Raw genomic sequence first — 288358 nt, 5'->3', positions numbered from 1 at the left:
GGGAAGGGTCATTCTTTATTTCCAAGAACATTTCCCAGAACACGAAAGGATAGAGGAACTTCTTATGCTACTGCTTTCTAGTAGCACAGGTAATTCTAGGAGTTCGTAGTAATTCAAGTCATTTCATCAGTGTTATCACTTATACTACAAAAATTACTTGCTTTCAGTAGTCCAGCAAGGGGAGAAGGACAAAATTTTATAGAATTCTGAGACTTAGAGACCCCAAGGGAAGGTGTAAACCAGGGAAAAGAATAAACAAGCAGAGCAGGCTGGAGAATGCAGACGTGAGAGTCCCTAACACGCTAAACAAGTCAGAGAACCCCCAAATTGCTAAGAGGGGACAATCCAGTTTCAATATACTAAAACAGAGAAATGCTGACTAACTATTGCATATTGAAGAACAGGCTGTCAACCTGATTTTCAGAGTTAGATCAGGAAGGCGAGGCTGCCATTAACCAAGTTATTATTTGGAGGGCTAAAGACACATCATCTGCCTTGCCAGGGCTGATCATCAATGCTAAGTCTGGGTACCTCTCACCCCAAGGATGAGAAATGAGGGAGAAAAACAAGGAATGTGAAAAATGCTAAACATAACAGCAAGGAACATTGCCCTAAAGACATAGATGAAAATGAAAATCATGTCTGTGAAAATGACTTTCTTCAAGAAAAATATTTCTGAAGAAAGATTTGTCTGGTATTCTTGACATTTTTTAAAAGCAGGTTTTAATAAAATTCAAGAAGTTTGGCCTTAAGGACTATATAAGAAAAAAAATCATAGATAAAAGTAGAATTGCATGAAAAAGAAAAAAGAGAGAGAATTTAAAATTCAATGAAAGTTTAAATGTCCACTGAGAACTGAACTGAACTGAACTGAAGGCTAAAGAAACAAAAACACAGCCTAAAATTGAATTGCTAATGAAAAGACAAAAATATAAAACTCAGGATGTAAAGAGAAAATAATAAACATAAGAAATGATTTTAAGCTAGAAATTATAGGTGTTCAAATGAAAGAATGATATTCAGAGATATAATAAAATAAAATTTTTCTCATGTGAAATAAGTCTTCAAACCAAAAAAGCTCACTGGATTCCAGGAAATTTTTGTGATTATAAAAAGCACCACACTTGGACATAACCTGGTAATTTGTTATTTAAACATTAATTTTGTTTTAATCCTGAAATCCTTGATGCAGAAGGAAGTAAATAAAAATTAATGAGAGAGAGAGAGAAATAATAAACAAAATTGAGAATAAGAAAGGGAATGGATGATACAAATGAGAATTTTGGTTTGGTTAAAGATTTATCTTTTTTGTTTTCTTATAAGAACGTAATGCACAGTGGCATGATAACAAACTTGAAAATGCTAATATAACAGATATTTTGATAGGAAAGAATAAAACTGTTAAAACTGACCTAAGTAGGAACCTAAGTAGAGGAAAAATTAATTATGGGAAAAAAGTGAAATAGAGTAATATACCTTAAAGTTCCAAACAAAGCTCTGAATATAAACAGTAATTTAAACAAGTTCTTTTAAATTTTTGAGTAGTAGAAAATTCTAAAAAATGTAATCAGTTCTGGAGCCTAGAAAATTATGGGAAACTGCTCAATTCATTTTCTCTCTGAACCTCATACCACATACATATTCACACATACCAACAATAGATGAATTTCACTATCAGAAAATACAGTTAATATTAAGGTATGATCTTTTCATTACAATTTTTTCTAGAAGCTCTGAAACAATAAATAGAAAACAAAATTAACTGCTGTACCCTTTGGCAAAGAGGATACAATTATCAGAAATAAAGGGGGAAAGTTGGTTTATAAGCACATTTATAACATTATTATTAACAATAAAAATAAAAATTGGAACCAACCTAAATATATTACCTTTTCAAAAAAGCTTTTTATTTTGTATTGGGGTATAGCTGATTAACAAGGCTGTGATGGTTTCAGGTGAACACCAAAGGGATTCTGCCATACATATATATGCATCAATTCTCCCCTCAAACTCCCCTTCCATTCAGGCTGCCACATAACATTAAGCAGAGTTTCATGTGCTGTACAGTAGGTCCTTGTTGGTTATCCATTTTAAATATAGCAGTATATAAATGTTCATCTCAAACTCTATAACTATGCCTTCTCCCAACTCTTCCACTCAGCAACCATAAGCTTGTTCTAGAAGTCTGTGAGTCTGTCTCTGTTTTGTAAATTCATTTCTTTAGATTCCATATATCAGGGATGTCACATGATATTTCTCCTTCTCTGTCTGACTTACTTTACTCAGTATGACACTCTCTAGGCCCATATTGCTGCAAATGGCATTATTTTATTCTTTGTAATGGCTAAGTACTATTCCACTGTATATATGTACCACATCTTCTTTATCTATTTCTCTGTTAATGGACATTTAGCTTGCTTCCACATCTTGGCTATTGTAAACAATGCTGCAAGGAACACTGGGGTGCATATATCCTTTCAGATCATGTTTTTCTCTCGATATATGCCCAGAAGTGGGATTGCAGTGCCATATAGTACCTCAGATATGCAGATGACACCACCCTTATGGCACAATGTGAAGAGGAACTCAAAAGCCTCTTGATGAAAGTGAAAGAGGAGAGTGAAAAAGCTGGCTTAAAGCTCAACATTCAGAAAACTAAGATCATGGCATCTGGTCCCATCACTTCATGGCAAATGGGGAAACAGTGTCAGACTTTATTTTTGGGGGACTCCAAAATCACTGCAGATGCTGATTGCAGCCATGAAATTAAAAGACATTTATACTCCTTGGAAGGAAAGTTATGACCAACCTAGATAGCATATTAAAAAGCAGAGACATTACTTTGCCAACAAAGGTGCGTCTAGTCAAGGCTATAGTTTTTCCAGTGGTCATGTATGGATGTGAGAGTTGGACTGTGAAGAAAGCTGATCGCCGAAGAATTGATGCTTTTGAACTGTGGTGTTGGAGAAGACTCTTGAGAGCCCCTTGGACTGCAAGGAGATCCAACCAGTCCTTTCTAAAGGCGATCAGTCCTGGGTGTTCATTGGAAAGACTGATGCTAAAGCTGAAACTCCAATACTTTGGCCACCTCATGCAAAGAGTTGACTCATTGGAAAAGACTTTGATGCTGGAGGGATTGGGGGCAGGAGGAGAAGGGGACGACAGAGAATGAGATGGCTGGATGGCATCACCGACTCAATGGACATGAGGTTGAGTGAACTCTGGGAGTTGGTGATGGACAGGGAGGCCTGGCATGCTGTGATTCATGGGGTCGCAAAGAGTCAGACACGACTGAGCGACTGAAATGAACTGATGGTAGCTCTACTTTTAGTTTTTTAAGGAACCTTCATAATTTCTCCATACTGGCTGGACCAATTTACATTCCCATCAATAATGTAGTGGAGAAGGCGATGGCACACCACTCCAGTACTCTTGCCTGGACAATCCCATGGATGGAGGAGCCTGGTAGGCTGCAGTCCATGTGGTCGCGAAGAGTCAGACACGACTGAGCGACTTCACTTTCACTTTTCACTTTCATGCATTGGAGAAGGAAATGGCAACCCACTCCAGTATTCTTGCCTGGAGAATCCCAGGGACGGTGGAGCCTGGTGGGCTGCCGTCTATGGGGTTGCACAGAGTCGGACATGACTGAAGTGACCTAGCAGCAGCAGCAGCAACAATGTAGGAGGGTTCTCTTCTCTCCACACCCTCTCTAGCATTTATTCTTTGTGGGTTTTTTGATGACAGCCATTCTGGCTAGTGTGAGGTGATACTTCATTGCAGTTTCGATTTGCATTTCTCTAATATTTAGCGATTAAAGAGGTTCAAGAGAGAGGGGATATGTGTACACTTAGAGCTGATTCGCGTTGTGGTACAGCAGAAACCAACACAGCACTGTAAAGCAATCATCCTCCAATTAAAAATAAATTTTTAAAAGTACAGTAATCTAGCCTGAGTTAATTGCATGTAATACCAGCTCTGTGGAATTGGAAAAAAAGGAATAATAAGCTACAAGTTGACCTATGACTTTATGATGACAGTGCAGATATTTTCACAAAGACATACACACAGGACAACCTGACCCAAAGCAATATTACCTTGCCATTTTCCACTCCTCTGACTGCACAAAACTCCCACTGGGTTATCTTTTATGCCAATATCTTAAGTTCAAATTGAACTTATTTCTCATTTGTTATTCAAATCCATTTCCTCCAACTATGTTTATCCAGCTCTTAAAAGAATAGTAATCTATTAATTAACACAAAAGTGAGATAAAGTGTTTGCAATATTACCTATCCCAAGGAGTCAGTATTTTAAACAATGATAAGTTCATTTGCTCATAGAAATATTGTAAAAGGCAAAGTTTTAACCAATATATATGAAGATATGGGATCCTTTCCAGCCAAATTACCATACACACACACACACATATACATGATTTTAAAGTAACAGACTTAGTAAGTTAGATGTAGATGATAGTGAAGTGCCAGTTCAAAACCCCTTTTCTGAGCCAGTGGCCTCATCTCTAGCCACCCTGGTAAATGCTGGCTCCTAAAGGTTCACAGATGCACCTTCCTGCAGTGAATTGCCCTCTGGAGAAGACTCTTGAGAGTCCCTTGCACTGCAAGGAGATCCAACCAGTCCATCCTAAAGATCAGTCCTGGGTATTCAATGGAAGGGCTGATGTTGAAGCTGAAGCTCCAGTACTTTGGCCAACTGATGCGAAGAGCTGACTCATTTGAAAAGACCCTGATGCTGGGAAAGATTGAAGGGAGGAGGAGAAGGGGATGACAGAGGATAAGATGGTTGGATGGCATCACCGACTCAATGGGCATGGGTTTGGGTGGACTCCAGGAGTTGGTGATGGACAGGGAGGCCTGGCGTGCTGCGGTTCATGGGGTCGCAAAGAGTCGGACACGACTGAGCAACTGAACTGAACTGAAAGGGAACTAAGGAAAGGTATGTCCCCACTCACCATTCAGCCTCACATGCAAACCCACAGCAATGAGTAATGACACACCAGCTCCACAGCCTCAAGAGAAGGGCTGGGGGATGAGGTTCACTCTTGAACTCACCGCCTGTAGGCCAGGCCCACACTGGGCTTTACCTCTCCCCTCTGTTCTACTTCATTCACTCCCTTCAAAGGTTTTCCTCAACACTACCACTCCCTCAACAAAACACTTGTGCCTGAATCTCAGGCTCTGCTTCTAGGAACAAAACTGAAAGTAGTATACCTGGTTTTTTGAAAATAACTTGACATTTAGTTCCATTAATTCCTAAGCTGACTCATATAATAAAAATATCACCTCTATTTGTCAATTAAAATAAAGAAATGAAGGCAAAAATATAAGAAAGAATGGGAGATGCATGCTTCAATTTCTGTGACTGTTTTGATCTTTTTTCTTTAAATAATTAAACCCATTCCTGAGTCACAAAGATGATGCTTCAGTCCAACGTTATTCATAACCTTCATGGTTATTTACTTTTTTTCCACAAGTCACCTTCATCCAAAAGCCTGCTCTTAGTACCAAACTGACTGTAGACCTTTTTTTTACAATATTTACCTGTGAATATAAATCTACTCTTTTGCTGGACCACATCTAAATTTGCTGGTAAAATTCATCTGTTATATATATATATATATAACATATATATATATATATGGCATAAACCCACTACATAACAAGGACTAAGATACTCACTGAAGTACTGTAATATTTGCTTAGAAAATATCAGTGAAAACAGAGCAAGAATGTGTATGAATGATCTCCTCGGGAGAAAAAAAACTTGAGCATTTAGATTAGAAATGCATGTGCAAGCTTCAATATTTTCAGAAATACTTTCCTCCGTTTTCAGCTTCTTTATTAATGAGCAAATAAAGCATCCTGTCACCGAAAACATAAAGGTAACAGATCTGAAAACAAGACGTGCCGCGTGAGCACTTTTTCTTTGCGATGCCAGAGCCGAATCTGCAGAGAAGAAAGGAGGCTTGTAATGAGACATAAGCAGTTGTGAGAAAAGACACCACGGGCAGTTTCCTGACAGAAGCCTGAGATTTAATCACCCGAAGCAGCTTTTGCAGCCGCCGCCGAGGCGCGCTGGCTTCGCCGTCAGGGAGCAGGATGCCTGTCAAGTCCGCAGTGAGCCTGCGGACAACGGATGATGCTCACGCGCCGTTTATATCCCTTCCGCACGTTTTGATCGTGTGTTGTGTTATCTACAGAAAATACCGAGCCTGTATATCACTACAAAGGGACAGTGAGGGAGAAAAAGATGGTTATTAAACCCGTGAAAAGGGAGAGAGGGGGAAAGCTTCTTTGGAATTTATTTAAGCTACTGAGCAGAATCCTATTGCGAAGCAAAGCTGAGATTCATTTGAGTCATAACTTCAAAAGCTATTGAGTTTTGGAGGCAGGTAATTAAATTTTTTGATTTGGAAAGAGGGGGTGGGGTAATGGGCTAATATATTCTGTGTATTGTTATAGTAGCAGCTCCATATGTTGGGATGTCCCTTAAACCAGTCAACACATTCATACAATTTATATGACCTTGAGTAAGTAGTCTGTGTATGAAGTGGTATAAAAATAGTACCCCCTAGTTCTGTAGAGGAGCAAATAAAATAATGTATATAGAATGGAAAAGAAAACAAAAGATAATATATACAGAGACCCTAAACAGATTAGCTCCCTTCCCTTCCATGAAGATAAACTCCCAGATTATCCAGTCTGACCTGTGTATTGTCTTCCAATTCATTGTTCCATCATAACTGTTCAAAAAATATTTATTAAAATAATATATAAAATAAAAATGACCGTATATCCTAATGCTCACCCCTGCTGGGAGATTGTGAGGCTACACAGAAGGTTGAAAGAAGACAAAACACTGTCACAGTGTTTAAAAAAGGCTAATTAATTATAGAATATTCATTAATTTCAGGAATGATTCATCTTGATATATTATTGTGCCTAAGCGAGTAGAATTACATGAAATTTGAGGCATTCAAACAGTTATTACAAAAATTGTTTTAGCTCTGGTGAAATTACAAAAGTAAAATCATAAACATAATAATAGCTACCAAGTACTGAGCTGACACTGTGTTATGTCCAGGAGGACTTGCAGTGAGGTGAACTGTGCCTTCATCCACCCCACACAAAAGATGTATTCCATTCAGGACCTGTTAATCTGATCTCCATTGGAAAAGGGGTCTGCGTAGATACAATTAAGGGCTTTGAGATGTGATCATCTTGGATGAAGAAAAGCCCTAGGTACAATGACAGGTGTCATTTTATAAAAGGCAGAGGGAGGTTAGAGACACATGGGAGAAGGCCATATGAAGGCAGAGACAGAAACGGAAAGATGCAGCCGCAGGAATCCTGACAGCCACCAAAACCTGAAGAAGCAAGGAAGTGTTCTCCTCGAGGGTCTCTAGAGGGAGTGTGTCCTTGCCAACACTCTGATTTTGGAATTCTCGTCTCCAGAACTCTGAGAAAATATATTGTTTTTTTAAGCCACCAAGTTTATGGTAATCTTTTACAATCACCATAGGAAACAAATACAATACTTTTAGTATTCTCATAATAACTGTAAATAAATCTACTGTCCCATTTTCTATACTAAGAAACTGACTCAAAAAGCAAAGTAATTGACTGAGCTAGAGAGAGTGAGCCAGGATTTACACACAGATCTGTCCAGTAAGAAACTGTTAAATCAGTTAACAGTTAAGAAACGGCTAAATCAGTTAAACAAAGAATTGTTTTTTTCTGTTAAACAAAGAATTGCTTTATTAATACAAACTATTAATACATACCCAAACTATAAAGTGCTAAGAAATTTAAATATCTAAGTCACAGCAAACAGGTGGCAATTCAACATCCAGAGTCGACAGCAGGCTTGAGGGAGACTGCAACGCATTAGACTCCCACAGTGGAGGAGGCATCTTCAGAGGCGAAGGGGGGCCCACGTGTAACAGCTGCTCAAGCTCCCTCTCCTCATCAAGGATCATGAGAGGCACTCCATTCAAGGGGAGGTGTGCGATCTGGTGCTCCTCAGGCAGGTCAAAACTCTCAAAATCTAATGGATTGAAGGGAAAGAATTTTTCTATTTCTGGATAGGTGTCATCTGAGGCAGGAACCGAACGTTTTGCTTTAACAATCTTCTCAGTAATCTTTTTGGTAGAGAAAGTTGTCTGTTTCTGTTTGAGTGGTCCATTCATCTTAACTGATTTAACTTAAGCACTTTTTTTTAAGAAGTCAATTTTAAGTCAACCTTTTCTTGAAATCATCTTTCCTTCTTCTAACCTCATAACAGGAGCTGTCCCTATTTGGCTTTTTTCTTACAATTTGCTAACCATTTCTTAGAAAAAAAGTGAGGAAGTTTATGCTAACCATGCATTAAGTTCTCATATAGTTAGTTCACGTTATTTTATGTAGAAAGATTGAGGAGGAAGGAAACGTTGATGATCTGCTTAGTTAGTGAATGAGAACTGAAAGGTCATTCCTAAAGTTGGCTTTCGGGATGTCAGAGTCCAAGGAGACATTGCTGGCTGACTCTGTGCTGTGGATCTCCTACCTCGTTTATTCATAGTTTCTCAAAGGAGCCTCGGGGTTCCTAGATGACAGGTCCCAAGGTTCTGGGGGCTGCCAGATAATCTTTGAGACAACTCTGACTGGCCCCGCTAGGAGCAAGCTGCTGTGCAAAAATAGAGGCTGCCAGGGGGTTTTCCTGAAGCAAAGTCAGACCTGCCAATCAGCTCCAGCCCTGGGTATTCACATCCACTTCGATGAGGTCAGTTGTCACAGATTGTTTACAAAAATGAGTCTGGAAATGGCTTCCCCATCCTGTCCTCTATAGTATATTCTCTTTACTGTTTTCATGTCTATTTTTCAAACAGCTTTCTTGAGGTATAGTTTATATACAATAAAATTAACCCATTTTAATCCTACATTTCATGTATATTGGCAATGTACACTGTCATGCAACCACCACAACAGTCAAAACATAGATCATTTTCACCACCATGAATTTTCTCATACCCTTCTGAGGTCAATTGCTCTCACCAGGCCCAGCTTCAGGCATTCATGATCTGATTCCTCCCACTAGAGTTCTATCTTTCCTAGAACTTCATATAAATGGAATCATAGAGTATATAGTCTTTTGTATCTGATTTCTTTCACGAAGCATGGTGTTTCTGAGATTCATTCAAAATCCAAAATCATTTTGTATAGCACAAAATACTACACAGTAGTTCATTTTCCTATTTATTGCTAAATTCCCATTGTATGGATGTGCCACAATTTGTTTAACCATTAACCAACTGATGAACATTTGGACTTTTTTCAATTTGAGTATGCTAGGAATAATCCTGCTGTCTTGCATCTAATTTTATTTATTTATAACACTTTTCTTTTTTAGTCTTCCTTCTATATCGTCAGAACTATTTTTCTCTTTCCTATCCCAAACTGACCAAAAATAAAGCTTAAGGGGTCTATGGCAGCGGTTCTCAATGTAGTTGCCCCTTGGGGCATTTGTTTGTGCCAATACCTAGAAGCGTTTTTGACTGTCACAGCTTGAAGATGCTACTGGCATCTCATTATGAACCCAAGGGTCTGCTTCACAGCCTACGATGCACAGGAGAGCCCCCACAACAATGAAGTATTCAGGGCTTCCTTGGTGGCTCAGTGGTTAAGAATCTGACGTGCAATGCAAGGGATGCTGATTCGGTCCCTGGTCCCAGAAGATTCCACATGCTGCAGAGCAACTAAAGCCACGGAGCACAACTACTGTGCCAGCACTCTGGAGGGCCCCAAGCCACAACTGCTGAGGCTGGCACAGCCTCGAGCTTGTGCTCTGCAACAAGAGTAACCACTACAAGGAGAAGCCCACACACCACAACTAGAGAAAGCCCGTGCACAGCACCAAAGACCCAGCACAACCAATCAATAAATAAATCAGGGAAAAAAGACATATTCAACCCAAAATGTCACCAGTGCCAAGACTGAGAAACAAGGCCTAGGGGAGGGTCTTACAAAGGACTTTCTGTGAAACTTATTATTACGTGGGAATTTTAAATAAAAATGTCTCCATTTCTTTGAGAGAAAAAAAAAAAGCCTAGAATTCAAAGAGTTATTTCTCATTTTTATATAGCTACTTCTAGTAAAAGATACATAGGCAACAGTACCTGAATCACTGAAATGATTAATAATTCTTTTCTGGAAGTTACGCACCAAAATCATTTAGCTCACAGCTGAAAACCTTAGTTAAAATGTAAAGGTGTGTCTGATCAGATAGCAGTTGACAAGTCAAACAGCAAGTATTTCAGGACTTGGAAGAGGAGCAAATAGCTATTTTGTCACTGGCTGGCCCTACCCTTCATAAAAGCTAACAGTGTTGTTGCACTGTTCTCTTTACTTCTCCAGGGTCTACTCAGATATCCTGAAATCCTTCTATTTCAGGAACTTCTAGGCTTCTCACCAGTCCTCAGCTTGAAGAAATGACCACTTAAATTAGTGACTGAATCATACTTTAGGATAAGCCTACTATGGAAATGAGTTCTGGGAGTATGAAAAGTAATCTGAATTTGGCACAAAACATTTAATTTATTCAACAGATTCATTAGTTTTCAAACCTTTATACAATATTCTACGAAGAGTATGGAATAAAAGCCAGAAAAGTTTGAATCTTATTTTAAGCGCCAGATTTGGATTTTATACAAATGGTGCCAAATCCCTGAACCTCTCTCAGCCTGGGCACCCTCCTCTGTGAAGATGGAGGGGACAACAGCTAATTTAGATTTGTGTAATGATTTGTAGACATAGGGCCTCATGTATTGTGTGTCTTTGACAAATATTGATTTCCTTGTTGCTTTTAACTGTCAGCTTCGAACTAAATGGGTTTTTAGAAAATAACATTCTCTTCAAAACACACAAATATTAATATTTATATAATTTATATAAGAATTTATATAATTTATATAAGAATATATTATATATATACTATATATAAGTATGTATAATTTATATAGTTTATATAAATACTTAAATATTATCTATGCAACATATATTTCTTACCTGATATTCATGAAATTTAAGAGTTAGATTGATGTGTAGAACAAAGGAAACTTTCACAAGGCCTGGTGATAGAACTAAATAATTTGCAGAAGAAAAATATGTCATAAGAGCAAATTACTTCAAGCTAGCTGAAGTTATGCATATGTTTGAATTTAACTCATTTGTGATAGTAAACTAATTTATCAATCCTTATTACTGAATATGTTCATAATTCATAAAGATATTTCTCCCAAAGTGAATCACTAAAAATCCTGATTTAACCATGGGGCTTACAACACAAATATGCTACCTCTTTTTTCTCATGCATTATTCTGTCTCTCCCTATATAATTTTTAGAAGTTTTAGATTTATAACTCTCTTCTGAGTTGTAAAACTATTTGAGACACATTTTACTTGCAAGATGTTATAGAAAACAAAATCATAATTTTCTCATTTAGAATGTATTGTTGTCCCTCAGCATCCATGGGGAATTGGCTTCAGAACGCCCCTCAGTCTCCAATACCAAGGATGCTCAAGTGCCTTACATAAAATGGTATAATATTTGCATATAGCCTCCACATATCCTCCCATATAATTTAAATTAGCTCTAGATTACTTTTAATACTAACACAGCGTAAATGGTATGCAGTTCCCTGCAAGCAGCAAATTCAAGTTTTGTTTGGGGGAGTGTTCCACAATTTTTTAAAAGTATTTTTGACCCCTGGCTGTTGAAGGCATGGATATGCAATCAGCAGATGCAGAGAGCCAGCTGTAAATGCAAATTTGTACTTTGCGGGGAAGTGGAATACTTCTATGTTTTTATACTATCTCTGCAAATTAAAAGAAAGGGGAAGGAAGGAAGAAAGAAAAGGAGGCCAGGAGAGAAGGAAAGAGAGAGGAAAAGAAAAAATATGCATTCCTTCACATTAAGCATCAGTAGCAATAAAACATCTATGGTGTGGGGCAAACACGTTACGATTCAGTTTTCACCTTTTGCCAGAGACCTTCCTGGACTCTGCCCAGCTGACTGGACCTCCTATTTCTCTGAACAACATTTTTACTCTGCCTATAACTCTATTATATACATCAACATATCATAATTGTCAGTATGATCACTGATTCCCAACAGGACCACAAAAGCCACATTATGAGGGTAGTCCTTTCATCATCATGAGCACATGTTAAAAGTGCTGAACCTGAGGGAATAAATGACGAGGTAAATGAATGAATGAATCAATTGGCTATGAATAGAAAACTTTCTCATGAGTCTTAACACAACTAAAAGTCAAAATCAGAATAGGATTAACATTGTTCATTAACCAAAATTAAACAACTGTAAACTCAATGTCCCTAGGACTCAACCCTATCAATGTAGACAAGGTTGAGGTGTGTTTCCTAACTCTGTGAATCTGTTTCTGTTTTGTAAATAAGTTCATTTGTATCATTTTTTTAGACTCCACATGTAAGTGATATTTGTCTTTCTCTGACTTAACTTTAGTATGATAATCTCTAGGTCCATCCATCTTGCTGCAAGTGGCATTATTTCATTCTTTTTTATGGCAGAGTAACAGTCCATTGTATATATGTACCACATCATCTTTGACCATTTATCTATCGATGAACATTTAGGTTGCTTCAATGCCTTGCCTATGGCAAATAGTGCTTCAGTGGACATTGGGGTCCATAGATTGTCTTAAAGTATGGTGTTCTCTGGATATATGCCCAGGAGTAGGATTGCTGGCTCATATGGTAGTTCTATTTTTAGTTATTTATGAAAACTTCATACTATTCTCCACAGTGGCTGCAGCAATTTACATTACCACCAACTATGTCGGAGAGCTCCCTCCACAAGCTTTTTGACCTTGTGCAACATATTTTTCCTAGCCTTTCATTCCTCATCTGTAAGAGAGACATGATACTATCTCTCTGTTAATATGATTTCTAAGTTACATAATAATGGTATCATAAATGATAGCCTATTAAAAGTTTGATAAATTCTAATTCATACAAGCTCGTACATTCTGGAAGTATGAAATAAAACAGATAAAAGAAATCTGTCTTTTGTCTTCTTTTCTTCCTTTCCATGCTCCCAAGTGCAATAAATGTTATCAGTTCTGCTGTAGTCTTCTACCTATAATCCTGCACTAACATGTATATTATGCATCCTGCTCTGGGTCTAACTTTTCATTTTACCATAGATTTTAAGGTTCATTCCATACAGCATAGATAGATTATTTTGTTACCATTTAATGGAGGCTTAGCACTCCATATTATGGTGTTTCATAATGCATTTAACTCATGATCTACATGGGCAGTGATTTCCAATCTTCACTTATCAAAAATTCTTCAGTTAATGAAGTTAGTATTTGCACAGAGTTTTAACCAGCTCACCTTCCCATCAATAAAACAGTAAATCTCCTGCCAACACTTTCACCCATTTCATTACTAGAAATTTTATCAATCTAATTGGCAAAACAAAAATGTGGTTTTTGATTTAATATTAATTGACATATTTATTAAGTGTAAAGTTGGATGTTTTGTTTTTTGCTTAAAAATAATTTTTTCCTATAAAACCTGGCCATGTTATTTACTCATGTTTCAATTGTTTTTAATAGATTTATAGTCACTTTATATAGATTTATATATATATAGTCACTTTAATAGATTTATAGTCACTATATATTTTGCAGTTAAGTCTTCCTCATACATTTCCAAATATCTTCTCCTAGATTGCCACTTGTCATTTGACTTTGTTTATAGCATTATTTTAATAAGTTTTTATGTATTTTATCAACATTTTATGGCTTTAAAGTTTTTATATTGTTCTCCTCATCTGAAATAACCTTTAATTTTTCAGATGAAGCTCTTGGTTTTTCTGGAAATGCCGTAATATCTTTCCCAATTGTTGATAATTGTGCATCACCTTTACATTTAGAGACCATGTATTAAGGAAATATATCTTACTTAGGAATCTGCGACAATTTAGAACTATTACTGGCTTGTCCTAAGGTAGCAGATTGAGTCTCTATGTTGGCAAGTGCCATCTTTCTTAATACTTCCTAATCTTGTGTGAAGAGGTCACTTACCCACAGAGAATAAGAGAAAGCACTTATCATGTAAGGTTCATTCAATTATTTTCTGGGTAAAATTCCTTATGCTGTGTCGACAAAAACACTTATTTGGGGCCACTCCTCTAGATATGGAAAAAGTTTATCCCTCTGTAGAGAACTTTCACAAATATATCTTTCCTTTCATAAGGAAACATGAGAAATAGAACCAGCAAACATTTTCAGTTATGAAAAATACAACATCAGAGCAAGCTCCAGAATTGCTGGTGGGCTTTATTATGTGGAGCCTGGGAAGGCCAGCAGAAGGACAAGGGGTAAAGTTTTGTCTGACTCTGGTTTTCTCTGAACATGACAAGTTTGTCTGTGGAGGATTGGGTGGTACTGATGAAAACTGTCAGAATGCTTATTAAAAGTCACCAGTCAAAACATTTAATATCTTTTCCCTTTGAATTTTTATCAGACAATAGAACTGTATATTCCATTTCTTTGTTCCACTCATATACTAGTTCTAAACACACAACAGTTGCTCAAGGAATAATTATAGATTATCCAGGGATGATGATGTTAATTGTTTAATACTCTCAGTATCTCATATATATGTGTGTGTGCATACATTTATATACATATATATGTGTGAATACATACCAGTATCAGTTCAGTCACTCAGTCATGTCCAACTGTTTGCAACCCCATGGAATGCAGTATGCCAGGCCTCCCTGTCCATCACCAACTCCCAGAGTTTACTCAAACTCATGTCCATTGAGTCAGTGATGCCATCCAACCATATCATCCTCTGTCGTCCCCTTCTCCTCCTGCCTTCAATCTGTCCCAGCATCAGGGTCTTTTCCAATAAGTCAGTTCTTCACATCAGGTGGCCAAAGTATTGGAGTTTCAGCTTCAGCATCAGTCCTTCCAACAAATATTCAGGACTGATTTCTTTTAGGATGGATTGGTTGGATCTCCTTGCAGTCCAAGGGACTCTCAAGAGTCTTCTCCAACACCACAGTTCAAAAGCATCAATTCTTTGGCACTCAGCTTTCTTTATAGTCCAACTCTCACATCCATGCATGACTACTGGAAAAACCGTAGCCTTGACTGGACGGACCTTTGTTGGCAAAGTAATGTCTCTTATTTTTAATATGCTGTCTAGGTTGATCATAACTTTTCTTCCAAGGAGTAAGCATCTTTTAATTTCACGGATGCAGTCACCATTTGCAGTGATTTTGGTACATATACATACATATAATTGTGTATCATACATATATGTGTGTCTATACATATATACATGTATGTTGCAACTGAACATCATGCAAAATATTATCTTGCTCCACACATACCTTTTGGATCTCATAGACAAGGACTAATTTATTTAGCTAACAAGGTTAGTGGCACATGAAAATTAGAATTCCAGAACTAATCATTCAATTTCTACTGTTAAATCATTATAATTTGGTTTTTAAAAAGGAATTTTTTTAATTATCATTTTAAAGAAAATTATATAATATTCCTAGGGTCTAACTCAAGTCTTAATTAAGTTCATACATAAGTATAACCCTCTTGATAAGAAGGAAAGAGTAGAGTAAAAAAAATGACTTGAAACTCAACATTCATAAAAGATCATAGCATCCAGTCCCATTACTTCATTGCAAATTAAAGGGGAAAAAGTGGAAGCATCGACAGATTTTTTTCTTAGGCTCCAAAATCACTGTGGATGTTGACCACAGCCTTGAAATTAAAAGACACTTGCTCCTCAGAAGGAAAGTTATGACAAACCTAGTGAAAGTCAGTCATGTCCGACTCTTTGTGACCCCATGGACTATACAGTCCATGGAATTCTCCAGGCCAGAATACTTGAGTAGGTAGCCTTTCCCTTACTTCTCCAGGGGATCTTCCCAACCCAGGGATTGAACCCAGGTCTTCTGCATTGCAGGCGGATTCTTTACCAACTGAGCCACAAGGGAAGCCCATGACAAAGATAGACATCATACTAAAAAGGAAAGACATCACTTTGCCAATAATGGTCCACATAGTCAAAGCTATGGCTTTTCAGTAGTCATGTCCAAATGTGATAGTTGGACCATAAAGAAGGCTGAGCGCTGAAGAACTGATGTTTTCAAATTGTCGTGCTGGGGAAGACTCTTGATAGTCCCTTGGACAGCAAAGAGATCAAACCAGTCAGTCCTAAAGGAAATCAGTCCTTAATATTCATTGGAAGGACTGATTCTGAAGCTCTAATACTTTGGCCACCTGATGTAAAGAGTCAGCTCATTGGAAAAGACTCTGGTTTTCCTGGGTCTTTTGAGAAAGACTGATGGAAACAGGAGATGGGGGCAGCAGAGGATGAGATGGTTAGATAATCACTGACTCAATGGACATGCATGTGAGCAAACTCTGGGAGGGAGTGAAGAGCTGAAGAGTCTGGTGTACTGCAGTCTATGTCACAAAGAGTCAGACATGAGTCAGATACAACTCAGTGACTGAACAACAAAAATAAGTGGGGATGACCAAAACCTGTATTGTGAATGTTGATATATAAAGCTGTTCTTTGGCATCTTCTATACCTCCTCAGCAATTTGTCAGATTTACAACTATTTGCAGATCTTGGTGTGATAATTTTTAAAAACAAAATGTACTTGTGAATTATACTATTTTTGAACCCAATACCTGAAGCCAGATGCAAAGCTGGCATACAATGGTATACAATTGAAATTGTGCAGAAAATTAAAACAGCATAAATATTATAAATAAATGTCTATGCAGGATGCATTTGCAATAAGTAGAGAAAGGAATTGGTCCCCTCTCCAAATGTGGTTTGCAAAACAGTTACTGTTACATCTGTCTCTTCCTCTCTCTCCATAACCACAAGGCAAAGTCAACAGGATATGGTTTCTCTGATTGCTCTCTGCCCTGGAAAGGTTCACTGCTTCCGTTCAAACATAGGCAGCAAAGCCCTGACAAATGGCAGCATCAAGAAAAGACTGATATTCCATGAAAATATTTACAAATTTTTCAAGACAGTGCACAAATAACTGTAATGCAGGGACAAAACTTTTTGAATCCATGGCTGACTGATTTAGTTGGGCATTTAGGTGGCCTTGGGTTGAAAGAAAATAGACTGGGGAAAAAGACTATGTTGTCGACTTTAATTATTCCTTTGCCAACCATGCCATGAACAGGAACTATAAAAGTTTATCATCTGATAAATTTTCCCCTTTCACTGACTTGTAAAGCCAACTTTAACAGCCATTGTGTTCTAAGCTATTGACTCCAAACTGTTAGAAAGCAAAGAAAGTACAGGCAGAGGCATGATGCTTTGCATATGGTGCAACCTTTATGTTCCAGCAACTTCATGTTTGCTCAGAGCCATCCTCAAGTGGCGGTCCATGCTTAATAAACACGGACTGAAAACATCTGTAACTCTCCTCTTAATGCCTCCTATAGCAGTGCCCAAGTACCCTCTGAGTGGGGGATCTAAAAAAAAAATGAAAGCTGGAAGTAAATAAAATGGTACAAAAGCAAATCTCAAATTTAATTTACATGACACTATTTTTACAGTAAGCTATGCTGTTTTCTTTTTCCATTCATGGTGATAGATGTACATAGCTTCATGGACATGCCAGACTACGGGAAACAATATGCTAAGGTTAGGAACTCAGTCAGTCATTCCACAAAACTGTTTTGAAAGTCTGTTATGATATTAGGCATGATAATACATACCAGGGAAACGATACTGGTAATGTACCTGTAGAATAAAAGACAAAATTAACTAGTTCTCACAATGATGTAATATCATATTGTCAATCTAACACAGGTTGATGCTAATTTTTAATTAAAAAATAATCACGATGATAATAACCACAATTACCAGTATTTACTGAGTGATCAGTGACCTAAATATTGTGTTCAGTGAGATATATATTTATATGTTCTATTTCAATCCTTGGGTAACTTCATCCTGCTTCCAAGCAAAGTATGGCAGTCCACAATACTATCCCAAGATAATATAATCTTATTCCCTGACATGGCCCCTAATACCTCTTGGACCTTTAAGCAGTCACAAAAGTGATTTCTGTTTATTTTCCCAAGTTTTCTAGGAAGGGAAACCTCACAGACTGCCACTCGTAATCAGAGGATTTGCCATAGGTAACCTGTGTTGCTATGCTATCACCTCCCACAAAGAGCAAAAGGTAATCAAGACATGAAAGCTGCAATGGGAATTCATGGTTGTATCCTGGTACAGAGCTCTACATGCCACTCAGGCTGTGAAAGAGATGTGTGTCTTCTGCTTAAATGATGAAAAGGAAGAGGAGAGGATGTGTGAGCAGGAAAGAAAAGGAGGACAACATACCAAGATAGGTCAGACCCCAAAGGACTGCAGCCCTGTGCTGAAGAAGCTCTTGCCCAGCTAAAAACTATGGCCATCCCTCATACACAGGGCTCCACCAGGGCATCTCCCATCTGCACTGATCCTGGTGCAAGTCAGAGACTCAGTGACGGCTTGCTGAGATCCGGGCCGTCTGTAGACGTGAGACAGCCACTGAGTCAGCTCCTCTTGGGGTTCCCCTCTTCAGTGACTCTTAATCATCTTGGTGCCCTCCTATCACATCTGACATCACAGAAACATACAAGGCTCAAAAGAGGTACCCATCCCAGCTCTGACATCTGAAAGGACATCGGTGTGGAGAAGATTAGCTCAGTAGTGCCCAGCGTGCTCTAGGGTAAAACCACAAATACTCTTTGGAACAAGTTACTATACTCCCTTGAGAAGCAAAGGAAAGGTCCTTGGGAATAATCCATAATGCCATGAGGATAGTCTAACTAGGCAGAGATTGATGGGGCAAGTGAGAAGTGAAAGTGTTAGTCACTCAGTCATATCTGACTCTCTGCAACCTCATGGACTGTAGTCCTCCAGGCTCGTTTTTCCATGGAATTCTCCAGGCAAGAATACTGGAGTGGGTTGCCATTTACTACTCCAGGGGATCTTCCTGACCCAGGGATCGAAACTTCATCTCCTGTGTCTCCTGCATTGTAGGTGGATTCTTTACCATATGAGCCACCAAGGAAGCCCAAGTAGGGAATGGACAAGGGGAAATACCTTTCTTAGAGAGACTGAGAGTCTGACTTGGGTTTTCCCAGGGCTAGAAAGAAGTTTGACCCTGGATAGCAGTTAAATATTCTGTTCACCCCAGCAGGTAACACTACTTTGTTTACAGGTCTCAAAGCTCAGGGAAATGGCTTTCAAACTGCACTCCTAAAGGCTTCATTCCAAAAAGCTGTACAGCTCAAAGAAGGGGCCTCCAGGAGCAGCTGTTGAGAAAGGGGGTCTTGGGGTTTTCTCTCCTGTTCCCAACAAAGCAGCTCCACTCTGTGTGTTTTACATATTAGGGTTTCACATTTGGAAGAAATGGCTCAACTCTTAAGAATTTTTGAAAGCCACTGGTTTATGGACAATGTCACAAAAGTTTTTAGAAATGGAAATGTAAATCCCTTGACACACACATTTGTTAATGGGTTCGGCATATCTTTTTGCTCAGTGAGTCATTCCAGCGCTCCAAGATCTCATGTATAAGCCACTTGCCAAATGTAGGTTGGTAGCAATTATATGAACTTACCTGTTCATGCTAAGAGACAGAGAGAGAGTGCTGGTCCTACTCCTCCAGAAGACTGGAGAAAACTGTGACGTCTGGGGGAATTCTCTCCATTCTGAGTAGTGTGTCTTACACCAGCAATGACAGCCAACAGAGGGGTGAGGGAAGGTGGGGGTTGATTCAATGTTTAATGGCAGCCAGTGAGGGTTAAGTCCCTGTAGAGATATACTAAAGAGTGTATAACCATGCTGAGAGTAAAAGGGAACTGTCTCAAGAAGAGAGTTGTGAAGAATGGTAGTGTAAGAATTCAGTTGTGGTGAATGAAAACGGGAAAGGATTTGAGTTCAGAACCAGGAATAGCCATTTGATGATAAAGGCAAGAGCATCATCTAAAATGATAGAACTGATGTGAGTTGGGTTCATACAGGATTAAGTCAAGTAATGATAAGTTTATTGTAAAGATAAATGTTCACATAAGGACCAAGGGAATCACATGGCAATCTTGAAGCACTTGGTCACAGGGAGAGAAGCTCAGAAGTAGAGACTGGGACAGAGGTCTAGGGAAAGAACAGATTTTCTTTTTACCTGGGTGGCAGAAGCTTACTGCTTCTTGATTGCAAGATATTCAGGTCCTGTTTCCTCTCTTTTCACAAACTATCAACAAGAGCATCCATACCTTTTAGCTTATTTCCTCATGGTCTTTCAGTCCCACCTCTTTGTCTGAATTTATTTTTTTCCTTTTTCAACTACCTAATCCCCTGGTTCATATTTCCAGTTTAAATTCACAAGAGTCTAATTTGCTCAGCTGATCCTTGTTCAGGCAGAGTTTTTAAATCTGTCAAATGGCCTCACATGTAAGGCTATGGGTTAGTCAGGTGCCTGCTGGAGCTCAGATGCTCTCAGTGAAGACTGGGGGTGGGGGTGTTGTGGTACAGACCATATTCACCCCACTACTGGAACGACTGAGACCTCCTCCCTTCACAGGGGCAGTGGGTGAGATGGTTTCCCCAAGGGGATTAAGAGCAGGGCCAACTTGTCTAATACAGCCATGATGGGAAACAGAGGGAAATAGGGAAAGAGATTCAAAAAGTGGGGGAAGGAAGAGAAAAGGGAGCACACCCACAGTGCTACATGGGAGCGTACAGAGATGTAGCATCAAAGGGCCTGCCTCAAAAGGGAGGAAGAGACCATCCTGAGTTGGCGAGAAGGTTGCCAGAAAGTCAGTCCCATTCATGATAGATAAGATACACAGGAAATACACAGATACAGAGCAAACAGGCACTTAAAATACATAGTAGACAGATATACAGATACAAACACAGACAAGAGACGGATAAAGCACAAAACTAAAATTTCATTTTGGTCCAAAAAAAAAAAAAAACCAGCTAAATTCCTGCAAAACACTTCATCTTCATCATGTGCAGTTACCTCCATCAGTAGCACATCATTAATTTAGCACAGGGACCTGAGTAAAACTTACAGGATGTGTATATTAATTAGAAGAAAATAAATAAGGAAGAGAGATAAATCTACATTAAACACCAAGTTTTTGATGAAGATTTTTATAGCAATAAATAAATTTACTTTAAAATTAAAGCTATATAGTATTAAAAAGGAAAAACAGAAGTTAAGAAAATGAGCAAACACCCAAGTAGAAAGTATATTTTTCTTATAAGCCAAATGTAATCCACTTATAGACGAGATTGTGGGTTCCTTCTTCATATCCAACTTCCCCTTTTACTTTAGTGACAAGAATTCAAGTTATGGATAAACATGCTGCTGCCAAACTATTTAAGATTATAGCTAGGCCTTGAAACTAACTCATAGCCAATAATACATAAATGGACATGCTGTGTTCCACATTCAGGGAGTTCCTTACTGCGAAAGGCAAGGCTTGCTTTCTATTATCTGCAGCTCGGGTGGATCAGTGACCACCTACCATGTCAGAGGCCCCCATGACCACTGGATGATTCACTAGCAGAACCCAGAAATGCTGTTAAACTCATGGAATGGTTTATTACAACAAAAGGACAGAGAAAAGAAGCAATGTAAGAAAAAGACACAAGGGGGATCGGTCCAAGAGAAACCGACAGGAGTTTCCAGGTGTCCTCTCCCAGAAGTTTCACAGACAGCACTTAATTCTCCCAGCAAGGAGGCGTGACAAGTGTTGAGGGCTCCCAAGCAGAGAATGAGTGTCCATGGTCTTGCTGGGAATCAGTCACCAAGGCCAGGAGCACACACCAACTGACCTGAGCGATGCAGCCTCCAGCCCCTACGGAGGCCAAACTGATGGTGCAGTTCAGGTGCGGGAGAATAAAAGCAGGTGTTCGCTGTAAACCACTTTGCTGCTGCTGCTCCTGCTGCTGCTAAGTCACTTCAGTCATGTCCGACTCTGTGTGACCCCATAGACGGAAGCCCACCAGGCTCCCCAGTCCCTGGGATTCTCCAGGCAAGAACACTGGAGTGGGTTGCCATTTCCTTCTCCAGTGTGTGAAAGTGAAGTCGCTCAGTCGTGTCCGACTCTTAGCGACCCCACGGACTGCAGCCCACCAGGCTCAACCATCCATAGGATTTTCTAGGCAAGAGTACTGAAGTGGCTTGCCATTGCCTTCTCCGAACCACTTTGCTACCAGAAGCTATCTGCTGTGGTCAAGGGTCTCAGGAACGTTCTTATCAAGTGGGCTATTCCAAGGCCTCAGACGTTGTTGCTGCCCAGAAGCCAGGCAAGGGCCAGTCCTTTCTTTGCTATGTGCAGGGTTAAGCCCTCCAAGCCCCTGAGTCGACCCCTTAAGGCACAGTGAGCATCCTTCACCCACTGAGTGGCCCTCTACTGCACACTAACTTCCCATGAGGTAACTTTAGGATGAAGTTACGTAAACAGAAAGGGAAAAAAAGCAGCTGGGTCCACAATACCATTGGGTTGCCCCCCTAGAATTAGATGACCAAGGCTTTTTCTTCATTTATATCACTAAGAAATATGCATCTATTATTTTAAGCTACTATTTGTCAGGCTGTTTTATTACAAATAGCTGAACCTAATTGAAACACCATTGGACTCTTTTCACAGCTTTAGGCCATTAAAGCACAGCCTATCCTTTTGCTTATGAGAAAACTTTATTTATTCACCTTTTTCAGTTCAGTTCAGTTCAGTTCAGTCGCTCAGTCGTGTCCGACTCTTTGCGACCCCATGAATCACAGCACGCCAGGCCTCCCTGGCCATCACCAACTCCCGGAGCTCATTCAAACTCATGTCCATCAAGTCGGTGATGCCATCCAGCCATCTCATTCTCTGTCGTCCCCTTCTCCTCCCACCCCCAATCCCTCCCAGCATCAGACTCTTTTCCAGTGAGTCAACTCGTCGCATGAGGTGGCCAAAGTATTGGAGTTTCAGCTTTAGCATCAGTTCTTCCAATGAACACCCAGGACTGATCTCCTTTAGAATGGACTAGTTTGATCTCCTTGCAGTCCAAGGGACTCTCAAGAGTCTTCTCCAGTACCACATTTCAAAAGTATCAATTCTTTAATTCCAAATGACTCAGATCTACTCTAAGCATCTAAGCGGACAGGACTTTTTATTAGTAGTCCTTGTTTTTATAGTTAATTCCATTTAAAACATGGTCATATATAAAATGTTTTTTTTCCTACATGATATACACTATAGCAATTGAAGAACTAAATGACACAGTTGCATGGGATCTTGTCTGTGACAGTCAGTTAACTTTCTCCTAATCTTTGTTTAAACTGCAGTTCCCAGTTTCCAGTCCCTACACTAATTATCTCCTTTCTTTATCTTTTCTTGTTTCCCACAGCATTTGGGACTGTTAGGATCTGAATGTTCGTGTCCCTGCAAAACTCATATTTTGAAAATTCTAGGGCCCTGTGTAAAGTACCAGAAGGTGAGCCTTCGGGAGGTCCTTAGGTCACAAGGGTGGTACTCTCATAAATGGGATTAGTGCTATAAAAGAGGTTCCAGGGAGATCCCAGCCCCTTACATCATGGGATGACCCAGCAAGAAGGTGCTGGCTGACAACCAGGAAGGGGGTCAGAGGTCAGTTGTGCCCAGAGGTCACCATGCCGGTACCCTGATCTTGGACTTTCCAACCTCCACAACTGTGACCAGCAAAATCTTATAAGCCACCCACGGTGTGGTATTTTGTTATAGTAGCCCAAACAGGCTATGGCAGTGACCACAGGCCACACTCCTGCTTCACTCCTTTACGTACTGTCTCCAGCTCCACTGGAAGGTGGGCCCCTTGAGGGTCAGAGAATTTTGCCTGTTTGTCCACAGTTGTATTTCCAGTATTCAGAAATATGCCCTGCATATAGTATTCATGCAAAAACATTTGTTGAGTGAATGAATGACTACTATATTTGATATGTATTATTTTCTAGTTAATATATAATATAGAAAGTGAAAAAGAGGAAACAACTATGCAAATACAAAATAAATTTTAAGATTCTGTTTCAGTAAGAGATCATTTTAATAAGTAAAATAAATGTGTGCGATTCATGGGGTCGCAAAGAGTTGGACACAACTGAGTGACTGAACTGAACTGAACTGAGACACAGTTATGATCAGTGGGTATTAAGTTGTGGTATGATTTTCCTACCTATCTTTAGAGATAGAAAAATGTTGAGCTTTTCCAAAGCTGAAACAAATTGTTCACTTTGCAGCATAACACAACTTGGCAACAAACATCCAGCAAATTCTTTCATTAAAAATAGTGTCAAGTAATTGATCTAAAAAAAAAATTTTTTTTAATACAAGAAAAATGAGTTGCAAAGGGTTGGGAATGGTATCACAGTTTTTAAAATATATTTGAAAGCTAATTTTTTCATATAAATTACAAGGTAAGTTAAATGACTGTGCAAACTCTAACACAACACATATTATTATTATATTATTCTTTAAGAAAAAAACATAACATTCAAGTGACGAATATTATGCAAACTAAATACCATTAATAAAAAGGCAAAAATGTGCTGTTTTGCAAAAATGCTTGTCTGGCTAGTCTAAAACACTTCATGAGATAATAGGACAAAATGACACAATCAACTCCTTTTAAAGTTAACATTTATGTCCAAACAGTGTAATATGGTTTCTCTTATTTAGAAAAGTAAAAGTAGTGGTATTTTTCAAATTTCTATTCTAGTATCATTAAAACAAATAGAATATGTTCCATTGATCTATATTTCTGTCTTTGTGCAAGTACCATACTCTCCTGATGACTGTGGCTTTGTAGTATAGTCTGAAGTCAGGCAGGTTGATTCCTCCAGTTCCATTCTTCTTTCTCAAAATTGTTTTGGCTATTTGAGGTTTTTTGTATTTCCATACAAATTTTGAAATTATTTGTTCCAGTTCTCTGAAAAATACCATTGGTAGCTTGATAGGGAGTGCATTGAATCTATAGATTGCTTTGGGTAGTATACTCATTTTCACTATATTGATTCTTCTGATCCATGAACAAGGTATATTTCTCCATCTATTTGTGTCTTCTTTGATTTCTTTCATCATTGTTTTATAGTTTTCTATATATAAGTTTTTTATTTCTTTAAGTAGATTTATTCCTAAGTATTTTATTCTTTTCATTGCACTGCTGCTGCTGCTGCTGCTGAGTCACTTCAGTCGTGTCCGACTCTGTGTGACCCCATAGACGGAAGCCCACCAGGCTCCCCCGTCCCTGGGATTCTCCAGGCAAGAACACTGGAGTGGGTTGCCATTTCCTTCTCCAATGTGTGAAAGGGAAAAGTGAAAGTAAAGTCGCTCAGTCGTGTCCGACCCCTAGCGACCCCACGGACTGCAGCCTACCAGGCTCCTCCATCCATGGGATTTTCTAGGCAAGAGTACTGGAGTGGCTTGCCATTGCCTTCCCCAGGGCACTGGCAAATGGAATTGTTTCCTTAATTTCTCTTTCTGTTTTCTCATTGTTAGTGTATAGGAATGCAAGGGATTTATGTGTGTTGATTTTATATTCTGCAACTTTATGATATTCATTGACTAGCTCTAGTAATTTTCTGGTGGTGTCTTTAGGGTTTTCTGTGTAGAGGATCATGTCATCTGTAAACAGTGAGAGTTTTATTTCTTCTTTTCCAATTTGGATTCCTTTTATTTCTTTTTCTTCTCTGACTGCTGTGGCTAAAACTTCCAACACTATGTTGAATGTAGTGGTGAGAGTGGGCACCCTTGTCTTGTTCCTGACTTTAGGGAAAATGGTTTCAATTTTTCACCATTGAGGATGTTTGCTGTGGGTTTATCATATATGGCTTTTATTATGTTGAGGAATGTTCCTTCTATGCCTGCTTTCTGGAGGGTTTTATCATAAATGGATGTTGAAAATAGAAAGCCCAGAGATAAATCCACACACCTATGGACACCTTATCTTTGACAAGGGAGGCAAGAATATACAATGGAGAAAAGACAGTCTCTTTAACAAGTGGTGCTGGGAAAACTGGTCAACCACTTATAAAAGAATGAAACTAGAACACTTCCTAACACCATACACCAAAATAAACTCAAAATGGATTAGAGAGCTAAATGTAAGACCAGATTCTATAAAACTCCTAGAGGAGAATGTAGGCAAAACACTCTCCAACATAAATCACAGCAGGATCCTCCAAGACCCACCTCCCAGAATATTGGAAATAAAAGTAAAAATAAACAAATGGGACCTAAATAGACGTAAAAGCTTTTGCACAATGAAGGAAACTATAAGCAAGGTGAAAATACAGCCTTCAGAATGGGAGAAAATAATAGTAAATGAAGCAACTGACAAAGAATTAATCTCAAAAATATACAAGCAGATCCTGTAGCTCAATTCCAGAAAAATAAATGACCCAATCAAAAAATGGGCCAAAGAACTAAATAGACATTTTCCAAAGAAGACATACAGATGGCTAACAAACACATGAAAAGATGCTCAACATCACTCATTATCAGAAAAATGCAAATCAAAACCACAGTGAGGTACCATCTCATTAAGCTCAGGATGGCTACTATCAAAAAGTCTACAAATAAATGCTGGAGAGGGTGTGGAGAAAAGGGAATCTTCTTACACTGTTGGTGGGAATGCAAACTAGTACAGCCACTATGGAGGACAGTGTGGAGATTCCTTAAAAAACTGGAAATAGTACTGCCATATGACTCAGCAATCCCACTGCTGGGCATACACACCGATGAAACCAGAACTGAAAGAGACATGTGTAACCCAATGTTCATTGCAGCACTGTTTACAATATCTAGGACATGGAAGCAACCTAGATGTCCATCAGTTGATGAATGGATAAGAAAGCTGTGGTACATATACACAATGGAATATTACTCAGCAATTAAAAAGAATGCATTTGAATCAGTTCTAAAGAGGTGGATGAAACTGGAGCTTATTACACAGAGTGAAAAAAGTCAAAAAGAAAAACACCAATACAGTATACTAATGCATATATATGGAATTTAGAAAGATGGTAACGATGATCCTATTTGCGAGACAGCAAAAGGGATACAGGTGTAAAGAACAGTCTTTTGGACTCTGTGGGAGAAGGCAAGAGTGGAATGATTTGAGAGAATAGCATTGAAACATGTATATTATCATATGTGAAACAGATCGCCAGTCCAGGTTCGATGCATGAGACAGGGTGCTCAGGGATGGTGCACTGGGATAACCCTGAGGGATGGAATGAGGAGGGATGTGGAAGGGGAGTTCAGGATAGGGAACACATGTACAGCCATGGCTGATTCATGTCAATGTATGGCAAAAACCACTACAATATTATAAAGTAATTAACCTCCAATTAAAATAAATTAATTTTAAAAAACAATGTGAAAATTAACTTAAGTGAAGCACACAAGTAAGATAAACAGTAAAACTGATATACCTGCAGAAATGTTAAATGAGTTATGTAAATAGAGCAATTAACTCTCCAATAAACTACTTCATATCACAAATATACTACAAAAAGTATATTTAATAAATGGAAAGGTGTTACAGGTACAGATTAAATAGGTATAATGTTAGAATTTTCATTTTTTTTAAATAAAGACCACTATTTTCTGTTACTTGCTGCTTAAAAAATTTTGCAGCATTAATAAATTGACATGTTATAACAATGATAAATTTATTCTGGCAATCTTTATATTATATACTAAATTCACTCATCACTTGCTTAAGGATTATAAAGTTTCCACACAAAAAAATAATTATTGTTTCTCTCCTTTTAAAATCTGACTTGATTGTGTGTAGCCTTCAAATTCAGAGAGAGCAAAGCTTCTTCTTTAGGTTCCTTTAGACAGCAGGAATTAAAGCTTAATCCAGTAAAATTCCAATCTGTGTAGAAAACGTACTACCACCCACTCCCATGAGATTATAGATTTTATTGTAATACTTTTTTGCCATATCTGGTGGCTTTTTGTCCCCTCTCCCAAAAGCATAAAGAATTTACAAGTCTAACATGAATTTACACTGTTTTTTCTTTATAGCATAATGTGCTCAGTAGTTCTTTGGGACCCCATTAGACTGTAGCCCACCAGGCTCCTCTGTTCATGGGAGTCTCCAGGCAAGAATACTGGAGTGGGTTGCCATTTCCTCCTGCACGGGATCTTCCTGACCCAGGGGTTAAACTCGAGTCTCCTGCATCTCTTGCATTGGCAGGTGGGTTCTTAACTGCTGAGCCACCAGGGAGCCCTTATAGCATGAATATATCACTAAATAACTCATTGCATATAAAATTATAATAATATTTATAAATGTATAATTTTATTATAAGAAATGCAGGTTAAATGCATACTATTTGAAATCTCAAAATAAATTTTAAAGAAAAACATATTCTAAGTTTAGATAACTTTCTCATTTTGGTATGTTGATTTTAAACATTTTAATCAAAACAAATTTTTAACTAAAAAATAAAAGTGCTTTTTCTTACTTAAAAATGTACATGAATACTTTTCTTTTGTAATCAAATATTCTTTTAAAATACAAGACAACAATAATCATCACTTTATAAGATTTCTGAGAACATATTTTGCCTGGGATTGTTTTAATCCTTTGCAGTCTTTTGAAAATCATAACCCACACTATATTGTGCTGAGATATAATTTACTATTACTTTCTCTCTTGTTGTTGTTCAGCTGCTCAGTCATGAACCACTCTCTGTGGCCCCATGGGTTGCAGCATGCCAGGCTGCCCTGTCCTTGACTATCTCCTGGAGTTTGCTCAAACTCAGCTCCACTGAATCAGTGATGTCATCCTACCGTCTCATCTTCTGTCACCCCCTTCTTCTCCTGCCCTCAATCACTCCAGCATCAGGGTCTTTTCCAGTGAGTCAGCTCTTCACATCAGGTGGCCAAAGTACTGGAGCTTCAGCTTCAGCATCAGTTCTTCCAGTGAATATTCAGGACTGATTTCCTTTAGGATTGAATGGTTTGATCTCCTTGCTGCCCAAGGGACTCTCAAGAGACTTCTCCAGCACCACAATTCAAAAGCATCAATTCTTTGGTGCTCAACCTTCTTTATGGTCCAACTCTCACATCCATACATGACTACTGGAAAAACCACAGTTTGATTATACGGACCTTTGTTGGCAAAATTATCTCTCTGTTTTTTAATATGCTGTCTAGGTTTGTCATAGTTTTTCTTTCAAGGACAAGTGTCTTTTAATTTCATGGCTGCAGTCACCATTCACAGTGATTTTGGAGCACAGGAAAATAAAATCTGTCACTGCTTCCACTTTTTTCCCTTCTATTTTCCATGAAGTAATGGGACTAGATACCATGATCTTAGCTTTTTGAGTTTTAAGCCAGCTGTTTTCATTCTCCTCTTACACACTCATCTTCCCTTTCTGCCATTAGAGTAGTAGTATCTGCATATCTGAGGTTGTTGATATTTCTCCTGGCAATCTTGATTCTTGCTTGTGAATCATACAGTCTGACATTTCACATGATATACTCTGCATATAAGTTAAATAAACAGACTGACAATATATAACCTTGTTGCATTCCTTTCCCAGTTTTGAACCAGTCCATGGTTCCATTCTGGAACCGTGGTTCCAGTCTGGTTCTAACTGACCTGCGTACAGGTGTCTCAGGAGACAAGTAAGGTGGTCTGGTATTCCCATCTCTTTAAGAATTTTTCACATTTTCTTGTGATTGACATAGCAGCGTGTTCTCTGCTTCTGTTAGGTCCATACTGTTTTTGTCCTTTATTGTGCCCATCTTGGCATGAAATGTTCCCTTGGTATCTCTAATTTTGTTTAAGAGATCTCTAGTCTTTCCCATTCTATTGTTTTCCTCTATTTCTTTGCATTGTTCAATTAAGAAGGCTTTCTTATCTCTCCTTACTAGTCTGTGGAACCCTACATTCAGTGGAGTATATCTTTCCCTTTCTCCTTTGCCTTTTGCTTCTCTTCTCTTCTCAGCTATTTGTAATTCCTCTTCAGACAACCTCTTTGCCTTCTTGCATTTCTTTTTCTTTGGAGTGGTTTTGGTCACTGCCTTCTGTATAATGTTATGAACCTCCATGCATAGTTCTTCAGGCACTCTGCCTTCCAGACTAACCCCTTTAATCCATTAGCCATCTCCACTGTATAAACATAAGGGATTTTATTTAGGTCATACCTGTATGGTCTAGTGGTTTTCCCTGCTGTTCATACCTGGAAGAATCTGAAGTCTGCAGGGCACTAAATTTGATTATAGCAACAATAAAACCAAAACCCAGTTCAACTACTGACTGATGGGTTCAGTCTTCAAAAGAAACGACTCAGAAAGGAGAGGAAGGGATGACCATTTCAAGAAGAAATGTTATTTATTATAATGCATACCCAAAAAGGGAGGAAAAGAAAACAATCAAGAGAGAAAATGTTTAACAGAATGATTCAGAGATGACCAAGATGTTAGAACTAATAAAGTCTTTAAAATAACTATGCTTATTATATAAAAATGTAAAGTAATGATTAAGATGACAAAATTCCCATAAAATGAAAAGGAAAATTTAGCAGAAAATGGAAACAATGTCAAATGGAAATGCTAGAAATAAACACATGATATTATAAATGAATTCTCTGGATGACTTTCTAATCAGATTGGACAAGGCTAAGGAAAGAATCAATAAAATTAAAGGAAAGAATCAATAAAATTAAATCAATAATTAAATTATTAAATTAAATAAATCAATTAATTATTTTTAATTAAAAATAAAATTAAATCAATAAAATTTAACAATTAAATTAAAGAATAAATTAGTAAAATTAAAGGCAAGTCAATGGAATTTATCCAAACATAAAGAGAAAAAGAATACCAAAATAGAACAAAACACCCAAGAGTTGTGGGACAATAACAGTTGGTTCAATAAATGTACCATTTGGTTCTAGAAGGACAAAATACATAGAATGGGGCAGGAGGAATATTTGAAGAGATAATAGGGAAGAATTTTTTTTAATTAATGAAACACAGCAAACAAACCACAGATCTAAGAAACTCAGAGAAACCCAAGCTAAATATATATATATATACACACACATATCAGTTCAGTTCAGTCCCTCAGTCGTGACTGACTTTTTGAGACCCCATGAATTGCAGCACGCCAGGCCTCCCTGTCCATCACCAACTCCCAGAGTCCACCCACACCCATGTCCATTGAGTCGGTGATGCCATTCAACCATCTCATCCTCTGTCATCCCCTTCTCTTCCTGCCTTCAAGGTATATATATATATTTAAATTAGAAACAGCCTAATGAAACTCCTTTTTTTTAAATATATATAAAAAGAAAATCATGAAAGCAACCAAATAACAAAGAAATGTTACCGACAAACAAAGTATTTAGCAGACTTCTTGTCAGAAATAGTGCAAAACCAGTCAACAATGAAATACTGAAAGAAAAAACTGTCAAAACAGCAATCTTAACTCAAAAAAATCTTACAGAAATAAAAGCAAAATAAAGACTTTTCAGTGAAACAAAAGTGAATAAACTGTATTATCAGGAGACCTGCACTATAAGAAATGCTAAAGGTAATTCCTTAGGCAACAGGTTTGATACAACATTAAAATTTTTATTTACATAGAGAGATAAACAGCTATAGAAGTGGCAAAGAAGAAATGAGGGTAAATTTTAAAACCATTTTTATCTGATGTTAAAGTCTCCTTTATCTGATGTTTAAGTCTCCTTTAAAAATAATTTACAATTGCCAAGGTATGGAAACAATCCAAGTGTTTGTCAACAAGTGAATGGATAAAGAAGATATGGTACAATGGATTATTACTCAGCTGGAAAAAAGACTGAAATTTTATCATTTGCAGCAGTGTGGACAAACTTGGCATTGTGCTAAATTGAATAAGTCAGACAGAGAAAGACAAAAACTGTAAGATATCACTTATATGTGGAATCTAAAACTTACAACAAACTAGTGAATAAAACATAAAAGAAGGAGACCCACAAACGTAGAGAACAAGCTAGTGGTTACCAATGGGGTAGGGAGAAGGAGGGAGAGGAAATATAAGGGTAGACGAGACAAAAGTTATTACAGAATTATGTGAAATCACCTGTGTGAAACTTTTAAAATTATAAAGCATATATAATTTAAAGGATCTTTGATTCAATAAAACACTTTTAAGTAACTCTCTAAAATTAAAATAGTAACAATGTATTGTGAAATTTACACAAATGTAGAAGTGAAATCAATGACAAAATTATCACAAACGAACACAGAGCAAGGGGAAAAGTTATGTAAATGAATATACAATCATAAACTATAATAAGCACATGAAGGAAAGAAACACTAGAGGTTTTTCCATAAGCTGTTGCTTGCGCTTTTACAGAACATGATAAGAATTTTGAACTGTATTTCAAGAGCATGGAAAATCAAGAAATGATAAGCTAGGAGTATCATAATATTTTTATTTTAAAGAGATCGCTTTAATTAAAGATTTGCTTGTTAGGAGGAAAATGGATTCAAGAACAATTGGGAAGCTATTTCATCAGTGTTAAGAGACAAACAATAGAGTTTTGGCCTAGAATGGATTCAAAGGAAAGGGGGCGATGTAGAGTGATTTGAGAGACATTTAGGAGCTAAAACAATGCTCCTCAGTGATGGAGAGAAAAGAACAAGGTATCTTTTTCACTGTAGGTAATGCAGGACTCTTCTGGAGACACACAGGTAACTTCCTAGGAAAAGAAAGTTAAGAGAATATTTGGGAAAAATAAAATGGATCCATATAAAAATTTCTGAGACTCTATAACTGAATCACTTTGCTGTACACCTGAAACATTATAAACCAACTATACTTCAATTTTAAAATGTCAAAAATCACATTATTTCAGTATCTGAAAAGCATATTTTTATGTCTATAGTATTGATATAATAGCATTTTTAAAAACATTTTATTTTGTATTGGAGTATTCCAGTGGTCATGTATGGATGTGAGAATTGGACTGTGAAGAAAGCTGATCGCTGAAGAATTGATGTTGTTAAACTGTGGTGCTGGAGAAGACTCTTGAGATCCCCTTGGGCTGCAAGGAGATCCAACCAGTTCATTCTAAAGGAGATCAGTCCTGGGTGTTCGTTAGAAGGACTGATGCTGAGGCTGAAACTCCAATACTTTGGCCACCTCATACGACGAGTTGACTCACTGGAAAAGACTCTGATGCTGGGAAGGATTGGGGGCGGGAGGAGAAGGGGACGACAGAGAATGAGATGGCTGGATGGCATCACCGACTTGATGGACATGAGTTTGAGTAAACTCTGGGAGTTGGTGATGGACAGGGAGGCCTGGCATGCTGTGATTCATGGGGTCGCAAAGAGTCGGACACGACTGAGGGACTGAACTGAACTAACGCCCATACAATGTTGCAATATGAATAGTTTCAGATGAGCAGTGAAGGGACTCAGCCAAACTCCCCTCCATTCCAGGCTGACACATAACACTGAGCAGAGTTCCATGTGCTATACAGTGGGACATTATGGGTTATCTATTTTAAATATCGCAGTGATACAATAACATTTAACCAGATGACTTGAATCCTAATAAATTTTAGTGAAAACTTTTTTAAAGTTTCTGAGGCCTACATATTAAAATACAGAATGCTTTATAACATTGTTTTGTTCCAACGCAAATAGCAAATCAGTATTGTAATTTGTATGATATAACTTATATGTGGAATTATAAGTATACAAAATACACTATGGGTGTAGGTATTTCAAATATTTCAATTCCTTGCCTTTTACACTAAGCACTGGTTTTTTTGTGCTGAGCCAGACCACCATTTATGAAAGCAGGTGAAGGTTATAGGATTTTAAGAATATCTGTGTCAGGACCATTCATTAAACTGATTATTTCCAGTATGCTTCTGTTAGCCTATTAATGGCAATTAGCACGTCACAGCATTGGTTTGTACAACTGCAAAATTTGTAACTTATAAAATATTTAACTTGCTGTATGGTCATTGTTGCTTTTTATTCCAAAATGTCTTGGATGAAGAGGAATTTAATTATTCATACTGCTTTACTTGGACTTCATTTCTGTCAGATCTTTTAAAACAGAGAAACCAAAAATCCTGAGACACAGAAACTTCTTTGGCATTCACAACTTTATGGAATGTTTTCTCTTAAATTAAATTATATTCCACAAATTATAGTTCTAAGTTACACAAAAATAATAAGTACCAATAAGTAATGATGATTGATGTTCCTTATGTCTAAACAAGCTTCATCATAAATAAGAATACTAAGACAAAATGTAGGAAAAGTATTTTTCTTTGAATATTTCACTCAAAGATTATACTAATTTTCAAAAATTATGAAAATAGTGAATTTCAACCATAAAGACATATTTTAAAATATCTTCTTCTTCTGGTTCAATGAGAAAGGATAAAAAACATACATCGTTTCCCCTTTCCCTATGGTCCTGCTGAAATGTCAGAAAAGTGCAGGAAGAACACAGCACATCTCCAAAAGCTCTGGATTTGGAGAAGATGCCACAGCGATCACAGCTCCACTGTCCAGGAACTCCCCAGAAGAATGCCAAGCTTGTTATTCACCAGGATGGGGAGCAAAAAGTGGGCCATGCAGTGATTATCAAGGTTACTTTAATGAGCAGATTAGAACACTTCCAGATGCTGTGATTAGAACAGCGTCCTGTCGGACCCAAATCCTCCCACACATCTCACAAGAGTCACCACTGAGCCTGGCTCTTCTGTTTCTAGCTTGCAGGTTCAGGATGTCATAAATCATGAAAAGAAAGCAGTAATCTTTATTTTCCTAGAAAATTGACCTCATCTAGATTTTCAAACTTGCTGTATTGAATTATACCTAGCACTCACTGGTAAACTTTTAAAACACTTTATTTACATGTACATATATATGCTTTGACAGTTCTAATGTCCTTAATTTATGTATCTCCAGCCTAGAATACTGGAATTGGTAGCCATTTCCTTCTCCAGGGGATCTTCCCAACCCAGGGATTGAACCTGGGTTGCAGGCAGATTCTTCACCATGTGAGCCACCAGGGAAGCTCTCATTTATTTTTCCCTCTCTCTGTTTTTTTTTTTTTCAGTCACAGTAGGCAAGTGATTTTACTTAGAATGTTCAAAGAATCAGCCTTTGATATAAGTTATCACAAAGGCTGATACTTAACCCACCGAGTATTTCTGAGGAACTTCCTCTTCTCTTCATCCTCATCATTATCACACTTGTAAAGACCACCCTCATCCTTTGCCTGGCGACTGTGAAATCTGCCTAACATCTCCCTTTAACCTTCCTCCAATCCATTCTCCACCTTGCAGGTGAAGTGACCTTCACAATAACACAAATTTTACTCCATCTCCACCCCTGCTTAAAACATTCAATGAGTGCCAGTTGTGTACCCACAGGAAAAAGGCAAACTCTAACACAGCCGACACAGTTCTGTCCAGCCAGCTCCCCCAACGGCCTCTGATGCCTGGCCTCACCTCACCCCATGCACCTCTTCCTGCTTTATGCCCGCTTGATTTCTCTGTCGCTTATACCCATCATGCTCCCTTATCTCAGCAGACACTGCAGTGTCCGTCCTCTGTGGCTGACCACCATTCCATGCTGGTCCTGCCTCTGTGCTTAGAGGAAGCCTCATATTATAGGTCCACCACTGTGTCCTCTGAGAACTTTTCCTGGGCTCTCTCACTAGGTCAAAGCCCCAAAGGATATTCTCTTGGTACCATGTACTTTTTCCTATCATGAGTCACAATCAGTTTTACATTTTGTTGGTGGGGGGGGGGTGATATAGTCCTGTTTCTTTGCCTTGCTGTAGGGTAAACTTTATAAGGGCAAGCTCCCACTAATGTGTCTTCCACTTTACCCCTGGACTTGGTAGAGGGCCTGGCACATAGTGGACACACAATACAGTTTCGTTAAATTAATGAAAAGTGTTAACAAACCTCTGAAACTGCATAGTATGGATAGTGAAAGTTTTGCATGTGAAAATAAATATTTTTCAGCTCTTCAGTATTTCTCCAAGTAAATTCCTCTCCCTCTTTTTTTTTTTTTCTGACACTCTTAATACATATTATTTTTTAATGTCTTAGGATTCATTCTCTAAATTTCTTATCTTTTCCCTACAATTTCAGATCTCTTTATATTTTGGTTACCTTCTTGGAGGTTACTTTGACTTTATCTTCCTAATAATAGAGTTTATTTTGATTGCCATATATTTTTAGATGGTATGCTCTGAATATCCCTGGAGTTTTTAAGATTTTTTATGAGTAACTATTATCTCCTTTGAAGTTTTCTTCTACTTTCTGCATTTTCTCTGAGTTTCACTGTCTGTTGATTTGGTTTCGGTTTCAGTATTTTATGTTGGAGGCATCTCTCAAATGTTTAGCTATGAACTTTGATTTATTCATAATTAAGGGGGTAGCAGGAGAAGGGGACGACAGAGAATGAGATGGCTGGATGGCATCGCCGACTCGATGGACATGAGTTTAATGAACTCCGGGAGTTGGTGATGGACAGGGAGGCCTGGCGTGCTGTGATTCATGGGGTCGCAGAGAGTCGGACACGACTGAGCGACTGAACTGAACTGAACTGAAGGGAAAATAGCCAGCAGATTCAAAGTTTTACATGTGTGGGTGCATTTTGTTTAGTGGAACCCAGCCAGTTTGCTGAGATATCCACAGAGGTAAGTAATCATGTATCTTTTCTGAGGAGCTACGCCATTTCACCAGGGAAAAATCTGTTGACTAACCTTAATCTACCAGCAATACTGTGCCAAGAGATACAAATCTAAAAGACACAAGAGGTTGGGTGGTCTCACCACTCAATATGTGGGCTTTTAATAAGCTTCTCTTTTTTGGTATGGCACCTCCAGCTGCTATTCCTGCTATTCCTGGCCTATGGTCTCCTGGTTCAATTTCCTCAAACGAGAAATCTCCAGATTCCTGCCAAAACCAGTGAGGGATGGGTTTCTAACTGCACAGAATATAGGAGGGAATAAGTGTTTAATTGATCTTTTTGGACTCCCAAACAATCCGTTGGTTTCAATAATCAGTCCCTACCTTTGGAAATCACCACTAAATTTTGGAACAAAGAAAATGTTAGGAGTAATAACATAATTTTTCTAATTATTTCATTCTGAGACTGAAAGTGACTTTATGATCAGTAGTCATCGAATGGGACTTTTCTCTCCAGTCCTGCAATCACTAGCTTTTTCATAACTCGTATACATAGTACTTCACACTATAACTCAGCTATTTCTCTGACAATAGAAACAATATATGCATTTAGGTTTTGGAAACCTAAGAATTAAAATTACTCTAGCTAGGATTTTGTTTTTTCCTTGAGAATCAACATGAATCATTGAGAAAAATAAATTGGGAACAAAAAGACCTATGTATCAGTTTCAGCTCTCTCAAAAACTAGTTCTATATCTTTTAACAATGCATTCAACTACCCTAACATTAGCTTTTTGATCTGCAAAATGCTAAGACTGGATTAGGGATCTCTAAAATCCTTTCTAACATTACAGGATGATTAAAGTAATGTGCTTGTACGCTGAATAGAAGAGAATAATAGACAAAAGCACTGCTGTACTTTACCAACCCTTTATGGAGCTTTACTCTCTAACACTTTTAGTAATTAGTTGCCAAGATTAATGACAAAGTTATCTAAAAATAAAAATATGATAACATACTCATTATCAGAATCAAGGATATTGAACTTGCAAAAACTGATACCCTTTAATTTCTGGCCTTCTAACTGAACTGAACTGATAATTAACAATTTAACTTTTTTTTTTTTTTTTTTAATACTGACAGGGCATTTGTGATGGAAAAAGCAATGACACCCAACACCAGTACTCTTGCCTGGAAAATCCCATGGATGGAGGAGCCTGGTAGGGTACAGTCTGTGGGGTCGCTAAGGGTCGGACATGACTGAGCGACTTCACTTTCACTTTTCACTTTCATGCATTGGAGAAGGAAATGGCAACCCACTCCAGTGTTCTTGCCTGGAGAATCCCAGGGTCGGGGGAGCCTGGTGGGCTGCCGTCTATGGGGTCACACAGAGGTGGACACGACTGACGTGACTTAGCAGCAGCAGCAGCAGCAGGGCATTTGTGAAAAGCAGGGTTAGGTTTCTTCCTACAAATGTAGATAATTTCTTATATTTATACAGTTCTTTACAGTTTTCAAAGCATTTTTACCTGCATTTTCCATCTAATGGACACAATGATCTCAATGAAATCAGCATTAACACGCACTGGTGTTATCCTCATTTCCAAAGAACAATATAAAGAGCCCCTAAATGTCACAAAAACAGTCATGTCCAACTCTTTTGTGACCCCTTGGAATGTAGCCTGCCAGGCTCCTATGTCCATAGTATTTTCCAAGCAAGAATATTGGAATGGATTACCATTTCTTTCTTCAGAGAATCTTTCCAATCCAGGGAGTGAATTCACATTTCCTGCATTGGCAGGAGGATTCTTTACCACCGAGCCACCTGAGAAGCCAAAGAGACAATAAGCAAAATCAGGACTTCTCACTTCAAACCTAATTTCTATATCCTGTACTGCTTTCCCAGAAAGGCCTTGGAAGGTAAGCATACATCCTTATATATAGAGAGATCTGAGTGGTTTACTGAAGACCCAAATTAACCAGAGATTATGAACTAGTAAGTACTGGATTTAATGTCTCACCATCTTCATTCTCAGTATGACTTTTAGAGTTCAAGAGTAATTTTCACTTCACAACCAAAATTAGCAAGTTCAGTTATACTTTTCTGTGTTGGTAGAAGTCAAATCAATGTAGGATGTGTCTAAACTTTGTTCCACCAAACTCAGGACACAAAGTAACATTTAGGTTATCCACCACACAAAGCAACAACACGTCCTTCTCTTTTTATAACTCCCTAATGTCCCAAGCCTTACAGGGTCACTAAGCACTTGTTAGGTAAGGTACTTCCTACAGATCTGTAATCCATTCAAAAATATTTTCATGGCACTGGTGTGCATCCCTCTACACCATCAACCACTCCCCTTTCTAGAACTGAAGGACCATACCCTTTGTTCCCTCAATTACTTCCATTAGTCTTTAGAAGCACACACTAATCTTCTTAACTATCTACAATGATATGTCCAATGTAACATTCCTAACAGACCTGAACCCTGTACTCAGAGCAAAGTTCTTATGTCTCCCAAGAATGAGTCAATGGAGAATATGTTCCTCCTTAGGAGCTTAAGTTGTCAATGTCAGTGAGATTCATTTTGACCTAGAATTTACTGAGGCAAGCAATGAACGGAAATAGATCATTTAATCTTGCCTTTCATGAATAATTCCCAGCTATGACTTAGATCTTTAAAAAAAAAAAAAGGCTGATTATAACCAAATGGAAAGTAATAGATAAAATTATAAATTACAAATTTAAATTTTCACCCTGTGAGACTGCCTAACAATATAAGGAATTTATTGGCTTATGTAACTGAACTGTCTAGAAACATGACTGATAAAGTGACTGGATACAGTCACTCCAAGATTATCACACAGGATTGTTTCCTCTCCAAGTCTCCAGTCTGGTTCTGTAGTAAAAGCATCAGCCTCGGCTCCACACAGTGACTGGCCACAGTACATCACACCTTGATGGTGTGTGTTAGTCTCTCAGTTCTGTACAGCTCTTTGGGACTCCATGGACTGTAGCCTTCCAGGCGCCTCTGTACATGAAATTCTCCAGGCAAGAATACTGGAGGGGGCTGCCATTTCCTTCTCTAACCTTGATGGTAGTGAAGTCCTTTTGAATTTATAAAATTCATATCCTTGTGTCTTAGCAGAAGTTTCCTTCCATCTCACTGGCTCTGTCTGGGTTACTTACCCATCCCTCTGAGGATCTCTGTTGGCAGTAATCTGGCCAACCCCAAGATCAATTCCACCACCCTCAAATTGTACTGAATTAGATGGGTATTCTTCAGATTGTAAATAATATCTCATTTGTGGACCATACATTCATTACAATGGACTGCAAGCAATTTTTTTCAAATACACTAATATAGAACAGAAATAAAAATATCAGACTGCATTACCATTAGTAATATTTTTTGTTGAAACTTGATTAATTTTATATAAATACAAATGTGTTTTGTAGGTTTTGATGTAATTTTTTTCTGTGAACTACACTGGAAAAGTTGAAAGTTAGAATAAGAGAAATTTGTATCTTTGCCAGGAAAATCAAGGTATTGATTGGAAATGGATGCTGGATAGCAAGCAGCTAAAAGATAAATATATACTCTATGGTATTTATTTGTTGACTTATCATCTTTAAATATGCAAAATATTTGCTTTTTTAAACTATAGTTTACTAGAGTTAGAGAATTTGACAAGTTTTCTGAGAGTTTGGGAAAGCAATATTTTTTAAAGGCCACTTAAATCTTTCATCTGTGTCACCCTGAACAAGAGGTATATTTCCCAACCTAACAAACTTATTCCACTTGTGCTGTGAAGTAAGCATGACCTTTAGGTCTAAAGCTCTGTGTGCTGAAATTTCAAGTTATTTCTTGATAGTCCTGTCTTTTTTTTTTTTATGACGGTTATTTTAATCTTAATCTAGAGATTTCCCTACAATCAGTCCCTGGATGGCATCTGTGTGTGTAAAGAAGAAATGACATAACAGAGAGAGGACAGGCCCAGCAATCAGAGTCCAGAAACCAGCCCAGTCCCAACCAGTCCTAGCAGCGAGGGTCTTCTCGTTCTCTGTGACTCAGTTTCTTGAAATGTTTAACGTTTTTAAATGGTGAAGTTCACTTCTAAGAGAGTGTCCATCTTTACATGACTCATTTAAGTGATATGAAGTTGAGTAGGGTTTTTCAGTTGTTAAGGAAAAAGACATATACCAACTTTTATTTTTGCATCACCAGATTATAACCCAATAGGAGTAAAGAAGTCTTCTAATGAATGGACAGAAAGGAACTTCAGCTCAAGTGTTATGTTTATTAAGTGAGTTAACAGGTGTTGGATATCTAGCACATTGTCTGGGTCTTTAACTTCTCAAGAGGAAAGAGATATCAATAAATACCTGGTAAGCAATGTTTAATTTCATCAGTAACAAAAGAAATACAATATAACATGATGATATACTATCATATCATCAGATATTATAACATTAGAAACTAATTATATCTTTAGAAACAAGAAAAATCAGTATGAATGTAGTAATTGGAAATTTTTTCACATATCATATATCAGTCTTCTACAGAGAAAGCCTTGTGTCTCCTTCACTGGCCTACCATAAATTTCCAAAATCCTCAGAAGTCTCTGGAAGGAAAACAAATGAGGGCATGGTGTTTGTAAGAATATTACACATACGTATATACAAATTTTCATTATATTACTTGATGGTATAATCATTCTAGGAAGAACTGCCCTCCAACCCTGCAGCTAATGAAGTATCCCTTGATAGAACAACCCTTATGGACCACTGGACTGCCTGTGGCTGTGACTGGAGAAGCCCCCACTGTTTGTGTCTGTCACGTCAGATTTCCCCGGGAAGAAATGCTGAGGCAGAGTTTAGTGTGTGAGGCATTTATTAGTGATTGCTCAGGTTCAATATCTGCGAAAGAAGGAAAGAAAAATCAGAACTGGACAAAAGGAGAAGCTGAGCATCAATGCAATCTCAGCGGAGGCTTAACCAGCTCTCTGGGAAGTTGTAAAGCTGGAACAATCCTTCAGAGTTGGCCTGAGTCAAGGAGAGAAGGCCAGCAATTTTTTTATATCCCATGTAGATCAGTCATTATTGGAGTGTGACCTTGGCTGAGTTACTTCTCAGCAGAAGCAGATTCTGTAGAGAGATGACAGCTGAGGTCTTTCTGCCAACAGCGCTCCTAGCAACCAGGGAAGTGAATCCTCCAGCCCTAAAGTGGAAATCTGGGTGGCTTATCACAGTGTCCATCACATGGCCCATGTCAATAATGTTGTATCAGCCCAGTACTCCCAGGAACCCCCAGAACAGGGTGGTGCTGTTCCTCTCTATTCATACTCCCCATCTTTCCATTGATTCTGCTATTCAAAGACCCCAGGGTATATCCTCCACTGAGAAGAGAGGCAGGGATGTGAGAAGACTTCGTGTAAAAGTCACATTCAAATCAGAAATCTGTTGTCTGGACATCTCCAGCCACAGTCAGACCTGTGTGCCGATGGCATTGTTTTTCCTGCATACTTTCCCAGTGCATGATGTTGCAATGGCTCCATGTTCCCCTGGGACAGCAGCACAACTGCTTCTCTTTATAACTATCTGTCTTAATCCATTCGGTCTACGATCACAAAACACCATAGAGCAAGCAGGTGGCTCACAGACAACAGAAATTTCTCGGTTATGTGGAGGCTGAAAAGTCCAAGGTCAGGGTGCCTGTATGGTTTCTTGGTTCCCAGCTAATGCCTCTTCATGGTGTTCTCATGTGGCAGAAGTGTAAGGGGTCTTGGTGGGGTCTCTTTTGTAAGAACACGAACTCTATCATGAGGACTTCAGCCTCATCATCAAGCAAGTCTCAGGGGAACCACCTCCTAACAGCATCACAGCTGACATTAGGGTTTTAACATATGAATTTGGGGGAGAGGGGAATGCAGACATTCAGACCATGGCGTCATCAGACCTGAATGCAAGAGAAACCCAGAAAACCCAGAATTAAAGTACGTCTTCCCACTGCTCTGAGACAGTGCTTCTGCTGTGCTATATCCTTTCAAGATCTAAAAGCTAGGAAGGCCCAAAATCCTCTCCAGAGGAATTGTGTTTTTCCTGTCTCCCCCACACCCATATTCCCACCTGTTCCTACAGAGAACTCTCAGCAGTACTCAGCTTGACCTTCCTCCTACAGGGTTCACACTCCCTTCCAGCCAACCCAGATTTCAGCATGGGATGTGCAGGCTTCCCCTCTCCCACCCTGGACCCTTTGAGGAAACACTTTCAGAGTAAATGCCATTACCACAATGTGAAGGCCAAGACTGCAATTGGATATTAGGGCCATATAAGACCAGTCTCCTATGCGGGGGGCTGGAATCTTCAAAAGATTAAAAAAGGATGCATCTTATTATACACACTCACACACACAATTGTAAAGGCAAGCCTTTTACAGAAACGTGCAACATCATTCATTCAGGATTTCAAGATACCAAGTCTGGCATCCTGGGGAACAGATGTTAAAGAGGTTGCCAATCTGGTTGCCTTTGTAGACCTGCAGCAAAGAAAGAAAAGGCTTCAGCTACTATTTTTCTCAATATGGCAAGATGAGAAAATGCCTGCTTTAGAATCAGGTCTGGGGTAAAAGCCCAGCTTTTCAATTAATAAGCTGTACCGATGTATTGAGAGTTACTTTGCCTCTCAACCTCAGTTTCCTGTTGGCAAATGGGAGAAAATATCATTACCCTGTAGGGGTTCTGTAAAGATTTAATGAATAAATAAATAAATCTCACCCCAATATGGTACCTGGCAGATGGCTAAACACTCAGAAAATAAGAGCTGTGATTACCACTTCATGTGGAATTTGATGAGGCCTGTCCTCTCCAAGGAGCAAGTTATACCTTTGTAAACAAGAACAGTTAGATTTCTTCTCTGCTGCATCTATTTTCTTGGTTCTTTTTCACTATTGAATAAGGTGCTTGAAAAGATCAGAATTTTTCAGTTGCATTAAGAAAAAAATTAGTCAGAATCCAAGTCCACATAAGCTGTCAGGCAGACAAGTGCCCATTAAGGGGAGCAGGGTAGGGGGCCAGGACTTAGGCAAATTTTTCAATGCTGGCCATTAAACTTAGTTTCATTCAACATGTGCAAGCTCTAAATCTTATGTGGAAAGAGAAGGATGAGATAATAAAAGTCAGGATATCAAATCTCTCGTAACTTCAGTTATTGCTTCTGTTTATCACTATAACTCAATATTTCATCCAAGGAGAATGTTTCTCACCAATGAAAACTGGTTTCCAAACAAGGGAGCAAGAGTGGGCCTTAGTCCAGGACATGCCAACACGGAATATTTAAAGCTCCATGAGTGAATGGAAAAAGTTCTATTAGGCTTTACAGTTAATCATCCATATTTACACTAAACTATATATTTAGTTGACTTCCCAGGCAGCTCAGTGGTAAAGAATCCACCTGCCAATGCAGGAGATGCAGGAGACAGGAGTTCAATCCCTGAGTCAGAAAGATCTATTGGAGGAGGAAATAGTAACCCACTCCAGTATTCTTGACTGGAAAATTCCATGGAAAGAGGAGACTGGCAGGTTACAGTCCACGGGGTCACAAAAGAATCGGACATGACTGAGCACTCATGCCTGCACACAATTTCACATAGATTTCACTATCAAAATGATCATGTGAAACAAAATTTTATATACTCATGCTTTTTCCTTCATGCCCATAAATGAGCTGCTTCTCCTGCTCCTGCTAAGTCGCTCCAATCGTGTCCGACTCTGTGCGACCCCATAGATGGCAGCCCACCAGGCTCCCCCGTCCCTGGGATTCTCCAGGCAAGAATACTGGAGTGGGTTGCCATTCCCTTCTCCAATGCATGAAAGTGAAAAGTGAAAGTGAAGTCGCTCAGTCATGTCCGCTCTTAGTGACCCCATGGACTGCAGACCACCAGGCTCCTCTGTCCATGGGATTTTCCAAGCAAGAGTACTGGAGTGGGGTGTCATTGCCTCCTTCACCCACAAAGGAGAGTCCTCTTTTATCTCCCAACTGCGAATTCCTTAAGATAACTACATCCGTTCTTCTAAGCACTGTCACTTTTCCATAGTCAGTGCCATGGCTGCATGCACTCCACCTCTTCTAACTCTAAACCAGAACACAAGATCTAGGAACATGAAGTTTGTTAAATCCTTTGACCCAGCTAAGTGCACAACCCATTGGTTCATAGAAAATGGAGGAGGTCTGAACCTGGGGACCAACCTTCCTCACTGAGAAAACTGCAGTGCTAAGGCTCAAGAATCAGCCTCAGGGAGTAAGATTCTAGCCAGGAGGGAATTCAGTATCCAGAAGAGGAGATGGGCTGAGGTCCAGAGAAGGGGCGAGACTTGCACATTCTGCCTCTTGGAGCCGCCCCATGTAAATGCCAGGCTGATTCCAGTCAGGATCAGCTCAGTCACATAATCCAATACTGCTGTTGACAATGAGCCCCAGTCTTTTACAAAGGTGTTCTCGGACAAAGTTCTAAAAATAGCAGAATATCTTTGGTCTCTGAAAACCAGAGAGAAAGGGTTGTGTGACAGAGATTTCTATATTTACAGAATGATAATTTCTGTATTTTACAGAATGATAAATTCTATATTTTCATACCTGAGTGGTAATTTCACACACAATAATGCCACTGGTGGAAAAGCCATCTTTCAGGAGAAATATGCTACTAAAAATGTCTTTCGGAAGCACACCAATCCTGGCACCTTGTCCAAGACAAACACTGGACTGAATACAAGGGGTTCTTGAGATATCACCTGTTCTGCTGGTTAGCTAGACGGAAATCATGTGGTCTCTAGGCTAGTAAAAGAGGCTTCTGGAGGTGGCTAAAGCACAGAGAGTCAGCCATGCCAACACTAGTGAGAAGCTCAAGCTGAGTTGCTTCAGTCGTGTCTGACTCTTTGTGACCCCATGCTCCTCTGTCCATAGGGATTCTCCAGGCAAGAGTACTGGAGTGGGTTGCGTGTCCTCCTCCAGGAGATCTTCCCAACCCAGGGATTAAACCCACATCTCCTGTACTGCAGGTGGATTCTTTACTGCTGAGCCACCTGAGAAGCTCCCCTTTGTTTTAATGCAGTGTCTTTCATACCCACGCAATCCTTCTGAAATTAGAGAATCTGCCTTCACACACTACTACTTTGTGCCCTTACTTGTTAACTCTCTTCTTTTTCTCCATCCCCTCTGTAAGTCCACTGAACTTTAGAATAAAGTTATGGCCACAAAATAAATAATTATGAGAAAAAAGTGCTGGGACAGAGATGGCAGGGTGGAGGGTGATCTAAAAAAGGCCATACAGAGTTAGGACTGCATGGCATTGCAGAGCTCCAGGTGGACACAGTAGAGCTCAGCAGCTCATACAGGGTATTATGGAAGTATGGAAGTATAAGCAAGGAAACTAAAGAACCAGACAAATTATTAAGATATCATTAAGATTATTAAGACAGTAATAATTATTAAGACAGTAATTTACAATGGAGAAGGCACTGGCAACCCACTCCGGTACTCTTGCCTGGAGAATCCCATGGGTGGAGGAGCCTGGTGGGCTGCAGTCCATGGGATCGCTAAGAGTTGGACAGGACTGAGCGACTTCACTTTCACTTTTCCCTTTCATGCATTGGAGAAGGGAATGGCAACCCACTCCAGTGTTGTTGCCTGGAGAATCCCAGGGACAGAGGAGCCTGGTGGGCTGCCGTCTATGGGGCTGCACAGATTTGGGCACGACTGAAGCAACTTAGCAGCAGCAGCAACCACTTACAAAAGCCAGGGATCTCAAGAAACAGTTGTTCTTAGGATCAAGACAAAATTCATTCTACCCGCTCTAGCCCAGTGCAAGCCTAGCAGAAAGGACCCCAGAATCCTGGACTATGTGTATGGTTTATTTATTTCAGGATTTGTCAAAAAGGTTAAACTCTATCAGATCAGTGTGATAGAAAATGTGAACCATATAATTTTGGATTTTCCAACTTTCAAACAGAAGACAAATTTCATGTAAAATTACCAAATATTCAATGTTGGCCACCAATTGAAACTTCAGTCAGCTCAGTTCAGTTCAGTCGCTCAGTCGTGTCCGACTCTCCGCGACCCCATGAATCACAGCACACCAGGCCTCCCTGTCCATCACCAACTCCCGGAGTACACTCAAACTCATGTCCACAGAGTCGGTGATGCCATCCAGCCATCTCATTCTCCGTCGTCCCCTTCTTCTCCCGCCCCCAACCTTTCCCAGCATCAGAGTCTTTTCCAGTGAGTCAACTCGTCGCATGAGGTGGCCAAAGTATTGCAGTTTCAGCTTTAGCATCAGTCCCTCCAATGAACATCCAGGATTGATCTCCTTTAGAATGGACTGGTTGGATCTCCTTGCAGTATAAGGGACTCTCAAGAGTCTTCTCCAACACCACAGTTCAAACTTAAGCCCTGCTAATTCTAGAAATGGAGATGAAGAATTCCACTGTGTAGACTGCACATGCAGGAGCAGAAATTAAGGGAGGTTGTTAGATTTTAAAAAATCAGTATAGCGTACAGAAGTAGATTCACTTTTCTTATTTAATGGATAAATGGCTTTTTACACTAGAATTAAGAGAAAAATAATTATTGTGGTGAAGGATGTATAAGCAAGAGAATCTAAGATATTTTACTTTATGTTGATTAATGATATTTTTAAGAATAGTCATGATGGATAAGTGCAGTTAAATAAACACAATTAGGCATTTAATAAGGATACTACTCACTTTTAAATCTCTCAGATTTAAACAGGAAATACCTCCATCAAGTCAAAGATAACACCAAATCGGAAATCTGACAGTCTATCCATAGACTTACAGACTTCCTAAAAGATATGTAAATCCACTCTGGGCATAGAACGTTCTGGAACTGAAGAAAAGTTTCATTGATATCAGGAGTTCTCGTTCTGCATTTAAGTCTGCCACTCTTTTTAGTAAAACAGGAGACAGTGAATATGCTTCTTTGTCTTTAGACATGGAAGACCAATTGAGTTTTCTTCAAAAATGATTTAAATATTTGAGATTAAATTTTTCCTAAGTTTTGCTTTATTCTCAGTTCTAATATGATATAAAAGTTACACACCAAGGAAAAGAAATTCAGTAGAGCAGAACAACCCCATAAAAACATCTATTGAGCCCCAGAGGATCTGTTTGTATATCAGATTGTAACTCATTTCCCACTCACCCAGAACTCACTACTATTTACTTCATATAAAGCAAACTAGACTGTGAAATTCAGAAAGTGCTGAGGTTCGCTAGCAACACTGCTCAACACAAAAGGAAACAATTCTGACGCACCTGAGATGCTGAAGGACTTAGAAAACAAAACCCATTTTTTTCACTTGCCATTTATCTTGGGATGGCTTGGTCAAAATCATAAAGAATGTTTACCAGTTGAAAGCTTTGACAAGAAAAAAAAAAAAAACCTCAAGTAATTTGTTTGCATTGGGAAAATACTAGATGCCATCACATTTTTTAAAATATATTTAAACTACACCAAACGAGAAATAGGAAGATATACGAATACTAAGAACAAAAGGTAAAAGCAATAAATGAAATCAAATCTGTATCTAATGAGTGTATGATGGTAAAAATCCTGATGGCTCCCAGGGTATCCAAAACACAGTTCCTTCCTTAAAGGAGCTAAAATCTAATATACCAGCAAAACAATATAAAGACGTGAAATGATAAATAGTTTCACGCATGTAAAATACAAATACTTTGAGAGGAAAAAATGAGATGAAGCAAGTCACGGTCAGTACAAAGAAGAAAGGAGTGACTTCAGCCCTTTCTTGTCCCTGAGAAAGAGAATTCAAGCTCCAGCTCTGCCTTGGAGGATGGGTGAAATAAGTGTGTTTGTAGCAACATGCTGTTTTACACACTTGAAGGCTAAGAAGAGTTTTCACATAAAACTCTTAAGTGTCTGTCTGGCTTCCTTTGAACACTCAGCCTCTATTCTTCCAAGGCAATGAGCAGGACCTCAGTCACTGCTGAGCTCCTTGGATGGGCCACACACTATAAATGAAACCCAAACAGCTTTGTTTATTAGTGCCCGGAGTCTGGCCCTTATAGGGTTTGAGCTTATAACCCCTGATCTGAGCTGAGGAGTTTGCCATTCTGATGATTGCTGAGCTCCCAAAATGTCTAAGTACCTCGGTTATACACTGAAGAAAGAATACAGTGTGATTAGATATATCTCTATATGTGTATGTTTAATTTCATAGTTTATTTTGCTTTTTTATATCTTTTTCTTTATCAAATAATATAACCTTGCTCTACATTTATCCTTTAAGATTTAACTATCTTTTTGAGTATATATACAATTTTTTGTAAACAAATACAAATATGTTTGACAAAATAATGAATTATATGTATATAAGGAAATTAAATATATAAAACATATTTTATCAGCTAATAAACTTAAGTGATACGCCAGATTGCACATATCTTCACAGCAGATTCACTGAAACCATCCAACGCTGCATATGTTTTAGGTAGTGTTATGAATCCATAGTGTTTAAATATAAAGTATTGGGGGCTTAAGCTATGAACTCTGGGATGGAACTGTTTTCATGAATACTTCAAAAGACTATCAATAAAACATTAGGTAATTATCCACTAAAATGCAATCATGCATTTAAAATATCAACATACATTTTAAAAGAAAAAAATCTGTAATTTACATATCTAAAAGATTTTTCAGTTTTTCTTTCCAGAATATGTACATATGGACTTGGTTTATAGTTCTGATTACATAAAATATTGCTTCTCACTTTATGCCATTTAGTCTGACAACCCAAACACTTTTTTTCATGTTGCACAAATTTCATAACTTTTACCTGGTGACATCACAGAATATTACATCCATTGCTTGTACCTTGCTTTACTTAGCTATTCCCATGTTTTCAGTATTAAATTTATTCTCAGTTTTTCACTATAATCATTACTGTAATGAGCTACTTAATGCCTGTAGATTTTCTTTTACGGTTTGTGATTTTTTTTACTTCATTTTTTAATTGAAGGATAACTGCTTTAAAGAATTTTGTTTCCTGTCAAACCTCAACATAAATCAGCCATAGGTGTACATATATCCCTTATGAACCTCCCTCCCAATCCCACCCCTCTAGGTTGATACAGAGCCCCTGTTTGAGTTTCCTGAGCCAAACAGCAGATTCCCGTTGGCTATCTATGTTACACATGGTAATGTAAGTTTCCATGTTACTCTCTCCACACATCTCGCCCTCTCCTCCCCTCTCCCCAGGTCCACAAGTGTGTTCTCTATGTCTGTTTCTCCACTGCTGCCCTGTAAATAAATTCATTACAATTTTTCTGGATTCTGCATATATGTGTTAGAATATGATATTTATCTTTCTCTTTCTGACTCACTTCACTCTGTATAATAGACTCTAGGTTCATCCACCTCATCGGAACTAATTAAAATGTGTTCATTTTTATGGCTGAGTAATATTCCATTGTGTACATGTACCACAACTTCTTTATCCATTCATCTGTCGATGGACATCTAGGTTGCTTCCATGTTCTAGCTATTGTAAACAGTGCTGCAGTGAGCAATGGGATACATGTGTCTTTTTCAATTTTGGTTTCCTCGGGGTATATGCCTAGGAGTGGGATTGCTGGGTCATATGGTGGTTTTATTCCTAGTTTTTAAGGACTCTCCATACCATCATCCATAGTGGCTGTATCAACTTACACTCCTTCCAACAGTGCAAGAGCATTCCCTTTTCTCCACACCCTCTCCAGCATTTATTGTTTGTAGATCTTTTGATGATGGTCCTTCTGACCAGTGTGAGGTGATGTCTCATTGCAGTTTTGATTTGCTTTCTCTAATAATGAGCGATGTTGAGCATCTTCTCATGTGTTTGTTAGCCATCTGTATGTCTTCTTCGGAGAAATGTCTGTTTAGGTCTTTTTCCCACTTTTGGATTGGGTTGCTTGTTTTTCTGCATTGAGCTGTGTGAGCTGGTTGTATATTTTGGAAAGTAATCCTTTGTCATTTGTTTTATTTGCTATTATTTTCTCCCATTCTGAGGGTTGTCTTCTCACCTTGCTTACAGTTTCCTTTGCTGTGAAAAAACTTTTAAGTTTAATCAGGTCCCACTTGTTTACTTTCCTTTTTTATTTCCATTACTGTAGGAGGTGGGTCATAGAGGATCTTGCTTTGATTTATGTCATAGAGTGTTCTGCTTATGTTTTCCAATAAGAGTTTTATAGTTTCTGGTCTTACATTTAGGTTTTTAACCATTTTGAGTTTATCTTTGTGCATGGGGTTAGGAAGTGTTCTAATTTCATTCTTTTACATGCAGCTGTCCAGTTTTCCCAGTACCATTTATTAAAGAGGCTGTCTTTACTCCATTGTATATTTTTGCCTCCTTTGTCAAAAATAAAGTACCCATAGGTGTATGGGTTTATTTCTGGGTTTTCTGTCTTGTTCCATTGGTCTATATTTCTGTTTTTGTTCCAGTACCATATTGTCTTAATGACTGTGGCTTTGTAGTATCATCTGAGGTCAGGAAGGTTGATTCCTCCAGCTCCATTCTTGTTTCTCAAGACTGCTTTGGCTCTTTGGGATATTTTGTGTTTCTGTATGAATTGTGAAATTTTTTGTCCTAGTTCTGTGAAAAATGCCATTGGTAATTTGATAGGGATCACATTGAATCTGTAGATTGCATTTGGTAGTATAGTCATTTTCACAATATTGATTCTTCCTACCCAGGAACATGTAATATCTCACCATCTGTTTATATCATCTTTGATTTCTTTCATTAGTGTCTAATAATTTTCTGTGTATAGTTCTTTTGTCTCCTTAGGTAAGCTTATGCCAAGATATTTTATTCTTTTTGTCGCAATGGTGAAGAGGATTGACTCCTTAATTTCTCTTTCTGATTTTTCATTGTTAGTATATAGAAATTCAAGTGATTTCTGTGTATTGACTTTGTATCCTGCAACTGTGCTATATTCATTGATTAGCTCTACTAATTTTCTGATACTATCTTTAGGGTCTTCTATGTAGAGTATCATGTCATCTGCAAACAGTGAGAGTTTTACTTCTTTTCCTATCTGAATTCCTTTTATTTCTTTTTCTTTTCTGATTCCCGTGACTAGGACTCCCAGAACTATGTTCAATAATAGTGGTGAAAGTGGACATCCTTGTCTTGTTCCTGATCTTAGGGGGAATGCTTTCAGTTTTTCACCATTAAGAATAATATTGGCGTAGATTTATCATATATGGCTTTTACTGTGCTGAAGTAGGTTCCTTTTATGCTCATTTTTTTGAAGAGTTTTAATCATAAATCAGTGCTAAATTTTGTCAAAGGCTTTTTCTGCATCTATTGAGCTTATCAAATGGTTTTTATCTTTCAATTTGTTAATATGGTGTATCAATCACATTAATTGATTTGCATATATTGAAGAATCCTTGCATCCCTGGAATAAACCCAACTTGATCATGGTGTATGAGCTTTTTGATGTGTTGATGAATTCTGTTTGCTAAAATTTTGTTGAGGATTTTGCATCGATGTTCATCAGTGATATTGGCCTGTAGTTTTCTTTTCTGTGCTGTCTTTGTCTGGTTTGGTATCAGGGTGATGGTGGGCTCGTAGAATGAGTTTGGAAGTGCTCCTTCCTCTGCAATGTTTTGAAAGAGTTTCAGAAGGATAGATATCAGCTCTTCTCTAAATGTTTGATAGAATTCTCCTGTGAAGCCATCTGGTTCTGGGCTTTTGTTTTTTGGGAGATTTTTGAGGATAGCTTCAATTTCAGTGCTTCTAATTGGGTTGTTCATAATTTCTATTTCTTCCTGGTTCAGTCTTGGAAAAACTGACTTTTCTAAGAATCTTTCCATTTCTTCCAGGTTATCCATTTTATTGCCACATAGTTATTCACAATAGTTTCTTATAATCTTTTGTATTTCTGCATTGTCTGTTGTAACCTCTCCTTTTTCATTTCTAATTTTGCTGATTTGATTCTTTATTTTTTCCTGGTGAGTCTGGCTGATGGTTTGTCAATTTTGTGTATCTTCTCAGAGAACCAGCTTTTAGTTTTGATAATATTTACTATTGTTTCTTTCATTTTTACATTTATTTCTGTTCTGATCTTTATGATTTCTTTCCTTCTGCTAATTTTGGGGGTGTTTTGTTCTTTTTCCAGTTGTTTTAGGTGTAAAGTTAGGTTGTTTATTTAATGTTTTTCTTGTTTCTTGAGGTAGGATTGTATTGCTATAAACCTCCCTCTTAGAACTGCTATTGCTACATCCAATAGGCTTTAAGTTGTCAGGTTTTCACTGCCATTTGTTTCTAGAAATGTTTTGATTTCCCTTTTGATTTCTTCAGTAATGTGTTGGTTCTTTAGAAACATATTGTTTAATCTCCATGTGTTTCTGTTTTCTACGGCTTTTTTTCTTGTCATTGATATCTAGTCTCATAGCATTGTGGTCAGAAAAGATGCTTGCTATGATCTCAATTTTCTTAAATTTACTGAGGTTTGATTTGTGACCCAAGATCTGGTCTATCCTGGAGAATGTTCCATGTGCACTTGAGAAGTGCAAATGTATTCTTCTGTGTTTCAATGGGATGTCCTGAAGGTATCAATGAGATCCATCTCAGTTAATGTATTATTTAAGACTTCTGTTTCCTTATTAATTTTCTGTTTGAATTATCTGTCCATTGGTGTAAATTGGGTGTGAAAGTCTCCTGCTATTATTGTGTTACTGTCAATTTCTCCTTTTATATCTGTTAGTGTTTTTCTTATGTATTGAGGTGCTCTTATGTTGGGTCCATGGATATTTACAATTGCTATGTCTTCCTCTTGGATTGATACCTTGATAATTATGCAGTGCCCTTCCTTATTTCTTGTAATCTTCTTTATTTTAAGGTCTATTTTGTCTGACATGAGGATTTCTACTCCAGTTTTCTTTTGCTTTCCATTTGCATGGAATATATTTTTCCATCCTCTCACTTTCAGTCTATATGTGTCTTTAGCTCTGAAATGGGTTTCTTGTAGACAGCATATATATGGGTCTTGTTTTTGTATCCATTCAGCCAGTCTGTGTCTTTTCGTTGGAGCATTTAATTCATTTACATTTAAAGTAGCTATTGATATATATGTTCCTATTGCCATTTTCTGAATTGTTTGGGGTTTGATTTTGTAGATTTTTTTCTTCTCTTACATTTCTTGACTATATAATCTCTGGTTTGGTGGTAATGAATTCTCTTAACTTTTGCTTGTTTGAAAACCTTTTGATTTCTCCATCAAATTTTTTTTGAGGCTAATTATTTTACAATATTATATTGGTTGGTTTTGCCATACATTGACATTAATCTGCCCCGGGTGTACATGAGTTCCCCTTCCTGAACCCGCCTCCCACTTCCCTCCTCCCTTTATCCTCCCTCTGGGTCATCCCCACACACCAGCCACGAGCATCCTGTAACATGCATCGACCCTGAACTGGTGATTCATTTCACATATGACAACATACATGTTTCAATGCCATTCTCCCAAATCATCCCACCCTCACCCTCTCCCACACAGTCCCAAAGACTGTTCTATACATCTGTGTCTCTTTTGCTGTCTCGTTTACAGGGTTATCATTTGCATCTTTCTAAATTCCATATATATGTGTTAGTATACTGTATTGGTGCTTTACTTTCTGGCTTACTTCACTCTGTATAATAGGCTCCAGTTTCATCCACCTCATTAGAACTGATTCAAATGCATTCTTTTTAATGGCTGAGTAATACTCCATTGTGTATATGTACCAAAGCTTTCTTATCCATTCGTCTGCAGATGGACATCTAGGTTGCTTCCATGTCCTGGCTATTATAAACAGTGCTGCAATGAACATTGGAGTACATGTGTCTCTTTCAATTCTGGTTTCCTCAGTGTTTATGCCCAGGAGTGAGATTGCTGGATCATATGGCAGTTCTATTTCCAGTTTTTTGAGGAATCTCCACACTGTTCTCCATAGTGGCTGTACTAGTTTGCATTCCCACCAACAGTGTAAGAGGGTTCCTTTCTCTCCACACCCTCTCCAGCATTTATTGCATGTAGACTTTTGGATAGCAGCCATTCTGACTGGTGTGAAATGGTATCTCATTGTGGTTTTGATCTGCATTTCTCTGATTATGAGGGATGTTGAGCATTTTTTCATGTGTTTGTTAGCCATCTTTATGTCTTCTTTGGAGAAATGTCTGTTTAGTTCTTTGGCCCATTTTTTGATTGGGTCACTTAGGCGACTTATCGCCTCCCCAGTCCCTGCCATTTGGTTTTCTGGGTGTACAACCGGCGCACCTTCTCAGGTGGATATCGACTGGCCCGAGCCCAAGAAGTCTTGATTAGCAATGAAGCCTGCCTGCAGTTTGGTATCGGATGCCTTTCTGGGGCCGCGGTTGCCCCCTCCGGCTCTGATTGCCCTTCCTTGACTGTCTCGGCGGGGGTGATGGGGGATGGGCCGACCACAGCCGGCTCGCTCTGCTCAGTCCTTTGTTTTGTGAGCGGGGCTGGCAGAGTCTTAGGTTAGAGCTTTCCGCCTTTTTGTGGGGAAGCTATCCCAGTCTGCTTTGCTATCCCCAGTTCTCTCAGATTGTTCTCGCAGCATTCAAGCCCAGTCCTCTCTCTAAGCAGTTCAGCCGGCTCCTCCCTGCCCAGCCCCCGCTTGCTAATGGCGTATGCAGGCGTCTGCTCTCCTTCTCCGCTGGGAGTTACCGTTTGGCAGGTAATCTGTGGGTTTTAAAAAAAATCTTAAAAAAGAGGGTTATGTGGCCCTCTGAGATTTCAAGGCTCACCACAGATTCGCCAGTGAGAGTGTTTCCTGGTGTTTGGAAACTTCTCTCTTTTTAAAGCCTCCCTTCCCGGGACAGAGCTCCATCCTTACTTCTTTTGTCTCTCTTTTTATCTTTTATGTTTTTTCCTACCTCCTTTCAAAGACAATGGGCTGCTTTTCTGGGTGCCTGATGTCCTCTGACAGCATTCAGAAGTTGTTTTGTGGACTTTACTCTGCGTTCAAATGTTCTTTTGATGAATTTGTAGGGGAGAGAGTGGTCTCGCCGTCCTATTCCTCCTCCATCTTGTTCCTTCCTCTCCATCAATTTTGAATGAGATCCTTGCCAGGTAGATTCTTCCCTTTCAGTACTTATATATCCTTCCACTCCCTTCTGGCCTTCAGAGTTTCGGCTGAAAATCAGCTGTTAAACATATACTGTTCCCTTGTATGTTGCTGCTGCTGCTGCTAAGTCGCTTCAGTCATGTCCGACTCTGTGAGACCCCGAGATGGCAGCCCACCAGGCTCCGCCGTACCTGGGATTCTCCAGGCAAGAACACTGGAGTGGGTTGCCAATGTTACTTATTGCTTTTCCCTTGCTGCTTTTAATTTTCCTTCTTTGTGTTTAATCTTTGTTAGTTTTTTTATTATGTGTCTTGGCATGTTTCTCCTTGGTTTTATCCTGTATGGGACTCTTTGCACCTCTTGGAATTGATTGACTATTTACTTTTCCATATTGGGGAAACTTTCTACTTTAATCTCTTCAAAATTTTTCTCATACCCTTTCTTTTTCTCTTCTTCTTCTGAGACCCCTAAAATTCAAATGTTGGTGCATTTGATATTGTCCCAGAGGTCTCTGAGACTATCTTCAGTTCTTTTCATTCTTTTAACTTATTCTGCTCTTCAGAAGTTATTTCCACCATTTTATCTTCCAGCTCACTGATTTATTCTTTTGCTTCAGATATTCTGCTGTTGATTCCTTCTAGAGTATTTTTAATTTCAGTAATTGTGTTTTTTGTCTCTGTATGTTTATTCTTCAATTCTTCTCTTTGTTAATTGATTCTTGCATTTTTTCCATTCTGTTTTCAGGTTTTTGATCATCTTTGCTGCTGCTGCTGCTAAGTCGCTTCAGTCGTGTCCGACTCTGTGCGACCCCATAGACGGCAGCCCACAAGGCTCCCCGTCCCTGGGATTCTCCAGGCAAGAACACTGGAGTGGGTTGCCATTTCCTTCTCCAATGTGTGAAAGTGAAAAGTGAAAGTGAAGTCGCTCAGTCGTGTCCAACTAGTAGCAACCCCATGGACTGCAGCCCACCAGGCTCGTCCATCCATGGGATTTTCTAGGCAAGAGTACTGGAGTGGCTTGCCATTGCCTTCTCCGTCATCTTTACTATCATTATTCTGAATTCTTTTTCAGGTAGTTTGCCTATTTCCTCTTCATTTATTTGGACGTCTGTGTTTTCTAGTTTGTTCATTCGTGCAGTATTTCTGTCTTTTCATTAATTTTTTAAATGTATTGTGTTTGAGGTCTCCTTTTCCCAGGCTTCAAGGCTGAATTCTTTCTTCCTTTTGGTTTCTGCCCTCTGAAGGTTGGTGCAGTGGTTTGTGTAAGCTTTGTATAGGGTGAGATTTGTGCTGAGTTTTTTTTTGTTTGTTTGCTTTTTTTTTTCCTCTGATGGGCAAGGCTGAGTGAGGTGGCAATCCTGTCTGCTGATGATTGGGTTTGTACTTTTGTTTTGTTTGTTGTTTGGATGAGGTGTCCTGCACAGGGTGCTACTGGTGGTTGGGTAATACCAGGTCTTGAATTCAAGTGGTTTCCTCTGTGTGAGTTCTCACTATTTGATACTCCCTAGGATTAGTTCTCCAGTAGTCTAGGGTCTTGGAGTCAGTGCTCCCATTGCAAAGGCTCAGGGCTTCATCTCTTGTCTTAGTGAGACAAGCAGTATCTGCTGTACAACAACCCTATGAATCTGGAATTGAGCTGAATGCTTGCTGATCCTTTAAAGAAAAGTGTCCCAGGAACAGGTGTGAGTGGTACTCACAGAAAGTGCTTAAGAACACCATTCATGCACACTCATGCAGGGAGAACCAGCAGGGGTAAGACTAATCACACAGTCTTCTTGGAACATACACAGAGACACCCAGCTCTCCAAGTAAGAGTCTGCTTTAGTTTCAAAGGCTCTCAGCCACTGCCACAGTCCACAGGCTTGCAAAGTTATTTAGTCCACAGGCAAAGAATGCTGGGTAGCATCACAGAGGACCACCTTGCCACTGCCTGCAGACCACCCCTCAGTCACCGGGCCATCCATCAGTCCAGCGATCCTCAGAGGGAGGACGAAAGGGGTGTCCCTGTGCCTGGGACAAGCTCTCCGCAATGTGAGGTGAAGTACACGAGAGGAGCCGTGGCAGTTGCAACCACTCCCACTGTGGATGCCACTGATTCCCCATCCGGAGGTATCGGAGGGCCTGGGTCCTCGGGATTGTGGTGCCCGGATCCCAGCACTCACCTCGCATGGAGGCTCAGCGGCCTGACACAGCTGCTCATAGCCTTTTGTCCCCTCCTTTTAAAGAGTTTCCTCAGGGCAAATTTTCAACAGTAGAATTACAGAGTTAAAGAGTATAAACTTCTCTTTGGTTTGTGATATATATAGCCAAAGTGTTTTCCTAGAGGTATATAAATTCACATTTAATGTGCCAGATTTGTTAGAAACTTGCCAGCCTTAACCTGTTATCATTTAAATGTCTACACCAATTGAAAAGATAATTGACTCCTTTAAACTTACATTCTTTTGAACATTAAGTAATGTCAAAAATTTCAACATGGGACTTGGTATGCATGAGTGCTCAGTCACTCAGGTCCTACTCTTTGTGACCCCATGGATTGTAGCCTGTCAGGTTCCTCTGTCCACAGGATTATTCCAGCAAGAATACTTGAGTGGGTTGCCATTTCCTACGCCAGGGGATCTTCCTAACCCAGGGATCGAACCCACGTCTCCCATGTCTCCTGCATTGGCAGGGAGATTCTTTACCACCTGGGAAGCACTTATTTGGAATACTGGATCAAAAAGTTAATCAACTTTTCTTTACCGAAATAAAAAGTAAAAGTGAGATATCCTCATAATGAGTGTTGACATCACAGGAAAATTATGAAAAAATAAAGAACTTTCCTCACTTTATCCCAATCCACACTGCCATCAACATGATAATTTATCATGAAACCATCCACATATAATTATTGGGGTGGCAAAACATTCATTTGTGTTTTTCTGTAAGATACTATAGAAAAACCTGAACAAATTTTTTGACCAACCCAATATTTTCTTATTCTAGGATGATGCTTTTGAATTGTGGTGCTACAGAAGACTCTTGAGAATCTCTTGGACAGCAAGGAGATCAAACCACTCAATCCCAAAGGAAATCAACCCTGAATATTCATTGGAAGGACTGATGTTGAAGCTGAAACTCGAATATTTTGGCCACCTGATGCAAAGAGCCAACTCACTGGAAAAGACCATGATGCTAGGAAAGATTGAGGGCAAGTGGAAAAGAGGATGAGATGGTTGGATGGCATCATTGATTCAATGGACATGAGTTTGAACAAACTCCATGAGAGTGAAGGACAGGCTAGGCTGGCATGCTGCAGTCCATGGGGTCACAAACAGTCAGACATGACTTCGTGATTGAATAACAACAACAAATATTTTCCTAAAGCTGATACTTATTATATTCTTAACTGTCTGATATTCTGATATATTCCAATACTGCAAATACATCCACCTTTCAAATAATTCATTTACGGTATTTTCATTTAGTTCTGAAATAATTCTATACACTTGAGTCTTCAAAATAAGATGAGTTTGAAGTTCATTCCTATGATTGCCTTGAATAGTGTTTTCCATTGATTGGATTCACAATAACAGGGAAATAGTTTAGGAAATTTTATGTAGCTTCAACTTTACGATTACAACTAAGAGCAAAATATTCTTAGGGAGGTTATGAAAGACAAAATGTTTTCATTTGCCACCAGCAACATGCATACTTCCTGCTTTTTCTTCAAGTGAAGTTGTGGTTAGATGGTTCTTTATTGACCATTGCAGCCATACAGAATTGATTACAACAAAACCTATTGATCTCATTTTCACTTAGTAGTAAATTATGAGAAGAATGTGTTCCCCACCAAAAGGATTATCACATGAAAGACTATTTATCAATGACCCCATGTATTTTCTTATAGTTTGCTTTAACCAAAATAAGAGATAATAATAAGTAATAAATGATAAATACAACATGCTTAAAGACAATTGTCAAGAAATTGAGTTCCAGATTTGAAAGAATATATGTAAACATTATTAGCTATCAAGTTTATTTTCTATTATTTTTCTTTAAAATAGTCCTTTAAATAGACTGATACTAAATGTGTCTTGGTAATACTGAAAATGAGGTAAGTTTTGCCACTAAGTGTATAATTCGCAAAGACTATTCTTTATTTTTGTTGCTAGACTTCCATGGGGTCGCGGAGAGTCGGACACGATTGAGCGACTGAACTGAACTGAGACTTCCATGTGTCTTATCAAAAAAAAAGAAAGCTTAACTACATTTTGGGAGAATTGTCAGGCACAAATCTAGATCCTAGGATTTGTACTAGAGAATACAGTTTCTAAAACAGAACTCAATAAGTGTTTCACATATCTTTTTAAGAATAATTCAAAGAAAATATTATGTAATCAAAGACTGATTTCATCAACTAACATTTACATTTAAAGATTAAAATGTTTACATTAAAGGAATAGTCTATGACAGGCATATAATGTATTTTTTACTGAAAAAGGAAGGGGGGAGGAGCGAAGGAGTGAATATTCCAATAAATAATTACAGCATTATATGATTAAATTAATAGATCAAGTTTGAAAATACAATGCAATCTCAGATGTTGAAGAGGCTTTTGATTAAAAGAAAAGTAAATTAAGATTGAAATAAAATGAGCCATTCTTAATGGGATAGATATAACCTATAAAAAAGATTGTGTGTGTGTTCAGTCACACAGTTGTTTCTGACTCTTTGTGATCCCATGGACTGTAGTCCACTAGGCTCCTCTGTCCATGGAATTTTGCAAACAAGAATACTGAAGTGGGTTGCCATTTCCTACTCCAGGAGATCTTCTCAACCCAGGGATCAATCTCACATCTCCTGCATTGGCAAGCAGATTCTCTACCACTGAGCCACCTGGGAAGTCCCAAATATTAATATAAATCAAAATGAATATTTTAAAATATTTTAGTGCCTAAATTCTTCAGTAAAATGCTTAATTCTTCAGTTAAAAACCTTATCTGAAATTGAAAAGTTTTAAATTTAATGCTACTTATTCATTTTAGTACATACTCATAATTACACCAGGAAGGAAATCTCTTACTTGTTCTGAACAGTTAAGAACTGATAATTTCACAAAATATATGAAAGTAGTAGAAGGGTTTTTCTAAGCAACTAGAGGCAAAGCTTGTGTTGTTATTTTGGGTTTGGGGGTTATCTAATCTATAATTTCCTCTGACTTTTGTGCCATTTAGCTTTTCCTTCGAAATCAAAATAGCTGAATTGTTCTATCACTTATTTATGTAAAATAGTCCTTCAATCTTTGGTATCTTCATTACTAAAATGGGACAAGATATGTATAACAATATCAATGGGATCCCCTCCTTTCTACTGCGCAAGGAACAAGAACTTAAAAAGAAAATCCAGTTCACTGATTTACACTTTAGAGATCTTCTGTTGCTTACATAAGACTATGTTTTGAATTTTCAATTATAGAGTAAAATTAAAATATTTTAAGTGCTTTAAAATTAAATCTCTGGATCCTAATTAAATTGACAATTATACTGCAATATATCTGGAATACAGTTTTGCCTGAAGGTTTTCTTTTCACACAAATATGAATGATTATGGACTTCTTTAGAAATGGAATGTGTACTACTTAAGTTTTGGAACAATAAGTCTTTCAGTATCCAAATTACTTAACTGTCTTTCCCATTTGACCTTTCAGCACACTGGCAGAATCAAACAAGAAAAATCAAAGAACCTTCACAACCCTAAACTTAAAAGCATCAGGGAACAGATTTTATGCAAAATATTTCCCTGAGGCTTAAGGGTGAGATCACATAGTCTTTCTCGGGCTGCTTAAAAACTCTTAATTCTTTGCTTTAACACTTTGCTGATAAAGCGGCAGTCAGACTATGAAGGATAATACTCTATAGGGTGATAGATTGAAGTGAGCTTGTCCATTAAGCTACAAGATAATGTGCATTCATGAAGTTAATGATAAATGCTCCTTTCCTACATTAATTCATTACTTTATTTGCCATAATTATTGATCCCTAAAAGCCACTCTTTGTACTAAAATGCTTTAACCAAAGCACTTTAGTAGAAAGTTCATTAGTGACCTCATAAAATGATACACATGCAAAAGGAAAATAGAGTTAAATCATAGATATCAAAAACTTGACCATCACATACACAGTTGGAAATCTTTCAGTATAAACCACAAAAGAACAAGTAATATTAAGAGAAATCTAAATCTTGTGTATGCTGAGTTTTGACCAAAATGGAATTCAACTAAGATTCCCTAGAGGAACACTGCAATGATCCATCATGTAGCAGACATCAGAAAGTAGAAAAACAGTAGTACTATATAAAAACACATTTTCAGTAGACCTAATACCAAGCTCTTGAAATCTACTAATAATGAATTTGAGGGAGAGAGACAATGCACCCCTGCAAAGTACAGCAATTCATCTTCATTTGATAAAGTGTAGGACACCCTCAAGTGGCATAAATCATTTTATGTTTGTTCCATTTGTACCATATGTACCTTGATAAGAGTACTTTGGACATTGCTGATGTCAATGAGAAGAAATATTACAGCAGTTAGACAAAGAGAGGTTATATTCCTTTGCCAAAGATACAGAATTCACTTCTACTAGTCCATGATCAGGAACAAGGTGCCAAATGGCTGTTGGAATTAGAAAAGTTACACATGACATAACTAGAAATTTCATGCTCAGAAAATACCTTATGTTGGCAAACAATGTTGGCTTAATAAACATGAAACAAGTGTTTCAAATTCTAGCTGTTGGAAATTTGCTCTAAGTAATACTCTTTAGTGGGATTTCCTGGTGGCTCAATGGTGAAATATCCACCTGCCAGTGCAGTAGATGCAAGAGACGTGGGTTCCATTCCTGGGTCGGGTAGATCCCCTGAAGAAGGAAATGGCAACCCACTCCAGTACTCTTGCCTGGAAATCCCGTGGACAGAGGAGACTGGTAGGTTAGAGTCCATAGGTTGCAAAGAGCTGGACACAACTTGGCGACTAAACAACAAAAACAGGTAATACAGCAGTTCAGTTCAGTTGCTCAGTCATGTCCAACTCTTTGTGACCCCATGGACTGCAGCACACCAGGCCTCCCTGTCCATCAACAACTCCCAGAGTTTACTCAAACTCATGTTCATTGAGTCAGTGATGCCATCCAACCATCTCATCCTCTGTCGTCCCCTTCTTCTCTTGCCCTCAATCTTTCCCAGCATCAGGGTCTTTTCAAATGAGTCAGCTCTTTGCATCAGGTGGCCAAAGTATTGGAGTTTCAGCTTCACCATCAGTTCTTCCAATGAATATTCAGGACTGATTTCCTTTAGGATGGACTGGTGGGATCTCCCTGCTGTCCAAGGGACTCTCAAGAGTCTTCTCCAACACCACAGTTCAAAAGCATCAATACTTCGGCGCTCAGCTTTCTTTATAGTCCAAATCTCACATCCGTACATGACTACTGGAAAAACCACAGCTTTGACTAGATGGACCTTTGTTGGCAAAGTAATATCTCTGCTTTTTAATATGCTGTCTAATAGGTTGGTCATAACTTTTCTTGCAAGGTGTAAGCGCCTTTTAATTTCATGGCTGCAATCAGCATCTGCAGTGATTTTTGAGCTCCAAAAATTAAAGCCTGCCACTGTTTTCACTCTTTCTCCATCTATTAGCCATGAAGTGATGGGACCAGATGCATGACCTTAGTTTTCTGAATGTTGAGCTTTAAGCCAACTTTGTCGCTCTCCTTTTTCACTTTCATCAAGAGGCTCTTTAGTTCTTCTTCACTTTCTGCCATAAGGGTGGTGTCATCTGCATATCTGACGTTATTGATATTTCTCCCAGCAATCTTGATTCCAGCTTGTGCTTCATCCAGCCCAGCATTTCTCATGATGTACTCTGTATATAAGTTAAACAAGCACGGTGACAATACACAGCCTTGACGTACTCCTTTTCCTATTTGGAACCAGTTTTTTGTTCCATGTCCAATTCTAACTATTGTTTCCTGACCTGCATACAGATTTCTCAAGAGATGGTGTGATCACTCACCTAGACCCATACATACTGGAATGTGAAATCAAGTGGGCCTTAGGAAGCATCACTATGAACAAAGCTAGTGGAAGTGATGGAATTCCAGTTGAGCTATTTCAAATCCTAAAAGATGATGCTGTGCAGTGCTGCACTCAAAATGCCAGCAAATTTGGAAAACTCAGCAGTGGCCACAAGACTGGAAAAGGTCAGTTTTCATTCCAATCCCAAAGAAAGGCAAAGCCAAAGAATGCTCAAAGTACCGCACAGTTGCACTCATCTCACACGCTAGTAAAGTCATGCTCAAAATTCTCCAAGCCAGGCTTCAACAATACATGAACTGTGAACTTCCAGATGTTCAAGCTGGTTTTAGAAAAGGCAGAGGAAAGAGCAAATTGCCAACATCTGCTGGACAATCGAAAAAAATACAACAGTAGAGACATATTCAATCATTTCTGGTGGGTAAAAGCCTTACAATCTTATCCTGAAGATAACATACACAATCATTTTCTAATAATTGATAATTTATTTTCAATTGTAGCTTAGTAGTTGTCCTCATGTGTCTTCTTCTTGTTCTTTTAGTATACTTCTGTCTTTTGACTAGGGCATTCCTTAGAGATCTGCTTTATATCTATTATCAGAAGGATTAGAAGGAAACAGTGCAAAAGACACGTGTTGGATAATATCATGTGTCTAACAGACACAGGCCAAACAGATCAATGAGTTCTTTGAAAAGGGCACTTGGAAAAAGTGCCTCAGTGCCACTGATTTTTGTTATGTTATCATTTCTTATAAATATTTCACAATGATTCGTTTATCCACTTTCAAAGCAGAATGCTTCTGACATCTGAGACTACAAAAACTCTAGAGCTGTGATTTGTTTCTTTTAATTGGTTGTTATAAGCCAATATTTCAGAAGTGATAAACATACCCTGAAATGTTCTTAGTTATATCCAGTATTACAATTTAAGTTCTTTATCATATTAACTGTGCATTTTAGGAAATGTGAAAAACCATTTTATACTAAATTGAAAGTCAATTGCTAAAGCTAAAAATCTCAAATCTAAGCCAAGGGTTCCATGTTGTAAGAGTACCACAATGGTAGAAGGAAAAGGAAGATTTATGTTCAGTCAGTGCTTTTTACAAATGACTAATCTACGCACATCACATTTTTCCCAAGATGAAAGTAAATTATATCTTTTCTTCCATAAAGGTCTCAGTCTGAACATTCTGTTTTTATATTTTTCCAATTAATATTATCTTTGATGAAACATTAAAATCTAATCTCCCCAGTGTAAAACTTTTAGCAGATGAGCTAGGAAGATATTTGGGGCATGGGGATCAGTAACAGTGTCATTGGTCATGAAGCAAAGTGATAGCTTCTCAGTCCTGTCTGACTCTTTAGGACCCCATGGGCTGCAGCCCGTCAGGCTTCTCTGTCCATGGAATTCTCCAGGCAAGAATACTGGAGTGTGTAGCCTATCCCTTCGCCAGGAGATCTTTCCAACCTGGGGATCAAACCAGGGTCTCCTGCATTGCAGACAGATTTTTTACCAGCTAAGCTACACTCAAATATTATCTCAGACAACAACATAAAGCATACTCAATTTCAGGTCTATATCCTCTTTTCTTCCTCTGTAATTAAAAAAATTTTTTTTCTTTCATACTATTGTTTCCTTATTTTTACAAAGGAATTATGTGTTTTTCCCTTACAATTCAGTCAGAATAATATAGAAGAGGGAAAAAATATATTAATAAGAAGCAGTAATATATATTTTTTAAATCAAGCTAAAACGGTACTCAGAGGAATTTTCTAAGAATCCGCTGCCCTTATGAAGCATGTGGTACTGAGGAGTGAAGATTCATCATCATCTTTGATTTTAGTACCTCTCTCAATAATTTCATTTTATTATTCTCTTCATCCCTCTTCAAAGCTCTTCAATCATTCCAGTTTTATTTTCAGTGCTTTTCTTCAGTACCAAAATCTTGTTGAAATAAAACCTCACTGTGGAATCCTTATAGGATTTGGTGGCAGTGTGATCGTTAAGATTGTGTATCTCCTTCCTCTCTGTTATAGATCTTCTTCTAAGGGCATAACATAACACCAATATTATATTCTTTATGGGAAGAAAATTTTTTGTATGTTCTAAAAGTCAGGAGCAAGGGAAATCATGCAGCACTTAATTATTCCCGACCAGGGATCAAACCCACATCTCCTGAGTCTCTTGCATGGCAGGCAGATTCTTTACTGCTGAGTCATCAAGGAAGTCCTACAAAAATCGAGCAAGGGAAATCACACAGCATTAAATTCTTCTAAAATTTTAGTTCAAAAATAGCTCATAAGAAAACGACTACAATGTTGTTCATCATTAATATATTTACAGATTTAATTTTATTTTATAGAAGAAATAATATTTTTAAATGACTGCTGTGCCCCAAATATGGTATTTAAAGACCAATGGAATCAACAGAGCAGTTTATATCAATAGGAAATAAAAGAAACTTAAGGAAAATTTAGGAAACAGATATAGGAAAAGAGGATCTTGAACTTTAGAGTGCATAAGACTCACTTAAGGTGGCTGGTAAAAATACAGCTACACATATATCATCAAAGACTAGAATTTAATGTGTTTGGTCAGATTTTGGGAGTCTGCATTTTAGCAATATTCCCAATGCTTTTAATTCAGAGATTCTATTTGAGAAATAATGAGCAGAACTCAACACCCTTAATTCCAAGTTCAATATTGTTTCTGCCATTATGTTTAAATTCCATTTTTAAACAAGGTGTTATTATCTGGAAATAGAATTACAAAGGAATTCTGTCCATGGAATTACAATTCCATGGACAGAGGAACCTGGTGGGCTATAGTCCATGGGGTCACAAAGAGTCAAACACGACTGAGTGACTAGCACTTTCTTTTATATATTATTTGTATTTATTTATTTTATATGTATACATGCATATGTATTTGTTGCTAGAACACATTTAATGATGGTAATTCAAATCCTGTCACTCATATATTCCCTGAGAAGATTTTGTTCAAGGTAGTGACACCCTCGTAATCTCACCACTGAACAGTAGTTGTATTCCAACCCAAGGGTTATGTTTTGAATCCCCACAATAAAGCAGATTCTTTATAGTTAAGCCACCAAATAAATTATATATACATATATATATATATAGCTAAAAAAAATCTGGCCTCTAAAATAAATAGTGCTGGGAAAACTGGACAGCTACATGTAAAAGAATGAAATTAGACACTTCCTAACAAAATATACAAAGATAAACTCAAAATGGATTAAAAATCTAAATGTAAGACCTAAAAGTAAACAAGTGGGACCTGACTAAACTTAGAAGCTTTTGCACAGCAAAGGAAACTATAAGCAAGGTGAGAAAACAACCCTCAGAATGGGAGAAAATAATAGCAATTGAAACAAATGACAAAGGATTAATTTCCAAAATATACAAGCAGCTCATACAGCTCAATGCCAGAAAAGCAATCAACCCAACCAAAAAGTGGGAAAGGGACCTAAACAGACATTTCTCCGAAGAAGACATACAGATGGCTAACAAACACATGAGAAGATGCTCAACATCGCTCATTATTAGAGAAAGCAAATCAAAACTACAATGAGATATCACCTCACACTGGTCAGAAGGACCATCATCAAAAGATCTACAAACAATAAATGCTGGAGAGGGTGTGGAGAAAAGGGAATGCTCTTGCACTGTTGGAAGGAGTGTAAGTTGATACAGCCACTATGGATGATGGTACGGAGAGTCCTTAAAAAACTAGGAATAAAACCACTATATGACCCAGCAATCCCACTCCTAGGCATATACCCTGAGGAAACCAAAATTGAAAAAGACACATGTATCCCATTGCTTACTGCAGCACTGTTTACAATAGCTAGAACATGTAAGTAACCTAGGTGTCCATCGACAGATGAATGGATAAAGAAGTTGTGGTACATGTACACAATGGAATATTACTCAGCCATAAAAATGAACACATTTTAATTAGTTCTGATGAGGTGGATGAACCTAGAGTCTATTATACAGAGTGAAGTGAGTCAGAAAGAGAAAGATAAATATCATATTCTAACACATATATACGGAATCTAGAAAAACGGTACTGAAGAATTTATTTACAGGGCAGCAGTGGAGAAACAGACATAGAGAATAGACTTATGGACGTGGGGGGAGGGAAGGAGAGGGTGAGACGTATGGAGAGAGTGACGTGGAAACTTACATTACCATGTGTAAAATAGATAGGCAACAGGAATTTGCTCTATGGCTCAGGAAACTCAAACAGGGGCTCTGCATCAAACTAGAGGGGTGGGATTGGGAAGGAGATGGGAGTGTATACCTATGGCTGATTCATGTTGAGGTTTGACAGAAAACAACAAAATTCTGTAAAGCAATTATCCTTCAATAAAAATAAATAAATTAGTTAGATCTTTTCAGAAAAAGGTTTTATGAGTTCCAATTCTTGCATCTTCTCATACCTAGAAAAACACTGACGTCATTAATGGTGAAATTTGCTTTGGCTAATTAAGTCAAAATAGAGTAGCTATGGTTCAGACATCCTGGGAAATAACTATTTCCCAGATATCCTGAAAAATGATATTATGGGTGTGATTTCAGATTAGACTCTGTGACCTAATATAGAACTTAATGCTCTTGTAATGCATCTTTGCTTCTGTACTTTGCTTGCTGTTCGTAAAACCAAATTTACTCCATTTTAAGATAAGGTTGTTTTTAGGTAAAGATTCCTAAAATTGTTTTTGAAAAAATAAAAATAAATAAATAAATAAAACCTAAAAAAAAGAAAGAAAAAGAAAAAAAATGGGCAAAAGTCTTAAATAGAAATTTCTCCAAAGAAGATATATAAATGGTCAATAAGCACACAAAAAGATGCTCAATATCATTGATCATTAGGGAAATGCAAATTAAAACTACAAAGAGATATCATTTCATATCATTTAGATGACTATTATGAAAATAAATAATAGGTGTTGGTGACTATGTAGCAAAATTGGGACCCAAATGCACTGTTCTTGGGAATGCAAAATGGTTCGGCCACAGTGGAAAATAGTATGGTAGTTCCTCAAAAAATTAAAAATAGAATTACCAAATGATTCATCAATTCCACTTTTGGATAAATACTCAAAATAATTTAAATTGAGGGGGCTTTGGACAATGGGGAGGGGAGACAAAGGCATAATCCTATTTCATACAACTTTTGAATTTTGTTCCAGGTGCGTTTCATAACTGAAAAACAGATAACATTCCAGAAATGAATAATAAGGTTTTCAAATTAAAAAAAGCTTTTCCTTGTGGCTCAGACAGTAAAGAATCTGCCTGCAATGCAGGAGACCCAGATCAATTCCTGGGTCAGGAAGATTCCCAGAGAAGCGAATGGCAACTCACTCCAGTATTCTTGCTTGGAGAATTCCATGGACAGAGGAGCCTGATGGGTAAAGTCCAGGGACTCACAAAGAGTTGGACACAACTGAGCCACACACACACAGAGACACATATAATTTCAAAAAGTGCTGCATCTTTACATCTCTCTAAAATTGAAAATTATTCTTAAAATGGCAAATCATTGGAATATTTTACCTTACCTAGAAACTTAGAAATTAAGACCACAACAAATGGAATCTGGAGTTGTACATCAAAATGTATGAAGCAATTTGTCAATGAAGAGAAAAAAGCAAGTTATTCCCCCCTTCACCAGCTTTCTGCTTTATCTCCTAGAGGAATGGTCCCCTGCCCACTCTTGATTAAGCAGAAAGTGACTAAATCTAAAAGTGGGCTGAGTCTAAGAACACTGTAGAAAGAAATATCCCAGAAACCGAGAGAGAAAACAGAACTGTTCAATTTAGGATAATAACCAGCTTTTTTGAAATTTAATTAACAAAGAGTTTTTATTCTTCAATAACCTGGCATGGATTAAAATGACACACCACTATAAATAAATGTTCCTTTTCACAAGAATGAGAGTTTGTTCAAGGAGTTAAAGGAGCAGAACTGAAGACTTCATTCTACCACTGAGTAGAACATCTGAAAAGTCTGTACCTTGAATCTCTGCTTTACCTGTAGATAATACATGGAATCATCTAAGAGTTTAATAAAACTGAGTTATTCTAAAGTGATAAAGTATTGCAAAAATTGAAGTATTTTGCAAACAATCAAGTCATGTTTTTCAATCCCACCTGTATTTTCATTTTCTAATTAGGAAATTCATTTCCATTTTTTACATAATTATGAGGAAGAAGAGGAGGAGGAGGAAGTGCTCAGTCATGTCCTACTCTTTGTGACCCCATGGGCTGTAACCCACCAGGTTCCTCTCTCCATGGAATTCTCCAGGCAAGAAAACTAGAGCAGGTTGCCATTTCCTTCTCCAGGGAAACTTCCTGACCCAGGGATCGAACTCATGTCTCCTGTATCACCTGGAAAGGCTCACATAATTATGAGGATTTTTTAAATTTTTAAAAATTACAACTTACTCCGTTAAACACAGTCATACCTTAGAGATATTGAAGGTTCAGTTCTAGACCACCACAGTAAACTGAATATCACAATAAAGTTGAACAAATTTCTTGGTTTCCCAGTACATATAAAAGTTTTGTTTACACTATACTATAGTCTATGAAGTGTGCAATAGCATTATGTCTGAAAAACGTTTATGCATATATTGATTAAAAAATACCTTCACAGTAAAATACACTAACCATTATCTGATCCTTCAGCAAGTCATAATCTTTTGGCTAGTGGAGGGCTTCAAAGATTGCAAGAAATACCAAAATGTGATACAGAAAAAGTGAGCAAATGTTGTTGGGGAAATGGCTCTAATAGACCTGCTCCATGCAGGGTTGCCACAAACCTTCAGTTTTTTGTTTTGTTTTTTTAAAAAAAGCACAATATCCTTCAAGCATAATAAAAAGAAACATAATCAAACAGTGTTCCCTGAACACTGCTGGGATCCTGCCATCAGGGCTCTTGTGGCCTTATAGTACAAAGACGCAGCTAAATACCCTGGGAGGATTTCAAAAGAGGAGCACCTCAATTTGGTTATCTATTTTCTGTGAAGTACTCTTGAACATGAAAGCTTCTAAGTGCTAACTGACACCTTCACCTTGAATTGGAGAGTTTCTACAAATTATCATTTTTTTGGAAAATGTCATGTTGCACTCCTCATATCATTTTATTTAGTTTTCCTCATTTCCAAAGGAAACACAGTAAGATCACATGGACAGGTTTGTTCCTTTCAAGGACAATACACTGAAACACAGTGACCTGAACTGTGTGTCCTTAATATGACTTTAATTCAGAAGTTAAGGTTATCAATTTCCAAAATTCAGGCTTGTATTTCCTTGCTTTCTATTCTCTTCTCAAATCTTTCCCCATGGATGAAGTAAATTCACAGACTTTTCATTGAAAATGATTCTACTCATTTTAATAAGTGGAAAATACAGCTATGAATAGAGATTTGAGCTGTATTTATCAATTCACTTTCCAACAAAAATGTTAATCAATCTCTATGCCATACAGACAAGCAGAAGAGAGGCGGGAATAAGAAAGTCTAATTATAAGAAAGTATCAGGTTCTAATGCCATCTGGGTAGATTCTGAGGAAATAATCTCTGGAGAAATCATAAAGGTCTGATTTGATCTAAGAGAGTCTCTGAAAAAGCTGAGAGTTCAACTGAATTTTAAAAGATGGGTCCATTTAAGGTGCAGAGAGGACTTCCCTGGTGGTCCAGTAGCTAAGATTCCTCACCTTCAATGTTGGTGGCCCAGGTTCAATCCCTAGTCAGAGAAATAGATCCCACGTGCCACAACTAACAGCCAGCACAGCCAAACAAAAATAAATAAATAAATATTTTTTAAAATGGATCAAAAAATAAAGTGCAGAGGGGGTGTGATCATAATAAGCTGGAGAACTGAGTTAAGGTGTGGAGGAGAGAGCTTTATAAAGCTATTTGGGGTAAACCAGCAGGACAAGAGCTGAGGGTTGTCTTGGGAGGTACTTTGGTAAAGACAGACTGGTCCTAATATGTAGAAGATCGTAACTACTAAGAACCTTGGACTTGAGAATTTTTAGTATAAAACTCTCAAACTAAGATTAGCAAATCTTCAACTTTTAAAAAGCTGTAATGAAAAAAGTTTGATTTCAAACGAATTTTAACTATCATGTGAAAATATTAGTAAAAATCACAACTCGTATATATATGTTTGCAAAGTTAAGCAATAATCTGAGATTCATCATGGAATGCAAAAAAAAAAAAAAAACCTACATATTTTGCTGCTGCTGCTACTAAGTCACTTCAGTCATGTCCGACTCTGTGCGACCCCATAGACGGCAGCCCACCAGGCTCCCCCGTCTCTGGGATTCTCCAGGCAAGAACACTGGAGTGGGTTGCCATTTTCTTCTCCAATGTGTGAAAGTGAAAAGTGAAAGTGAAGTCACTCAGTCGTGTCCGACCTTTAGCGACCCCACGGACTGCAGCCTACCAGGCTCCTCCATCCATGGGATTTTCCAGGCAAGAGTACTGGAGTGGCTTGCCATTGCCTTCTCCGCTACATATTTTGGGTGCCCAAAATTAACTTCCATGTCAGTAGCCAGCAGTTTGGAACCTGAATTATCTGCTTAGATATAGAGGTCATATTTCTGAAGACAAAAACAAACAGCCTAAATTGACTTTTTTAAAAAAGTTTAAATTTAGTAAAAAAAAAAAATAGATGAGATATTTTGTCTCTCTCTTGCCAAATGCTTGTTTGATTGCATTTTCCACATTCCAACCAGATGTTTTAAAGTAATTTCAATAAACTTTATCTTAATGACAGAGAAGTCATGATATTTAAATGTCACAAATACTTGCTATAGATGTCTTTTTTCCCAACAGTTAGATCAAAATACTTCAGTATTTATAGAAATACACTACATGTTAGTGGTGGGTGTTTCTGAGTATAAAGTTATGAGTGATATTTCTTTGTTCCTTCCAAATCTTCTACAACAAACATAAATTCTTATTATAATAAACAATAAAATGAAACAAAGTCCAGTTAATAATATTTATAATATTATTTAGAATAATGATAGAAAACTAGAAAAAGCAAAATAATGGCTCAAATAAGATAAATGGTTATGCTCACATGAATTTCCCTGCCCCTTAGGAACTTAGATGTCTTCCAGCTCAAAGCGCCAACATTCCAAAAATGTGGTCCTCAAACTCCTGGTCCAGTAAAGATGTAGCTGAGTTTTAGGCAAAGGATAGAAGACAGAAAGGAAGAAAAAGAGGGCAAAGGGCTTATGCCAGCTGTTTCTGAGGAAGTATGTTAGTTATCTCCCACAAAACAAGCTGCCATGCACTTAGCAACTTTAGCAACAAGATATTTATCTTGGACTTTCCTGGTGGCTCAGTGGTAAGGAACTTGCCTGCCAGTGCAGGAGACAGAGACGTGGGTTCAATCCCTGGGTTAGGAAGATCCCCTGCAGAAGGAAATGGCAACCAACTCCAGTATTCTTGCCTGGGAAATCCCATGGACAGAAGGAGATTGGTGGGTTATAGTCCATGGGGTCGCAAAAGAGTCAGACACGACTTAGCAACTAAGTGACAACAATTTATTAACTTACAGTTTCCGTAGTCAGAAATACAGCTTAGCCAGTTCCTCAGCTTAGGGTTTCACAATATTGCTGTGAAGATACTAGCCCAGCTGCATTCTCATCGGAGAACTCAGCTACAGAAGAATCTCCTTCTAAGATAAGCCAGGTTGTCAGCGGAATCTGTTTCCTATGCTTGTAGGAGTAAGGGTTCAGCTCATTGCTGGCTGTTGCCTGGAGGCTGCCCTTGACTCCAAGAGGCCACAGTCCCCAGAGGTGTCCCATGGATTGCTGAGGACTCCCGAAGTTCTCTGACACATGGGCTTCCCCAGTGTGGCCACTTACTTCATCAAGCTGGGAAGGAGAGCCTGCAGAGTTTAACATATACATTACATAACACAGCATACAAAGAGTTCCGACACTGCAGTATCTGTTGTTAATAATGTGTAGGCGTTCATTGCAGTATCTGTTATTAATGTGTAAGGGTTCTATCATTACTATTTGTCAAAATGCTTAAGTTCTTAGGTAAAGGAGTTGTATAAAACTCACAGAGACAGAGTATATAAAATAACCAAGACTGACTTCAAAGAATGCTAACACATAGTTTATTATTTATAAAGTAATAAAAATTAAATTGATATGGTCCTCCGAGCATATGGTTTAAACTCTGTCCTATGCTGAAAAGTAATAGTTTTCTATATTGAGCTAAAGTTAAGATTTTTCACAAAAGCCAGAAAGCTTTTGCCCCAAGAACAGTCACGCTTGGATAAAAAACACTTCTGTTATCACCTCAAGCTCTTTAATCAGTTTTAAATTTTTTCTTTTGCTGCAAACACAAGGCTATGACCAGTTTTGGAACTCTAGAGGATCTCTGCTAACCTTATTCCCTGCTGTGATCAACAAAAGAATTAAGTTCTAAATGTATAATTTATATACAAAACCATAGGCACAAACTACAAATGGAATCTTTCAAAGATGAATTCTTAAATATAGTTTACATAAAGGGCTTAAGGAAAAGAACAGCTTAAGTTCTGGATTCATTTGTCCAACCAACATGTATTTATCTTTTCCAGAGGGCTGATCTCTGTCTGGCAGAGGGGAAAAAAATGATCATGGGGTCTCAACTTTAAAATTAAAATGAGACTTTGGAGAAAACTACTTTGGGTTTAACCATTAGGTTCCAGTAATTTTATTTCTTTTAAGTGTATGTGTTTGACTTCAAGTGTGAGTTTTAAGAAAAATTAATAAGGGCATCTACATTTTTTTCCTCAGAAGGGAGAAGATGCTGAACAACACTTAAATTTAATGCTAAATGAGCTGAGTTTCCATTTTCTATTTCTTCTATACAACTGAGAGCACTTGCTCAGGTCTGGGGGAGAAAAATTATATGCAAAAATTTTCCCTTTCCCAATTAAATTTTCATTTTTATACTCAAAGTTCTCTTAATTCAAATGTTTGGTGGACAGTTCAGTCCAAAAGCCTCAAGCCTAAGAATATTGGATGTGTCGATCCATAATGTACAGCGCATCTCAATTTTCTCTGCTATTTCTCTTTTTTTCTAACAACTTCCCATGTCACTATTTCAAAGATACTTTCAGAGGAGCAAAACAAAATTAATTCATACAACTCCTACTTCTTGAATATTTATTATTCTCTTCAATTTTTTTTTAAATTGAAGGATCAGATATAATGGAGAAGCATCAACTAAAGTGGTAGGGAAAGTATTCTGCGGTCTTTTTATGAAGCTTGTTTTTCACACAAATTGAAAGAGAAATCATCCATTTTACTTTCACAATGAATCTCTCTTGTACTACGTGGCATGAGGCCAAGCTATAAAATGATGTTTTAATGTTGCAAGCTAGATCAAAGGAACACCTTAATGATGTTTGGTCCTGCCTGAATATTTATTAAGAGATAGCTTTGAAGACTCACACAATATGTTCTACAATCTGACAATTGCTCGTATTTCCCCATTAAAATGGAACAAAACAACAGCTATATGAATATGCTTATACTGCCAAGTAGCCATCACCCAAGGTTGGTAATTAATTACGTACATTATGATCAGAATAGAAGAACTTAAAACTAGTTGCACATTAGGGAAAAAGCTATTTGTGAGGACAAAATATTTTAAAATTAAACAGAAATGATAGAAAATAATGTGTAGAGGTATTTTTGGCTAAAGAATAAAAACAATTTTTAATGACATAATAGAATAAGGTGATTTCCTTGATCGGGGCAATGTAAAACATTACTTATTATCTAAGAAAGTAATGTCTTTCTCTTCTTTAGTTCACTTTAAATGACCACTGTTGTGCAAGACCCTGGTCCTGGGGCAATGAAAGACACAAAATAAACCAGGAAGGGAGGCAGCCCTCAAAGATGTAAGCACAGCATCTTTTCACCTGTTTGAAAATCCTGCTACTTTTTATTATGCCAAAGGCCCCATATTTTTTAACAAACGATTTCCTTTTCATTGATGATTTACTTAATCGACTGTATGAGAAGCCAATTAAAATCTTGACTTTATTGTATATTATGGTCAACATAAAAAAAAAGAGAGAATTAGTTTTGAAAACCAAATAATTTATATAATAATAAACATTCATTCTTACAGACCACAGTTCTCCAGACCTGGGTCTTGCATCAAAGGAGTGCCAGAGGCAGGGGCTTTTGCCCTTCAGGAACTTTATAAGGTGTAATTACAACCGCCAATACCATCCATTTTAAATCTTTTCCTGGAAAAAAAGGCTGAAAATAAATATAGAAATTAAAAAAAAAAAAAATCCACAATCTGTGTTGTCAATAGTGCTCTAATCCAGAGGATCATGAAGTGTGGCCTCAGATAAGCAATATCACCTTCACCAGGCAACTTGCAAAAAATGCAAATTCTTCAGCCCTACCCCACTCCTAGTGAATCAGAAACTCTGGGGGTGAGGCCCTGCAACCTTTGATTTAATAAAGTTTCCAAATTACACTGATGTGCACTAAATTTGCAAACCACTACTCCAAACTAGTCTATTAAGTTTTAAATTGGTCTTTATAAAATAAGGCAAGATTTTCATTCTACTAAATCAACCCAGTACACTTTTCACAAGCCTGTTTGTAAGAGACTTAGAGGCAGGTAAAATTCACCTTTTCCGTCGATTTTTGAGAAGCCAGATACCACTTCCATTTCTCTTCCTCCTAACCAATCATTTTTTTGAGATTTTTGGTTTTGGTCTATTTTCACTTAAACATTTCTTTAGACAATAAAGAAATTTGGGGTATATTTCCTTGAGGTGAGTTAGCAGTTTTTAGCTAGAATATGCTTTCTTTTAAATCTTTATCCCATTACATTTCAGCAGCTTTATAATGTCATTAATTACCATAACTATAAACCCAAACTGAATATTTCCAAGAAAAGTAATACTTATACTTACGAGCTTGGAGAAGGAAATGGCAACCTACTCCAGTATTCTTACCTGCAGAATCCCATGGACAGAGGAGCCTGGCGGGCTTCAGTCCATGGGGTCACAAAGAGTTGGCTACGACTGAGTGTCTAACACACACACACACACACACACACACACATACTTACTAGCTAATTCACATCAGAAATACTGATGTATTCTTTATTAATACTTGCATGTAAAAAAAATCATTAGAATACTACATTGCTTTAATTTAGACACTGAAAAAATAGAAGACTCTGCAAACTGCAATGAGTTTCCTATTTCTTCATAATTATCACCTCTACATAGAAGTATTTAGATGAAGGGAAAAAGACCATCACAGACAGAAATAATTTTAAAAATATAAAAAGCATAAATTTTAAATCTATATTATTCAATGTCTTGTTTCAGAGTAACTAAGTTCAAGGGTTGAATATTTCAATATACAAAAGTGTATAGTTTTGTTCTTTGTTTCTTCTTTTTAATGGTTTCCACAGGTATTTAATTTATATACTCTTCCTTTTGGATTGGAAGCTGGGCCTCTAATAAATATATTTCATATTGTCTCAGGGTTTCTCAGAGATTGATATAAGTCTGAACTTCTTCCATTTTTGAGGTAGGTAGTATTTGTATAAATAGTAATAGCAGATATGCCAAAGCTATAAACTCTGTGGTTTATCCTATAAGTCTAAAATAAACCTAGCACATTTACCACATTAAAAACTATTGTGCAAACTCATTTAGAGATTATACTCAATTATACAAGTGCTTTGCAAACGTGAGGCATTGGACCAGACCACCTTCTCCACCTCTGCCTCAGCCACTGCCACAGGTTCTTTGCTGTTTATAATGAGTGTTCCGCAATTTGGAATCTCTTCAAAGGAAAAATTATTCCCTGGCTTTAGTATTTCTCAGTTAAGGAAAGATGACAGGAAGGAAGGGCTAGAGGGAACAATGGTTGACAGTGATATCTGTTGCCACTTTACTTTCTGCTGGGCAAGTAAGGAAATAGAGGCAACTTACCAATCTGCTATTACACTGACTAAAATTTCACATGTGCACAGATAGGAACTTGTAGAACAGAGCTGTAAGATTTGTCTATCTCATAGGAAAAAAAATCCCAGAAGATCCCCTGGAGAAGGAAAAGACAACCCACTCCAGTACTCTTGCCTAGCGAATTCCAATGGACAGAGGAACCTGTCAGGCTACAGTCCATAGGGTAGCAAAGAGCTGGACACAACTGAGTAACTAACACTTTCACATTTTCTAAGATGTCTGTACTTCCAGATAGATGGCTAGGGTGGCAGTCAATGGTGAAGGGAGCAATTCTTCCCAAGCACCAGAAAATTTGTGTCTCCAGCACACCCAGCTGAAGAAAGCCTCAAAATACAGTCATAAAAATACTAAATGCATTATTTTGTAGAAGAACTTTTCTATTTTTTGTTTGTAGAAAAGTCTGACTTCCTATCCTTATATCAATACATAACAAGTAACAGAAGTGCAGGAAATGTTCCTGCTTTTATTTTATTAAAATATTATTGCATTTCCAGGACCATTTAGTAGATGTGCAATAATTTCTTCTTCTTCTTTTTTTTTTTTAATCATTGGAATGAAGACTGTGAAGGTGCCTGGATGACAGAGAAAGCTGTTTGGAAAGGAAGTATGAAAAAAAAAATGTAGACTCTTAAAATTCCTGAAAGGCACAAGACTCTGGGGGTGAGGTGGGGGGACCATAATAAAATAAATAAATAAGTAAAACCAATTTAACACATATCATCTGGTGAAATAATTCTACCATCTTGACATCTTTTGGGGCTTCCAGAAGGAGTAATTGGTTCAGTTACTTCTGTAACCTCTTTATCAAAAGAGCAAAATCCTTCAGGCTTTTTAAGATTCCCACATTAGGATCTAATCAAAAGTCCTGCCATACAATATCCAAATGCCCCCCTTAGTAATCTACCAAAATGTTTAATTTCTGTATCATTTTGGGTCTCTTTCATATTCACCCAGCAGAAATTTCAACTCAAGCTGCCTTAAGACAAAACTGAATTTGGTGATTCATATTTGAAAATATCCAGAGTTAGGAGCTTTTTTCAGCTGGGTTCAAAGCTCAAATATCCCCCTCCAGATTTAATTTTCCTCCGGTTACCGAGGACGCCTCGCTGAATATTATCTGCATTCCCAGACTTCACATGATGACACAAAAAAAGCTCTTAGGCTCACAACTCACTCTGCAAAGTCCAAGAGAATGGAGTCCCTTCCTTAAGGGGGGCAAAATGGTCCCCAAACGGCGCTTTCTTGTCTCTGATTGGCCAGACTTGGTCACATACTTTGTAAACCAACCCTAGCTACTAGGAGGGTATAAAGCTTCCATGGCCACACGAGAGTCGTAGATCACCACTGAGTGGGTGACATCACGTGAATCAAATGGGCTGAGGAGCGCTGGCTCCATCCTCCAAAGTAAATGGGGGTACTGTTTCCAGGAGGAGGAACGCGTAGCCAGAGGTAAAACCATAAAAATCCAGCACAACGTATATCTTTAGTAGATCCACTTCCACCACTTCCTAAAACTTTCACGTAAGCTGTTGTTAGTGGATGAAGCCCCTGAAGAAGGGCATGGCAACCCACTCAGTGGATCAAATCAGAAATTAAAAAGGGGAAAAGTCGTTCAACTGAGGTTCCTGATCAACCTATATTTTAGGACAAGTGCAACCTCACACCTTGTATCCAAAATGTCGCTCCAGTTGTTGGCCTTCATCTGTCTTCAAGAGCTGGAACACAGCACGTGGCCTTTAGAAAGCCGGCAAGCCGCGGAAATTACCAGCTTACAACCTTGAAGCTGCCCGCAGCGCTGTTAGGTTCAGCCTCACTGGCGGGAGCGCGACGATGGGGACGACGAGGGTGCGCCGCACCGTCCCCCCACCGCCTCTGGACTCACACCCTCTTCCCACGCACGGCCCGACCCTTCTCCTTGGCGACCGCTACCAACCTGCCCGCAGTGGCCGTCGGAGCCGGCCGACCGGGGCGGGACACGCAGGGTCCCCAAGCCGAGGGCTGCGCAGGCAGCCGGGGAAGCAGACACCGGCGCAAGGCGGGCGGATGCCGGCGCCTCCAGCCCCCCGGCTCCCGCTCCTCCCCTTCCCCGGGCGGCCGGGCGCGCGCGGGTCGGCAGCGGGGAGGCGGCGTGAGGGCGGCGGCGGCGCGGCCGGGCGGGTCCCGGGGCCGCGGAGCGCGTGGGAGCGAGCGCACGAGTCCCCGGCGCGCCCGCCGCGCTCGCCCCGCGCCCGCTCCCGCCCGGCGCCGCCCGGCCCCCGGCCCCGCGAGGCGCCCGCGCGCGCCCGGCCCCGCCCGGCCCCCGGCCCCGCGTCGCCCCCGAGCGCCGCCCGGACGGCGGGGCGGCCGCGAGGAGCCGCGGAGGCCGCGGACCCGGGAAGCAGGATCCCGCGGACGCCCGCAGCCCAGGGAATCGCCAGGGACCCGGCGGTCCTCGCCCAGACACCCGCCCCCGGAGACTTGGAACGCGGACTCCAGAGGCGGCGCGCACGGTCAGGACAAGTTTCTCGCGGTTTAAAGGGGTCCTGAGACTACTCGTTTTATTTAATCGACCTTTCCTCGCCTGTTAAAAATAAGTTTATTTAAACAAAGAAAAGAAAGATAGCTTTCTGGATAACTGGAGGTTTTTAAATACAATCCCGAAAGTTTTGCATGGTGTGGTCATATGCATATACATATTTATTAACCTGTTAACTCTTCAGCTGGACAGAAAACTGACGTTTAAAATATTATTTGAGAAACATTTCTAGTTCGCTGCTGCTTTCAGGCATCATGTTATTTATCAGCTTCTGTAGCATCTGTCTTCCCCAAGTGGTACCAAAACCTGTCCCTTGGCGACTGGTCTTGCATGTGACACTCTTGCCCTCTAGTGCCTCAGCAGCTTGGTAGCAGTTTGATGGCTAATATTAATGAGATGTTACATAACACAAGGGTACTGGGCCTGAACTGGTAGTATCTGCCACTTGCAAAGCCAAAAAGCCTGAGCCAGTGGTAGTGGATACTGCTGTTTCAGTTTCTTTTCTATCTATTGAAACTTTCTGAGACGTTTGCAGCTCTTTCCCTTTTAATTCCAGGTAAGTGTATCTATTTATTTATACTATACTTTAATGGATAACTCATAAATGTAGGAGTAGCAACTTTGTTTACAATTGATCTAAGAATTTCAGGATTGAACAAGTGCCTAATTTTATCCTTATAAAAGAAATAGAGCATTTAATTAAATTGAGTGAAACAAAGAAATGTCTTACCGTGGCTTAATTTTAAAGCTTCTCTTTTATAAAATTAAAGTATTAAGGCAATGATCTCTTACAGTTGTTTCAAGTCTCCACCAACAACTTGTAATTATTCTTCAGAAAATTTGTTAAACAGAACATATGTCTGTTACTTGTTGGAATAGAAATTTGCAAGCAACATTGGAGATTTGAACTACAACTCCCCATCTATATAGTAATGATCCTCAACAAGTCTTTCTATTTGATGCAATTCATTTTATAAATATCATTTAAAATTATACAGTTAATAACATTAAATGCATCTGGTAAGAAATACCCTAAGTATTGAATACAGAAGTTTAAAATATAAAGGAAATACATATATAGTCCATTTAATATATCTACATTTTTTTTAAAAAAAGAACTAAGTTAGATTTTTTTAAGGGGTTTACCTAGATGATCTTCCAACTAGTTCTTCTAATATCTGGAAACTACTTAAGCCTCAAACTCATTTAAAGTTGAAATTTATCCATATTCTCTATAAACATATTGGTTATAGCAACATATGTAATCTGGAACAGTTTTAAGGAAATCAGCCCTAAGTGATGTAAACAGCTACATCATGATATTAAAATACAAATCAAATCTTAAGACACATGTGAAACTGATCTCAAATCCACTTTTTATTTTTCTTAGAAAAATATGTTATCAACTATTGAACAATGCTATTCACCACAAGAGAGCAGAATGATGTGGAAGAGAAACTCCCAAACATCTGATACTCAGATAAAGGACAAATTTTTCCTCTTTCTTCAGCCATACCTCCCTATTAATATTGAATTTGAGAAGGAGATTTCATACATAAATTTGAAAGACATTCTTTCAGAAAATAGTACCAAGCATATCAGGAGTCTTGCCTTAACAGAAGCTTTCCCCTTTTCTTTCTCCTGTTAACACAGACAATATCTGCCATTTCTCTGATATTTTCATTGTTTTTCTTTATGGTCTTGATGGTAAAACAGAAGTTTCTTTCTTTGTATAAGTAAATATTGATATTAAACTGGTCACATGAGTTAATTTTCTTCATAGTCTTCAGAATAAAGATTCTCATGTTAATAAGCTATTTTAGATGAAACAAAACTTTTATCTCTTTCTAGAGAGATTTGTTATAGTTCAATTCAGTTGAGTTATAGCATACCCAGTATTCTTGCCTGGAGAACCCCATGGACAGAGGAGCCTGATGGGCTATAGCAGTTCATGGGGTCTTAAAGAGTTAGACATGACTGAGCGACTAACCCTTTCCCTTTCCTTCCCTTCTCTTTTAATACATTTCCTTGAGAAAAGTATTGTCTCTGAAGATTACAGCAAATGTTAGACTAATTTGTGCTGTGACTGAAAGATTTGTTAAAAAAAAAAAATACAGTAGAAGAGATAACCAGGCATTTGACGGTCTTTTTTTCTGAACAGTATATTTTGTTGAAGAAGTTATTATGAGCAAGAATCTTTACATTCAAAGGCTGACTTGTCAGTTAAGAATTTTAAAACAATAAAGAAATTACAAATTTTTCATTTAATTCAGAGAATCTTCTATGACTTCATTGAATCCTGGTTGAGTCTCAACTGCTCTTTGGTGATTAATGGCAACTTTTAAATCTAAATAAAATTTGAGCTATAAAATACTTTGTTATTTGTGCTACAAAAACAGGGAAGTAGAATTGGTAATAAAAACACTATTCTCAGCTAAATAAATGCCCTGGATTTCTAATTGCTTCACAGTTTAGACAATAGAGAAAAGACAGTGGAAGTTTACCGATCCTATGCTGTGACTATTGGAAATGAGCACCTACACTGAAATGTATGAACTCTGAGCAGCTGTCCAGATTAGAGGATGCTACCAGGCCACCAAAGTAACAGCTTGCATTATGATGATAACTAGTCTGAACAATGCTTAAAATTGTTTTATAACGGAAGATTCTCTTAGAATAACCAAAGAATTGGTTTTAGAAAACCAATTGGTTTATTTCTGCTTGTTTGCTTTTAATAAAAACCATATTATCAGCTCTGGGATGTCACAGCAGGTGATTTATCCCTTCATGTTGCATTAAACATTGCTTATTAATTTCATGTAAGTTGTGTAACTAGGAAAATGTCAAGCCCTTCTGTAATTACTTTTCAGTAATAATTATCTATAATAAATTATTTCACAAAAACTCTTGCAAATTACTAAGAGATGTAACTCTTCACTTGTGTGTATAAAAGTTGCTCAGTCGTGTCCGACTCTTTATGATCTTTATTCTCCAGGCCAGAATACTGGAGTGGATAGCCTTTCCCTTCTCCAGGGGATCTTCCCAACCCAGGGATCGAACCCAGGTCTCCCACATTGCAGGTGGATTTTCTACCAGCTGAGCCACAAGGGAAGCCCAGCTTTTCACCACCTGTTGTGAAAAAGTCAGGTAGTAAAATTCTGTACTGAAACCTTTTAGCATCTCACTGATGGGTATCCACTTTACATACATTTCCCTTTTAAATCTTCTTCTCTGATTGCAGGGTTTGAGAATAACCTGAAACTAGATCTGGCTTGTAGGCTGGGTTCTGCCATGAGGGCTCTAGTCTTGGACAACTCCCTTGCTGGCTTTGGGCCTCGGTCCCTCACCTGGAAAATAAGGGTCTCAGAGATCCTTTCCTGTCCTCTGTATTGCCCAACACTGTGGAAGTTATTCTGGAGGACTGGACAATGAGACATGAAAAAAATTAAAGAATAATGCAAAACTAAACTTAAGTGCTACTATCTAGAATTTCAGTAGTAGATGTGTTATTGAAATAACAGCTAGGACTGCCCAGGTGGTCCTGTGGTTAGGACTTCTCCATCAAGTCAGGATATACAGGTTCAGTCCCTGGTCATGGACCTGAGATCCCACATGCTCAGGGGCCAGAAAACCAAACCATAAAAACAGAAGCAATACTGTGACAAATTCAATAAAGACTTTTAGAAAAATGGTCCACATCAAAAAATCTTAAATAAATAACAGCCAACATTCATAGGATGGACACCTGTATCAGGCACCATTTAAGCAGTTTATATATTAATTTTTAGCTCATGTAATCTTCACAAAGATTATGTGAGGTAGATACTGTAATCATTTCCACTTCACAGATGAGGAAATTGCGGCACTGAGAAGTTTTCTAGCTGTCAAAGATTGCATCCCTGGCAAGTGGTAAAGCCAGGATTCAGTTTGATTCTGACTCCAATGCACATGCCCTTAACAACTAAATTACAGTTTCTCTCCATAGACTTCAAATATTTGTGCTTGATACACCTCTTGATGTAACACAGGAAACTCATGTACCACTCCAGTCATTTCCACCACCTCTCCCCTTATGTATGAAATGATCATTCATTTATTCAAGAAAAATTTACTCTGTACCTACTTTTGTGCCAGGCTTAAAGCAGTTCCCAGGACCATTACATGTGATGCCTTCCTTAATGAGCTATATGTAGTCTAGTTTAGGTGATTTCTTTCTCCTCTCTTTCTACTCCAAATTGGTTGAGTTTCACTTGTTCCGAAAGATGCCCATAACAACAGAGGAGTAATTTATCTGACCTCTTCATTGATGAATCCATAGGGCAGTGAGTAAGAGAACCAGGACGTCAGACCTCCTCAGGACTCCCTACAATATTTTTTCATTGCTCCTCTCTGCTCGTTTTTATCCTCTCTATCCAGATTGACTGCCTCTGCCTCTCAGCTTCATGTAACCTGCCCTAAAACACAGCCAAAAGCTGATCTGTAACTTTACATCTTATGATCCAGGCAAACAGCGAGAGACTGGGTTAATGTCTTCTGTTCCCATGTCTCTGGAGAAGGATAAAGTGACACAGGTTAGAGTCTGTGCTGAAGGCTGCACTGGACGTGCATTGATACATACATTCTAGCTGAATTTAAGAAGACAGAAGCAGACATGTTCGCCTGTAAGTCACAGAGGCAGACACAGCAAGCAGCAGTGGGAGAGTTTTCTTCTCTTGCCTCACTGGACGGCACGCCCCTGGGGAAGTGAACAGAATGGATTCCGTCCTTCATAATTTCTAAGTACAAAGGAGGGAAAGTTGCAGTAGGAAGTCATTTTCCATCTAATGTATTAAAAAAGCTAGTACCCGATAAGTGCAGCTTTTCTCCCATCCAGCTTTTTAAAAAAAAGAAAAGCCCAGCTCTAGAGACAAGAGTACATTCTTGGTTGTAGTCCGTGCAAATCAGCATCTTACTTGCCTACCACAACAGGGTTCAGTAAACATGACACAATTTCACACATTCTTTCTCAGACAAAAGCATGTTCTTTGTCAATTTTTAATATTGCTAAAATTACTTTTAGCAAATCCATGCAATGTATTTGAGGCCTCTCAATGCATTTTTCAATACTATAAAATATGGTTAATTTTGTGAAAGAGGAATACTGTCAAGATCTTTTAAATATCTTTCATTTATGTTAGAACCTGAAGTTCTTTAGTTATTAATACTCATTTTCCAGATGGCAATCTTTTTTTTTTCACATTCCTTATGCTGCCAACATGATTCTATTTCATTTAGAAATTGATTTTTACTTTGGAATGATGGTGGGAGAGAGTGGAAGAAAAAAGATAGGTTACAGGGACAAGTAAGTGCTTTCCCCTGAAGATTTTACGATGTTTTGCAAAGTGTAGGTTTGTATATAGTCAGTTCTTCACTATGTATATAGAATGGCCTGTGATTCCCAATAAATAATTGCTCCCTCTGTCTTTCATTAATGGTAGATAATTAAATAATGGCTGGCTGATGTTCCCATGGTGAAAAACAAATGTGTTCCTTTTTAAAAACAGATGAATTGCAAAAGAACTCTAGCCACTCTGAATTCTGAGAACTATCAGAAGAGGAAAAAGGGGTATTCAAATAAGTCAGTAAAAGATGCATTCTGGATGTGTCTGATTTATGGCTGTGGTCAAGGTGGTCACTGCCATTCATAGTGTTTATATTATCACCCTGACTGTTTGAGGCCAGTGTGACTGATCGAGGTGTCCATTCATGGGAGATGGTTTTACTTCATGACTGCCCTAGTTTGTGAATGCAGCTACCATTTGTAAAATTTAGTAGAGGCTCTTTTTCGCCCATTTTTCAAGTATTCAGTGGGATGTACTCACTTCAGGCACTGTGTTGATATCAAGAGTATAGAAGTGAATAGTACAGGTGCTTCCAGCTGTTTCCAAACTATGCAGAAATATTACCCAGAAAATCCCACGACTAATTTATAACTGTGGAACGTGCTGCAGCGTGCAAGTAGATAGTGATGTGAGAGTGTGTTCCGGGGACCTGGCAGATCGGGGGAAGCAGGGAAGTTTCTGGGAGGCTGGGCCATATAGGCATAGAGCCACAGGATTTGGAGAATGAAGTTAAATGAGAAGAGCAGAACAAATTTCCAAACAAAGAAAACAGCATGTGAGAGCATCCTAGGTCAGAAAAGAGTTTCAGGCCCAGCTCCTGCCCAAGCTTAAGAGAACACACCATAGAATCAGGTCTGAGATGTCAGAGGCAGAGAGGAGGATGCCTCGGGTCTTGTGGGATATGTACAGGAATTTGAGTTTTCATCAGCAAGTGAGATAGGCGGTCATCGCTGGATTTTCAGCTGGGAAGGAAATCAGAGTTGTACTTTGATGCTGGATTGAGAAAAGTAGAGAGGGAACTGAGAGGGTTTCTGGTAGGGCTAGTTGTAGAGATGGTTAAAGTGAGAGGCACCCTGCCAGGAAAGAGAGAAGGGCGTCGCATCCGAGAGCTTCAGAAACTGGAAATGAGAGCGCTTGGGTCTATTTCGATAGGTAGCAGTAAGGGGAGAGAAGGTGCTGAGAGGAGCCACCAGATGGTTGTAGGAAGATGGAGACGGGTTTAGAGGGTGGATCACAAGTTTGTTTACGGACAGGTTGAGCTTGCTTGTGACACAGTTCCATGGAGCCAAGGAGTGGCTGGTCTGTCATTAGTAAGGGCGTGGTTACTGGAAGTTGTTATTATACCAAGTCAGTAGTTCAATTTGAAATGCTGGAGCTCAGAGGAAAGAGGTTTGAATTCCAAATAAACACTTGCAATTTGGGGGAGCATCATTGGTACTGAAAGCCAGGGGGTATGTGAGCTCATCTAGGAGAAGGGGGAGGAATTAGAAACCCAAGGGTGGATACAAGGCCTATTATGTCTCTTTTGGGGCTTCTTCCTCTGTTCTGAGACCCATCTGACTTTAGATTTCTGCATCAAAAGTGGACTTTCTGTACCTCCCACCATGCTGCTTATACTAAAATGTTTGCAGCTATCCTTTTATGAACTCTTAGTACATTTTTATCAGTCATCTTCAGGATATTTCTTTCATTTATTATGTTATTTATCATCATTATCATCATCATCACAGGCAACATTTAGTATATTCATTCTCTGTGCTAGATAATTTTCTAAGAGACTTTTACACTTTTATTTCATAATTCTCATCAAAACCATCACAATATTGTAATCATCCTCCAATTAAAATAAATTAATTTAAAAAAGAATAAAATGACTAATAAAAACTTAGTGCATGTAAAAAAAAAAAAAGAAAGAAAATGCCTGTTAAGTAGGAACCACAAAAATCTCACTTTTAATGAGGAAACTGAAGCATCTAAAGGGAAGAGCCGCCTGATACCCATTTCCTATGTGCTCCTAGCATGAGAGGGACGCGTTTGCAGTTGCCTTCCCAGGTGGACGACATCTTGAATGTGGGCCGTCAGGTTCAAAGTCAGTTCAGCTACTGCAGGCTGTTGCACCTTGGGCAGGCTGCTTAGCCTTTAAAGGGCCTCAGACTGTGTTGGCTTATAGTAAGTGTTCATTAATGTGAGCTGAGCTGCTGTTGCTGGCATCCTCCCTACCCATAGATGGGATTTGCTTCAGTGCGCCTTATAGGAAATCCTAATGAGATGGTGGTGCTTATGACCAGCCCAACCTTGTAACTTCCTGTATCTGCTGTGACTGTTCCAAAACTTTGCCTGCCTAAATGGCTTGTTGATATTCTCAGTTTCATATACAGTTTCTTGGTCATTCAGCATATTCCTTATCATGGTCAGATAGGTAGCCAGGTTCAACCATAGCTGTCAGCTCTGTGCTTTAAGACAGTGGTGTCCATGGAAACTCTCTTGACCCACAAGCTTATGTGCCTGTTCTTCAGTCATTCAGAGAGCCCTTCAGACCATGCAGAGTCTGTACTTTCTAATATATGTTTGTGAGAGCACTTCAGGAACACAGTCGTCACTATACTGAAGCATTTGCCTTGTTGATCTTCTTCACCTTTCAAAATGTTTTTATCCTGTATCTTGTTTAAAAGATCACTGGGAATAACATGAAACCTACCCTTGGAAATTTCAGTCTGAAAAAGCAGTGAGACCTTAAATCATGTTGCTAATAATAGTAAGCTTTCGGTAGAGGCCTTAAAGGAAAAGTGATTATAATTAGAGTATATAATCTGGGGACCTGGCCTAAAGGGGAGAGGAGTGGAGTTGGTCGGAAAGAGTTTCCTAAAGAACTGAATTTGTGCAACATATCGAGATTTGCCCACAACCCACCAATTTTGACCCTAGTCAATTTCCTCGACTTTCTTGTTGTCAGCATCCAACTATTTTGTAGAAGACTGTGATTTTGCTGTCTCCTCACGCATCATTTGGTCACCTGCTTGAACCCTAAGTGTCCAGCAGTCGCTCACGCCAATTTCCACTCTGTGCCATGGTGCTTTTATTACCAGCACTGTTATTCTCCTAGTCCCCAAGCCTGCCTACCCCCGCCCCCACCAGTAATCACGTCCTTTTCTCTTTTCCTCCCGGGCCCCTCTGTGTTGTCATCCTCTCTGATAACCACCTTTGTCTGGACTCAGACCACCCCTACCTGGCTTGTGCAGCGGCGTCTTTGCTGGGACTGTCCTGATTCCACCTGCTTCTGCACTCGGTGCAATGCAGCCCATACTCTCTCTGTTCATATTATTGTTCTTTGTCCATCCTGGTGACTACAATAATCATCTGTAAACCCTATTTTTATTGTCTCTCTTCTGTTCAGTGCTGTTTCCCAGTCGATGCTCTTGTGTTCACAGTCACTTTCATCTGCAGCACTTTTTCAGTGAAACATTATTTCTATTTTCAGTCCAATACATAGTGCCTTATGATTCATTTCAGTTCAGTTCAGTCGCTCAGTCGTGTCTGACTCTCCGCAACCCCATGAATCACAGCACGCCAGGCCTCCCTGTCCATCACCAACTCCCGGAGTTCACTCAAACTCATGCCCACAGAGTCGGTGATGCCATCCAGCCATCTCATTCTCTGTCGTCCCCTTCTCCTCCCGCCCCCAACCTTTCCCAGCATCAGAGTCTTTTCCAGTGAGTCAGCTCGTCGCATGAGGTGGCCAAAGTATTGCAGTTTCAGCTTTAGCATCAGTAGTTTAGACTTATTCTCAGATAAATGCGCTGTAATCATTGCATTTCATCCTTGCCAGGTTGCTATGCCGGGCATGTGCACCACATCTTTATACCCAGATCCTGCCCATCATGCTATGTTCCCCTCAAGCACCGTGCCTCTTAGAAAGTACCACTGACTTTCCTAAGTTTCATTAGTCTCTCTTGCTCTTTCTTCTGAAACTTGTAGTAGACATAGTCTGTACAGCACAAATCCCCTCTCATTACGTGCAACATGGTGTTGGCTGTTATTTCACATGTTTTTCAGTATTTCATACCTGCTAATGGAGGAGGCAGCTTTGATATGTTTCTAGTAACTACCCTACACAGAGCAAATACACATCACCACCCTGTCTCATCATAGGTAAGAATTTTATGAATTACGTGCCTTTCACTTCTGACAATAGGAACAAACTATGAGACACTGCTATCTGAACTGCAAAAAGTGAGAACAGGTTTTGTATCCACTCAGAAACACTTCACAGCTAGAACTAAAACAGGGGCCTAGAGAGAGGTGAGATTTTACATCCCGCTATTGTACCACAGACTATTATGTTATTCATAAACATGTACCTAACTTTAAAAGTGCAATAACTTTTCAAAATGAAATAGCTACAGTTACAATGAAAATGTTCAGTTGTCCTGGTAATTTTGAGTTGCTTGAATTGCATCTAAACCTGTGGGGTTTAGAAGAGCAGGATTTCTTTTGGAGCATGTCAGATCCCTTAATGGCGTTTCCCTTGGCCAAGGGTGGTGTCCCATAGACCTTCGGTGACATATGAAGTTCAGCACCTCCTTTCTTTGCAGCTGTCCCTCAAACTCATGCATGCCCATGTTCGTCTGCTCTGTGATCACTAAACAGTTTGTGCTTGGACTGTGAGAAATGAGCCTGCACTGGCTTGCCAGAGTTGCTCTCACACTGCCCTGTGATATCGTCTACATTCTTGATTAGTGCATTTTATTTCCCAAATCGGGAAAATTTAATGGTTCCCTACAAGGCTTTCTTGACAGTAAATGTCTATGTTATCTAATCTCTAAGATCTGAGTTACCCATATTTATACAATTTACTTTTTAGGTATTCCTTACTCTTTCCTTCAAGTCTTCAGTGTCCCTTGCCCAATACTGTACTCATTCCTCCTCAGTAAAATCCCCCCTATCTCAAATGCCTATTCATTTTACCCTCATCCCTCAAGGCTCGGCCCAAATCCAAACCCTCCCCACACTGCAGACACCCCCCCTTGCCATGGCGTCTTTTTCCCTCTCATCCTGTGACAGACATTTGTCTCTAATCAACAACCCATACATTACTGTTTGCATTCAAGTTACTGTCTCTACCTTATAATTCAGGACCCTTTAAAGAAATTCATTCTGCTGATGATTTATATTCCCATAAATACTTGAATGAATGATTTAGTTTCCCTAAATATTTCACTGAATAAAGTATGATATATAATTTATAGGATAAGGAAGATATTTATTCTATAAGTATTCTGCAGTTACAGAATATTATATTATTCATAAAGATAAATGTATTACTCAAAATATTCCTCATTGATTATTTCACAGGTGAATATCAGAATTTTAGAGCCAGAATGTTCTTTCTTTTCCCAAACTTATTTATTTTTAATTGGAGTGAAATTACTTCACAGTATTGTATTGGCCTCTGCCATACGTCCACCTGAATCAACCGTAGGCATTCCTCTTTCACTTCCCTCTCACCTCCCAGCCTTCCCAGCCCTCTTGGTTGTTACAGAGCTCCAGTCTGCATTCCCGGAGTCACACCGCAATTCCCCTTATCTGTTTTACCCATGGTAACGTCTATGCCTCCACGTTACTCCTCCATTCACTCCACCCTCTCCTTCCCCCTCCGCCTGTGTCCACAGGCTGTTTTCTATGTCTGCACCTCCACTGCTGCCCTGCAAACAGGTTCATCAGTACCATCTTTCTAGATTCCATATATATGCGTTACAATATACGATATTTGCTTTTTTTCTTTCTGACTGACTTCACTCTGTATAATAGAGAGCCAGAATGTTTTTGGTGATCATTTATTCTAACGTTATCATTTTACTGAGAAGGTACCAGGGCCAAAGTGACAATGCTGGACAAAAGTGTAATAAACCCTAATCTTATGAAGAACGTCAACTGTGATAGTCTGATTAGTGCTTTCAGCTATCGTACAGCTAGCTTTCATCCTGTCTTATGGGCAATAATAAGATTTTTCTTAATTTTTTTTTATATTCCATGATATTTCCTTGAAAATTGCCAGGACCATAAAACCTAATAACTTCTGCTCTAAAAAGCACCCATGTTTCTTTCTTATTATTTTTCAAAAGTTACTAAATTTTTCAAAGGTTACTAAGACTTGAAAAAGAATTGAAATTATAACAAAATATTTCATGAAGTTGCAGTTGTTTTCATTATGTTTTTAAAAAAACATTTTATAGTACTTTTTATATAATTACTGAGATTTTCTAAAAAGTAGAAACTGGTGTCTTAATTGTAGCATTTAATGAAATACATCCAAACTTTTATGAATTTTCAGTATATGTAATTAACCACAAATAGTTTGAACCTGTATTGCATCTTGTGAGAGTATATGGCTCAGGTGACGTCTCTGTGGCATTCGGTTTATATAATCTGTACAGGTTTATCCAAAGCTCAGGGAATAAAAGGAAACTCCTTGTTAGTCCAGTGCCTTTTGTATGCTAGGGTAGCGATCTCTACCCCCAGTTCAGTGGAGCCCTTCCCTTTTTCCATTTCTCCCTCGTCCTCATTCAGATTTGGGAGAAGAAAAGATAGGTTTTCTTAATTAGCAGACACCAATTCATCTGCCTCACAGGTTGCCACTTGTGCCAGTTGCCAGGATAAAAACTTGCTCATTTTAATGCTGCAGATTGAATGTTTAATATTCTCTTGTATTTTATTCTACTTTTCAGACTATATTTGCTGTGAGTCCTGATCAAGTGACACAAATGTGCTGCAATGGTGACATAAACTATTGACTGAAACTGGAAAAGTATCTGAAACACCATCTTTTCTTCTTTCATTTTTTATGGTGCTTCTGTTGGAACAGTCTGAGGGAAGTATATGCAACATGAGTTTTATCATGAAGCTGCACAGACACTTTCAAAGGACAGTGATTCTGCTTGCCACATTCTGTATGGTGAGCATTATTATTTCTGCTTACTACCTGTACAATGGCTACAAACAGGAAAATGAACTGTCTGAGATGGCTTTAGAAGTAGATTGTGGGGACTTGCAGCACCTCCCATACCGGCTGATGGAAGTGAAGCCAGCGAAGCTCTCTGATGCCTCGAGGACAGACACCACGGTCCTGGTGTTTGTGGAGAGCCAGTACTCATCACTTGGTCAAGACATCATTATGATTCTAGAATCCAGTAGATTCCAGTATCACATTGAAATTGCTCCTGGCAAAGGGGATCTTCCAGCACTTACAGAAAAATCTAGAGGCAAATATGTTCTCATTATTTATGAGAACATTGTAAAGTATATAAATATGGACACTTGGAATCGAAGTCTTTTAGATAAATACTGTGTTGAATATGGTGTGGGTGTCATTGGATTCCACAGAACTAGTGAGAAGAGCCTACAGAGCTTTCAGTTGAAAGGCTTCCCTTTTTCTGTATATGGAAACCTTGCAGTAAAAGATTGTTGTATTAATCCTCATTCTCCATTGCTTCACGTGACCAAATCTTCTAAGCTTGAAAAAGGTTCTTTACCTGGAACTGACTGGACTGTTTTCCAGATTAATCACTCAGCCTACCAACCAGTAATATTTGCCAAAGTAAAGACCCCAGAAAACCTGTCTCCTCCCATCGCTAAAGGTGCTTTTTATGCCACTATCATACATGACCTGGGGCTCCATGATGGAATTCAAAGAGTTCTCTTTGGCAACAATTTGAACTTTTGGTTGCACAAGCTTATCTTCATAGATGCTGTTTCCTTCTTGTCAGGGAAGAGGCTCACTTTGTCCTTGGACAGGTACATTCTCGTGGATATTGATGATATTTTTGTAGGAAAGGAAGGAACAAGAATGAACACCAATGATGTTAAGGTAAGGCTCTTTATCTCAAAGTATGGTTCATCTCTCAATAGGTTTGTCTAGGGCTAAGGGATTTCCTGGGACAGAGGATTTTTATTTTATTGGGAAATTCTTAGGCAAACTGGGATGAGTTGTCTACCCTCAGCTATTTTTGAGATACGGGGATATATCTCAGCCCTAGAACAGCTAAGTAGATAATCTATTTTTGTCTGAATAAGAAAAAAATGAAGAGTGTACTAAAGGATTGAGTGTGGCAGAGTCCTGAAATGCATTTCTATGTGTATTCAAAGCTACAGGATAGAAACCACTTTGTTTAATTACTTTCCAGAAACTGTCTCCTTCTGCAAACGATTATGAATCTGAGACGTTAGTCCATTTATATATGAAATCATGGTGAATTTGTTTTAATGAAAATAAATACTCCCACAAATTTTCAAGAATTAAAATCTCATAAGTAGCAAGTTCAGATGTTTTGGGAGTTAAATGTACAACTCATTTTCTCTTACTACTTTTTTTGAAACTCTGAAAATCAGCACTACGAAGTGTAGAGAGTTATGAATACACAAGCATACTTATTCATATATATACATAAGGATTTACATTAATTGTCAAAATTCATTGAACTTCTGGTTCATACATGAAACCTATCATGCTACATTTATATTGGATTAGATTTCTCATTATGTAAACTGCTGCCCTTAGATAGAAAACGATTATTTGAAGATAGTTGATTATCATTGTAAAGGTATTTTATTACATAATGTGACTGGCTGTTTAAGATTAATAGAATTTAAAATTAAAATGATCTACATTCATCTTAGTTTCACATTCAAAATGCCATTGGATTCTGTCTCTGTTATACTACATACTGATTTCACATAAAAGTGAAAGGAAAAATTTGATACATAATTTTTTATTCTATACAGTTTTGACCTTTTGGTAAAATACAGGTACTGAATCAGATGGAAAAAAGTCTTGAAACTGCGTTCTTTTCTCCAGACACTGAGCATCTGGCCAATAATAGTAATGTTCATCACACTACTTAACTGAGCTAAGGATACCACAAGGACTATTAAATGTTACCATAAGAGTGTGAAGACCGAAAAGAAAAAAAAACAAACTTTCATATTCTTGGTAATATTTTAGACTCTTCCTTTTAAGTCAGTATAAATTAATTAATAAAAAAGTTGTGCTTAAGTTTTCATTAGTCTTTTGAAATAGTCTTTGAAAGTATAGCTAAATTAAAACTGAGCTGGTAGTTTAAATATTTATTATATCCTTGAAAATTATAAACAATATATAATTCTTTCTAATTTTTCCATTCTAAAATATTACGATAAAAATATTTTAAGGCTTTATATCTGAAATATGTCTTTAAAACTGCCAAAATATGTTCTTATGTCATTCAAAAATAAGCTAGATAAATCTCCAAATTTTTATGAAACTCTACTATATTCTCTAAAATTATACAAAATACAAAATGCCTTTGGTGCTCCTAAGGTTAAGCCATTTTTAAATGGTATAAAAAACTAAAACTTTACTGAATAAATTCAGTAAGAATTTAACATTGTAAAATATTTTATGAATTGCTCACATTTAGATAGGAATATACTTTCTAACCAACCTAAAGACTTAAAAGAAAGTATGTTTTGAATTCTTTGATTTTGAACTACTTCTAAGTTGTATCTGTGATTGTGTCTCAAAACATTGGTCTAAACATAGTCATTCACCCATTCACTCATTTGCTCACTGATTTCCTCCACGTGGAGTTTTTTTGGTGATATGTAAATAGAGTGACAGTCGCTCAGTCGTGTCTGACTCCTTGCGACCCCATAGACTGTCCATGGAATTCTCCAGACCAGAATACGGAGTGGGTAGCCTTTCCCTTCTCCAGGGGATCTTCCCAACCCAGGGATCCAACCCAGGTCTCCTGTATTGCAGGCAGATTCTTTACCAGTTAAGCCACCAGGACAGCCCAAGAATACTGGAGTGGGTAGTCTATCCCTTCTCCAGGGGATCTTCCCGACCCAAGAATCAAACCAGGGTCTGCTGCATTGCAGGTGGATTCTTTACCAACTGAGCTATCAGGGAGACCCAGTATAAAAGTGAAAGTGAAATAGAATAATGGAATCATACACCTTGGTCTTATCCCGTTAGACAAGAGGGTAGAGAGAGTACAGCTGGAGAAGTTCAGAAAGCACACAGTTGAAAGAAGTGCTGAGCATCTTCCTGTTTAGCGCTTGGTATCACCGTATTACATGCCAGCCACGGAGTCAGGCACTGGGGACACAAAGACTAATAAAGCAGGGCTCCACCTTAGTCAGGATACCGCTGTCTTGTAGGGATGGGGTGGGAGTGCTGAATGCACAGGTAGCTTGCCATTTGGTGAGCACATAGTAAAGGCGCCCGTGTGGTTTATGTCAGCAATGTCGAGTGAAACACCCATACTGTGTACTGATACCAGAGCCATTCAGTCCTGCTAAGCAGGGCAGATTGAGAGGCAGATCTATAGCGACAGGATGATTTGAAAGGCCGTAGCGACGATATTCAGACAGGAGAAGGAGATTTCCTGAAACCAGGAAATGAGAATAAGAATGGAGAAGGAGTGACCAATTTAAGAACTCTATAGAAGGTAAAACTGAACAACTTAGTAACTGGGTCAATGGAGATGAAAGGAAATGTAACCAAGAATGACATTAAGACTTTTAGCATAGTTGAATAGAGTTTCCATATGGTTCAGCACTCCCTCTCCTGGGCATATACCTAGACAAAACTATAATTCAAAAAGATACATGTACATGCACCGCCGTGTTCATTGCAGTGCTGTTTACAAGAGCCAAGATATGAAAATAGCTTAAATGTCTGTCAACAGATTAATGAACAAAGATGTGGTATGTAAGGACAATGGAATATTATTCAGTCATTAAAAATAATGAAATAATGCCATTTGCAGCAACATGGATGGACCTAGAGATTATCATAATAAGAGAAGTCAGAAAGACAAATACTGTGCATCACTTATATGTGGAATCTAAAATACAACACAGATGAATATATCTATGAAATAGAAACAGGTTCACAGACATAGAGAACAGACCTGGGGAGGGTTGGGAGTTTGAGATTAGTAGATGCAAGCTATTAAATGTACAACGGATGGACTTCAAGGTGCTACTGTATAACACAGGGAACTACCTGCAATATCCTGGGATAAATCATATTGGAAAAATATGAAAATGAATATATGTACAACTGAGTCACTTTGCTATACAGTGGAAAACACAATATTGTAAATCAACTATACCTAAATAAAAATTTTTTTAAGTTAAAAGATTTCTAGCATAGTTGAATAACAGTTGATTATTCCAATGACAAAGAAAGAGGAGAGACCAAGAAGGGCACTGGAGGTCATGGTAAAAATTTCAGTTTTACTGAAGTGCATCTGGGGCATACAGGTATACAGCTGTTTAACAAGTAGTTGGCTCACTAGAGAAGTCCGGGTAGCAAGTGTAGTTTTTGAAGTTACTGTGCTGTGTAAGGGATGGTTTAAAGCAAGAAAGTATGTGAGATCAGCCAAGGAAAATGTTTATAGAGTGATAAGGAAAGATAAAAAGATCAAGTACAGAATCTTGAGGAAAATCATCTTTCAGAAAACAAGTGGAGAAAGATAATCCCATGAATAAGAGTCAAAAAAAACACAGAGATTTCAAAGTTATTGTGCTATACAAGCCTTGGGAGTAAAGGGCTTCAATGAGGATGTGAATAGCAATATAGAATCTATTATCAGGGTCCACTGAGGTAAGAACTGGCAAGTTTCCTTTGGCAAAAGACACAGGTCACTGGGGACTCTTATAAACATCCAGGGTAATAGAAGCACAGCTGAAGTAAATTCAGGAGTAAATTTAAGGTTTAAGATATGAAGAAAGAGAACATGGAGTGCTCAGTAAAGAAATTTTGATATAAAAGAGAGAGGAGAAATTAGCTGGAGTGAGGACTGGAGTTCTAGTGACCAGCCATCCTGGTTTGCTTAGACTAAGGGCATTCAAGGCTACAACTCAGTCCCAGGCATACTGGAATGATGAATCTCCCTAACTAACTAGGGTAAGGGAAGGATATTTTCCTAGGAAGAAAGATCCAAGAGCAGGTGGTCTAAGAAAAGGTCATGGATGCAGTGGTTGACAGTCCATAATTAACAGAAATATTTTCATCAAGCTCTTTTATTTAATTATTACCACTAAAATGAGATGGCTGGATGGCATCACCGACTCTGTGGACATGAGTTTGAGTGAACTCCGGGAGTTGGTGATGGACAGGGAGGCCTGGCGTGCTGTGATTCATGGGGTCGCGAAGAGTCGGACACGAATGAGCGACTGAACTGACTGACTGACTGACTAAAAAACAAGTATTATGTGGTCCCTATTTTATCTATTAGGAAAACTGAAAGGAATGTGAGGAAATTGAAGGTGACATACAATGATGTTTCTTGCAAAATTAGAAGGATGGTGCATATCACATAAATTTTAACAAGAATGCTAATCAATGCAAAAGTGCTTTTTTAGCTCACATGGAACAAAAAAACTGTTTCCTTATTTAAATGGGAGATAAGAATTAGCAATGCCGTGTCAGTGTTTACCTGCCTTGCTATTGAATATAAGCACATTTCAAAGAGCCTCAGAGCTAAGAAGAACTGTGACTTAGCACAAAGCACGACTCTTCCAGAGGAAGAGAACAAATAACAAATCTAAGGGGCTGTCTTCAGTAGTTACAGAGCTATGCCACAAGCCGTAGCCCTTAAAGAACCAATGCTAATGCTAAGTCACTTCAGTCGTGTCCGACTCTGTGTGACCCCATAGACGGAAGCCCACCAGGCTCCCCCGTCCCTGGGATTCTCCAGGCAAGAACACTGGAGTGGGTTGCCATTTCCTTCTCCACTTAAAGAACCAAAGAACATATTAAATAGTTTAGACATTACAATACGCTTCATAGAGGCAGTATTACTAGGTTCAGTAAAATTGAAGTCAGGATGTATGTGTGCGTGCGTGCATGCGTGCGTGCATGTATCTGTGTGTGTGCGTGTGTGTGTGTATGTGTGTGCATGTGTGTCTCTGTATGTGTGCACTCATGTGTGTGTGTGCGTGTGTGTGTCTGTGTGTAATTGATCTATATGGACAAGATATGTCTCAAATTTACCTTGGGCTAGTTTTGTGATGTTAGGAAATTCAAGTTCCTAGCGTTCTAAGATCTGTCCTCGAACTTCCTGAGACTAGTGGTTTTGGGGGAAAAAAGCTTTTTGGAGAAGGAAAGGGACATGTAAATAGATGCTTCTCCCATTAAAGTATTTTGAAGATCTACATGAAAGCCCAGCATGATGGAGTGAATACTATTTAAATTGTCCCCTAGAAGAATGACTTCACTCTTGGCCTAAGATTCATTATACCCTTAGACCACTTGGTGTAACGTTTTAGCCCTAAGGTAGATGGGAAGTGGAACGGGGGCGGCTCTGGTAACAGTAGTCTTAAGGGTTTTCCTGAACTCTGTGCATCTGTGCGCTCAGCAGGTAAAAGAGCCGCGCAGCACCCCCGTGGCTACGTCTCTCCCTCCTTCTCTTTCTGCAATAGGCACACACACTCTTTCCGATTTTGACAAACATCCGTGAGAGAATGAAGACCCAGCCCGGCCGTGTCCCCGGGCACGCTGAGCAGGGGCCTGAGCACGGGTGGAGGGGCTCAGCAACCCCCGCTTGTCCTCGCTACCGAACCCTTCCTTCTCTTTCCTCACGCTGCACTCTTCCTTAGTTTGGCTGTTTGTGGATTGCCCTTTACATTTTGTAAGTGGCCTCTTGGGAGGACAGTTCTTCAGTCTTTAATAAAATGCCGTGAGTGATTTTATCATCATTTTTCTTGCTAACGGAAGGTCCCAGACCGCTTAGGGCAAAGAAAGTGCTGCAAACAGAAGTAGGAAGCCATAAAGCTCTGAGAAGTCAGTGGTATCAGGCTCAGAGGACAGACCTGGCTGGCTCCTCAGTCGTGCAGGGGGGCTGACACCCTGGAGGCTGAAACTGGAAGCTTCAGTGAAGGGGAGCTTCATGCTGCCCGACTTCACCCAACAAGAACCTTCCCTGCCCCAGCTGAGGTCAAGCCAGAGGCTTCATAAAGTCTCTGAAAAAACCTAACACACCAGATGTTTGCAGGGAAAAGGCAACTGCTATCAGTGGTTCTGTCATAAGAAGAACTAGAAGGGCAACAAATTTCTCCAGATATTTCACTACTGACAGTGCTCTGGATGGATGTCAAGACCTGTACCAACCTTTTTTCCCCCCATAAACCCATATTTCTCTAAATTCTTTCCATTATCTCTGATGTTTCTTATCTTGTATTTGCTAATATCCACTTTAATTGCATTATGCTCTGGAAGCATGTGTTTGTTTGATACCAACACTTTCCATCTGCTAGAGTCACTTTATGACTGGATACAGTATTGCTTGTAAGAACATATATTGTACAATCGGGGTATATCTATTAGGTCATCTTTGTTGCCTGTGTTGTTCAGAGCTTCTATAGTCTTCCTGTTTTGATCTCTTTTTTTTTGGATGAAGGGGAAAGAATAAGTGTACTAACTGATGTTACCAAAGGTGGTGTGTTTAATTCTCTAACTCTGATAGTGGATTGTAAATATATCCCTGTTTTTCTGTCTGTTGTTACCTTACCTATTTTGAAGCTGTTATTTAAGTGTGTGGTTTATACATATTTATATATTAATTTAATATTTTATTATTCTATGGCTACCTTAATAATAGTAGAGCTACAATCAGCTTTTGAGGGGGCTTACTATTTTAAAATTTTACTTTATCTCATTTTTATATTTACTCCATCTTCTCTCTTTACATTATGAATCAGGTTTGAAAACAACTCTCTATGGAATTTTCCTATTTATCTACTATGTCAGCATTTGTCTTTTAATTGATATGGTCAGTCTACATACACTTAAATATGATTATCAATGTGTATAAAGGTAATTTCGGCTATCTTATTTTGTGCTTTATATTTGTCCCATTTGTTCTGTGTCTTCTTCTCTTTCTGTCTTTTTTTGCTTTTACTGTCTGCTGCTGCTGCTGCTCAGTCGCTTCAGTCGTGCCCGACTCTGTGCGACCCCATGGACTGCAGCCCACCAGGCTCCGCCGTCCCTGGGATTCTCCAGGCCAGAGTACTGGAGTGGGGCGCCACTGCCCTCTCCAGCTTTTACTGTCAGTTTCCTTCTGTTTTATACCCACTCTTGGTTTGTTATATATATATACACACGTAGTTTCCACTGTGGCTTCTCCAGAAATTTAAATGTGTGCTAATGTTAATATTCTCACACCTCAGTCAACAAGCACTGGCTACTTTGTCTCCAATCATGTCTGTTTTCCTTTGGCTGATGAGTCGTTCTTTTTTCTAAGTTTACTTTATGGAAGTGTGTGTGTATGCGTGCCAAGTTGCTCCAGTCATCTCTGACTCTTTGTGACGCTATGGTCTGTAGCCTGCCAGGTTGTCTGTTCACAGGATTCTGCAGGCAAGAATACTAGAGTGGGTTACTGTGCCCTCCCCCAGGGCATCTTCCTGACCCAGAGATCCAACCCGTGTCTCTTACGTCTCCTGCAATTGGCAGGCAGGTTCTTACCACTAGCACCACGTGAGAATCTGATTTACAATGTTGTGTTAATTTTTGATGTTTAGGAAAGTGATTCAGACATAGATAGATGTATCTATATGTATATGTTCTTTTCCATTATGGTTTGTTATAAGATATTAAATATAGTTCTCTGTGCTATACAGTAGGACCTTGTTGTTTATCCATCTTATATAAAATAGTTTGTATCTGCAAATCTCAGACTCCCAATCCTTCCCTCCCTGACCACTCTGATGAGTCATTCGTTATGGATGTTAAGTGCATTCACTTCAGTCACTCAGTCATGTCCAACCGACTTTTTGCGACCCCATGGACTGCATGCCAGGTCTCCCTCCATCACCAACTCCCAGAGTTCACTCAATCTCATGTCCATTGAGTCGATGATGCCATCCAGCCATCTCATCCTCTCTCATCCCCTTCTCCTCCCACCTTCAGTCTTTCCCAACATCAGGGTCTTTTCAAATGAGTCAGTTCTTCACATCATGTGGCCAAAGTACTAGAATTTCAGCTTCAACATCAGTTGAATATTCAGGACTGACTTCCTTTAGGATGGACTGGTGGGATCTCCTTGCAGTCCAAGGGACTCTCAAGAGTCTTTTCTAACACCACAGTTCAAAAGCATCAATTCTTCGGCACTCAGCTTTCTTCACAGTCCAACTCTCACATCCACACATGACTCCTGGAAAAACCATAGCCTTGACTAGACGGACGTTTGTTGGCAAAGGAATGTCTCTGCTTTTTAATATGCTGCCTAGGTTGGTCATAACTTTCCTTCCAAGGAGTAAGCATCTTTTAATTTCATGGCAGCAGTCACCATCTGCAGTGGTTTTGGAGTCCAAAAAATAAAGTTAACTGCATTGTGTCTGTTTAATCCCAGATATTAGACACTTTGCTTTTACTGTCATCATGATTTAATTAGATGGCCTACTCCTTTTCAACAGGTAAGCCAGAGTGATGTCATTAACATGCAACTCAGATTATGTCCTTCTGCCTAGAACCCTCCAGTGACTTCTAGTCTCAACCATGATAATTGCCAAAGTTCTTAGTCTCCTCTACCCTCTCTGTAACTCCCTGATCACATGTCCTTCTCCGCTCCTCTTCACTCTAATCCCCTCTATGGTCCTTGCTGTTCCAGCTCCCGCTTCAGGGTTTTACACTTGCTGTTCTTTCTGACTTATATGCTTTTCCCCAAATTGGTTCATAGCTCATTTGCTTGTCAGCTAAATTGGTTCTTCCTCACTTCTTTCAGGTCTCTAGTCAAATGTCACCTTCTCAGTGACATCTTCTCTGACTATTCTCTTTAAAATTACAACCCCCAAGCCTTCTCATCTTTTCCTGCTAATTTTTTCCCTGAAACTTGTGATCATCTATAATGGTTGAAACTGGCGCACACATGCCCACCATGTCAACTGTATACATCTCTTCCCAGCTTCAATAATATGGTCAGTAGTTTGGAATTTTGACATGAGGGTAGTCTTACCACAAAAATTGGTAAATGATACAAATTCATTCTTTTTTCTTTTCAAAGAGCTGGTCTTAAAGGTTTACAGCACAGATGAAAAGACTCTATGTGATTATTTATTTTTGTTGGTTTGTGACTTTGGCTACTAAAATGTAAACGCTGTGGGACAAGATTTTCTCTTCTGTCTGTTCACTGAGGTATCTCCAGCATCTGAAATTGTGCCTGCCTCCTTATATACCTGTTGAATGACTGAATCACATTCTTCCTGGAGCATGCCCTTTAGATGTACTTTTAGTAAGTATATTCATGGTAAACTCTCTCCGATTTTATGGTATGTAAATGTCTTTATTCACTCTTGTCTTTGAAAGATAGTTTTGCTGAATTTACAGAGCCTACTTGATGGTTTCTTCATGTATAACCATTGCTGCTCATATTTGGAAATATAGGGCTCCCTAGAAGTCACCTGAATGTTTGTGGTGGTAAGATGTATCAGAATCACCTTGCACCCTAATTGTTTTATAGTTGTTAAAAAAGTTAGGCAATTTGGAACTGCTGTTGTGAATGTTTATGAAATGTTTCTCTCCATTTCTTTTAGTTTGATAAAACACTTATTTCTAAATTTGATATAATGTGATTTATAATATACAGGAAAAGAATCATTCTCAATATTATTGTCAAGATCAAATAGCCATAGTGCTAGCAACTATGAAGACAATTATATGAAACAAATAATTTTCTGAAAATAATTTTTGGCAGTAACATGGGGAAATAAGAAAATAGCAAAGGGAAAAATTTTGGATCCAGAATCTACTTCTGCTTACATTTATTAAATTTGTTACATTGTGAAATAGAATATATCTCTATTATTATTAATATCAAGGAGACATTTGTTATACAATGACGTTCTAAAAGAATGAGTTCTAAATTATTTAAAGGAGACAAAATGCTATTTCTGAACACCACATGAATACATAAACAGAATATATGGTGACTGCTTACATTTTTAAACATATGATGTGGTGTATCCACCCCAAGCAGAATAAAGAGCAAGACAATCATAGGTGGTATGAAAGCTCAACTAGGCAATGAGAAACTTGACGAGCAGAGATGACAAGAGGAAAACTCTTTGTACAGATTTAGGTGTTAGATATATTCAGTCAACTTCAGAAAATCAAGATCTACTCCATCAAAGTGCTATGATAAGGATTTCAAGGGGTACATTGATGAATAATGAAACACAATTCTTTATAAAGGAAGAGAAGAAAAAAGGAAAAAATTTTACTGGGTTCTTCCTTCTTTGGATTGATTTTTCAAATATTGCATAATTCTTAGGAATAAATCAAAACATAAATGGATCTTTTTTTTTATTTCTCTGCTGATGGCTTACAGGTCCATAAAAGATGCAACTATTTTATAATACTATGTTTTGGGGTACTTAGTTAAGTTCAGTTGCTCAGTCGTGTCCAACTCTTTGCAACTCCATGGGCTGCAGCATGCCAGGCCTCCCTGTCCATCACCAACTCCCAGAGTTTACTCAAACTCATGTCCGTTGAGTCAGTGATGCCAACCAGCCATCTCATCCTCTGTCGTCCCCTTCTCCCACCTTCAGTCTTTCCCAGCATTAGGGTCTTTTCAAATGAGTCAGCTATTCACATCAAGTGGCCAAAGTATTAGAATTTCAGCTTCAGCATCAGTCCTTCCAATGAATATTCAGGACTGATTTCCCCCCGGGATGGACTGGTTGGATCTCCTTGAAATCCAAGGGACTCTCAAGAGTCTTCACCAACACCATAGTTCAAAAGCATCAATTCTTTGATCCTCAGCTTTCTTTATAGTCCAACTCTCACATCCATACATGACTTCTGGAAAAACCATAGACTTGACTAGACGGACCTTTGTTGACAAAGTAACATCTATGCTGTCGAGACTGGTCATAAATTTTCTCCCAAGGAGTAAGTGTCTTTTAATTTCATGGCTGCAGTGATTTTGGAGGCCCAAAAAAATAAAGTCTGCCACCGTTTCCACAGTTTATCCATCTATTTGTCATGAAATGATGGGACTGGATGCCATGATCTTTGTTTTCTGAATGTTGAGCTTTAAGCCAACTTTTCACTATCTTCTTTCACTTTCATCAAGAGGCATTTTAGTCCCTCTTCCCTTTCTGCCATAACGGTGGTGTCATCTGCATATCTGAGGTTATTGATATTTCTCCCGGCAATCTTGATTCCAGCCTGTGCTTCATCCAGCCCAGCATTTCTCATGATGTACTCTGCATATAAGTTAAAATAAGCATGGTGACAATATACAGCCTTGATGTACTTCTTTTCCTATTTGGAAACAGTCTGTTGTTCCATGTCCAGTTCTGACTACTGCTTCCTGACCTGCATACAGATTTCTCAAGAGGTAGATCAGGTGGTTTGGTATTCCCATCTCTTTCAGAATTTTCCACAGTTTATTGTGATCCACACAGTCAAAGGCTTTGGCATAGTCAATAAAGAAGAAATAGATGTTTTTCTGGAACTTCCTTGCTTTTTCAATGATCCAGCAGATGTTGGCAAATTGATCTCTCATTCCTCTGCCTTTTCTAAATCCAGCTTGAACATCTAGAATTTCACAGTTCATGTACTGTTGAAGCCTGGCTTGGAGAATTTTGAGCATTACTTTGCTAGCGTGTGAGATGAGTGCAATTGTGCAATAGTTTAAGCATTCTTTGGCATTGCCTTTCTTAGGGATTGGAATGAAAAGTGACCTTTTCCAGTCCTGTGGCCACTGCTGAGTTTTCCAAATTTGCTGGCATATTGAGGAAAAGTAGGAAGTCAAGAAACACCTGGAGTAACAGGCAAATTTGGCCTTGGAGTACAGAATGAAGCAGGACAGGCTAATAGAGTTTTGCCAAGAGAACGCACTGGTCATAGCAAACACCCTCTTCCAACAACACAAGAGAAGACTCTACACATGGACTTCACCAGACGGTCAACACCAAAGTCAGATTGATTATGTTCTTTGCAGCCAAAGATGGAGAAGCTCTATACAGTCAGCAAAAACAAGACCAGGAGCTGACTGTGGCTCAGATCATGAACTCCTTATTGCCAAATTCAGACTTAAATTGAAGAAAGTAGGGAAAACTACTAAGCCATTCAAGTGTGATCTAAATCAAATCCCTAATGATTATACAGTGGAAGTGAGAAATAGATTTAAGGGACTAGATCTGATAAACAGAGTGCCTGATGAACTATGGACGGAGGTTCATGACATTGTACAGGAGACAGTGATCAAGACCATCCCCAAGAAAAAGAAATGCAAAAAAGCAAACTGGTTGTCTGAGGAGGCCTTACAAATAGCTGTGAAAAGAAGAGACGTGAAAGGCAAAGGAGAAAAGGAAAGATATACCCATTTGAATGCAGAGTTCCAAAGAATAGCAAGGAGAGTTAAGAAAGCCTTTCCCAGTATCAGTGCAAAGAAATAGAGGAAAACAATAGAATGGGAAAGACTAGAGATCTCTTCAAGAAAATTAGAGATACCAAGGGAACATGTCATGCAAAGATGGGCTCGATAAAGGACAGAAATGGTATGGGGGTACTTAACTACTCCCCAAATAGGTAACACACAGTACATACATTGTTTTGTGTTTTATATTTATTATCATTTAATTCTCATTAAAAATCCTATAAAGCAATGACTATAAGTACATCAATTAATATGAAGAAACTGAGGTTCACGGACTAACTAAGATTAACTTGCCTAAAATCTTTCAACCATCAAGAGGCAGTCCTGGGATACAAAATGCAGCTTTACCTGCTCCACAAGCTCAGCTTTCCTGCCACATGCTGGTCCCCAGTTTCCTCCTAAGGAAGCAATGGGGTGTCCATATCAAATCCTTCCTACCAAACTCTATAGCAAATTAGATCTAAGACAGAGTCTATTACAGTTTGATGGGTCATATCTGAAGCTCTGCCCTGGATTTAATTTTAAGTTTGGAACAATTAGTTACTTCTTGAAATGCCTTGGACTCAAGTAACTGCAATGATTTGGCCAGGGCAGATTTTACTTGAAGATTTGAGTTAAGTTCACCTGCCTATGCACCACAGTTCTTCTTTCTAGGGACTTTGCCTGCAGTTCTGGTTACTGTTACCACTTTAACAGTTTTGATTAAATTAGGATTGACATAATGACAGATACTTTTGGTGCTAGCTCAATTAAAGAACAGAAATTGCCTGATAATTTAACTTTTTCTCTCTATATACACTCAGATATAATAGTTTCTATGATGTTTTAATGTGCTTTATACAGGCACTCCTAATATTTTTTTAAGCACACAAATTTTTTCAAATGAAGTAAAAGCTGGTATGTTGTCTCTTGGCCTTTGGGAAGAATGAATTAATAGCTAAAGCACGTTTTGTATTCTTAACTTTTATGGACTGTTTATGCATAATGGTGGAGAAAGAAATGGCACCCCACTCCAGTATTCTTGCCTGGAGCATCCTGTCGACAGAGGAGCCTGGTGGGCTGCTGTCCTGGGGTCACACAGAGTCGGACATGACTGAAATGACTTAGCATGCATGCATGCATTGAAGAAGGAAATGGCAACCCACTCCAGTGTTCTTTCCTGGAGAATCCCAGGGACCTGGGAGCCTGGTGGGCTGCCATCTATCGGGTCGCACAGAGTCGGACACGACTGAAGCGACTTAGCAGCAGCAGCAGCAGTATGCATAGTGTAACTATAGACTCATACTAAATAAGTCTTAAAATCACAATATGAAAATAAAATACATTATAAGATCTACTTGACATTTATGGACTGTTTATAAACAGACCAAGGAAATATGCCAACTAGTTTCATTAAACTTCTAAGTGGACTAAAAACTTTAAAGTATTAAAATTTACATATTGGAATTTTACTTTAAAAGATTAAGTGCTTTTTCATTTTCATATTAATAATTTGAATGATTATAAATAATAATTGCTATTAATTATACCAATTGTTATAAAAGCTATGTGTTTTCTTTTGTGGCTGTAACAAATTACAACAACTTGGTGGCTTAAAACAACCCAGACTATCATTTAACAGTTCCGGAGCCGCGAGTTCCACACGGGTCTCACTGGGTTAAGCTCCAGGTCTCGTCAGCCCTGTGTTCTTATTCCCTCACCTTGTCTGTCTTCCAGAGTCTATCCACATTCCTTTGCTTGTGTTCCCTTCCTTCATTTCCAAAGCTAGCAAAAGTAGGTCTCTCTGCCTTTCTTTCATAGTCACATCTCCTTCTGATTAAAACCAGGAAGGTTTTCCACTTTTTAAGGACTCATGTGATCAGAATGGTGCACCTGCACAATCCCTATCTCAGGGTCCTTAACTTAATCACACCTGCCAGATCCTCTTGCCGTATAATAAGTTACCACATTCACAGCTGTCAGGGCTTGTGCATGTGCACGTTAAGTCGCCTCAGTCGTGTCCAGCTCTTTGTGACCCCATGTCCGCCAGGCTCCTCTGTCCGTGGGATTCTCCAGGCAAGAATACTGCAGTGGGTTGCCATGCCCTCCTCCAGGGGATCTTCCCAGCCCAGGGATTGAACCTGCGTCTCTTATGTCTCCTGCACTGGCAGGCAGATTCTTCACCACTCGCGCCCCTGGGAAGCCCTTATGTCTCAGGGCTTAGGACGTGTTTACCTTGGGGAGAGAAGGGGAAGAAGGAGACGTTATTCTGCCACAAATTATGCTCTTTCTGTAATCATGTCTGCAATTCTTATGGCTGCTCGATCCCCAGAAAGACTTTATTACTCTTCTCATTGGGAAATGAAACTTTTATGCCATACCTATGATCAAATAATTGATTTAGCCTTCTGAGTCAGTAGTAATTAATTAGGGAAAATTAAATTTTTCTGCTCATAAACTTTTCCTATCCCTTACACTCTACAAGTTAACACCAGCAAGCAAGTAACCCTTTATTCTCTTGGGCAGTTTAAGAAATTTAGCCTCCAAAGATTTCTCAGTAGAAGTAGATGCATGGCTATCACCAGTTTACTACTTCAGTAGTTTCTAAAGCCGTTTTTTCTAAAAGTGCAGGTATTATGAGATCGACTAAAAAACAATTTAATAAAAAACCAGTTTATTAGGACTAATTACCATAAAGTTACTTAAGCACTGATCAACAGTTTTATTACATGCTTTTTCTCTTTCCATTTTATCTTTTTTGACTATCTTGTGTTCCTGCACCCACCTCAGTCCTTATTTTAGCACTTTACCCTCTTTAGAAGCCATCCTCTAATTACCCCAATCCAAAAACAACAGCGGAGTTCTATTCCATCTGCTTTTCCCTTCTCTCCTCCTCTCCCTTGCCTTGATTCCCTGGTGTTTGGATTTGTACAGCAGTGCCTCATTTTCTCCCCCTTTAGATTTACATATTTATTTTTACGTAACTTACTGTCTCTATTTTTCTCTCTGAACTATATATACTGAGTAGAATCAGCTCTCCAAAAAAAGAAAAAAACTGCATGTAGAAATTGAGCCAGCTGGTTACGGCATTGAACAATAATCTATGTGGGGAAAAAAAGCTCTTCACTATTCTGTTCTTTGTCCTGGATTAAATAATCTGTATACATCAGAACAACATATAACAGCCTTTCCTTGTTCAAAAACCCTAAGAAACAAGGTATTTGAGTCCACACAGAAAGACAACTTACTTGATACTTTTAGTAAGTGAATTGAGTGGTTCTGAAAATAAACCATTCATGGATTAGAGTTGCTGTCATCAGAACATCTTGTATCCTGCCACAGTTGGATTTCTGATCTACTACTGAATAATACCTTCAAGAGGTTTTGTGTTTAACAAAATTCTTAACTAAAAAATTATCTGACAATATTTTCAAGAGAAAGAAGGCATTGTAATGAAGGCTCATTTTAACTACAGTGTATTTGCTTTGACAAAAAAATAGTTGAGGTTTATATTCAAAATATTTTGCATAATTTGCTAATCTGCTTTAGAAATGTAAGAAGCATTTGAAGAGAATAAAGAGAGAAGAAAAAACACTTTCCCAGGCTTTGACACTTCTTAACTGATACAGGAGCATTGCCATTGGTCTGACTGAGGGGCAAATGAATAATTGAAGAGGAAAGCTGTATTTTTCATTCTTGTTAATTGCAGAATTAGACCTCCAAAATTACTGTCACTTGCAACCTCACAAGAACTAATGAGTGCTCAATCGCCATTCTCAGTGAAGAACCAGTATCTCGTTACATTCAAAAAGTTCTGTTTCCCTGGATGGGATCAATCTCTAATGGATGCCAGTGACAGAAGGCTGTTCATCAACCCTTCAGGATAATTCAGAGCTTTAGCAGAGGCTCTGTACTTGGCAATTAATACAATGTCAGTGTAACATCTTCAAGAGAAAGGGCAGCCTAGGATGGTGATTCACTGGACATCTTCCTTTTAAGCCATCACGTTCTCACACTGACTCTCTATTATAATTGAATGCCTTAAAGGAGCAAAGTCATTACTGAACTTAAGTTCCCCCTTTAAGTCCCTGCATAAGACGTAGTCAGCAGTTTATAGCTATATTTTATTGTTGATGAGCCTAAAACAGAGATACTTTCAAAGTCACCAGTGATGAATCAACTTGTAACTTGTAAATTAACAAAAAGCAGGGTGCTATACACTTTTTTTAAGAAACAATCCAAGAATTTTCCCCTAATTTCATCTTGACAATCTTTCACTCAGAGATGTCTGTGTATTTAGTCACTTATCAAAATGAAACTATTTGCATGAGTTTCCAAATCAGAAGTGGCAAAATAATCATTTAAAATGCTTGTTTAAACTGCAGCTTTCCCAGTCCAACACTCACATATTTTTCCTTCATAGATCTAGGGAGAGCAAAGGAATCTATGTTTCATATGTTCACTTAGATGATTCTACGTAGATGGCAAATGTGCAAGTTTGCAGAAATACTGGTTTAAATAAAGTGCATTCAGTATTACTACAGGATACAAAGACATGGGTCCTATTACTTTTCTCTGTAGAAAAATGTTAACTTTTGCATAAAAATAGTTAATTCTACATATTTAAGCACTTATGTAATGGAAGCAGGTCATAACAGAATTAATAGCTTTGCAACTGATTTCAACCTAACGCTCAAAGAGTTCTTATTTTGAGCCATACAGCAAGACTGTTCGACAATACTTTAGCCAATGTGTATACATGTGAAGTTTCTTATGGATATAGATAGAGCAGATTTTACATGAAGGCACAGGAGGTGATTCCAGCAAATTGATAGCTTAGTATGGCCTAGTAAGATGACAATGGATAATTTTAACATAGTAAATGAATGAGAGGTACGTTGCTTCTGTGATCTTTCAGGAAGGATTATGGAGGCAAAGAGGGCCATGAGCAAGAGGTTTATAAAAACTAGGATGAGAGGTGGTATCGGGTGGGGAGGGAAGAAACGGGAGGGACAAAGGACCAAAGAAAGGAAGCAGGTGGGGAGACAGAAGAGTGAGTGTGTTCTCTGTGGTTCAAGCCTAAGTGAATGTGCTCATAATACAAAAATCAAAGAAGTCACAAAGGTTTGGGCTGAAAATTATGGGTGGGCTAGAGGTACCCCACCAGATGATTTTGAAAATCATTCAAAAGGGGAATAATTTTTGAATGAGGAAAAAAATTTTATCTTCAGTTCAGTTCAGTCGCTCAGTCGTGTCCGACTCTCCGCGACCCCATGAATCACAGCATGCCAGGCCTCCCTGTCCATCACCAACTCCCGGAGTACACTCAAACCCATGTCCACAGAGTCGGTGATGCCATCCAGCCATCTCATTCTCCGTCGTCCCCTTCTCCTCCCGCCCCCAACCTTTCCCAGCATCAGAGTCTTTTCCAGTGAGTCAACTCGTCGCATGAGGTGGCCAAAGTATTGCAGTTTCAGCTTTAGCATCAGTCCCTCCAATGAACATCCAGGATTGATCTCCTTTAGAATGGACTGGTTGGATCTCCTTGCAGTATAAGGGACTCTCTAGAGTCTTCTCCAACACCACTGTTCAAAAGCATCGATTCTTCGGCGATCAGCCTTCTTCACAGTCCAACTCTCACATCCATACATGACCACGGGAAAAACCATTGCCTTGACTAGACGGACCTTGGTTGGAAAAGTAATGTCTCTGCTTTTCAATATACTATCAAGATTGGTCATAACTTTCCTCCCAAGGAGCAAGCGTTTGTCTCTAAAAAGCTACAGTTACAGTGGGCTATGCTTGTTTGTTCACTTTGTCTAAAACAAAAATAAATTTTGTTTTCAAATATATAGGTAATACATGTACTTTGTAATAAAAGCAATTAAACAATGTGGAAAACTATAAAAAGAAAAGACAGGGAAAAAAATTTCCCCTAATTCCCACCAGAGACTGAATTCAGTCATTCTTTAATGTTTAAAAATCCAAAAGGTAAAAAAATTTTTAAATTTTATCTTTATTTAGTTGTGAGAGCAAATTACCGTGGTCACATATGTTTACATCTTCCTGCAATGCGGGAGACCTGGGTTCGATCCCTGGGTTGGGAAGATACCCTGGAGAAGGAAAAGGCTACCCAGTCGAGTATTCTGGCCTGGAGAATTGCATGGACTGTATAGTCCATGGGTCACAAAGCGTAGGACAGTACTGGGCGACTTTCACTTCACTTCTCACTTTCATATGTTTATTGCCCATCTGTATTTCTCTTTGGGGAATTGCCTTTTGTCTATTTTTCCATTACAGTGCTTTTGTTATTGATCTGTGGGATGCTATCTCTTTGCAAAGAAAAAGATATCAGTGATGATCTCTCCCTTTTCTCCCCAGTCTAACATATCGTAAATTACTTTCATTCATTCATGTAATTAAAGGTAGGACTTACTTTCCTTATTTTTATAGATCTCGCCAACTAGTTATCATTTTTCCTTATATTTCACATTCCATAAATAGAATACTATGTTTTCCACTTGGTAAGGGCTTCCCTGGTAGCTCAGTCAGTAAAGAATCTGCCTCAATGCAGAAGACCTAGATTCCATGCAAGAGTCAGACATGACCTAGCGACTGTGTGGTATATAAATTACATATATGCATCATCCAAGAAAACCTCATGAAAATTCTCACAAATTAAACTGAGACTTTCATTAGTATCAGGAAGACAAAGCTCAAGGAGCCTCTTTCAAAAGGTATCAAGTCTCAGCACCTCACGCTACTCCTGCAACGACAAGCTCACTGACGTGTATGCAACCACTCAGAGCCTCGTTCTTCCCACCCATGTAAGGATGATAATGAAAATAACTGCACCAGCTTTGTCAGATAGCCTTTTTGAGGGTGTGGTAAACCTATAATGTGAAAGAAATTTATAAATTGTAAATCATTATCTCTGGGTTTGTTTTATTCTCTGAGATGAGAGCGTTAGATTTAAGCATTGCCAAGACTTCTGCTAGATAACTATGTGAGATTTTTTTAAAACATTACTATGGGAAGCCTATCATGGACTGATTGGAACAGAATAATTATGTGGTGAAGTAGGATAAGCAGAGGGCCTTCCAAGGTGGTGTTAGTGGTAAAGAATCCACCTGCTGATGCAGGAGATATTAGAAACACAGGTTCAATCCCTGGGTTGGGAAGATCCCCTAGAGAAGGAAATGGCAACCCACTGCAGTGTTCTTGCCTGGAAGATTCCATGGACAGAGGAGCCTGACAGGCTACAGTCCATGCAGTTCCAAAGAATTTAGTTCAGTTCAGTTCAGCCACTCAGTTGTGTCTGACTCTTTGCAACCCCATGGACTGCAGCACACAAGGATTCCCTGTCCATCATCAACTCCCGGAGTTTACTCAGACTCGTGTCCATCGAGCCAGTGATGCCATCCAACCATCTCATCCTCTGTCATCCCCTTCTCCTCCCGCCCTCAATCTTTCCCAGCATCAGGGTCTTTTCAAATGAGTCAGTTCTTCACATCAGGTGGCCAAAGTATTGGAGTTTCAGCTTCAGCATCAGTCCTTCCAATGACTATTCAGGACTGATTTCCTTTAGGATGGACTGGTGGGATCTCCTTGCAGTCCAAGGGACTCTCAAAAGTCTTTTCCAACACCACAGTTCAAAAGCATCAATTCTTCGGCGCTCAGCTTTCTTTATAGTCCAATTATAGTCCACAAGGAGAGTTCTGATTTGGGAGAAACTAGATAAAAAAAATCTTCTCTGGTGTGATATTTGACTTGAGACTGAAAAAGAGGGGTGAATACAAAGTCCTAGGGTAAGAAAGTCCCATGCAGAAAGATGTTATGGAACCAGCTGCATGGGGTCAGAAATGGAAGAGAAGGAGAAAAGGAAGGGAGAAAGGGAGGCTAGTGAGAGTGGAGCCCAGTGGCCATGAAGGAGCCTGCAGTGAGGTTAGTTCAGGAAGGCAGCCCCTTGCCTTTCTCCTCAAGAGGAATTTGGATTTTATTCTAATTTCAGGGAGCAACCATTGGAGATCTTTGGCATGGCAGTAATAGGGTCAAATTTAGTTTTATAAAAAAATCATACTGGCTGTCACATGTAGAGTTGAGTGTAGAAAAACAAAGGCGAGAACCCAGATAGGTGACCTTTGCTGGCCAGGCGGTTGGGATCTAGTTTGGAGATATTAATCAGTCTGTCGATGGACCTTATGTAGGGAACTTCAAGAAAGGGTGAAATCAAGGCTCAATCCTAAGATGTTTGTCCTGACAGTGGTATGTACCCTGAGTTGGAGACCATGGAGGGAAAAGGAGTATCCTGCACTGGCTGGAGAAGCATGCAATGTGGTCACAGGCTAAGCTGGACTCTCATCTTCATCAGCTACTAGCTTTGGCCAATTTATTAGCCTCTGTGCTTCAGTTTCCTTTTGGGTAAAATTAGACCCATCATATACCTATCTCATAGGTATACCCTAAGGATTAAATAATTAGTACAAGGGCTTCCCTGGTGGCTCAGAGGTTAAAGCGTCTGCCTCCAATGCGGGAGACCCGGGTTCGATCCCTGGGTCGGGAAGATCCCCTGGAGAAGGAAATGGTAACCCACTCCAGTATTCTTGCCTGGAGAATGCCATGGATGGAGAAGCCTGGTAGGCTACAGTCCACGGGGTCGCATAGAGTCGGACACGACTGAGCGACGGAACGGAACGGAAAGTACTTAGGGCAGTGCCTATCTTATGGTGTTAAAAGACCCTGATGCTGGGAAAGATTGAGGGCAAGAGGAGAAGGGAGCAACAGAGGATGAGATGGTTGTATGGCATCACTGATTCAATGGCCATGAGTTTGAGCTAGTTCTGAGAGACAGTGAAGGACAGGGAAGCCTAGTATGCTGCAGTTCATGGGGTCAGAAAGAGCTGGATACGACTTAGCAGCCGAACACCACCACAAGGGAGAAAAATCAAGAGTTCTTTCAGACTTGTTTTTAGCATTTTTTTATATGTCCAAGTAGAGATGTGCAGGCAGCTGAGCATGCAAGCTTAGAGTTTAGGGAGAAGTCATGTGGAAAGATATAAATCGAGAATACATTAACATATTGATGGCATTTCAAGTCCTGGCACTGGATGACATCACCTGGGGGAAGACAGTAGAGAAAAGAATAAAACAGGACCGGCCCTGCGGTGCTTTACCATTAAGGTCAAGGCTCAGATACACTTAGATGTCAGAGAGATGGCGGAGAGCCTGAAAGAATTCTTTATCTCATTTGTTATTTTTAGATACATCTTTTTCCTAAATTAATTCATAAAAGTTTCACTTGAAGTTCTGGATCACAAACTGTCCTTCATTTCATATTTCACATATATACTTTTCCATCAGATCCTCACAGTCAAATTATGTAGCATCTTTTTTTTCATGTTCTTTTCTGTCCCTAATATACAGAGTAATACACATGGGCTCTCTCAGTAAACGCCCATTGGCTATCAGGATATTTAAAGAATGATAATGAATAATTTATCTTTTCCATGTTACCATATGAATGACTAGTTACTGAAGACATGAATTATTTTTCTCTGAGGAAGAACATCAGTTGAAAGTGTTTTATTGAAAAAAAAATACATATGACCATTTTGGAAAAAAACAAACAGGTTCTAGGAAGGTAAATTTATGTGTCGGCCTAGATTCTTCTCTCTCTCTAATTGTACAAGGAAGAGATTTAAAGTGTAAAGATAATGAGGTTCTGGACTAAAGCAAATTTGTGCTCAAATCTCAGATCTATGCAAGTGGTGAGACCTGAACAAGTGACTCAACCAGTCTGAACCCCAGTCTCCTTGTCTTTAAAGTAGGGGTGATGATAATACCTACATCATAAAGTCTGAAGAAGTCTAAATGATATTGTACTTTGCACACTCACATGTTGATTTCCCTTTTCTCTCTTACAAATTATAGTGCCATATATATATTTAAAAAAAAAAACCTTATGGAAAGTTTTTTGCACTTATGCATTCATTATACATACAAAATTCAGTTTATTTTTTTAATTATGTATGCAAATTATAGATTGTATATTATCTGCAGATATAAAAGTACATTGAGTTATAAAAATGTACTGTTTAGTTTTACATAAATAAATTTACTCATTTTTAAATTAAAATGTATATGACAAGATCTTTCATATGTAACAGGTGAGACTTGTTACACATATAGTAATTTGTGATGTTTTGGTCTTTTGTTCTTTTCCGTTATAGGCTACCACAAAACCCTGAGCATAGCCCCCTGTGCTACACAGCAGGCCCCTGCTGCTTACCCACCCATGTACAGCATTAAGCATATGCCAAACCCAAACTCCCAAACCAGCTCTCCCTCCTTCCACTGTACCCTTTGATAACTACAAGCCTGCCCTCCATATCTGTGAGTCCATTTCTGTTTTGTAAATAAATTCATTTGTACCATCTTTTTAGATTCCACATATAAATGATATCACATGATATTTGTCTTTTGCCGTCTGATTTTCTTAGTATGATAATCTCTAGGTCCAACCATGTTGCTGCAAATGGCATTATTTCATTCTTTTTCATGGCTAATATTAATACTACATCTTCTTCATCCACTCATCCATCAATGGATATTTAGGTTGCTTCCATGTATTGGCTGTTGTAAACAGTGCTGCTGTGAACATTTGGGTGCATGTATCTTTTAGAATTATAGCTTTGTCTGGATATATGCCCAGGAGTGGGACTGCAAGGTCATGTGATAGCCCTATTTTTAATTTTTAGGGGAACCTCCATAGTGTTTTCCATAGTGGATATACCAATTTACATTCCCACCAGTAGTGTAGAAAGGTATTTTTTTTTCCTCCACACCCTCTCCAGCAGTTATTATTTGTAAACTTTTTGATGATGGCCACTCTAACCAGTGTGAAGTAATACCTCGTTGTAAATTTGTTTGCATTTCTCCAATAATTAGCAATATTAGCATCTTTTCATGTGCCTATTGGTATGTCTTCTTTGGAGAAATGTCTACTTAGGTCCTCTGAACATTTTTTTTTTGTGTGGGCTCTACTTTTATTTATTTTTTTTATTGTTATTTTTATTTTTATTGGAGGCTAATTATTTTACAATATTATATTGGTTGGTTTTGCCATACTTTGACATGAATCCGCCCCGGGTGTACATGAGTTCCCCCTCCCAAACATTTTTTGATTGGATTGTTTGGTTTTTTATATTAAGCTGTACAAGCTCTTTGTATATTTTGGGAGATCAACTCCTTATCACACGCATCGTTTACAAATACTTTCTTTGTCCCAGACTATAGGGTGTCTTTTCATTTTCTTGATGATTTTCTTTAATGTGCAGAAGTTTTTGAGTTTAGTTAGGTCCCATTTGTTTATTATTTTAGTTAATTCATGTATTTATTTATTTATTTTTGGTTGCACCAGGTCTTCATTGAAGTGCATGGGCTTCCTCTGGTTGCAGTGAGTGGCGACTACTCTTCGTTTCCATGCACAGGCTCCTCATTGTGGTGGCTTCCCTCACTGCAGAGCACAGGCTCCAGGCACACGGGCTTCAGGAGTTGCAGCCTGTGGGCTCAGAAGCTGTGGCACATGGACTTTAGCTGCATGTGGAATCTTCTTTGAATAGGGATCACACCCATGTCCCTTGCAATTGGAGGGCAGATTCTTATCCACTGTACCACCAAGGAGTCCGTCGTGTATTTATTTTTGTTTCCATTACTCTAGGAGACAGATTCAAAAAAATTTTTTCTGCAATTATTAATATGTCAAAGAGCATTCTTTTTGTGAAGATTTATTTGTTCATTTTGGCTGTGGGGTGACTTTGTTGCTGCACGCAGGCTGTCTCTAGTTGTGTCAAGTGAGGACTACTTCCTCACTGAGGTGTACAGGATTCTCTCTGCAGTGGCTTCTCCTGTTGCAGAGAAGAGACGCTAGATGTGTGGGCTTAAGTTGTTGGAGTATATAGGCTCAGGAGTTGTGGCTCATGGGCTCTATAGCACAGGCTTGGTAATTGTGACACATGAGCTTAGTTGCTCCATGGCATGTAGGTCTTCCTGGACCAGGGATCAAACTGGTGGACCTTGACTTGCAGGATGGATTCTTAACCACTGCACCACCAAGGAAGCCCAGGGGTGCTCTGCCTATATTTTCCTCTAGGAATTTTATCTTACATTTAGGTCTTTAATCCATCTTGAGTTTACTTTTGTATACTGTGTTGAATTATGTTCTAATTTTATTCTTTTACATGTAGCTTTCCAGTCATCCCAGGAGCACTTATTGAAGAGAACGTCTTTTCTTTATTGTGTTTTCTTACCTCCTTTGTTACAGATTAACTGACCATGGTTCATGGGTTTATTTCTGGGCTTTCTATCCTGTTGCACTGATTCATATGCTGGTCTTTGTGTCAGTACCATACTGTTCTAATTACTGTCAGTTCAGTTCAGTTCAGTTCAGTCACTCAGTCGTGTCCGACTCTTTGCGACCCCATGAATCACAGCACGCCAGGCCTCCCTGTCCTTCACCAACTCCCAGAGTTCACTCAAACTCATGTCCATCAAGTCGGTGATGCCATCCAGCCATCTCATTCTCTGTCATCCCCTTCTCCTCCTGCCCCCAATCCCTCCCAGCATCAGAGTCTTTTCCAGTGAGTCAACTCTTCGCATGAGGTGGCCAAAGTATTTTGAGTTTCAGCTTTAGCATCAGTCCTTCCAATGAACACCCAGGACTGATCTCCTTTAGAATGGACTCGTTGGATCTCCTTGCAGTCCAGGGGACTCTCAAGAGTCTTCTCCAACACCACAGTTCAAAAGCATCAATTCTTCGGCGATCAGCTTTCTTCACAGTCCAACTCTCACATCCATACATGACCACTGGAAAAACCATAGCCTTGACTAGACAGACCTTGGTTGGCAAAGTAATGTCTCTGCTTTTTAATATACTATATAGGTTGGTCATAACTTTCCTTCCAAGGAGTAAGCATCTTTTAATTTCATGGCTACAATCAGCATCCGCAGTGATTTTGGAGCCTACAGAAATAAAGTCTGACACTGTTTCCACTGTTTTTCCATCTATTTCCCATGAAGTGATGGGACCAGATGCCATGATCTTTGTTTTCTGAATGTTGAGCTTCAAGCCAACCTTTTCACTCTCCTCTTTCACTTTCATCAAGAGGCTTTTTAGTTCCTCTTCACTTTCTGCCCTAGTATAGTCTAAAGTCAGGCAGCATGGCTCCTCTGACTCTGTTCTTCTTTCTCAAGATTGTTTTGGCTATTTGGTGTCTTTTTTGTTTCGAAATAAATTAAAAAGTTTTGTTCTAATTCTGTGAAAAATTTCATCAGTAATTTAATAGAGACTGTGTTAAATCTGCAGACTGCCGTTGGTGGAATGGTCTTTTTAATTACTGCAAGTGTAATTTTTTAAAATTGGAGTATAATTGATATATAGCACTATATTTTAGGTGTACAACATAATGTACACGTAAATATATGTATACACTGCAAAATGATCACGAGAACTAGTCTAGTTACCATCTGTATCCATAAAAAGCTACAGAATTTTTTTCTTGTGATGAGAACTTTTAATGTTTAGTCTCTTCAGTTCAGTTCAGTTAAGTCGCTCAGTCGTGTCTTACTCTTTGTGACCCCATGAATCGCAGCACGCCAGGCCTCCCTGTCCATCACCAACTCCCAAGGTGCACACAAATTCATGTCCATCGAGTCGGTGATGCCATCCAGCCATCTCATTCTCTGTCATCCCCTTCTCCTCCCGCCCCTAGTCCCTCCCAGCATCAGAGTCTTTTCCAGTGAGTCAACTCTTCACATGAGGTGGTCAAAGTATTGGAGTTTCAGCTTTAGCATCAGTCCTTCCAATGAACACCCAAGACTGATCTCCTTTAGAATGAACTGGTTGGATCTCCTTGCAGTCCAAGGGACTCTCAAGAGTCTTCCACAACACCACAGTTCAAAAGCATCAATTCTTCAGTGCTCAGCTTTCTTCACGGGCCAACTCTCACATCCATACCTGACCACGGGAAAAACCATAGCCTTGACTAGATGGACCTTTGTTGGCAAACTAATGTCTCTGCTTTTTAATATGCTATCTAGGTTGGTCATAACTTTCCTTCCAAGGAGTAAGCGTCTTTTAATTTCATGGCTGCAATCAGCATCTGCAGTGATTTTGGAGCCCCAAAAAATAAAGTCTGACACTGTTTCCCCATCTGTTTCCCATGAATTGATGGGACTAGATGCCATGATCTTTGTTTTCTGAATGTTGAGCTTCAAGCCAACATTTTCACTCTCCTCTTTCACTTTCATCAAGAGGCTTTTTAGTTCCTCTTCACTTTCTGCCATAAGGGTGGTGTCATCTGCATATCTGAGGTTATTGATATTTCTCCCGGCAATCTTAATTCCAGCTTGTGCTTCTTCCAGCCCAGTGTGCCTCATGATGTACTCTGCATATAAGTTAATTAAGCAGGGTGACAATATACAACCTTGATGTACTTCTTTTCCTATTTGGAACCAGTCTGTTGTTCCATGTCCAGTTCTAACTGTTGCTTCCTGACCTGCATAGTCTCTTAGCAACATCCAGTTCTAACTTTTGTTTCCTGACCTGCATTAGTCTCTTAGTAACATTCAAATATTCAATATAATATTTTGGCGGTAGTCACCATGCTGTACACTATATTCCCATGATTTATTTATTTAATAGTTAGAAATCTGTAACTTTTGATCCCCTTCACACATGTTCCCCACCACCCCCAGCAATCCATCTTCCCCTTGGCAACCACCAGTCTATTCTCTGTATCTATGAGTTTTGTTTTGTTTTTCAGATCCCACATGTAAGTGAAATCAGCCATCATTTGTCTTTCCCTCTTTTACTTATTTCACTTAGCACAAAACCTTCAAATTCCATCCATGTTGTCCCAAATAACAAGATTTCTTTTTATGGCTGAGTAGTGACAACACAGAAATATAAAGGATTATTAGAGAATACTATCAGGAATTATATGGCAATAAAATGAATAACCTGGAAGAAATGGACAAATTCCTAGAAAAGTACAACTTTCCAAAACTGAACCAGGAAGAAATAGAAAATCTGAACAGACCCATCACAAGCACGGAACTAGAGGCTGTAATCAGAAATCTTCCAGCAAACAAAAGCCCAAGTCCAGAAGGCTTCACAGCTGAATTCTACCAAAAATTTAGAGAAGAGCTAACACCTATTCTACTCAAACTCTTCCAGAAAATTGCTGAGGAAGGGAAACTTCCAAACTCATTCTATGAGGCCACCATGACCCTAATCCCAAAACCTGGTAAAGACCCCACAATAAAAGAAAACTACAGGCCAATATCACTGATGAACATAGATGCAAAAATCCTTAACAAAATTCTAGCAATCAGAATCCAACAACACATTAAGAAGATCATACATCATGACCAAGTGGGCTTTATCCCAGGAATGCAAGGATTCTTCAATATCTGCAAATCAATCAACGTAATATACCACATTAACAAACTGAAAAATAATAATCATATGATTATCTCTGGAGAAGGAAATGGTAATCCACTCCAGTATTCTTGCCTGGAGAATCCCATGGACGGAGAAGCCTGGTAGGCTACAGTCCATGGGGTCGCAAAGAGTAGGACACGACTGAGCGACGGAACGGAATGGAACGAATGGAACGTATGATTATCTCAATAGATGCAGAGAAAGCCTTCGACAAAATTCAACATCCATTTATGATAAAAACCCTCCAGAAAGTGGGAATAGAAGGGACATACCTCAACATAATAAAAGCTATATATGACAAACCCACAGCAAACATTATCCTCAATGGTGAAAAACTGAAAGCATTTCCCCTAAAGTCAGGAACAAGACAAGGGTGCCCACTCTCACCACTACTATTCAACATAGCTCTAGAAGTTTTGGCTACAGCAATCAGAGCAGAAAAAGACATAAAAGGAATCCAAACTGGAAAAGAAGAAGTAAAACATTCACTGTTCGCTGATGACATGATCCTCTACACAGAAAACCCTAGAGACTCTACCAGAAAACTACTAGAGCTAATCAATGAATACAGTAAAGTTGCAGGATATAAAATCAACACACAGAAATCCCTTGCATTCCTATACACTAATAATGAGAAAATAGAGAAATTAAGGAAACAATTCCATTCACTGTTGCAACGAAAAGAATTAAATACTTAGGAATATATCTACCTAAGGAAACAAAAGACTTGTACATAGAAAAGTATAAAACACTAGCGAAAGTAATCAAAGAGGACACTATAGATGGAGAAATATACCATGTTCATAGATCGGAAGAATAAATATTGTAAAAATGAGTATACTACCCAAAGTAATTTATACATTCAGTGCAATTCCTATCAAGCTACCAACGATATTTTTCACAGAACTAGAACAAATAATCTCACAATTTGTATGGAAATACAAAAAACCTCGAATAGCTAAAGCAATCTTGGGGAAAAAAAATGGAACTGGGGGAATTAACCTGCCAAACTTCAGGCTCTACTACAAAGCCACAGTATTCAAGACAGTATGGTACTGGCATAAAGACAGAAATATAGATCAATGGAACAAAATAGAAAGCCCAGAGATAAATCCACGCACCTATGGACACCTTATCTTTGACAAAGGAGGCAAGAATATAAAATGGAGAAAAAACAGTCTCTTTAACAAGTGGTGCTGGGAAAACTGGTCAACCACTTGTAAAAGAATGAAACTAGAACACTTCCTAACACCATTCACCAAAATAAACTCAAAATGGATTACAGAGCTAAATGTAAGACCAGATTCTATAAAACTCCTAGAGGAGAACGTAGGCAAAACACTCTCCGACATAAATCACAGCAGGATCCTTCAAGACCCACCTCCGAGAATATTGGAAATAAAAGCAAAAATAAACAAATGGGACCTAATTAAAATCCAAAGCTTCTGCACAGCAAAAGAAACTATAAGTAAGGTGAAAAGACAGCCTTCAGAATGGGAGAAAATAATAGCAAATGAAGCAACTGATAAAGGATTCATCTCCAAAATATACAGGCAGCTCCTGCAGCTCAATTCCAGAAATATAAATGACCCAATCAAAAAATGGGCCAAAGAACTAAACAGACATTTCTCCAAAGAAGACATAAAGATGGCTAACAAACACATGAAAAGATGCTCAACATCCCTCATAATCAGAGAAATGCAAATCAAAACCACAATGAGATACCATTTCACACCAGTCAGAATGGCTGCTATCCAAACGTCTACATGCAATAAATGCTGGAGAGGGTGTGGAGAAAAGGGAACCCTCTTACACTGTTGGTGGGAATGCAAACTAGTACAGCCACTATGGAGAACAGTGTGGAGATTCCTGAAAACTCTGGAAATAGAACTGCCATATGATCCAGCAATATCACTCCTGGGCATACACACCGAGGAAACCAGAATTGAAAGAGACACATGTACTCCAATGTTCATTGCAGCACTGTTTATAACAGCCAGGACATGGAAGCAACCTAGATGTCCATCTGCAGATGAATGGATAAGAAAGCTTTGGTACATATACACAATGGAGTATTACTCAGCCATTAAAAGAATGCATTTGAATCAGTTCTAATGAGGTGGATGAAACTGGAGCCTATTATACAGAGTGAAGTAAGCCAGAAAGTAAAACACCAATACAGTATACTAACGCATATATATGGAATTTAGAAAGATGCAAATGATAACCCTGTATACAAGACAGCAAAAGAGACACAGATGTATAGAACAGTCTTTGGGACTCCGTGGGAGAGGGTGAGGGTGGGATGATTTGGGAGAATGGCATTGAAACATGTATATTGTCATATGTGAAACGAATCACAGGGTCGATGCATGTTACAGGATGCTCAGGGCTGGTGTGCGGGGTTGACCCAGAGGGAGGATAAAGGCGGGAGGGAGGTGGGAGGAGGGTTCAGGAAGGGGAACTCATGTACACCTGGGGCGGATTCATGTCAATGTATGGCAAAACCAACCAATATAATATTGTAAAACAATTAGCCTCCAATAAAAAAAAAAGAGAAAAAAAGAAAAAAAATGATAAGGAAAGAACTCTAAGGCAACAGGAAGCGTTTAGAAGTGAGGTATTGTTGTAGCATTGTTACTAATTTGAGTCATTGTAGTAAAATATTGAAGCTGTTCAGAATCAAAGAGAGGCATTTAAGGCCAAAATTAATGAAAATATTTTCTTAAGGCTGTTAGTCAACATTTTTCACCTGGACAATATCTATTGTGTAAAATATATTACTAAAAATTGGTATCTCATCTTTGGTAGAATATTATTTTAAAATATCTGTTGCCATATATATTATTAAAGCAATTGACTCCTTAAAAAAAAATAAAGCCAAAAAAAAAAAAAAGAACTGGACATGGAACAACAGTCTGGTTCCAAATAAGAAAAGGAGTACGTCAAGGCTGTTGTCACCCTGCTTATTTAGCCTATATGCAGAGCACCTCATGAGAAATGCTGGGCTGGAAGAAGCACAAGCTTGAATCAAGATTGCCACGAGAAATATCAATAACCTCAGATATGCAGATAACACCACCCTTATGGCAGAAAGTGAAGAGGAACTAAAAAGCCTATTGATGAAAGTGAAAGAGGAGAGTGAAAAGTTTGGCTTGAAGCTCAACATTCAGAAGACAAAGATTATGGCATCTGGTCCCATCACTTCATGGGAAATAGATGGGGAAACAGTGGAAACAGTGTCAGACTTTATTTTTCTGGGCTCCAAAATCATTGCAGATGCTGATTGCAGCCATGAAATTAAAAGACGCTTACTCCTTGGAAGGAAAGTTATGACCAACCTAGACAGCATATTAAAAAGCAGAGACATTACTTTGCCAACCAAGGTCTGTCTAGTCAAGGCTATGGTTTTTCCAGTGGTCATGTATGGATGTGAGAGTTGGACTGTGAAGAAAGCTGATCGCCGAAGAATTGATGCTTTTGAACTGTGGTGCTGGAGAAGACTCTTGAGAGTCCCTTGGACTACAAGGAGATCCAACCAGTCCATTCTAAAGGAGATCAGTCCTGGGTGTTCATTGGAAGGACTGATGCTAAAGCTGAAACTCCAATACTTTGACCACCTCATGCAACAAGTTGACTCACTGGAAAGACTCTGATGCTGGGAGGGATTGGGGGCGGGAGGAGAAGGGGACGACAGAGAATGAGATGTCTGGATGGCATCACCTACTAGATCGACGTGAGTTTGAGTGAACTCCAGGAGTTGGTGAGGGACAGGGAGGCCTGGCGTGCTGTGATTCATGGGGTCGCAGAGTCAGATACTACTGAGCGACTGAACTGAACTGAGTATTCCATTGGGTGGGTGTTTGTGTGTGTGTGTGTGTCTGTGTGTATGTGTGAAAACATCTTCTTCTTTACGCATTCATACATCAATGGACACTTAGGTCGTTTACATAGCTTGGCTATTGTAAATAATGCTACAGTGAACAGAGGAGTACATATTTCTCTTCAAATTAGTTATTTTTGTTTTCTTCAGTTAAATACTCAGAAGTGCACTGAATCTCCTTCACATGTGATCTAGATGCTTTTCAAACTGCTGCTTTTGCACTGGGCCCTGGAGTTAGTGAGTCTGTGCATAAGCAATTTGACAGCAGAATTTCAGTTCCTTATAGCTCTTTGGGCCTCTAGGACACAAACCTTGTTGGTTTTAAAAGCCAGGTGTTTGCGGGTCTTGTCTCTCCAGTGCAGGTCCCAAGGGTTGAGGTGACGGACATGGGACACAAGCCTCACTCCTCAGGAGAAGTGCCATTTTTGTGAGCTAACCTCCCAAACATGGTTGGCTGCACTGGGTGGACAGGAGACACATTTGGAGAGATTGTATCTCTCCCTCTCCTACCCGCCCCAGCATGGCTCTTTTATCCTTTTTTGTGGAGGAGCAGTTCAGCTAGTTTTCGGCTCTTTTTCAGTGGAAATTGTTCTATACGTAGCTGCAGACTTGGTGTGTCTGTGGGAGGAGGTGAGCTCAGGTTCTTACTTTGTGCCCGTCATATTACATGTGTCGGGCTTGCAGAAAACTGCACCTGGGGTCAAGAGCGCCTTCTGTGCTGGCCAGTAATTTGTTCCTTTTTCTCTTTTGTTTCAGTTTGGGTTTTTTTTAATTGAGGTGTGAAAGTGAAAGTGTTAGTCACTCAGTCATATCTGACTTTTGTGACGTCATGGCCTGTAGCCACCAGGCTTTTCTGTCCATGGAATTCTCCAGCAAGAATACTGGAACAGGTTGCCATTCCCTTCTCCAGGGGATCTTCCCAACCCAGGGATCTAACCTGGGTCTCCTGCATGGCAGGCAGATTCTTTAGCATCTGAGCCACCAGGGAAGCTTTGGTTTTGGTTTTTTATTGATGTATAATATTGTGTAAATTACAGGTATACAGTAGAGTGATTCAGTTTTTTTAAGGTTATAATCCAGTTATAGTTATCATAAAATGTTGGCTATATTCCCCATATTGTACAATATATTCTTGTAGCTTATTTTGTACATAATAGTTTGTACCTCTTAATCCCTCCTGCTATATTGCCTCTCCCCCGTCCCCGCTGGTAACCACTAATTTGTTCTCTGTATCTGTGAGTCTGCTTCTTTTTTGTTTTAGTCACTAGTTTGTTTTACTTTTAGATTCCATGTATGTGATGATGTAAGTTATTTGTTTTTCTCTGTCTGACTTATTTCACTTAGCATAATATCCTCCAAGTCCATCCATGTTGATGCAAATGCAAGTTTTCATTCTTTTCGTGGCTGAGTAGTACTCCATCGTATATATGTACCACATCTTTATCCATGCATCTGTTGATGAACACAGGTTTCTTCCATATCTTGGCGATTGTAAATAATGCTTCTGTGAACACTGGGGCTCATGTATCTCTTAGAATTAGTATTTTCTTTCTTTTAGGTATATATGCCTAGGAGAGGGCTTTCTGGGTCATAGGGTGGTTCTTAGCATTTTGAGAAACCTCCATATTGTTTTCCATAGTAGCTGCACCAGTTCACATTCCCACCAACAGTGTACAAAGGTTCTCTAGTCCACATCCTCACCAACATTCATTATTTATATTCATTTAGATGACAGCCATTCTGATAAGTGTAAGGTGCTATCTCATTGTGGCCTTGACTCTGCATCACCCTGATAATTAGCAATGTTGAGCATCTTTTCATGTGCCTGTTGGCCATCTACATTTCTTCTTTGGAAAAATGTCTCTTTGGTCTTCTGTCCATGTTCAAATCAGGTTGTTTGCTGCTTTTAAACAGACTAAGCAGGATCCAGAGGCCAGGGCTGCTCTGGTCTCATTATTCCCTGCCCCTCAGAGGATAAACTGTGTTAATAAAGTAAAATTAAAGTGAAAAAAATGCCTCTTTGCCACATCACCATTAAGCTATTGTGGTTTTTTTTCACTTACTGTTGCCAGTTTTATTTTATTAACTATGAATTATAATTCATGGTAATTTCACCCTTCTTTCTCCACTCAATTTGCCAGATAAAATAGTTGCATAAAGCTACAAACCAGCCTGCTGGCTTCTTGAGACTATCGATATGAAACTGTTTCCTGCAGCTTTGAACATCAGAAGAATTAACAGCTTTTGTGAATCTAACACTGGTGCTCATTTTTAAGCCAGGAGCAAACATATAAATCATGTGCAGCACAGTGTACCTGTCTTTAGAAAGCTGTTTACTGTCATGTATATTTATTAGTACCCCATGGTTTCAGGCAATATGTTTTCTTTGCCCTATTCTGTTTTTCTCTATGCACATACACAAATTCTTGTACCAAAGCTGCTCTGGTTTGTCCCAAAACACAGCCTTTGGGGATGGCTATTTTCCCACATACATCCTTGTGCAGTTGCTGTTAATAGTATCTTAAATAGACTGGATCTTTTCCTGTCCTTGCATGTTTACAATTCTCCTTTTTCCACTTGTTAAGAACTGGGAAGGGTCTGAGATTTCATCCTGTTTGCAAGCTAACAAGTCCACCTGCCACAGTTTCGTGGATGCTATCAGAAGGTGCAAGACTCCCGAGGCAGAGAGAAAGTGTTATATTACTCATAGCGAAGGCAGCAGCCAGAGTATTCACATGGGTGCCGCTTCCCCAAGTCCCCGTTCCTGCAGGGTGCCGTGCAGAAGTCTAGATTGATACCCGCACATGCAGTGGATTGCATTACAGGAGAGGAATCCTATCGTTGAGGAATCTGAATCTTTTATAATCGGTGGTAATCCTGAGTTACCTTTGCCCCAAGGATAGACATGGTCTTGTTTATACTGGAGAGTAGGCATCTTGCCCTTTGCTCTGAAGGGAGATATCATCTCTACCTTGCAAGGCTGCCTGTTCTATAAACATCCTTGAAAAGACAGTTCAAAGCGAAGATAGTGCCTCTGCTCAGAGACACGCAGGCATGCAAGAAAAGCACACAGAATTATCTTCCAACACCCCAAAGCTTTTTCTTCATGGACCAGTGTTACATTTTATTAGTGTTTTCAATACATGCTTTTAAAGTTAACATGGATTTAGTTCTATGTACGTGTAATCCCCAAATCAAGTGGGCCTTAGGAAGAAGTCAAGTGGGCCTTAGAAAGCATCACTACAAACAAAGCTAGTGGAGGAGATGGAATTCCAGTTGAGCTATTTCAAATCCTAAAAGATGATGCTGTGAAAGTGCTGCACTCAATATGTCAGCAAATTTGGAAAACTCAGCAGTAGCCACAGGACTGGAAAAGGTCAGTTTTCATTCCAATCCCAAAGAAAGGCAAATGCCAAAGAATGCTCAAACTACTGCACAATTGCACTCATCTCACACGCTAGTAAAGTCATGCTCAAAATTCTCCAAGCCACACTTCAGCAATACATGAACCGTGAACTTCCAGATATTCAAGCTGGTTTTAGAAAAGGCAGAAGAACCAGAGATCAAATTGCCAACATCTGCTAGATCACTGAAAAAGCAAGAGAGTTCCAGAAAAACATCAATTTCTGCTTTATTGACTATGCCAAAGCCTTTGACTGGGTGGATCACAATAAACTGTGGAAAATTCTGAAAGATGGGAATACCAGACCACCTGATCTGTCTCTTGAGAAACCTGTATGCAGGACAGGAGCCAACAGTTAGAACTGGACATGGAACAACAGACTGGTTCCAAATAGGGAAAGGAGTACATCAAGGCTGTATATTGTCACCCTGCTAATTTAACTTATATGCAGAGTACAACATGAGAAACGCTGGGCTGGATGAAGCACAGGCTGGAATCAAGATTGACGGGAGAAATATCAATAACCTCAGATATGCAGATGACACCACCCTTAAGTGACGAGGAATTAAGCCTCTTGATGAAAGTGAAAGAGAAGAGTGAAAAGGTTGGCTTAAAGCTTAACATTCAGAAAACTAAGATCATGGCATCCAGTTCCATCACTTCATGGGAAATAGATGGGGAAACAGTGGAAACAGTGGCTGACTTTAATTTTTTGGGCTCCAAAATCACTGCAGATGGTGATTACAACCATGAGATTAAAAGATGCTTATTTCTTGGAAGGAAAGTTATGACCAATCTAGACAGCATAGTAAAAAGCCGAGACATTACTTTGCCAACAAAGGTCCATCTAGTCAAGGCTATGGTTTTTCCAATAATCATGTATGGATGTGAGAGTTGGACTATAAAGAAAGCTGAGCACCAAAGAATTGATGCTTTTGAACTGTGGTGTTGGAAAAGACTCTTGAGAGTCCCTTGGACTGCAAGGAGATCCAACCAGTCCATTCTAAAGGAGATCAGTCCTGGGTGTTCATTGGAAAGACTGATGTTGAAGCTGAAACTCCAGTACTTTGGCCACCTGATGTGAAGAGCTGACTCATTTGAAAAGACCCTGATGCTGGGAAAGATTGAGGGCTGGAGGGAAGGGGACGACAGAGGACGAGATGGCTGGATGGCATCACTGACTCAATGGACATGAGTTTGGGTCAGCTCCGGGAGTTGGTGATGGCCTGGCATGCTACAGTTCATGGGGTTGCAAAGATTCTGACATGACTGAGTGACTGAACTGAACTGAATCCCCAAATCACAAAAGTCAACTCTTGCAAAGGTATACCTCATGTATCTTTTTTTTAACTGAATTAAAATTGCAGTTTTTAATTTCTGCTTAATTTGCTTAACCTCTGTGTGCTTCAATTTCCTTATATGTATAATGAATTAAACAAGAGTATCCATTTGTTGAATAGATAAAGTAAGATAATCTAACAACAAGTTGCTGAATAAGTGAAATGAAATTGTCCATCTTTAGCACAGAGCCTAGTAAACATTAAGTACCCATTGCTCAATAAATATTAGCTTTCATTAGAACTGGCTACAAGTGCAGCTTAATGAGGAGAAGGCAATGGCAACCTACTACAGTACTCTTGCCTGGAAAATCCCATGGATGGAAGAGCCAGGTAGGCTGCAGTCCATGGGGTCGCAAAGAGTCAGACACGACTGAGCGACTTCACTTTCATTTTTCACTTTCATGCATTGGAGAAGGAAATGGCAACCCACTCCAGTGTTCTTGCCTGGAGAATCCCAGGGATGGTGGAGCCTGGTGGGCTGCCTTCTATGGGGTCGCACAGAGTCAGACACGACTAAAGTGACTTAGCAGCATCAGCAGCAGCTTAATGAGAAGTATTTAAAACACCTCATTCACTAAACCAACACCACTGGGCCCATTTCCAAATGTCCCTTGGGGTGCTGTTTTGCTTTTTGTTGCTATTGAAGCATGTATCAGGAATCCACATATGTGTGCTAAATCACTTTAGTCATGTCCGACTCTTGGCAACACTATGGACTGTAGCCCGCCAGGCTCCTCTGTCCATGGCATTCTCCAGGCGAGAATACTGGAGTGGGGTGCCATGTCCTCCTCCTGGGGATCTTCCTGGCCCAGGGATGGAACCCATTCTCTTGTGTCTCCTGCACTGGCAGGCGGGTTCTTTTCTACTAGTGCCACCTGGGAAGCCCCAGTAGGTGGAGATAAAAGGAAGTAACATTTTTGGAGACCTATTATGTGTTTTAGGTTGATTATTTGATCTAGTGCTTCCATGAATTATTTAAATCATTCTTCATAGAAGGTGTCATTTAAATCACCTTTTAAAGAAGGTGTCATTTTACAAAAGTGTAGACTGAGACTCACTTATTATCAAGGTCATACAGCTTATAAATGGAAGAGCAGAAGTCAAACCCTGTCTGACTAGTATGACTCTGTGCCTTTTTAATTTTTAACCATCCAATCTTACTTTCTTCAATGATCTCCCTATCTTTGGTGGTTTAGTCACTAAGTCGTGTTAGACTCTTGCAACCCCATAGACTGTAGCCTGCCAGGCTCCTTTGTCCATGGGATTCTCCAGCCAAGAATAATGGAGTGGGTTGCCATTTCCTTCTCCAGGGTATCTTCCCAACCCAGGAATCAAACTCGGGTCTCCTGCCTTACAGGTAGATTCTTTACCAACTGAGCTACAAGGGAAGCCCATCTTTAGAACAATAATATATACAACCTGATAGGTTTGAGCTATACGTGTGGCCTAAATGCCACTTTTTGTACCACAGCCTATTGCCAGATGCATAGGTCCAATAAACATGTTTTTCTCAGTCATTTTAAATATATGATTCCTGGTTTTGGTGGCTTTCAAATCTCTCTCAGGAACCTTAATGACAAAGTGACATCTTTGAGAAATGCAAGCATGACCACTTCTGTAGTATGTTGGCTTTTTCGAGAGCCATTAAACAGAAATTATAAAAGTAAATTATAATAAGCCTGCAATAATTAAAAAAAAAAAACCCTCATTCAGGTAAATCCTACAAACTCCTTTTAACTTTAGAAGATAGATTCCTAATGCTACACTAAAACAAACAAAGGTTAAAAACATGCCTTTTTAACAATTCCAAAGGAATTTTCTTTCTTAGCAACTCTGCTCAGAAAATCGATTATACATTCTTTAAAGAACCTCAGAAAAAATCAAGCTGTGGAAAATAATGATTGCTTCCTAACGCTGGAGTAAGGTTTGCTATAGATTTGCTGCAGAATTAAGATCCTGTGTTTCCTGAAATCTTTATTGACAGTAGTGAACCAAATCAGAAGTTTTCTGAAATAATGCTTCCGGCCCTCTCAGAAATTCACCACATCAAGAAAACTCCAAAATAAAAATTTTTTAATGTCTGATAGAAGGGTTCAGCGGAGAAGGCAATGGCAAGCCACTCCAGTACTCTTGCCTGGAAAATCCCATGGATGGAGGAGCCTGGTGGGCTTCAGTCCATGGAGTTGCTAGGGGTCGGACACGACTGAGTGACTTCACTTTCACCTTTCATTTTCACACATTGGAGAAGGAAATGGCAACCCACTCCAGTGTTCTTGCCTGGAGAATCCCAGGGACGGGGGAGCCTGGTGGGCTTCCATCTATGGGGTCACACAGAATCGGACACGACTGAAGTGACTTAGCAGCAGCAGCAGCAGAAGAGTTCAGGCAAATGTCCCAGAACTGCCTGAGGATATTTAGAATTCATATATAATCTTAAACATATACGAACCAGGAAAACTACTAATAGAAACCGTTCTGGTACAATAATTGAAAGTAATCATATAGTCCCTGAAAATAATAAATTGATACTATAGGGAAAGCCAGTCAACCAACATAACACACAGAATAAGTGAGTGAAAAAAACTTTGCAGCCTTTCGTTGCTAATGTTGTTGAATCCGGACCCCACGCTCACTCACAGTGGTCACTCTTGGTTACTATTCAAACAACTTCATACGTGATCTACCCGTGTTTTTTGTTGTTCTTGCTGTTGTTCTGCCTCCTTTACATTTTTAGAGGAAAAAAATGGTAGCTATATAACATGGTCTTGTGAGAAAACCAGAACACAAAGCCATGAAATGAATTTCTCTCTGTCAGCCTGTTCAGCTTTCCCTAGGAGTTCAATTACTGTATTGGCTTTTATCTGTTCCACCGAGCATTTACTGAGAACGTCAGCTATTATGGACTACCACCCAGATCCTTGGCCGTTTTGTTACTTCATGTTTATCTGAAATCCTCTCAAGGATTTCAATAAAGATTTTTTTCTGTTCCATGCCACTGCCATTTGTCAGAAAGTTTTATTTTACTTGAATGAAACAGTGAGTGGAAAGAAAGTGAAGTCGCTCAGTCATGTCCAACTCTTTGCGACCCCATGGACTGCAGCCTACCGGGCCCCTCCATCCACGGGATTTTCCAGGTGAGAGTACTGGAGAGGGGTGCCGGTTCCTTCTCCAGGGGATCTTCCCAACCCAGGGGTTGAACCCAGGTCTCCCGCAGTGCAGGCAGATGCCTTACCGTGAATGGTCACTTATTTCCTCATATGTCCTCCTCCTCTAATGTAGTCTGCTGTTGCTGCTGCTGCTAAGTCACTTCAGTCGTGTCCGACTCTGTGTGACCCCATAGACGGAAGCCCAGCAGGCTCCCCCGTCCCTGGGATTCTCCAGGCAAGAACACTGGAGTGGGTTGCCATTTCCTTCTCCTATGTGTGAAAGTGAAAGTGAAGTCGCTCAGTCATGTCTGACTCATAGCGACCCCATGGACTGCAGCCTACCAGGCTCCTCCGTCCATGGGATTTTCTAGGCAAGAGTACTGGAGTGGCTTGCCATTGCCTTCTCTGAATGTAGTCTGCAGCTACTGCTAAACACTTCTGTGACTTTCTCACACCTTTTCATACCCATAACCTCTCTGTCCCTTTCATACAATGTACTTAGTATTTTGAGTGTCTTGGAATCAAGGCTCATTCCTAGAGTTTGTTTAAAATCTGGGTTGCTTTTATGAGTAGTTTAAGATTGTATGTGAGTTTCTCTTTGCATTGAGTTATGAATTAAAGACTGAGGTTCAAACAATGTAGTAAAAAAATCTTTAAACATTTTCCTTTGATTTATCGATGTGATCCAGAGCCTCATGTGTACATCTCTGTAGAAACTTTCATTTTAGGAGAATTTTTTCAGTACCCCTAACATCTTAAAACTTAGTCACTCAGACACCACCCACCTGCCCTCTGACACCTTCTTCCTGATTGAAAGAGGCATTTATGTATATGAGTCACCTCCTGCCAGCTTCACAGGAATTTCATAAAAGCAATCTGCCTACCAGCTTGGCCTGAGGACAGAAAATCACGTTTTGCATCAATGTGAAAGCCACCCTTGCTTGTGGAAAGTCACAATAGAGCACTTTTAAGACCATAACTCTCAGGATATCCAGCCTTAATTTATTCTCTGCAATATAAAGAGTGAACTTACAAATGCTATGCGTTCAACAGTTTGGTCTCAACTTCTTCCATTTTAAATACTTTTTTTTTGTGATACATAAATGAAAGACTAATTCATACTCAAGAAAGATTACATTTATATTGTGTATGTAATATATATATGTGTGTGTGTGTATAGATATATAAGGCTTTCAGGGTGGCTCAGTGGTAAAGAGCCCATCTGCCAATGCAGGAGATGAGGGTTCAATCCCTGGGTCAGGAAGATCTCCTGGAGGAGGAAATGACAACTCACTCCAGTATTCTTGCCTGAAGATCCTGACAGGCTGCAGTCCATGGGGTCACAAAAAGAGTGGGACACAACTCAGCAACTGAACAACAGCAATATATATGTGTATACAGATATATGTACATAGAGAGAATATGAATGCAGGGAGACTGTAGATGAATACGTAAACATACTAACAAAACACACCATCTTTTCATACCAATACAAAAATATTCATGTGGGAGGATTTAGAAGGTTAGATTTTAACACAAGGGAGACTGACTTTAGCCATTCTCAACTAGGATAGGAGTCCCCAGGTACAACCTGTGGGATGTTGTCAGACATAAGGAAACTCACCATACTAGGGATAGTAGAGGAGAGTTTGAATGTTGCATTATTTTCTTTCTTTGGTTTCAGGTCCCACCCTTGTTTAAAGTGAAGTTGAAAGTAAGTGGAATTGTCTATAATAAAACCTTAGTCACTACTTGGGTTTTCTGTGAAAGTACCAGTCAAATTGCAGAAATGAGAGTCATCTAAGTGAGGTCCAGTGCTAAGTATTTTTTTTTAATATTGAGAATAAAAATAATAGCAATGGGAGAACTGGAAATAGTGTTTCAAACCATTCCTTATCAAAATCATACTATTCAGAATTTGATGAAAAAAAAAAAGAATTTGATGAAAGCAGATTTTTAGGGTTATCTGCAGTGACTAAAACAATGGTCAAATAAAATGTTTTATTACCTAGGTTGTTCCTAGGGCATCTAGTTGTGAATGACAGCAAACCAACATTCACAGATTACAAATATGAAACGCAAAATTATCTGAATGACTGGATGGCCATGGCTGTGCTCAGCTGACTCAGGTTGGGCATGGCCGGGGCGTACCCAGCTCTGCCTCGTGCTGCTCACGGGACCTGAAGGAGCACTCTGATCCTCTCAGTCCCATCAGCATTTTTACAGTGTTTCTTAGAATGCTAGTTTTAGACGATCTCTAGTAACAAACTTACAAAACAAAGAAATTGTAATTTAGTTTTTGTCAACTTCGTGTAACTTCATTAATCTCTGAAATGTTTAAATGGAAACAAACACAAAGATTCTCCTTGTGTTTGCAAAGAGGGCCTTTCTAAAACCCACTCTGGAAGCTGTGCATATTTCATCTGCGTTTTCAAACAGAGAGACAAAGAACAAACTGGTTAGGCGCTTCCTTGCCACATCAGCTGTGCCTCAATTGAGTTCAGGTGTGAACTCACATTCTCCGTGTTCAGACTGGTGCTTTCTGATAGTTAATGATGATTTTATTATGAGATTTTTACATAAGACAAACAAAAGCAGGTATAGGTCACAACTGGTCTTTTCATCTAAGGAAATTGATTTTCATAGGTTCAGGGAATGACAAGGTCAACTTCTATTTGGAATTTATGATACTGGAAGGCTCTGTGGAAAAAGAACATGTTTCAAAGCTTTTTGAAAATTTTTAATCAATCTTGGAGAAACAAGTTAAATAATTTGATTTATAAATTCTCTCTTCCTTAGTAATGGCAGATATATATATATATATATATATATATATATATATATATATGATTTTTTTAAGTCACTGTAGACAGTAATATAGAGCCTTTGGAGTCTAGACAATTCTATCATTGACTAGACTTTCATTTTAGTTTTATGTGAAATTATATTTATAAAGAAAAAATTTTCCTCTAGGGAACTGAAGAAATGTTGTCAAGGACTCCTTCTGAGATAGTAAGAGGATTCCCATCTAGCTCATTTATTACATCTGAAATTGGTCACCAAGAGCAAATAACTACTTAATGACCTAAATAGAATAAATAACCTCAGTAAAGCTGAAAAAAGAAGAAAATAATGGCATCTTTCCCAAGTTTAGAGTCAACCTACCAATTATAACTCAAAATTTAAATCAAGCCTAGGATTTATTATTAGAAGAATGGTCTGAAGTCATACTGTCAAACAAATGTAACTTTAGATATTCTGTTTAATAATTTCAAAGACTAAAGCACCAAAGTCTGTGTTCTGTGCTTTGCCTTTGTGTATGTGATCCCCCATGTCAGTCACACATCAGCATCTGGTGTGTGTTCCCAATTTCTTTCCAAAGGAGAGGCCCATGACAGAGCCTTTTATTAAAAATTATATACGTAAGAATAAGAAGGGCTTCTTGTAACTAGGACCCCCATTGTTGACCCTGAGCTATGAAGAGTAAGACCCTTGCAAACAAGGGTGGAAGCAGAATGATAACCAGGAAAGAAAATCTAGTCAAAGAAGGCACATGTCAAGCCAACTCAATTATGAAGATAAATGTCACCCTTCTGATAGTTGAAAGACCGTGCCTAGAAGAAAAGGCACAAAGGGTTAAAGGTTTAGAGCACCAATGGGAGAGACCACCTGCTACTCATACAAACAAGTGGAGCAACTGTATACTTCCAGCCTGTGGAGCATTCATGGCAAAGGGATGCCTGATCCTATGGCATCGTCTCACGGGACCCTGTATTTTTCCATTAGGAATAAGAAGCCACCTAAACTACCTCCACCTCCACCCTCAGACCCAGCACAACCCTGCTGTGGCAGGACTTGGTGGGGCATTGAGCACTTCGGCATTTGATACCACATTTCACAAAAAGTGAATGGGGAATATTTTAAAGAGTATGTTAAACTTTGACAGCAAATCTGATTTGAAGTTTACTTCTGCTTTAAGACTTTTTTTGAGACATTTACAAACAACTGAAAAGCTCATTCTAAAATGGAATGGATTACTCCATCTTATTAGAGCCCTTGGGTTGAATATAAAGTCAGTAGCTGTGAGCCATTTAACTTTTCATTACTTGACTGTGGGTTCTTTGACTTTTAATTAATGCAAACAGATGAATAAATGAACTTCCTGTTTACTAGATAAGCTTGAAATCATGCAAGGCTGGGAGAGCAATAGTAACAAACCACTATTTTTTTCATTAACAAATAAACAATCTAAAATTGGATGTTGAGATCTGCCAGTACTGTTTCTGATTTTCATCTTACCGTTTATTTAAAACTTGTAACCTTTCATAACTTTATTCACTCAAAAAGAAGGAAAAAAATCAAGGAAGGAAGGGAATACTTCTCTTAGGTAAATTAATCAGAAATAAGTAATTTTCAGATATCTTGTAAACTAGTTCCAGTATTTAAAGAGGCTTCTTTAGTATAAAATAATTCCGGGCCAAAATTCCAGAGTTTTATGAAGCTGAAGAGTTTTATGAAATGGTCTGATTGGATCAGCTATGAAAGATATAATAATGTATATGAATAGAATTATGTTTTTCAAATTTAATTTAAAAATTAATTTTTATTGGTTTGGATTGATAAATTAACATGAATAATTTAAACTATTCTCTTTTTTTTTTTGGTAGGAATCATGTCAGTCTATAGAGCAAAGTCCTGGGGGTATCAGGGTTCAGCAGTAATATGCTTATCCTCGTGATCAAAGATAGTGACCTCAGTGCAACAGTTTGAGAAATATCAGGCTTGGCCATCTCTTAAAAATTTTCCAGCTTCAGATTCTGTGATTCTCCTATGTGATTCTCATTATTCATGATGTGTTCTTAGTTCAGCCACAGGCAGAGGACTCTCTAGTCAAGTTTTGATTGCCAAATATTTCCTGCTCTTCCCTGCTCTCTGAAGGAATGGAGAACCCCCTCCATGTAGTAATATGCTTCCCCCACTCTGTCCACTGCTGCACAGTCCACACAGAGCTAATATTAGTGCCCAGAGTAATATGCATTTTAAAATTTTTATTATAATTTATTCCATTTTATATCTATCATTTTTTCCCTTTAAACCACTTTATGTGGGTTGCCATTTCCTCCTCCAGGGGATCGTCCCAACCCAGTGATCAAACCCATGTCTCTTATTTCTCCAGCATAGGCAGGCCACCTGGGAAGCCCCAGTGTTAAACATTCTTGTGATCATTTTAACTCTTTTTTTTTTTTTTAGATTTAGGTTAAAGTATTAAAATTCTATCATGATTTTTATGTTCCAGACAGTGCTCTTTACACAGATTACATCATCCAAAACTTACAACCCTATGAAATAGGTATTGAAACACAGGGTTTTTGAAATAAGAAAATTGAGGCTTAAGGAAAGGCACTTGCCAGTGTGAAAAATTACTTAGTGTACTTGGAGTTGGGATTCAAGCCCAGGAACCTTCCCTCCAGAAACCACACTATTATTTTTCTGAATAGCCTCACAATTAAAATATTGTCAGAAAGTCAGAGGAAGTCATCTTGGTAGCTTGACTTGGCTTGAAGTTTTTGTCAGATGTTAGACCATTTCTAGTTCTGTTCTCGTCAAGACAACTGGCCTTTTCTCTCTTTCCATCTTTACAGCTTCTATTCTTTTTGCTTTTACTGCTGTTTCAAAGAAGCTGGACTGGTCCAAACAATTTTTTCTCAATTTCATTTCCACCTTTGGCTAAAGAATTGAATTTCTGCTTCAGCCCAAACGACACTAAATTTCAATTCAGGAGCATCCATTCATTAATTTATTTATTCAACAAATTTTTATGAGTTGCTACTACATATCAGGCAGTGGGCAGTCTTCATACAAGCCAAGTCCTTGCTCTCATGTTCCTTATGTTCAGCGGGAGTAGACAACAATAAACAAACGTATGGTACAACAGTAGGCATGACAGTACTGTAGAAAATAGCATAGGGGAAAGGGGATAGCAAAGTATGGGCCTCACGGTGGAGGTGTGTTGCTGAAAAGTTTAAAAGGATGGCCAGGGAAAGTTTCTTCAATAAGGTAATATTTGAGCAGAGACATAAAAGAAATGTGAATCAAAAATGTGCCTATATGGGGAAGAAAGAAAGAACAGCAAGAACAAAGGCCCAGAAGCCGGAAGAAACTTAGAGTTTTCCCCTGACAGTAAGAAAGCCTGTGGGCTAGAGCTGAGAAAAATGAGTTGATGCCTGAAATCACTTGACTCATTTGTAAGTCGTTCAGGAATGTCATTTGAGTTTAAAAATATAAATTGTTTCCCAGAAAGCTTATTTTAGACAATATTAATATTTTTATACATTGTTTGGGACTTTAAAGTATAAAGAGACTTTTTTCAGATATTATCTCATTTTCTCCTTAAAACTTCCTATGACTGAGTGGTAAATCTAATTTGATTGTCCCAGCAACTAACATAGGACATAAAATATAGTAGGCACTCAGTGAATGTATATTGAATTAATAAGTTGAGTTATGGAATCAATGGGACAACTTTTTCAACCTTACCATATTCATTTTTATTGACCACTGATTGGGTTATAATGTAGGGAAGCCTTAGAAGCTACGGTGATGTGTCAGGTCATTTGCCTCCACCGTAATATATATGTGTATTTATTTTTTTTAGTAATTTATGCTTTTCTATCTAACTCTTCCATTAGGTTCTTCAGCAATTTTTCCTGTAGTTTGTTTCCATAACTTCAAATTAATCTGCCATATTCCTGGAATTCATTTCATAAAGCTTATCAGAACCTATAATGTAAAAGTGATTCTAAGTGAGAGCATGAAACGGTTTTTAATAAGTTCAATATTATTAATTCATGCTTCCTGTTGTTTTGACGTCATCTTTTTTATTTATACATTTACAATTAGGCTCTAGTTGACTAAGTTGCTAAGCAAAGTATACACTTGTGTCTTTACCCTAGCTTTCATAAAGAAAAGAAGAAAATTTATAGAGCATTTCAGTCCAAAGGAACCAAACAGTTTCCATGATCTGATCTAAAGCCACACTCTGAGTTTCCGTGTTGGGTCACACTGGACCTCGTTACCTGAAGCACCCATGGGCTATCTGAGCTCCTGTCCCGTGTTAACGGTCTGCCCACCCTGTGCAACATAATTCCTGCGTCCTCTGCATGGAAGCCACCACGTCTGTTTACTCTTTAGTTGTCCTACAAAAAATATCAAATGTTGTTCGTTCCTCTTCTGGTTCGGGACTATCGTGGCATTACCGCCGTTCATTTATTCTTTCATTCACTCAACAAGGAGCTATTTGGAGCCCACCATGTGCGAGGCACTGCTCTGGGCACTGCAGATCCAGCATCAGAAAGACATGTCATATCTACTCTCTTAGAAAGCTAAGTGAATGATTCTAGAAGGGGAGAGCTGAATGAATGATTATAAATAAATACTAAATAGTAATATAATAAATTCTGTGAAGGAAAAAAATAAACTAGGGAAACCAGATAACAATGATCTGCTTAAAAAAGTGTAGTTAACTGCCACTGTGGAAAACAGCAAGGAGATTCCTCAAAAGACTAAAATTAGAACTACCGTATGATCCAGCAATTCCACTCCAGGGTGTATATCTGAAGAAAAATGAAAATACAAATTTGAAAAGATATGCACTCCAAGGTTCATAGCAGCATTATGTACAATTGCCATACTATAGAAGCAACCTAAAGTATCCTTTAACAGATGAATGCACAGAGAAGTTGTGGTATGTGCGCGCGCGCACACACACACACACACACACGCACACAATGGACTACTAAGCCGTAAAAAAGAGTGAAATCTTGCCATTTGCAGCAACTTCAATGGACTTGCAGGGTATTGAGTTTAGTGAAGTAGCTCAGACAGAGGAGGACAAATACTGTATGTTTTCACTTATATGTGGAATCTAAAAAATAAATGAGTATAACAAAACAGAAACAAGCTTACAGATACAGAAAAGATACTAGTGGTTACCAGAGGGGAGATGGGTGGAGGAAAGGTCAAGAAAAGGGAAGGGAATTAAGAGGTATGAAATAAGATATAAGCATGTAATGTACAGCACAGGGAATAAAGCTAATATGGGAGTTGGTGATGGACAGGGAGGCCTGGCGTGCTGTGATTCATGGGGTCGCAAAGAGTTGGACACGACTGAGCGACTGAACTGAATTGAACTGAAGCTATAAAAATATCAAATTCCTGTGTTGTACTTCTGAAACTAATATAATATTGTAAATCAACTCTTCAGTGAAAAAGGGGGTAAGGAAGGTCTCACCGAGGGGATGATATTTAAGCAGAGACCTGGTAGAGGTGAGGAAGTAAACCACACGAATATCTGAGCAAAGTAAATCTTTGGAGAGGAAACAGCAAGACTAAGGCCCTTGAGGTGAGAATAAACTTGGTATGCTCCAGGAACAGCATACAGATGAGTAAATCCACAGCTGGGTGAACAGAAAGGAGGGTGACAGAAGATAAGGTCTAAGGCAAGCTCCAAACACCATAGGAATTTTTGAATATCAACCGTCACTACGTCCCAACAGTTCCTGATGTGTTCACTTAATCCATTTCTGGACAGTTTTCTTAAAGTCAGTGTAAAGGATATGGGGCATCTATTGGAAATAATTTGGGTAGGGTAATTCATGTAATGCTCTTTCAATAAAATTTAGGAAAATAAACATGAAGACAACAGTACTCACAATTGCACAGTTTTTTTCGGTTTTTGAGGTGAAATTCATATACATAAAACTACCATGTTAAAAGAATTCAATGGCATTAGTACATTCACAATGCTATTCAAACACCACCTCTGTCTGGTACAAAACACTTTCATCACCCCAAAAGGAAAACCCACACCCATTAAGGAGTTCTATCAATTTCTCCCGACCTTCCCCTGCAGCACCAGTCCACTTTCCATCACCATAGATTTACCTATTCCGGATACTTCATGTACATGGAATCACATAGTATGTCACCTTTTGTGTCTGGCTTCTTTCACTTACTATTAATGTTTTCAAGATTCATCCATATTGCTGCATGTATCAGCACTTCCTTCTTATGGCTGAATAATGTTCCGTTGTATGTATGAACTGCAGTTTGTTTACCTGTTCATCTACTGATGAACACCTGGGTGGTTTCTACCTTTTGGCTACTGTGAATAGTGTTGCTCTCAACAAGTGGGCACAAATATTTCTCTAAAAACCTGTTTTCAGTTCTTTTGGATATAAAATGAGGATCATAAGTGGAGTCATATGATAATTCTATATTTACTTTTTGAGATACCACCAAACTGTTCTCCACAATAGCTGAATTGTATAGTCCCATGGCAGTCTGATTCTTAAGACATATCTATCCTCTATAATCACTTGCCTCCTCAACACTTTAACTTCCCTAGGTTGAAGCTGATTACCTTAGGTGGCAATCTGATTAACTGGTTCTCCCAACTCAAGCTGAACGGGGACTTTTATTAGAAAAACTAAGGAAAATAAAACTGATAAAGACAAAACATGAAAACTTCTAAAGGCTACCATCTGTGCTGTATAATTTCCAACCCAGATTACTCCAGGCATGATGAAGTACTTTGGGGTCAACACAGTGGGGTGAATTCTGTGATCCTACATATTTCCTCAATTGGATCCTCAATTGGATTCTGATAATCCTATATATTTCTTTTTTTTTCTAGAATATTTTTGATTTTAGAATTCATAGTACCTATTATTTATGTGGCTTATAAAATCGATAGTGGGTCTAGCCCACTGTATACCAAGAATTTTGTTATATAGTGGATATCAAAGATTCCATATTCTCAGAGAAAAGCATGCCTCTAAGTAAGTGAAAACTTGTGTTGAGCTATTTGAAATCAAGGAATAAGACAGTGATTCTTAGAGTGTGGTATAACATCACCTACAGCAGAATCATCTAGAATGCTTTGGCCTGCTTCAACACTATAGTTCAGAATCTCTTGTTAGATTCCTGGATTAGAACCCAGAAATCTGCATTTTATTAAGCTTTTAAGATTATCTTCATGAGTTTAGAAGTTTGAGAAGTACTGAAGCATTCCTTAAATGCTTTTATTTTAGCACTTTTTTTTAACAAATAATTTGAAAACAGAATGTTTTATAATTACTTTTTGGATATGAAAAATGTTGAAATTAATTCAAGCTTAAAAACAGTTTATGAAAATAAAATAGCAAAAAAATGTTCCACAATATTATTGTCAAATCTTTATGAGTTTACTGCACTATGAGATCAATCAGAAATTCATTAATGTCCCCATCCAATAAATAGTTACTTGTCCCTCTCCTCCCCCTGACAACATGCTAGACTTCAGTAGTGAAAAGTGAATTGGACAGAGACACTACCTCATGGAATTTATAATCCAGCTTTAGTAACACCCAAAATATATTTGGTGGGGATAGGGGTGATGACTAGTTATCAGAGTTTTTTTAAAGTATTTACCACTTTCACTTCTTAAGCAAAACAGATAATGCTTCTTAAGGGGTTTCCAACATAACTCTGCAACTGTTAAAGGAAACCTAATTTGCTCTGGAGCAGTAGTACATGGGTTGAGATGCTTTAGTCCCTTCATATGGAATCCTATACCTCTCCATCCTTTTCTGCTTTGCTGCCGGAAGCAAGTATTTTAAATTACTAAGGTTTGAAAATTATGTTTATTACAACACATAAAAACCTTTTCTGGATAATTGAACGAGTGAGATACAACTTAACAGTTGCCTAAAGGTGCTGAGAACTAGCTTTTATTTTTATTTCTTTTTTGAAAAAGTACATTAGCATTTTGACTATTTGCGTATACAGCCATAAGCTAAATAGAATATGTATAACAATTTCAAATGAATGCTTAATGAGAATGGTACTTAACTTGTTTTCTGTTTTCCTACTCATATGTCATTACTTGCCAATTTCAGTCCAATATATTTTCTAGCAAACCATCTCTCATGTGTATGATTTAGAGGTTATATAATTATGCTCTGGACAGTTTAGGTATGATTAACAAATAACTCAGGATGACTGTGTTACTGTCCTCTCCTTGGTTTCCATAAAAACCATTGTCATTATTATTTTGCTACAATGCAAACAATAAAATACATGAACATTTTGTTGGAGAATAAAGGGTTCACTAAGGGTTTCCCAGGTGGCTCAGTTGATAAAGAATCTGCCTGCAATGCAGGAGACCTGGGTTCGATCCCTCGGTTGAGGAAGATCCTCTGCAGGAGGGCATGGCAACCACTCCAGTCTTCTTCCCTGGAGAATCCCATGGACAGAGGAGCCTGGGGGACGACAGTCCATGGGGTCACAAAGTGTCAGACACGACTGAGTGACTAAGCATACAAGGTCACTTAGAAAGAAATGCACAGCACTGTAAAAATTGCTATAATACAGCTGCTGCTGCTGCTGCTGCTGCTAAGTCGCTTCAGTCGTGTCCAACTCTGTGCGACCCCATAGACGGCAGCCCACCAGTCTCCCCCATCCCTGGGATTCTCCAGGCAAGAACACTGGAGTGGCAACTACGTGGGCCATATTCCTGTTTTTTTAAAATCCTCAGTGCCGATAACGTGTGCATGCTCAGTCATCTCTGACTGCTTGCAACTCCATGGACTATAGCCCACCAGGTTCCTCTGTCCGTGAAATTTTCCAGGCAAGAATACTGGAGCAAGTTGCCATTTCCTTCTCCAGGGAATCTTCCTGACCCAGGGATCCAACCCACATCTCCTGTGTCTCCTGCATTGGCAGGCGGATTCTCTACCACTGAGCCATCTGAAGCCCTAGTGCTGATTAGAAAACTCCAAAAGTGCCAAGGCTCAATTTAAAAATATCATTTAAAATTTTAGGCATATGTCTGACTCTACGCCAAGTGAACAATAGTAAGAAATAGAAGATGGAATTTTGTGACAGGATGATAAGGAACTTTTAAGGTTGACAGAGGAAAGGATGAAAAATTTCACTCATAGGGCTGAAATTCCACTTCTGTGTGCTAGGAAAGTTATTAAGGTCATGTATCCATGTTCTCATTTGATCTTCATACCAAACCCATGAATATCTCTGATGTTTGTGTGTACATAGATCGAGAGATACAGGAGCTTATATTGGTAATTAGTTGCCCAGTTGTTTTTGTTTACTTTAGCAGATCTAGCGGAGCCTGGTGGGCTGCAGTCTGTGGGGTCACATAGAATTGGACATGACTGAAGTGACTTAGCAGTAGCAGCAGCAGCTACATTAGACATATTTATGTTATAATTAGTATTTGGTTGATTAAGAAAATAGTAACTCTAAAAATTCTGTGCTGAAACATACTTTTGCCTATTGCTGAAAAACCATATTAGTCACTAAAATTTCTTTCCCAGCCTTAATTTGGTCACCAACTACTTTTGTTAACTATCAAAAGATAAAATAGGTCAAAATATAATTTAGGAAGCCCAGACAAGAAACAAAAAGTAGCAGATATGTCACACATGTAATGAGTCCTAACATAAATCTCCATATAAAACTCTTTTGCAGTTATTTTTAAAAATTTTGTCTTTTCTATTTGCTTTAATTGATATGTTCATTCTGTTAAAGAAATTTGGAGGAAATTCAAAGATATATAAAATTTCCCATTTCACTCAGTTCTCAGACCCGTTTCTTTAAATTAGATCTTTTTTTTTTTTTTTTTTTTGGCCTTCAACTAGATCTCAATGCCTGTAACTGCTTTTGGCTTTATAGAATGAAGCCTTAAAAAACTAAGTTAGTGGGGTAGCATAGAGATTCAAATTTGGAAAAATAATTTTGGAAATAGTCAAATTTTTGTGTTAAATTGTATTCAAATACAAGTCTCATAATGTTTATTGGATATTATGTTCCCTATTAATACTTTTTTTTAATTTTTATTAGAAAACTGAAATTTACAATGTGTTTATATCACTCACTGAGTACATGGCATTTAAAAACAACCTCATTACAGAAAGACAACAAAAATACAAAGTCTTAAAACCTACGGGATATGGAAAACATTATCCACTGAGGATAATGTAGTAGACTTTACATAAAAAGGAAAAGCAATGAGTATACAACTATACAGCCAGTTTAAGAAGTTAGCAAAATAAACAGAATAATCATAAAGAAAAGCAACTAATACATACCAGGTATTAATGCAATAAAAATAAAGATAAAATTGAGAGGCTCAACAGAGTTAAAGCTGCCTTAAAAAGCTTCTCTAAAAAGCGAAACCTCAGGTAACAATAATCAAGAAAAATCTTGCAAATAAACAATACTCAAAATGGGAATTACTCATAGAAGCATTAAGAATATAAATAATAGAAACAACTTTATGCCTGTACATTCGAAGATTAGTTGTCTCGTATACAGGGTTAACATTACCATCTTTCTAAATTCTATATATATGCGTTAGTATACTATATTGGTGTTTTTCTTTCTGGCTTATTTCACTCTGTATAATAGGCTCCAGTTTCATTCAACTCATTAGAACTGATTCAAATGCATTCTTTTTAATGGCTGAGTAATACTCCATTGTGTAAATGTACCACAGCTTTCTTATCCATTTGTCTGCAGATGGACATCTAGGTTGCTTCCATGTCCTGGCTATTATAAACAGTTCTGCGATGAACATTGGAGTACACGTGTCTCTTTCAATTCTGGTTTCCTCGGTGTGTATGCCCAGCAGTGGGATTGCTGGGTCGTATGGCAGTTCTGTTTCCAGTTTTTTGAGGAATCTCCACACTGTTCTCCATAGTGGCTGTACTAGTTTGCATTCCCACCAACAGTGTAAGAGGGTTCCTTTCTTTCCACACCCTCTCCAGCATTTATTGCTTGTAGACTTTTGGATAGCAGCTATTCTGACTGGCATGAAATGGTACCTCATTGTGGTTTTGATTTCCATTTCTCTGATTATGAGGGATGTTGAGCATCTTTTCATGTGTTTGTTAGCCATCTGTATGTCTTCTTTGGAGAAATGTCTGTTTAGTTCTTTGGCCCATTTTTTTATTGGGTCATTTATTTTTCTGGAATTGAGCTGCAGGAGTTGCCTGTATATTTTTGAGATTAATTCTTTGTCAGTTCCTTCATTTGCTATTATTTTCTCCCATTCTGAAGGCTGTCTTTTCACCTTACTTATAGTTTCCTTTCCAGAAGCTTTTAATTGTAATTAGGTCCCATTTGTTTATTTTTGCTTTTATTTCCAATATTCTGGGAGCTGGGTCATGGAGGATCCTGCTGTGATTTATGTCGGAGCGTGTTTTGCCTACGTTCTCCTCTAGGAGTTTTATAGTTTCTGGTCTTACATTTAGATCTTTAATCCATTTTGAGTTTATTTTTGTGTATGGTGTTAAGGATTGTTCTAGCTTCATTCTTTTACAAGTGGGTGACCAGTTTTCCCAGAACCACTTGTTAAAGAGACTGTCTTTTCTCCATTGAATATTCTTGCCTCCTTTGTCAAAGATAAGGTGTCCATAGGTGCGTGGATTTATCTCTGGGCTTTCTATTTTGTTCCATTGATCTATATTTCTGTCTTTGTGCCAGTACCGTACTGTCTTGATGACTGTGGCTTTGTAGTAGAGCCTGAAGTCCGGCAGGTTGATTCCCCCAGTTCCATTCTTCTTTCTCAAGATTGCTTTGGCTATTCGAGGTTTTTTGTATTTCCATACAAATTGTGAGATTATTTGTTCTAGCTCTGTGAAAAATACCATTGGTAGCTTGATAGGGATTGCATTAAATCTATAGTTTACTTTGGGTAGTATACTCATTTTCACTATATTGATTCTTCCATGAACACGGTATATTTCTCCATCTATAGTGTCCTCTCTGATTTCTTTCACCAGTGTTTTATAGTTTTCTATATATAGGTCTTTCGTTCCTTTAGGTAGATATATTCCTAAGTATTTAATTCTTTTCATTGCAACAGTTAATGGAATTGTTTCCTTAATTTCTCTTTCTATTTTCTCATTATTAGTGTATAGGAATGCAAGGGATTTCTGTGTGTTGATTTTATATCCTGAAAATTTACTGTATTCATTGATTAGCTCTAGTAGTAGTCTGGTAGAGTCTTTAGGGTTTTCTGTATAGAGGATCATGTCATCTGCAAACAGAGTTTTACTCCTTCTTTTCCAATTTGGATTCCTTTTATGTCTTTTTCTGCTCTGATTGCTGTGGCCAAAACTTCCAAAACTATGTTGAATAGTAGTGGTGAGAGTGGACACCCTTATCTTGTTCCTGACTTTAGGGGAAACGCTTTCAATTTTTTCACCATTGAGGGTAATGTTTGCTGTGGGTTTGTCATAGATAGCTCTTATTATGTTGAGGAATGTTCCTTCTATTCCCGCCTTCTGGAGGGTTTTTATCATAAATGGGTGTTGAATTTTGTCAAAGGCTTTCTCTTCATCTATTGAGATAATCATATGGTTTTTATTTTTCATTTTGTTAATGTGGTGTATTACAGTGATTGATTTGCAAATATTGAATCCTTACATTCCTGGGATAAAGCCCATTTGGTCATGATGTATGATCTTTTTAATGTGTTGTTGGATTCTGTTTGCTAGAATTTTGTTAAGGATTTTTGCATCTATGTTCATCAGTGATATTGGCCTGTAGTTCTCTTTTTTTCTGGCATCTTTGTCAGGTTTTGAGATTAGGGTGATGGTGCCCTCATAGAATGAGTTTGGAAGTTTCCCTTCCTCAGCAATTTTCTGGAAGAGTTTGAGTAGAATAGGTGTTAGCGCTTCTCTAAATTTTTGGTAGAATTCAGCTGTGAAGCCGCCTGGACCTGGGCTTTTGTTTGCTGGAAGATTTCTGATTACAGTTTCAATTTCTGTGCTTGTGATGGGTCTGTTAAGATTTTCTATATCTTCCTGGTTCAGTTTTGGAAAGTTGTCCTTTTCTAAGAATTTGTCCATTTCTTCCAAGTTGTCCATTTTATTGGCATATAATTGCTAATAGTCATCTCTTATGATCCTTTGTATTTCTGTGTTGTCTGTTGTGATCTCTCCATTTTCATTTCTAATTTTATGGATTTGGTTTTTCTCCCTTTGTTTCTTGATGAGTCTTGCTAGTGGTTTGTCAATTTTATTTACCCTCTCAAAGAACCAGCTTTTGGTTTTGTTGATTTTTGCTATAGTCTCTTTTGTTTCTTTTGCATTTATTTCTGCCCTAATTTTTAAGATTTCTTTCCTTCTACTGATCCTGGGGTTCTTCATTTCTTCCTTTTCTAGTTGCTTTAGGTGTAGAGTTAGATTATTTAGTTGACTTTTTTCTTGTTTCTTGAGGTATGCCTGTATTGCTATGAACCTTCCCCTTAGCACTGCTTTTACAGTGTCCCACAGGTTTTGGGTTGTTGTGTTTTCATTTTCATTCATTTCTATGCATATTTTTATTTCTTTTTTGATTTCTTCTATGATTTGTTGGTTATTCAGCAGCATGTTGTTTGGCCTCCATATGTTAGAATTTTTAATAGTTTTTCTCCTGTAATTGAGATCTAATCTTACTGCACTGTGGTCAGAAAAGATGCTTCGAATGATTTCAATATTTTTGAATTTACCACGGCTAGATTTATGGCCCAGGATGTGATCTATCCTGGAGAAGGTTCCGTGTGCATCTGTTTATACTTTTATTTGCTATTGTTTAGTTGCTAAGTCCAGTCCAACTCTTTTGTGATCCCATTGGCTGTAGCCCACCAGGCTCCTCTGTCAATGGGATTTCCCAGGCAAGAATACTGGAGTAGGTTACCATTTCCTTCTCCAGGGAATCTTCCTAGCCCAGGACTGAACCCAAGTCTCCTGCATTGACAGGCAGATTTTTTTTACCACTGAGCCACCAGGGAAGCCCAATACTTTTATAAGCATTTTTAGATTTGCTCAGAAATTGTTTTGCTTGGTAAGAGTAAGCAGAATTATTTTCTCCTGAGGATATTGTTACTCCATTGCTATATAAATATGTATTGATACATAGCGCAGAATTTATTTTAGACAAAAACAGGAAACAATCTGAATGTACAACAGTAGTGTAAAATGGTTAAATAAATTATCATGTATGCATTTGATGTAATATTCAGCATCCATTAAAATCAATAGATTAAAAATTTGGGATTTGAATGGTTAATGTGATGAGAGCAAGCTCGTGATATACTGCTAAATGGAAAAGGCAAAATTCAAAATTGTATTTTTAATTATAATTGATACAGTTCTAATTTTACTTTATGGCTCTAATTTCACTTAGCTATACATCTGTATATCTAAGTATATGTTGTTTTTGTTGTTTTAGTCTCTAAGTCATGTCCAACTGTTTGCAACCTTTTGGACGGTAGCCTTCCAGACCACTCTGTCCATGGGATTTCCCAGGCAAGAATACTAGAATGGGTTGTGATTTCCTCCTCCAGGGGATCTTCCTGATCCAGGGATTGAACCTGGTCTTCTGCACCAGCAGGTCAATTCCTTACCACTGAGCCACCAGGGAAGCTTATGAAATGTGTGTCTGGGTGTGTGGGTGTGTGTGTGTATGTATATATGCATCCATTTTATTGTGGTAAAAAAACAGAGAACACAAAGAAGACATACAGATAGCCAGCACACACAGGAAAAGATGTTAAGTGTCACTGACCATCAGGGAAATGCAAACAAAACCACAATGAGATATCACTTCAGAATAGCTAAGACAAGGACAAGACATAACAAGTGCTGGAAAGGATATGGATAAAAAAGAACTCCTGTATACTGTTGGTGGGGTTTTAAATTGGTGCAGCCACTATAGAAAACAGAATAAACCTTCCTCAAAAAATTAAAAACAGAATTACCATATCGTCCAAAAATTTCACTTTTGAGTATTTACCCAAAGAAATCAAAATCACTAATTAAAAACCCCTATTTTCATTGTAATATTATTTATAACAGCCAAGATATAGAAGCAAGCTAAGGTCCATCAATAGATGAGTGGATTAAGATGTAGTATGTGTATACAGCAGAATATTTGCCATTTAAAAAAAGAGTGAAATCTTGCCATGGGACATCATGGATGGGTCTAGACAGTATTATGCTCAGTAAAGTAAATAAACAGAGAAAGATAAATACCATATGATCTCACTTATATGTAGAATCTAAAAAAACAATACAAAAACAGACTCTGAGGTACAGAGAACACATGGGTGATTGCCAAAAAGAAGAAGTTTGGGGGGTGAGTAAAGTGAAGAGTACAGACTGCTGATTATAAAATAACTAAGGCATGGGGATGTAATTTACATACACATGCATAAGGAATATGGTCAAGATTACTGTCATGACTTTGCATGGGCACAGGTGGTTCCTAGACTTCAGGTTAGATCATTTCATGATGTATGTAAATGTCAAATTACTATTTTATATTCCTGAAGCTAACATAATATTGTTTGTCAGCTGTATTTCAGATAAAAAGTAAGTATGAGAGGTATACAATATGTAGATGGATAGTTATCAATAATATAATGCACATAATTACATTAACATGTAATATATTGCTGATAATTATATGAACACCTAATATTTTATGCCACTTTTTAAAAAGTTCATCAGACATTCCTGCATATATTACATCTTCTATATTCCTCATCACAGTTCTATGAACTAGGTAATTGTCTCCACTTTAACAGATGAAGGGTAAAGTTCAGATAGATTTGTATTATCTATCACTAACAATAACAACAACAAATCAGTAGTAGTAATAGTAGCAGCAGCAGTAAGAGAGGAGTGGCGACTAGTAATTGTTGAACACATGCAGTTGTGAGAGGGTCTCTGAATAAAATGAACATCTGTTTATCCCCCCGAAAGATTCAGGTCATGAGCATGAGGGGGCACGGCTTCCAGGTATCAGACACTAGGAAGAGAAAAGATCCTGTCGTGGGTCCAGCTGTACTACGGAAGGGTAGGGAAAGATTTAGTGTGGTAGAGCAAAAAGAGTACCTAACTTGGAATCAGGTGATGTATGTCCTTAATCTAGGACCTACCACTAATTTTATCTGTGAAAACAGGTAAATCAGTTCTCCTGATTTTCTTCATGTATAATAGAAGTATTAACTAAGGTCCTTTACGAGTCTACCATTTAGAGTTACTTTTTGCTTCCTTTAGGTGGGCACTGAACTACCATAGTCTGGGGAAGGGGAAGAGAAGGAATATAAGAATGTGAATTTGAATAAGAATGAGAAAGAAAAGGAGAAAGAGAAGCCCATTTAATACTCATAGCATGATACTTTATACGATATAATAATTAAACCTCAAAATAGCTTTACCTGTCATTAGTGCAAAGTTTGTTTATCTAGTTTTCCAATGAAAGGGCAAATTAGAAATTTACTTTACCATGATACCCATTTTTGAAGAATAATCACTATCTTTGGGGAATCTAAGACTTACAGATCGAGAAGAATTGGATTTTGAAGACCAAAGATGTATCTGAAAAACAACTGTTTCTTTCAATATATGTTTTTAGGTAATTTCACTTTAAAAGAATGTCTTTTTTTTGATAATTGATGAATTACATCCCCTAAGGGGTAAAATGAGATGTATTTTACTGGTTCCTTCTAGCAGGAAGAATAAACTTTTCACTCAACTTCCTTTTTCTAACTGACACTTTTTGCTGATTTTTGCATCTAAAGAATAAATATATAAGTATGTAATTATGTAATCTCAGAACCATCTTGCTAGTTTAAGGTGGTAAAAAAAAAAACTGCTTTCCATCATTTAATTCTCTCATGCCTAAAGGAGTATTTTTACCTTTTGACTGCTAAAGGAAGATATCTTCTCAAAGCCATTCTCTACCTGATACATTTTTTTAATTATGTGTTTCAGGCCCTGCTTGATACTCAGAATCTTTTGCGTGCACAAATCACAAATTTTACTTTCAACCTGGGATTTTCAGGGAAATTTTACCATACAGGTAAGACGGAGATTACCTGTCCCGCAGTTAGCCTCCCTGGCCACTCTCTTGAAAACTGTGATGCCGCTCCTCTGCACACCTTCTTGTGTCTCTCCACTACTTTGCTTTCTTCATATTACTCAATTTCATTTAACTTGTTTTTTCACCTTTACAAAATGTTAATAGCTTGAAAGTTTACTCACCATGTTATTATTTAGTGGCCTTTTCTCTATTGAACTATAATTTACATATATAAAACTGTATAAGTAATAAGTATAGTGCTCAATGGATTTCACCAAGCGTACAGAGCTGTGTACCCAGATCAAGAAAGAGATACTACCGGAATCTACACACCCTCTCCCTTGTGCTGCTTTATAGTCACTCACTTCCCACCAAGAAAGCCACTATCCTGACTTCTCATATTATAAATTAGTTTGCCTGGCTTTAAGATGTGTATAAAAAGAATCATATAAATGGACTCTTCTATATATAGCTTGTTTTGTCTAACATTATTTTGGTTCTGCAGACATTATTGTGTAGGGTTGTATTTCTTTCAACTTTACTGTTCTGTAGTAATTCACTGTTTGAATTTAACAAAATTTCTTTATTCCATTCTGTTCCAGTGTGGATAGTTGGGTTGATTTCAGTCTTTGCCTTTCTATTTTCTGAATAGTCGTGTTAAGAACGTTTTAAACACAGCTATTGTTAAAAATAGTTGTCCTTCAGAGGACATTTTTTTTTTCTGTTGTTTATCAACCAGCAGCATTGCTGGTTATATGGTATACTTACGATCAGCTTTAGTAGAAAATGCCAAACAGTTTTTCAAAGTGGTGATATCAATTTATATTTCCAATACTATGTGAGTTTTCCTGTTGTTTTATATTCCTCCAAGTATTTAATATTAATATTTATCTTACTATTTTAGCCCTTCTGGTGGGCATGTAGTGATACCATATTATGACTTGAATGTACATTTCACTGACAGGTAGTGAAACTGAGTTTCTTTTATGTATTTATTGACCATTTGTATCTCTTCTGTTTTGAAATATCTTAGTGCTTTTATTGGGTTGTCTGCTTTTACTTATTGATTTGTAGAAATTCTTTATATATTCTTAATGACCTCTTTGTGAGTTATATGTATTGCAAATACTTTCTCCTGATGTGTGGTTTACCAATTTTTACATTCCTCCTGATATTTTTGATGAACAAAATGTAGTCCAATTTATCTTTTTTCCTTTTTGTGTCTTTTTAAAGACATTTTTGCATGTCACAAGATCGTGAAAATATGTCCTTACATTCTTAAAATGTATGCACCTGAGATCCGTCTAGAATTGATTTTTGTGTATGTGTGAGATAAGGGTCAAGATACCTGCTTTTTGAGGTAGTATGGTTTTCTAATTAATTTGAAAACACTTGTTCTGATTTCAGAGTGAGGGCTGTACTCCACAACAAAAAAACAGAAAGAAACCTTTTTTTCATAAAGATATCTAATTGGTACCAAGTATTGAAAAGACCATCCTTTTTTCACTGCACCATGGTGTCATCATTGTAATAAATTAGATGACCATAGATGTGTGGACTCTGTTTCTGGACTTGCCTGCCCATTGGTTCTGTTTGTGTCATCATGGTATCTTATTTACTATAACTCAATAGTTGATACTAATTGGCTCAGTTCAGTCACTCAGTCATGTCCGATTCTTTGTAACCCCATAGACTGCAGCACTCCAGGCTTCCCTGTCCATCACCAACTCCAGGAGCTTGCTCAAACTCATGTCCATCGAATCGGTGATGCCATCCAACCATCTCATCCTCTATCATCCCCTTTTCCTCCTGTCTTCAATCTTTCCCAGCGTCAGGGTTTTCCAATGAGTCAGTTCTTTGCATCAGGTGGCCAAAGCATCAAAGTTGATACTAATATCTGCTATTTAAGTCCTCTAAGTTTGTTCATCGTCTTCAAGATTGCCTTGGCAACTCTGGGCCTTTTGCATTTTTATATAAATTTTAAAATTAGCTTACCATATCCACAGAGATCCTCACTAGAATTTTTATTTTATTGTTGATGTTGTTGTTGTTGTTGTCCAGTCATTAAGTCCTATCGTACTCTTTGCAACCCCAGGGACTGTAGCATGCCAGGCTCCTCTATCCTCGACTGTCTCCCAGAGATTGCTCAAATTCATGTCAGTTGAGTCAATGACACTGTCTGAACCATCTTATCTTCTGCTGCCCTGTTGTCCTTTTGCCTTCAATCTTTCCCAGCATCAGGGTCTTTTCCAGTGAGTCAGCTCTTCACATCAGGTGGCCAAAGTACTATAGCTTCCACTTCAGCAACAGTTCTTCCAATGAATATTCAAGGTTGATTTCCTTTAGTATTGACCAGTTTGATCTCTTTGCAGTCCAAGGGACTCTCAAGAGTCTTCTGTAGCACCACAATTCGAAAGCATCAGTTCTTCAGCACTCAGCCTTCTTCTGGTCCAACTCTCACATCCATACATGACTACTGGGAAAACCAAAGCTTTGACTACACAGACCTTTGTTGACAAAGTGATGTCTCTGCTTTTTAATATGCTGTTTGTCAGCTTTCCTTTCAAGAAGCAAGCATCTTTTAATTTCATGGCTGTAATCACTGTCCACAGTGATTTTGGAACCCAAGAAAGGAAACTCTCACTGCTTCTGCTTTTTCCCCATCTGTTTGAGATTAAATGATGGAATCGGATGCCATGATATTAGTTTTTTAATGTCAAGTTTCAGGCCAGGTTTTTCATTCTCCTCTTTCACCCTCATCAAGAGATTTTTTTAGTTCCTCTTCACTTTCTGCCATCGAATGGTATCATTTGCATATCTGAGGTGGTTGATATTTCTGCTGGTAGTCTTGATTCCAGCTTGTGATTCATCCAGCCCAGCATTTCACATGAAGTACTCTGCATAGAACTTAAATAAGCAGGGTGACAATATACAGCTTTGTCACCCTATAGAATTTTTATTTAAATTACATTAAATCTATTAATTAATTTGGGGAGAATTGCTGTACTAAACATTGAGTCTTCCTATACTTGAACATATTTGTGCTCAGTGTATGCTCAGTCATGTCTGACTCTCTGCCACCCCAAGGACCGTAGCCTGCCAGGCTCCTCTGTCCATGGAATTTTCCAGGCAAGAATACCAGAGTAGGTTGCCAGTTCCTACTTCAAGGGATCTTTCTGACCTAGGGATCAAACCCAAGTCTCTTGTGTCTCCTGCATTGGCAGGCAAATTCGTTACCAACTGGGAAGAATTCATATTTAGGTCCTCTTTAATTATACTTGACAAAAACTTTATTATTTTTCTATTTATCCCTTGGTGGAGTTTTATGATGCAATAGTTAATGGTGTCTTTTTTTAAGTTTTTTTCCCCATTTCTCTGTTAATAATATGTAAAAATAAAACTGATTTTGTGTGCTGATATTAATATTCAGCAGCCTTGCTACACTCACTTATTAATTCTATACTTTCAAGATTCTTTTGGGTTTTCTACCTATTGAATCATACAATTTTGGGATAGTAAAATTTTTATTTCTTCCTTTCTGAGCTTTATGAAATTTTTTTCTTTTCCTTCCCTACTGCATTAGCTTGGATGTCCAGTAAATATTAAATAAACATGGTGATAACAATACTCATGTCCTGTTCCTGACCTCAGGGGAGACCCTAAAGTAGTTATGTTCCTGTTCTTGAGGGGAATTCTTTCAATAGACAATTTCATAGAAAGTCTTTATTAGCTTAAGGAAGATCCCCTCTGTTCCTAGACTGCTAACTGTATGGATGTTGGATGTACTTTATTTGTAAATTATCTGTGGTCATTCCTCACTAAAATGATCACTCTACAAACGCTTTATTGTTGTTACATCAGCAAGCAGAACAGTGCCTATTGAAAAAAAAATGAGTTAATAAAGGATTGGGTGAAAATAAAATCACCTTTCTTTTCACCATTAGTATTTATCAGGAACAAGGTCAGAGAATGAAATTTGACCATGTTGTGTTGTGAAAGAAAATCACTCTAAACATTAAGAATAACTATAAACTTCTTTCCCAAACATAATAGAAATACATGAGAACATTCCTGGCAACTAAATATTTTTGTCCCATGCTGATACTAGAGAACGACTCTAGCCAGTTGCTCTCCTTCATTTCTATCTCTGAGAGACTCACCTGTTTCCTTACTTGGGTTCTCCCAAACAGCTCACAGTGCGTGTGTCCTCTCTCTAAGCCAAGGAGAGTAGAACACAAGAGGAAGCTAAGGAAAAAGCTGGACAGAGTTTTGTATAAGATCTGAAAGCACCCACAAAACTTAGCTTGGGTTGTTTAAAACCAGTAAAATCAGTTTTCAGTGGGAGCAGATATAAAATTTAATCATCTGAATCCTTTGAAAATTGGATATTGTAAAGTTTAATTGAATTACATTGTCTTCCTTTCTAAATGAGTAACTCCTTTTTCTGTTAAAAATTCTATTTTATTCAGTCTTGAAGGGAAGAAGAAAAACAGCACCATCATACCAGTAAGATTTTATTTTAGGAAAGGATTTCATCTTATTTAGTGTACTCTAGTTTTTTAAAGATTTATGCATTTTGTGGAAAATTAAGACATGAAAGAATAACACTTACAGTTCCCTTTTAGTGAGCAACACCATATTCTAGGTACTTAACTAAGCACTTTTCATGTAACTTTTCATTGAATTCTAGGAGTTAAAGAATGTGTTATCTTGTTTTATAGATAATAACATAGAAACTTAGAGGGGCCCAAGGTTATATAGCTAGTGACCTTTGTTGGCAAAGTAATGTCTCTGCTTTTTAATAAGCTATCTAGGTTGGTCATAACTTTTCTTCCAAGGAGCAAGCGTCTTTTAATTTCATGGCTGCAGTCACCATCTGAAATAGTGTTACACATGAGAACCAATATGTTTGTAAATTTTAATTATATCAGAGAATTAATTAACTATGTGAAGAGAAAAGTTATATAAGTTAGTAAATGCTCATCTTATCTATAAACTACACATTTGGTCCATGAATGATGGTTAAGGGTCCTGAATTGGAGTTGAAAGGCAATGCCAAAGAATGCTCAAACTACTGCACAATTGCACTCATCTCACACGCGAGTAAAGTTATGCTCAAAATTCTCCAAGCCACACTTCAGCAATATGTGAACCGAGAACTCCCAGATGTTCAAGCAGGTTTTAGAAAAGGCAGAGGCACCAGAGATCAAATTGCCAACATCCGCTGGATCATGGAGAAAGCAAGAGAGTTCCAGAAAAACATCAATTTCTGCTTTATTGACTATGCCAAAGCCTTTGACTGTGTGGATCACAATAAACTGTGGAAAATACTGAAAGAGATGGGAATACCAGACCACCTGACCTGCCTCTTGAGAAACCTGTATGCAGGTCAGGAAGAAACAGTTAGAACTGGACATGGAACAACAGACTGGTTCCAAATAGGAAAAGGAGTATGTCAAGGCTGTATATTGTCACCTTGCTTATTTAACTTATATGCAGAGTACATCATGAGAAATGCTGGGTTGGAAGAAGCACAAGCTGGAATCAAGATTGCCAGGAGAAATATCAATAACCTCAGATATGCAGATGACATCACCCTTATGGCAGAAAGTGAAGAGGAACTAAAAAGCCTCTTGATGAAAGTGAAAGAGGAGAGTGAAAAGGTTGGCTTGAAGCTCAACATTCAGAAAACAAAGATCATGGCATCTGGTCCCATCACTTCATGGGAAATAGATGGAAAAACAGTGGAAACAGTGTCAGACTTTATTTTTGGGGGCTCCAAAATCACTGCAGATGCTGATTGCAGCCAGGAAATTAAAAGATGCTTACTCCTTGGAAGGAAAGTTATGACCAACCTTGATAGTATATTAAAAAGCAGAGACATTACTTTGCCAACCAAGGTCTGTCTAGTCAAGGCAATGGTTTTTCCCGTGGTCATGTATGGATGTGAGAGTTGGACTGTGAAGAAAGCTGATCGCCAAAGAATTGATGCTTTTTAACTGTGGTGTTGGAGAAGACTCTTGAGAGTCCCTCTATGGACATGATTAAGATTCTGAATTCAGGTTCTGCCCCTTATTTCCATTTACTTGTGGCAAATTACATCGCCTCTCCAAATATCAATTTCCTTATCTATAAAATGGAGTTGGAGAAGACTCTTGAGAGTCCCTTGTACCGCAAGGAGATCCAACCAGTCCATTCTAAGGGAGATCGATCCTGGACGTTCATTGGAAAGACTGATGCTGAAGCTGAAACTGCAATATTTTGGCACCTCATGTGACGAGTTGACTCACTGGAAAAGACTCTGATGCTGGGAAAGGTTGGGGGCGGGAGAAGAAGGGGACGACAGAGAATGAGATGGCTGGATGGCATCACCGACTCTGTGGACATGAGTTTGAGTTAGCTCCGGGAGTTGGTGATGGACAGGGAGGCCTGGCCTGCTGTGATTCATGGGGTCGCGGAGAGTCGGACACGACTGAGCGAATGAACTGAACTGAAAATGGAGTTAGTGGCTTTGAGCACAGAGTTCTAGTGAGAATTAAATGAGACAATACTTGAAAACAGTGAAGATAGTCTCAATCAATGACAGTTTTTAATATAGTATCAGAGTAGGAAATATTACAGAAAAAAATATTGAAGAGACACAAGTTACTTAAATAGATACATAATAAAATAATAATTTACATTAACTATAAGATTTCAGTGTAGTTTTGTAACAGCTTAAGACATGACACTTAAAATTGAGGAATTTGACTTGAGTTCTCTCTCCAGTTCTGACAAAAGTTGGTAAAGTGGAGAAATAAAGGAGTGACAAGAAGCCAGGATAATCAAACCATGAATAACTATGTTTCAACTGTTTTTATCATGATATTTGAAGTATTAGGCAACAGATACTTATTCTCAATATAATTAATTCTGATGTAAAACATCCCCAAAGTAGAATTAAAGGAAATCAGATAAGGAAGAGCTGTAAAGAAAAAAGGAAGGGCCTATCATTATGCCTGCTGTGAATTTACATAAGCCTATCAGAGGGGCCCTCTATGGTGTTCAGAAAAGGACAACAAATGTCTGAGCAATCTTTCCAAAGAATTCTGAAATCTGTTGCACTGTCCTTATATATAAACTTTGAGTAAAGGCCAACTAGAAAAATGAATAAAGAGGAGAGAAAAAGAAAGATAGGGAAAGGTAGGAACAATAGGAGACAGAGAATAGAGCTTAAAAGTAGTTGGGGGGTGACTTTATTCATAAACTAGGAAATCTCAGCTCATTTTTTCCAAAGGAGGTGGAAATCAGCAATGAACTGATTACTAGGAAACCCTAAGAGAAATCTATTTGTTGTCAGTATGTGAAAGTAAAACTGCAACAAGTGATTGATTTGTAATCTTAACTAATAGGGTGTCCTGAGGACAAACAAAATGTTAAACAAGAGGAGAGTATGTACATAGAGATGTTTAACTGCAGGGAAACCAAAAGCATCATCCTAATGTCAGAAACAAAAAAAAGTGTTTAAGCATCACCAGTCACACTGAGCAGATGTCTCTTTACCAGGGCCACCTTATTTATTACCTAAAAGGGAGCAAGACACAAGACTTTGCCATGACTGGGGTCATCAGGTTTCTATGCCCCTGACTGTATCTTCCTGTTCTTTCACATTCCTTTCTAGAAGGCTTCCCAGGGCTTAGAAGCCCCAAGAATGCCTGGTGTGGGTGACTCATTAATCAAGCAATTACTTAATATATTGGCTTGATCAGTTCTTAAATTCTTAAATACAGTGTCCCCTCTGTCACATAACACTCTGGTGAGCCTCCGCCCCCTGTACAGTACTGTATTGAGAAAAAGAAAAAACTCTAGGAGACACGTAGAAGATGCAAGAACAGGAGCAATAAACAGGAGGGAAGGTCACGGGCATTTTAAATTACCCAGTACGTGCCTGGACCATGTAGACACTTTCTCACAAAAGGAATAAAATAGGTATCGCTGTCCATATTTTCGCCTACATGAACACCAGCATTAAAGGGGTTATATGACTTGCCCACAGCCACACAGCTCAAATGTGTTGGAACCTAGAAAAAAAAAAATAAAAAGCTTCTAACTCCAAAGGCTGTACTTCTTTAACTGTACTGACATGAATAACATGAGTAGTATGCTAAAGAGAATAAAATAAGGGAACTAAAACAGATTCGATTTACATATGCCCTTTACAGAGAGAGCAACAGTTCCCTCACATCAGCAGAGTACTTAAGCATATGAAAGTGAAATCGAAGACTGTCCTTATTGAAAGATTATGTTATTACACCCATTCTATATCACTAATCCTGTTCCTCCTGCATACATCAGAACAAGCATGCAGCCTCCTACTACATCTTTATCTTTGGTCTCTTTCATTGCCCAATAAATCATAAGATCTAACTGATCCTTTTCCTGCCAGTAGGTGCTACCTTCATTCTTTCAGAAAATTAAATCATAGAGAGATGGTAAGAAACGTGATTGGCTGTACAGGGGTAGTAGTCTGTCCACCCTCGTTAGCCTCTAGAGACCCATCAGAACCAGTCATATAAGAACTGCTATTGAAATTATGATGTCATTTTTCTCCATGCAGAAGGGACATCATTTGAAGAATCTACTGTTCTAGGAACTTACTGAATTGAGTGTCATCGCTGAAATTAAAGTGTTACTGCATAATTTTGTGATGATTAACATCATCTTATGTGATGCCAGGACAGACACCTTACACTGCTGTCATTTATGCTTTAGTAAAGAAACTCTGCCTGGAGAAGTATAAAAAGAGACTCCTACTCCCGCATATAAATTAGAGAACTGTTTCATTTCCCACACTCAACTGCAGATCAGAGAAAATGACGGAAATAAAATAAGCCCAAATATGAAATTCAGAAGAACAACAAAGCTGACTCTCAAGGAGATAGAGGTTTCTTGATGGAAAGTTTGCTTCCAAGAACTTGAAAGAAAGGACAAGCATGATGAACATGAGTTCCACCAAGGAGCACAGTGATTCGTGGGTTGTTTTACAATGACTTCATTTCTCAGTTTCTTTCCATCACCATCTTTCTTTTTTTTCTTTCCTTCACTTTTCTCTAGTTTTTTCCATGACAATTCCCACATTTCCCTTTTTCTCCCTTTTATGCATTCGTATAAAAGGCAGAGGAAACAGAGATCAAATTGCCAACATCCACTGGATCATCAGAAAAGCAAGAGAGTTCCAGAAAAACATATATTTCTGCTTTATTGACTATTCCAAAGCCTTTCACTGTGTGGATCACAATAAACTGTGGAAAATTCTTCAAGAGATGGGAATACCAGACCACCTGAACTGCCTCTTGAGAAACTAGTATGTGCAGGTCAGGAAGCAAAAGTTAGAACTGGACATAGAACAACAGACTGGTTCCAAATAGGAAAAGGAGTACATCAAGGCTGTATATTGTCACCCTGCTTATTTAACTTTTATTCAGAGTACATCATGAGAAACGCTGGGCTGGATGAAACACAAGCTGGAATCAAGATTGCCAGGAGAAATATCAATAACCTCAAATATGCAGATGACACCACCCTTATGGTAGAAAGGGAAGAACTAAAGAGCCTCTTGATGAAAGTGAAAGAGGAGAGTGAAAAAGTTGGCTTAAAACTCAACATTCAGAAAACTAAGATCATGGCATCTGGTCCCATCACTTCATGGCAAATAGATGGGTAAATAGGAGAAACGGTGGCTGACTTTATTTTGGGGGGCTCCAAAATCACTGCAGATGATGATTGCAACAATGAAATTAAAAGACGCTTACTCCTTGGAAGAAAAGTTATCAACCTAGACAACATATTAAAAAGCAGAGACATTACTTTGCCAACAAAGGTCCATCTAGTCAAAGCTATGGTTTTTCCAGTGGTCATGTATGGATGTGAGAATTGGACTATAAAGAAAGCTGAGCACCGAAGAATTAATGCTTTTGAACTGTGGTGTTGGAGAAGACTCTTGAGAGTCCCTTGGACTGCAAGGAGATCCAACCAGTCCATTCTAAAGGAAATCAGTCCTGAATATTCACTGGAAGGACTGGTGCTGAAGCTGAAACTCCAATATTTTGGCCACCTGATGTGACGTACTGACTCATTGGAAAAGACCCTGATCCTGGGAAAGATTGAGAGCAGGAGAAGAAGGGGATGACAGAGGATGAGATGGTTGGATGGCATCACTGACTAAATGAACATGGCTTTGGGTGGGCTCCGGGAGTTGGTGATGGACAGGGAGGCCTGGCATGCTGCGGTTCATGGGATCACAAAGTGTTGGACACAGCTGAGCGACTGAACTGAACTTATTCACAAATGTAAGGAGTAACCCAGATAAATTATGGAATTATTTTGTTGGAAATGTTGTGTTACAACCCCTGTCAGAGTGATCTAAATACTATTAGAGCTCCACAACACATTTCCAACTCATATTCCCTGGACTGCATTCCGTGCTTATTCCCCCATTTCTCTCCAAACTTAAACTATACAAAGATCCTAAAGGTTAAAAATTCTAAAGTCCTTTGGAATGATTGTTATTTCCTTCTTGCACTGATTTTATATGTATGTCTCATGTTCTAAAACTTTAAAAAAGAGTTGTATCACAGTCTCTGGTTGTTCCCCAAGTAACAGGTTTTCCTTTGTTACAATTCATGTTCAAAGTTTTATATGTATGTAAGATAGTATAAATGGTATCTTCTAAATAAATACATAGGATTACATAACTGGATGGATAGATGGACAGATAAACATACAGATGAACAGGCAATCAGTGTAGCTGAAATTAATTGAATAATCTTTTCCTTCTTCCCTACCCCCTAGGAACTGAAGAGGAAGATGAAGGGGATGACCGTCTTTTGGGGTCTGTTGATGAGTTCTGGTGGTTTCCACATATGTGGAGCCATATGCAGCCCCACCTCTTCCATAATGAGTCATCTTTGGTGGAACAGATGATTCTCAACAAAAAGTTTGCCTTAGTAAGTAACTCACTTTGAACGAAAGTGCACAGACTACGGAAGTGACTGGCTTTTGATATTGAGAACGTCTGAGGTTTGGGGCATACCAGCACTTTTTAAGCAGGCATTTCTGTGTGACAGTCAGAAACACCTGGTATTGCAGCCTTTCAGTATGTGACTTTTGAATTTGTATTGGATGCTCATCACTATGCTCAATGCTTTGAGGGGTCTAATTTAAAAGGAAATTTTCAGGATACTCACAGGACTCAGCTACATGACATTATGGTCAGAGTTCATAAAATATGGTTCACATTCAGAAAAAGCTTTCTGCTGCACTTAGAAGACAAAATACACACACATAAAGCAAATCTCCACTTAGAAAACAAACGTACAGTTACCAAAGGAGATGGGGGAGGGATAAAAAAGGAATTGGGGATTAGCGGATAAAACTACTACATATAAAATAGATAAACAATGAGGTCTCACTGTATAGCTCAGGAAACTATATTTGATATCCTGTAATAAACCATAATAGAAAAGAATACGAAATGAATATATATACACACACATACATATAGATATATAATTGGATCACTTTCCTGTAAACAGAAGCTAGCACAACATTGTAAATCAACTATAGTTCAGTTTAAAAAAATAGTCTTCAGTAAAATGAGACATTCTTGGGCCTAGTGCCAAACTGTATAGACATAAAATCTACAATTCAGAGAAGTAAGTGTCTTGAGAGTACCCAGGGAAATGTTGTATAAATAGGATTTTAGGTACATTCTGAAATAAGAATAAGATTTAAGTGTCAGTGAGAATTTGGAGTTAAATGGGGCTGAGGGAAAGACCAGGTAGGAGGGGTTTGCTGGCAGGAGGTAATGAAATCTCAATCTGGAAAGGCAAGAGTAATGGGAAGAAAACTATTTCAAAGACATCAAATACATGTAACACAGGGAAGGAATGTTCATGTGACTGAGCAAGATACACTGTTTTATAACCAAGAGGATTCTGATTTTGGACAGGAAAATTTACAGTTAAAGTTCTAACAAGTGCAGTACATAGGAAAATGTGCTTGTGATGAGTGAAGATGGTACAGGGAGGTTAACAAGTCAATACAGCATGTTTGGGGTGGGAGGGTGTTTATCTTTATATTATTCTGATGGGCACACAAACAGGTGGAGGGAGTCCAGACAAGTAATTCTTTACTGAACCAGCATTGTCCTTCCTGGGCAGAGAGTACACTGGGGCCGGAACTATGTTCTGTCTATAACAGTTCCCAGTTCATAAACATACTCCGTGAATATTTGTAGTATGAACAATTAAAGCAGCAGAAATTACCTCTAAAAAGCAAGTGAAGTGTAATATATCTTTATTTATTACAGCATTTTTCTTATTTGCAAACCCCAAAATTTATGTTACAGTGTTCATAGATTATGTTGTTAATAAACCTAAAACCATCAGATCATATTCCTAGGTTCAGTTCAGTCGCTTAGTTCAGTTCAGTTCAGTCTCTCAGTCGTGTCCAAATCTTTGCAACCCCATGGACTGCAGAACGCCAGGCTTCCTTGTCCATCACCAATTCCTGTAGCTTGCTCAAACTCATCTCCATCCCCTCAGTGATGTCATCCAACCATCTCACCCTCTGTCATCCCCTTCTTTTCCTGCCTTCAATCTTTCCCAGCATCAGGGTCTTCTCCAATGAGTCAGTTCTTCTCATCAGGTGGCCAAAGTATTGGAGTTTCAGCTTCAGCATCAGTCCTTCCAATGAATATTCAGGACTGATTTCCTTTAGGATGGACTGGTTGGATCTCCTTGCAGTCTAAGGGACTCTGAAGAGTCTTCTCCAACACCACAGTTCAAAAGCATCGATTCTTCAGCGCTCAGCGTTCTTTATAGTCCAACTCTCACATCCATACATGACTACTGGAAAAACCATAGCTTTGACTAGATGGACCTTTGTTGACAAAGTAATGTCTCTGCTTTTTAATATGCTGTCTAGGTTGGTCATAGCTTTTCTTCCAAGGAGCAAACATCTTTTAATTTTATGGCTGCAGTGATTTTGGAGCCCCCCCAAAAATAAAGCCTGTCACTATTTCCACTGTTTCCCCATCTATTTCCCATGAAGTGATGGGACCAGATGCCATGATCTTTGTTTTCTGAATGTTGAGTTTTAAGCCAACATTTCCACTCTCCTCTGCCACTTTCATCAAGAGGCTCTTTAGTTCTTCTTCCCTTTCTGCCATAAGGGTGGTGTCATCTGCATATCTGAGGTTATTGATATTTCTCCCGGCAATCTTGATTCCAGCTTGTGCTTCTTCCAGCCCAACGTTCCTCATGATGTACTCTGCATATAAGTTAAATAAGCAGGGTAACAATATACAGCCTTGACGTGCTCATTTCCCAATTTGGAACCAGTCTGTTATTGCATGTCCTGTTCTAAGTGTTGCTTCTTGACCTGCATACAGATTTCTCAGGAGGCAAATCAGGTGGTCTGTTATTCCCATCTCTTTAAGAATTTTCCAGTTTGTTGTGATCCACACAGTCAAAGGCTTTGGTGTAGTGTTGTTCACGTACTGTATTTCTAGGTAATTTCTACTAATTGTAGGCTAAGGCTAGTGTGCAAAAGAATTAAAATACATTACACTAGTTAATTTGGATATGATTTGGGAAATTCTAAAATACAACCACTCCCTTGACAGACCAAATATTTTTTTCTATAGATTTGAAGTTCTGACCCCAAAACTAGGGGCTTCCCAGGTGGTAAAAGAATCTGCCTGCTAACGCAGGAGATGCTGGTTCAATCCCAGTGTTGGAAAGATTTCCTGGAGGAGGAAATGGTAACCCACTTCAGTATTCTTTCTGGAGAATCCCATGGATAAAGGAGCCTGGTGGGTGACAGTCCATAGGGTCACAAAGAGTTGGATGCAACCGAACATGCACCAGAACTAGAAATGACTAATTTGAAGTATAATCTCAATTTTGAGGTTTCCTGCAATTTTGCCTTTTCCAGCGTTATAGTCTCTGAACCCAGAAACTATATGGAATTCTGTGGAAACAAAAGCACATGTTATATCTCCCTTGGCTGGCCCCCCAATTATGTAACTATCAGTTTTTGTTTGTTTGTTAATCAGAATTTAAGAAAGTGCTGATGGCCACTTGCCCAATTAACATGAAGTGTATTTTACATAAATTTCTAAAGCCCCAAGAGGTTTGAATAGTTGACTCACATAGTATCTTACTTGAATTTGTACAACAAAAGTTTAGAATTTATGAAACATACTGCTTTTTCCACAAGAATATAGAAGACCAAATACTATGGGTAGCATCAGGAGCCCATATTTATCTTTTAACTTCAATCTACTCACCAAATAGACAAATGGCTTCAAGTGCACCTTTTACAGACATTGATATTTTGTCAGGAAAACACAAATAGTTCCCTACATGCTAGTATTTTGAATATGTTGACAGTATTTGCAAACTCCTGTGAGATGGAGAGCCACCATTTTTCCCCAAAAAAATATATAAACAGGACTAGTAAACAGCACGTAGAAGTGGATAAACATTGCCACAGTTTGTAATAGCAGTAAGAATCCCCTCAATGTAGCAAACAGTAATTCTGTCACCTTCAGAAATCTAAAAGACTGATGATATATTAGCAACATTAATCAGCAAGAGAGGATATGGATAAGAAAATCATTTTGTAGGTTCTTTTTTAATCTGTGGAGAAAGGAAGGAATTTTTAAAAGAGGAAAAAACATACATTAAAAGAAAGTACGAATAAAAGATAAACTAAGAAGTGATAGAGATTTCTAGGTATGTTGTTATTGTTGTTTTGGTAGCCTTCAAAAAAATTTTTACCAAGGCATATTTGATGACATTCACTGTTATATCCCCCTGAAAATAGAACATTATCTGGAATAATAGTATTATGACTTGGATGAATGAATCAACATATGCCAATATTATTCCATTCAGTTCAATTACGCAGTCATGTCTGACTCTTTGAAACCCTATGGACTGCAGCACACCAGGCCTCCCTGTCCATCACCAACTCCCAGAGTTTACTCAAACTCATGTCCATTGAGTCAGTGATGCTATCCAACCATCTCATCCTCTGTCGTCCCGTTCTCGTCCCACCTTCAAACTTTCCCAGCATCAGGGTCTTTTCCAATGAGTAAGTTCTTCGCATCATGTGGCCAAAGTATTGGAGTTTCAGCTTCAGCATCAGTCCTTCCAATGAATATTCAGGATTGATTTCCTTTAGGATGGACTGGTTGGATCTCCTTGCAGTCCAAGGGACTCTCAAGAGTCTTTTCCAACACCACAGTTCAAAAGCATCAATTCTTCGGTGCTCAGCTTTCTTTATAGTCCAACTGTCATATCCAGTCATGACTACTGGAAAAACCATAGCTTTGACTAGATGGACTTTTGTTAGCAAAATAATATCAGATTTTAATATGCTATCTAGGTTGGTCATAGGTTTTCTTCCAAGGAGCAAACCCTCTTAATTTCATGACTGCAATCACCATCTGCTGTGATTTTGGAGCCCCCCCAAAAATAAAGTCTGTCACTGTTTCCCCATCTATTTGCCAAGAAGTGATGGGACCAGATGCCGTGATCTTAGTTTTCTGAATGTTGAGTTTTAAGCCAAATTTTTCACTTTCCTCTTTCACTTTCATCAAGAGGCTCTTTAGTTCTTCTTCCCTTTCTGCCATAAGAGTGGTGTCATCTGCATATCTGAAGTTATTTATATTTCTCCTGGCAATCTAGATTCCAGCTTGTGCTTCATCCAGCCCAGCGTTTCTCATGATGTACTCTGCATATAAGTTAAATAAGCAGGGTGACAATATACATCCTTGACATACTCCTTTCCCTATTTGGAATCAGTCTGTTCCATGTCCAGTTCTAACTGCTTCTTGACCTGCATACAGATTTCTCAGGAGGCAGATCAGGTGGTCAGGAATTCCCATCTCTTTCAGAATTTTCCACAGTTAAAGGCTTTGGCATAGTCAATAAAGCAGAAATAGGTGTTTTTCTGGAATTCTCTTGTTTTTTCCACGATCCAACGCATGTTGGCAATTTGATCTCTGGTTCCTCTGCTTTTTCTAAATCCAGCTTGAACATCTGAATGTTCACAGTTCACGCATTGTTGAAGCCTGGCTTGGAGAATTTTAAGCATCACTTTACTAGCATGTGAGATGAATGCAACTGTGCAGTAGTTTGAGCATTCTTTGCCATTGCCTTTCTTTGGGATTGGAATGAATTCTGACCTTTTGCAGTCCTGTGGCCACTGCTGAGTTTTCCAAATTTGCTGGCATATTGAGTACAGCACTTTCATAGCATCACTTTCAGGATTTGAAATAACTCAACTGGAATTCCATCACCTCCACTAGCTTTGTTCATAGTGATGCTTCCTAAGGCCCACTTGACTTCACATTCCAGGATGTCTGGCTTTAGGTGAGTGATCACACCATTTTGTTTATCTGGGTCATAAAGATCTTTTTTGTACAGTTCTTCTGTGTATTCTTACCACCTCTTAATATCTTCTGCTTCTGTTAGGTCCATACCATTTCTGTCCTTTATTGTGCCCATCTTTGCATGAAATGTTCCCTTGGTATCTCTAATTTTCTTGAAGAGATTTCTAGTCTTTCCCATTCTATGCTGCTGCTGCTGCTGCTGCTAAGTCGCTTCAGTCATGTCTGACTCTGTGCGACCCCATAGACGGCAGCCCACCAGGCTCCGCCATCCCTGGGATTCTCCAGGCAAGAACACTGGAGTGGGTTGCCATTTCCTTCTCCAATGTGTGAAAGTGAAAAGTGAAAGTGAAGTTGTTCAGTCTTGTCCGACTAGTAACGACCCCATGGACTGTAGCCCACCAGGCTCCTCTGTCCATGGGATTTTCTAGGCAAGAGTACTGGAGTGGCTTGCCATTGCCTTCTCCCATACTATCGGTTCCCTTCCGTCACTCAGTCGTGTCCGACTCTGTGCGACCCCGTGGACTGTAGCCTACCAGGCTTCTCCGTCCATGGGATTCTCCAGGCAAGAATACTGGAGTGGGTTACCGTTTCCTTCTCCAGGGGATCTTCCCGACCCAGGGATCAAACCCGCGTCTCCCGCATTGGAGGCAGACGCTTTAACCTCTGAGCCACCAGGGAATAGTTTTCCTCTATTTCTTTGCACTGATTACTGAGGAAGTCTTTCTTATCTCTCCTTGCTTATCTCCTTGCTCTCTTTCTTATCACTCTGCATTCAGATGGGTATATCTTTCCTTTTCTCCTTTGCTTTTCGCTTCTCTTATTTTCACAGCTATTTGTAAGGCCTCTTCAGACAATCATTTTGCCTTTTTGCATTTCTTTTTCTTGGGGATGGTCTTGATCCCTGTCTCCTGTATAATGTCAGGAACCTCCATCCATAGTTTTTCAGGCATTCTGTCTATCAGATCTAATCCCTAGAATCTATTTGTCACTTCCACTGTATAACCATAAGGGATTTGATTTAGGTCATATCTGAATGGTCTAGTGGTTTTCCCCACTTTCTTCAATTTAAGTCTGAATGTGGCAATAAGGAGTTCATGATCTGAACCACAGTCAGCTCCTGGTCTTGTTTTTACTGAGTGTATAGAGCTTCTCCATCTTTGGCTGAAAAGAATATATATGCCAATATTATGGTTATACTTAAATGTAAATACTTGAAAGTACATATAGTAAGAACAGACATGTACAGGAGTTATACATATTTGGGGGGAATTCTCAACTTGAAATGATCATGAATTGAACGAATAATTCAGATTTGAAATTTGGTCATTCTTAACCTCACATGTTAAACAGGACATTTCTTAAAAATGCCATTCCTAGTTTCAGGCTGACAACCCAAATTATGGTCTTGAGGCAGCAGAGAACGTTCATAAAAGTTTAATCAAATACAGAACCAATTGGCTTTTTTGTCAGGAGAAGAACACATAAAAAGAGACTGGATCCAGTCAGGATCCTCCTGGGTCATAACAACGTGAAAGAGAACAGAAGATTTTGGGAACAGTGATTAGTATGTAACACACAGTGGAGAACAGCTGTTGTTTTTATTATCATTATATTCAGTGTCATAAAACTGCCATCTTCAGTTTTTGCCTGGGTTTCTGTGTTTAGAGGGACAGGTAAGAGGGACAAAGATCCTTAAGTTTAAAAGCTTATTTTATATTTAATTAAATAATTAAAATTAATTATCATATGAAGTCTACATTTTCTAGTGTGTGTTCTCTAATGCCCACTAAGGCATTAGTCACAAAGCTGCTTTGCTGTTACATTTAAAGATGCAATAAGAAAAGTTCAAGGGTTTTATTTATTTTTTTGTATAGTCTATATTATTTCCTTAAATTCTTACAGCAACTCTGAACTGTAGGTATACTTATTCTCACACCATGAAGAAGAAAACTGAAAAGGCAGAGAAATGATAGTGACCCACTCATGGTGATAAAGCTCACTAGTGGTAGAATTTAAAACCAGAAATCCTCTTTTATTTTAAACTGCATAAATTGTGATTCCAAGCTTCCTCACTAGCCTCCTAAACCAATTCACAGGTATAAGTCTAGATTTCTCTTTTGCCTGGTAACCCAAGGGCGTATCTGGGAATTCTGGTAACATCAGGGAAATTGAGAACTAACAGTGAAGTTCATAGGGCAGCATTTCCCTTCGGTTCCAAATGCTCCCTGAGATAGGCAGAGTTTATAACACATTGGGAAGGAAGACAAACAACTGAGTCGGGGGAACTTCCCACGTGACTGAACGGCATTTATCATGTGTAGACACAGGTTGGTTGTGTGTGCTCAGTCATTTGTGACACCATGGACTGTAGCCCACCGGACTCCTTGTCCATGGGATTCTCCAGGCAAGAATACTGGAGTGGGTTGCCATGCCCTCCTCCAGGGGATCTTCCCAACCCAGGGATCAAACCCACATCCCTTTCCTCTCCTGTACTGGCAGGTTGATTGTTTACCAACTGCACCACCTTGGAAGCCCCATCATGTATAGATACAGAGTCTTTTTTTTTTTTTAAGTTCAATAGCACTTTTTATTTTTCCCAGTGGTGCTTTCTTAAAATTTACTTATTTTTAATTGAAGGATAATTGTTTACAGTATTGTGTTGGTTTCTGCCAAACATCAACATGAATCAGCCATAAGTTTACCCATGTCCCTTCGCACTTCAACATCCCTTCCACCTTCCTCCCCATCCTGCCCCTCTAGGTTGATAGCAAGTCCCAGTTTGAACAAGCTGAGTCCTATAGCAAATTCCTGGCAGCTGTCTATTTTACACACATGACTGAGCGACTGAGCTGAACTGAATCTGTGTTCCACGCTGCTCTCTCCACACACCGCGCCCTCCCCTTCCCCCTCCAGCCGTGTCCCTAAGACTGCTCTCTCTGTCTGCGTCTCTGCTGCCGCCAGATACAGAGTCTACTTTAACTCAGAGAAACTGTTCTGGAGCAAATTCTGCCTCAATTCTCCGCTCACTCGATGGAACAAGCAGTATTGTGCTAATATTGCATTTGTAAATTGGGTCACATTCTGCTTTTTTCCACCAGCTCGGAAGCTCTAAATTTAAAGAGGAGCATGAGTGTTTCACAGTGAAGGAACTGAAAGCACGTACAAAGAAGCAACTGGGTGTTCAAACAAGACTAGACATCATGGATAAAATTTAATATGCACAGGGGTTAGTTAGAGGACATTTAAATTCTTTTCCAACTAAGAGAATCTGAGACTACGATGTAAGACTCTTTGGATCCTCTCTGTCACCATCTACAGCCAAATACTTGCTATTTTCATTGAGTTTTAGCAAACACATCTTATCTATTAATCCTTAGGCACAATATAGACACTTCTGTCTCACAAGAGAATTTGATGTCCATTTTAATTTAGCTTTGAAAGCTCTGTCTAATTGCTCACTATGGAAGGTCAACCAAATCCTCTAAGCAAACTTGCATTTGATGATTACAGCCATCAGGAAATACAGCTTTAGAGATTGATTAGAAAATATTTTTAGTTATCAAATATGGGATAATTCAGGTACTAAGATGAAATTTCAACAGGGCGTTTTTTGAAAGATACCATTTCTGAGGCAAAGATTAATTGTAACATTAATTATTGACCTACAACACAGTAGAAATATCTTATACAGTTTTTTAAATTGGATAAAATTCCATTAGAAAAATAAAATAACTTACTGCACTTAAACATCAAAAGTATCATCAGTATATATACTCTCAACTGGAAACCTGGATATAAATTTTAGTGAATTATGGTAGTTTAATTTTAGAGATAAAATAATCAGTAGAAATTTTTATCATAGAACTCATTACCAATATCAGTGATACCTAGCACTGTTATAGACAATACTTTTAAAACTGGTAGTTGTAAAGCAATGTTCCGGATCCTGAAAACAAAATCTTGGCCAGGATTTTGCTTGCATTATCATTATTCTTTCACATAGTGTCCTTTCCCCCCCTGTTTTCCAAGTTCAGCAGAACCTGCTGATTTACATTATCCGAAATGTCTAGTGTCAATTATGCAACTTCTTAGGCTAGTGAGCACATTAACTTTTCTAAAATGGAAATAAAGATTACAGTATCAAAATGTAATTTAAAATATATTGAAAGACTTGCTGGCTTAAGGAATATATAATAATCTTTTAATTAGTCTGCTTGCTAGCTAGAGAATGAATGAATTTTATCATTTTCACTTCAGTGAAGCACTTTATAAAAAAAGGACATTAGGTTGTCATTTTATTGATATTGAAAACAAAGTGTAATTCTAATTATCCTAATAGAAACAGAGTTTAAATCAGAATTCACAAAGTCAACTCCGAGCTGGTAAACTGCTTCTGGACCAATGGAAGCAGCACAGTTTAAGAAAGCCAATAGCCATTATTCAGTGCAGGATGACCAAGATGGTGAAATATATAATTTATTTCATGAAAAGAATGACTGAAAGAACTTGGAGAGGGCAAGACAAAGAACAGGAGAGCAAGGGATATATTATCAGGGTTAATATTCACATTAAAAGTACTGGTGTGGCCATGCCAGTTATTACAATATTGAAAATGTCAATAACCCCACTACCACCTTAGACCCTCCCCATGCATGTTCCAAGCCTCCCAACTACTCTGTAACTAAGAGGGCCTGGCTCATAGTCTCTAATATCCAGCTTCAGTTCTATAGCTGACACCAGGTCTGACCAATCAGTGGATGGCATGTTGACTGGTAAATATTTTGAGTGTTAACGCTGAATGTGATCAATCCATCAATGAAAGTAAAATCTGTACAACTGCTGACCTTGTGTCTCTTTTCACCTTTTTGTACCTCCTGCTTCAAGTTCCCAGTTATTCAGTAGTTTCTATGAGTTTTCTTTTGTACTATTCCTGCTCCATCTCAAAACTTACCATCTCCACTCCACTTCCAAATGTTTTATACCACACCTGGATCACTGCAGCAGCATCCAAACTAGTCTCCCCAACTCCCCATTCAGTTCAGTTCAGTTCAGTCGCTCAGTCATATCCGACTCTTTGCGACCCCATGAATCACAGCACGCCAGGCCTCCCTGTCCATCACCAATTCCCGGCGTTCACTCAAACTCATGTCCATCTAGTCGGTGATGCCAACCAGCCATCTCATTCTCGGTCGTCCCCTTCTCCTCCTTCCCCCAATCCCTCCCAGCATCAGAGTCTTTTCCAGTGAGTCAACTCGTCACATGAGGTGGCCAAAGTATTGGAGTTTCAGCTTCAGCATCAGTCCTTCCAATGAACACCCAGGATTGATCTCCTTTAGAATGGACTGATTGGATCTCCTTGCAGCCATGAAATTAAAAAACTCCCCATTCTTTTCCTTTAATTTATGCTCAGAGAGGGAAGGCTGTGCAACTTGAAATTCTATTATTCTGTTTTCCCTGCGTGAAACAGAACCTTGCATTTCAGTGAGAAAGGTTCTTGACTCTCCAGAGGAAAGGTAAGAAGAGAACATTTTGAGCTCCAGATAGCTATGACATTGAACTGAGTGCTTTCCATGTAACCTCAATTCATCCAGACACCTGTGAACCTAATTATTCCCACATTTAAAATGCAAAAAGTGAGGCTCAGAGAGCTTATGTAATTTTCTTAAAATCACACAGACAGTGAAAATTGAGGAAAGGGTTCGATCTCAGGCCGGTCAAGATCCAAAGCCCACAAAAGCAGCATGGTTTGTGTAACTGAAAGCTGCCCATGCCATTGATACTGTAACTGATTGCTATGACAAAAACCTCATGCCTGGAATGTTACTATTTCTCTAAAGAGTGATATTTAATTTAAACAAATTCAGAATATTAAAATCTGGATTTTTACAATGTTTTTCTCTTAACTGCTATTTATATGATTTATGCAATTTCTTGTGTTTGTGCAGCCATCACACAAGTATTAACTGTCCTGATGTTTATTATAAATACCAGACAGTATGCAGTAGTTATAACAAAGATCAGTATCAACTTTTCTACTCTGTAAGTATTATTACTTCAGTTAAAGTTAATACCATGAAGTCTTAAAGATTCCTAGTCTATTCAACTTTATATATTTTCAAAAAGATTAAATGTGTTTGCAAATACTTTGGGAGTTTAAGCCTGCCTCTGAATTGTTTATAGCATTATTACTTCTCAAGGACCCTGAAGGTCCATAGTAAACTCATAACTTCAAACTCTGAGAAAGATGGATTAAACTAAACCCTCCAATTCCTTCACTGTGTCTCTAGATAATTTTATTTTCAGTTATTTTGCTACAGTATAAAAAAGTAAAGCCTCATAGATTCTTTTTTTCTTACATTTCTATAAACCCCTTCATGTGTTTACTTGAAGAAATCTTGGCAATTCAAAAAAAAAAAGCAACCTGGCCTGTGTAAAGTACAAGTGTTTACATCATTCTGTTGAGTATTCTTACAAAAGTGCACCTTTTAGTGGTATATTTATTTATGAGACATTCAACAAAGATATGATGACACTTCAGAAATTCTGAAGGGAACTCTAAGAAAGGAAAACAGCATGCTCTGTTAAATGGAAACTTACTTGAAATAAATTACAAAATTATTAGGGGAGACTAGAAGAAAATCAATCAATCTCCCCAAAATAATTCTTTCTTAGAGGTTACAAATGAAAATGAAGTTAAGTATGTATACCCTCTTTCTTTATTGGTACTAAATTATTAGCTTAACTTTTGCTTCTGTGATTTTTTTCTTGTAGTTTTATTGAGATACAGTTGATACACATTCAATACTGTGTAGGTTTAAGGAGTGCAGCATGATTTGATTTACATACATCATGAAATGATTCCCACAATAAGCTTATAGAACATCCCTCATTTCATACAGATATAAAATCAAAGAAATATTGATAGAAAAAATATTTCCTTATGATCAGAATTCCTAGGATTTATTGTCTGTTACTTTTATGTTTATCATGTCATATATTATATCCCTGGTACTTATTTAGAAAGTTTGTACCTTTTGACTGACTTCATCTAATTCCCACTCTCCCACCCACCCCCCACATCTGATAAGTACAAATCTGATTTCTTTTTCTATGAGTTTGTTTGTTGTTTGAAGTATAATTTGATTCACTTCAGTTCAGTCGCTCAGTCGTGTGTAACTCTTTGTGACCCCATGGACTGCAGCACACCAGGCTTCCCTGTCCATCACAGACTCCCGGAGCTTGTTCAAACTCATATCCATCGAGTCAGTGATGCCATCCAACCATCTCGTCCTGTGTCGTCCCCTTCTCCTCTCACCTTCAATCATTCCCAGCATCAGGGTCTTTTCCAATGAGTCGGTTCTTTGCATCAGGTGGCCAAAGTATTGGAGTTTCAGCTTCAGCATCAGTCCTTCCAATGAATATTCAGGACTGATTTCCTTTAGGATCGACTGGTTGGATCTCCTTGCAGTCCAAGGGACTCTCAAGAGTCTTCTCCAGCACCACAGTTCAAAAGCATCAATACTTCGGTGCTCAGCTTTCTTTATAGTCCAACTCTCACATCCATACATGAGTACTGGAAAAACCATAGCTTTGACTAGACGGACCTTTGTTGGTAAAGTAATGTCTCTGCTTTTTAATATGCTGTCTAGGTTGGCCATAGCTTTTCTTCCAAGGAGCAAGCGTCATAATTTCATGGCTGCAGTGTATAACTGACCTACAATACCATGTTAGTTCCTGTTACACAACATAGTGGTTTGATATTTTATATGTGTTTCTGGAATTTCTTAAAGCATTAGGCTTACTAAATTTCATTAAAGTTCTTCAAATAATTCAGCTATTCTTTTAGGATACTTGAAGAGGAATATTTGATGTCAAGAAAGGGCTTTTGCTGATGTCATTATTATGGCCTTATCAAATTTATGGTTCACCAAGGATATTTTAATCTCCTACTTTACATACAATATCAATTACTTTTTCCAGAAGAAATGTATACTGTTTTATAAAAACTTTTTATAAGATTGATAATAATAGTGTATTTTCAGCTCCCATATCTTCTTTTAAGGGATATTTTCTGTCAAATAAGAATCCTCAGTCCTGGGGGGGAACTGGAAGTACTGGAGGAAGGATTCTTAGTTTACCTTTGTTTGTTTTATTTGTTGTTGTTTCAATAAAAAAGAGAATGATGTTAATAAGATGAAAGGAAATCAAATGACACTTGACCTCTAACGTTGCTTGTATGTTTTATTTTCTACAGTATAGTAAGATAATTTATTACCCCTACTTGGCAAATAGAGAAACTGAGGTCTGGTGAAGCTCTATAACCTGCTCAGGGTGCTATAACTAATGAAGGGCAGCACTAAGATTGAGCCTTCAGTTCAGTTCAGTCGCTCAGTCGTGTCTGACTCTCTGCGACCCCATGAATCACAGCACGCCAGGCCTCCCTGTCCATCACCAACTCCCGGAGTTCACTCAAACTCATGTCCACAGAGTCAGTGATGCCATCCAGCCATCTCATTCTCCGTCGTCCCCTTCTCCTCCTGCCCCCAATCCCTCCCAGCATCAGAGTCTTTTCCAGTGAATCAACTCGTCACACGAGGTGGCCAAAGTATTGCAGTTTCAGCCTTAGCATCAGTCCTTCCAATGAACACCCAGGATTGATCTCCTTTAGAATGGACTGGTTGGATCTCCTTGCAGTCCAAGGGACTCTCAAGAGTCTTCTCCAGCACCACAGTTCAAAAGCATCAATTCTTCGGCGATCAGCTTTCTTCTAGAACTTCTAAATTTGTGCTTCCTCCATGATACTAAGTCATTCCCCATCCCTGATATTCCCTGGTAAACATTGATCGTTTTATGTTGTGGGTTTGACTGTCGAAGTATAGTTGATTTACAGTGTTGTGTTAATTTCTACTATATAGCAAAGTGATTCAGTTATACATGTATACATTCTTTTTCCTGTTCTCTTCCACTGTGGTTTATCACAGTATACTGAATATAGTTCCCTGTGCTACATGAATAAGACCCTGCTACTGTCCATGCTATATATAATAGTCTGCATCTGCTAATGCCCGACTTGCAATCTATCCCTCCCTCTATGGCTCTCTTTGAACATGGGAAAAATAAGATTCTTTTCTCACTGTACAGTTAATGAAACGCTGCAGACTCTCCAGATCTGAGTGACTTCAGAGTGATAAGGTCATACCTCTGTTTTATGAATCACTATAAAAACAAGATCTCATCATTAACGCCTCTATCCAAAGACTTTTGTACTTTTCGTTACTGTTGTTGCTGTTTGTTTTGTCGCTCAGTCCTGTCTGACTCTTTTGTGACCCCACAGACTGTAGCCCACCAGGCTCCTCTGTCCATGGGATTTATCAGGCAAAAGTCCTGGAGTGGGTTACCATGTCCTTCTCCAGGGTGATCTTCCCAACTCAGGGATCAAACCCATGTCTCCTATATCACAGGTGGATTCTATACCACTGAACCCCCTGGGAAGCCCTTTGTTACTGTAGTCATGTTTTTTCAAACTCCAAACTGTGAGACAAAGACAATCACTTTGCTGGGGCTTCTGGACCCACAGGAATATCACTAACTGGGGAAGTTTGCCTCAGCCTTGGTGTTTCATGTCTTTGTTGGAGTTTCATTTTATAGGGGCTTCCTTGGTGACTCAGATGGTAAAGGATCTGCTTGCAATGCAGGAGACCCAGGTTTGATCCCTGGGTTGGGAAGATCATGTGGAGAAGGCAATGACCACCCGCTCCAGTATTCTTGCCTGGAGAAGCCCATGGACAGAGGAGCCTGGTGGGCTACAGTCCATGGGGTGGCAAAATGTCGGACACGACTGAGCGACTAACATACACACAATCATATCTATTCATAGATATGATTGATTGAAGTCACTGGCCACAAGGTTGAACTCAGTATCAGAGTCTCCTGCCCTGCCTAGAAGTCAAGTTGATATAAGCTGGCTCAATGCCCCAACTGTCTAATCGGATGTTTGGTCTTTCAGGCCTGGCTAAATTCTGAACTGAGTCATTTTGTTAACATAAATTCAGATCTTCGGTCTCAGGGATCCACCATGAATAAAGGACATTCCTATCACTTAGAAAATTCCAAGGATTTAGGACTTACCTCCCAGCAACCAGGGATGATGAAGACCAGACAGTTTTTTAATTACACAACAGCTGCCAACAGAGGATGATTTTAAACTCATAAACCAAATCTGAAAACACCATGATCATCACTGAAGACTTTTCACATACCAGCCAGCAAACAGAATTTATATTATGAATTAAAGAGCACACTGAAAAACTAGAAAGAAATCTAGTAGCCAAATCTATAAATACTAACCAGATTTATGTAAATATGCCTATCACATTTTAGGGTGTTATCACTTCCTTAAATATGTAAGAAGAAAATTATACATGTTAGTTTAAGATTAGATCATGGATTTAAAATAGTACATTTATATTTAGCATCCAAATATGAGACTATTTCTAAACACCACAAGGATTATGTCAAAGAAACACAGAGTTTTAAATCTGAATCTTAGTGATTACTTGCACAACCCTTTTAATTCACAATTGAAAAAAATGAAAACTCAGCTTCTTTTACTAAAGGAGTTATTTCTTTCAAGGTCTTTCATTACATAGCATGCTAGAAATACCATCATTTAATCACAGGAATGTGTTTTAATATTTACACTCTTAGCATTCAGTACCAAATCTAATTCCCTAACCTAAAGATAAATCCTGACTTGCCTTGTTTGGTTCTAGATGAGGAAGGAAATAAGATTCCCTTAAATAGTAACTTTATATATATTGGGCCACCATCAATTCCATTTCTTACATCCCTCCCTGAGTTACCGCAACTGCTATAGGACCACTCCCGGTGCCAGAGGCCCCACAAGTTCTCATAAGCTAAAAAGTCATGTGTCGATCATTAGTATTACCTTAGGAAAACCCTCTTTAGAAGCTTTAAAATGCTTCTCAAATTCAAGGGAATGTGTGTGTATATGTATATACATGCATATATGTATGTATATGCATACGTCTTTTAGTGAAAGGTTTTAATTCCACTTCTCCAAACAAGCTCCTATTATCTGAAAAAAATGCATATTTTCTGTGTGAAATAATAGCTTATACAGCCACAGCTTTTAAAGAAGCCAGTTTAAAAACCAAAGCAACACGCATCTATGGACACCTCATCTATGACAAAGGAGGCAAGAATATAAAATGGAGAAAAGACAGTCTCTTTAACAAGTCGTGCTGGGAAAACTGGTCAGCCACTTGTAAAAGAATGAAACTAGAACACTTCCTAACACCATACACCAAAATAAACTCAAAATGGATTAGAGAGCTAAATGTAAGACCAGAAACTATAAAACTCCTAGAGGAGAACGTAGGCAAAACACTCTCCGACATAAATCACAGCAGGATCCTCCATGACCCACCTCCCAGAATATTGGAAATAAAAGCAAAAATAAACAAATGGGACCTAATTAAAATCAAAAGCTTCTGCACAGCAAAGGAAACTATGAGTAAGGTGAAAAGACAGCCTTCAGAATGGGAGAAAATAATAGCAAATGAAGCAACTGATAAAGGATTAATCTCCAAATTATACAAGCAGCTCCTGCAGCTCAATTCCAGAAAAATAAATGACCCAATCAAAAAATGGACCAAAGAACTAAACAGAAATTTCTCCAAAGAAGACATAAAGATGGCTAACAAACACATGAAAAAATGCTCAACATCCCTCATAATCAGAGAGATGCAAATCAAAACCACAATGAGATACCATTTCACACCAGTCAGAATGGCTGCTATCCAAAAGTCTACATGCAATAAATGCTGGAGAGGATGTGGAGAGAAAGGAACCCTCTTACACTGTTGGTGGGAATGCAAACTAGTACAGCCACTATGGAGAACAGTGTGGAGATTCCTCAAAAAATTGGAAATAGAACTGCCATATGATCCAGCAATCGCACTCCTGGGCATACACACCGAGGAAACCAGAATTGAAAGAGACACGTGTACTCCAATGTTCATTGCAGCACTGTTTATAATAGCCAGGACATGGAAGCAACCTAGATGTCCATCTGCAGACGAATGGATAAGAAAGCTTTGGTACATATACACAATGGAGTATTATTCAGCCATTAAAAAGAATGCATTTGAATCAGTTCTAATGAGGTGGATAAAACTGGAGCCTATTATACAGAGTGAAGTAAGCCAGAAAGAAAAACACCAATACAGTATACTAACACATATATATGGAATTTAGAAAGATGCAAATGATAACCCTGTATACGAGACAGCAAAAGAGACACAGATGTATAGAACAGTCTTTGGGACTCTATGGGAGAGGGTGAGGGTGGGATGATTTGGGAGAATGGCATTGAAACACGTATGTTGTCATATGTGAAACGAATCACTAGTTCAGGGTCAATGCATGTTATAGGATGCTCGGGGCTGGCATGCGGGGATGACCCAGAGGGAGGATAAAGGGAGGAGGGAGGTGGGAGGGCGGTTCAGGAGGAGGAACTTATGTAAACCTGGGGCAAATTCATATCAATGTATGGCAAAACCAACCAATATAATATTGTAAAATAATTTGCCTCCAATAAAAAATAAATTAATTACCTAAAAAAAAAAAAAACCAAAGCAAACTATTTTCTTCTAGAAACAACTCCAAAATATACTACTAAATATAAACATAGGTACAGTTTATTGGAAGCCCATTTTATCTGTAAATATAAATACTATAAGATAGTTAAACAAAGCATGAACTTCTATATACTGAAGAAATGGGACATTCTAACCCAAATGAACTTCAGAAAAGCATTTAGAAGTATTTTGAAATAACTTTGTAATGAAGTTTTAGATTTTCTTCCAACTGTAGAATGTTTGTTTTTGTTTTGTTTCAGAGTGTCTGTTTGATTTCCTATCATTGTGCATTTTTTATTACATTAGTTTGTGTACCTGCTAATCTAAAAAATATGGAAATAGGCAACACATTTTCAGGTCATTAGTGGAAATTTAAAATGGTCTCTTTAGAAAAATGGAAATATAGGAAAATATTAAAAGTAAAGTACCATTCTTGGGTATACACCTGGACAAAACTATAATTCAAAAAGATACTTGTACCCTTATGTTCTCCACTGATCTCCAGCAGCATACTTGGCACCTACCGACCTGGGGAGTTCCTCTTTCAGTATCCTATCATTTTGCCTTTTCATACTGTTCATGGAGTTCTCAAGGCAAGAATACAAAAGTAGTTTGCCATTCCCTTCTCCAGTGGACCACATTCTGTCAGACCTCTCCACCGTGACCCGTCTGTCTTGGGTGGCACCACACAGCATGGCTTAGTTTCACTGAGTTAGACAAGGCTGTGGTCCATGTGATCAGATTGGCTAGTTTTCTGTGTATTTAACTTATATGCAGAGTATATCATGAGAAACACTGGGCTGGAAGAAGCACAAGTTGGAATCAAGAGTGTTGGGAGAAATATCAATAACCTCAGATATGCAGATGACACCACCCTTATGGCAGAAAGTGAAGAGGAACTAAAAAGCCTCTTGATGAAAGTGAAAGAGGAGAGTGAAAAAGTTGGCTTAAAGCTCAACATTCAGAAAACTAAGATCACAGCATCTGGTCCCATCACTTCATGGGAAATAGATGGGGAAACAGTGGAAACAGTGTCAGACTTTATTTGGGGGGGCTCCAAAATCACTGCAGATGCTGATTGCAGCCATGAAATTAAAAGATGCTTACTCCTTGGAAGGAAAGTTATGATCAATCTAGATAGCATATTAAAAAGCAGAGACATTACTTTGCCAACAAAGGTCCATATAGTCAAGGCTATGGTTTTTCCAGTGGTCATGTATGGATGTGAGAGTTGGACTGTGAAGAAAGCTGACTGATGAAGAATTAATACTTTTGAACTGTGGTGTTGGAGAAGACTCTTGAGAGTCCGTTGGACTGCAAGGAGATCCAACCAGTCCATCCTAAAGGAGACCAGTCCTGGGTGTTCATTGGTAGGACTGATGCTAAAGCTGAAACTCCAATACTTTGCCCACCTCATGCGAAGAGTTGACTCACTGGTAAAGACCCTGATTCTGGTAGAGATTTGGGGCAGGAGGAGAAGGGGATGACAGAGGATGAGATGGCTGGATGGCATCATTGACTCAATGGACATGGGTTTGGGTGGACTCTGGGAGTTGGTGATGGACAGGGAGGCCTGGCATGCTGCGATTCATGGGGTCACAAAGAGTCGGACACGACTGAGCAACTGAACTGAACCCTTATGTTCATAACAGCACTATTCACAGTAGCCAAGTCATGGAAACAACCTAAATGTCGACTGACAGATGAATGGATAAAGAAGATGTGGTACATATATACAAAGGAATATTACTCAGCCATAAAAAACAAAATAATGCCATTTGCAGCAACATGGATGCAACTCAAGATCATTATACTAAGTGAAGTAAGTTGGAAAGAGAAAGACAAATACTATATGATAGCACTTATATGTAGTTTAAAATGTGGCACAGATGAACCTATCTACAAAACAGAAAACAGTCTCACAGACACAGAGATCAGATTAGTGGTTGCCAAAGCACAAGGAGGGAGAAAGAAGAATGAACTGGGAATTTGGGGTTTGCAGATGCCAACTATTATTTAGAATGGATAAAGAGCAAAGTCCTACTGTATAGCTGTTGCTGCTGCTAAGTCACGTCAGTTGTGTCCGACTCTGTGCGACCCCATAGACAGCAGCCCACCAGGCTCCCCCGTCCCTGGGATTCTCCAGGCAAGAGCACTGGATAGCACAGGACATTAAATCCAATCTCCTGGGATAAACCATAATAGAAAAGAACATTTTGAAAAAGAATATATATATGTGTAAAACTGAGTCACTCTGCTGGTACAGCAGAGATTGGCACAACACGTTGTAAATCAACTACAATTTTTAAAAAGTAAAGTACCATTCTTGATTACTAGCAAGAATTTAAACAAGAAATATTACCAAGGATTTGTTATTGTTCTTCAGTCGCTCAGTTGTGTCTGACTCTTGGTGACCCCGTGGACTGCAGCACACCAGGATTCCCTGTTCTCCACTATCTTCTGGAGCTTGCTCAAACACATGTCCATTGAGTCAATGATGCCATCCAACCATCTTGTCCTCTGTCTTCCCCTTCTCCTCCCACCTTCAATCTTTCCCAGCATCAGGGTCTTTTCTAATGAATTGGCTCTTTGCATCAGGTGGCCAAAGTATTGGAATTTCAGCTTCAGCGTCAGTCCTTCCAATGAATATTCAGGACTGACCTCCTTTAGGAGACTGGTTTGAGGTCACTGCAGTCCAAGGGACTCTCAAGAGTCCAACACCACTGTTCAAAAGCATCAATTATCAAGGATAGTAATAAACAATTATTTTTTCAGGAATGAAGTTATTGTGTTTCTCAAATACATGAATGCCAGTTTATTCCTTTTATTCTTCTGGTTTTGAGAAACTTTTTCAAATAACACATCACTTTTTGCTTAATAAATTTGTGTTATCTTCATATTTGCATGTGAAAACATCCCAACATACAATTTAGGAAAATCTTGAAATTTTTAATTCTATACAGTATAGTTTAAATATAAATTCATAACAATAAACGTCTGTTTATTACTTGAATAATAATCTTTAACTGTAGTCTCAAAAGTGTTTTGAAGTATTACTTTTATGGGTGTTAATTTTATAGGTGTTAAATTTCTCTGTGAGTTACCATATGACCATTCTGCAGAGAACTGACAGTTTGAGATAATTGAGGGAGTAAAAATTAGAATGGGAGGGAGTAGTCAGAATCAGTTCACACACTTGTTCATTAATATTATTGAAGTGCTTGTTGTTGGCAAGACACTGGGCTTATAGCAGTGGGTAAAACAGAACCCAGAGTTCATGGAGCTTATTGTTTAATGAGGAAGAGAGACATTAAGAAGCAATTATATGGGACTTGCCTTGTGGTCCAGTAGTTAAGAATCCGCCTGCCAGTACAGGGGACCTGGGTTTGATCCCTGGTCTGGGAAGATCCCACATGCTGCGGAACAACTAAACCCACAGGCCACAAAAACTACAGAGCCCATGTGCTGCAGCTGCTGAGATACCTAGAGTCCATGCTCTGCAATGAGAGAAAGCCTGAGCACAACAGTAATCACCAAGCATGACCAAAACAAATGAATGAATGAAAAATTGTAAAGTACTTATTAAAAGCAAAGAAATAATTATATGAAGGAATATTCACTTGCAAACTGTGCTGTGTACCACGGAAAAAAGATGAGCACTTCTAAGAGGAGTCTTAATGTGGACTTAATTTAGATTGGGACTTGTCAGTGGAGGTTTCTCTGAAGATATCACAAATAAAGTAAGAGAGATATCAAATTTATCTAAGTGAAGAGTTGGAGTAGGGCAACTAGTCTGGCAAGATCACAGGTGGGAGGATGCTGAGGGTGGAAATTGCTTGGTGACTTTCAAGTAAAAAATAATGTGATTAAAATGCAGTAAAATGTGGAGGGTGGTACAAAATGAGTCAAGAGAAAGAAGCAAAAGTCGCACCGTGCAAGACTCATGACCATTTTAAGAATTCTGTATGTTATCTTAAGTGCCAGGGGAAACCGTGGAAGGATTTTGAGTAGGACGTCACCGGGTCATATTTGGGTGTTAAAGTGTTACTCTGGCTGCTATGCAGAGGATGGATTGGAAGCACACAAGAGCAGAAATGGGTAGAACGGTCAGGAGGCCATGGAATAACATGGCAGATTGGATTAGGGGAGTGATGATGATGCTGATTTTAGAACTGGAGAAAAGTGGATAGATTTAAGATTTATACTAGAGACATACTGAAAGAACATGATAATGACCTAGATTAAGAAGCGAATGAAGAAACGCCAGGAATAGCCTCTGTCATTTTGACACAGCAACTAGTTGGTTGATAACTGATCATGTTATTTAGTCGCGTGGAGGAACCCTGGGGAAAGAGCCTGTCTGGTAGAGCTTGAGAGGTGGAATTGAAGAGTTCAGTTGTGAAACTAATTAATCCCACTTGTGTTCTAAGTATTTAACATACATTTTATAGTAATGAAGACATAATCCCCAATCTATTTGGTCTATGTTCTCTAGTAGGGAAATTTTGATTAAGATGCTAGATCTAAGATGCTACTTTCAATCAAGGAGTAATTAAATAAGGAGAATTAACCTTTTAATCTAAAATGTCTACTCTCAGACTTTTTGACCCAGATTCCAAAATAATAGTGTACTTAATTTCAAATTAAAAGATCTGGAAGAGGAAAAAAAAAAAGATCTGGAAGAGAAGATCAGGAGTTTAGCATAAGGAATAAATCTTCTGAAACATAACAGACTGCCTTCCAGAACACACAACCTGCAATCTTAGCCCAAACTTTTCTGTGCAATAATATTTTAGGTGTTCTTCCTGATATTGAATGCAAATTTGGGGGCCAATTTATATCGCCTTCATCTCTTTTATAAAAGACCACCTAATAACTAATGCTCAGTGATTCACAGGCTGGAGCCACATGGCCTTGGTTGAGGATAGACAGATCAGAAGGAAAGCAGGCCCAGGAGGGGATAGTGAGTGGGATAGAAGGCACCAAGCCTCATAAGGGAGAGTCCCCAAGTCCAGAGTGAAAGTAGAGAAAAGGGCCTATCTTTTATTGACAGAGAAAGTATTTTCATAATTCCACATTATAGCTGAGACACAGATTTGAGCTCTGGGTCAGGAAGAGCCCCTGGAGGAGGAAATGGCAACCCATTCCAGTATGCTTGATTGGGAAATCCCATGGAGAGAGCAGCCTGGTGGGCTACAGTCCATGGGATCACAAAGAGTCCGATATGACCAAGCACACACATACCACTAGCTTTTTATCACAGCCATGGCCAAAACTCAGCTTCAAAAAGATATATCGTCAATGGGAATGTGGTACTATCTAGTGTAATATTATTAATATCATTGAGTTAAGCAAGATGATAGCTTATTTAAAAATGGAGGCAGGCCAATAATGACAACAGTACTAAAGGACATTCATTGAATGTGTATCATGTTTCAGGCACTGCACGAAATGCTTTCCATGTATTATATTACTGAATTTCCTCCAAACCCCTTATGAGGTTTAGAGGTCATAAATCATTCTCCAAAGACCACATCGGTGGTAAATGCAAGACTGAAATGGCCAGATCTGTTTCACTCCAGAAATGGAGTTTGCCTCACTGTCTCAGCATACAAATCAAAGATGAGATTAAAGAACCTCTGTAGTTCTTTAGAGTTAAGAGCTAAAACTAAAATTAGAAATTGTGTATATGTTGGTGTGCAAATATTTGGGAATATTCCTGGCTTTCCAGATGGTACAGTGATAGAGAATCTGCCTGCCAATGCAGGAGATGCAGTTCGATCCCTAAGTGGAAGATCCCCTGGAGAAGGAAATGGCAACCCACTCCAATGTTCTTGCCTGGGAAATATCCCAAAATAAGGGGAATGTCTCTGCTGTATTGGACAGTCCTTTTCTAACACGGTGTTCGGAAGAGATAGCTGACCAGTCAGTCAGTCAGTTAGTTCAGTCGCTCAGTTGTGTCCGACTCTTTGCGACCCCATGAATCACAGCACGCCAGGCCTCCTTGTCCATCACCAGCTCCCGGAATTCACTCAAACTCATATCCATTGAGTCAGGGATGCCATGCAGCCATCTCATTCTCTGTCATCCCCTTCTCCTCCCGCCCCTAATCCCTCTCAGCATCAGAGTCTTTTCCAGTGAGTCAACTCGTCGCATGAGGTGGCCAAAGTATTGGAGTTTCAGCTTTAGCATCAGTCCTTCCAATGAACACCCGGGATTGATCTCCTTTAGAATGGACTGGTTGGCTCTCCTTGCAGTCCAAGGGACTCTCAAGAGTCTTCTCCAACACCACAGTTCAAAAGCATCAATTCTTGGGCGATCAGCTTTCTTCACAGTCCAACTCTCACATCCATACATGACCACTGGAAAAACCATAGCCTTGACTAGACAGAGCTTTGTTGGCAAAGTAATGTCTCTGCTTTTTAATATACTATCTAGGTTGGTCATAACTTTCCTTCCAAGGAGTAAGCATCTTTTAATTTCATGGCTGCAATCAGCATCTGCAGTGATTTTGGAGCCCCCCAAAATAAAGTCTGACAATGTTTCCACTGTTTCCCCATCTATTTCCCATGAAGTGATGAGACCAGATGCCATGATCTTTGTTTTCTGAATGTTGAGCTTCAAGCCAACCTTTTCACTCTCCTCTTTCACTTTCATCAAGAGCCTTTTGAGTTCCTCTTCACTTTCTGCCATAAGGGTAGTGTCATCTGCATATCTGAGGTTATTGATATTTCTCCCAGCAATCTTGATTCTAGCTTGTGCTTCTTCCAGCCCAGCGTTCCTCATGATGTACTCTGCATATAAGTTAAATAAGCAAGGTGACAATATACAGCCTTGACGTACTCCTTTTCCTATTTGGAACCAGTCGGTTGTTCCATGTACAGTTCTGACTGTTGCTTCCTGACCTGCATACAGGTTTCTCAAGAGGCAGGTTAGGTGGTCTGATATTCCCATCTCTTTCAGAATGTTCCACAGTTTATTGTGATCTGCACAGTCAGAGGATTTGGCATAGTCAATGAAGCAGAAATAGATGTTTTTCTGGAACTCTCTTGCTTTCTCCATGATCCAGCGGATGTTGGCAATTTGATCTCTGGTGCCTCTGCCTTTTATAAAACCTGCTTGAACATCTGGAAGTTCACGGTTCACATATTGCTGAAGCCTGGCTTGGAGAATTTTGAGCATGACTTTACTAGCATGTGAGATGAGTGCAATTGTGAGGTAGTTTGAGCATTCTTTGGCATTGCCTTTCTTTGGGATTGGAATGAAGACTGACCTTATCCAGTCCTGTGGCCACTGCTGAGTTTTCCAAATTTGCTGACCACTTACAGGTATTTAAAAACTACCTTGAGCTTTCTGTTAGCTTAATTTCTCACACATTTGGAGATACTTAACGTTGCTCCTGTCATTGTGAATTTCATTCTTGCTTCCTCGTATACCCTTTTAAAAGCTGTTTACCTGTAATTGTTCACCATTTTCCTTTAAATTTTTGTGGTTGAAATTCACTTGCTTTCCACTGGTCCATTATCACTACACCCCTGTTCTTAAACCACTTTAGATAAATATTTCACTTTTTCTTTTTTTTTTTATTTTTATTGGAGGCTAATTATTTTACAATATTATATTGGTTGGTTTTGCCATACATTGACATTTTTCTAACACAAATTTTATGTTAGTAATTTTTAGTTGAATAAAATTGCCTTAGTTTGAGTTTCTAAAAACCAAGGGGGAAAAAAAGAAATGATATTTCAATTCACTTTGTAGTGAAATTCATTTTTTTTTTTGGTTAAAAAATATTTTATTCCATGTTATTCACATGTATATTTTTTCTATCAAGTAGTCAGTTTTCAATCACATTTCCGCCCCCCCCTTTAAAAGTTTTTGTTTGGTTTTGCTATTTTTAAGACTTTATGACTGATTTTAGTTTTTACAGCTTTGCTCTGTAAATGTTGATTTTTTAAAACCTATCTTGCTTTGAAGTTTAACAGATTTCTTAATGTATCCCATCAGTTTGGGGAAATTACTATTCACTATTTCTTCAATTGCTGCTTCTAATTCTAAATGACATAATAATAATTGCCTGCTAATATGCTAAAGTCACTTCAGTTGTGTCTGACTCTTTGTGACCCCATGGACTGTAGCCTACCAGGCTCATCTGTCCACAGGATTCTCCAGGTAAGAATACTGGAGTGGGTTGCCATTTCCTTCTCCAGGGGATCTTCTCAACCCAGGGATCGAACCCGTGTCTCTTATGTCTCCTGCATTGGCAGGCAGGTTCTTTACCACTAGCATCACCTGGGAAGCCCAGATAATAATTGCCTAGTTATGGTCATTTCTAGCAAAGATGCAAATAAAGTGAAGAACATGGAAATTTCCTCCCACCCTTCGGAAACACAAGTATAATCCACTCCATCTCTCAGTCCACCCATTCTCTTCCTCAGAGCCACAGTGTGACAGCTCCCTTTCCAGCATCCTCAACTACAGCTGACTGAGCTGAGTTCTGAATAATGAAGACTTACAAGTTAAGAGAAAAGGGGCATTCCAGTTAGGTAGATAATATGTACAATGTACAGCAAAGATGTAAAGGGAATCATCAGAAATTAAGGTGGGGAGATGAAGGCAAATAGGACACAATCTATGTTAGGTAGGTTGGGACCAAATTTTGAGAGCTTTTTCAGCCGTACTGAAGGAATCTGATAGATACTTAAGGGATGACAAACCACTGGCAGTCCATGAGCCTTCTGTGCTTAGGTGATCAGACACTTCCTTCACCTCCTATTATTACTTAGGTTGAAAAGCAAAGTTTGCCATGCCTTTTCCATTTTATCCATATCCGTTTGTAGCATATTTCTATAATTCCTGATACTATGGTTCTCTGTACGTGAAATTGTGCTTTGGTATGAAGAAAAATCACAACTAATTCAAGTCTGTTTGGGTGGAACTTTTGAAAAATACAAGTAGAAAAATAAAATGTCATTTAGGAGAAAAAAAATACATGTCTGCCACTGAAGCTATGAGTGTTCTTTTAATAGAAGGCATTTCATCTTATATGGAAAAGACACCTATCAGGATTAGTGGGCCATCTGAAATGAAGACGAATAATTACAATTATACAAAGTTGTCCCAAGCCCCCTCCAAACATAGATTTATGTTTGAAATTTCAAGACTTGGTCAGGGCCAAGTGAATAGAAGAAGGAGGAGCTGGGAGAGAAGGGGGACAGAGAGGGAGTGTGTGTGTTTAATTTAGAAAATTTTTAAGCTGGATTCATTTTATATACCAAAGCTGGATTTCAAATCAACTGAATTTCCAGATTGTTAGATTCTTTCAGTACTTCCTACTTCATTGTAACCAAGGTTTGGCTTCAAAGAAAATTGGTCTATAAAATTTTTACCGCATTTTCTAGTCAAAAGTGAGAGTCCCTTGCTTCTACCAAGGCAGGGGACACTGTCTGTTACTGACCCTCTCCTTGAGAGACCAACAGAAATGTGGCAAACTTGGTAGAAACCAGGATACAGGCAAAGTAAAATCCTATTAGCAAGTCTAATGAATGCAGAATGTATTCTGTCCCTCTAGTAAGTGTTGGTTTTATTTTGTGGGAAGTACTGAATGTTCTTTACAGTAAGTGTTTGTCATTTAACTTACTGAGATGGTGAGGAGAGAAGAAGATGTGGCTGTGACAGGATACACTGAATGCAGGCTTTCACATTATTCGTTAAAATCGCCAGGCCTCACCACCTCTTAGTACAAATGCATCATCATCGAGACTGGTAGAATGGCTATCGGGCTTCATGAAGTCTAGACATCTTCATATTCATCACTTTAATTTTACCATATAATTAAGTAATGATGGACTGAAGCAAATGTATTTATAGCATATGTGAAAATCCTCGGGTAAAAATAGGATGCCGATAAATCTTCCCACATTCTAACTAACATTTGCTTGGTCTTAGGAGCATGGCATTCCTACTGACATGGGCTACGCAGTGGCCCCTCACCATTCAGGCGTCTATCCTGTACATGTTCAGCTATATGAAGCCTGGAAGAAGGTTTGGAATATTAGAATCACCAGCACTGAAGAATATCCACACCTGAAACCAGCTAGATACCGGAGGGGCTTCATCCACAAAAACATCATGGTGAGCATCTGTGGTGTGGGTAGGGCACACCACATTCTGCCAGAAAGAATGAAAGAGAAGAACAAAGTATTAAAAGCTTAACAGAGGGAAAGCTCCATGCAGCAGGAAACATAGTTTTCATATCCAAGCAAAGGATGTTTTAGTTATAGTCACTTTTTTTCAGTTCTTCAAACATAACTTTAAAGTCTTATTTTACTGACACTACTGCTAATAATCAGGCACTGATGTTAAACCACTAAGGAGACATTACATCTAACTTGCAGATAATTTATAGAGGCCATCATTTCTTCAGTTACTCAGCATGTAAAACCAACACCATCTCTCTGTATATTAACCATGCCACTCTTTTACAAGCCAAACTGTCCTCTTTACCAATGTCAGACTAAAAAAAAAATAAATAACTAACTCAGGTATTTACAAGAAGCCACATGTCCTGCATAATCATTAACAAGTCATAATGTAGAGTACAAATGAGAGATGATGTTAAGTCATTTATATCTGCTGTCAAATTCTCTCCGCAGTGTCTCTATTTGGTTTTGTGTGTTTACACTGGTGAAAAATATATATTGTCAAAATACATTGTTACTTAATACTTTGTGAGGCCTCTCAAAGTAAGTAATTAGGAAAAAAATCCTAATTTTTTCCCAAATCAGAAGATCTAAAGAGTACTGTGGTGTTAGGCATAGGTCTCCTGATTTAGACACACCTTTAGACACACATTTAGATCACACCCATATTCTGATCATCTGGGTTTTGATGGTCTGTCTACAAATCAAACTCATAAGACCTCAGATGAAACCTATTATCTTCCCTTCATTCCAGCTATTGGTCCTGCTATTCCTAATTCAGTCTCAGCGATTTGAACATTGCACTACCCACCCCATGTCCAATCAAGTCTCTACATTCCATCAACAATTCCTTCATAATATTGTAATATTCACTACCTTTCCCACAGCCTAATTCACTGCCTTGACTCTTATTCATAAACCACAGGGCTGATTCCTATTTCACCCATTTATAGATTCTATCCACCCCCTACCACACTCCATCCCATGGATGGTGCTAACCTTTTAATCCTAAAATGCTGCCTTCACCATGATCTTCCTAACCTGATTCTTTCCAGTTGTTTCCACACACCTTAACTTGCTCTGCAGGGACCTAAAAACAATTTAAACTGTCTACCTTTCTAGCTCCTATTTTCCCGTAGTTACACAGACTCACTCCAGCCAAAAAGATTTGCAGCAATATCACTGCGTCCGTGCCTTTGTCATCCTTTCAACCTTGAAATACTTTCTGACCACTCTCTACCTATTCCTATTCCATTTATTGCTCAGTATCAAGTCCCGTATCTTATATAACATAAAGCACCTTGGTGGATGTCCAGCAGCTCAACACCTAGGTCCGGCCTACACCGGTCTTATTCTCCTCTGAATTCCCATAGCATATCATCTTGTAACTCCACTGGGAACATAAAGACTTACCACATTTCAAGGTATTTGTGCCCTAACCAGAGGCTCTGAGGCTCCAGTCCTTTTGCATTATAGGGCAGTTTTTCTCTTTATTCAGTAAGGAACTGATGGAAAACCAAGACATCCCATCCTAATCCCTGGTTGTTAAATGTGACTCTCTGAAGATAGCCAGAGACCTCAAAGCAATTAGATTACAGACCTGATTATTTACTTACTCTTTCTAATGGAGATACCCACTGATAGAGACTCCCACCAATCCTCCCATCAGCCTCATGGGTGGCATTTACCAGGAACATTTATTGGCAGTTGCTCTAGATTCAGGCCTTGCTTGTGAATGCATGCTCAATCGCTCAAGACTCCTTGCGACCCTTTGGACTATTGCCCTCCAGGCTCCTCTATCCATGGGATTTTTCGGGCAAAAATACTGGAGAGGGTTGACATTTCCTCCTCTAGGAGCTCTTCCTGACTTAGGGATTAAACCCACATCTCCTTCATTGAAGGCAGATTCTTTACCCACTGAGCCGTCAGGGAAGCCCAAATTCAGGCCTTACGTATAGGATATTGGCTTTAGGTCCATTAGCAGAGATTCTTGTGATTATGGTTTTCATAACCATCTCCTAGTTAGTTAGGGTCAGCAGCTATAAGGTTTCCAGGGGCTTATCAATATATGAGAGTTTGAATTTGATAGGGTTACACTCCCAGAAACAGTTCTAGAGAGCAGAATGTCTAGAACCTCTCTTATTCCTTCTCTAAAACAAGAGAGCTATTTCAGGAAACATGGTCAGTGTCCTGTAGCACTGGAATAGGGAGCAGAGCAATGGGGTATGACCCTCCTACACGCTCATGGTCTGCTCAGCCTCCTTCGGTGGCCCACTGACCATCCTAGGGCTCACAGTGACTCTCATCCTCTCAGCAAGTGTGATCCTCCCCACAGTTGCAGGGTAAAGCCTAACACTTCCTCGTCCCTCTGTTCAAATACAAATAATCTGAGAAATAAATGAGGTTCAAGTATCTTTTCACTTCTCTCTCTCTCTATTGCATAGAATCAGCTAGATAATCAAGTCCCAAAGTTGGCTCTTTATGTTACCACAGTTTTTCAAGAAAGATATTCAAATTAAATCCTAAAAGTGATTCATAATCATGCATATTTAAAATGTAGAACTAACCTGGCATTTAATTGAAAGTGAAAGTGAAATCGCTCAGTCGTGTCCGACTCTGCGACCCCATGGACTGTAGCTTACCAGGCTCCTCCGTCCGTGGGATTCTCCAGGCAAGAGTACTGGAGTGGGTTGCCGGTTCCTTCTCCAGGAGATCTTCCCAACCCAGGGATCAAACCTGGGTCTCCCACATTGCGGGCAGACGCTTTACCATCTGAGCCACCAGGGAGGCATTTCATTATTTAGCTTTGGGATAATTCTCTCTACCTCCCATACACTTTAAATCCTTCTTGAATATAAAGGATATACCATTGTGTTCTCCCACCTGGACTTGCATAGAATTTTGAATTGGTATTTGTGAAATAAATAACTGCTATTTCCAGGAAATTGTATTTCCATGAGTTATTAAGGAATATATTTGATTCGGTTAGAATATTTTTGCACTTAGTTCTTTTTTGTTGTTGATTTTGTGTATAACATTATGATAATATATAATGCTTTTAAACATAAACATCATCAGAGCTAATACTCCGCAATTAAACTGAAGTTCTCTGAATGATCTCATCAAGATAAAATAGCTTCTAAGGATATAACTTTAACCAATTTACCAAAATAAATAGGATATATTCAGTTTTGATTTACACAGCAATATATAATATATTGACTGAGCTGAGAATCATGTTTTCTAAGAAAACTTTCAAGGACTACATTGAAATTTATTATAATGCACATTCAAATGAAAGAAAAAGAGCCAGTATATTTCTATGGAATTGCAAAGCATGGGGAGTCCTGTAAAGTAATATTTTGACAACACTAACTGAACCAACTGTGCTTTAAGAATCAAGACAGAAAAAACTGAAGATTGATTGCTTAGGACAATAAGCTGGAGACTTGCCTATTTAAAATTCTGTAAAACTTGTATCTCTCCTAAATATTTTCATTTATTTTCTACCACTTCAAGTGAATAATGACAAATGCAGATCATAAAGAAGTCATTAAATAAAATTTAGCTAAAGATTATACTATCTTGCACAGCTTTGCTCACCCTTTTAAAATTATACTGCCATTTTACCAGGAAAGCTGTTAAGAATTTGAAGAAAAAAAAATCCTTATCACAAATATGTGTAATTGAAATAAATATGGCTTTTATATACAAAAGATAAAAAGAATACTTTTTACTAAGTGACCTTTTTATCATTTTGTTTGTGATACATTACAAAAATTGCTAACCACATGCATAATTTCTTTCTTTCTTTTGGAACTGGCAGTCTTCAGACTTAGAATTTGGGGCAGTTACTACAACCTACAGTGGTCCTTTCAGAGTAGAGCCGAAACTATGACTTGTGTCTCAAATGTTTGTTCTAATTTAAAATGTTATTTCCTAAGAATCATATTAAGTTACTGATTGACTTCATTTTCTAATGCATGCGTAGAATTTGATAGAAGTATTATCCTTAAATTTTTTGCCTACTAGAATTACAACGTATAGCACAGGCAAATCCAATACTTTTTAAATTTCATTTTTACTTTTTTTGTTTTATTTCATAAAGTGCTGGAACATACTAGGTTTCATAACAGAAGTAATGACTTGGAGATTTAAAATAGATAAGTGGCTAAAATAATTCAAAGTCTGTCTTAGTTTTCACATATTTCTTCCACTGTCTTCAGTATTCCTCCTATAGTGATGTCATCCCCACTTTCCAGATTATGAAGGATTTGGGGGATGAAGGACTCAGAGATAAAGAATCCACCACAGTGCAGGAGACTCGGGTTCGATCCCTGGGTTGGGAAGATCCCCTGGAGAAGGAATTGCAGCCCATTTTGGTATTCTTACCTGGGAAATCCCACAGACAAAGGAGCCTGTCAGGCCATAGTCCATGGGGTCGCGAGAGTTGGACATGACTTGGCAACTAAACCACCACAGTAAAGAGATGAATAATGACATCAACTTTATCTTCCATGAGGGAAGAAGCTATGTCAGCATATTAATTGGTTGAAGGGAACTTTTTCCTTAATTGTCCATTCTTCCTTCAGGTTCTTCCAAGACAAACCTGTGGGCTTTTCACTCACACAATTTTCTATAAAGAATATCCAGGAGGTCCAAAAGAGCTGGACAAGAGTATCCAGGGAGGCGAACTTTTCTTCACTGTGGTCCTCAACCCAGTAAGTACTTTGAGCTTTTCCCCAAATAGATAATGAAAAATGACAAAACAGATGAAAAACAGGCCAAGGTTTTGGTAGTTCATCAGCCAAATCAATATGAAGTTTCAGTTATAAAACAGTAATTAATAACTAAATGGAACCACATTTAGTAATGGGGGCAAACTAATTCTTCAAGTAGTAAGGAGATGAGGAACTTACAGAAGAACCAAGGAAGTGCTCTAGCAAACCCTTCTCTGCATGGAAAGAGATCAAAATTCAGATATTCTTGCTTTTATGCAGAATAAAATTTTCGCCTATAAAACTCTTCTGTTCTTAATGGGACCAGTTTTTCATTTAGGTGACTATACCTCTAATTTTTTCTGACTTAAAGTAAAAGCAGAAGTGAAATGGGACAGGAATTAGATAAGCAAATATGGTTATTGCTAGAACATTCACATTAGATCTTGTTTTGCTCTGTCTCAGGCCAGGGCAGAGCAGCCTGTTTTGTTGGGCTACTACTATTCTTTCTCCTTTATTTCTTAATACCAAGGTGCCATCTCCCAAAGGAATCATTTGTATTTATTTCTGTTTGAGGCAAGTGTCATAGAGTTTATGAGAAATAACTAATTGAAGTAAGGTGTATAAGGAAAAGAAGGGATTTTTATTTCCCTCCTGAAAATCACTGATATAAAATGTAAAGCTGTATTTATTTATAGTAAATTTGTCCCTAATGTCAGCAATATTCAAGATTTTTTTTTTAATGTAATTTTCCAAATGGGAAAAAAATTCTAAGAACCCTCTCTTGACCTTAATTTTACCAGTCTTGCAATCAAAATTACAGATATTTTTCATTGTCTACTAGTATTCAATAGCTATCTATTTTTCAGCTTCTAGAAAATGAGATAGAAGTAAGTAAGGGTAACTCATCTTTGGGCAAAATCAGCACATATATCCAAAAATCACTATAGTCTGAATTTGTATGGCATTTGGCCTTTTGGAAGCTTATTAACCTTCCTACTGGCCAAAATATAAATAATTCTGATTTATATATCAGAAATAACCTGGTTCTTCTATCTTCTTTACAAATAGAAGTCTCTTTGGAATCATCTCATATGGTTTTTTCTTTATTTCCCTCAATTCAACCCAAAGAGTTAAACCAATGCCTGACTGTGAACTGAAAACTCAGTTAAAATATTCTTAATATGGTAACATTATCACCATAATTTTAAGACTCCTTAATCTATAATCTGTAAAATTCTAATGTTTTCTATTTCCTTTTATCAAAAAGCAATACGACTGTGAACAGGTAATCATTTATTTGATTTTTTTAAACAACAGTTGCTTTGGCGCTTAAGAAATTCTTAGTAGTATTGCAATTTCAGAACTTTCTAAACCAAATTAGTTGTATTTAACATAGAAGAATTCAAAACTAGATCATTCATGACCAATTGTTGTTGTTGTTCAGTTGCTAAGTTGTGTCTGACTCTTTGTGACCCCCATGAACTGCAGCATGACAGATTTTCCTATCTTTCACTATCTCCCAGAGTTTGCTCAAACTCATGTCCATTGGGTTGGTGATGCCATTCAACCATCTCATCCTCTGTCACCCCCTTCTCCTCTTGCCTTCAATCTTTCCCAGTATTGGTGCTTCAGCTTCAGCATCAGTCCTTCCAATGATCATTCAGGGTTGATTTCCTTGAGGATTGACTGGTTTGATCTCCATGCAGTCCAAGGGACTCTCAAGAGTCTTCTCCAACACCATAGTTCAAAAGCATCAATTCTCCAGTACTCAGCCTTTTTTATGGTCCAATTCTCACATCCACACATGACTACTGGAAAAACCATAGCTTTGACTATATGGACCTTTGTCAGCAACGTGATGTCTCTACTTTTTAATACACTGTCTAGATTTGTCATAGCTTTTCTTCCAAGGAGAAGTGTCTTTTAATTTCATGGCTTCAGTCACTGTCCACAGTGATTTTGGAGTCCAGGAAAATAAAATCTGTCACCGTTTCCACTTTTTTCCCATCAATTTGCCATGAAGTGATGGGACCAGATACCATGATCTTCATTTTTTGAATGTTAAGCTTTAAACCAGGTTTTTCACTCTCCTCTTTCACCCTCATCAAGAAGCTCTTTAGTTCCTCTTTGTTTTCTGCCATTAGGGTGGTATCATCTGCAAATCTGAAGCTGCTGATATTTCTCCTAGAGATCTTCATTCCAGCTTGGGATTCATCCAGCCCAACAGTTCACCTGATGTACTCTGTAAATAGGCAGGGTGATAAGATACAGCCTTAATGTACTCCTTTCCCAATTTGGAACCAGTCCATTATTCCATGTCCAGTTCTAGCTGTTGCTTCTTGACCTGAATACAGGTTTCTAAGGAGGCAGGTAAGGTGGTTTGATATTCGCATCTCTTTAAGAATTTTCCAAAGTTTGTTGTGATCCACGTAGTCTAAGGCTTTAGTCAATGAGGCAGAAATAGATTTTTTTTTTTAACTCCCTTGCTTTTTTATGATCCAACCAATGTTGGCAATTTGACTTCTGGTTCCTCTGCCTTTTCTAAATCTAGCTTATACATCTGGAAATTCTCAGTTCATATACTGTTGAAGCCTAGCTTGAAGGATATTGAGTATTACCTTGCTGCTGCTGCTGCTGCTGCTGCCAAGTCACTTCAGTCGTGTCCGACTCTGTGTGACCCTATAGATGTGAAATTAGCACAATTGTACAGGAGTTTGAACATTCTCTGGCATTTCCTTGGGATTGAAATGAAAACTGACCTTTTCTAGTCCTGTGCCCACTGCTGAGTTTTCCAAATTTGCTAGCATATTGACAGCAGTACTTTAACAGCATCATATTTTAGGATTTTTAAATCCTCAGCTGGAATTCCAACACCTCCACTAGCTTTGTTCATAGTAAGGCTTCCTAAGGCCTATTAGACTTCACCCACCAGGATGTCTGGCTCTAGGTGAGTGACCACACCATGGCGGTTATCTCAGTCATTAAGACCTTTTTCTTACAGTTCTTCTGTATATTCTTGCCACTTCTTAATCTCTTCTACTTCTGTTAGATCTCTGCCATTTCTGTCCTTTATTGTGCCCATCTTTGTATGAAATGTTCCCTTGGTATCTCCAATTTCCTTGAGAGATCTTGAGTCTTTCCCATTTTATTGTTTCCTCTATTTCTTTGCATTGGTCATGTCCAGCATATTTACAAATATTTATTTTTTACTAATTAAAAACTGTATTATTATCTTAACTGAAAAAAATATCATAGTAAAGCTTATGTTAATCGTGAATACTAATTTGGACTAAACTAACTGAACAAACCCTTCAAATGTTTAGCAAAGTTTGCTACTTTTCAGGCCTTTATCAATAACCTTTGGCAAATTTGTCTTGCTGAGGAGATTCACAGGGAATAAACAGGAGAAAGAACTTCCCAAAACCTGTTCTTTTCTGATTCAGAAAACCTTCAGTAGACAGTTACTTTCAGATAAATCCTGGGATTCAAAATAAATGACAGACCTTGTTAGATACCAAAATATATTCAAGGAATCCAAATTAACTTCATCTGGCACGCAAATTCCAATTTTTGGAAGCAACTGTAGTTCCCTAGAGACTTGTGGTTAAGAAGCGCACTTCTAGACTCAGCCCACGTCTTAGCCAAGGAAAGACTACTATCATTAGTTAGTGAGGCCTGCCTTGCAGAACAGAGTGAGGAGTGTTTCCCACGGCTTGTTTCCCATGAATTCTCCATCCCAAAATAAAATGTCTGGATAAAGTTTGTGTTAAAATTAAGAAAGGTCCTAACTATATAACACACAGAACTCTGCTCAGTGTTGCGTGGCAGCCTGGATATGGAAGGGGAGTTTGGGGCAGAAGGAATATATGTATGTGTATTGCCAAGTCCCTTTGCTGTTCACCTGAAACTATTACAACATTGTTAACTGGCTATACCCCAATGCGAAATAAAGAGTTTTTTAAAAAAAGAAAAGAAAATGAAAGGTCCAGGCACAAGTAGGCATGCTAGTAATTTAGCACATGACACTCTTTAAGGACTGAATTAGCATGAGTAAATCTGATAGAATCAAGTAGTTATTAGCTACAGGAAAGAAAACAATTTTAATTATACCAGATTTAAAAGATAGTGATACTCCAGACCTCGATAAGAAGTAGTATTTCATATGTGAATGAACAAAATTTATTGTCCAACAATGGGGTAGGAGTACTACAAGAGCAAATTATGTTCCCCCCATAATGGAATACATTCAGCCACTAAAAAATACATTGTATAATAATTTTTAATGACATAGAAAATATTTATATTTAATGAAAAAATAAGTTATTCGAAAACTAGATGTGAGCATGCAAATAAACTAGAATGAATTCAGCAGAATGTTAACAATGGTTGCCCTAGATCATAAGATTAAAGATGATTTTTGCTCATTTGCCTAATTTTTATAGGTCTACATTGAACATGTATACTCTTAAAACCAGCACACACACATAAAATGTTATGTTAAAGACAACAATAATAAAGAATTATGTAATGCTAACAGTGAAGGATATAAAATGTAATTATTTATTTAGTGATATATCAGAGGAAGAATTAGTATTCACTCATTCCAGTTGTTCCCTGTCTGTCCCATATGTCACCTAACACCTGCCTCGCTGCACAGTTATTTGTGTACATATATAATAGCACCTTTTCTCCTATATGAAGGGACATTCTTGCAGAATGATCGATGTGTGTTTCATTTTTGTGCTTCCAGTGGTATCTGGATTAATGTTTTAAATCTAGTAAGAGGTCACTAAATGTTTTCTAAATGATTAACTAAACACAAGAATAGCTATGTTTTAGGGGCATTGCTTGACTTAGGGGCATATCCAAATGTGAGTAACAACAAGCCTGGTTTTAATAAAACTACATTCTAGCAGATTCTCTGCTTTCAAGACAAAGAAATTCAGGATCCAGGAAATTTTTACGGGGCCCTAAATGTTTGGCAGGTTTTTACAAGTGATGATGAATTAGCCTGACATGGAACAATGGATAATTAAAGCTGGAAAAAAACACAAAATTCCTCTACTTGATCATCCAATTTTAGACTCATGCCTGTGTTTTTCTGAAGAGAAAAGGTTCTGAAGAGAACCTCAGCCTTCGTGACGCTGGGTTCAGTGCTTCCAGCACTGCAACACACTGCTTCTGCACTCCTGGGTAAACTGGCCTTAATGTGATGCACATCACGACTTAATAGGACTCAGTTACCAGGTACCAGGAAAATGTACGAATGGCTTAAAATTTCTGGCCATTATCTAGAAAAAGCAACCCATTTTTTGAGTGAAAAACAAAAAATAAGTGCTTTTGAAAAAAAGCTATAATAAGCAGTTATAGCTAAGGAAAAATGTCAAATGTAGTTTTAAAGAACTGTGAATAATAAACTATATATTTTGTCTTAAAACAATAAATCTTATTGATATTACATATAAAAAAACATTTAAAACAATTTTTGTTCTATTAAATTTAAACTTTTAAATTTGCAAAGCCAAAAGACACTTTATTTCATTTGTTTCCTACTTTCCATATTAGCCCTATTTTTCTATCAGTGTTCTTCATGACTAACTGGTATTATATAGAAACTTGCCACTGTGAAATTAAGAATAATCCAAGAAAGCATGATCAAATCTTTCTGATTCTACAATTAAGAAAAACAGGAACATTGTAAATTCTCAACTCATTAAAATAGATATTTTTAAGAAATTAGATATTAAAGAAATTAATATTATGTTATTCTTTAATCCTTTAATAGTTTCACATAACTTATAGGATAAACAAACAAAAAATCTTTAACTTGGAAAAGTTAAGCCTGGCTCCTACACACCTTTATGGTTTCTTTTTTCAATAATCTCATATATCCACCTTTCACTCCACGCGTAAAGAAGAATCTGTAGTTCCCTACACAGGACCTGTTATCTCATTCTGTGCCTTCAAGTGCCTCTACCTCAGGCTGGCATACCTTCCAGAAAAATCTGAGCTTATTTATCATCTTTTTATAGAAAAATTCCCCACCTCTCCAGTTTCTCTTCTGTGTTCTTATAGAACACGGCATGACCAAAACATAACTTGCCCCTAATAGTGTAATCAATTATCTTTCTCATCCAATAGTTTGTGCATTCCTTAATAGAAAGCATCATTTTTATTCTATTTTTTAATCGATATATTGCAAAATTTTGTTGCATGGTAGACTCAGTAAATGACAGTGGATTACCATACATGCATATATGTATACTGTCTTTGAATCTGAAGAAAAATCTAGGTGCCTTGGAAATACCTACTCACAGAATTCATTTGACTCAAGAGTTTGCATTACTGTGCTTTTATTTCTCCCAACATGCCATTCAGGGATATCCTTTTGAAAGTCATTAACTTTATGAAAGGGCTTCCCTTATGGATCAGCTGGTAAAGAATCTGCCTGCAACGCGGGAGACCTAGGTTCGATCCCTGGGTTGGGAAGATCCCCTGGAGAAGGGAAAGGCTACCCACTCCAGCATTCTGACCTGGAGAATTATATACAGTCCATGGGGTCGTATATAATGCTCAAACTACCGCACAAGTGCACTCATCTCACACGCTAGCAAAGTAATGCTCAAATTCTCCAAGCCAGGCTTCAACAATACGTGAACCATGAACTTCCAGATGTTCAAGCTGGTTTTAGAAGAGGCAGAGGAACCAGAGATCAAATTGCCAACATCTGCTGGATCATCGAAAAAGCAAGAGAGTTTTAGAAAAAACATCTATTTCTGCTTTATTGACTATGCCAAAGCCTTTGACTGTGTGGATCACCATAAACTATGGAAAATTCTGAAAGAGATGGGAATACCAGACCACCTGACCTGCCTCTTGAGAAATCTGTATGCAGGTCAGGAAGCAACAGTTAGAACCGGACATGGAACAACAGACAGGTTCCAAATAGGGAAAGGAGTATGTCAAGGCTGTATTTTTGTCACCCTGCTTATTTAACTTATATGCAGAGTACATTATGAGAAATGCTGGGCTGGATGAAGCACAAGCTGGAATCAAGATTGCCAGGAGAAATATCAATAACCTCAGATATGCAGATGACACCACCCTTATGACAAAGGTGAAGAGGAACTAAAAAGCCTCTTGATGAAACTGAAAGAGGAGAGTAAAAAAGTTGGCTGAAAGCTCAACATTCAGAAAACTAAGACCATGGCATCCAGTCCCATCACTTCATGGCAAATAGATGGAGAAACAGTGGAAACAGTGGCAGACTTTATTTTTTGGGCTCCAAAATCACTGCAGATGGTGACTGCAGCCATGAAATAAAAAGATGCTTACTCCTTGGAAGAAAACTTATGACCAACCTAGATAGCATATTAAAAAGCAGAGACATTACTTTGCCAACAAAGATCTGTCTAGTCAAAGCTATGGTTTTTCCAGTAGTCATGTATGGATGTGAGAGCTGGACTATAAAGAAAGCTGAGCACTGAAGAACTGATGCTTTTGAACTGTGGTGTCAGAGAAAACTCTTGAGAGTCCCTTGGACTGCAAGGAGATCCAACCAGTCCATCCTAAAGGAAATCAGTTCTGAATATTCACTGGAAGGACTGATTTTGAAGCTGAAACTCCAATACATTGGCCACCTGATGCAAAGAACTGATTCATATGAAAAGACTGTGATGCTAGGAAAGATTGAAGGCAGGAGGAGAAAGAGACAACAGAGGATGAGATGGTTGGATGGCATCACCGACTCAATGGACATGAGTTTGAGTAAACTCCAGGAGTTGGTGATGGACAGGCTGATGGACAGCTGGTGATGCAACCTGGAGTGCTATAGTCCATGGGGTCGCAAAGAGTCGGACACAACTGAGCGACTGAACTGAACTGAACTTTATGAAAAGATGGTCAGTTTCATGCACAGGAAGAAAAACCCAAGGTTAAAGATACTGAGATACCATTTCTTATCCACCATATTGTCAAAAATTCAAAAGACTAATAAAATATTGTGTTAATAAGGCTGTGGGAAAACAGATATTCTCATATATCATAGTGGTGCAAAGTGGTGCAACCTCTAAGGAGAGGATGTGAAATGTTACAGCCACTGTGGAAAACAGAATGGAGTTTCCTGAAAAAATTAAAAATAGGACTGCCATATGTAGGACTACCATATGGTCCAGTCTGGAGAAGGGCATGGCAGCTCGGTCCAGTATTCTTGCCTGGAGAATCCCATGGACAGAGCCTGGTGGGCTACAGTCCATAGGGTCACAAAGAGTCAGACATGATTGGAATGACTTAGCATACATATGATCCAGCAATCTTACTTTCGGATATTTGTCCAAAAGAATTGAAAATGAGATCTTAAAGAGATACTGGCTGTCCTATGTTTGCTGCAGCATTATTTGCATTAGACAAGAAATGTCCTTTGACAGATGAATGAAGAAAGAAAATATATATGCACAGTGGAATATTATTCAGCCTTAAAAAGGAAGAAAATCCTGTAATAGGCTATAACATGAATGAAATTTGAGGACAGTATATGCTAAGTGAAATGAGCCAGTCACAAAAGGACAAATACTGCATAAATACATTTCTTGAGGTGTCTAAAGTAGTCAGACTCGTAGAAACAAAGTAGAATGGTGGCTGCCAGGGGCTAGAGGGAGAAGAAAATGGAGTGTTGCTCTTCAGTGGGTACAGAGTTCTAACTATGCAAGATGAGAAGTTCTAGACATCTACTGTACAACCATGTGTACATACTATACTGCACATTAAATAATTTGCTAAGAGGGTAGATTTCATGTTTTTTACCACATTTTTTCTAAAAGTGAAAGAACTTTAAAAGATACCTTTTTATCTTTTTGACAGTACATTTTTTAAAGGGGGAAGTTGGATTTTTTGGTCTCTTTGTATCCCCCAGAATTTGTCCCAGCTGTGATTTTTTTAATATTTATTTTTATTTATTTATTTGGCTGTGACACATCTTAATTGTGGCATGTGGGATCCTCAATCATTGTGGCATGTGGCATCCCTGGTTTCAGCATGCAAATACTTAGTTCCAGCATGTAGGATCCAGATCCCCAACAAGGGATTGAACTCACACCCCCTGCATTGGAAGCATGGAGTCCCAGCCACTGGACCACCAGATAAATCCCTTGACAGTACATTTTAACCATGAATTTAGTCATGTAAAAACAATCTCACAAGTCCAAAATCTGGTATATTCTATAAAACAAATGTCCTGGAGTTTTCAAAAAAAAATATCATGTTTGAAAAAATTAAAGAAGAGGGATCATTCTAGTTTCAGTTCAGTTCAGTTCAGTCACTCAGTCGTGTCCAATTCTTTGCAACCCCATGAATCGCAGCACGCCAGGCCTCCCTGTCCATCACCAACTCCCAGAGTTCACTCAAACTCATGTCCATAGAGTCAGTGATGCCATCCAGCCATCTAATCCTCTGTCGTCCCCTTCTCCTCCTGCCCCCAATCCCTCCCAGCATCAGGGTCTTTTCCAGTGAGTCAACTCGTCGCATGAGGTGGCCAAAGTGGAGTTTCCGCTTTAGCATCAGTCCTTCCAATGAACACCCAGGACTGATCTCCTTTAGAATGGACTGGTTGGATCTCCTTGCAGTCCAAAGGGACTCTCAAGAGTCTTCTTCAATACCACAGTTCAAAAGCATCAATTCTTCGGCGCTCAGCTTTCTTCACAGTCCAACTCTCACATCCATACATGACCACTGGAAAAACCATAGCCTTGACTATTATAGTTTAAAAGAAACTAAAAGATATAATCTATGCTGTGCTTAGTCTCTCAGTCATGTCTGACTCTTTGCAACCCCATGGACTATAGCCTGCCAGGCTCCTCTGTCCATGGTAATTTTCTAGGCAAGAATACTGGAGTGGGTTGCCATGCCTTTCTCCAGGGGATCTTCCCAACCCTGGGATCAAACCCAGGTCTCCTGCATTGCAGGCGGATTCTTTACCATCTGAGGAAGCCCAAAAGATATATAATAACCTAATACAATTTTTAAATCTTAAGCCTTCATTCAATCCTGAATTTTTTAAAAATATATATCTATAAAAGTCATTTATCTAGTTATTATTTCTAGGTAACAAAGTGTCCTCAAAACACAATGGCTTAAAAAGAAAACAGTAATTATTTTGTCATGACTAATGGCTTCTATCAGTCAGAATTCAGGGAGGGTTGCACAGGAAGCCTGGTGGGCTGCCGTCTATGGGGTCGCACAGAGTCGGACACGACTGAAGTGACTTAGCAGCAGCAGCAGCAGCAGCAGTGTCTCTTGAGGCTGCAGTCAGATGGTGACTAGAGCTGAAAACTTGGCGGCTGGAACAGCTGCTAGCTGGCAGGGCATCTCCTCACTGTCTGGAGGCTCTTTTCTTGCTGTTTGCTTGTTTTTAATTTTTTAATTTTAATTGGATGATAATTATTTTACAATATCGCGATGACTTCTGCCATACATCACCATGAACTGGCCACAGGTATACATGTCCCCCCCTGGCCTGAACCCAGCCTCCCATCTCTCTCTCCCCACTTCCCTCTAGGTTGGCCCAGAGCCCCGGCTTTGGGTGCCCTCCATGCATCAAACTTGAACTCGCATTGGTTACCTGTTTCACATACGATAATGTATATATTTGATGCTATTCTCTCAAATCATCCCACCCTCTCCTTTGTGACCTCTCCCCCCAGCTTCTAGGGGCTTCCTCACAGCAAGAAGCCCTCAGGCACTCACACAGAACTCATCAAGTGTCAGGATGACCAATGCAGAAGCATAACTGCCTGGGATTCAGAAGTCACAGCAGCATGTCTGCTCACATGCTGCTTGCCTGCATTCAGAGGGAGGAGAATTTGATCCCACCTCTCCACAGGCGAGTGATAAAGTTCTAGAAGAGAGAGAAACTGGTGGGGCAGGGGTGAGGGGCATCTTTGGAAAATATGATTTAGCATAGACAGCTATGGAACAAACAGAGCAATTTAAATAGGAACTGGACAATAGATGATATTGAATTAATTATGTCTTCTTAGACATGATTATATTTGATTTTATAGTGTTCTTAGATGATGCATGCAAAGGATTTAGTGGCAGTGTTTTACTATCTGCAACTTATTTTCAAGTGATTTAGCAAAATAACCGGTACATTTAAGAGAGAAATAAAGAAAATACAAAACAAATGGAGTGAAATATAAGCCCTTGGAGAATAGGTAAAGGATATACAGATGTTCACTGTCCTAATTTTTTGCTTTTCTATAGGTTTATAACATGCTCCTCAAGTAACTGAGTGGGAAATACTGTAAGTCAGGTCCTATTATGTCTCTGCTCACATCTTCCAGACCTTCTTCAGTGTAGAAGCCTGACTCCTTACCGTCACCTACGGGACCCTGTGGGAACTGAACCCTTACCTCCCTGATATTATCTCCAGGCAGAGAGAGCAGCAAGTGCAAAGCCCCCATAAGTGTTCTTGGTGTGTTTTAGGAACAGCAGGTAGTTTACAATAGTCTATCTTAATTGCTGCCTCTTAAGCATCTTCTCCATAAATCTCTGTGTACACATCTCAGAGAGCTTCTCGTGTGACGTGAAGCCTCAAGCCCTGCCTACTCACTCTTTTCTTGGCTGTAGGAATTTCAGCTCTAGAAGAACTCAGTCAAAGCCAGATCAGTTCTCACTGTACCCCAAAATGCCTGAGAATTCTGTTTAGGAAAGGAAAATCAGAGCTAGCCAGGATAATGTAAGAAAGTTCTGTTACGTTCAAATTAGAATTTCACCTATTTGATATTCCCTGCAGGATGCTCGGTACTGTTTCAGTCTTACCTCCAAGGCGTATTGTATTGTATTGTAACTGAAGTTTAGAGTGTCTCAGCATTCCCTGTAGTAACTAGTAGGATCTCAACAGGGTTTTACTTTGCGGGGTTTAACGCACTGTCTTTCTTCATGGCTGCTTTCCACTAACGCTCAATGTTCTATTGGACCTCGCTTGCCTGAGGGCCCAGAGGATTGTGCCGCCTACTGCAGACCTCAGTGATGTCCTGTCTTGGATGGAGGCCCCCACAGAAGCCACATTGTCATTGCATACATTTGTTCCTGAGGTTTTGGCCTTGGGTCTCAGCAGAATTGTGGTTCTTTCTGAAGGTCATATGATACAGTCTTCAGGGGAGGTATCAGTCCCACAGATAATTGGGCCTTTTGATTTCTAAGATGAGAAGGTTGACCACATCTTTCCTTCCAAACCAGTAAACCCTGTGTTCAGTAGGGCTTGTGGGTAAACTCAGTGTGTCAGGAACTCAGCAAGATAAGGGGCCAATGAGATAATAACAAAAATACAGGTCTCTCTTTTTAGAAGTTAGATATTTAATAGATATTAGAAGTCAGGGTTCAGAAGTATTACCGGGTTATCTGAGTGCTCACTGCCCTGGCATCAGTAAAATGAGCAAACCCAGGTGAGATTGCTATCCTGGGTGAAAAATGCTAAGACTCATCTGGAGAAAACAGGACAGTGAAATGCCATGGAGGCTTGGCTAAGTGTCCTCCATACTAAAATTATAATTCTGAGATTGCCATTTTCCAGTTTGGAAAAAGCCTTTAAAAGAAATGTTCCTATCCTTTAACACTATAATTCCACCCCTAGGAATCTATTCTACATTTTTTTAAGTGCTAATTGTAATAAGAAAAGATAGTGTAAATAAATGATGTCCAACTGAAAGGAAATGTGTACATAATGTCCACTTAGGCTATTACACAGATTTAAACATTTGTGTGTACAAATAATTTGGCAATAATATGAAAAGTAAAAGATATGTATATTTATGTTAGTTGCTCAATCACGTCTGACTCTGCAACCCCATGCACCTGTCAGGCTTCTCTGTCCATGGAATTCTCCAGTCAAGAATACTGGAGTGGATTGCCATTCCCTTCTCCAGAGTATCTTCCCAACCCAGGGACCGAACCTGCATTGCAGGCAGATTCTTTACCATCTAAGCCACCAGGGAAGCCCTATATTATGTATAACTAGGATTCAAAATTATATATAAGGTATCAGAATCTTGCTGTAAAAAACTATAGATAAAAGTACTGAAAAGAAATGGATCTTTGGATGTTGAAATTTGGGTCTTTTTTCTTTCTGCTTTTCTGTATTTTATAATTTTTCTTTTAATGAATTTCCATCATCTTTTTTTAACAGATAAAGCACTGACTTTTAAAGTACTAACACAAGAGTTTCTATTAACAAAAAATGATCAAATCAGTTCAACTATGAATTACCATTTATAGAAATTATTTAAGTCAAGGTATTATATTAGGGGATTTGGTTCAACAATACTTTTTGAGCATCTAAAGTCTCTTTTTCTTCAAATTTCAAAATATTAACACCTTGTAAAATTCCATAGGATAAGTGGTGAAACACTAATATTTCTGTAATTCTGCTTTTTCCCTGTCACAACTGTATGGACTGCAGCAGGAACAAGGCGATAGGCCAGAAGGGCCCCTGAGCAGGAGAGAAAGAGACAAAGGGAACCTGCTGATCCCTTGTGCCAGGCCATGGGCACCATGCTTGTTGTGAACGTGTTAGTCACTCAGTCCAACTCTTGGAGCTCATGTGAGCTCAGGGACTGTAGCCTGCCAGGCTCCTCTGTCCATGGGATTCTCCAGGCAAGAATACTGGAGTGGATTGCCAGGCTCTTCCGGAGGGGATCTTTCTGACCAGGGATCAGACCTGTCTCCTGCATCGTAGATGGATTCTTTACCATCTGAGCCACCAGGGAAGCCCACGCTTGTCATAAGGGACTCTGTTTCATTCTAGCAGCAATTCCACGAGGTTTTGTGTATATTAACTTATTCAGTCTCAACAGCAATTCTATGAGGCACATCATAGATGAGGAAACTGAGGCTCAAAAAGATTCCCTAATTTGACCAAAGAGAAACAGTAAGAGGAAAGTCCTCATTCTTTCTCTGTCATTGGGCTTTGTTGATAGACTATCCCAGGCCCACATTCAGAGCCTTGAAGAGCCTCATTTTTAAGCAGAACTAAGCCACATGCTTAGTCTGGTTTCTCATCCTGAGGGACATACTATGCACAAACAGGAGAGAAAGAGTGCTAGAGCAATGGGAGTGGGAAATCAAAGCTGAGAAAGAAAGAAGGAGCTCACCCCCCGCAAAGAAACAAAAACACCTAATAAAAAGCACCCAAGAACTCAAAAAGCATAGCTATGCAGCAGAATAGAACAGTTTTCTGACAAAACATACAACTCGATGCAAAGCTGAGATAATTGGTATATTCAATATCATTTTATTTTTCATATACTCTGTAATACAGGAGGAATGAAGTACCTGAAAGCTCTTCTGCACAGAGATCATCCTAACTCTTCCCCAAGGGCTCTGAATGGATGAAGTGTTTGTTTTGTTTTTGTCATTCTTAAGAATCTAGTAGAAGACTTACAAACACGAGGCAATTACTAAACTGAGGCCCCTCAGAATATGCAATATCCAAATTCAGAGCTTGTTTTTTGTTTGTCTAAGTAAAAGCCAAGAATAGACTTAACAGCTACTTAGTTATTGATATGCCTTGAAATATTTTGCTAGAACAATGTAGAAGTGGAATTGAAACATCAACCAAAGCTTTGTGTGCTGCTGCAGTTTCAGTTGAACGCCGCACTTTGTATACACACAGTTTCTGTGGTTTAACTTTAGGCTGTTCTCTGTGGTCTTCCCACAGAACAGGAATGCGTCAGCAGCACAGCTCCGCTTCCTGTGTAGGCTGGAAACTGTTAACTGCAACGTTTGGAGAGCATCTCAGAGAGTTCTCTGCCATATGTTAAACTAAACTCAATATGAAAAATCATATCAATTTCCAGTTTCCCAGAGCATTAAAGAGGGGAAAAAAAGAGCTCAGGCTTTATAAATATAAAAAGCATCTGTCTGCACAGGAAATTCTACTCTGTTATTTTGCAAATCATCCCTACTTATATTTACAAGAGAAATCAGATCTGATGAAGTATATAGGAAGTAACGCACCATTTTGTTCAGAATTTTTAAATATATATTCATAACTCGGAATGGCTGGCTGGACTGTGAACTAATCAGCATTGAACAGAGCTCTCAGCAGCGCTGCCCAGCATGCTCTTAAGCATTTATGCTTCCGAGTGAAAGGAGATGGAATATTTTGATAGTGTGCTACTAACTTAAACATTTCTATCAGATGTCATTTTTGTTTAAATGCTCCCACCACTCTTCCCAATTCAGGAAGAGCATTCACAAAATGTTTGGCACAATTTTCGTTCTAATTTTTTACTTCTGCTTGACTCTCTGAGCCTTGAAAGAATTCTCTTCATAGTCACTCAACCAGTTGCAGATATCCTTGAGTTCATCTTCAGTAGCTTTCTTGAGAAATCCTTTTTTGTGACTTCCTTTCCACTTGCCTCTACATTGTCACCTCTGGTTTTGTCATTTCTTATGCTCTGATCCACCATTCCCTCATATGACTGACAGCTGAAACCTGTGACTAGAACCCTGACCATTGGTCAAGTCTACAGAGAACTCCACGTTGCCCTTATAATACTCCATATCTTCCCAGCAGTCCTTTCTCGGTTGTATATGGCTTTACACCCACTGACTCACTTCATCAATTCAGGGCTCCAACGTTTAGGCTTGATTTCAGATTGTTTTCTTGCCTCACAGAGAGTACTCAAAGACTTCCACCAAAATACTGGTGCCTTCCTGCCTCTTTTTTAATCTAAAAGCCTATCCATGTCAGTTTTACCAACTGAACTCTCTTTAACCATGAAACCATAAACATTTTCTTCCATTTTTTCTTTTCCCTATCTTTATCTTGCCTCTTTTGACTCATTGTTCACTCTTTTACTAACTTAGGGCTCCTCTTGCTCAAGGTACCATTTCTTTCCCTTCTTTTTTTCCAGTATCATTTGTTGTTAATTATTACTCATCCATCACCAAGTTTTGCCCACTTTTACTACTTTCTCTTGTTTATAAGTTGCTGTCTCTTCTACCAAGCTTTCACTTGCAGTTCCATAAATCAGCAGTCCCCAGCCTTTTTGGCATCAGGGACCAGTTTTGTGGCAGACAGTTTTTCCACAGAGTGGGATGGGGGCTGGAGGTGTTTGGTTTGGTTTCGCTCGCCTCCTGCTATGCAGCCCAGTTCCTAACTGACCACAGACCTGTGCCGGTCCATGGCCCAACATTTGGGGCCCCTGCCCTAAATAATGCTGAAAAAATATATTAATCTCTCAGTGTAGTCCTGACGCTCTAGTCTCAAGATGAAAAAATAGCACCACTTCCTCCACAAGAGTCAGAAGGAGGGCACTCATGGTACATCAATAATTTTTATTAAAGAAAATTTCTAATTTTCTAACTCCCTCAACCACTTCACTATTTGTCTCTTTCATATCCTAGTCTATGTCCACCTGAAAAGAGTGTACAGAATTCATTTCTGATGTTAACTGCTTGTATTAGCATCAGACTCCACAGGTTTCAGGGCCTGGTTCCCAAGAAAACTGCCTTCACTTCAGACACCAGCCCCAAGTGGCTGAGGGATCCCCCAGGTCTCCTGGTTACAAATTCAGGCATTCCCCTATCCCCTCAGGTTGCACAATTTGCCAGAGTGGCCCACAGACCTCAGGAAAGCACTACCATTATGATTCCAGTCTTATGATACAGGATACACAGAGCGCAGGGCCTGGGGAAGAACACTGTGCTTCTCTGCCTCTCATGGTGAGGTCAGGGCATGTCAGTGTGTTCACCAGCCGAGAGGTACCACTGACCTTCAGCGTCCAGGGTTTTCACTGGCCACATGCGAACTTAATTTCCAGCGCTCTCTTTCCTCCTTTCCTTCAGAGAAGCTCAGTTTGATATCACGTAGGTTAAAGCTCCAACCTTCTAACTACCTGAGTGCTCTTTCTGGCCTCAATTCAGTTCAGTCGCTCAGTTGTGTTCGACTCTTTGGGACCCCATGAATCGCAGCACGCCAGGCCTTCCTGTCCATCACCAACTCCCGGAGTTCACCCAAACTCATGTGCATCGAGTCGGTGATGCCATCCAGCCATCTCATCCTCTGTTGTCCCCTGCTCCTCCTGCCCCCAATCCCTCCCAGCATCAGACTCTTTTCCAATGAGTCAACTCTTTGCATGAGGTGGCCAAAGTACTGGAGTTTCAGCCTCAGCATCAGTCCTTCCAATGAACACCAAGGGCTGGTCTCCTTTAGGGATGGCTACTTGCTTTCCTAACAAAGCCCTCTCATAAAACTAGTTCTAAAGGGAATGCACATGACACAAAAAAGTTTAATGAATTGTTTTGTTACGCTTGTTATTGAAAAAGAAAATGAAACCTTTAAAAAAAAAGTATTCATCTTCTCTATGATGACTAATTTTACAAACCCCATGGTAGGCCAAGGCATACAGATATTTGGTAAAACATTATTCTAGATGTTTCTAGAAAGATATTTTTTAGATGGGATAACATTTAAGTTAGTAGGTTGACTAAAACATATTACCCTTCACAATGTGGGTTGGTCTCATCTGATCACTAAAGGCTTGAACAGAGAAGACTGACCTCCCCAGAAGAAGAGGAAATTCTGGCATACCCAACTACTATTTAAATATATATATATATATATATATATATGCATGTTAGGTCTCTTTAGTCATGTATGACTCTGTGCAACAATATTGGACTGTAGCCCGCCAGGCTCCTCTGTCCATGGGATTCTCCAGGCAAGAATACTGGAGTGGGTTGCCATGCCCTCTTCCAGGGGATCTTCCCAACCCAGGAATTGAACCCATGTCTCCTGCATCTCCTGCATTGTAGGCAGATTCTTTCCCATTGGGCCACCAGGAAAGGCCGTATTTACTCTAAGTGTACGCTATTAGCAGAATAAAGAGTGTAAGTCAAAGAACCAATCAGTTTTGACCTTTAAGTTGGTAATATTTGAGACTGTCCTTGAAAGGTGGATAGAATTTAGCCTGAAAGACACACAGGTAGAGAAGCATTCTTTGCAGAGGACAGGGATGTTAGCCCTAGAGCATGAGCATTTGCAGAATAAGGATTAGTTCCATTTTCTCCTTAGAGAGTGTATGTGGGGGAAGATAAAACTCAAGAAGGAATATGGGCCTGCTTCATCAAGGATTCTGAGTGCCAGGTAAAGGAGTTTAACTTAGTAGAAAATATGGAGTTATTATTATTTTCTAAGCAAAAGAGTTTTGCTTTAGGAAGATTTTTCTGGTGTGAGCATATGGGATATGGGCTTCCCTGGTGGCTCAGACAGTAAAGAATCTGCCTTCATTGCAGGAAACCTGGGTTCTGTCCTTGGGTCGGGAAGATTCCCTGGAGGAGAGCAGGGCAGCCCACTCCAGTATTCTTGCCTGGAGAATTCCATGGACAGAGGAGCCTGGCAGGCTACAGCCCATGGGGTAGCAAAGAGTGGGACATGACTGAGCAACTAAGCATAGCACAGCACATTTGGGATATAACAGAGCTGGGAGAAATAAAAGTGAGGAGATCATTCAGGAAGTTATTAGAGTGATTCAGGCAAAAAGTAGCAAGGCCTCACTCTTACACATTGCTAGCAGGAGTGTAAATTAGTACAGTCTCTATGAAAGGCAACTTGTTAATATCTATCAGTATTACAAATGCACGTATTAATCAAGCAATTCCCCTTGCAAGAATTCATGCTTAGATATACTTGCAAAAAAGTGAACTGATGCACACACAAGGTTATTTATAGCAGCATAAAATCACAAGGACTTATTGGATAAATTGGAGCAATCCATACAACAGAATTATAGTACATCTATACAATAAGAAAGAGGAAGTCCCTTTGTACACACATACTGAACAGTTTCCAAGATTTAAGCTTAAAAAAATCAAGACATAAAATAAAACCATGTGTTCAGTTTGCTTCCATTTGTGTTTTAAAAATAAAAAAGAGGAAGAATATATATATACATACATGGTTTTGTATACATATACTATTTCTGGAAGAACACACAAACCAGTGATACTGGTGGCTTCTTTGGGGAGGGAGGGGGAGGGGGGTTCAAGACGGGGAACACTTGTACACCCATGGTGTATTCATGTCAATGTATGGCAAAACCAATACAATATTGTAAGGTAAAAAAAATTAAAAAATAAAGAATCGAGTGGCTGAAGGACAGGAGGAGAAGAGTTTTTACTGTATACCTTCTCATGCCTTTAGAATTTTATATGAAGCAATATTACCTAACCAAAGTAAGTTTTAAAAGAAGTGAGGCCTAAAATCAGAGGGGTAGCCATAAGGTTAGAGAGATAATCAGAAGTTGGTAGTGATGGATAAACTTTTATAAAGGAAGAATGTAGACATCCAAGAACAGAAATACACCTAGTATTAGTTTGTGTGTTTAAGCAAAGAAAGAAGAAATCATGCACTGCAGCCTAAACCTTTGGGAAATATAATTACCATCCCATCTTTACAAACGAAGCACATGAATACCTGGAGGTTGACTGCTTCAACCAAACTAACACAAATGAGTGTCACAGTAGAGTTCTAAATAAAGCTTTAAATGGGAGCCATATTTATAAAAGTACAGAAAATTCCCTTCATGGTTGGAAAGGAAACCTGCCCTCCTCCCCTCTGCCCAGTAATCTACCAAATAAGGTAAATTTTCTTATTCCGCATGCACTATTCCCTAGACATTGGTGATTAATGAAACTGTTTACTAAAACCCTTGAAGTTCTTTCAAAATTCTGATCTGTATGAGATTTGTCTGATGATAATGATGATATCCAGTCAAATCATTGACCTCAGTAGAAATCAGAATCTACATTTCAAACTTTATAAGCTCATTAAATCTCCTGTTACCTCTTATGTGTAGTTCTGAGTAACTGCTACTGTGTAAAAGAGTTGAAGGTTTCAGAAAAGAAACATTTTAAAAAACTCCGCTTCTTCTTAAACTTATTTACCTAATTCCTCAGATAATTCACTTTTAGAAACTATAACTCATTACATAACAGTATTACTTACAGTTTTTACCTGTAAATAAGTTATTTTAGAGGACTTATAACTTACAGCAATAATAAGAAATAAATCAAATCTGGGGTTCCTACTGGGCTTCCCTGCTGGCTCAGAGGTTAAAGCATCTGCCTCCAATGCGGGAGGCCCAGGTTCGATCCCTGGGTTGGGAAGATCCCCTGGAGAAGGAAACGGTAACCCACTCCAGTATTCTTGCCTGGAGAATCCCATGGACGGAGAAGCCTGGTAGGCTACAGTCCACGGGGTCGCAAAGAGTCGGACACAACTGAGCGACTGAACCGAACCGGGGTTCCTACTACAGACAAGATACTTGGTTTAGTTACAATCTTTTATGCCCTAATCACCTTTTAGAAACCTCTATCATAGTATCAATAACCTCAGATATGCAGATGACACCACCCTTATGGCAGAAAGTGAAGAGGAACTCAAAAGCCTCTTGATGAAAGTGAAAGAGGAGAGTGAAAAGGTTGGCTTGAAGCTGAGCATTCAGAAAACGAAGATCATGGCATCTGGTCCCATCATTTCATGGGAAATAGATGGGGAAACAGTGGAAACATTGTCAGACTTTATTTTGGGGAGTTTCCAAAATCACTGCAGATGCTGATTGCAGCCAGGAAATTAAAAGACGCTTACTCCTTGGAAAGAAAGTTATGACCAACCTAGACAGCATATTAAAAAGCAGAGACATTACTTTGCCAACCAAGGTCCGTCTAGTCAAGGCTATGGTTTTTCCCGTGGTCATGTATGGATGTGAGAGTTGGACTGTGAAGAAAGCTGAGCGCCAAAGAATTGATGCTTTTGAACTGTGGTGCTGGAGAAGACTCTTGGGAGTCCCTTGGACTGCAAGGAGATCCAACCAGTCCATTCTAGAGGAAATCAGTCCTGGGTGTTCATTGGAAGTACTGATGCTAAAGCTGAAACTCCAATACTTTGGCCACCTCATGCGACGAGTTGACTCACTGGAAAAGACTCTGATGCTAGGAGGGATTGGGGGTGGGAGGAGAAGGGGACAACAAAGAATGAGATGGCTGGATGGCATCACCAACTCGATGGACGTGAGTTTGAGTTGGTGATGGACAGGGAGGCCTGGCGTGCTGTGATTCATGGGGTCGCAAAGAGTCGGACACAACTGAGCGACTGAACTGAACTGATCATAGTATTAACTCACTACAGTTCAAAGAGACCCTCCAAACAGCCAACATCCTTGGCAGTAGGAGCAGTGCTAACTCATAAGAGTTTGGAATCCTTTCTATTTCTTCTCCTTACCCATTTCTTTTAGTTAGCCCTTCTAGTTAGCTTAGTTTTAATTAAGTTTCATACAGCACTCTAGCTGACTCTTGTATCTGGCTGGTCTCCTTCAAAACCTTGAAAAGAACTAATTCACTTATGCTGCTGCTGCTGCCAAGTCACTTCAGTCGTGTCCGACTCTGTGTGACCCCATAGACGGAAGCCCACCAGGCTCCCCCGTCCCTGGGATTCTCCAGGCAAGAACACTGGAGTGGGTTGCCATTTCCTTCTCCAATGTGTGAAAGTGAAAAGTGAAAGTGAAGTTGCTCAGTCATGTCCGACCCTTAGCGACCCCACGGACTGCAGCCTACCAGGCTCCTCCATCCATGGGATTTTCTAGGCAAGAGTACTGGAGTGGCTTGCCATATGCTAAACTTTCTTAAAATACCTTTTTCTTTCTGCAAGAACTAAGCTATGGCCTGTGTAGACCCAGTCCAGCCCTGGCATTTTTCCTCCCACTGAAGGTATAGAGAGCCTTCCCAGGTGGCTCAGTGGTAAAGGATCTGCCTGCCAATGCAGGAGACCTGGGTTTAATCCCTGGGTTGAGAAGATCCCCTGCAGTGGGAACTGGCAACCCACTCCAGTATTCTTGCCTGGAGAATCTCCTGGACAGAGAAGCCTGGCGAGCTACAGTCCACGGGGTCATGAAGAGCTGGACACATCCAAGTACAGCTGCAGCAGCAGTTTATTCTTTAGCATTGTTCTTTCTTATCCTCTGAGTCCTCACCCTCTACTTAAATTTCTGTGCAAAATGGAGACCCAAAATCTGTCAACATTTGACAAATCACTTTATTAGAGGGACTGCCTTAAATAAGTAAAAAGAATTTTTTTAATGACTTTGAATATTTAGAAACTTGAAAATTAGTTCCTAGCTTTTAAAAACTAGCTTTTCTGTACAAAATAAATATATTTATTTGATATGGTTATTTTTGCCCCCAGGGTGAATTCAGTTTTATGAGCAAATATAATTAATTGAAATCTCCTGATGATGAAGCTGATCTAGAAATAATTTGTTCACATATGAGCCAAAATCAAATTTTCATGTAGGTACATTACTTTGAAAGCTTTTTAAAAATTCTGTCAGGTTTTTTCAGTTGAAACACCTTCAGTTCAGTTCAGTTCAGTTGCTCAGTCATGTCCGACTCTTTGCGACCCCATGAATCTCAGCACGCCAGGCCTCCCTGTCCATCACCAACTCCCGGAGGTCACTCAAACTCATGTCCATTGAGTCAGTGATGCCATCCAGCCATCTCATTCTCTGTCGTCCCCGTCTCCTCCTGCACCCAATCCCTCCCAGCATCAGAGTCTTTTCCAGTGAGTCAACTCGTCGCATGAGGTGGCCAAAGTATTGGAGTTTCAGCTTTAGCATCAGTCCTTCCAATGAACACCCAGGACTGATCTCCTCTAGAATGGACTGGTTGGATCTCCTTGCAGTCCAAGGGACTCTCAAGTGTCTTCTCCAACACCACAGTTCAAAAGCATCAATTCTTCAGTGCTCAGCTTTCTTCACAGTCCAACTCTCACATCTATACATGACCAAGGGATGTTTAATTTCGTCTCCTCTCTACGTCCTCATTATGCAATAGAAAACTAAGAAGCAAAATATTTTCTGCCAGGAAAAAAATTTTTTTTTCATTGCAAAACTGAGTATAACTTTTATACTACATTGCTGCTTAAATAAGGATTTCTCTTTTTTTTATTTTTATTTATTATTTTTTTTAATTAATTTATTTTATATTGGAGGCAAATTATTTTACAATATTATATTGGTTGGTTTTGCTGTACATTGACATGAATTCACCCCAATTAATCATTTTTAAATTTATAATAAGCTGTAACTATTCATTATCCTGTCACTTTGTAAGTCTAATAGAATGAGAACAGCTGTCCTTCTAGTCTCTGAATAAGTAAGAGTCTTTCAGAGTGATGCAGAGACAATATCAGAACAGCATGCCCAGGGTACACAATGCAGAATTCACTGAAAATTGGTGATCTGAGAGCTGGAGACACTCGTGTGTGTGTAAACATTTGTTCAGCAGCTGAAGTAATGGCAGTACATTAAACCAATAGAATTACTTCTTCTGGCACCTAACAGAAATGTTAATTGATCATCAATCATTAGCTTGTAATAAAAGGGCTGAACTTGCAGTTCTGAATGTATAGCCAGAAAAATTAAGTGAGAGACATAAATGTTATAAAAAAGAAAAATGTTCCAGGCTAAATTGCTTTAAATTACATTGACCTCATCACTGTACCTTTAAAACCTGTCCTAATTGAGAGCAATTGATTTACCATTCCAGCTTTCCTGTAAAACCTATCAGATCCCAAATTCAAAATGTTAAGGGCCCTTTGCCAAATTATTCTGCAGCTGAGCTTTCCTTTGAGATTCTTAAATGATGACCAAGGCACAAGCCAGGTAGAAAAACGATACTCAATGAATTTAAGCCTCAAAAATGAGTGACATCTTTTTTCTCCCACTGGACAGGGTGATAAGGTCAAGGAAAATAATTTTTAGCTTACAATAGCACAAAAATATGGAAGATACTAGTGCCAAAGTGGGACCACCATGATAAAATGATCAAGTTTCCGGAAGTGAAGGAGAGTTTGTGAGGAAGGTTTTTGGAGAGACTTGTGCTGTACAGTGAGCATGGCCCCCACCACTTTCCGCCTGCGGGAAAGCAGAGGGTGACTGACCTGCTGCTCATCTCAGCTCTGGAATGAGGGTCACTGAAACGATAGGAGAACTTGCTATGGCTTCCCTGCAGAAAGGGGACACTTTGGGCTAGAGTCTGCCTCATGACTCATGAAACTAAACCATGAGAGAGATGTTGGCTACAATGGTCTGTTACTTGTGGTTCTGGGTCATTGCTACTATCTGAAAGGGGCTCCAAAATCACTGCAGATGGTGATCGCAGCCATGAAATTAAAAGACACTTGCTCCTTGGAAGGAAAGTTATGACCAACCAAGATAGTATATTAAAAAGCAGAGACATTACTTTGCCAACCAAGGTCCGTCTAGTCAAGGCAATGGTTTTTCCCGTGGTCATGTATGGATGTGAGAGTTGGACTGTGAAGAAAGCTGATCGCCGAAGAATTGATGCTTTTGAACTGTGGTGCTGGAGAAGACTCTTGAGAGTCCCTTGGACTGCAAGGAGATCCAACCAGTCCATTCTAAAGGAGATCAATCCTGGATGTTCATTGGAGGGACTGATGCTAAAGCTGAAACTGCAATACTTTGGCCACCTCATGCGACGAGTTGACTCACTGGAAAAGACTCTGATGCTGGGAAAGGTTGGGGGCGGGAGGAGAAGGGGACGACGGAGAATGAGATGGCTGGATGGCATCACCGACTCTGTGGACGTGGGTTTGAGTGTACTCCGGGAGTTGGTGAAGGACAGGGAGGCCTGGCGTGCTGTGATTCATGGGGTCGCGGAGAGTTGGACACGACTGAGTGACTGAACTGAACTGAACTGAACTGAAAGGGTTGACAGTTTCAGAAATATAACATTTTACAATTCCAGCTCTTAAGCTGATTTACCTAATTCCTCAAATAATTCACTTTTAGAAAATATAACTCATTGCGTAACAGTATTACTTATAGATTCTTATATATAAAGAAGTTATTTTAGAGGACTTAAAGAGGAGGAGGACACGTCTAAGAAATATGTGCCTTCTTTTCCAAAGTCAGGTCAAAGGCCTCTAACTCTCAGGGCCCAGATGTGGAATTCTTAGTAGGAATGTTATCTGGGAATCCTTTTAAAGGGACTCCACTAAAGACTGAACCGCATAAAGGAAACTGCATTGGTGGGGCCTGGAAGAGGTATCTCCAAAGATTTCGAATGACTTAAGCATACTCCATTTTATGACACTGTCAACCACGGAATAATTCTCTGTCTCCCTTCCCCTCTTTCATGTCCATGTCCCAAACACTAAGGGATAAGAAATGTCAGCTAGCAAGATGAAGAATAAAATCACCCACTGGAGAAGAATCAATCAGGCTCTCTTCCCAGTCTCTCTGGCAGATCCTCTCCTGCACCAGGTTGCAGCTGAGAGAAAGGAGAAGATTTAATATTGCATCAAGCTTGGAGTTTTGATTCTTTTTTCTGAACAAGGAGATTTAAACGAGTAAATCAACACTGTGCTAGCAACTTAAAGCTACATGAGAGCTATCTGTTCACTAAAGAAACTAGGGAGGGCATGCTGCCTGCCCCAGCCTCATTCAGGGATAAGGGGAAACCACCCGCACTGAGTAAATGTTAAAGGGACAGTGCAAAAAAGCGATAAGGTTACTGTAATGAATGTATCCCATGAATCTGAAATGTTTCCTGTGTGAGTTACACAATGATTTTTTAAGACCCCACATATTATGTTTGCAGTTGCTCACCTTTGACAAGGCATTTTCAATGGAATGGTGGGAACAAACTTCAGATTACAAAAGACTAAAAAGTGAACGAAAATGAGATGTGAAAGCACCTATTACACTGCTCCTTAAGAGACCCTGGCTTGGAAGGACAAGGTCTAGAAAACAAAAAAGCTCAAGAGAGAGCCTAAGGTGAGAGAGCCTCAAGCATGTTTTCAGGTATTAGGGAAGGAACAGTAGAGCAGATTGAAAATAGAGGGAAACAGAGGGGTAAGTGATAGAATGAGATCTTAGGAGTTGAAAGTAAAGGGGGTAAAAGGCACTTGGAGATATACTGGGTGTTGAAAACAAAATGGAACACTTCTGTCTGACACTGAAGGCATCAGGAGGAATTTTAGAAGACGAATGTCTACAGAGAGGGTAGGAGTTGAAAGAGTTCCTGCCTTATGACCATTACTTCTCCATCAATCACAAGATGACGAACTAGGGAGATCAGGGAGAGTGGAGACTGAGAAAAAGGCCTTAAGAGAAGAATGAGAGTTTGAAATAGCTGCTGAAGGTAACTGAAGAGTGAAAATATAAAGGATGAATGAAGAGAATATCAATAGTATAGAGGATTCCATTGAAACTGGGGGCCCTGTGCCTCGGGGACCCGGATGGCTCCCACTGTATACTTTTTCTCTAATTGTGCTGAACATCCATACATGGGAGTGAAGAAACTAATGGAAAATTGTTGGAAAGTCTCAGACCTGCAGACAACAGAAAGCAAAGAGATGGTTGGGAATCTGAGGTGATAGTGGGAGGGAAGTTCAAATTACTGACCATAGAATTTTGCCTCGTGAAGGAAGTAATCAGATGAACATTGACAGATGCAGAAAAAATGAAGGGATTAAGAAACTAGAGATATAGATAAGGTTGATGAGCTGCTGGAAGGAAGCTATAAATGAGAATTGATGTTCCTCCAAACCCATAGTAATATAACAACAAAGACAATAACAAATGGCTATTAGATATTAAGTAATTGGGGCTCCCCAGGTAAAGAACCCACCTGCCAATGCAGGAGACATAAGAGATGCGGGTTCGATCCCTGGGTTGGGACGATCCCCTGGAGTAGGGCATGGCAACCCATTCCATTATTCTTGCCTGAAGAATCCCATGAACACAGGAGCCTGATGGGCTACAGTCAATAAGGTTGCAGAGAGTCAGACACGACTGAAGCAACTTAGCATGCAGGCACACATTAAGCAATTACTGTGTGCCAAGGAGTGCTTTACATGTTTTATTACATTTAATCATCAGAACAACCCTGTGAGGTAGTTACTATTTTTCTATCCCCTTTTTTCCTTTCAGATGAGTAAATTAAAGTGCTGAGAGTTTAAATAACTCGCTAAGATCAAAGAGCCAGTATGTGGTACAGCCCACTTTCTTAACCACCATGCAGGCTAAAGTCAAAGACCTGAAGATACTGTTAATTTACAAAGGAAGGAAGGTTCACAGGAAACAGAAGGGAATGAGCAGTAAAAAATAAGTGAAGAATGGGTGGGCAGAGTTTGGGGGAAGAGTACAGAACGAACAGGGATAAAGCTGGAAGAGACAAGAATAAATCATTGAGGAGGCTTACAATTAGAATGGTGCTAAAGGATTACCAGAATGAATGGCACTGAAAAAAATAACTGACCCTATTTGCCCAACTTTTTAAGTAAGATTATTAGTGCCAACACAAAAAGCATACTATATGTAGTAAACTCAAGGAAGTTCAGAGAATATAGTTGAAAAGACCTCATGCCAGCCCCCAAGGAACTGACAATCTAGACACAAATAAAACAAGTACTTTTTGAAAGCATGATACAAATCAGAGTTAAGAAAATGTCAGAAAGACTAAACTGTAATACTCTGAGGCTCAAATTTTTGAAAGACTGCATTTGCCTGGAGAGATCGGAAAAATTAGATGTAACCCTCTGGATACGTAGGATGGACAAGTAGAAAAGTAAGGCAGTGTTTCTAAAGAAGAAACTGCGTGAACCAAGCATGGAGGCAGGTGAGTCTAGGGAACCCTGGGGAGCAGTAAGCAAGGCAGGCTGATTGGTGCCCTGGACACAGATAAGATTGGAAAAGTAACCTGGGATCATGATGTAACTTAGGATGACATCCTGAATTTCATTTAATTCAGAAGGCAATGAGAAACTATTAGAGGGTTTGATCTGTGAAATTATAGGATTGAAGCTTTAAGCCCAGGGCCTCATTAGAAGAACCTCCTCCTCAGAAGTTTTAATTTATTTTCCAGAAAAAGACATCCTCATGGAATGACATACCATCTTAACAGTGGTGAAAGTCATATTTTCTTGGTAATAAGATTTCTACAGTATGATCACTATCCTATAAAAATGAAGTTTTCCTTATTTTTTTCCCTGAAGAAGTTAATTACCTTACGCTTGTCCCCTTCCAGAAAATCTTTTAAATGCTATGAAATAAAGTAAAAATGAATATGAAAAGCAGCCTATTAAATAGAGAAGTTATAAGGCAATATGCATCTGAGGGGTACATGACAAAACAGAGAAGAATTTTGCTTTGGTTTAAAAACAAAAAACAGGATGGGAGGAGATTTAGGAACCAATGGCAACCCACTCCAGTGTTCTTGCCTGGAGAATCCCGGGGACGGCGGAGCCTGGTCGGCTGCCATCTACGTGGTCGCACAGAGTCGAACACGACTGAAGCGACTTAGCAGCAGCAGCAGCATGTGTCTAACCCCACTCCAGTACTCTTGCCTGGAAAATCCCATGGACGGAGGAGCCTGGCAGGCTGCAGTCCATGGGGTCACTAAGAGTCAGACACGACTGAACGACTTCACTTCCACCTTTCACTTTCATGCATTGGAGAAGGAAATGGCAACCCACTCCAGTGTTCTTGCCTGGAGAATCCCAGGGACGGGGGAGCCTGGTGGGCTGCTGTCTGTGGGGTCGCACAGAGTCAGACACGACTGAAGTGACTTAGCAGCAGCAGCAGCATGTGTCTATGTGGACCAGTTCTTTTTATCAGTCTTCTGTGGATCTCCACACATATGTCAGCAATGCAGAAGCCCTCCAAAGGCATGCCAAGGGCACTCACCAATTTGTTCTTTGTGCCATGGTTAGCTTTAAGTCTATAACATCAAAACATATTCATAAATGTGCTGTGTTTGTTTTTTAAATGTATTAAAAAGAATCACTACAGAAAAGCTGATTGTTTCAATGAGCAAAATCTTTTCTGTGGGAATAAATGATGGGTCTGGCTGGTTTTCCTCAAATCATATTCCAGTGGCACCTGCATCTGAACACCTGGGGATGCTTCTCTAAATGTAGGTACCAGGCCAGCCTCCAGACCAGAAAATCAGAATCTCTGAATGTAAGGCCTGGCGATCTGAACTTTTATAAACTTCCTAGGTGATTTGTATATATGCTAGGCTCTTGAATCTCTGATCACCTGGAAGGATAACAAAACAAAATAGAACTGGTTGCCTAAAGGAGACAGGTGGGAGGTAAGACTTTTTCATTATAAACTCTTTTGTGCCTCTTGAATTCTAAACTTTTTCACAAACAAGACTCGCGAAAAATGAGCATCATATTTCTATTTGCACCTCTACAAAACCAATCAGAGCATCTGGCAAATAGGATAAGAAAGTTGGTGGATATGAACTAAGCAGCACGATCATAAATGGCATGCGTGCGTGCTAAGTCACTTCATGGGCTGTAGCCTACCAGGATCCTCTGTCTGTGGGTTCACCAGGCAAGAATACTGGAGTGGGTTGCCATGTCCTCCTTCAGGGGATATTCCCGACCCAAGGATCAAACCCCATCTCCGACGTCTCCTGCATTGGCACCAGGTTTCTTTACCACTAGTGCCACCTGGGAAGCCCCATAAATGGCATAGTTTATAACAAATGTAAGTATTGATAACATACTTTTTTTCACCTAGATTTCGTCTCCCTTCCTCCTGACCTTCTCAAAACAGAGTAATTACTGCATTGTCAACTGCGTTTGCACCAAGACCTATGTTTTGCTCCTTATTTTCTTGGTGGTAGTTAATTCATCTCTCCTGCCTGGAACTTATCCGAGTCACATGGTTGAGGCTGGAAAGTGTAGATAAAACTTCCCATATCTTTCTTAGTCACTCTTTTACGACTGGTAACTGTTTCCTTCTCATAAATGCCAGGATATATGATGTTTGGCATTCACCTTTTGCCTTTACAGAAAAAAAAATTATATATAAGTATCTTGCTATACAAATATATATTAATTGGGCTAAAATTGCTTTCAGCTGTTAATCAGATAGACTATGCCTTTGGTAATTTTTTGAATTTTAAGCAGCTAGTCTTTTGAGTAACAACGAAAATTGCTAGCAGTGTGTTTACAGCAAAAACTGTTATAGAAATGCAGTTGCAACTTCCTTTGACATTTTCCTTCTCACTGGATTCTGTATCTATAGTAAAGATAACTTATTTTGATATATTCAATCCTTGTTTAAAGCAAAACAAACAAAACCCCTCAGTTCTGGAATGCTCTTAAAATTATAAAGGCATCTTCTTTAGGAAAAGATTAATATCTACTTTCCCTGAAATGGCAACCTTCTCAAACTCCTTCTTCATTTCTTTCTAGTCTGTGCAGACATTGCTGTCAGGTGAGGGATTGCCAAGAAGAGTCACTAGGGTTGTCACAGATCAGGACAAAAGAAGAAGTACTATTTGGAAAGCAAGCTAATTTTTGACCAAAACCTTCTCCTTTTATATCTGTTCCACCTGTCAGTGCTTGTTGTGCATCCCTTCCTGACTAAAAAAGAATAAAGAAAACTTGGAGAGGCCACACGTTCATCAAAAAGAGATATATACAACAGTATATGTGGCGAGAATACTATGATTCACCCCCTAGAAAAGAGTTTAAAAAGAAATTGAGACGCTTTATGTCCTGACCAATTATATTCTTTTTATGGAGCACAAAACAAATCCCAGGCTCAAGTCCAAAGCCTGGAATAGTGTCATGAGAGGACAATCATTACAAAACCATCACTTTGACACAGTCCTTTTGTAACAGTACACTTTGCATTATGTTCAAGTAGACATACAAAAATAGAATGGAAACTTAGGAAACTTTCACTTAAGAAAGTTTCGCTGGTTGGAACTTAAGTAGCTTTTCTTTTACAGGATTAAGTTCAACACCTTATAAGTATAACCTTAATTCTTGCCCATCAGGTTCAGTTTCAGCAAAAGCAATGTCAACAACCAGCTCATACTCACTTTGGGTCACTTCTGTTTTTACCAGAAAAAAGTACAAGTAAAAATGTGGCACTATGCTTTAAATATCACAGCATAAAATGCTTTCCAGTGTTGAAAAGTAAATTCAAAGGGATGTCAAATGCACTTGTATCAGAAGGTCACACAGTATCTCTAAGTTTTTCATTTTCTGTTCAATGAAGATATTGTTCAAGTGAAATGCAGACACAGATTTTTTGATAAATTTTTCATAAAAATATAGCAGAATTAGTGGCTAGCTAGGTTAACATATATATTTTTTACATTGTATGAAAAAATTAGTAGAAAGGCAACATGAAGTATTTTGCCATTGTTATTGGGCTACAATAAAAAATGTGGCATATAAAATAAATAATGAAAGACTGCCTATAGTAGATATTAGAAAAGAACTTCCAAACTTAAGAATGATTTTCTTAAGTCTCTCAATAGCCTAGTGTTTTGATGAATTTTGAAGGAAGAAAGGAGAGGGTGAGAAAAGTCAAACAATTGAAACTACTAAAAAAAAAATCATAATAATCAGAAGGTTAAGTTTAAAAGTCTCATTTTTCCCAAATACCCTAAATGGTAAAAAGCTCACCAATCACCTCCACGAGTGCATCAGTGTACTGGTAGCTATTTAAAATCACCCTGGAAGTATTTTTGTCTGTAAAAGTTCTAAGATTGAAAATACAATCAGGCAGCATGAATAGAAACACAAACATCCTGATCATACTTGAAATTTTTCATGTTAAAATCTGTGCGATTTGTTCAATAGAATATAGGATATCACTGTTTCCTTTTATTCATAGTTATAAGTAACTGTATTCCTCTGATTCTCTATATCAAAATTTTCTTCGCTACCACGTTCCTCAATAAATTTTCTTAAATATTTCTGTCTCCTAATGAAGTTATTATGTTCATTATTATGATGATTAAAATAACCATTATTACTATTCATTCATATGACATTATATATTTTAGGAGCATACTATTATCACATGAATTATTTTTATGATCTTTTTATAGCAGCATAAATGTCACAGTGGTTTTCACTGCCATTGAAAATCTCATGCAGAATTATTTCCATTTGTCAACACTAACCAAAAAAACTATTTGCATTCACTTAAAGTAATAGCTATAAAAATGCCCTTTCTACATTACTTACCAATTTAATTAAACCTAGAGGATTCAAATTTATTTCATTATAAAAAGTTCCCCATGTTTGCTGTAATTTTTTTTCAATTTATGGATTTGATCTAGGACACCTGCTTGCATCGAAAGAATTTATGTATTGAGGCATTGTAAACTTTTCTTCGGGGTATTTGATACTGGAAATAGTAGACTCAATAAATATGGAAAAGACTTTCAGAGTATTATGGATGGAAAATAGTTGATAGTTATCTTAGTAAAACTTCAGTTGCTGGTCTTTTGTCATTATGGCCTCTGATACATATCAGAGGATTTTCAGCTCTTGCTAATAATGATAACTCATTGATTATTTATGTCCATTAACTTTATGTACTATATTACCAACCAAATTAAGTTGACTGCTATTACAAAATCCCACCCTCTTACTACCTCAAATTATGAGTAGTTCACATATCAGAAAGCCGTTATGTGTGAACATCTAGGACATGTTATTCAGCATTGGTCTAGTTGCACCAACAGGGGCTATGGCAGCTGGACTCATTTTTTGTTATGAAATACATTAAAACCTCAGAAAAAAATGCTCACCAAGTCTTACTAATGACACATCCTCCGTAGTGCATTAATATAGTGAGAATATCTCAGATATGTCCAAAATTCCAAAACATTTCATGAACTGAAACCCTATGCAAAGAGTTCTTTAGAAAAACTAGCATTGCTATGGTTGCACTGCCCCCTAGGGTGAAAATAACATGTGTTTACGCTGAAGTTCATTTGCCTTTTTCAGATCAGCATTTTCATGACCCATTTGTCTAACTACGGGAATGACCGGCTAGGATTATACACATTCGTCAACCTGGCCAACTTCGTGCAAAGCTGGACCAACTTGAGACTTCAGACTCTGCCTCCAGTGCAGCTGGCTCACAAGTATTTTGAGCTCTTTCCTGATCAAAAAGACCCTCTCTGGCAGGTAAGATTGGGTCAATAATTGGTATAATTAATTAATCCCACAAACAAATGTTCTATGAGTTAATACAAATCTGAAAAGTGAAGTCATCGGGGCGGGGGGGAAATAATGTACATTTTGGAAATGTTAGTAGATTTGAGAAACTTCATAGTGGGCCAGATTCTCCATTCCCAGGCCCTTTAGAAACTATGAATGCTGAAAGCTCAGTGAGAGGGTTAGTGGATGTCATATTTTCAATCAGGAGTGGGGGATCAATTTGCAGATTGCAGTAGATTGACAGAACAGAAGATGGTTTTAAGCATGTATTAGGCAGGGTGTCGGCCTTGAACACATCCGTATACCTCTCCTGACTAAACAACATTAAAGGGACAGGTGAGCAGAGTTCAGAACTGCTATCTGCCTCTGAACCACAGGGTCACCGACAGCTGCAAAATATAGGCAAAAGCATTAGTCAGGTATTACTTTGGACATGGGGGAAATGTTTAGAGGCAAAATCACTGAGCTTCTTGAGAGAAAATGTCTCGTAAATATGGCATATTCAAACGGTCCCAGGCATAACCCAGATTTCAAAGCTTACACTCTACATGCCCTAGAATTACAGAAACACACTTGGAGCTTGAATTGCCCACCCCACGACCCAGGGAAAGTAATAATCTTAGCAAGCAGCTGCATAGTGCCTGTCATCTGTCTGACCGAGTTCTTTACATATGCTCATCCACTCAGTCTTCACAGCTACCCTGTGAGGCACAGTTACTACCCCATTTTACAGATAGAGAAACTGGGGCAACACAGAGAGGCTGAGACATCTAAGCAAAGGCATACAGCTATTGTGTGACAGAATGGGAATGAATTCTGGGCCACGTGGCTCCAGACACTGCACTCTGAATCTCTGTTCTGAGTGAGAATTACTGACAGAGCTGACGGTACAAGAATAACGATCTTCAGAAGTTGTTGTTTAGAAATAGAACTCAGTACATTCCACAGGCTGAAGCTGCAGTAAGCTCTGCACTTATACCCTATTCATTTGTCTGTGAACTTGACCTAATTGCCTCGTAAGCACAGACAGATAACCCCAAGAAGAAACATAACTACATATTTTAGTAGGTTAAAGCCGGTGGTTGTAGAAATATCACTGCATACTATTTGGCAGTTAAGATTTTTAAAACATCCGTCTTTTTATCTTAACCACTACAGAACATCACCAAGCGTCAACCACTGGGAAGATATGAAGCTTTCCTGCTAATATAACACTTTATTTTAAAATTGAAATCATTATTATTTCAGTTGAAACCACTTTTTTCCTAGAACGATAGCCGAAAAAAATACCCTTACCTTACTCTTAAAATCTGTTGTTTATGCTAAATAAGCAGGTGTGTTTAACTACGCATGTAGTATTAATTGAATAGAAATAGAGCGCTGTCCCATTTGCCTATTCCTGAAAAGTATTAAAAGTGCCATAATAGTTTATGTAATATGCAGCTAGCGGTTAAAATTAAGGATGTTCTAGATGCAGTTTGCACAGTGAGTTTGGTTTAAGTACTGTTTTCCAAAAGCAGATTGCCTAAAGTAGTAATGCACCCTCATTTTACCCTTTTGCAGAAATTTAGTAATTTTTAGCATCATAGTTTGAAAAGTTATAGCTTTAGACATACATTTACTGACCTCTGAAAGCAGCTAAAAGGAATCTGCTGTCTCTTTAAACAGTATTATTATGACCAGATCCATCTCCTTTTGAAGCACAGCAGGAAAGCTCGAAGTTACTTAGAATAAAAATCTGACACCTTATACATTTCAGTGCTGAGAGTGTATTCTCTTCTAGGTTAGCAGGGCAAGTAAGCACAGCCTCTGACCAACAAGCTCACTATTTTAAAACATAAACCAAACACACACACAATTAAGACATAGAACCGCCAATAGCAGAAAAAAATAATTAAACCCTCAGTGCCATGAACCTGTTTACCCATAATGGAAATGTCTCCCCTCCCTCACCTCCTCAATCAACACTCACCTTCAGGATGGAAAAGGACTTATCTGAAATCCTCCATGGATGCCACTTTACGACTTTCATTTAAAAGAGGGAACCACAACAGCCTTGTTTCTAGGGATGTCTTTTCAATGACAGAAGCTGAAAAACTCTAGCACACAACGGGCAGCCACAAAAAATGCACATCTCTTGTTTTTTCCTCCTGTTTAGAATCCTTGTGATGACAAACGCCACAGAGACATTTGGTCTAAAGAAAAAACCTGTGATCGCTTACCAAAATTCTTGGTAATAGGACCCCAGAAAACTGGTGAGAACTTTTTATGTTATAATCAACATGTATAAAAATCCTGATGACTAGACAGTGAATTCTTGCCACAATGACTTCTCAAACTCCCTATAAATATTGATGAATGAATGACATTTTATTCTATTTGTTGAGCTGAATTTTTTTTAAAGTAAAAAGAATGAAAATAGATATTACATAGTTGGAATATCCAGCAGTCAACGTGGTGGCAAATGTTACTTTTTTCCCAAAGATCCTAATTGAAAATTGCTGTTATTAACATTTCTAAAATCAAAACTAATCCTGTGTTTGAAGAGTGACTTACAAGATTTCATCAAATTTCAAGATGGACACATATATGTACCTATAAATCTTCCAGAAAGTTAGCCTTTTCCTGGCATCTTCCTGTTACAGTTTATTTCTAAACTATTTCTTGCAGAAATGACTATTTTCCAAAAGTTTATAAAGGATGTTTGACAAGCAGAATTCCTAAGCATAAACAAAACTTTGTGTTCCTTTGTGTTAAGAAAGATATTTATTCATATCCAAAAGAAATCTCTAGCACCTTTTTTTAAGTTGGTGTGCAATTTTTCCTATAAACTTCTTGTTTCTGTAAGAAACAGTATTAAAATGAAGCCCAATGGAAGCTTTAAAAATGCCAGACATTCGAGCTGTATCCTGCATGATAAATTATTTGGGGCTCTTTGTTTCTAGCTTCACAGAGAGCAGCCATTTCATATCCCTTCTAAGGGGAATACATTTCCTTTCCTTATTTCTCCAGAAATAACTTGGGAGAATTGTATGTAATATACACAGTTAAGTTAACCTATTCATTTTCTCTAAGTCCCATTTACAAATATCAATCTGAAAACAATAATAAATATGGCACATACTTCTCTTATCCTTATTTATCTCACTTGTCCTTGTTTACAGTCAAGAAGCAACTAAAAAGACATTTAAACTAAAGTTTCTTTAGCGAACTCCCACTGTCATCGCATAGCTTTGTCATTAACGGTCACATCTCTCAGAAGCTTGGCAGATCAGGTTTGCTTCAGAAAGCCCTACAGGATATACTTCCTCTTGTGTTTCACTAGATATGCAGACATTTTAATGTCATGGTTAGATGGCAGAATCATTACTTGTCATCTTCAGCTCAGTTGGGTTTCCAAATGTTTATTTTACAATTTGTATATGACATTTACCTTTGGAAGGGAACTTTTAAATCCTTTTTATAGAAATTGAAATTTTCTCAGTTTTATAGAGATATAATTTACATACAATAAAATTCACCAACTTTAAATGCATAGTTTTATAAATCTTAGAAATTGTACACAGTGGTGTAACCACTACAACATTTAAGATTTAGAATACCTCTGTCTCCCTAAAAAGTTTCTCCCCATCTTTTTTCTAGTCAGTTTTCCTTCCGCAATCCTTAGTCACAGAAAACCACCTTCTGGCACTATAGTTGTGGCTTTTCTAGAATTTCACACAAATGGAAATATAAATTATCTTTTCTGTTGGACTTCTTTCACTTAGCGTATTGCTTTTGAGATTCATCCATATTGTATTATTGATATTTTATGAGATTATTTTTTAAGTGGACAGACATAGCTTCTTGTATCAGTTCCATAAAAATTAATTAGCTTTATTTTTAATCTTTAGTTTTGCCAAAAGTATTTTTCTGAATAATTTTGCATAAAGGTATAGTCATCTGGATATTCAAATATTTTTAGTGTTGAAACTAACAAAAACAGAAAACCTGAAGCTTTTTTTTTTAAGTTTTGAATTCTTGTTTTTGTGTCTATGATTATGTTGCTGAAATACACACGTACACACTACAGTTTATTCAGACCCAAGAATATGAGTAAGTAAAGACAGAATTCAGAAAACACAACTTAATTTTTTGACCACTGATAAATTACAGTGTGCCTTTTACTGACTAGGCAGATAATTAGATTGTATTCATTTTTTTTGCTTGTCTTATTAATGCTTATCATGCTATTAAAAGCAAGTAATATGATGTAATACAATTCTTAAAAATAAAATTCAGAAAAGAATTTTATTAGTTGATCTCAGAAAGGATTACCCTGTTTTCTTCTTTCATATTGTAATAACTATTCTTTTAGTCTTTACAAACACTATATTCTGTTCAATTTTTTCAAATGCATTACTGAATTTTAGCTCAAAAAATGTTATTTTTTAAAAATACCTTATAGTATTCAGATATAGAGCTTTTTAACTATTTTTAAATAGATTAACTCACTTGACCCTCATAAAGCCGTGGTAGCTAAGTATTTTCTTCCCCACTACACGGATAAGAACACTAAGACTCAGGTCATATATTTTTTGTTCAAGTTCAAACAGCTGGTAAGTGCTAGAAATAAAACTCTTGATCCTAGAAGTTATCGGACTCTGAAGTATTATGCTCTAGAAAGCTTTACTATGGATTTCAAGTAATGGAACTTTTTTTTTTCCCAACAAGTTTTAGATTTTGTCCCATATTTCTTGTAAGTCAATGATTCTTGAAGTGTGCTGAATCAGAAAATCTGGGATCAGGCCCAGCTCTGTTTTAACAGTCCTCTAGGTGAACCTGGGGCTTCCCTAATAGCTCAGTTGGTAAAAAATCCGCCTGCAATGCAGGAGACCCTGGTTTAATTCCTGGGTCGGGAAGATCCCGTGGAGAAGGGATAGGCTACTCATTCCAATATTCTTGGGCTTCCCTTGTGGCTCAGCCGGTAAAGAATCCGCCTGCAATGCAGGAGACCTGGGATTGATCCCTGGGTTGGGAAGATCCCCTGGAGAAGGGAAAGGCTACCCACTCCATATTCTGGCCTGGAGAATTCCAGGTCACAGAGGTGGACACGACTGAGTGACTTTGACTTTGACTTCAGGTGAACCTGATGCATGCTAAAGTTTGAGAACCACTGTTTCATGTCAAGTTTGTGAAGATCATTTTTACCTTGTATAGCACAGATTACTGTTTCATTCCCTATAGTTGTCTATGATTGTAGATAAAATGTTCATTGTTTGGTTCAGATAAAATCTATTGTTTTAGATTCTTCCAACTCATTGTTTTAGACAATATTCCAACTCATTGTTTTGGACAACACTGCTGTTGACAAGGGAGAAGGAAATGGCAACCCACTCCAGTGTTCTTGCTTGGAGAATTCCAGGGATGGAGAAGCCTGGTGGGCTGCTGTCGATGGGGTCGCACAGAGTCAGACATGACTGAAGCGACTTAGCAGCAGCAGCAGCTGCTGTTGACAAGAGTTATTTTAACAAATCTATATGGGTACCTATGATATGCCACCCTCTTTCCAAAAATGCAAATTTTGTTATGTCACCAAAAAAAGGCACCAATTTCTTTTTTCAAATTTAGCAATTTAAACAGTTTTGACACTACTTTGTATAGGTATGTAAGTACATTCAAACTTAAACAAACTGGTTAAAAGTTTACATTCTGTCTCAAATTAATAAGCTTTCGTAGGCCTTGGGAGGAACTTTATAGGGGAACCCAAGTATTAATAATATCTTATGTTAAATAATGATGTCTTTCATTTACATGGTACTTTATTAATATCAAAATATCTTCAGGCACAATATGTCTTTTTGTCCTCAGAGAAAGCCTAACAAATGATTAAGGCAGGCGATTTTCCACTAATAAAGCAAAAAGCCAAAGTCAGTGACTGAACTAAGGTCAAAAGCCTGTTCTTGCAGTTCTTACAACAGGCCTTTTCTCACATAACACTGTCCTCATTTTTTAGAATTTGTTTCTTAAGATACTGGTTATCTATTCAATTTAATTCAAGGATCGCTTACATGTATCTGTTTGGATCATTGTAATACAGTTTATTAACAACTCAAATGCTAATAGTAGGAAACTGTTTTCATTCAATTAATCTCTGAACCTCTGTTGTCTTTTCAGGAACCACTGCTTTGTATTTGTTCCTGGTTATGCATCCTTCCATCCTTAGTAACTCCCCCAGCCCAAAAACCTTTGAGGAGGTACAGTTCTTTAATAGAAATAACTACCACAGGGGGATTGATTGGTAAGATGGGTTATTAGTATAAATCTAAAAGTATATGTACTGTGCACAGTATTAAATTAGTGCTTATAATCAACATTTAAGTCTGTTAGCTACAAATAGTAGTTATCTCTGTGCCTTGATTAAATAACATGAAGGAGCACAGAAATTATTCATAACAAACTTTTCTCAGTTTATGAAGGGATTTGTCACCTCAAGAGACTCATGTGTAATTTTAACTTGCATTAATTATCTTTGATGGTAATTAAAAATAAAAAGAGAAATACCTAATACACAAGAATTTCATTTTTCTCTACTCTTAAGAAAACACTTTCATAATTTTCTGTTCTAATGTACTTTGCATCAAAGTGATGCTACAGTTCACATATAATATACTATTTTACTTTGGTACAAAAGGTAAATAAAGTTAGACATGTGTATGCATTTCATGAGTAATGAAAGCTATTTTTAAAAAGCTATCAACAATATACAAAATTTAATTTTGGGCCTCTGAAATTAGAACTGTATCAGCCATCTGAAGAAAAGAGTTAACTAAAATTAAAACTTAAAATGTCTACTATACACAAAATATGTAATGTAGGAGGAATAGGTGTTACAAACAAATGTGTTAATCGTAAAATGTATCTAGAAGTCTTTCTTTTAATGTACAAATTCTGTGCAGAAAGTGGTGTAAAAGTAAATGCTTATAACAACTATAGAGCATGAACATAAACATTTTGCGTGTAGTTTAGCATACAGGTGTTATATATTAACTTCTATTGTCAGATTGCATGATCTCTATTTTATATGTATCAATGCCCTCAAGGTTTGCTTGTGAGCAGTTCAAATGGAAAGCTAAAGAAATGGATTGAGTATAAGTTGAGCTCCTACTAGGGTTTATATATATTCTACTTATTATATATTTTCTTGCCAGTTCTTCAGCACACTGGTTGATACTGATTAATTATGTAGTATTAAATAATAGCTGTGAGAGTCAAGGATCCATCAACTACTTCACTGATTAATTATGTAGTATTAAATAATAGCTGTGAGAGTCAAGAATCCATCAACTACTTCAGCTGCTGTTTTCCCACTGACTCAAATAAATATGCTTGTATACATCAGAATAAAAAATTTAGTCCTTGTTTACATCAAGATTAAAGAGGTTGATTAAAAACTGCTTTGGAAGTAGAGAGGAATGCAATAAAACTTAGATTCCCTGGGACTTAAGAATATCTGTGAGAATATTCAATTTTTTTTTTTTTTTAAAGTTGTTCCTAAGTCAGCAATGTGTATAGGGACTATAACAGAAATGAACAGTCCCTTAAGTGGTCTCCAAAGAGATGGCATAAATAAGTAGAAAACGAAAGAGCAATTAAAGATTTTAATGATAACTTGCTAAAAATATCCCAATTGTAAACACTTTTGATTGACAAATTATGTGTTCATAAAAGGCCATTAATACAAACAACAATAACTAAATATCAATCTACTAGCAATAACTACAGAGAAGGCAATGGCACCCCACTCCAGTACTCTTGCCTGGAAAATCCCATGGACAGAGGAGACTGGCAGGCTGCAGTCCATGGGGTCACTAAGAGTCCGACATGACTGAGCGACTTCACTTTCACTTTTGACTTTCATACATTGGAGAAGGAAATGGCAACCCACTCCAGTGTTCTTGCCTGGAGAATCCCAGGGACGGGGGAGCCTGGTGGGCTGCCGTTTATGGGGTCGCACAGAGTCGGACACAACTGAAGTGACTTAGCAGCAGCAGCAATAACTAGAGCTTGGTTCTCAAGGACAGCAAACCTGTGCAGTTCTTAGACTGGTCTTGCCTCTCCCTGAAGTGTCAGCACCTCAGCAGTCCCTTTAAGACAACAGAGCCACGAGGTTGAAGTCTGTGTGTCTCAGAGTGCCAAGGTCACTTACAGAATTAGCCCAGGCACAGTTAATTAACCTGGATACTAGGATCTGTTCTTTCTGGAGAACTGGGCAAAACCAGGGCTTCCCTATCAGGCAACCTAAACACAGGCTTAGAGCACAAGCAAAGCAGGGCAAATGAAAATGAGAAAACTCCATCTTTGATATAAAATAACCAAGATTTGCAATCAGAATTTCTAAGAAAAATGTTTGATGTAGGCATACAGTTAAGTTTTATATTCCACGGTTTGGTATTATTTTTTATAATTACTTGGGGAGGCAGTGGATGGTTGGAGCAGCACATGGAGGGCCGTACAACCCTGCTAACACTTAGAAACCCTAAACATCTTAATCTGGCTCTGAGTAAAATCACTTAGAAATACAGGGTCAACCCAGAAACAAATAAATGTGGGGTGTTGCAAAATTTCAGTTTTAAAAAAAGTGCTGAGCTGTTATGGCAGTAGCAAAGCTTAAATGAGGCAGGCATTTCACGTTTAACCCCCAAATTATTAAACCACTCTACTTTGCTCACCAATTATTTGAATAACCTGCCTTCACATTCTCCAAATGTGGACCTGTTTCCACCCTGGAAATATGAAGCTGAATTCTTTACCATCGTGTGTATTTAGCAAACACTTTTCAAGTGCCCATAAGTACCAGCCAGTATATTAGAAAAACGTGGGCACATAAGCAAACAAGAACTGGCCCCTGCTTTTTCCATGAGCCTCTGGAGTCAGACAAAATCAATACATTTTAGATCCAATATCCAGAACTGCCTGAGGACGATTTCAGGGCCTAAAGTGTTGTAGGTATAGAGGACTACCAGGAAGGTGGTACAGTTTTCAGAAGTTAAAAGTTATCTGAATTCAGTACCTCCTGCCCCTCTTGTGTGATTTTTGGATCCTTTCTCAGAATAAGTAAGCTCAGACCAAATAAGATACCACTAAGACACTTGATATGACCTTAGCACCCCCGGAACAAGTGTGGGCATCTAAATTAAAAAGTGTCCTAAAATTTGGCACCTTCTATTAATACAGTGTATACCAGAACAGATAGCAGATCAAACTTTCCAGGAATGTTTACATGTCTTTACCCCTAAAAGAAAGGAACGCCAGCATGACACATGACCAACAAAGCAATTTCCAGAAAAACATAAGATGATTTCTGTGCTGCACTGAATTTGAAGACATCACTTTGTTGTGCCAAATTATGTAATATGGTCACAACTGGAATCCTTCTAGGAGCTTTATTGTGTGAATGGGAAGAAAACAACACACTGCAAAAAGAACTCACCACATAAATGTTAAAGGCTCTCTTTTTCAGTAATTATTGAACTACCTTGTCTTGGTAGCTCAAAATCATTGTGGCTTATAAATTAGAGACAGTGTGGGTCTGGAGGGTGAGGCCTTTATTATAAAATGTAAGAAACCCTAAACGTTAAATTTGCATGTGCTTTCTAAAAAGGCCCTTTGCCTTTAAAAGATGTTCATTGATGCTTCAGAAACACCCATCATCATATGCTTGAATTCACTTCTATTTGACATTTTGTGCAAATGGCACATTATACAAATTCCATTACATACTACATTTCTGTGCTTCAGGCTACAGGTAGGTATTCCTGTCTTCACTCTGCTGGTGACAAATCTCACCTCACTTAAGGATACAGAACCTGACCTTAGAAAATTTGATAGTATTTCATATCTGGGAATATGTACTATTTAAACTTCTATAATTATTCTAAACAATGTAAACGGCTCTTTATGTGAAACAATAAGCAAACAGGCAGTGTTTTCACACCACATCTGTTCTGTCCTTTGACACTTTATAGTTGAATGTAAGGGCAACACACTGGTGGGAATGAAATTATTTTTTCTTGTGATGAGGTAAAAATGTTTTGTCTAAGTCTGTTTAAAATGCCTTTGAACTAAACACACTATTTGTTTTGATCCAGTTTTCTTTTTGGTTGAGCAAATCATATTGGTCTGGCTCCAGAGGCTCATGCAGTAAAATATTTCTGCTTTTAGATACATTTTATACAATTAGGTTGATTATTGCCACTTGGGGCTTCCCTGGTGGCTCAGAGGTTAAAGCGTCTGCCTCCAATGCGGGAGACCCGGGTTCGATCCCTGGGTCGGGAAGATCCCCTGGAGAAGGAAATGGTAACCCACTCCAGTATTCTTGCCTGGAGAATCCCATGGATGGAGAAGCCTGGTAAGCTACAGTCCACGGGGCCGCATAGAGTCGGACACGACTGAGCGACGGAACGGAACAGATTGCCACTTGATTGATCCCTTTGTATCTACATTTTTGTTATTTCCCATACCTTTTTATTGATATTAAGTAGAATACAAAGAAAAATTTAGAAAAGCATTTTGAAAATACACTATTAGTGTTCTATATGTTTTTTCCTTGCTAACAGGCTTGTGGGACAAATGCCTTAAAGAAAAAGCCTTTTTTTTTTTTTTTTTTAGGAAACAAATAAATTTTGTTTGTGGGACACCTTTAACATCTTTCACTCACTAGGGCATGAGTATAAACCAGAGTTTCATTTTGAGAAATATTCCCTTTCTAGGTATATGGATTTCTTCCCAGTCCCATCTAATGTTACCACTGATTTTCTGTTTGAGAAGAGTGCCAACTACTTCCACTCAGAGGAAGCTCCTAAAAGGGCGGCTTCTTTAGTCCCCAAAGCCAAGATCATCACCATTCTCATTGACCCATCAGACCGAGCATATTCCTGGTACCAGGTAAGGACAATACTGACAAAACCCAGCAAGTAGGAGAGGAGTACAGAGAAGGGAGGATGGTTTTCAGTAAAAGTCACAGCCCCGGGTTTTAACAAAAAAGATGTGTTAGCTTTATATCTTCAAGAAAGTGGATAAATTTCTCTATGTTTCTATAGAGAAATGTTCCCTTTAGTTTTTATTAATTTTGCATTCATTTGATTAATTTAATGTATTAATACAATGAAGAAATTAAAGCAAACAAAATATTATGTGCTTGTAATGTGTGCTTCTATATATCTGTATTTTAAAAGTAAAATGTTATAATTTAAAATCATTCTTTTCATCTAATATGTATAAAATGCTGCTATTATTATCTCAGTTTTACAGATAAGAACTATATCTGATTCCACTGAAGCAGAAGTCAGAGGTTTTGTTTTGTAAAGGTCCAGAGAGTAAATATTTCAGGCTTTGCAAGCCATATAATTGCAACTCTTGCCACTGTATTGCAGAAGCAGCCATAGACAATATGTAAATTAATGAGCTTGACTGTGTTCCAGTAAAACTTTATTTACAGAAACAAACAACAAGCAGAATTTAGCCCATGAACCATAGATTGATGACCCTGACTCTGAAAGAGTTTAAATAACTGCTTGTGTTGAAGAAATAACCTAGCAGCAAAACAGAATATAAGAATGAATTCTTCATCCTTGAAAGCCCAGCCAGAGTCCTCTGTTTCAAGCTTCTTTCTCATATAAACATTGCCATTATGATGTTGGTTAGAACCTAGAACACAAACGATCACTTTGAAAGAATTTTAACAGATTCTAATAATAAAACTTACACGCCATACATTTTTACTAGAATAAATATTAAAAATAATACAAAAAAAACTGCCTCAGTGATATTTTATTAATCACCAAATGGAAGAAGTTTAATAAAAAACAGCAATATTAAATATAAGAACATAACAAAATTAATAGAGACAATGTCTTTAGTCTCTATTATTCTTAGTTAGGAGCTTCCCAGGTGGTACTAGTGGTGAAGAACCCACCTCCAAATGCAGGAGACATAATGAAACAGGGGTTTGATCCCTGGGTCAGGAAGGTCCCCTGGAGGAGGGCATGGCAACCCACTGCAGTACTCTTGCCTGGAGAATCCCAAGGATAGAGGAGCCTGGCGGGCTGCAGTCCACAGGGTTGCAAAGAGTTGGACACGACTGAGTGACGTAGCATAGCACAGCATCCTCAGTTACCATTCCTCAGTTTTGTAATTTAAAAACCACCTTCCTGATGTTCATGTGTTCATCCCTTCATTAAATAATTTTAATGACTACCACATGCAAAGTATTGTTCTAAGTATGATTTCAAAGTAAATTAACAAATGCGGATGCTACACTTGAGATTGCTTTCAGTCTAATTGGAGAACTATGTTTAAATAACCAGTGTATAAATCAGAAAGTATTAAGTGACAGATAGACTCCTACAAAGTAATAAAGCCTACCTAATAAAGACCACCAGGGACAACAACTTAGGTGTATTAATTGGCTGCAGCGGAGGAGCCTGAACACTTGAAGAACTATCAGGCATTCCCCTAAAGAGAGAGAGGATCTGTATGATAGGGAGAAATGTAGGTAAAATTAACATGAACTGTTTGATAGGTGCAAGCAGGGCCGGGGCTGAAAAACAGACTAAGAGATTTACTTCCTTAGAAACTCTAAAGTTAAGCTAAACACGGAATGTAATATCCAAAAATCCTTTATCTGAAACTCTGCACCTGGGCTGGAAATAAGGCTGATTCTCTGATTTAAAGTGACCCACCAAGCTCTGATCCTCCAGGCAGGACTGGATGCTGCATTCTCACCAATCTCATGCATCCAAATTTCTGACAGTCTATGATATTAGAGAACAAAGTTTCTCAGCACGGGGTCCTTTTTTTAAACAAAAGCCATTTTTACAGGTTCACTGAAGAAAGAACAGATTGTCAGGAAAGGCTTCATGGCTGGGACAGAGTAGGAAAAGGTCATGGGATCCTATCAGGCATATTGATAATAATCTGCCTAACAGGGAGTGAGACATCCTGGAAAAATGAAATCCACAATTCCACACTAATCAGTCATGCCCAACTCCTAAAACCATCCTTTAAACCAAAAACACAGCAAATTGACTGATTTGATCTTGCACGTTTTACCTTTCTGCTAGGTATCTGGAGAAAAAAGAAACACGCCTTAACTGACTCAGAGGAAGCAGAAAATTGGAGCTTGGCAACCACTTAGCCCCTGAAAAATTGAGAATTTGCTGAAAAAGGAAGCTTCAAGGCTGAAAGCTAACAAAACATCCTAAATATTATGAATAAATCACTCCACAGTGGCAAAATGCAGGCCTTAACAAAGTCTCCTAGAGTTTGTAGTATAGTAATTTGAATCTCAATTGCACCAAATTTGCTATTCAACTAGATGTGGTAAACATCCACAAACCCACCACTAAGCCTGAATATTTATTGGTCAATTTAGGGAAAAGGTGATTTCCTCAGACCCCTGGGCCTGAGCCTGAGCCATTATGAAGTGCTTTCCTTTTAGGATTGCTGCTGTCTGCATTTTCTATACAGTAAGTGGTTCTGATTCATCACAGAGGTTACCATTAGGTAAAATAATCTTGGCTTTTAGATGCTAGAGTGTGTATGATAAAAGCTGTGGATTTCAGGTAATGCATATGTCAGAGTTTTCACCAGTTTCTCCATTTGAATAGCCCATAGGGTTTTTCTCATCTAAAACTGCATTACTAGATGGAACAAAACTATGTGGCAGCACTGGCAGAGTGTTTTGTGCATTATGGATATTAACTGGACATGATAAATGGTTTCTCACGGGCTGAAAGGGGGGTGTTAAAGCGACTTTCAAAAGTTTACTTTCAGAATTATATATATATATATATATACATATACACACACACACTTATATATATACATATACACACACACACTATGGAAATGACTCAGAAAAAATAGGTTAAGAAATTCTATCAAGAAGAATTCCGCCTCTACCAAATAATTCTCAAACATACACTCTCATCAGTGTTGTAATATTAAAGCCTGATGCTCCAAGCAAGCATTTTCATCCTTTATTAATTGCAAAACAAATAACTCTCCCTCAGTGAGGCACTCCTTCCTTTAGCTTTGCAACTTGTCACAGAGATTGGTTTTTAATTATTTATGCCTATGGTTCACGTCGGTTTAATAAACCACCTTTTCATCACAGCATCAGCGATCACACGAAGACCCCGCGGCTCTGAAATTCAGTTTCTACGAAGTGATCTCAGCTGGGCCCCGTGCACCCTCCGAGCTGAGAGCCTTGCAGAAGAGATGTTTGGTCCCAGGGTGGTATGCCAGCCATATCGAGAGATGGCTTGTTTATTTCCCCCCCTTTCAGGTATTGAGCGATAAGAATCTACATCATAGTACAGTCTCATTAAGTCAATGACTTTGCCTCTGGGATAGAGAACGTTTTTTTACTCATTAAAACATGACTAGCATTTACTCTTTAGCTGAAATTGAGACTCTGGCAAACAATGACAGGCAGAGGTAGAAAAACTAATTCTCTTACTGGAAGTATTTCGGATAATTCTCCCTGCCCTATATTCTAGTGCATGCCTTTCCTGACTGTTAAGAGCTTCAGAAGCTTGGTACTCCCGATTCTTATTCTGAGAATAAAGCTTGAGAACCTCTTAACCAAACAAGGCAAACACTGTTTTGCTTTCAGGGCCATTATTTCCCTTTGAACCACCTTGCTGGATTTTTCACAAGTCCTGTGTTTTCCTTGGCGTCTTTGTTTCTCTCTTTTGCCTAGTGTTAGTCCAGATTACAGAACCAGCCCCTACACTGGATTGCATAAAGCAATTTAATCACATCAGACACAGTGTATACCTGTGTGTCTAGAACCATGCTAGCCAGAATGTTCGGAGAAGGCAATGGCACCCCACTCCAGTACTCTTGCCTGGAAAATCCCATGGACGGAGGAGCCTGATGGGCTGCAGTCCATGGGGTCGTGAAGAGTCGGACACGACTGAGCGACTTCACTTTCACTTTTCACTTTCACGCACTGGAGAAGGAAATGGCAACCCACTCCAGTGTTCTTGCCTGGAGAATCCCAGGGACGGGGGAGCCTGGTGGGCTGCCATCTATGGGGTCGCACAGAGTCAGACACGACTGAAGTGACTTAGCAGCAGCAGCCACAATGATACCATACATGCAAGCATATATGGCTATTTAAATTTCTATTCAAATTATATAAAATTAAAAATTGTTTCTCAGTCACATTAGCCACACTTAAAATGTTCAATAGCCACCAGTTAGATACCACAGTCTCACAGTATGTCCATCAACACAGAAATTTCTAATGAACAGTGCTGGTGTAAGCTAAATAGAAACACTTGAGAAGGTGTGTGAGCAGGAATTGCTTTCCAGGCATTATGGCCCTTCATCACCATCCCCTGTCATTTATCTTGCTGGGACCACCCCCTTCCCTCACCAGAGTAACAAGCAAATTCTTCCCTTTAGTCTGTTGAGGAACTTCTGTTTACTTTAAGGTTTTCTAGGAATCTTACCTTTTTCTCCAAATGGATTATCAAAGAATTTCTAAAAACTTTACAGTTCTGCTCCTTTGACTGGAATCATGGATAATGATATGTCCTCTGTCTCATGTTACCTGGTCCAGTCACTTTTCTTCTTTCCTACAAGTCTCCTTCCCACCTTGAATCATGGAATCATTGCTTTATCTGTTTTTAAACTTGATTTTCACTTGTGATTTTATAGTCACCTTTCTTAAGCTCTCTTGGTAATCTCAAATTTTTTGTTTGTTTTCATAGTGTTTGCAGAATGTCTCAAACTATAAAACACGAATGCATTTAATTAGTGTGATTTATTTTTTGTTCCATGTCATTAATGAGGATGGCCTGGTTAATTCTTAACAACAATGAATGCAAATCCCCTCAGTACAGTGTCTTTCATGGAATAAATTCAGAGTGCAGAATTTTTGTATCATGCTGTTACATGTCTTTTTCCAATTTGCATTGTCTTTTTTTTGTTTATTTCTTTGGTCACTTAGCTGCTAATTATTGATGGGCAACAGCTAAGAACTGATCCTGCTACAGTGATGGATGAAGTACAGAAGTTTCTAGGAGTCTCTCCTCATTATAATTACTCAGAAGCATTAACGTAAGTTTATATTCTAATTAATTTATTGAAGTTTCAGCAGAGAGCTGATTTTAGAGAAGTTGTAGTTTGGTGATGCAGCTATTAAGTTAGCTGCCTCTTACATACTGATTATTTTCCAGTTGATGTTAACCATTTGAGAAAGAACATGTCAACAGTTTGGCTGTGAAATGTCCAAAGTCCTCTACTGATTTCTAACTAGGGAAGTTTTCTCTGGAAGGAAAAGAGAGGAAGAAACCGTTTTAAGTCTTAAAAGCAACAGCTAACTGTAAAAGAGGTTACTGGAACTGTGTTGGGAGCACTAACCCTATTTAACCAGACAGCATTGAGACCTCTTGGAAGTATAAGAAGACCTCTTGAACTAGGTGATTTATGAGTTCCTCTCTCTTTTGTGTAATTTTAAAAAACGAACGTCACACAGCAAGAAATAGCCCAATAGGTGGCTGAATAAGCAGAGAGAGAGGTGCTGTTAATACTCTTACACATACTTCCACTCTCTGGTCTTTACCCACTGTATGGCTAACCTTATCACCTCTTCTTCAGAGGCCTCAGCTGTTACAGCTCTGGTTTGGCTTTCTTTTGCTGGTTCCCACTGATTTTCTTAGGTAGTCAATTCCATCAGGGTGGGAGCCAGGGTGACACAAGAAAAGCAACAAGGATTTAAGGACCCCACAAATACCTGAGAGTGAGTGGTACCAAGGTAGTGGTACCAAGGTACCTGCCTCTCTTGCCTCACTTTAATCCTAACTCTGGACTTTATCTAACATTTTAAATAAAACAGACTGCAGACTGGGATGCTTCCATTCTGTTTCTCAGTATAAAACTCAGTTCTATAGATCAATTGATTGTCTCTTTTCATTGTGCTCTTCATGCTGCAGCAGTTTAGAAAGTGAGATACAGGATTCCTTTACTTTTCACCATCCTTTACCGTAAAAGGTTTGCAGACAACCATCATATATTGCACAAATCATATGTAGAGACACACATGTAAGAGAGAGATTCTGATTTAGAGGACAAAGGAGTAGGTGGAACTCAGAGTTTTGAGCTTCCTCTGTAAGAGTCATTTACTCTGTTGTCACTGTTGACCTCTGACCTTCATGTTTTCTGTAGTGCGAGTCCTATCAGAGCTTTGGTGAGCTTAGTTGAAGTACCAACACAGACACTAGCCTCAGGTATTTAACTTTCAGCTTGACCTTAAAGAAAACTGAGTGATTTTAGCTTCAGTTAGAAATTCGAGCCCACTTTCTTCTTTATGTCTTTTTAAGTATCTCTTAGAAAAGAAAGCTTTTATTTTCTAAACAGGTTTCTAACTCAAGTTGGCTTATCTTTGGATCTTTTTTATAGAGTATATAGCAAAGCATTGCATTTCAGAAAGAATTGGAGTATTTTATAAAGACATAATCTCTTTTTCTTATGGAATGGTCCTTGACCTGCATGCTGCGTATTTGTCCCCTTTGTATCCAGCTCAGCAGCAAGCTTTTTATTCACCTCCACTGCCAAGTAAAGGGAGTATAAACTTAAGGGAAATAATACCAAAACAAAATACTATATACAAAGAACTGTGGGTCACTTTGCACCTGGGATGTGTCTGACTAAAATTACCCCTTATATGGTTCTGTAGCCTGGTTGGGGGCTCAGTGGGTGAAGTTGCAAGATAAGATGTGTGTAGTCTCTGAAACCAGTTTCTGGTCCAGTAGGGCTGCCCAAGCACTCACCCTGCTGATAAAGATAATGTACTGCCATTCAGTTTCTTTTTATATTCTCTTGTCAATCAGTTGGCCTGACACACCTTGGAAAAAACAGCAGTGTACCTGTTGTAGAATATTTGGAATTTCATGTCATTGACTTAGGTCTGAATTCTCCTTCACCCATGCCCCTTGCAGTTGTTCTGAATCCTGCCCTCAAAATTTATTCTTGTTAAAATAACTGTACTGGTAAGTTGTTTCTGTGGTGCTTTGGACATGTTGGGGATGACTGGGTGTACAAAATGCATATTCTCAAGAATGTCTTTAATTGCTTTATATTTTTCCTGCTAAGGATAGTGAAGACTACCTCTTTGGTAGTTATAAAATTATTTAAAGCCTTCTGATAATGTACTAAACTGCAAACAGATATGAATTCTCAACTAACCACATAAATTCAGTTATTTGCACACAATACAATAAATCAATGAAACTAGGCCTCTGCAAAAGTTTTACCATACAATTTTGGCACAAAAGAGTACTCCAGTGTAAGACATCTACAATCTCCTTGTTATCTTCAATATAAAAATGTTCCAATTTCAAAACTTTTTTCAAGAAATATGGCAATAAATCTCCATCATTAAGAGTATTATTTATTCCGTTCCACAGTCACTACAGAAGTGTTCAAGACTTCCAAATTTCATACAGTAATGGATGGTTGATATATTAAAATGACTTAGTACTGTCATCATGGATTTTAGATGATATACTGAATACATAAAAATCTTATCTTCTTGGGACTTTCCTGGTTGTCCAGTGGTTAAGGCTTCATGCTTCCAATGCAGGGGGCACAGATTCAATCTCAGTGCAGGGAACTAATATCCCACATGCTGTTCAGTGCAACCAAAAAAAAAGTTTTTAGAAATCAAGAGTTAAATGAAGATTGTGTGTGTGTGTGTATTTTGTTCTATGGATGGGGTTACCTAAGTCATAAAGATCTGAAGCTGCTTCTGTTGTTTCTAATATCACTTCCCCTGGCAACCAAATCTATTGGTCGAAGAACCCTTTCCTGTTTCAGATGAGTTTGAGTAAAATTGTGCCAAAATAAAACTATTTTGGTAGCAAAAAACAGTAGCCATAGTAGCTAAAATCTGCTGGTTCTTAGATGACCTGTGAAACAGCTGGAAATGCTAAGTGAAAAGGAAGAAAATAATATACTCCAATTTCATATAAATTTATTTTAAAAGTGGTTATAACATTTCAAAATCAGTATACATTTACATGTTCTAAATACTTTATATATAACAATACTATGTGCTGGATACTATTAGCTCCTTTTTTCATCTACAAAAACTAGGGCACAGAAAAGCCAAGCCAGAAGTCACTCAAAAGTAAGCTGAGAAGGCAGGACTGAAACACACTTATTCCTCTGGAGCCTGCACTGCCAATCTACTAAGCTCTTCAGATTGGCACAAAAACCAGAGAAAAATAATATTGTGAAGTTTTACTAATGAATAGTATCACAAGAGGAAGTATTTCCTTTAAAAAACTGAAACCTTAAAATGAGTTTTTTAAGTTGTCTCAAACATTTTTATAAAAAGACTTCATTTCTAGAGAAATGCAAATCAAGACTATAGTGAGGTACCACCTCACACCAGTTAGAATGTGCATCATTAAAGTTGACAAATAAATGCTGGAGAGGGTGTAGAGAAAAGAGAACCCCCTACACTGTTGGTGGGAATGTAAGTTGGTACAGCCACTATGGAAAACAGTATGGCGGTTCCTCAGCAAACTAAAAATAGAATTACCATGTGATCCAGGGTTCCAATCCTGGGAATATATCTGAACAAAACTATAATTCAAAAAGAATACATGCAGCCATTCATAACAGCACTATTCACAATAGCCAAGACATGGAAACAACCTAATTGTCCATCAACAGATGAATCGATAAGGAAGATGTGGTATGTATATATAATGGAATAATACTCAGCCATGAAAAAAATGAAATAATGCCATTTACAGCAACATGGATGCCACTAGAGATTATCATACTAAGTAAAATAAGTCTGAGAGAGAAAAATACCATATGATACCACTAATATGTAGAATCTAAAATATGACACAGATGAATCTATCTATGAAGGAGAAACAAACTCACAGACATAGAGAACTGACTTGTAATTGCCAAGGAGGCAACTGTCCTAGAGCCAGACATCCTGGAGTGTGAAGTCAAGTGAGCCTTAGGAAGCATCACTATGAACAAAGCAGATGGAGGTGATGGAATTCCAGCTGAGCTATTTCAAATCCTAAAAGATGATGCTGTGAAAGTGCTGCACTCAGTATGCCAGCAAATTTGGAAAACTCAGCAGTGACCACAGGACTGGAAAAGGTCAGTTTTCATTCCAATCCCAAAGGCAATGCTGAAGAATGTTCAAATTATCACACAGTGGCACTCATGTCACATGCCAGCAGGATTATGTTCAAAATCCTTCAAGCTAGGCCTCAGCAATAGGTGAACCAAGAAATTCCAGGTGTCCATGCTAGATTTAGAGAAGGTAGAAGAACAAGATATCATATTGCCAATATACACTGGATCACAGAAAAATCAAGGGAATTCCAAAAAAAAAAAACTACTTCTGCTTCATTGACTATGCTAAAGCCTTTGACTATGTAGATCACAGCAAACTGTGGAATATTCTTAATGACATGGGAATACCAGACCTCATTACCTGCCTCCTGAGAAACCTGTGTGTAAGACAAGAAGCAACAGTTAGAACTGGACATGGAACAACAGACTGGTTCCAAATTGGAAAAATCAAAGCTATATATTGAACCCTCTTTATTTAACTTAAATTTAGAGTACAACATTCGAAACACCAGGCTGGATGAATCACAAGCTGGAATCAAGACTGCCTGGAGAAATATCAACAACCTCAGATATGCAGATGATACCACCCTTATGGCAGAAAGTGAAGAGGAATTAAAGAGCCTCTTGATGAAGGTGAAAAAGGACAGTGAAAAGGCTTGCTTAAAACTCAACATTCATAAAATGAAATTATGGCATCCAGTCCTATCACTTCATGGCAAATAAATGAGGAAAATGTGGAAAGAGTGTCAGATTTCATTTTCTTGGGCTCCAAAATCTATGCAGATAGTGACAGCAGACACAAGACCTCTTGATGAAGGTGAAAAAGGACAGTGAAAAGGCTTGCTTAAAACTCAACATTCATAAAACAAAATTATGGCATCCAGTCCTATCACTTCATGGCAAATAAATGAAGAAAATGTGGAAAGAGTGTCAGATTTCATTTTCTTGGGCTCCAAAATCTATGCAGATAGTGACAGCAGACACAAAATAAAATATTCTTTGCTCCTTGAAAGAATAGCTATGACAAACCTAGACAGTGTTTTAAAAAGCAGAGACATCACTTTGCTGACATAGGTCCATAGTCAAAGCTATGGTTTTTCCGGTAGTCATGTTTGGATATAAGACTTGGACCATAAAGAAGGCTGAGCACTGAAGAACTGATATTTTCAAACTATGGTGCTAGAAAGTCTCTTGAGAGTCCCTTGGACAGCAAGGAGATCAAGCCAGTCAATCTTAAAGAAAATCAACACTGAATATTCATTCAAGGACTGCAGCTGAAGCGCCAATACTTTGGCACCTGATGTGAAGAGCCAACTCATTGGAAAAGACCCTGATGCTGGGAAAGATTGAGGGCAAGGGAAAAGGGGGTGACAGAGGATGAGATGGTTGGATGGCATCACTGACTCAATGGACATGAGCCTGAACAAACTCCAGGAGATAGTGAAGGAGAGGGAAGCTGGGTATGCTGCAGTTCATAAGGTTGCAAAGAGTCAGACATGACTCAGTGACTGAACAACAGCAAAGGGGTGAGTGGGTGGGGGGAGGATGGACTGGGAGTTTGCGGTTAATAGATGCAAACTATTATATATAGAATGGGTGGACAACAAGGTCCTACTGTATAGCACTGGGAACTATAGTCAATGTCCCAGGATAAACCATAATGGAAAAGAATATAAAAAAGAATGTATCTTTATGTACAACTGAGTCATTTGGCTGTATAGCAGAAATTAACACAAAGTTGTAAATCAACTATCAGTTCAGTTCAGTTGCTCAGTTGCTTGCGACTCTTTGAGACCCCATGGACTGCAGCACCCCAGGCTTCCCTGTCCGTCACCAACTCTTGGAGCTTGCTCAAACTCATGTCCATCAAGCTGGTGATGCCATCAACCAGCTCATCCTCTGTTGTCCCTTCTCCTCCTGCCTTCAATTTTTCCCAGCATCAGGAACTTTTCCAATGAGTCAGTTCTTCACATCGGGTGGCCAAAGTATTGGACCTTCAGCTTCAGCATCAGTCCTTCCAATGAATATTCAGGACTGATCTCCTTTAGGATGGACTGGTTGGATCTCCTTGCAGTCCAAGGGACTCTCAAGAGTCTTCTCCAACACCACAGTTCTAAAGCATCATCTCTTCAACACTCAGCTTTCTTTATAGTACAACTCTCACATTCATACATGACTACTGGAAAAACCGTAGCTTTAACTGGGTGGACCTTTCTTAGCAGTGTAATGTCTCTGCTTTTTAATATGCTGTCTAGGTTGGTCAAAGCTTTTCTTCCAAGGAGCAAGCATCTTTTAATTTCACAACTGCAGTCACCATCTGCAGTGATTTGGGAGCCCCCGAAATAAAGTCTCTCACTGTTTCCACCATTTCCCCGTCTATTTGTCATGAAGTGATGGGACGAAATGCCATAATCTTAGTTTTCTGAATGTTGAGTTTTAAGCCAACTTTTTCATGCTCTTCTTTCACTTTCATCAAGAGGGGCTGTAGTTCTTCTTTGCTTTCTGCCATAAGGGTAGTGTCACCTGCATATCTGAGGTTATTGTTATTTCTCCCAGCAATCTTGATTCTAGCTTGTACTTCCTCCAGTCCAGCATTTTGCATGAGTTAAATAACTCTGCATATAAATTAAATAAGCAGGGTGACAATATACAGCCCTGACATACTCCTTTCCCAATTTGGAAGCAGTCTGTTATTCCATGTCCAGTTCTAACTGTTGCTCCTTGACCTGCATACAGATTTCTCAGAATGCAGGTAAGGTGGTCTGGTATTCCCATGTCTTTCAGAATTTTCCAGTTTGTTGTGATCCACACAGTCAAAGGCTTAGGCATAGTCAGTGAAGCAGAAGTAAATGATTTTCTGAAACTTTCTTGCTTTTTTGATGATCCAACGGATGTTGGCAATTTGATCTCTGGTTCCTCTGCTTTTTCTAAATACAGCTTGAACATCTGGATGTTCACAGTTCAAGTACCTTTGAAGCCTGGCTTGGAGAATTTTCAGCATTACTTTGCTAGCGTGTGAGATGAGTGGAATTGTGCTGTAGTTTGAACATTCTTTGGCATTGCCTTTCTTTGGGATTGAAACGAAAACTGACCTTTTGCAGTCCTGTGGCCACTGCTGAGTTTTCCAAATTTGTTGGCATATTGAGTACAGCACTTTCACAGCATCATCGGTTAGGATTTAAAATAACTGGAATTCCATCACCTCCACTAACTTTGTTCATAGTGATGCTTTCTAAGGCCCACTTGACTTCACATTCCAAGATGTCTGGCTATAGGTAAGTGATCACACCATTGTGATTACCTGGGTTGTGAAGATCTTTTTTGTACAGTTCTGTGTATTCTTGCCACCTCTTCTGCTTCTGTTAGGTCCATACCATTTCTGTCCTTTATCGAGCCCATCTTTGCATGAAATATTCCCTTGGTATCTCTAATTTTCTTGAAGAGATCTCTCGTCTTTCCCATTCTGTTGTTTTCCTCTATTTCTTTGCTTTGATCGCTGAGGAAGGCTTTCTTATATCTCCTTGCTATTCTTTGGAACTCTGCATTCAGATGGGTATATCTTTCCTTTTCTCCTTTACTTTTCACTTTGCTTCTTTTCACAGCTATTTGTAAGGCTGCCTCAGACAACTATTTGCCCTTTTGCATTTCTTTTTCTCGGGGATGGTCTTGATCCCTGATTCCTGTACAAAGTCACGAACCTGTATATTGTCATGAACAGTGGAAGTGACAAATAGATTCAAGGGATTAGATCTGATAGACACAGTGCCTGAAGAACTATAGATGGAGGTTTGTGAAATCAATTATACTTCAATTAAAAATAAATATAAATGTGATACGTACATCCAATGGAATACTATTCACTGATTAAAACAGGATAAATTTTAAAATATGCTAAAAATAAATAAATAAAAATAATTCATCTCAGACATACTGTCACTATGCACAATAAATGTATAATCATAGTGATATTCAAATTAAAACCACATCAAAATACCACCGCTGCTGCTGCTGCTAAGTCACTTCAGTCGTGTCCAACTCTGTGCAACCCCATAGACGGAAGCCCACCAGGCGCCCCCATCCCTGGGATTCTCCAGTCCAAAAGACAATACCAAATATTGGCACAAATGTGGAGAAATTGGTAACCTCATATACTGCTGATAGAAATGTACAGCCACTTCAGAAAAGCAGTTTTACAGTTTCTTAAAAATTAAACAGAAGTTTACAAATAACCCAATGCCATGCCTATGAATCTACCCCAAATGAAATGAAAACCTATATTCACAAAGAATTGTTCACAGCAGCATTATTCATAATAGTGAAAAGCTGGAACCAGTCTGGTAAATAGATTTAAGAAAATTTGGCATATCCAGACAATTCAGTATTCGTTCATGAAAATAACAATTCAGTGTAAAGACATTTCAAACAGCCTTGCTCCTAAGTACAATCTGAATGTTCGCTGGAATTCACCTGCCCAAGGGTAAGATGAGGGTCACATTTTCATTAACAAAGAGAATGTTACCATTTGGAAGCTGAGTCATTGGAGAATCTTGATTGTCCCGGCCCACAAGTCTCTTCCAGTTATTTCTAGACATCCCCAGGTGATATCAATATTTCACACAAACTTAAGTACCAGTCCATTCTTGTTTTATTCTAAATTTAATTCAACAAAAATTTGTTGAATGACAATATTATGTCATGACTCTGGGAACACAATGATAAAGTAACCTTACCTCCAGGGAGGGGTAAACATGGAGAGACACTAAACACTTAGTTTTTCTCCAAAATGTTCCTAGCCAATACTAGTTCCCACATGAAATGACTGGCTGCCAGTGCCTACATGGAAAGGTTGTTTCCTTGGTGTTCTACCAGATATTAGAAGTCCTGAGAGACACTGCTGATATTATAAAAAGACTGGAATAAGATCTTTCTCCATCTCCTGTCAAGCTTCTTCACTTGGGATCTGAATTGCTTACAAGGTCATTCATCTACATCAGTCCCTCACCTTCTCAGGCAACCTGAAAAATAATATGATCTTCCTTTACCTTTCTCTCCTTTTTGTTTCCACTTATGATACACTTATACCACTGCCTGTGAACTTATGCATATAGATGTCTGGGCTAGGTGTCAGCTACACAAACACATATTTTTCTCAGTGAAGTCCAGCATGACAGCTCACTGCATGTTCAGTTCAGTTCAGTCGCTCAGTTGTGTCCGACTTTTCGCGACCCCATGAATCACAGCACGTCAGGCCTCCCTGTCCATCACCAACTCCCGGAGTTCACTCAAACTCAGTCCATCGAGTCGGTGATGCCATCCAGCCATCTCATTCTCTGTCGTCCCCTTCTCCTCCCGCCCCCAATCCCTCCCAGCATCAGAGTCTTTTCCAGTGAGTCAACTCGTCGCATGAGGTGGACAAAGTATTGGAGTTTCAGCTTTAGCATCAGTCCTTCCAATGAACATCCAGGATTGATCTCCTTTACAATGAACTGGTTGGATCCCCTTGCAGTCCAAGGGACTCTCAAGAGTCTTCTCCAGCACCACAGTTCAAAAGCATCAATTCTTCGGCAATCAGCTTTCTTCACAGTCCAACTCTCACATCCATACATGACCACTGGAAAAACCATAGCTTTGACTAGACGGACCTTTGTAGGCAAAGTAATGTCTCTGTTTTTTAATATACTATCTAAGTTGGTCATAACTTTCCTTCCAAGGAGTAAGCGTCTTTTAATTTCATGGCTGCAATCACCATCCGCAGTGATTTTGGAACCCAAAAAAATAAAGTCTGACAATGTTTCCACTGTTTCCCCATCTATTTCCCATGAAGTGATGGGACCGGATGCCATGATCTTAGATGGAGAAGCTCTATACAGTTAGCAAAAACAAGACCAGGAGCTTACTGTGGCTCAGATCATGAACTCCTTATTGCCAAATTCAGACTTAAATTGAAGAAAGTAGGGAAAACCACTAGGCCATTCACATATGACCTAAATCAAATCCCTTATGATTATGCAGTGGAAGTGAGAAATAGATTTAAGGGACTAGATCTGATAGAGTGCCTGATGAACTCTGGACAGAGGTTCGTGACATTGTACAGGAGACAGGGACCAAGACCATCCCCATGGAAAAGAAATGCAAAAAAGCAAAATGGCTGTCTGAGGAGGCCTTACAAATAGCTGTGAAAAGAAGAGAAGCGAAAAGCAAAAGAGAAAAGGAAAGATATAAACATCTGAATGCAGAGTTCCAAAGAATAGCAAGGAGAGATAAGAAAGCCTTCCAGTGATCAATGCAAAGAAATAGAGGAAAACAACAGAATGGGAAAAACAAGAGATCTCTTCAAGAAAATTAGAGATACCAAGGGCACATTTCACGCAAAGATGGGCTCGATAAAGGACAGAAATGGTATGGACCTAACAGAAGCATAAGATATTAAGAAGAGGTGGCAAGAATACACAGAAGAACTGTACAAAAAAGATCTTCATGACTAAGATAATCATGAGGGCGTGATCACTCACCTAGAGCCAGACATCTTGGAATGTGAAGTCAAGTGGGCCTTAGGAAGCATCACTGAGAACAAAGCTAGTGGAGGTGATGGAATTCCAGTTGAGCTATTTCAAATCCTGAAAGATGATGCTGTGAAAGTGCTGCACTCAATATGCCAGCAAATTTGGAAAACTCAGCAGTGGCCACAGGACTGGAAAAGGTCAGTCTTCATTCCAATCCCAAAGAAAGGCAATGCCAAAGAATGCTCAAACTACCGCACAATTGCACTCATCTCACACGCTAGTAAAGTCATGCTCAAAATTCTCCAAGCCAGGCTTCAGCAATATGTGAACTGTGAACTTTCAGATATTCAAGCAGGATTTATAAAAGGCAGAGGCACCAGAGATCAAATTGCCAACATCCGCTGGATCATGAAGAAAGCAAGAGAGTTCCAGAAAAACATCTATTTCTGCTTCATTGACTATGCCAAAGCCTTTGACTGGGTGGATCACAATAAACTGTGGAAAATACTGAAAGAGATGAGAATCCCAGACCACCTGACCTGCCTCTTGAGAAACCTGTATGCAGGTCAGGAAGCAACAGTCAGAACTGTACATGGAACAACAGACTGATTCCAAATAGGAAAAGAAGTACGTCAAGGTTGTATATTGTCACCCTGCTTATTTAACTTATATGCAGAGTACATCATGAGGAACGCTGGGCTGGAAGAAGCACAAGCTAGAATCAAGATTGCCGGGAGAAATATCAATTACCTCAGATATGCAGATGACACCACCCTTATGGCAGAAAGTGAAGAGGAACTAAAAAGCCTCTTGATGACAGTGAAAGAGGAGAGTGAAAAGGTTGGCTTGAAGCTCAACATTCAGAAAACAAAGATCATGGCTCACTGCATGAGATGTTATCAATTACCAGAGGTGAAAGAAAACCAATTTTTATTTGATTTTTAATTTTAATATGTGTGAAGTTATGTTCCTTGAAGAAACATTATGTCAGAAGACTGCTCATTTTAATGTAAGGTATGTGTATGACCCAGACATGTATCTACAGTTAGGTATATTAACAAAAACAACAACAACAAAAAACTCATAATAATAGCAGGCCTGAATGAGTCACAGTTCAATTATGGAAATTACTAATGACAAAATGTTAATGAAAAATGTTATATCAATAGCAGACTTTCAGAAATGTTGTATTAAAGCTTCCCAGCTTTCATGTATAGATTATTTCAATCCTAGTCTTTATTTTTTTATGATTTATTTTATTGAAGTTGGTTGATGTAATAATGCTCTCCTTTCTTATACCATTGAGTATGAAACTAATTTTTTCAGTTGCCTTACAGATTCAAACAAAAAAATAAACATCATGGAGACATATCATGTTGTGTCCTCATCCCACACAATCACTTTTTTAACTTTTTAAATAATTCTAAAAATTTAATTAGTTGCTAAGGCATGTGGAATCTCCCTGGACCAGGGATTGAACCCATGTGTACCCTGCATTGGCAGGTGGATTCTTAACCACTGGATCATCATGGAAGTCCACATAATCACTTTAATAATGAATGAAATGGGCTTTGCACAAGTGGGATATGAGTAATCCTGTAGTGTCTCTAATACCCAAAGCAGTGCAGATAGAGAGATATAGGTTTGCCTTCTTCTCATCGGGCTATAGTTACAAAGTCTACAAGATTAGCTACAAAGCCTACTCTCTAAATCACACATTCAATCACAAATATAATTTTAAATCAGGTCTATTGATGTGTAATTTACATATAATAAAGTTCACCCATTTTAATTGTACAGTTTGATGAATTTTGACAGACATGTATACACCATCACAAAGAAAAAGAAAGAAGTTTTTTTTTAAGTTGTTTAAGAAAAAAGTTTCCTCATGCTCTCTTGCAGTCAATCTTTTCCCCTCTTCCACTTCCTCACTTAGCATAATACTTCTGACATTACATCATCAGTAATTGGGGGTTTTTTATTGTTACATAGTACTCCATTTTATGGATATAGCACAATTTATTTATCCTTTTGCCAGCTGATAGACATAAGGTTATTTCCATTTGGGGACTACTGTGAACAAAGCTACTATGAACATTTGTGTACAGATCTTTGAATGGACATATATTTTCATTTCTTTTTGGGTAAATACCTAGAAATGGGATTAATGGGTTGTAAAGTAACTACATACTTAACTTTATAAGAAATTTTCCAAAGTGGCTGTAATATCTTTCAATTCCTCCTAACAAAGTTTAGCAGTTCTAGCTGTTCTACATCTATGTCAATGCTTGGTATTGGCCGTTTTAAATTAAGTCATTCTAGTATCTAGTGATATTTCATTTATGATTTTTAATTTGCATTTTCTTAATGACTAACAATATTGAGCAAACTTGCATTTGTTTATTGATCATCTGTGTTTTTTTGATGAAGTGTCTATTCCAATCTTTTATTCAGTTTTTACTGATAATGTCATCTTTTTTGAGTTCAGTTGTGTATTCTGAATATAAGTCCTTTATTAGATATACATTTTACAAATATTTTTGCCCAACCTGTGGCTTCTCCTTTCATTTTCTTGAGTATTTTAGAAAAGCAAAAGTTTTAAATTTTGATGTATTCAAAACTATCATTATTCTTTTATCATTCTTCCTAAGAAATCCTTGCCTAAACAAAGGTACAAAAATTTTATATGTTTTTCCCTATGTTTACTTCCAGAAGTCAAACAGTTTAGCACTTAGATTTAGGTTTTATAACCCATTTCAAGTTAATTTTCATATACAGTGTGAGGTTGGGATTGATATTCATATTTTCCATATAGATATCCAATTTTTCCAGTTCCATTTGCTTAAAAGACTGTCCTTTCCCACTAAACCACTTTTAAAAATCAGTTGACTGTAGATGTGTTGGTCTATTTCTAGATTCTATTTTGTTCATTGATCCATTGGTTCCAGTACTACATAGGCTTCATTACTGTGGCACTATAGTAAATCTTGAAATAAAATAGTATAAGATCTCCAGCTTTGATCTCCTCTTTCAAATTGTTTTGGCTTGTTTAAAACAAATTGTTAGCTTTTATTTCCATATACATTTTATAATCATCTTTCTAATTTCTACCCAAAAAAGTCCACTGGAATTTTGATTGAACTTACATTGACTCTCTAGATAAATCTGGAGAGAACTGATATTGTAAAAATATTTAGTCTTCTGATGTGTGAATATGGTACAGCTCTTCTTTTGTTTGTGTCTTCTGTAATTTCTCTTAACAGTTGTTGTCAGATCTTGCACATATTTTGTGTTAAATTTATCCCTAGCTATTTCATGTTTTATGCTAAATTAAATGTTTTTATTTTGATTTCCAGTTGTTCATTGTATACAGTATAATTTTAAGAAAGAGCTAGATGCAGCATTCTGAGTGGTATGGATTGAAGACAAAAGAAAAACGTGGTCCTAAATGATAATAATTTCTAATGAAGAAGAAATTATAGCAATAGAATCACTGAATAACAAAAGCAGTGAAAGAATCATGAATACTATTAGCAGTCACTTTTATAGTCAAGCATGGAAATTACTATATATTCATAATGAATGATAATACAAAACATAACCAGAGACCTGTAAAGAAGAAAAGGCCCTGGACGTGGAGTCAGGAGGCCCAGACTTGAGTTGTCACCTGCATACTTAAAAAGTATATAGTCCAAGATAGATAAACCTTGACAAACATTTCCTTCTTTCTCATTTTTTATTCAACTAACAGTTGGTGAGTGTTCACAAAGAGCCAAACACTAAGCTAAGTGCCATTAAGTGGGACAAATGCTATACTCCATATCATTAAGGAGTTATAAGGAAGGCTCAAATGAAAAAGAGTTATATGAAATATTTTGGTACACTAAAATATAAATTTAAAGTGCTTCTATTATTTTTATTATAATTATACCATAAAATCTTTATTTATAAGTGTTACTACTTTAATACAGAGCTCATACCAAAATAAAAAAGTGTCTCTGGAAAAATAATTAAATGGATTATAGCTAGAGAATTCTAAAATTAATCACTCCATGACACACCAAAACCCTATCTCTTCTATTAACCTGTAATCGAATGATAAAAGTACTATATAAATCCACAGATACAGATGAAGCCTGATGTGTCATTTTTAAATCCTGCAAAAGGAAAGAAAGGGCTTGAAACTTATAAAACTTTTCTTTCCAGATGAAGGAGTTAGGCTTATTAATTTCTATTAATAGGAGACCTTCTGCTGACAATTCTTCTATTAGATATCTGGCAAACTCACAGAGATGACAGATGGACTGAGAATTCAGAAGTATGCCAAAAGACTTTATGTAAAGTGATGCAGTCAAAAAATATGCCAGTTTCCTCAGTTATAAATTAATATCCAAATTAAAATATTCCATGTTTTGGTCAGTATATTATATTAGTTGCTCAAAAACTATTTTGCTCTTTGTATCTTTTTAAGGTTTGATTCTCATAAAGGTTTCTGGTGTCAGTTACTGGAAGAAGGTAAAACAAAATGCCTTGGAAAGAGCAAAGGAAGAAAATACCCTCCAATGGACCCTGATGTAAGTATAGAGCTTAAAAATACAAACTAAATAAGCAAAATGATACATAAAAATATATCTATTTTCTTATAAAAATTATTAAAATACAAAACTCACTTTCTAAAAATAAAAAGTAACATTTGGATTGAATGCATCCTGCTTGCTTGTTTTGATTTTTCCAGTGATATATTACCTGTCATGCAAGAATAAAGGTCAACAATAGAATTTGCCATTTTGAATCAGAACAAAGAAGGCAACATCTCATTACAAAAAGAGATACATTCACAGAAATTTTAGCACTAAAAATATTAACTGAAACCAGGGCAGGAAATATATCAACTGGAAATTAAAAATAGGACCAAAAGATTTTATTTTCACTAAGTCACTCTGTAGTGGTAAATGGGGCCTGCATAATAATATTAGTTACTGGTATACTAAGTTTTGAATTGCTAATATGATAATAAGATTAAAGAATTAATATATTTCCCAAATGTATAACATACTAGCAGATAATTTAGGCTCTGGAGAAGGGAGACACCCAAACTTTGCAATAGACATGTAACATGTCATGTTTGTTCTGTTCCAAATGGTGCCATGGCCATGGTGGTCACTTAAAGCTACAATTTTCCCACTTTGCTGGCCCTGTATTTTCACTTTAAAGCTTACTACACATATTTTAAAATTTATTAATATTTTGATTTCATAATCAGTCCAGTTAATGTGCAGTTTGGACACAAGAATGCAAGTAGATTCATTTTATTAAAAAAAATAACTAACTCAAAAATTAAAACATTATTTGAGACTGTTTTCCCATGATGTTTAATATATTGTGGTAACTAAGAATCCTACAGTGGTCTGAGAATCCTAACATGGTCTGAACTCATCTGAATCCTTTTTAATACTTGAAGACTTTCAGGACCATTTTTTTTTTTATTCTAATCTGATAGAAACAGAGCTCTGTCCTCACTAAGCTCATAATTAAATTCTATCTAAAAGACATTGAAACTCCAATACTTTGGCCACCTCATGCGACGAGTTGACTCACTGGAAAAGAGTCTGATGCTAGGAGGGATTGGGGGTGGGAGGAGACGGGGAGACGACAGAGAATGAGATGGCTGGATGGCATCACCGACTCGATGGACTGAGTTTGAGTGAACTCCAGGAGTTGGTGATGGACAGGGAGGCCTGGCGTGCTGTGATTCATGGGGTCGCAGAGTCGGACATGACTGAGCGACTGAACTGAACTGAAAAGACATTGTGGGGGTTCTTTTGATAAACAAAGGGTACTGTCAGAACTACAGTTTTCTTTGGTGGATTATTAAAATATACCTTCAGAGCACTATGAAAACAATACACATTAATAAATATTCAAGGGCAATTTCCATAGCATTTCAAGACAGTAATATAAAATGTTTCATTTTCATGTATGTCAAAGCTATTTCTCTGTATATTTACTGAAACGAAAACATTTAAGACACTGTAGAACATCTTTCTTAGCATTTTATTTTATTCCCATCAAACACATACTGAGACATGATATTAAATTCATGGTAGAGAAAGATTAAAAATCCAAAACTTTTCAGGATAGCACTAGTAGTTCCGTACCTCTCAATAAGGTTTCTATGTAATACATTCCTAAGACGTTTTTTCTCAAACACCTCTGACATCAGATTATGTGGGTTTTCCATACCAAGCAATTCTGTAATTTTCTGCAGACACCAAGTAGGTGTCCTATAATTTAATCCAATTCTGACCCCAACTACCCAGGGTTGAGTACAGCCCCCACAGATTAAGGGTTCAGTCCCACAAAACTGCCCCCTTCAGACTATAGTAACAAGTAGTGGGGTCCAAGGTTATTCACACATCTGTCCAACTTGGCTACAAATCAGGGGTTCCCAAGAATTCCTCCCCAGGTTTTATAATTTGATATAATGACTCACATGCCCCAGAAATACTTTACTTCCTATTATTGTAAATGGAGAGGTACACACGACAAGGTCCAGAAGGGTCCTGAGCACCAGAGCTTCTCCTCTAGCAACCAGCCCCCGTCTGAAGCTATCCAGGGACCATACGATCACTTCATTAGCATAAACTTGGGCAAAGTTTAAAGGAACTTACTGTATATAACAAAAGACACTCTTTTTTACCCCTGTAACTCAGGAAATTACAAGGTTCTTAGGAGCTCTCTGCAGGAACCAGAGTCAAAACCAAATTTATTTTTCTTATGATATCATAATATCTATACATATGGATTTATGTGAGGCAGTAGGGTAGCTGACTTCATACAGATAATGCCCAGACAGGAGGCGAGGGTAAGGCATCTTACCTGGAGGTAATGAAAACACAAATGCGTAGAAAGATTCGAGCAGGCAGTACTGCCACCACACTGCTTGCTCCTCCTCCTTCTACAGAAAAAAACACCAGGACCCTTCCCCACAAGTGTCACCAAATCATCACAGGATACATTTGATCCTGGAAATGACGATCTGGTGGATTATTTGGCTTCCACTTTGGCTTTGTTTATCAAAATACAGGGAAGGAATAAAAGCTGACATTTTGAATGAACCACTTAGTCAATTACCTCTCCAAATCAAAAGCACTTAATAGTTCCTTTAATAATAGTCCAATAAACAACCTGATACTGAATTTACTATATGATTTCTTCTTTTATCATGTTTTATATTATAGAAATATACATTATTATTCCTTTTATTACATTAATTTCATGTGCGTTTGCATGAAATGGACAACATTGGCATACATTAGCATATATTCTGTCTGATTTGCCATCTAAAATAGTATCCTTTCTGAACAATCATCAGATACCAATGTATGTAAATTCTGCATAGCACTGAATTCTGTCCTAGTAATTTTTGGCCTGAACATATTAGACTCTCAAATAGGACGTGTTGTACTTTACAAATCTCATATCAGTTATCTTGCCATAGGAGGGAACAGAAGAAGAAGGGGTACTTGATTATGGGGACCAACATACTCACTTAATAGGGCACAGGACAACATACTTAATAGGGCACAGCCTGCTGATACAGGCTGTCGGGTTTGAAAATAATGCCAAAAAAGCCAGTACAACGAGATGTAGTTGAGATAATGCTCCATATCAGGAGGTACGATATTGATACGAAACTCCAAGGGAATGTAGGAAGATGTGGATCTCAAGAGGTTCAATTCTAAAGTTAGTTGAGACGCTGGAGAATCCTTTGTAACGTGGGAAATATTGGGGAGCAAGCTGGCAGTATGTAGGCAGTCCCAGGCTGCTGTTGCCCCAGGGCTTCCTTCATCAAGAGGAACAATGCAAAGGGAGATGTTAGGAGAGAACACAGTGGGGAAGCCTCTACACAAAGGCCTCGGGCTCAGCCCTGGATTCCAGGTCTGGTTGGCAGCAAAGGAGGCACAGAGTGATCAGGCCCCCAGACAGAGGATCTGGGAATACGTTTTGTCTCCACCTTTCTCTGGCCAGGGTATGCTAGCTGGACCTGTCAGAGGTTTTAGAGCTGATGACTGAGGAGACCCAAAACAGAGAAAAGTAGGGAGACTGACACATGAGCCACACAAAGGTTTGGGTTCTCCCTTGATCGCAGTGATGGTTACAGTACAGCAAATGTCCAGTCTTGTTCCAGGATCGTAATTACTGCAAAAACCACTGTGTTACACTGAACTTATCAACATAAAATGACATGTTTTTCTATGGCATTTAAGATGGGGTATCAGATATGATATTTTAAGAGAAGAGCAGAAGAAATAATTTTAAACATTAATTTTAATTTTAATAAAGTTAATAAAATTTAATAATTTTTAAAAGATTAATTTTAATCTTTTAAAGATTCAACTGAACTGAAACCCTCAGAATAGTAAAGCGGAGAGGTACAGATAAAGATCCAGAAACCCACCCTCCATGACATTCCCAACCACCGTCAGTTGAGCTACATATAAACCCCACTAAACACCACCTTATAACACAGCACTTTCCATTTCTTACAATTTCAATTATTAAATATTTTCTTTTATTGAAGGGAAATCTACCTCCTTGTAAATCAGGATAGTTTACAAGGCATTCCTTTCCTTCCTTGGGTCAAATAGTGCAATTATATCAGGTTGTAGGTTTATCTGATTTACCTACTGTATTTTTAAGGTTTACCACAGTACTGTTTTAATAGTGAGTATTCTGTGTATGCTTTAAAAGTGCTCTTAAGAAAATATTATCTTCAAATTCTACATGTAAATTAATGATGATAAAAGAGTGTTTTATTTTACAGATTTACAAGCCAACTCTTGCTCCAAAGTCAGAGCAGTTTTAATAAAGCATGATACTGGAACCAATCACGTTGTTACAGCTATATTTCTAAACTCAGTCTAACTATTTAAACATTTAATTCTGCACACATAAACCACATGTTTGATACAAAAGCCTTTTCCCTAGTGAAAACATTTATGTGTTTGGAGTGTGTATTTTGAAGAACAGAGTCACTATGTTTTGTTGTTCAGCCACTAAGTCATGTCTGACTCTGTAACTCCATGGACTGCAGCATGCCCCAGTCCTCTGTCCTCCACTATCTCATGGACTTTGCTCAAATTCATATCCATTGAGTCAGTGAAACTATCCAACCATCTCATCCTCTGCCACTCCCTTCTACTTTTGCCTTCAATTTTTCTCAGCATCAGGGTCTTTCCCAATGAGTCAGCTCTTCGCATCAGGTGGCCAAAGTACTGGAGCTTCAGCTTCAGCATCAGTCCTTCCAATGAATATTCAGGGGTTGATTTCCTTTAGGATTGACTGGTTTAATCTCCTTGCTGTCCAAGGGACTCTCAAGAGTATTTTCCAGCACCGCAGTTCAAAAGCTTCAATTCTTCAGCACTCAGCCTTCTTTATGGTCCAACTCTCACATCCATACATGACTACTGGAAAAACCATAGCTTTGACTAGATGGACCTTCCAGATGTTTTTTCTGGAACTCTCTTGCTTTCTCCATGATCCAGCGGGTGTTGGCAATTTGATCTCTGGTTCCTCTGCTTTTTCTAAATCCAGTTTGTACATCTGGACGTTCTTAATTCAAGTACTGCTGAAGCCTAGCTTGAAGGACTTTGGGCATAACCTTACTAACATGTGAAATGAGGACAACTGTACAGTAGTTTGAGCATTCTTTGGCATTGCCTTTCTTTGAGATTGGAATGAAAACTGACCTTTTCCAGTGACTACTGCTGAGTTTTCCAAATTTGCTGATATATTGAGTGCAGCACTTTAACAGCATCATCTTTCAGGATTTGAAATAGCTCAGCTGAAATTCCATCACCTCCACTAACTTTGTTCACAGTAGTGCTTTCTAAGGTCCACCTGACTTCACATTCCAGGATGTCCAGCTCTAGGTGAGTGACCACATCATCGTGGTTATCTGGGTCATTAAGAACTTTCTTGTATAGTTCTTCTGTGTATTCTTGCCACCTCTTCTTAATATCTCTGCTTCTGTTAAGTCCTTACCGTTTCTGTCCTTTATCATGCCCATCCTGGCATGAAATATTCCCTTGAGATCTCCGATTTTCTTGATGATATCTCTAGTCTTCCCCATCCTATTGTTTTCCTCTATCTCCTCTATTTAGCAAGGCCTTCTTATCTCTCCTTGCTCTTCTCTGGAACTCTGCATTCAGATGGGTATATCATTCCCTTTCTCCCTTGCGTTTCACTTCTCTTCTTTCCTCAGCTATTTGTAGAGCCTCCTCAAACAACCACTTCAGCTTCTTGCATTTCTTTTTCATTAAGATGGTTTTGGTCACTGCCTTGGGTACAATATTACAAACTTCTGTCCATAGTTCTTCAGGCAGTTTCTACCAGATCTAATCCCCTGAATATATTTGTTACTTCCACTATATATATATATATATATAAGGGATTTGATTTAGGTCAAAGCTGAATGGGCTAGTGGTTTTCCCTACTTTCTTCAGTTTAAGCATGAATTTTGCGATAAGGAGCTCATGATCTGAGCCACAGTCAGCTCCAGGTCTTGTTTTCACTAACTGAATAGAGCTTCTCCATCTTTGGCTGCAAAGAACATAGTCAGTATGATTTCATCACCATCTGGTGATGTCCATATGTAGAGTCATCTTTTGAGTTATTGGAAATGCTATAACTAACATGTTCTCTTGACAAAACTGTTAGGTTTTGCCCTGTTTCATTTTGTACTTCAAGGCCAAACTTGCCTGTTATTCTGGGTATCTCTTGACTTCCTACTTTTGCATTTCAGTCCCCTGTGATGAAAAGGACATCTTTTGGGGGTGCTAGTTCTAGAAAGTGTAATAGGTTTTCATAGAAGCAGTCACCTTCAGCTTCTTTGGCGTCAGTGGTTGGGGCATAGACTTGGATTACTGATACTGAATGGTTTGCCTTGGAAATGAACCAAGATCATACTGTCATTTTTGAGGTTGCACCCAAGTATTGTATTTTGGGCTCTTTTGTTGACTATATTGTACTAAATAAATAGTCTGCATGCTTAAAATCAATTTTAAGCCACTATGTAAATATCTACAGATATAAATATACATCGTCAAAGTGTATGAAGTATACTCTAACAAATAAAACTGACTGTCCTTGTGTCTCCTGCTCCCACCTCAGAGCAGAGCATTTCTATCCAGCTACTATCGTGACCACAATGTGGAACTCTCCAAGCTGCTGCACAGACTGGGGCAGCCTCTGCCGTCCTGGCTGAGGCAGGAGCTGCAGAAAGTGAGATAGCACTGTGAGAAAGCTCGAGAATGCGTCTCCGTGGGATGCTCACCTCTCCCAGAGCTTCCAGGAGCTACCAAAAGGTGGTTTAAAAATATACCTCTTCAAATGAGAAAAGCAAAGCAAAGTTCTTTCCATGTGCTGGCACGTGGATGATTAGAAACAAAACAAAACTAAAAGTATTTGTTACAAGCCTTGAGGCCTATGGCCTTTCTCTTAACCCATATCTGAGCCTGTGGGGTTATTGGAGACTACTGTGCACTCATGTGTTAATCAATAGCAACCAATATAAATATCAAATACCAATGCAGAACTGTTCCATTTCGTAATAATATTTACACTTTTATATATCAACTAAGATTATGTCTCTGTAGACTTTTAGGCTACTGTTTGCCTGTAGAATGTTTTCTTATTCTTTGATTCTACAAAGTGTCCTACAAAACAAAAAGTAAACATCACAATGTAGCATAAAGCGCCAGACGCCTAATGCTTGTGAAAACTGCTTGCAAAAATATAAAATCCACTGAAGTATTTAGAAAGAATTATAATTTACAATTTGTCCTAGATCAGAGAGTGGTAAAGTTATATTTGAGCTTTATCTGCATCAAAAAAAAAAAAAGATAAGTGTTATAGAAGGAAAAAAGCAATTTTTCATCCACATAGTCTAGTGCATTTCTGTAAAAGTTACTAATGTCTCTATCATTACATATTTATTATTCTGAAAGGTATGGTGTACCAGCTATTGGATGAGAAATAGAAACACACTGAGTATACCGAAACAGTAAGAAGCAATATAAAGTGTACTGACTAAATCCTCTAAAAGTGAGAAATTGCAGGGGTCTGAAGATATCTGATTGACAACTTATGTCCCTTTGCTGTGAGCTGCAGATCAACTCCAGTAGTTCTCACTGGTTCTACAGAAATGTTTGCTCAGAATCTGAGGTCTATGTCATCTCCAGAAACAGACTGACTTTTTAATGTAAACAACTTTTTCTTAATGTTCCCAAGAACAAAACCCATTAACTGAAAACTGGACAGTTTCTCCAGATGATATGTTGGGTTATTTATATTTCAATTACAGAAAAATTACATCTTTTCAGATAATTCAAAATGAAACTGTATAATGCAGAGACCTGCAACAAAAAAAAAAACAAATTAATGTATGATTTTTAATCTCAGATTTGCAATGGTACAAGGCAGAAAAAGATAATCAAAGCCCAGTGCCATTTTTTTAGAACATTTTGTATATCACTCTCATGGAAGACAACAGAACACAATTAAATTTATGGGTTATCTACTAAATTAAATGGAGGAAGTACCAAGATGAGCCAGGCATGGTTCTTAAAATATATTTTACACTTAAATTTTTAATGATTATATGATTAATAAAGTATTCAAAAAAAGAAAAGAATGTCATGCTGATTTTCCTGTGCTTATATTTACTTAGTTTTTAAATATACTATACACATAGGAAATTTAAGTAGTAAATAAATTCCTTCCTATGACTATATAAGCTTTTATGAATGTTATCAAAAGTATGATTAGAAAAAAAATTATGCCCAAATAGTTTCATGGCCATTATAATATGTGAAATTGAATTCTATCAACTATTCACTAATTAGAATACAAATTTTGAGATACTTTCACTATTCATTTCTAAAATTGTATTATAATAATTAATTAAATGTTTTAAAGTTTTGTATACCCAAATGATAAGCCAATTTTTAAACAAACAAGCTATTAGCAGAAAGAATTAGACAAAGAACCAGACTTTAAGATCCCTGACAGTAAAAGCAAAATAAAAGTCATTTGGACAAAGATGGTAAAGTCAGTCTTCATGCTTACCACTACCTTCTATGAACAGCACATGCCTAACATACTAGAAAATGAATACAGCCTTTAACGTTCATTATTTTAAGAAAATTAGCTTAAGAGGGTCAAACATAGTGAGAACAGGCCCCAGGAGTTACATACGGTATTGTGTTTTCATTTTGACAACATTTCTACTGATTCAAAAAAAAAAAAAGGAAAGGAAAAGAAAAACAATGCATTTGCACTTCAAGGATGAGATGTGCATTTAAACTTCTAAACAAAGCTGCTAACGGTGTAATTTTGTCTGGGTAAACGGAGTCAACTAAACAGCTTACCCTTTAAGAAATGTCAAAAACACACCGGATGCTTGTGGGATGAAAAGAAAAGAAAGAAGAGATCATGCCAAAATTTACTCATTCATAATATAGATATTATGCTACCTAAAGCAGCAGACCTTTGAAAGAAATTTTGATCACTCAGTGTATCTGGAAGACAACTCAGATTCTAGGGGACATGCATACTTGCTACATTGGATACTCCAGGTGGCCGTTATGCTCCTCTGAAAGTAACATAAATACACACGGGGAAAGACAGAGATAATGTGATTTCAAACTAGCTTTGTATGGCATTCTTTTTTCATTGCTTAAAATATGAAACTTCCTCAGGAAGAAATGAAATGGTTATTTCAGTGTTTATAGCTATAATATTCTTGTCATTCACATTGAATGAAAATTAATGGAAACTTTTTTTTCTGAGTTTTTTAAAATAAAAAACCTGGAAATAACTCTGATAGTAGCATGGTACCTCATATGTACAACAATAAACTGTGATAAGAAAAGAGTTTGAGCCTGGTGATTTTAGGTAACAAGAAGGCATTTGTTTGATAGTTGGTGTTTGCCTGTGACCAAGTGGGAAGTGGTCATAGAACATAGATACCACTAATACAATTCAAAATGGAGAGATTCATGGAAGACTTCCCAGGAAGACATGAGTTTATTGTTAATGATATAACCTTAAACAGATCTTCTAATCAATGTTAGTTAGTTTTTGTTTAGTTCTAGTAGACATAAAACATTTCCTAGGGTCGCTCATGAGACCAGAAAGTGAGAAAGGCACACAGCTGTTACCTAACAGACTTGAAAACCTGAAGTATTAGCATCTAGTGCTCTGCTCTGCTCCCCACAAATCAGCTGCTTTCTTTAGAGCTTTATAAGGAGTTAGCTAGTATCTCTTTTCTTAAAAATCTAGCAAAATAGAACACCTCTGTTGAAAAAAAAAAAGGAGGGAGTCAGGAGAGTTAGACATTTATCTACATTTTCCATAAAACTTTCTTTTCTCTATTCCATTCCCTTTGTTTTCTAAACATGAGGCTTTCTCATGTTGCAACCCACCCTGTCATCATACACCAGCTGATTCTTCATAGGACTGTCTCCCAGACACACAGTTCTCCAGTCTAGGACACATCTGACCCCCAATTTTCTATGTGTGCCATCCTATGTTCTATTTCAGTTCAGTTCAGTTCAGTCGCTCAGTCGTGTCCGACTCTCCGCGACCCCATGAATCACAGCACGCCAGGCCTCCCTGTCCATCACCAACTCCCGGAGTACACTCAAACTCATGTCCACAGAGTCGGTGATGCCATCCAGCCATCTCATTCTCCGTCGTCCCCTTCTCCTCCCGCCCCCAACCTTTCCCAGCATCAGAGTCTTTTCCAGTGAGTCAACTCGTCTCATGAGGTGGCCAAAGTATTGGAGTTTCAGCTTTAGCATCAGTCCCTCCAATGAACATCCAGGATTGATCTCCTTTAGAATGGACTGGTTGGATCTCCTTGCAGTATTACTCTGAGACCAACTGGTAAGTGTTTAATAAACCAACCCCGTCAATGTTAGTGGCTTATAATGACTTACAATATTTTACTTTCAAGAGATATCAGCACTTCATTTTCCAGGAGATATGTTTAACGCTCACTGATGAGGAGCCACTGAACAGTTCAAATATTTCAGAATGAAGAGATTTCTCTATTTTCAAATTATTCTCTAAGGCTGAGTTCTGTTCTGCCAAAACTGACACGGCATGGCTACCACCTACAGCATGGCTGCTGCCTTCATCCTGCCCACCCCACCCCATGCACACACACACCCATCCCCAAATAGTTAGGAGTCATGGAAAGAGCAATGAATCCCTGTGGTGGATAATCCTTGAGAAATTATTTGTGTTGGCTTGACATGTTTAACTTCTTTTCAGTTTACCTAAAAGCAAACTAAATTTTATAAGGTCAAGCCATTAATTTATGCTTTGAGGATAAGAGCTAAAGACACAATGCATCATTGATTCCATTCCCAGAAAAATCTGGAATTTACTTTGAGTAAGCCTTTCACCTGTGGCCAACGGTAGCTAAGAGAATTTGAGGGCCGTTTCTCCCCATCCAGTGCTACTACACGTTCCTACTATTTTGTCCTCAATTTATTGTCTACACAGTTCTCTATATATTCAGTTTCTTAACAAAAGTCACAAAAGTGTATTCATTTATTTATTAGCAGGTGAAATTTATTCGTGCCCTCCACTTCCACCTTCTTCCTTTAATCCTGTACTTATCTTACTCATTGAGTTTCTATCATTTCTCAGTCTATTCCCAAAAGTTATAGACACAAAGATTAATAGATCACTAAAATTGGAACCTGCTATATTTTTACCATCTCCTTTTTAGAAAAAGAAGAATCATGAAAAGTGTCAGTGTTTAAGAAAGACATCCACTAGCCAGATTCAGGTCAAATATTTTATTTGCCTATCAATTCCTTCCACAGAAGTCAAAGCAAATTCCACAAATTAAACACTCACAATATAAAGTCTCCAAGATATTGCTAGGAAGAATGTATTTACCCACATTTTTTCATACAGAAAACAGAATTAAACTGAAAGAAATGTGAAACATTTCCAAAGCACCCAGGATCTGTGACAAATCTTACATAAAACTGTCTATATCAAGCTGTTTCTTGGTTATGAGGGAATAAATTAGGTGTAGGAAATGCCTGCTGTCTGCATTTCTGATGCCAAAATGCTCTTCTTCAAATCAATAAGTGAAATGGAAGGCAGATCTTGCTCTTAAATATTATGCATAATTTATACAGTTGGACCAGAAAAATTGGTCTTCTTTTCTCTATTTGGTAAATACTATTCTCAATCTGAATTTTTCAGTTTCAACCACTTTAAACAGAAATGCAAGCTCAAGATGCGATATACTCTTAGGGCTACAGTGTATTTTTTTAGAATTTAATTTATGTCTTTCAAAGTAAACAAAACTTTTAAAAGCCCACAAAACATATACTATCAAAAACAAAGGGTCTGCTCTACAGACAGATAAATAAATTGACAAATTTAAAAGAAGTTAAAGATTCTAATTTTAAAAACAATAAAAAGCTGTGAAAATGTAATACTAACCAATTTTCATTCCCACCTGGGATCAACTTGATGAAACCATGTTGCTTCTATCTCCAACTAAGGATACCCTAAGTACAACTGGAATAGCAGACAGAATCGATTGGACTAATATAGATGTTGGCCCCGATATCGGTTCTTAACCAAAACAACACTGAGTAAGTCAGTTTTCCTTTAGGGCCTCAATTTCCCCATCCTTCAATGGAAGAAGTCAAAGGAGATCGTCGGTACCAGCTCCTTCCCTTGTTCCATTTTATCACCATTTATTGTGACATGTGGCTCTCCCTGTCCCTCACACACTCTGCCACAGGCAGGAGCCACAAATTATCTAGGTGGGAAAGCTGGAGGCAGGAGTGGGGTCTGAGTATTTCAATCCCTCCTATCTCACCTCTGTTTGGAGAATACGCTGGTCTGCTTTTGGCCTGTGGTAAGTTCAGCAGAAATCTATTTTTAAATACATTATTTAAAGCCACAAACATAACCAAAAAACAAAAATATAAATATATGCTTAAAAAAAGTAGGAAGATGACCAAGGCGGTAAATGAGTTAAACATTTACACACATCAAGGAATAAGGGTCTAAATGAACCAAAGCTCTCATCCTTCATGTGTGAACCAACAGATGATGCTTCAAGTTGACAAACCAAGATGATAAGGTGAATGATAGTTGGTATTATGGAGGCAATCAACACAACTCAGATATGAATGGTTACTTACCTTTGATAAATGGGGCTGGAGTGCAGGACCAGGGAGAAGCATTTGAATTTTCATTTCCAAGTGCATCTACTACTTTAGTATCAATAGTAACAGCAATAATCTATCACTTTTTAAAAAATACGTATGAATATTCATGCCCAACAGTAATTGGCAACTGATTTTAGCATCAGCTGGCAGATGTTATCCAGGAGACTAACTGGTAGGCAAGACCTCTGCGGCAATACAAAGCCTTACTTAGTGCTTACATGGTTCTCAAAGCAGAGTCTGTGGCCCCCCGGCAGACCCAAGTCCTTTTCAGGGAATCCGCATGGTCAGAACTATTTTCATAATAACACCAGTTTATCATATTCCTTTGTCAATGTGCTGATATTTTCACTGTTTTTGCAAGAGTAATAATGGGTAAAACTGCTGGTGCTTTAACAGAAGTCTCCTGGTCATTGTGTTCCCCACCATCACACACTCAAAAGTAAAGGTCCAACTAGACAGGAAAAGCCTTGTTGTTAGAGTATCTTGTTGGACGTAACTTTCTGTGCTATTCCACTCCCTCAAGCATCCTATATCCAGCTTGGATTCAAGATGGGGGAGAACGACTTCTGCAAATGGTTAGGTAGGGAAGGGGGTGGTAGTAGTAACTGGTGACAGCTGTCCAAAGAGAAAGTGGTCCTGCGAAGCAAGTCTTAGCTAGAAGGACCAGGCACCCCTCCCCAAGGGTGGCCCTTTCCATTGCCAATCTGGAAGACCTGGATTCCTTTTTAAGGGTGTTTTCTGGGTTTTCCTCGCCGTAGACAGTGCATATATATACACAGCAGGCTCATTTACAAAGTCAGCTTCAGTTAAGAAAACACGCAACAAGGCAGTAAGAATTATTAACACCATTCAATTTCATCCCCTCATACCTATCTTTTTAATATTCTGTTTCAAAATGTGAAGCATACCTGGAGTACCTCCACCATACACTGAAGTAGATAGCTGTCTCAAGGAAAAGCACCTGAGCAATTATTTGAGTTGCAAATTGAACTTCTTTTTTAATTTGTCTGACAAAAACTAGTCACCTCACTCACAGAACATCATTTTGACCTAAAAGAATGGCAGGAACTATGATTATTCAAACTTGAGAATTTTAAGACATTTTTTAATGAAAAAAGTTAGCCTGTCACTTTAAGAAAAACAATTAACAATAAAGGCGCGGAGAGTCGGACACAACTGAGTGACTGAACTGAACTGAACAGTATTTATTGCCAATGATAAAATTTGAGCTTTCAAGTGAAAATTAGAATGTTGCAGATCTTGTATGCATTACTTGGAGCTTAACAGCATACTATTATTTAAATACTTTCTCTGATGAGACTGATGGTGATATTAACAAATACGATCTTTTAATATTATATATTAAAATGTACCAATATTTGGAAGATCTGAATAATAAACCAGTATTTTCCAAACAACTGATGTATGAGGTTACAAAAATCATTATATGTAGTGCAACCATTATAATGGTAAAACACCCATTCTTAGGCAAGATAGCTTAATAGTTCTTAATGTAGCAGAGTGTGAAAAGGTTTTTGATTTGGCTTCAGATTCCACATTACAAACAGCCTCTAAGAAAATACCACTTGTCAAGTTTTAGCACAGTATCAAAGAAAAATATCCACAATTACCTGAAAGGCTATAAGTATACACTCCCCTTTCCCAAACACATATTTAGGTAAGCTTAGATTTTCTCGACACACTTCAGCAAAAGCAACATCAAAAGAGACTGAATGCAAACACAGAAATCAGAATCCACCTATCTTCTACTAAGCCAAAGATTAAAGAGATATACAAAGCTATAACACAACATCACTCTTTTCACTAATTTTTTTTGTTTTGGAAAACAGTTATATTTTATTAAAACTATGATCTTGTTATGGGTTTGATCTTGTTCTTAAATCAATTAATATTTTTGTTTCCTCAGTTTGAATTTCTAGTACAGTAAATATTGATAGATATAACTTTCATAAATTTTGGAGTCCTCAATAATTTTGTAAAATGTAAGGGATCCTGAGACCAAAAAATGTGAGAATCAATGGCATGGGAGTTGAAAGTAATTTATGTACCATAAGCCAAAACTTATACCATAAGTAATAGGCTTATGTAATGGGAAGCCAGACTATACCTTCCTATTCCATTCCCAGACTGGACGTTGCCTGGCTGGAGATGAAGAAACACTGGAAAGGGAGAAGAGAGGCAAACATGGGTATGAGTTCAGGACGAGAGATTTTCTTTAAAACTGAAGCTCCAAGAAGAGAGAAAGCTGTGTCCTACTTTCCAAATAAGGGTTTGCCGAACAGCAACCTCCTCTATGTGCTCTGCCCACTAATGGTACAGGAACAAAATAGTGACAACAGGACACGGTGTTCTAGGCATATAATCTAAGATTGCACAGGTTCCACAGTGGCACAGAAGAATATATAAAAATTCCCATTCTCCATTGGATGCTGCAGAAATCACTAAGAATGGGCCTTTTTAGATCCGTAAGCTAGGACCAGGAGGACATCTAATGATCTTCACAGACTGATGACTGCAGGATATGAAGAGCCCAGACCATGGATGCCAGAGCCCACTTAGCAAAGGCTAAACTTGATGAGATTCATCCAGTGCCAGGTACATCTGAGGCCAGTGTCACCTTCTTCCTCATGTCCAAGACCACCCTGACAAGAAAGGAGAGAAGCATTCTTAATTTGGGTGTTTCTATTCTTGTCCATTCACTAAGTCGTGTCCGACTCTTTGAAACCCCATGCACTGCAGCACACCAGGCTCCCCTATGCTCTACTGTCCCCTGGAGTTTGCTCAGATTCATGTCCATTGAGTTAGTGATGCTATCTAACCATCTCATCTTCTGCCACCCGCTTCTTTTTCTTTCAATCTTTTCAGCATCAAGGTCTTTTCCAGTGAGTTGGCTCTTTGCATCAGGTGGCCAAAGTATGAGCTTCAGCTTCAGCATCAGTGCTTCTAATGAGTATTCAGTGTTGATTTCCTTTAGGATTGACTGGTTTGACCTCCTTGCAGTCCAAGGGACTCTCAAGAGTCTTCTCCAGCACCACAATTCACAAGTCTTTGGCTTAATTCTTCATTGTTTCTAAAATAGAATTAAAAATCCCTAAACTGATGAAATAGATCTAAAATGGGACAGTCACTGAAAACTAAACAAAGCTACATTTCTGCGCAGGTTGTAGCTTATACCCACTATATAAGCAGTCTATCCCAAGTTCAATTAGCAACAATGGAGATGCACAGAAGAATAAAGAGCCAGGGTCAAGAGTACGCTAGACCTCCTCAGTTAGGAAGAGCCAGGGATAGGTATGGTGATTTACTAGGCATGAGTGTGCAGATGGAGCACACTTGCAGATTTTCATCTGCCTACGAAATAAGCTGTTCCGTCCTATCGTGGGCACACCTGGACAGTCATGCCCTTGTGTAATATTGCCCTGAGTGTGGACTGAACCTGTAGCTATGTTGAGACAATCGCTCTCTTGATTAGCACACCCCACATTCAATCTGTCAAGGCACCAACTCCACAGCTGTTCTGAGATAACCTCTTCTTTAACTTGGAGATCTTCCCCGCTTCCATCTCTGTCCTAATAATCCACTGTCAACTCTATACCCAAAACGACCTTTTTACAGATTAAGTACTTGTGTTAAATATCCCGCAGCAGCTCTCCTTTCCAGAGTCTGAGGTCTTCCGTGACCTGATGTCCATTGCCTTGGAGATGACAGTTCGCCTCGCACCTCCCTCCCTCTGCACCGGCTTCCTTGCTGACTAACATATAGCCCCTGTGCTGATGTTCCCTCAGTTGTCCACATGGTCAGGCCCTGCAATTTTTCTGAGTCCCTGCTCAAATATCATCTTAAAAAAAAAAAGCCAGCACCAACAACCTTACAGAAAATTTCACTTCCCTCAGTTCTCCTGATTCCCATTTCCCTGATCTAATTTGCGTTTTGCCATAGTACCTATAATCTTATAACTAATTGTGTAGGTTACTGATTTAACAACACTGTTGTCTTCTCCTACTCAAATAAGCTTCATGAAGGCAAACGCATTTTTCTTTCATCAGTGTATCCTCACATTCATGTGTGTGGTCTCTGACATGTAATAGGCGCTTGATAAATACTTGCTGAATTAATTAATTTAGCAATAAATGGGGAAGAATGAAGGCAAAAGATGATAGTTTTAACGTGGCATATTTTCTTCCATTTAAGCCTTAGAAAAAAGTATAATTTTTACCAATCAATAAATTTGGTAAAGATATATATTTCCACAATCATGCAAAGACTTAAAAAAAATCTCTCTTCTAAATAATAAAAAACAAGTTCAGACTTTAAATAATAATGAATTTCTAACAAAGAACTAAAATTAGCAAAGTAACTTTTTCAAATATAAGATGAAAAAAAAACCTCTAGCCTTTAAACAGTGTTTTGTATTCACTAAACTATTTGTATCTGGAGAAGGAAATGGTAACCCACTCCAGTATTCTTGCCTGGAGAATCCCATGGATGGAGAAGCCTGGTAGGCTACAGTCCACAGGGTCGCAAAGAGTCGGACACGACTGAGCAACTGAACGGAACAGAAACTATTTGTATAAATTACCTGAACAATTATTCTAAAAGGAGATATTGCTAGCTTCCTTTATAGATGAAGAAAGAGGTATGGAAAGGACAGATAACTAAACCAATGTCACACCAGAAGCAAAGTCAAAAATTTGAGATTTGAGCTCAGATTTAAATTTATCTTATACCTAATATCATTCCTCCTCCTTTACAACACATTGCAGTTAGAAGTGGGGGTCTGAGCGAGACTACACTCAAATCCCAGACCCAAGCTTGGGTTAATCATATTATTGTCCTGTGCTTCAGTTTACTCATCTATATCAGCAAATGGAGATAATAGTACACTTTCATTCAATTGTTGAGACAAAGAAATGAGTTAATGAACACATACAGACTCAATAAACCTTAGTTATCACCACTATTATCACTATTATTACAGTTATCACCTCTGGAAGGTGACAGTAACAAATAATTGTTCTTTTCAGAATCCCTTTAGTGTCTGCTCATATTTCCATCTTTAGACCTCCTCAGTCATTACTGTTCAGTACTTTAAAGAATTATGATTGCTCATTATTAGAGAAATGCATATCAAAACTACAATCAGATATCACCTCACCCTGGTCAGAATGGCCATCATCAAAAAGTCTACAGACAATAAATGCTAGAGAGGGTGTGGAGAAAAAGGAACACTCTTGCAGTGCTGGTGGGAATGTAAATTGTTACGGTCACTATGGAAGAGGGTATGGAGACTCTTTAAAAAGCTAGGAATAAAAGCACCATATGATCCAGCAATCCCACTCCTAGGCATATATCTTGAAGAAACCAAAATTGTTTACCCCAGTGTTCATTGCAGCACGATTTACAATAGCTAGAACATGGAAGCAACCTAGATGGTCATCAACAGATTAATGGATAAAGAAGCTGTGGTACATATACACAAAGGAATACTTTTCAGCCATAAAAAAACACATTTGAATCAGTTCTAATGAGGTGGATGAACCTACAGCATATTATACAAGTAAGTCAGAGAAAGATAAATATTGCTACTAATGCATATATGTGGTATCTAGAAAGATGGTACTGATGAATTTATTTGCAGGGCAGCAATGAAGAAGCAGAAATAGAGAACAGACTTATGGACACAGCAGTGTGGGGAAGGAGGAAGGAGACGGTGAGATGTATGGAGAGAGTAACATGGAAACTTAATTACCACGTGTAAAACAGATAGTCAATACGAATTTGCTGTATGACTCAGGGAACTCAAACAGGGGCTCTGTAATAACCTAGACTGGTGAAATGGAGAGGGAGATGGGAGGGAGGTTCAAGAAGGAGGGGACATATGTATACCTATGGCTGATTCATGTTGATATTTGGCAGAAAACAACAAAATTCTGTAAAGCAATTATCCTTCAATTAAAAAATAAATAACTTTTTTTAAAAAAAGGAATGATGAGTATTTCAAAATTTTCATTGCTTTTACCAAATGTACTGAATTCCAGGGATTTCTTTCAGGACTCTTCTGATTTCTTTTTTTTTTTTTTTTTATCGGAGGCTAATTATTTTACAATATTATATTGGTTGGTTTTGCCATACATTGACATGAATCCGCCCTGGGTGTACATGAGTTCCCCTTCCTGAACCCCCCTTCCCACCTCCCTCCTCCCTTTATCCTCCCTCTGGGTCATCCCCGCACACCAGCCCCGAGCATCCTGTAACATGCATCGACCCTGAACTGGCAATTCCTTTCTAAGACATATTATCCATTTGTATAAATTACCATACAAGTAAAAGGCTTTTAAATTAAAGAAATACAAAAGTCATTTCTCTGATATTAATTCTACTTGATTTTCCATAAATTTACTTGGAGAGAATAAATAAACACTACTAAACATCTTATATAGTAAATAGGGGCATTTTCATACCATGTAAATTCTTTTATTTTCATTTAAAAAAAAAGAATGTTAAGATTTTTCTAGATTCAGCTCAAGCTAAAATTTTTCAGAGCACTGTATGAGTCCTGTCAGTTATTTGAAGATCAAATTGAAATTACTTAATATAGTCCTTACAGTCTCAAGAAGATCTGATATTGAGATTTAAGACAGTGAAGATCTATTTCAATTATAAATATTGACTAATAGGAATCATTTCCAAAGTTTGTCACAAAATGTTCTCTGTAAAATGACTTCCGTTATAAAAACTTGAAATATATTCCCATAGGAGGGAAAGAAAACCCTCAATTTAAAACTTTTGGCAAAGACAGAGATAAGATATGCCCCAAATCAAAAAATACATTTTTGCTTTAATATACTAGCTGGAAATCTTCCTTTTGAACGTTGTGTATAATTTCCCACAAATTTTTTGTTTCACTTTTACCATCACAGTTTCCTCATTCAACAAACACTCACATTCACAGATCAAGTATTGCTATGGGTGAGATGAATGTGATTACATCCTTGTCCTCTGGTAAACTGAGCAAAAATACTTCATTTCATCAAGAGAATAACTCTCCACTTCCATACAGTCCAGATTAAGAATGTAGCAACCTAAACACTTTAGACAATAGGTAATGAATTAAATCTCTACTTGATTAATATAGCATTTTTAAAATCCATACATCAAATTGGCATATAAAAGTTCACGATATTTCAATTATATTCTTAGAATCAGCATCTGGGGAAAGTTGTTCCTTTTATAAGATTTTTAACATTCAGTATGGATATTTACGGGCTTCCCTGGTGGCTCAGAGGTTAAAGCGTCTGCCTCCAATGAAGGAGACCCGGGTTCGATCCCTGGGTTGGGAAGATCACCTGGAGAAGGAAACGGTAACCCACTCCAGTATTCTTGCCTGGAGAATCCCATGGACGGAGAAGCCTGGTAGGCTACAGTCCACGGGGTCGCAAAGAGTCGGACACGACTGAGCGACGGAACGGAACGGAACGGATGGATATTTACTGTATAAAACTGAAGTCCAGAGGGTAGGTTTGAAGGGCCATTATATATTCTGACATTTTCACATTATTATTCACACATTCAATAAATGAATGTATAAACACTCATGTGCAATAATAAATGAATGTATTTCACTTTAAACATACTAGTTCAAATTCTTTTCCGATCTAGGTGATTACAATGAGTAGAGTTCCCTTTGCTAGACAGTAGGTCCTTGTTGGTTATCTATTTTAAATATAGTAGTATGTATATGTCAATACATGTATGTATCTGTATAAACTGAATCACTTTTGCTGTACACCTGAAATTAAAACATTGCAAATTAACTTTGCGGTGCATGCATACTCAGTCACGTCTGACTCTGCCACCCCATGGGCTGTAGCCCGCGAAGCTCCTCTGTCCATGGGATTTTCCAGACAAGAATACTGGAGTGGGCTGCCATTCCCTTCTCCAGGGGACATTAATATTAAAAAAAAAAAAAAAAAACTAGTGTTAGACAGACTTAATAGGGTACCAGTGCCACCTAGTGGCCTCATAAAAAATGATTGCTTGCCTTTTTCATCCTATTAAGTTTTGCTTAAACATAAGCTTATCTTTTCACTGATACAGGTATTAATAATATTTAGAGCACTAAAGTAAATGTTTGACATCACAAACATCTATAAAGTCTATTATAAAAGAAAATAAAAAGGAAAACAGAGAATTTTAGCAAATGACCATTTTCAACTTACATTAATGTCAAGTATATAAGCATTAGATATTTTATAAATATTAGCTTATATACTATAAAACAGTAATAAGATCTTTCAGTTTAATACACTATATTTACATATTGTGTTAAATAATTTTATTTTGCATAAAGGCACACAAGTAAAAAAAAAGTTAAGGCCTTATTAGTAAATAGATTAAACCAAAAATCAAGGATTACTTGTTGTCCGTCTGAGAAGGAAAGAAAGAAAAAGCTTTGAGATGTTAAATATTTAATAAGACAAGAGTGCAACATCTCACTGATATGAACATTTCTACAACCAAGGCAAGCAAACATTCTTGAGGTGATGGAGGCCAATTTAAGATCACTGAACACCCAGCAATTCCACAGTTTGTCATCCTAACCAAAAAGTGTCTCAGCAGGTTTCTTGCTAAATCTCCCAATATACATGTGTGTTACAGATATTTTAAGTCATTTACTCCAGTGCCCCAGCTCCAAACTCTGACTCGCCGTCAGCTCAAGATCCATCCATCCGATTTGCATTTTCAGTGATCCTCACTCGGCTCATGTGTTGTCATCCCTCTTCACCTAGTTTAAATTTCATGGCAAATTAATGTGATCTCTGTTTTTTCTTTGCTTTCTTTCACTTTGTTTACTTTTTGGCAAACCTCAACCTGAGTTAATTCCAACTCTCTGTCAGCTTTACACCTACACCTTTGCAGCTAAGCTTGCTGTGGAAAAATATACAATCATGCTAGTTTTTTGTGCATGCTAAGCCACTTCAGTTGTATCTGACTTTTCTGCGACCCTATGGACTGTAGCCCACCAGGCTCCTCTGTCCATGGGGTTCTCCAGGCAAGAATACTGCAGTGGGTTGCCATGCCCTTCTCCAAGGGGGTCTTCCTGACCCAGGGATCAATCCCCCATCTCTTACGTCTCCTGCATTGGCAGGGGCTTTCTTTACTAGTGCCACCTGGGAAGCCCCCAGTTGTTATTTTTTTAATGCATTTAAATTCATTACAAGAACTGAAGTGAGCCCCTCGTGTGACCCAGGAACCCTGCTACATTTCTTTGTCTATCACACTATCTCCTAACTATAACTTCTGCTCTCTCCTCAAATATACAATACTCCCTCCCTCATCCTCACACGCTGTTGATGACCTTGCTTTGTATTACTCTGAAAAAAGGCAAAAAATAAACAGAAGAGACCATTCAAAAGTTCACACAGTGCATCACTCACCAGTATCTGTACCCTCTTACTCCTGTTTCGATGGATGAACTGTTTGAACTACCATTTAAGCTATTCCTGCTTCCTGCACAAGATCCCACCTCCAACCAGGTAATTCACCAGCTCTCTCTTGCATAACCAGTTTTCTTCATTGCTACTGGATTGTTCCCATCAGAATACAAACACACTTTACATTCTCCCATGCTTAGAAATTAACCCACCCTTGATCCCACATCCCTCTGAAATACTGTCCTACTTCTCATCCCCTTTATAGTATAATTCCTCAGATGAGACATCCAAATCTATCGTCACTGACTGTACTCCTTCCATTCTGAAACTATTCTTTTTTTTTATTATTAACATATTGCTGATTTACAATGTTGCATTAGTTTCTGATGTATAGCAAAGTGACTCAGTTACCTGTATTTTGTTTCTTTTTTTCATATTCTTTCCTATTATAGTTTATCACAGGATATTGAAGACAGCTCCCTGTGCTATACAGTAGGGCCTTATTGTTTATCCATTCTATTTATAACAGTTTGTATCTTCTAATCTTAAACTCCCAATCCATCTCTCCAATACCCTCTCCCCACCCTGTGACCACCACAAGACTCTTCTCTATGTCTGTGAGTCTGTTTCTATATGAAACTATTCTTAACAAGGTCCTATTCTTAACTGACCTCCACACAGTAAATCCGACAGTCATTGCTCAACTCCCATTTTATACCATAAACAGTTGATCATTCCCTCTTATTTGAAAACCTTTCTCGACTTTCAGGATACCACATGCTTCCTTACATCACTTCTCAATCTCCTCGCCTGGCTCCTGATAGTTTTCCTGGGAGATAAATGTGGACATGCCCAAGGGCTCACACTTTGATCCTATTTTCTGTCTATATGTTGTTCCCTGCTTTGGCATCCAACTTTGTGGCTCTAAGTGCCACTGTGACAGCTCCCATATTTGTTGCTCCAGCCCAGATCTCTACCCAGAACTCAGTACTTGTATAGTGAACTCCTCACTCAACAGTTAACAATTCTATGTGAATGTTTAAATGGCATCTCAAACTTAACATGTACCAAACTATGTCCCTGAGTACACCTCCCCTCAAACTTGCTACTCCCTAGTCATCATCATCTCAGCAAATAATCAAAAATTGTGGAGCCATTTTTCTCATACCATTCCCTTTCTCCTATATCCTGTATCCAATCTGTCATCAAACTGTCCACTCTACCATAAAAATACATCCAGAGTTGAATCATTTATTTCCTCCGCTAGTACCACTCGGCCAACATCACTCTCATCTGACTCAGTGCACTAGCTTAACTAGTTTTTCCTGCTCCAACCCTATTTCCACCACTGCTCTTTCTCTGCTCAGTCATTGACACGACTTTTCAACATGTAAATCCAAAGTCATATCATGTCACTTCTCTATTCAAAACTCTCCAGTGGCTACCACCAAAGTTCCTCAAACAAAAAACCTAAAAACAATGACTTATAAGGCACTAGGTAGCTTATTACCTTTCTCATTTCACTTCCTACTTCCTTACTCCACTCCAGCCAAACTGATCTCGTTTCTGTTCCTTGACTTTACCAAGTATATGAGTTATTGATGGCTGAATAGCAAATCACCCCCAAACTTACTCACTTAAAAAAACCTCATCTCACACACTTTCTGTGGGTCAGGAAATCTAGGTATGACCTAGATGGATTCTCTGCTTCAGCATCTGTCACAGACTGCAATAAACAGCTACAGCTATAGTCATCTCAAGGCTTGGCTTGTTTAAAGATTCATTTCCAAGTTTGCTCATCTAGCTGTTGACAGGATTCTGTGAGCTATTGGTCTGACAGCCTCAGTTCCTTACTGGATGTGGCCCATAGGTCATTCTCTGTTCTTTGCCACATATTCCTCTCCAACATAGGATCAAGAGAAAGAATGGAGCAAGACACAGGTCAGAGTCTTTTACTACCTAATCACAGAAGTAACATCTCAATCTTTGCCACTGCAGGGAAGGGGACTGCATAAGGGAGGGAGTGACATGAATGGGACTCACTGGGAGCCTTGTGAAAGGGTGTCCCACACACACGTCTGGTGCCACTCAGGGAGCACTGGCTGCTTAGACTAATTTCTTCCAGATAGCAGCATGTTTCACTCCCTCACCTTCTTCAAGTCTTTGACCTAATGTCACCTGCTCAGTGAGACCTTCTGTGAACACTCTTTAAAATTACAATTCCTAACCCTCAAAGACTTCTCATCCTCTTCCTTATTTTTCTCCACAGCACTTATCGACTTTAACATACCATATAATTTACTTACTGTGGTTGGTTTCTATGCTGTCAACTTAGTGAAGCTGGTAGTACATTTTCACTTCCTTCCCTGAAGATTTCTGGGATAGCAAGAGCCACAGAGGCATCCTGCCTGAGACCTGACGGGTGGAAGCAGTCATATGCTTCTACACCAGGAGGGCCAGTGCAGGGCAGAAGGCATTGTTGCACATCGTGTACGCTGTCACCTCTTCTGTCAGCTCATCTTGGAGGTGTGGGGCAGGAGCCAGGTCCCAACCTTCAACTCCAGGGCTTCTCTTCCAATTTCAGCAACTCCTGAGTCTGTGACAAAGGACTGGCTCCTCGGGCAGATCACCTCCGTCATCAAAGGCAAACTGTGGGGATCAGGGAGAAATCAATGCAAATTCCAATCCATTCCCATGGGCTCCAGTTCATCCTTGAAGTTCCCAGCTTTCTGTGCTTCCTCCATCTAACCATTTGTGATTTGACTTTTGGTAGTAGTCCTGCTCCTCTGACAACTCTAACACTACTTAATGTCTTTTTTCTGCCGTTAAAAGCTCTGCGAGTAAAAACTTGGATCTGTTTTGTTTACTGCTCTTACCCCAGCACCTAGAACAGGGCCTATGTATGGTATGTAGTAGGAATTCATCACATATTTACTAATGAACAATTCTTAAAAATATAAGGCACAAAGAACAAACATCAAGGGTGGCAAGAAAAGGGAGAGACTAATAGATGTTCTAGAAGAAAAGCTCCTGTAAAAACTAAAAACTGAAATGTGTCCTAAAGGACGGATAGGAAGGAAATATCATCTACAGTATGAAACAGCATGAAAAAATAGAGAGGAGCATGCTAAATGTAACGTACATTGTATGTTGTCCAGGGATGAGGAATTTGACCTGGGTAATTTGATCTGTAGCAGGTGACTAATGTGGAGAAAACACAATTTCATTAAATTTAACCTTTCAGGAATATACTCACTTGACTGGAAAGGGGGAATTAGAAAAGTAGGGAGACAACACAGATATGTTGTCTTAGATTAGCAGTATGACAATAGAGAAAAAAGCTAGATATAAAACTGTAAAAAAAAAAGGTTATAACATTATAACTGTATAAATCATTAGTACTGTTTGTTGATATATGTGATTCTCCTCCTTAACACATAGTATGGTTCCATTTCCCCACCCTTTTGAAGTTATGCATGGCCATGCAACTTGCTTTGGTCCCAGAAATATGAAGCAATGTGACAAGGCCCACTTCAAAATGGAAGCCTTTAATAACAAGTGTGATTCTCTGCCTTCCCTTCCCCTTTCATGTTGCCTAGAAACATTACAAAAGAGAAAGTCTCACTAGTCTGAGTCCCTAAATGGCCAAGAGCATGACGAGAAACAAACCTTTCTGATTTTAAGCCACCGAGACTTTGGACTGTCCGTAACTGCAACACAGTCTCACCCATTCTGATTGTGGCAGCTTTAACTTAGGTTGACAAACACTTACATTTCCCTCTTTAAGAGATGAAGCTTAATTTCCCTCCCCTTTTGTGTGAGCGGAAGTTAATAACTCACTTCTAACAAGTGCATGCTTGTGAGTGCCAAGTAGCTTCAGTCATGTCTGACTCTTTGCAACCCTATGGACTACAGCCCACCAGGCTCTTGGGATTCTCCAGGCAAGAATGCTGAAGTGGGTTACCATGCCCTTCTCCAGGGGATCTTCCCAACCCAGGGATTGAACCTGAGTCTCATAAGTCTCCTGCATTGGCAGGTGGGTTCTTTACCACTAGCGCCACCTGGCAGGCCCTCTAACAAGTGATAGTGCTTAACTTCTCAGACTAGCTCATTAAAAAACATCGGGACTTTTTTGTCTCTCGATCACTCACTTTGGGGAGAACCAAACTGCTGTAACTTGAGGACGCTCAAGCAGCCCTATGGAGATCCACGTGCTGAGGGTTTGAGCCCTCCTGTCAAGTATTAGCATTCACTTGCCAAGCTG

The 288358-nt window shown here is 38.5% G+C and overlaps 1 protein-coding gene and 1 pseudogene across 2 annotated transcripts; one reads left to right on the top strand and one right to left on the bottom strand.

Moving 5' to 3' along the window:
- Window positions 1-7831: 7831 nt before the first annotated feature.
- On the bottom strand, window positions 7832-8581 carry LOC129561722 (securin pseudogene; annotated as a pseudogene).
- Window positions 8582-80394: 71813 nt separating this feature from the next.
- Window positions 80395-269659, top strand: LOC129562086 (bifunctional heparan sulfate N-deacetylase/N-sulfotransferase 3). 2 transcript variants are annotated; one of them, XM_055435036.2, is made up of 14 exons: window positions 80395-80595; window positions 92728-93866; window positions 153508-153595; window positions 164426-164580; window positions 192650-192835; window positions 197496-197624; window positions 230482-230664; window positions 232856-232952; window positions 236854-236977; window positions 241449-241623; window positions 244856-245026; window positions 246701-246810; window positions 261835-261937; window positions 268539-269659. In XM_055435036.2, exons 2-14 carry the CDS (start codon window positions 92844-92846, stop codon window positions 268656-268658), a joined length of 2664 nt encoding a protein of 887 aa, XP_055291011.1. In that variant the 5' UTR covers window positions 80395-80595; window positions 92728-92843; the 3' UTR covers window positions 268659-269659. The 2 variants fall into 2 exon arrangements, with proteins under 2 accessions (XP_055291011.1, XP_088692276.1); XM_088836150.1 differs by lacking the exon at window positions 80395-80595 and adding an exon at window positions 81066-81177.
- Window positions 269660-288358: the final 18699 nt, after the last annotated feature.

Source organism: Moschus berezovskii, chromosome 5 (assembly GCF_049115385.1).
Source record: "Moschus berezovskii isolate FMDL1 chromosome 5, NW_MosBer_1.0, whole genome shotgun sequence".
NCBI classification, from domain to species: Eukaryota; Metazoa; Chordata; class Mammalia; order Artiodactyla; family Moschidae; genus Moschus; species Moschus berezovskii.
Note: the sequence above shows the minus strand (reverse complement) of the source record. Positions and strands in the feature narration are given on the sequence as shown.

Bases quoted from the DNA above. Each gene is read 5' to 3' on its own strand.
- LOC129562086 (XM_055435036.2), top strand. From the start codon at position 92,844: ATGGTGCTTCTGTTGGAACAGTCTGAGGGAAGTATATGCAACATGAGT. The intron at 93,867-153,507 runs GTAAGGCTCTTT...TATGTGTTTCAG, and splicing joins TGAACACCAATGATGTTAAG to GCCCTGCTTGATACTCAGAA. The intron at 245,027-246,700 runs GTATTGAGCGAT...TTGGTCACTTAG, and splicing joins TTTATTTCCCCCCCTTTCAG to CTGCTAATTATTGATGGGCA.